This window comes from Arvicola amphibius, chromosome X, assembly GCF_903992535.2.
Source record: "Arvicola amphibius chromosome X, mArvAmp1.2, whole genome shotgun sequence".
Classification (NCBI taxonomy): domain Eukaryota; kingdom Metazoa; phylum Chordata; class Mammalia; order Rodentia; family Cricetidae; genus Arvicola; species Arvicola amphibius.
This window is the reverse complement of record NC_052065.1, coordinates 94217817-94506174: the sequence shown is the minus strand read 5'-3', so window position 1 is coordinate 94506174 and position 288358 is coordinate 94217817. Positions and strand designations below refer to the sequence as shown.

General features: G+C 40.7%; 5 protein-coding genes, 1 long non-coding RNA gene and 2 pseudogenes across 22 annotated transcripts; 2 read left to right on the top strand and 6 right to left on the bottom strand.

Annotated features, from left to right (window-relative positions):
• The window catches only part of LOC119804396, a 9872-nt pseudogene extending 3397 nt beyond the window's left edge, over positions 1-6475 (top strand).
• An 85793-nt stretch (positions 6476-92268) lies between these two features.
• On the bottom strand, positions 92269-96039 carry Bhlhb9 (basic helix-loop-helix family member b9). Its single transcript, XM_038317305.2, has 3 exons — positions 95942-96039; positions 94895-94973; positions 92269-94573 (listed from the first exon to the last, which is right to left on the bottom strand). Exon 3 carries the CDS (start codon positions 94288-94290, stop codon positions 92683-92685), a length of 1608 nt encoding a protein of 535 aa, XP_038173233.1. The 5' UTR covers positions 94291-94573; positions 94895-94973; positions 95942-96039; the 3' UTR covers positions 92269-92682.
• A 1160-nt stretch (positions 96040-97199) lies between these two features.
• On the bottom strand, positions 97200-137787 carry Gprasp2 (G protein-coupled receptor associated sorting protein 2). Of its 7 annotated transcripts, none has more exons than XR_006020712.1 (7): positions 137309-137336; positions 136909-136986; positions 136505-136636; positions 132258-132337; positions 131671-131772; positions 122125-122168; positions 97200-97806 (listed from the first exon to the last, which is right to left on the bottom strand). XR_006020712.1 is itself a non-coding variant. In XM_042054395.1 (3 exons), exon 3 carries the CDS (start codon positions 136333-136335, stop codon positions 133837-133839), a length of 2499 nt encoding a protein of 832 aa, XP_041910329.1. In that variant the 5' UTR covers positions 136336-136636; positions 136909-136986; positions 137777-137787; the 3' UTR covers positions 133488-133836. The 7 variants fall into 7 exon arrangements, 2 of the variants coding, with proteins under 2 accessions (XP_041910329.1, XP_041910328.1); XR_006020709.1 differs by having other exon boundaries at positions 131671-131756; XR_006020710.1 differs by having other exon boundaries at positions 97200-97350; positions 131671-131756.
• Positions 137340-210768, bottom strand: Gprasp1 (G protein-coupled receptor associated sorting protein 1). Of its 10 annotated transcripts, XM_038317300.1 has the most exons (6): positions 210513-210768; positions 209925-209997; positions 209671-209775; positions 209471-209542; positions 208836-208913; positions 203875-208563 (listed from the first exon to the last, which is right to left on the bottom strand). In XM_038317300.1, exon 6 carries the CDS (start codon positions 208267-208269, stop codon positions 204250-204252), a length of 4020 nt encoding a protein of 1339 aa, XP_038173228.1. In that variant the 5' UTR covers positions 208270-208563; positions 208836-208913; positions 209471-209542; positions 209671-209775; positions 209925-209997; positions 210513-210768; the 3' UTR covers positions 203875-204249. The 10 variants fall into 10 exon arrangements, 3 of the variants coding, with proteins under 3 accessions (XP_038173228.1, XP_038173229.1, XP_038173230.1); XR_005283888.1 differs by lacking the exons at positions 203875-208563; positions 208836-208913; positions 209471-209542; ... (1 more) ...; positions 209925-209997; positions 210513-210768 and adding exons at positions 137340-137380; positions 137544-137615; positions 137777-137848; positions 138000-138072; positions 138588-138821; XM_038317301.1 differs by lacking the exon at positions 210513-210768 and having other exon boundaries at positions 209892-209938.
• A 10128-nt stretch (positions 210769-220896) lies between these two features.
• On the bottom strand, positions 220897-222134 carry LOC119804395 (annotated as a pseudogene).
• Positions 222135-242295: 20161 nt separating this feature from the next.
• LOC119805342 lies at positions 242296-270563 on the bottom strand. 2 transcript variants are annotated; one of them, XR_005283899.1, is made up of 5 exons: positions 270283-270563; positions 268772-268846; positions 264628-264794; positions 247060-247178; positions 242296-242680 (listed from the first exon to the last, which is right to left on the bottom strand). It is a non-coding gene; the product is annotated as an uncharacterized LOC119805342 (long non-coding RNA). The 2 variants fall into 2 exon arrangements; XR_005283898.1 differs by lacking the exon at positions 247060-247178.
• Positions 266219-268221, bottom strand: Armcx5 (armadillo repeat containing X-linked 5). Its single transcript, XM_038317304.1, has one exon. The coding sequence runs from the start codon at positions 268182-268184 to the stop codon at positions 266478-266480; it is 1707 nt and encodes a 568-aa protein (XP_038173232.1). The 5' UTR covers positions 268185-268221; the 3' UTR covers positions 266219-266477.
• A 16695-nt stretch (positions 270564-287258) lies between the features above and the next one.
• Positions 287259-287486, top strand: LOC119804134 (cytochrome c oxidase subunit 6C-2-like). Its single transcript, XM_038315641.1, has one exon. The coding sequence runs from the start codon at positions 287259-287261 to the stop codon at positions 287484-287486; it is 228 nt and encodes a 75-aa protein (XP_038171569.1).
• The last annotated feature ends 872 nt before the right edge of the window (positions 287487-288358 follow it).

The following is a 288358-nucleotide window of genomic DNA, read 5'->3' as shown; positions in this document are numbered from 1 at the left end:
GCACAAGCAACAGCCTTTATTAATTACCTTTTCATTGGCAAGTACCCTGAGATTTTAACCGTAGATGGTCTTCATTATTGCTGTCAAGCATTTGGCTGTTGAAATTAAATTAAAGGAAAATAGATCACAATTATAACTAAAAACTTACTAGGATACGGATGTAGCCGAGAGATAAAGCACCCTGGATTTGATCCACAGGGCCGGAAAAAAAATACTGTTATTTACAATAGCACCAAAAAGAAGAAAATGGTTAGCAGTAGCCTGCCCACTGACATCTACATATCACTAAACATTACAAAATAGAAAATAAATGTTTAGTAGAAGACAACATATCTGTGAGTTGCAAGGAAGCATTGTTAGGTTATCATTTCTCCTCCAGCTGTTATATAACTGCCATGAAAATACTAGCAGACATTTTCTTGAAAAATAAATCAACAATCTAATTCCCAAATTTGTATGCAAATGCAAATGCCTATACTATACGATAAATTTAAAAAAGATCAAGTCAGAGGAACAACACTGTCTGATTTCAGGAATCTTTATAAACATAACACACTCCAAAATTAATTCTGGCTTCAAAGTGAAAAAGTAGATCAGAGGCAAAGAATAAGGAAATGAAAAACAAGCAGACAATACATATTCAACTATTAATTTTTGGAAAATTAATGGAGAACAGGCAGGATAGTCTTTTCAGGAAATGATGTTGTAACAGATGGATATTAATATCCCCAAATGCAAACTGAGACTTATATATTATTCCATATACAGAAGTCAACACAATAGAGATAATAGATTTTAACATAACACTCAAAAATGGGACTGAAGAGATTTACTCATTGGGTAATAGCCATCCCAGCATCCACATAAAATAAAGCCGCTTTGCTGAACATAGAGCCGCAATCCCAGTGCTATGGACAAAGGCAGAAGGACCACGTGTGCTCGTTGGCCGTTAGTAGCTTAGTTACAGGCTTAGTGAGAGAACACGCTTCAGAAAGTCTACGGCAAAGGGTTTAGAGAGCAAGGTACCTGATGTCTTCTGACCTCTCTTACAGGCCTCGGTGTGTACAGTCACACACATACACACAAGCACATATACTACATACATAGATACCCCCCTCACACACACATGCACTCATGCAAACCAAAACAAAAATTTAAAACTGAAAATCCATTTTAAGACTGTTTAACCCTCAAAGCTATACAAAATCCAGCAGAAAATACAGGAGCAAATCCTCTTCCTCTTGGACTGGGTAAAAATTTCACAAATAAGACATCAAAACAACAATTTACGTGTAAGCAAAGTAAGAATTTCCCTGACGCTGAGCACTTTGACTCTTCCAAATAATAGACAGCCGAACAAGTGAGAAGGCATATTTGCAGCTAGGATAAGATGTTTGAACATCATATCGATGCCAGAGGATTTGTATTTAGAGTATAGAATGTTGGACCAAACAATAAAAAATGTACTTTTCCCTAAGTAAATTAGAGGAAATATTTAAATACAGACTCTGTAAAAGATACAGTTCTGTGAAATGAAATAAGCACTTGAAATGAAATAGCGCGCCACTGATCACTGAAGAACTGCTCAAAAAGACAAGCTGCAACGATGCTACTACATTCTAGGAGTACAGCCACAATTTAAAAGGCTGAATGTAAATGAGCATTGGCCAGTTTGCTAAGGATGAAATTCTCCACTGTTGATGGGACTACAATTGTACAATGTTTTGGAATCAGTTTGACACTTAGTTGCAATGTCAATCCTACATGTACCCCATGATGATCCAGCTCTTGAACTCGTGAAATATACACCCCAGGGGAAATAAAGTATATGTCAGTGGCAGGAGTACAGATATTGGAACAAGCTCTGGGAATAATGCCATATGAAAGAATCCAGTTAGCAGAGAACGCCTAGAAGCCCCTCCTCACCTGAGCTTCTTGTAAGTAACAAACAGGCATGCAAATAGTTTATCATATACAAATGTGGGAGAACTGAGCACTATATAAGTAAACACACTCACACGCCTTGTGGCCCAGCGGCTTTCAAACGCATGCTTTTTCCTCAGCTCTAGACCATTACCACTCCCAGGACTGCTTTCCCTTTCTTAAAATACTGCCTCGGAGGCTGGAGAACTGGCTCAGCTCAGTGGTTTAACAGCACTTGCTTATCATGTAAAGACCAGGGTTCGATTCCCTGCACTCAGACCAGATCGGTCACAACTGCCTGAAACTCCAGTTCCAGGCTATCAGATGTTATCTTCTGTCTTCCAAGGGCACACACACCACACACACACACACACACACACACACACGCATAAAATAAAAATATACTATTTTTGTTTCAATTTCTAACTATGTGTCTCTGGTCCAATTTCTTTCCATAGGACACAAGAACCTGAACAATGGAATATAAGAACCTGTATACTTCAACAGGTATCCAGTGGGTTTCCTGGGACTCAGATTGGCATCTATAATATTTCCATGAAAATACTTATTCATTAATGTTCATAAAAACATTACTTACAAAATCCTAAAACTGGAGACAAGTTAGATGTGTAGTAACAAGTCAGTAGCACCATTTGTGATCTAGCTATGCACTAGACCACCATTCAGTACCCATGTATTAGAATGCTAGTTTAAGAGAATGACATGGTTCAGTGGGCAAGAGCACTTTCTGCCAAGCCTGAAGCCCTGAGTTCAAACCCGGAGAGTCACAAAATGGAAGTAGAGAGTTGAGTTCCACAACTTGTCCACTGACTTGTGCAGCATGGCACAAGTGGGTACTCGCACTCACACATGCACACATGTGCATACACACGTGCGCACACATACACACAATTAAAAATTTGTCTGAGAACATGGCAGTGGGAAAGGTGGATGACAAGGTGCCATGAAACTGAAAATGTTGAGTCCTGGAAAACCATAATAATAATTAGGCCGATCTGGTTATTTTATGGGACATAGCTGGGTATGCTTTAACAAACTAAAAGCTAATTATTATTTTCAAAAATACTGTGTTCCAGTTAAACCCATCAAAGATAGTCTCGTAGACACCAAAATGTATTGGTGTTGCATTAAGGAAATAAAGCTCGGCACTTCCCCTGGGGTTAATTTGACCAAGTGAGAGTTCAGTTTGAGTTCTCCACTTCTCTCCCCATGTCGTCTCTCTCTAGCTTACTGTCTCTGGCATGTTTGTAATCTGTCTGCTGTGTGTCTAGTTATGCTTGCCTGATGTCTGACTATCCTTACAAAGGGCTTCACTCTACAATTATTGAATAGCAGAGAAAGCACCACACAGGGAAGTATTGATAGACACTTTACAGAAATCTTTAACAGAGTTTTACAAGAACTTAAGTCACTGACTGCAACTCGCCCAGTTAGGAAATAAATGCTGTTAAGCAACATCTATGTGTTACATTTAATATTTATACCAGATATTTATTTCATAAGGTCACTTTTGCCCTGTTTCCTATTTCCAGTAAATGATTACCATAACATGCAGACATGCATTTGCTCACTGGGTCAGAGGCAAGGGATAATATATATCTTAAAATTAAAGTTATACATTAGCTTATGTCTCAAAAGCTTATCACATGGGAATTCAAGTAAGGTTTGTTGTTCCACTGTTCACTTACAGGCGGGCTAAGAAAACAGACAGTGTACACAGTAGGACAGCAGGCTGTGCTAGGTGACCTCAAGGTATATCATTAACTTTGCTATGAGGTCTAGTCCAAGTCTCTTACAATAGGAGGTATTTTTATAAAAGTGTATCATCACAATTGTAAATTTTTGGCATATATCCATTGTATATAATGTTGGGTTTCATAAGGATAATTCCTTCAATTTCATAATACACTTTGTATCCCCCCTCCGCCTCCATAAATACCCTCCCTACTCTCCATACCTCCATTCACTGGAGTCTGTCTCTAGCCTCTTTTCTAATTTCATATAATTTCATATTACATACACACAGAGAGAGAGAGACAAAGACACACACACAGAGACAGAGACAGAGAGAGAGTTTTATGTATCTATATAAAATCTAGGATCCACAAATGAGAGAAAAAGTGACACTTTTCATTCTGAATTTGGCCTATTTGCTTAATATAATGATTTCCAGTCAGATCTATTTTACAGCAAATATGATTCGATTGTTTTTATGATTGAATGCAACTACATCTGCATATGTACCATACTTTACCTATAAATCTGTTGATGTATATCTAGAATCATTCCGTATCTTGGATATTGTGAATGGTGTTGGAATAAGCATGGGTGTATCTCTGTGTATCAAGTATCTCTGTGGCATCAGTGATTTAAGGTTCTTTGGGTATAGAACATGAAGTGGTATAACCATATCACAGAGTAGCTCTATTTTCTTTGTGTAATCTCTATTCCTATTTTCTTGGTGGTTGGACTTATTTATATTCATAGCAGCCTTGGGTAATTGTTGCTGTTCCTCACGTCCTCGCCACTATTATTTTGTAATTTGTTTTCTTGATGATAACCCTTCAGACTGGGATGAGACAGAGTCTTAAGGTAGTTTCAGTAGGCATTTCCTAATGGCTAAGGGTGGTAAGCATTTTCCCCATATTTATTGGTCTTTTGTCATTAACTTTTTAAGAACTGTTTATTAGCCCATTTATTAGTTGGACTGTTTTGATCTTTGTTATTTAGGAAGATTTTGTAGTTCTTTATGCATTCTAGGTACCAATTCTCTGTCATATGTATACTGGTAAAGATCTTCTCCCATTCTGTAGGCTGTCTTTTCGTTTGACTAACTTTCATTTGTTGTTCAGAAACCTTTAATTTCTTGCAATTCCTTGTCGATTCTTGGTCCTAGGGAATGCTTGATTCTTTCTTATTTAAGACAAGCATTTATGTTAGCATGTTATTTCCCTACAACCATATCGTGGGTACTGTTAATTACCAGCCTCTCCTTATCAGCCCCACTATAACGATTACTACTCTCCATTCAGGATGTGGAGGTCATGGCAAATGCCATAACCAGCAGAGAATTCCATAAACAACAAAAGACCAATTTGACATTTTTACATATATAGTCATGACATAGTTAACACAATATAATCATGACTTTTGAGTAAGTTTATATAGTGTGCTGTATATAATGTGTTTTTAGTGACCATTGAAGAATGTAAACAAAAGCTTCAAGTTGCAACGAAGGCTTTCCCATCAATGTTGTGTGTATTTCAGCACCCATCTGGGACACACACGGGAATCGGGGAGGGGGGGGCTGCGATTGTTACTAATCAGTCCTTTCATTGTTTTCAGGCTTGACTCTTAGCTTTATTAGTGTAATCCCTCTTGTGCAGGCCAGGGTAGTAGGACTCAGCCTTGTCAGTGATACGGCTCTTCTCCTAGTCTAGGAAATGGTGATTTCTGAGACCTGAACAGGAGCTGGCTTCCCAAATTCCTGTAGCGGCCTATGCATCTGGATCTCTCAGCCCTTCACAGAACTCTGCATCACAGCTCGCCAACCTGAGATGTCTGAAAGTATTGACCTAAAGGCTCGGCATTTCTATTCAATTACTCCAATAATCAGGGCCTGCAGTGGCTGTTAAGGCCCTTATCTTCTTCAGCTCCCTGTCCTCGCTACCTCTGTCAGCCCCTTTCTGCCTTCTTCGGCTGCTCTTTTGATATGTTCAGCTGCCTTTTTTTTTGGTTGTCAACCTCACAGCTGTGTTTCCATTTCGGCAGCCTGGCTTGCCTGGCGCTCAGCTGTTGCTGAAGCTGACGCTGTCATTCTACCGCTTCTACTGCCACTGCCCTTCTTCAGTCTCTAACATTCTTAACATTCTTCCTTTCTTCTTAAGAGAATAAAGCACAGTTTATTCTGGAGCCATTTTGAGTGACCATGGCCCGGGGAACATAGTCTTGCTCCTCCAAATTCCGTGTTCCAACACGCATTCAAGCAGTTTTACTCATTTGGGCTACCAATGTAGCCCGTGTTAGCAAAGGTACAGGAAAGACTACTTGAGAGGAATATTACATATCGTGTTTCAACATACAGAGAGGCATCCCAAGACAGATGTATCTCCTACCCTGCTCACCAAACCTGAACGTGGCTTTCGAACCTGCTACTGAAGTGATCCAGAGAAAGGTGCTAGAAAAAGGTATTCAAGTCAATCAAAGCACGCCCTAAACATACATGAAGATATGTGCTTGCACTAGTCGTACTACAGCTTGAATACAAATGGGATTTTGTGTTAGTACCAGCCACAGCCTTGTCTCCCCATCACCAGTCACCCTAGTCCCTCTGCTAGGGAACCAGGGATAGAAAAGATTGCAAGGTCACCGAGACCTTATCAAGGCTTATGATAACAAAAGGTTTGGTACTAAGAATTTCAAACAGCCCTGGCTATGTCTGTGCCTTCAGGAACTCAGGAAATTTGATGTGTCATTGTGTAGTTCTCTCAAGTCATCTGTGCAGCATTCAAAATGCCAGTTGCTGGAATAAGGGCACAGTAACCAACTGTTTGACTGATTGTCCTTTGTTCAAGGCAATCAGAACAGCATGGGAGAATCTAATAGCTGTCATTTAGGAAAGCAAATTGCTCCATCTCCAATATCTTAGCTTATATACGGGAAAATGAACATCAGAAGGAGCATATACAATAAGAAAATAACTTATCATTAACACGAATAGTGAATTTAATAGGTTTTAACAATAGTTAACACCTGTCCAGTGCCCTAGGGAAAATCACTCTTTTCATCAGATCGTTCTTAACCATTAAGGAGCTATCACAGTTGCCGTGGTAACAGGTTTCTATAGCAACCATGATGTGGAGGTGCGTACATTAACCACATTAGAGCTTCCTCATATGAGGCACCAAAATGCATCAGTTAAATGTATTAGTGACAAACTCAGAGTCACCAACAAAGAAATCAAAGACTTCCCCTTGGAATAGTTTAATCAAAAGCCAGCCTAATTTGGACTGTCTAATTCTTTTCTTATGTCCTCTATTATTCTGGACCTTATGGGTTTTGACTATCTGTAATGTTTGTTGTATGAGTCTGGATCTGTGCCTGCATAAATTCTGCTTTGTCTTGTGTGCATCTGTATCTGTGTCTAACAAAGGGTTTTGGCTCTGTTTTATTGAGCAGCATGGAAAAAGCATCACGTGGGAAAGAATGAGGGATACTTTACAGAAACCATTAACAGAGTTTTATAAGAAATTAAGTCATTGACTCTAACTGACCACAACTAACCCAGATAAGAAACAAACAAATGCTATTAAGCAATATCTGTATGCTGCTTTTAGTGTTTATGTCAGATTTTTACTTTGTAAGGTGATTTCTGATAAGTTTGTTATTTTCAGGAAATGGTTAGCATAACAAACATACAGATATACATATATGCTCTCTGGGTCAGGGACATGGAAGAGAACATATCTTAAAACACTGCATTACCTTAGCTTGTAAAAGTTGATCACATGGGAGATCCATGACAAGTAAAATTGGCTGCTACATTGTTTTCTTAAAAGCAGACAGATGGACTGAATACACAGAGAGTTATCATTCTTGAGTCTTGATGACTTCAACGTGTATTATTACGAACTTAGGCTGTGGAGTCCAGCAAAAAAATCCAATTTATTAGAATATAATGAAGGGGAAGCCTAGCCCAAAACCTTGTTTTGTAAGGCGTGTCCCCCTTGGTCTAAAGGCGTGTCCCCCTTGGTCTAAAGGCGTGTCCCCCTTGGTCTAAAGGCGTGTCCCTCTTAGGTGTGTCCCTCTTAGGCGTGTCCCCCTTAGGCTAATATTGACTTATAAAATCTTGCGGGCCTGCGGCCTGCCTGCTCTTTGTTTTTCCTGCCCTCCTCGCTGGAACCTTGGATTTGTAAGTTCCCTTTCCTTTCCTTTATTAAAACTGACTTATATATATTAAAGCTTGTCTGGTGAATCATAACTGCCGATCAACCACGCACCTTCATTTGGCGTCCAACTCGGGCATTTGGGAGCCTTCAGCTCCAGTTCCCACACTGCGTGGCAGGGATTCGGCCTTGGGCTCTTGATTGCTTCAGAGCAGTTTCCCAGACTAGCCTGTCCCAGCCCCGCTTGTACGGAGCAAAGGACGTGTGTGTGTGTGTGTGTGTGTGTGTGTGTGTGTGCGCGCGCGCGCGCGGGTGACTCAGTCCGAGCTCGCTAACCCCTCAGGCAGCACCAGTCCCGGCTGAGTTCGGCCTGGGCCCTGACCTGCAGGAGACTAGCGGTTACTGCCGGAGTCCCAACATTCGAGCTCCGCCGGTACTGCAGACTCGGTTTGGCCGAGCGGTTATTGCCCTAGCGACCTACTGGCAGGGAACGGTCATTTCAGGTAAAATTTCTTTTGATTAAAAAAAAAAAATGTCTGACCATATCACCGTTGAAAGCTTCTGCAATCTATTTAATTATACTATGGTAGAAATATTACAGGATACATATGATATTCCCATAACTTGGATGTTTATAGGGCTTGCAATTTTTCTCGTATTTGGTTTCTCCCTTACATGGTTTGAAAATAGAAAAATGATAAAGTCCTTACAGAATGAAACCAGGATTCTTAGGACAGAGGTTGAATGCTTAAGAAAGGGCACAACTGTTTTGAGTGACAACTTTAAGTCGGTCGAGGTATTTACAAAAACAATTCAGACTGACACCAAGAAAGAGTTTGAAGGTCTCAAGGAAGGGAATAGGGCTTTGTCTGATATGACTCGGTCAAATGAGCAAAATTTAGAAAAACTACAGTCTGATATTAAGGAGAGACTCATTGCTGCGGAGGAGAGAACAGCTGATTTGGATCGTAAACTTCAGTCCCTGTCTGAAACATTATCAGAGAGAATTAAAACTGCTGAATGTGAAAATCGGACTTTGTCTAAAGGATATGACAGATTGGCTGACAGATTGTCAATACAAGAAGGCACAATTCATGCCATGAAAATTCTATCCAAGGATGAGATACTAACTCTACTGGACAAACTTCATGTTTTGGAATCTTCCATGAAGGCCTTGGAGCATAATTCTGGACAGGAGATCCAGGCCTTACAGAAGGCAATAGTAAGCAGATTAGAAAAGATTGAGGAAATTATAGACTATGATGAACAGGAGCAAATGGTACAAAGGCGAAATTTAACTCCGTCAATGAGTAAAACTCTCCGGGATAATTTCCATAAAGTTCTACCTGCCTTTCCAATAGTAACGTCAGAAAAGGTGACTGGTTCCAAAAACCCTAAAATCATCAAGGAATATACATGGGAACCCGTCCGTATGAATGATCTCAAAGAAATTAAACAAGCCATTATGAACTTTGGGCTACATTCGTCCTTTGTTAGAGAGATGCTCAAAACTTGGTCTATAAGCAATAAGGCAACGCCCCATGATTGGGTACAATTAGTATCAGCTGTTCTAGAGAGTGGGTCACAATTAAATTGGAAATGCATGTTCAGACAAGAGGCTAAACTTTTAGAACAGCAGGAAAGAGCAAAGGGAATTGAGATCTCCCTAGATCAAATTCTAGGTGAAGGACTTTTCTCCGATCCTCTGGAACAAGCGAATTATGATGAACACACCTTATCCATATGTACTACAGCAGCCTTAAAGGCTTGGGACAGGGTTCAAGACCCAGGACAGAGACTGGAATCATATATCAGAGTTAAACAGGGTCAGAGAGAACCCTTTAGTGATTTTTTACAAAGGCTAACTAAAGCTGTACAGATAGGGATATCTGACCCAGAAGCAAGACGTATAATAATTGAGTCTTTGGCTTATGAGAATGCCAATGTGGAGTGTAAAAGGATCCTGGGGCCTTTAAAGATGAGATCAGCGCCCTTGGACGAATGGGTCTTACATACAATGAATGTTGAATCATTTGACTATGGCACTGAAGCATGGGTAGAAGAAGCAATTTCTAATGCAAAAAGGAGACATCAAGTTACCAAATGTTTTAATTGTGGCAAGATAGGACATATTAAAAGGAATTGCAGACAACGGATTTTCAGAAATAATAATAATAATAATAATAACAATAATAATAACAATAATAATAATAATAATGCCTCTTCTAGAAATAACAGACGTAGGAAGACTCAGCCTTCAGGTATATGTAGGAGATGTGGAAAAGGCAGACACTGGACAAATGAGTGCAGGTCAACAAGAGATAGACAAGGCAACCTGTTGCCACTGGGAAACTCAATGGGGGGCCTCTCGCAGGCCCCCATGGCGAATGTGGTCCAGTCATTTCCGGTTACTGCCGAGAACATGCCTCGTCAAGAAAATTAGAAAGCCCCATGCCTGCTGTTAAAAGCAAAAATAGCCTGAAAGATGAGTTACGTGTATTTTGGCAGACTTTTATAAATGAACAAAGACCAAAGTTAAGAGTGTGTGTAAATGGCGTTTTTATTACTGGCCTACTGGACACAGGTGCGGATGTAAGTATCATTACTCCAGAATCTTGGCATCCGTATTGGCCTCTTCAGGATGTAAATGTTCAGTTCCTGGGAATTGGAACCCTATCTCAAGTAAGGCAGAGCACGAGATGGGTTGAATGCATAGGGCCAGAAGGACAAATAGGAAAATTAAGGCCATATGTAGCCAATATTGCAGTGAATTTATGGGGCCGTGACCTGTTGCAGCAATGGAATACCCAAATTAACATTCCTGCTGCTTCTAGAGCCTATATCACTGAGGGAAATATTAAAAGATATTACAGAAGGCGGAAACCGGCTGTTCGGGCTGTACAAGAATGCAAAGCAATTGATGGCCCTTCAGAGATACGAACAGCACTGCCTCTAAAATGGTTGACTGAGAAACCAATATGGACAAAGCAATGGCCTTTAGCTGAGGAAAAGTTGCAGGCTTTAGAACAGCTGGTACAAGAGCAATTAGATGCTCGACATATAGAAGAATCTACCAGCCCTTGGAATTCTCCTGTATTTGTTGTTAAGAAAAAATCTGGTAAGTGGAGAATGTGACAGATCTCAGGGCTATCAATAAGGTTATTCAACCTATGGGCTCTCTGCAATCTGGAATTCCTCTGCCATCTTTATTACCAAAAGGATGGCCTCTCATAGTAATTGATTTAAAGGATTGTTTCTTCACTATACCTTTACAAGAAAAAGACAGAGAAAAGTTTGCCTTCACAGTGCCTACTTATAATAACTCTCAACCTACAAGGAGATACCAGTGGACCGTCCTCCCACAGGGCATGTTGAACTCTCCCACCCTGTGCCAATATTTTGTAAATCAACCATTGCAAATAATACGCAAGCAATTTCCCAAGTCGATAATTTATCATTACATGGATGATATTCTGTTATCTGATTCAAACATGGCTACTTTAGAAAGACTGTTTGAAGAAGTAAAAATACTTTTACCTAAATGGGGATTGCAGATTGCTCCTGAAAAAATTCAGAGAGGAGATTCTGTTAATTATCTAGGTTATAAAATAGGTTTGCAAAAAATTAAGACACAAAAAGCACAAATTAGGAGAGATCGGTTACGGACTCTCAATGACTTTCAAAGGTTGTTAGGAGACATTTCCAGCTTACGACCAGCTGTTGGCATAACACCTGATATGATAATTCATTTAAATAAAACCTTGGATGGTGAAAAAGACTTAAACAGTCCCAGAGAATTAACAGCTGAAGCAGAAAAGGAGCTGAGAATGATTGAGGAGAAATTACAAGAGACACATGTGGACAGGGTGAATCCAGAGCTCAGTTGTATTCTAGTCATATTGCCTTCCAAAATTTCTCCTACAGGAATTTTAATGCAGAGAGATGATATTATCTTAGAGTGGATCTTTTTACCACATAAACCAAGTAAGAAAATAAAAACTTATGTGGAAAAAGTCTCTGAATTAATTATAAAAGGCAAATTGAGACTTCGTCAACTAGCAGGCATAGACCCAGCAGAAATTATAGTGCCTTTCACTGCTGATGAACTAAAAAAGTTGTGGGAAGATAACGAACCATGGCAAAGAGCTTGCGCTAATTTTTTGGGAGAAATCAATAACAACTATCCGAAAAGCAAGAGGCTTAACTTTATAAAGAGAACTTCTTGGATTCTCCCTCGAATCATCCGTGATGCTCCGATAACTGGAGCACGTACATTTTATACTGATGCTAATAAATCAGGGAAAGCAGGTTACAAATCAGAAGATTTGAGTAAGGTGGAACAAAGCCCTTATGATTCTGTCCAGAAGGCAGAATTATATGCCATTCTTATGGTGGTAAGGGATTTTAAAGAACCGCTTAATATAGTTACTGATTCACAATATGCAGAAAGAGTAATCTTACATATTGAAACTGCTGAATTTATACCTGATGATACAGAACTAACCTCATTGTTTATCCAGGTACAAGACATGATCAGGAACAGGCTTTGCCCTATGTATATAACACACATCAGATCCCATACGGGTCTGCCAGGTCCTCTAGCAAAAGGTAATGCAGAAATTGATCAATTGTTGATTGGTAGTGTGCTGCAGGCCTCTGAATTTCATAAAAAAACATCATGTCAATAGCAAAGGCTTGAAGAAAGAGTTTTCTATTACATGGCAACAAGCTAAGGAAATTGTAAAGAAATGCCCTACTTGCTCTTTTTATAACCAAACACCACTGCCTGCAGGGGCTAATCCAAAGGGCACTCAAAGGAATGAAATCTGGCAGATGGATGTGTTTCACTTTGCAGAATTTGGCAAATTAAAATATGTACACCACACCATTGACACTTATTCAGGTTTTCAATGGGCAACTGCTTTAAGCTCAGAAAAAGCTGATTCAGTAATCACTCATTTATTAGAAGTTATGGCCATCATGGGTATACCTACACAAATAAAGACGGATAATGGTCCAGCTTATGTCTCTAGGAAAATGAAACAGTTTTTTGCTTATTACAATATTAAGCATGTTACAGGTATACCATACAATCCTACAGGTCAAGCAGTCATAGAAAGATCAAATAGAACTATAAAGGATATGTTAAACAAACAGAAAGGGGTGGAAAATACCCCTAGAAATAGGTTACATAGTGCTTTATTAACCTTGAATTTTCTCAACGCTAATGAGAAGGGGACAACGGCTGCAGAAAGACATTGGATAATGGAAAAGTCTGCTGAATTAAATCAACCAGTTTATTTCAAGGATGTGCTGACCTCGCAGTGGAAGCCAGGAGATGTGCTGCGTTGGGGAAGGGGTTTTGCTCTTGTCTCCACAGGAGAGGAAAAATTGTGGATACCGTCAAAATTAATAAAGGTTCGGTTTGAAGAGAAGAAGCCCCTTGGAAAAGAAAAATAATTCATTCACAAGGATGATGATCATACTGATGGTAAGAAAAGCATATAGGTTGGGGGCAGGGTTCTTTTCTTATCTCCACAGGAAACCACTCATCTTCAAAGAACTTAAGGGACCCTGGATATTTAAATACTGATGCATGGACACTAGTTACAACCTAATATGGATCAACACAGAACCCGAATATGTTTAGTAAGTATAAAACATTTTTTTACATATATACTGTGCCTTTATTTATATGTATATAGAGCTGGTTTTGGAGTTGGACTATGGCTCAGTCCTTCTTCAATTCCAAGCCTGTTTATAAGAGATATCTCAGAGTTTCTGTCTCAGGTCAGGAGCCATGAAATGGGACAGAATAATAATAGTAACAACAATAATAATAATAATAATAATGATGATGATGATGATGATGATGATGATGATACTTGATAAACTTTCTTTGCCTTTCCTCATATCTGTCTGTCTTTATTATACCTTCCATCGAATATATATGTCTGTATATGTCTTTGTAGATAATGTTTACCTTTCCTGTAACAAACAACAAATTTTCCTTCAGTAATCTTTGAAGTTTCCAGGATGAAGATGGGGCCCCACAACATCAATTTCACCTGGTTACTATGACGTCATGTTTTTAATAGCGCTAAAATTAGACCTTTTTTTGGTTTTTTTTTTTTTGGTACCAACTACACAAGAGTTTCAAATGGTGTACAATTTTGACAACACTCTGGCCGGACCTCCTCAAAACACTCAGAGGCTAGTTACAATTTCCTCGACAAAATGTTATTCTGGGAATTTTACCATCATTTGCTTTCATGGAACCCCCTGAGAAGAACGTCGCCCCCATGTCAGCTAGAAGCAATCTTAGAGGACGACGCCCCCTCTCCCAACAGAGTTTGCCCTCTGGTTTAGGGACATCATTTAGTAGATGGTATAGGGTTGAGGGGATGGGGGAGGTATTATATGGACTCAGGGGTGTTTATGAAAAAAAAAGGGGGGGGGATTACCTGGTTTGATGGGATAATTAGTATTTGTGAATTATTGTTATTAGAAAATTGCATTGGTGTTGATTCTTGTATATTGAACATTGTATGTGAGTATGCTTCTACCTCTATTGTATGAGAGTATACTTCTACCTCTGTTTAAAACAATTGTTATATTGAGATATTTATCATATTGCAATGTACATTTCTACCTCTGATATTATTTGTATAATGACATTGTTTACGTTTGGGGATATTGTCCTCATTTATTGCACAGTTGTTTTTCAGGTTTTTTAGATACATAGAAATTATATTTAGTATAGATAGTATAATCTTCGACCTCTTTGAAGAGCTGTAGAACATGGCCTTTAATCTAACCTAGAGTTTGGTACTTATGAGACACAATCACTCCTGGCAACACCACTCTACTCCCGAGAGAATGTTGAGCACCAAAGACACTCCACTGGGAGCTTGTCTTCTTCTTGGCAGAAGTGGCCTTTAGGCAAAGAAAAAGCCCATACCTCGACCACTGACAGAGTTTCAGAGTATCCGTAAATGGATAAAAACAGGATTGTCTTATCTTGCCAAGACAGGGTTGGACAGTTCTACAAAAAGGTTTTTGCCTTTGAGAAATGTTATGTCAGTTGTGTTAGGCCTTAGCCAAAGTTGGTTGCCTCAACATTGCAAAACGAAACTTTGGGTGACTGCCCAGGTAGTTAGTTGTCTCTGTCATTTGTTGCACATTTTGGAAGTTTCTTGTTTGTACTTCCTGGTTGCTTAAGTAATATTACTTCCCTTCTCAGATCTTTGATGGGGTTGAAGATTAGATAATTGTAGTTACCCTCTACATTATTTAGACTCCTTGAAATAGAATGCTTAGTAAAACTTTTGTTATATGTTTCTTCTTAATATTGTTTGTAATTTTATATTTATTATTTGTTCCTATTGAATATAGTTGTATTTGGTTTGGTTCTGTCTTATTTAGACAAAAGGGGGAGATGAAGGGGAAGCCTAGCCCAAAACCTTGTTTTGTAAGGCGTGTCCCCCTTGGTCTAAAGGCGTGTCCCCCTTGGTCTAAAGGCGTGTCCCCCTTGGTCTAAAGGCGTGTCCCTCTTAGGTGTGTCCCTCTTAGGCGTGTCCCCCTTAGGCTAATATTGACTTATAAAATCTTGCGGGCCTGCGGCCTGCCTGCTCTTTGTTTTTCCTGCCCTCCTCGCTGGAACCTTGGATTTGTAAGTTCCCTTTCCTTTCCTTTATTAAAACTGACTTATATATATTAAAGCTTGTCTGGTGAATCATAACTGCCGATCAACCACGCACCTTCAATATAAGAGCTATTTTAATGATAATGTATCTCCACCTGGAAGTTTTTTTCTTATGTATAAAATAGGGGTTGCAAACCCAGACCTTCTCCCTTTAAATATTTTGATAGTAAGCTCTTTAAAAGCATTTACTCTTTCTAGCTCCTTGGAAGGAGGGTCTTAAATTAAGCTCACAGCTCTTCTCCTTTCTTTGTGTCTCTTTGGGTCTCTAACTCTTCCTATGTCTTACTGCATGTTACTCAGCTACTCGTGCCCTCTGCCCAAATATGTTCATGTAAACAAAGACTATATGAAAAGAATGATGGGACAGTATATCATCTATATTCCTTGTAAAGCAAAATCTTATTCCAGGCCAAATGGGGAAGAGGAAAACAAATGATAACTAATACTAGTGAGGAAAGGAGACTCTTATTCACTACTGATGGGAGTGTAAACTGGGGAGTCACTATGGAAGTCAGTTTACTAAAAATATAAAAATAGCAGCATTTAGGAGGCAGAGGCAGATGGATCTTCAAGTCTGAGACCAGTCTGGTCTACAGAGTGAGTTGCAGGACAACTAAGGCTCATAGAGACACTCTGTCTCAAAAAAAAAAAAAATCTAAAAAAATGCTGCTGCAGGGTTTCAGCTGTGAATCTTCTCTATTGCAGGTGCTATAGAAACTTGTAGGCTCAGGCCACGTCTGCTGTGAAATCCTTCAGCTGTGGCAGACTGGGGAAGATGGCATTGGTGGAAGTCTCAGAACATCCTTGACAGCATAGGCCAACGGTTAGCACTGATAAGTGGGCCTGTGTGAGTCCAGGGACAATGCCAGGGCTGAAGTCACTGAAGCCAGGGCCACACAGAGGCTGGACAATCTTGCCTCAGGAGCATGGCAGTGCAATCCTAGAGACCCCTCCCAAAGCTTCAGTTTTTGTATCACTCCTTTGGGCAGTAGCTTTACAGTATTCAGGTTCACTGCTTGGGGCTGGTTCATTAGCATATCAACACCAAGTTGGGGTTAGTTCATTAACATATCAAGGCCTGCCCTGGACTAAGCTTTTTGGCCTGGTAGGTGGCTTGCTTCTGAGTCCTAACTCTTATCGAACTGCCTCCTAGCAAGCTCTGGCATCATATTATTTCAAGTCACAAAAAATAGCTTTTGAGTTACACAACATAACTTTTAAGTGGTGTTCCTTACAGTTCACATATTTAAATACTCGGTCACCTATTAGTGTAACTGCTTGAGATGAATTAGGAAGTGTGGTTTGGCTGGAGGAAATGCCACTGGGGGCAGGCTTTGAGGTTGGGTCTCTCTGCCTCCTACTTGGAGATAAAGATGTAAGCTCTCAGCTACTGTTCCAGAGCCATACATGGCTGTTGCCACGCTCTCTGTCATACCTAATAACAATAAAAAGTTATTTTGTAAGTTGCTTGGTTATGGTATCTCTTCACAGTCATAGCAAAGCAACAAAGACACTAGATGTATCAGTCCTGGGCATCTACCCAAAAGATTGTACATCTTATTCCAAAGATAATTGTGCAACGATGTTTATTGCTGAATTATTTACACTAACTAGGAAATAGAATCAGCACATTAATTAAAAGATTTATTGGTGTGTCTATTGTTTATATGAATTGCCTGCTTATAAAATGTTACTATTTCTCTATTAATTACTAAGATTTCAGTACAAATAAAGGTACTACATAGATAAGTTAAATGTTTAGTAAAAGAAACCATCGTACCAAAGCAATTATCTATCTACAAAACAACAAAAAAAAGAATGTAGTTAAATCGTATATATTTTGTTTAAGCACAGCTCATGTGGAATAACAGTAAATGACCAAAGATATCAATCATACTAATAAATCCAAAATGATACTCTTTCAAGCAATATAGTAAAGAAAATATTTCGATTAAAAGTTTTAAAGTAAACCAGTATGCGTCAGAAAATTGCCAACAATAAGAATGAGAGATAAGAGTAAGGATATAACTAAGCGGTCTAACATAGATCATGAACAAAGTCTTTGGTTCTATACCACTAAAAGAGAAATAAGGAAAGAGAGAGAGAAGAATGAAGGACAGTAATCTTGCTAAATAAAAAAGAAGAATACAGGCTAAAATGGACTTAATCAGACTGAAGACCTGGTTGATAGAACAAATAACAATAATATTCATAAAGATATCAGAGATTAATACTCAGGATCATATAATGAAAATATTCATAAAGAAAATTTTACATCTTACAGTAGCTTTGATGGAAGCTGTGGACTCAGGATAGGGACAAGACCTGACACCAGGTTAGTGCTGCCATGATAAATAAAAAGGAAAGGGGAAGCGAATACCTTTTGGTGGGCCCCCGCCAAGGTCTGCCACGAATCAAGCACATGGCATGCAACAGAGTGAGTGCAAGAGGTTTGCTGTGGGAGGGAGAGAGCGAAAGGCCATGTTGGTGTGGGAACGTGAGAGAGGCAGGCAGGCGGGCAGACAGTCAGGCAGAGAACAAGGAAATGGAGCAGGAGATAAGAAAAGCAAGAGAAGCAAGAGAGCAAAGAAAAGGCGAGAGAGGGAAATGTCTGTCCCTGGCAGGCACTTTTTAAGGGGTGCGCATGATGACAGGTGATGATCTAACTGCTTCAACAGCTGAGGCAGGCTGCTGCCGCAGCAGAAACTAGTGAGGCCCGCAGAAGTGGTGGGGAATTTTCCCATCCTCCAGTATCTTCAGTTTAAACTACGGAACAAGGGTGGGCATTGGACTTTACTCTGGGTTAGGCCCACAAGCATTTGATAAGTTACATATCTTACAGTCACTCCAGCAGAAACTGAGGGCTCTGGATGAGACCCAGTCCTGAACTGAAGTAAAGCTATTGAATGCGTGGGGAGGTCACTAGTAGGGTCCGAGAGAAGTCCCCAAGGAAAGACTAACAGCCATGTACACCTAACAAGAACGCTTCATCAATTCCAACAAATTCGGATGGCAAAACGGCAACCCCAAAAGAAAGTCTCAAGCTCCTTTGAAGCAGATTTAGGGGAACTCAGGGAGGAGGGATTAATCCGGGGCTGATTGGGAGAGGAAAGACTAGTCTGGGGACTGATTGGCAGGAGGTCCTAGTGGTTAGGGACTTTCTAGTGGCAGGGTAGGAAAAGCTATTCTTGGTTATCAGGAGGAGACTGTGCTTATTTGCTGAGCAAGCAGAAGGCCAAGGGGGTGCCGGTAGATTGGTTGCCTCTGAGTTGTGGTTTTCCTCAAAACTGTTTGCTCAGCTCCAGCTTCCTCCATTAAAGGGAAACTAAGGCCTGGTCTCTGGAAGGGGCTATTAGCAACCTGTCATGGCTCTGGTCTGACTCTGCGTCCCTCTCAGTTATATCTTGCAATGGCATCAGCCAAAGCTGCAGGCCTAGGGTGAACACCAGATCTGACTAGAGTAAGGCCCACGAGCATGTGAACAATTTTGCAATTTACAGTTTAAGTACAAAAAGAGGCAAAAGGCCAGAGCAGACACAAAACAATACCTGACCTTCAGAGGAAGACTTGTGATAGAGCCTCTGGCCCTAAATACTATTCTTACAGAGGGAAATGATACCTCAACCCTAGTATGATTTCATTATTCACTGAACATTGCAAGAGTTGCTGCTGATAGGAAAAAAAAAATGGGACTTTAATTTAGGAACAAAAGAGTATCAAAGAAAGAAAAACTAAGCCAACAAACTAACTCCAAATATACAAATTATTGTTCAGAAACACAAACATGAAAAACTGAGACAGCATGTCTTCTTTACAAATCGCTAATCCTATAATAACAATCCCTGACGCAAACACTCGGAAAGAACCTCCAGAAAAATAATTCAAAAGTAAAAAAGGATAGTGGCAGGTGGGAAGAGCTCTAGAGAGGGAAATAACAGATATTTGTGATATGAAGGGAGAAATAGAAAAAAAACAGGGGATTGGGGGACTTAATTGGGGAGGAGAGAGGTCAATACAGAAGGAAAGGGAGGCAAAAAATATAAATGTTAATAAATAACACGAAAGACACTTGAAAAAGCCATAAGGAAGGAAGCATATTTTATATTTACCTAAACACACACACACACACACACACTTTAAACGGAGGTATGCCACTTGAGGTAACAATGCTTCTCTGTAGATTAATCTAACAAAAACTCTAGTACCAGACAAGAGAAATTACCTCTCAAGTTGTTGGTCAGGGACCCAAAAATATAGGCTCTTGCTATTGTTGTTGGTTGCCTCCCAGAAGATGAAGATAATTTCTTATTGCCGAGTACAACCTACTCAGAGGATTTGAGCTGGATCTAATCTAAAAGCGAGTCTGGGTCTGAGGACTCACTTTCATAGTACTGGAAGGCATCATGCAAACTAAGGGAGGAAATCAATCAATACCTAGGCAGCTGTGTGCCCTGTTAACCATAACAATGACCTGCATGGTGCAGTAGGGGCATGAATACCTTTGCTGGTAACCAAAAGATGTCTAATTGGCCATAAGGCCTGCTCAACATGAGAGAAATCATGCTTGGTACTGCAAACCTAGCCAACTACCAATGAATAGTAATGTCATTGATCTTAGAGTAGAACCTACCACCGTCCCATTCATAAACTATTGCAATTCCAATCTTTGAATACTTAATTTTATACACATAGTTAAGTATAGCTTTCACCCTTCATCAAGAAGATTCTTTCTGAAACAGACTGAAACCATTGCAGAAAGCCATAACTGGTCAAAATGTAGAGAACAATTGAGTATAAACTGTCCATCCGCAGTTCACAAATTTACATCACAACTAAGGAGGCTAAGGGAACATTGTAGAAAAGGGAGGTGGCAGAAAAATTGTAATATCCAGAGAACCAAAACGTTTGCTGCAAGATTATGTTTTCTTGATACGACAGGGAGGTTATACTCATGAAATACCAATAATAGGGCTACCAAACAAGACGTGAATGATGAATAGCAGTTGAAATGCCAGTATGGATGGGGGAAATCTCACGGAGAGTATTTTAGTTGCTTTTCTATTACTGTGATAAGACACTATGACCAAGGAAACATGTAAAAGCAGGTGTTTATTTGAAGCTTACAGTTGCATAGGCTCAGAGCCCATGACAATCATGGTAGGGAGCATGACATGGTACTGGAGCAGAAGCTGAGAGCTCACGTCCTGAGATGTAATCATGAGACAGAAAAATAGAGACTCAGAATGACACGAGCCTTTTGAAACCTTAAGGCCTAACTCCAGTGACACACCCCCTGCAACAAGGCCACACCTTTTAATCCTTCCCAAACAGTTTACCAACTGGGAAAAAAGTATTAAAATATATGAACCTATGGGGTATTGGAAGGAGAGCCCACTCATTCATCCTGGCCGCCTGGCTAGCTTAACCCCTAAATAACTACACAGAAACCGTATTAATTAAATCATGCTTGACTCATTAGCTCTAACTTCTTTTTTTTGGTTTTTTTGAGACAGGGTTTCCCTGTAGTTTCTAGAGCCTGTCCTGGAACTAGCTCTTATAGACCAGGCTGGCCTCGAACTCAGAGATCCGCCTGCCTCTACCTCCCGAGTGCTGGGATTAAAGGCATGCGCCACCACCGCCTGGCTAGCTCTAAATTCTTATTGGCTAACTCTTAGATATTAGTTTAATCAATTTCTATTAATCTGTATATCACCACGAGGTTGTGGCCTACCGGCAAAGTCTCAGCATGTCTATTTCTGGCAGCGGGTCCATGGTGTCTCTCTGACTCTGCTTTCTTCCTCCCAGCATTCAGTTCTGTTTTCTCCACCTACCTAAGTTCTGCCCTATCAAAAGGCCAAGGCAGTTTCTTTCTTCATTAACCAATACAAGCAACAGGGGACTCCCACATCAATGGGGAGTCATTCTAATTCAAACCATCATAGGGTCCCACCCCTATCTGATGAGTTTCAGGAAATTAATGGTTATACATAGGGGAAGAATTAGTTTCCCCTAGATGAGCTCCCAATTCATTACTCAATATTAAGTGGTCTGCTCTGAAAACGTAGAGAAGCAACAGTAATTGAACTCAGAAATAATATTTATAGGATAAAAGGGGCAACCAAAGAAACTAACCAATCTCTGAGCATGAAATCTAGCACCTTGTCCCTGATCTCAGAGGCAGTGAAAGAAACACACCCTGGATTTGAAATCCCAGTCAGGGAAAGAAACACTTTAGCCCTGAACCCAGAACCAAAGAAAAACACCCTGACTCTGAAACCAGAGCCAAAGAAACACACTTTGGGTCTGGAACCAGAGCCAATGAAAGAATATGCCCTGGCCCTAAAACAAGAGCCAAAAAGCAAAAAGAAGAAAAGAAGAGGAAGAGGAAGAGGAAGAGGAAGAGGAGGAGGAGGAGGAGGAGGAGGAGGAGGAGGAGGAGGAAGAAGAAGAAGAAGAAGAAGAAGAAGAAGAAGAAGAAGAAGAAGAAGAAGAAGAAGAAGAAGAAGAAGAAGACGACGACGACGACGACGACGACGACGACGACGACGACGACGACGACGACGACAACAACAACACAGTTTGGCCCTAAAACATGAGCCAAGTCTGGCCCTGACCAACTAAACTAACCAGTCCCTGAGCAGGAAAACTAACCAATCCCTGAAGAGAAAATCTCCCTGAGAAAACTTTGCCCCTAAGAAGCTCTATACTCTGCCAGTTCAGTTGTTGGCTGTCCTAGCAGAGACAGCCCCTCTCCTGGACTCCCCCTTTCCAATTAAATCTCTCTCTTGTTTTCTTTGCTTATTTTTTTTAAAAAAAAAGAAAACAAACTATCTTTTTTTCATTTTACATACCAATCCCAGTTCTCATTCTCTCCCCTCCTCCCATCCCCTCCACCTTCCCCCCACCCCATCTCTATCTACTCCTCAGAGAGGGTAAGGCACTTTGCTTTGGAAAAGGTCCAAGGCCCTCTCGATTTAAATCTCTTTCTTTAAAGTGTTTTGGGCACAGAAAAGAAGAGCTTGTGCTGTGAGGTTCCCTTAGGGGAGCTGAGCAGAAAAAAGTAACAACTTTTCTCAGGAGCTGGAGGAGATTGCTACATTTCAGCAGGGGTTTCCCCTTTAGCAGAGAGAAGCAGATGGAGAAACATCTTGGGCCAGAGCTGAGCAGAGCAGAAGAAGCAGATAGCTCTGCTAGGACATTCCCAGATGGAAACCCAGCAGAGCTCTGCTGAAAGGGCTCTGTCTATAAGAGGAGCAGAACTGCTATGTCCTGTGGGGAGACCATCCCCCACTGTGCCCCAGCTCCAACTATCACCTGACTTCCAGAGGAGTGAGGCCTGACTTCCCCACCAGTTAAGATACCTTTCCCTCCGGAGCTGTCCTATTGCAGCCACCGCCTCCAGAGCTGTCCCTTTGCAGCTCCAGAGCTGTAACATTTGCTTACAGTGTGTGCCCGTGTGTGCCCGTGTGTGCCCGTGTGTGTGTGTGTGTGTGTGTGTGTGTGTGTGTGTGGTGTAACAATAATCTTTAAGATAAATAATTAATCAAGAGAATAAGGTCATGAATTTGAGAGGGAGAAAGCAGTGAAAGAGGTTGGAGGAAAGAAAGGGAGAGAAGTGATATAATATAAATTATATGTAATTATTATATTATTAAATATAAATAAATTATATTTAAATATAATTCATTTAAATTATATTTTATTTAAAATAAATATTTTACTATAAGAAAGTCTTTCATTGGACTTACGGTTTCGGAGGGTTAGAATCCAGGAGGGCAGAACAAAAGCATGGCAGCAAGAACAACTGAGAATTTCCATCTGATGTGCAAGTAGGAGACAGCTAACGGGAATGGCATCTATTGAAACCTCAAAGCACACCACCAGTGACACATGTTCTCCAAGTAGGAACCAAGTACTCGAACATATTAGCATATGGGGGCCATTCTCCTTCAACCCACCGCATTTTATGCCCTGGTCCCCACTGGTTCATGACCATGTCAGAACACCAAATGTATTTAGTCCAAATTCAAAAGTCCCCATAGTCTTTTCAGTTTTAACATTGTTTAAAAGTCAAAAGTTCAAAGTCTCTTAGACTCAAGGCAATCTCTTACTTGTAACTCCCCGTAAAGCCAGAAAGCATATCTACTTCCAACATATGATAGAACCGAATATATATTACTATTTCCAAAGGGAGGAATTTGAGCATAGTGAGGAATACTGTACCAACAGGAAAGTCCTGGAATATCTAGGGATTCAGAGGACTTAGATTTACATAATAAAGGCAAGAGACAGCAAGCCCACAGCCACCACCAGGCTAAATGAAGGAAACTGTGAAACATTTCCGCTGAAACCAGAAACCAGGCAAGAATGTACATTTTCTCCACTCCTCTTCAATACAGTGCTGAAAGTCTTAGCTAGAGCAAGAAAACCACGGAAGGAGAGCAAGAGGATACAAACAGGAAGGGATGAGTGAAGTCAAAGTATCTTTCTTTACTGGTGGTGTGATTCTATAAATAAAAGGCTTTTAAAAGCTCCACTAGAAATCAACTATAGTTGATAAACACTTTGATCAAATTAGCAGTGTACAGCTACTGGTGATGGCCCAGGCCTTTAATCCCAGCACTCAGGAGGTGAGGCAGGCGGATCTCTGTGAGTCTGAGGCCAGCCTGAGCTACAGAGCGAGTTCCAGGACAGCCAGGGCTACACAGAGAAACCCTGTCTCAAAAGCCAAAAAAAGTAGCAGCAAACAAGCTCCCAGTCATGTATCTACAATAGCCAGAGGGACCACTGAGCTAATCTACATTTATAGGTAGACATCATACTATTTCTAAAGTCTCCTGAACAGAGAGCTTTCTTAAGAGCAGGCTCCTGTCCAGATGATTGACATTTCTATATAGTTTGACACTTACAGTGCAGAGCAATGATATATAATGGCCTTATAAGGTTTCCTAGAATCACATTTATACTGATATCAAGTAATGACTAGTCAGACCAGACAATTCAGAATGTCTTGTGTCTGTTTGTGCCAGAAATATGACCTGGGTTCCATTCCTCTGCCTAATAGAGTCCTGCAGTTACAGTCCTTGCTTTTACAAGCTGTTCACTATGGAGGAGAGGTCCAGCTATAGTACCCTTCAAGTCTGCTAATATCCAACATGTCAGTCAACATTCGCACCAAATCATGCTGTTCTCCATTAAACAGTCGTTCTGTTCAAGTTTGGGATGGCAGCTCATGCCTGTAATCACAGCACTCAGAGTGAGGCAGCAAGATTACTGAGTTCAGGGCCAATTTGTGCTACATAGTGAATATTAAACCAGCCATAGCTACATAGGAAGACATTATCTAAAAAAAAAAAATCGCCCTGGTTACCATAGTTACCTAGATGGCATTAGGTTTCTATGGCAACCATGAAGAGCAGGCTTTTCTACAAAATGAATATGTCTCCAAACAGCCCTCCCTTTTGGAGCACTTACCTATCCCTTTTATCAAAGCATCTCTCTCTTCAGGTCACCTGAGAAAGCAGATTCAATGGAGAGCGTGTATTAATATGCAAACAATTAGAGAAACACTGCTCGGGACAGAAAACAAAAACTGTCCCTAGATGCAGACTCTGTTTGTCTCACCAGATCGCCTCAGCTCTCCATTAAAAAGGCAGAAGTGTCATTATACCAATGATGGGTTTCTATGGCAACCAAAATGCAGAGGATGTTCTACAAACTGAAGTGCCTCCACAAAGCTTTCTTTGTTCTTGCTTTCTCATGAAAACAAAATCCCCCACTCTTCAGACCACCTGAAAAAACCTATTCATCAGAGCGACCAGACTAACACAGGCAGAGGTCAGAACTCTGCTCAGGTAATGGGAATGAAGCACGCCCTTGTAAGGAATTTTTGCTATAAAAGTAAGAACTTATGAGAAAACTAAGTCTGATAGACTTCACCCAAGGGCATTTGGTTTGCTCTAACCCTCTGAAGAAGAACATGTAAGATACACACTATACTATGAAGTTAGCCATCTGTGACAAAAGGATAACATAATCAACCACCAGACTGATCCAGAAACAACAAAATATGTCACTAAAGGAATCTCAAAGTTATTCTAGAGGAGGAAGCCAGGCCTATAAGAATTTAATCATATACTACGCAGAAGAAATTTCCCCTTTCCCTATTGCATACTCACTGAGCAGCCAGGTCAGGGCATAGTGTACATGGGCTGGCAAAATGACTCTTAATATCTTGAAGAAATGACATGCAGCGTCTTAGTCATATATAGGAGAACTCGAATTGGGTTCTAAAATCAAAGAATGAATTTAAAGTCATATAGAATGGATTTTTTTTTCTTGGAAATTCCTCCAAGAAGGAACCGATGAAATGACAGAGCCATACACAAACTATAACTAGCCTTATCAAAGTATCAAGGCTAGAAACACGCTCTATTCTTGTGGCTATCAGAGCACAGAAAAAGGGAAAGTTCATCATATCCACACGCTTTGGATGTCCATTTTTTACTTAACAAAATGCCCCTAACTAATAGCCATTTATTATCTCTTAGGATTCTGGGTTTTCACTAAGCTTTTGGATTCTGTCCTATGAACTGTCGTCAGACTAATACAACCCGAGGCATCATTGTTAACTGTCATCTAAGCCACATACACAGCTAGATGCAAGGAAGCTGCCTGGTAAGGTCTCTGCCACAGCCAAAGAATCTCGCCCCCTTGGGCACTTTATGTGGCCGGAGTAAATATATCAGGAATGGTAGCAATGGGGGGTTCAATCTGTTCTTCCTTTGTTTAACCTCCTGCCTTTCTAGCATGGAGCTAGGCTTGAGGACTCTTTCCCTTGCTCTCGGGGAAATTTAAGGCAAGATGGTAGGTAGATGCTGTCTGAAGATAATGTTTCTCGTGTACTTTGAGAACTGTTAAACTTCAGGAAAGGCTGTGTGGTGCTTGGAAAGAAAATGGCCTCCAAAGGGAATGACATTATTAGAAGTTGTGACTTCGTTGGAGTAGGTGTGGCCTTGTTGAAGGAAGTGTGTCATGGTGGTGGCAGGCTTTGAGTTCTCCTTTGCTCAAACATCCCTCCGTGTGACAGTCAACTTCCTGCAGCCTTCTGGTCAAGATGTAGCCAGCAACATGTCTGTCTGCACGCTGCCATGCTCTGCATCATGATGATAGTGGACTGAACCTCTGAAACTGTAAGCAAGTCCAAGGAAATGTTCTCCTTTCTAAGTGTTGCCATGGTTATGGTGTCTCTTCACAGTAATAAAAAGCCCAGACTAAGACAGGATGAGTTGACTGGTGGCTAAGAGTCAATATGGCTTCTGAGTACACGGAGGAAAAAAAAGAAGAAAGATTTCTGCCTGTCATTTTGTACAGACATGTTTTCTTCCTGCTCCCTCCTGACTTAGTCTGCTGCGTCTCCATGCAGACTATGGCAGGATGTGTCATTCCTCTTAGGAACTGTGAGAAACAGATTCTTCTCAGGGCAGGGTCTTCCTCATCTCCTTTGCAGGCTCTAACTGAACATTATGTAACAACCTCTCAAGGACAGGAAATTGGCTGGCTGTGAGTCAGCACTGCGTAAGCATAGCATGGTGGCTCACAGTTATACGCAAGCAGCCTGGATGTGAAGGCAGGAGGACCAGAAGTTCAAGAGCATCCTCATCTATTTATAGAATGAGCTTGAGGTCAGCCTAGCCTACATGAGATGCTGCCACAAAAAGCAATGGAAAGAAAGAAAGAAAGAAAGAAAGAAAGAAAGAAAGAAAGAAAGAAAGAAAGAAAGAAAGAAAGAAAGAAAGAAAGAACAACTCAAAGATATCGATTCTGTTAGGTTTAATTGTATTTATTTTATTCTATTTTTTGTTTATGTATGCTGTATGTATCATGCATGCGCAGGTACCATGGAGGCCAGGTATTGGATTTACAGGTGGTTTGTGTGTTACAGGTGGTTTGTGAGCACACCATTACAGTTGGTTGCTGGGAACCAAATTCCAATCCTCTGGAAAAGTAGCAAGTGCTTTCAACCTCTCAGTCTACTCTCCAGTTTTACTTTAAAAAAGTAAATGTAGTGGTTTTCCATAAAACAAATCAGAGGTTATGATTTTGGTATTCTTATTAAGAGAACTGAGAATAAATGTTTTTTTTTCTTTAGACAGACAAAAATACATAATAATACTAAAGGCTAAAGTTCACTATGAAGATATTAGTTGTGAATATGTAAATACCCAGTCACAAACTGAAAATGTTTATAGAGTAAACCCTACAGAAGAAGCAAGGAGAAATACGAAAAGGTATATTAACAAATATATGATTCTAACATACTTCCTACATCAAAGAATATTCATGTGGGTAAACATGGGATGTATTGAGAGAAACCTAAAAAATACAGCATCTAATTTATCTTAGAGATGGACATTCATAAATAATTGTGATGCTTTATATCAGACAGTTTGCCTTTCAGATGAATCCAAAACACTTATGGGCTTTGACTATATCCTAATCTGTTAAGTCATGGAGCCAACTTCACAGGCTGTAGTGATAATGAAACTTATTATTGTGTTCAATTAATATAAGCTAGTAAAATATATAACATAGTATTTAGCATAATGGAATAAAAGCTGTGCAGGCCATGGTTGGGGTTTCATTGGCAAATATGAAAAGATCTGGGCTTTAAGACACTCACCATTATTCAGTTTAGAATTTAATAGGAACTTACAGATGGTGATTATGGTGATATTTAAAGAAAATATAAGAATCTGGTGCTAAAGAAATTGTCAGAGAATTTTTAAGCATTATATGCCCATGTCAATAATAATAATGAAAATAAATGAACAACTGTTCACAAGAAAAGTCCTATAAGTAACCATAATATAAACCAAGAGAAGACAAACACAAAGATTAAAGGTAAAAGTAGATATAAATAATCTCTGCAGACAAAACTGCAGTAGAGTGTATGCACAAAAGAAGAGACAAACAATCCAAGGATGAAAAGTTATTCGAGCAGCCATCAACCATCAAATCAGCAAAATATCTAAACCTACATCTTCATAAACCCAAGTCAAACAAACAAACAATGAATCCCCACAACTCTGTGAAAAAAATAATCTCCAAATTTGGGGGAACAAAAGACACAGAAAGGAATCTCCATATTAGGGAAAGAGACACAACACTTCACCAAACTACTACCAGGATTGGGGGGATCCCAAGAATCATGAAAAAAGAATAAGAATTTTTCTTCAACGAAAACTGTGTTAGGTCTTTTCCCACCCTGGATCTGTGCCACCAAACGGCCCGAAGGTGGCACTAAGTTCCCTATGTAATGCAGTGGAATGCATGCACATCTCTGCTTGTTTCCTGGTACCCACTAAAATACGCTGACGCCTCCAGGAGAAAAGGCATTTTTCTGTCAAAAATCAGGGCATTTGGGATGGAAAGGAAGCAAGCGTTAGCCTTGTGAAAACATGTATGAGATACTACATTAGGGTCTTGACCAAGGTTTCCATTTGAACTCCCAGGAAGCTCTCTAGGTTAAGTCAGTATTTCCTTTTCCACCTCAGGAAGATACAGAGAGGATGCCAGTATCACATCTTCATGTGCTTGATTTCACGGCCTATGCCTTTCACTAGGAAGAATAGAGATGGGTGATTTGGGAAAGAGGAACCGGATGTCACTGACCAGTATATAGTCGTTCTAGAGAGCAGCATGATGATATCTATTAAAACTGAAGATTAATATTAACTTCAAAAGACACAATTAACAGGGAGGACAAATAATAGCCACAGAGTATTCTCTTAAAAATGTGTATGCCAACATGCAATGATCACACAGTTTAATAATCACATAAAACCAGATGCACTGGTTAATTAACCAGAACAGAAAACTGAGAAATAGACCCAGGGTTGTGTAATAAACTGTTATTTTTTATTTTGACATAAGACTCAGGATGGCCTCTGATTTGCCGTTCTTTTTGGCGTAGCCTCCTGAGACAAAGTTTAAATGCACACACAACTAGATCTGACTTGTAATAAACTAAATCTTGACAGTGTTGCCAAGCACACATAATGAGGGATGAATTGCCACTTTAGGAAATAGTTCTGAACATTTTGAATTTGCATGTGCAAGAGAATAAATGAGATTTCTATGCCACTAAGGGCAGTGAAGCAGAGACTGATATGTAATTTCTGAAAGAATAAAAGGCCGAGAAGAAAATATAGAGATGAAATAAATGCTGGCATTGAAGACCAGTCTGACTCTCTGCTACCTGACAAACAGAAACCAGCAGTCGAGTCTCTAAACAGGGTTTCATTTTGAGGACTGGCAATCTGGGAAGTCAGAGAAAACTGCCTTCCTAGAGCCTTCCTTCCCCAACATGTTCTAAGACAACCAGAACACTGGCAATAAATCAGTCCACTAAATCATCACAAAGCTTAGTCTTGAGCCTCTGGCCAGGCGGCTGGCCTTATCACAGAAATTCCTCTGTCTTTATTGTCTTTCATGTGTGGCGAGGAGGAGTCTGCTTTCTTTCCCCACCAGCTGTCTGGGTAGTGGGTGAGGATCTGCATATGCCACGACCACCACTGAGTCTAGCATTACTCTTGAGCCAGTTTTCAGATGGCGTCAAAATTTAAAGTTAACAAATCTTTAACAATACATATTGCTGAGTTGCTTGTAACATAAATGTGCAGAGCCCCTTCCTATAGAACCAAGTTCAAGTGTGTTCTTATAAAAATATGAAGTATCCAGCCCTATTTCTTTCTACAAAGTAAAATACAAATATAGACTTAAAAACAACATCAAGGCTGTTTGATAAATCCTCAAGGAATCGTATTATTTTATATCCACACACACATTTATATCTTAATGGAAGTTAAACCATTTGAGTTGACATTGTACCCAGAAGAACCATAGACTAACAATAATCCCAGTTCCAGGAACAAGGAACCTCCTTCCAAATGGTTACTCAGGTTAGTTCAGGTGACTCTTAAAACAATATAGATTATCAGGGGTTGAGGGTGGGTTCCTATTACTGAAGTCACCATACAATTAGGACACATAACTCAGATGACCAGAACTGGATGTGACCTGAGAGCCTCTTTCCTGTGGTCTAGCTTCCATAGTTCCAGAAAACACTATGCAAGCTGCCAAAGGAGGAAAGCAATTAAGCAATTTTACCCAGCTGCAACAGCTATGAATCACAATTACCAGCATGGGGGGCTGGAGAGATGGCTCAGAGGTTAAGAGCATTGCCTGCTCTTCCAAAGGTCCTGAGTTCAATTCCCAGCAACCACATGGTAGCTCACAGCCATCTGTAATGGGGTCTGGTGCCCTCTTCTGGCCTACACACACAGACATACACATAGACAGAATATTGTATACATAATAAATAAATAAATAAATATTTAAAAAAAAGCGTATTATGTAAAAAAAATAAATCTTAATAAATATTTAAAAAAAAAAAAAAAAAAACAATTACCAGCATGGCTTGCTGTGCCTAAAGGTGAAATAAATGGCTCTCACGTGATAGTGACAAGCATTAGCTGCCTAATTGGAAGGAAATTGTGCTGGGTACTTAAAACATAGCCAGATTTGTCAGGCTAGTGAGTCCACGAATCTTAGAAAATAATCTACCTTTGCCATTTTGCTAGACCGGCATAATTCTTTACTACAGCTGAAATCTTATCCTTATATCACAGATCAATGTGGCTACCACGCCTCATCAAAGAACTCTCTCTCTCTCTCTCTCTCTCTCTCTCTCTCTCTCTCTCTCTCTCTCTCTCTCTCTCCAGCAAATGGAGACGATTTCAGAAAACCACAATTAGACACAATGTGGAGATCAACAGATTATCAGAAGCACAGCTCAAAACAAATACATCTACATCACAGCTCCTGCATCCGTGGAACAGGAAACATGGCAGAAGACAATGTCCTTGGTAGTGGCACCAAGCTCTACAAGTTCCCCAGGAAGTGCAATGTTTCTTTTGGTGTGCTCCTAACTTAGATAAAGGTCACTACAGTGGATTCTCTTGAAGTTCCCTATAATTTCCCTCCCATTCCACATATTCTTCAGCAAGTTCTTTGTGTAGCACAACTAACGAACTAGAAAATCTTTCATATTCTGAGCAAGTTTACTCAAATGCATTGGGTGACCCACTCGTGTTACTGTGAGATTAAACCTGAGCTAAAACTCCACTGGTCATCTCCTCTATATGCCTACAGAGGAACGCTTAGAACCACTAGCCAGTGGCCTCTCAAGGGCCTGCGTATTTCAGTTCCTTAAATGAACCCCATGAAAGCCCATGAGTCTTTATTCATGAAATAAAACTTGACAAGTGAGCCAGGATCCCTCCATGTGTGTCAGTAAATTAGCCTAACATGGGAATTAACCAAGGAACCATTATTTTTTTATATTCAGGTTAATTTTTTGTAAACCTGACATAACATGCATGTGTGTGTGTATGTTGTGTGTGTGTGTGTGAGTCTTTTCATATCTATGAAGAATTTGTTCCAAGGCACCCCTGCCCCATGGTAGATTGAATCCCTGAAACTACAGGTAGTACTGAATCAAAATGTTTCCCACTTTAATTCTCTACAGTATTGCCACACAATATATTGGAGTTCATCCACTTTTCTGTGTTTTAGGGCCAGATTTTCCTTTTGCCTTACTACCTTTATGCTGTGGTGCCATTATTAAGTGCTGCAGGTATTTCAATAGTCAATCTAATAAACTGTTTTAATTGGCAGGTAACACACACAATGTTGGTATATTAGACATAGGGGTGGTTCACATTCTGCAGGACAAAGTAAGGTAGCTAAAGAGTCTATCTTCTTACTCAAGAAAGCACATGATTTAAAACTCATGGTTGTCTGTTTCTATATTTTTTTAGTTTAATATTGAGATTACAATTGGCTGCAGGTAACTAAAACTTGAGAAACCAAAACTATGGGTAGAAGAGGACTTTTATATCACCCCCTTAAATTAACAGCCCCCCTTTAATAGTAGTTCCCTATAGGGCTTAGAATTTGAACAGTCACTGGATGAGACCTTCTATTCAAGTTTCAGAAATCACAACAAAGGAAGCCAATAGAGTAGTTGCAGTCCAAACACCACCCTGCTCATGATCCAGAAATTGCTAATGTTTTATTTCTAGTTCAAAGGGACAAGAACAGAGCAAAAAACTCAAAAACAAAACCCTACCTTCCATCTTTAAAGTACTCAAATAGAGTAGGGTACTTTCATTCAGTATGTGTAGCAATTTTCTTTGAATTAGGTCTTCTGCTGACTGGATGTGGAGAATCGTTGTCTTTACTCAGACTACAGATTCAAATGTTAACTTCCCCCACAGCAAATCCACAAAACCGCACATGTCTATAATCTTAGCACACAAGCAGTTGAGGTGGGAGTATCAGACCAACTATGAAATACTTTGTCTGGAAAAAAAAGCAAAACAAAACAAAACCGAACAATTGAAAACAGTATCCCAAACTGATAGAACTGATAGAAACTGTGGGCTACTAGCGATTGTCGGCTGCTTGAAGGAGAGACAGTTTTTTCCTGTGTTTGTAGCCCTTAGTAAGTGAACAACTCTCCAGAGGAATAGCACACACCCAAGAAAACTTGGCCAGCAGACACTGGGTTTGAAGGATATTTTTTGTTAAAGAACACAGTGTTGGGTGGTTAGGGAAGAGATTGCAGATCTGGGAAGAGCTGTGAGGGTAGATGAATATGATCAAAACACATTATATGAAACTCTCAAAGGACTAATAAGACAAGAGCAACAAAAGATTAAAAAGGTATTTCTGGCCTGGAGAATTGGCTCATAAGTGCTTGTAATGTAAGCCTGAAGATCTGACTTTGGGGCCATAGAACCCGGGTAACATACCAGTAACAGTGGCATTTGCCTAGAATCCCAGCAGCACATAGTATGTACTGGGATATCTCACTGACTAGCCAATAGGTGAGCTCCAGGTTCAGTGAGAGACACTGTCTCTATGAATAACGTAGAAAGCAACAGAGGAACAAGCCCACATGGGCCTCTACCTTCCGTAGACACACATTGGCACTCATGTGCATGCATATACACGAGCACACACAATTATTCCTGACCATCTTGCATGTGGGTGTATTTCTGCTTTGAAATTCTTCACTATAATTATTCGTATACTAAGTGGTATAGCTTTCTGCTTAGTTCATTAAGAACTCAACTCCCACTCCTAAAAAATGGAAGATTATAAGCCAACACGCCTCCTATAGCATGATTGCACCTAGAATCCAGAGAGTTGTTTTTAATAAAGCCTTTTCTATACAGTGAATACCTTTTCTATACACTGCCACACCCACAAACCTATCCTTGCCAAATTCCATTGGCATTCATTACTACAGTTGTGACTCTCTTCACTAGGTGGCATCTGGAACTGATTTTCAACAGGTTATTTTCTTATAACTAAAAGGCATGTTTTTTACAAAGGTTTTTTTTTCTTTAAGACAGATCATGAAGAAATAAGTAATTCAACTATGTTTATGCAATCTTCATGTAAGGCAAATGGATGGTAGAAAAAAATCATCCTGAGTGAGGTAATCCAGATCGAGAAAGACAAACATGGTACGTATGCACTCATAAGGGGGATATTAGCTGTAAAGTAAAGAATAACCATGCTATAACCCACAGCCCCAGAGAGCCTAGGGAACAAGGAGGGTTGATGAGGGAACACCCAGATCTCCCTGGGAAGGGGAAAATGAGAAGAGATTTCATGAGTGGACTGAGGGCTAGTGGGAATGGGAACATGGGTTATCAGGTGGGAGGGTGTTGAAAGAGACTACTGGAAAGTAGGGGGCATTTCGGGGTCAGGTGAAAACCTGGCATTAGGGAAACTCCTAGGAATATACAAGGAAGACCCCAGTTAAGACTCCTAGCAAAAGCAGATATGTAGCCTGAACTAGCTATTTTGGTGCCTAGCCCAACTGTCATCAGAGAGGCTTCATTCAGCAGCTGATGGAAACAGTCAAACATTAGGCAGAGCTGGGGAATCCTGCTGAAGACGAAGAAAAAGGATTGTAGAAGCCAGAGGGGTCAAGGACACCACAAGAAACCTCAGCCAAGTGGTGGTGCTGCATGACTTTAATCCCAGCACTTGGGAGGCAGAGGCAGGCCTCTGTGAGTTTGAGACCAGCCTGGTCAACAAGAGCTAGTTCCAGGACAGGCTCCAAAGCTACAGAGAAAGCCTGTCTCAAACAAAACAAAACAAAAACAAACAAATAAAACAAAGAAAGAAAGGAAGGAAGGAAGGTAGAAAAGAAAAAGAAAACTCACAGAATGAACTAACATGGGCTCCTAAGGGTTCACAGAGACTAAACTGACAACCAGGGAGCCTGCATAGGACTGACCTAGATCCTCTGCACATCTGTTACAGTTGTGTAGCTTGGTCCTCTTGTGGGACTCTTAACAGTGGGAGCAGAAGCTGTCTCTGGCTCATTTACAGGTCTTTGGGATCCTACTCCTCATACTGGGTCACCTTGTCCAGCCTTAATACATGAGAAGGTGCTTTGTCTTACTGCAATTTGATATGCCATATTTTATTGATATTCACAGGAAATCTGTCATTTCCTAAGCAGAAAGGAAGAACGAATACATTGGAGGGTGGAAACAGAGGGGAAATGTGGGTAGGGAGTGTGAGGAAAGGAGTGAGAGGTAACCGTCATCAGAATGTAAAATAAATAAATAAATAAATAAATAAATAAATAAATAAATTTTTTGTAAAAAAAGAAAGCTTCATATAGTTGTAAAAAGATTGAAAGGACACATACACATTCTCAATTCACACTAATTCCTAAATATGCATGTCATTGTGGTGTAGGAGGCCCTTCTGTATTCGTGTTACTTTCATTGGTTGAATAAAGAAGCTGCCTTGGACTTTTGATAGGGCAGCCCTTAAGTGGGCAGAGTAGACAGAACAGAATGCTGGGAAGAAGGGAAGTGTGGCAGACGCCATGTTTCTCCTGCCCAAGACGGACATTGGTTAGACTCATGCCGGTAAGCCACGATCTCGTGGTGAACACAGATTAATAAAAATGGGTTAATCAAGGTGTGAGAGTTAGCCAATAAGAGGCTAGAAATAATGGGTCAGGCAGTAATTTAATTAATACAATTTTGTGTAATTATTTCGGGTATAAGCTAGCCGGACGGCAGGATGCAGCCCGCCACTCCTCCTTACTACACAATTTACATATTAATATTTGTTATATGTCTACTGTGTGTCAGGTACTGTCAGTTCAATTCCATATTGGGACCCCATACCTCTACTCTTTTGATCTTTAGATCTACAAAACAAGTAATAATAAAGGAGAAAGAAAGAAAGAAAAAGAAAGAAAGAAAGAAAGAAAGAAAGAAAGAAAGAAAGAAAGAAAGAAAGAAAGAAAGAAAGTGCAGACAAATACAACATGGATTTTAAGCCCATGCATAATAATTGATTGTGTATATTGCGTTCCACGCATATTAAGTGAGGATTTCTACCTGGGTCCTGGTAATAAAAACAGGATCTCTCTTAAGTAGATAGATGCTGCTGCTCTACTTTGTGAACCTGGGGGACTTTGCTCATAGCACCTTCATCCTATTGCACAAGCTATACTGCTCCTTTGGTGATGTCTCATTATTAAGGGAAACACGAGGCAACCCTTGTGTAGGTTTAGTCTTGCTTCTTTTCATTTTCAAGAAGCATAGATTTGTTTTACTTGACTTTTCATGAGTCAAAATGGTAGTTTTAGAAATTTTTAGTCTGTTTTAGCCCTCAAAGGATTAATCAGATTAATCACTAATCATTTAGTGTTCTGGAGTGACATGGAGTTTCTGCTTAATGAATGACTGCAGAGGAACATGAAATAGAAGTGTCAGGGTTCTAAAAGACAGCACAGTCCTGGGGCTCCGCACTGAAACCTAACCATCCCCACTTAGTTAAATGCTTTTTATAGATTTTCCACGTATTGTTCACCTTTCCTTTGCATTCTTCTTAGAGAGTCTGTGAAAAACCACCTGGCAATCTTCACTGAATTCAACATACACCTGTCTTGTGACTTGGAAATGTAAATCTTTGGTACATTCCTGCATTAGTCTGTTTTGTTACTAGAATGACATAAATACTTCAGGTAGGCCAATTTTATAGACAGAAAAAAGTTATTTTGCTCACAGCTCTGATGTTCAAGTTCAAGATTAGAGAAACGGGAAGTGAATCAGTGGTCTGGTCTCCAGTGAGGGTTTAACAGCTCCCACAGATATTGCTTGCTCGGGCCTGGTCAGGCAGAGGTCTCTGGCTCAGGCCTGCTCTGTTGGAGGTCCCTCCCTCATACCTGCTCCTGTGGAGGTCGCTGGCTTGGGCCTGCTCACATGGATATCTCTGGTTTAGGCTTGCTCCCTTGGAGGTCTCTGGCCTGGGCCTGCTTGGTCCTGTGGAGGTCATTGGCTCGGGCCTGCTCCCCCAGAGATCTCTGGCCTGGGCCTGGTCCCACAGAGGTTGCTGTGACAGGACCTGCTTCCTCAGAGGACACTCCCTTTTACCTGCTCCTGCAGAGGTTGCTGGCTCAAGCCTGCTCCTGCAGATGTCCCTGGTTTGGGCCTGATTCCACGGAGGTCTCTGGTCTGAGCCTGGTCCTGCAGAGGTAGCTGTCTCAGGCCTGCTCCCTCAGAGGTCCCTCCCTCATATCTGCTCCTGCGGAGGTCACTGGCTTGGGCCACCTCCCAGAATTTGAAAGTGAATCCCTATTGCTGAAGACATCACACATTTTAGACACAGGACTCAAAGAATCCAAACTGGATTTGACCCAAAAACCTCCTCCTGTACACCTAGCTTTCATAGTGCCAGAAGTTTCTATGCAAGCTGACAAGGGAGAAACGCAAGCAATAGTCTTACCCAGCTGGTAATACCTCCGATCACCAATGACCAGCAGGGCAAGATGTTCCCAAAAGTACAATAGTGACACTTAAATTTTGGTGGCAACCAACAGTTCTCTAATCAGACTCAAGGAATATTCAATCAGAGGGAAATCATGCCTGGTTCTGAAACCTAGCCACCAACTTGGGGCTAGTGAGCTCCTGGATCTTAGAGGGGAACCTACTACAACAACTTTACTAGACCAGCATAATTCCTAACTGTGTTCTAAAATACACCCACAGAGAAGATTCTCATCAATAAAGCTCTTCTTTTGAACAGAAGGAAACTATTACAGAAAGTTACAACTAGTCTAAATGCGGGAAACAACTTTCTTAGTTAGGGTTTCTATTGCTATGAAGAAACACCATGACCATGGCTACTCTTAATATGGAAAGATATTTAACTGTGTCTGGCTTATAGTTCAGGGGTATAGTTCATTGTCATGATGGCAGGAAGCATGGCCACATGCAGGCAGACAGGGTGCTAGAGAGGCAGCTAAGAATTCTAAATTTGGATCTGCAGGTATCAGGAAGACACAGAGATACACTGGATAGACTTGAGCATCTGAGACCTCAAAACTTATGCCCAGTAACATACTTCCTCCAGCAATGCCACACCTACTCCAACAAGGCCATACCTCCTAATAGTCATTCCTTATGGGACTATGGGGGCCATTTCATGCAAACCACCACAACAACTGACCGTGGCATGCCCAGCTCTAATTGATACATCTGTACTATAACCCTGTAACTAAGGCTTAAGGAAAAGGAAGATTGTAAGACCTAGAGAGGACCAGAACATCTGCTGAGAGGTTGTATATTCTATACAGGACAGAGACATTACACACATATCTAAACAATATATCCCCTTAAACAAGACTTACAAAATGACAACACCAATTCATAGCCCAACATGAATAGGGGAAATATCATAGATCTACTATCTCTAGACTAAGAGCTATAGACAACAACTGCTCAGAGAAGAATTAGTCTTCCCCAAGGATGAGCCCCATAGTTAGTCTTCCAATGCCAAGTGGCCAGCCCTAAAAAGACATACATAAAACAATATTGAACAGACTCAACAGGTTGCATTTACATGTTTATGTATCTATGTGGTGACTTGAGCTTTATATAATGAATACAGTGCAGTATAGACCAATAATTTTTAAATGATCAACTTGTATACATATACTAAAAAAGTTATTAAGCATTCAATAGTAAATCCCATAATATATTATACATGGATGAAAATTGGGAATTGGGGATAATATATGAAATAAGCATGTTACAAAAGATTACATTATTCCACATATGTGACCTATATAGGGTGTTCAAATATGTAGAAAGAAAAAGTGTAATGGGGACTATCATAAAGTGAGGGGAGAAGGGTAAAAGGGAAATTGTTTTGTGTGTAGAAAGCTCAATTTTGCAAGATGATAAATTTCTGAAAATGTATTGCTGCATAGGGTGTCTAAACACTGTTATTACACTCTATGTCTACAAAGTGTTCAGCTGACAAATCTTTAGTGTTTTTACCATTGTGAAAGTCAATGAGACTCTGTCTCTATCTCCATCCATCACCAGATGAAGGTTCTATGGTAATATGGAAGATAATCATCAGTGTGGCTATAGGACAAGGCCAGTTCAGGCACCCTTTCCTCTGCTGCCCAATAAACAAGCTGGGGATATCTCCTTAGACACCTGGGAACCCGTCTAGAGTCCAGACTCTTGCCAACCCTAAAATGGCTCCCGTAATTAAGATATATACTTCCCTGCTCCCCCAACCACCCCTCCTCCATCCCAACCAATCCATTCTCTCAAGCTCTCCCCATCCTCTCCTTCTCCCTTCTCTCCTCGCATCTCCCCTTATCCCCACCTCACCCCCACCCCCGTGCTCCCAACCCCTGCCCCGCAATTTTGTCCATTTCCAATATGCAGGACTGAGCTCCCAAGGTCCTGATGAGGAGCAGAAGGAGGGAGAACATGAGCAAGAAAGTCAGGACCATGAGGGGTGCGTTCACCCACTGAGACGGTGGGACAGCTCTAACGGGAGATCACCAAGACCAGCTGGAATGGGACTGATAGAACATGCGATCAAACCAGACTCTTTGAATGTGGCTGACGGTGGAGGCTGACTGAGAAGCCAAGGACAATGGCGATGGGCTTGGATTCTACGGCATGGACGGGCTCTGTGTGAGCCTTGTCAGTTTGGATGCTCACCTTTCTGGACCTGGGGGGAGTTGGGAGGACCTTGGACTTAACATAGTGTAGGGAACCCTGACTGCTCTTTGGCCTGGAGAGGGAGGGAGTGGGGGTATGGGTGGAGGGGAGGGGAGAGAAGTGGGAGGAGGGGAGGAAATGGAAATTTTTAATTAAAAAAATGAAAAAAAGTCAATGAGAAGCAACACTCCAATAAGTAACTGAGTAAGTTTTGAAAATTTGTTATATAAAGAAGGTATACAAATGCCAGACAAACACATGAATAGATGTTATACATAGTCATCAGAAAAATGTGAATGAAAATATAGAGAAATCCCTTCTGTCCTCTCCTGAGAATGGTCACAAGTGAAAAGAGTGACCAAAACAAAGGTGAGCAAGGTTGTAGAAGACAGAACTCCCATGTACTGCCAATGGGCAATGAACATTTATAGTCACTTTGGAAAACATTTGGGTGATTTCTTACAATATCTACATTTTAGCTACATATAACCATGCTTTTACACTCCTAAGTATTTACTACACACGAATAAAGCATGTGTCCGTAGAAAGATATATAGCCAAATGTTCATAGCAGCTTTATTTACAAGAACCATAAATTGAAAATAAGGCAAAATTTCCTCAACAGATGGATGGGTAGAATAAATTGTAGTTGAGCTGACACTCCATATGTTCAGGTTCCACATCTGTGAATTCAACAAACTGTGGATGAAAACTATTTTTATAAACATACCATCTGTGCTGAGCACGTACTGCTTTTCTTGTCACTAGTCACTAAACAACATAATATAACAATTATTATCATAGCATTGACAGCACGACAGATATAATAAGTAATCTGGAGATGATTTAAAGTATACAGAAGAATTTCAACATGTTATATGCAAATAGTATACTATTTTTATGAGGCATATGTGCAACCGCATATTTTACCATCAACAACAGCTCCAGATTCAATCTCCCTCAGATACAGAGAGACAACGGTTTATGAACTTACTGGAAAACAAGCTGCCATAAAAAGAATGAACAACTGATACATGCAACTGTATAGATGTCTAAAATTCCACAGGGTGAATAAAAGAAAACAGGCCAGTTAAAAGTCACACTGAGAATCGTGACTACTAAGAATTTATCCCTAAATGGGACATCTATATCGTATATACTCAAGAATCCAGAGAACACCATGGGAAAAGCAGAAAAAAATGTAAGATCCAGAAGATTTGGAAAAGTGTTATGAAATACTGCCATCCAAATTATGGCACCACCATTGCAATCAGGAATACATAGCAGCAATTGATTGGTAGATACCTGTACAAGGCTGAGCCCTTCAATATTCTGTCATAGGCAGAGGAAGTGTCCACAAGACCCTACCACTTCCTGAGGAGCTCATTACTGTTAATGGTTGCTGAGGGATGGAGTGTCCTTTTCTCACAACCCCTAAATGACCAGTTGGAAGTAAGTTCAAAGGGAAAGGAAAGGGGAAGGCACAGGATAACGGGAAGTGAGTATAATCCCGTAAATTGTATATATGTATGTAACTTCAAATATTACAGATTTATAAACTTTAATAAAATGTGTTTCTCATTGAAAAAGCTCAGCCTCTGTGTTTCCCTTTATATAGAATTCTAGAAAATAAAATCTAATTTCTAATCACAGATCAGTGACTTCCTGGGGTAGAGCTGAGAAGGGGAATGGTGGGAGTCTTTGAATATAGAACTTAAAATGTTATATTCTGGGAAAATAAACTTAATGTTAGTTACAGAAACCGGATTGTTTGTCTGTATTTCCCACTGTTCACTGTGAAGAGAAGCTTCTTTGATAAAGGCTGAAGGTAGGATTTATCTTGGGATATAAACATAGATGTTTAGAAGGCAGTTTGACACCATGGCAATTTAGCCAAAGAACAGTAATAAATTCCTCCCAAGGGCCTATTCCTCCCCTGCTATGGGGTTTTGACCAGATTTACAGCACCAGACTTGAAAGCCCTCCTGTTGAGCTAGCCTCACACCCAAACATTCCAGATGTGCTACTGTTAGACCAGTGTGCTCATTTTGCCTAGCAGGATGGTATTATAGTTCTGAAGGTTCACAGGTAGGTGAGAAGGATGATATGTTTTCTCCCCTACAGCCTGTACAGCACTTTACATCATAATGAAAGCCAGCGAACAGGAAGGATGCTTACAGTTCAGTGCTAGCTGCTTTCTCTCTGTCTTGTAAGCAAAGTATGCAACATTTTCAGCAATAGGGTTCTATTGTCTATTTCTGGTGGCAACCAAGAAAAATTGCAAGAGATGGCCTTTGCAGCCTCCCTGGGCAACAACTCATAAAGAGGTATCCCACACTTGGCAGCAGAATTTTTGTTTAATAACCCATGGCTTTTAGATCTCCCTTTTGTCTTATTTTTAACATTTTTTTTCAGTTAGCTTATAAAGTAGTAGGTTTCCACATGGCTTTTCATATCTTGTTCTTGTTGGTTAATGCCCCCTTCCCTTCAGCCATATCCTTGCTTAAACCTATTCACCCATTTTCTTCCCCTGTTTTCATATAACTTATATTCTGATATCCTTCCTCCACCCATCAAATCATACCTACCACAATGGCTCTTTTCCTCTTTCCTGGCTTCTAAAGGATTTCCAAGTTAAGCGCACAAATCTAAAGCTTTAAAGTTAGGATCCACACATGAGAAAGAACATGCAGTATTGGTCTTTTGGGGCCTATGTTTTCATACTTAGTATAGTTTTTTTTTTTTAAAATTCTGTACAATTACCTACAATTTACTCTTAGCCACTGAATAAAATTCCATCGTGTATATGTACCATATTTTTTATTGCCCATTTATTATTTTATGGACATACAGGCAGATTCCATTTCATAGCTGTATAGATAGAGTGCCAGTGAATGTGTTTGAACAATTATCTTTAGTAGAATGCCAAGCCCTTATATCAAGGAGGGGTATAACTGAGTCATACAGTAGTTCTATGTCTATCTTTTCTGAGCAATCCTCACACTGCTTTTCATACTGGCTGCATCAGTTACCTTTCTATTGCTGTGATAAAAGATCATGATCAAGGCAACTTATAGAAGGAAGCTTTAATTAGGCCATACAATTTCAAAGGGATAGGAGTCCATCATTATCCTGGCATGGGAGCATGGCAGTAGGCATGCAGGGAGATATGGTGCTGGAGCTGGAGCTGGAGCTGAAAGCTCACATTTAGACATTCCAAGAGGAAGCGGCGAGCACACCAGGAATGACATTGAGTCTTTTGAAAGCTCAAGCCCACCCACAGTGGTGACACACCTCTCCAACAAAGGTTCACTTCCAAATCCTTCCATCAGTTCCAACAACTGGAAACTAAGTATTCAAACATAAGAGTCTGTGGGGACCATTCTCATTCGGACCACTCCAGTGACTGCAACTGTTTATACTCCCACAACGATGAATAAGGGTTCCCCTTTCTCCACATCCTTACCACCGTTTTATGTGATTTGATTTCGTGATGATAGCCAGTGTGGCACAGAACCTAAAAGTGGATTTGATCTGCCTTTTCCTGGTGGCCAATGATTTTAGACTGATTTTAGACAAGGCTGCCAAGAACACAATTAAGAATAAATTGCCCCCTCACTAAATGTTGCTGAGAAAAATGGATACATACAAAATAATAAAATTTGACTCTTAAATTGCCCTCTTAATCTCTCAAAACAGATTAAAGACAAGTGCTAGGGGATATACTTTAGTGGTAGATTGCTTGCTTAGCATAAAGAAGAAACAGAAACAGAAAACACAAAGAAGACTTCAACTTAATGGCTGGTCATTTAAAACTTATAATTTAAATAATTAATGCATGATCATTTAAAGCATTGGCAAAACCAAGTAGGACTATACCAGTGAAAAATATGCACACCAAAGACAACAACCAACAAAATAAAAAATGAACTCTTAAAATGAAAGTATACTTGCAAATTCTATATTTGATAATACACAATATATATACCATTGATAGATGGTTACTATTATATATACATATAATTCACATCATACAAAAAATAACAAAAGCCAAAGAATTTGATTTTAAAATAGGTAAGCAAAGAAACTTAAGAGACCTTTTCTCAAAAAAGATATAGAGTTGACCAGCAAACACATGAAAAATTTTTCATCATCACTAGGAACTAAGAAACTGTTAATCAAAATCAAAGTAATATAGCGTTTCACATCTGTTATTATGGCAATATCAAGAATAATATATATTAAATGTTTGCAAGGCTATGGTGAAATTAAAGCCCTTCCACATTGTTGATGGAAGTGCAGATTAGTACTGACAGTATGTAAAACAATATAGAGCTTATTCGCTGCCATGAGGACCAGCCTCTAGCAACTCAGGGGTTAAGGGGATCCATAGAGTTGACTAATCACTCAACTTGACCTTTCTATCTGAGGAAGTAAAACCTACTTCTCTGGGGCCAGCAAAAAAGGGAAATACACACACACACACACACACACACACACACACACACACCTCCAAAATGCCATAATCTCACCTAGGGTCCTGATGAATGGCTAGCCTTCAGAAGGTCAGAGAAACTAGAAAGGAGCTACAGAGCAGGTGAGCTTCTGGATAGACAGACACACGAGGAGTTTTCTGAGGGCCAAAGCTTAGTTTTTCATCTTATTATTCTTACTTTTGCTTGTTCTACCCTATTCCTTTTCTGTCCTGTTTTTCTACCCTGATATTTTTCTTCTAACTAACTGTATTTTTTCCCTTACACCTTACATATTCCAACAAAATCTTTCAAGCAATATAAAATTACAGTGTGGTTACATTCTACTTTCCATGTGAGTGATTATAATGAATACAGATAAAAAACCATGTTTCTCATTTCCCTTATATAATTGAACACCCTACATACTATAGATGAAAACCAAATTATCCAAAGAACCCACACCTATTTATATCCAAGCAACTTATTATAGATTAACAGAATGTAAGCAAGCAAAGTATTTTTCTCTTACTGGCAAGCTGTATTTTATAGTCAAAGAGAAAGGACCAATCATTTTATTATTTATCTCAAAAGGCAATCTTATAAGAAATCTTAGAAGAATCACAAATCTAAAATTTTATATATGAAAACAATCAGTCATTTCTAAATCCTCCAGGTACATAACCATTTGCAACCGTTCTTTATATTGGAAAGTTGAGGGCAGAAATGGGTCCAAGGAATCATCATCATTGGTCATCAACAGATCCTAGCAGGAAAGGCAGGTCATCCTATAATAATCAGGCTGCTTTATTCTTGGTCCTTGACCTTAATGAGTCCCTCATTCAACTATGTGCCTTTCTAAACTTTAGATTGTTTCTCAAGGTTTTTCACCTCAAAGCTATCAGCAAAGACATATTAATCTAACCTTAAATCAGATGTTAAAGCTTTGTTTCAGCTGTGATGCACACTGAAACCTGTGAAGACATCTCCCAACGTGAAGATTAAAAGAAGTTGAGGTAGCTGAACTTCTGGGATTCAATCATTTTTTTTTAATTATTAACCTAAACCACAGTCTGCATGGCTCCTCAAGAGAAACAAACTAGCAGTGTGACATTTCCTTGTTCTATTTTTCTATCCTCCGTGGCTTCTGTTGTATCAGGGGTGGGGGAAAACACTTTAAACAGTACGGATTAAGAGGAAATCATCTTCATAATAATCCACAGATAAAAATGCCCAGTAGAACAGGATATTTCCACGAGACAGTCACACTTCATTAAAGGCAGTGGGGATCTCCCCACACTCATTCACCCTACTACAGATACCAGAGAAAAATGACAACAGCAAAAGACATTCTGGGACTAAAACCGTTGGGGCCTTGCCTATCCAAGATTCACCCATCAGTGTCTTGCATGCTGGTGGGCCAGAGTCCCCTAAAGTCCATTGCCTCCTACTGCTCCTCTGACATGGCCATCAGCAAGAGCTCAACAGTTTCTTCTACCTATTAGAGAGACTCTGGACCTCTTGTCTTTGGGCTTAGAGATCCCAAATATGATAGATACAGAAGACTGCTGCCAGTGAGTGGAAATTTTTAAGAAATTCTGGCTGATAGCATTAAGTTGTTTTTCTGTCTCCCTGCCAGGATTATTTGTTGAGTCCCTACCTGAGACTTCCTAGACAGATGATTTGGATCTTCTTTCTTAAATAGCTTGGCCCTAACTTTTGAAAAAGAAAGCAGATAATATTTCGTGAATAATACATGAAACAGTGGAGAGTGGGGAACTGCCAGTCCTGTTTCCTAAATGTCATGTATGTATTAAACACATATCTCTCGTCATTGGTGTCATACATTTGGTTTATTGGCCATCTGCTTTCCTACTTTTTTCCACCATAGTGTCCACTGATACGTCCATACTACAAGACATGGTCCCATCTGGGAAGACCTCCACCAACACAACAAAATAGCTTCCTTTTTAAGACTTCCCACAATCCTCCCCACCCACTCTCTGATATTCAGTGTCCAGGATGCAGATGCTCATACCAGTTTCCCTGAATCATGCTCTGAGCTCAGAGGCAGGCTGTTGCCTAGCAACGGCGGCTCTGGGCCAAAGAAAGCCCCTGGAAAACAGAGTGACCCCATGTGATGCATGCAAGTGCTGTTAGAAAAGTGGATAAAAATCATACTTCTAAAGCCAGCTCCCAAAGCAGCCCACTTCCTCATCTCACCAAGGCTCGCTGCCCCATGCACTCAACCCTGTGTTCTTAGACCTCTGTGTTCTGGAGAAAGTACTCCATCTGTTGATCCCTACATACACTTTCCAGTCACCTCAGGGTCTCCTTCACAGAAAAGGGGGGATTTGAACAGGACTCCCCACAGATCTGCATATTTGTCCATCAGGTTTTAACCACCAAGCTTGTCCTATGATTCATAGCCCTCACTGACAAAATGGTCTGTTCCTTCCTGGCTTCATCTTGCTATTCAGTAATTATCTCAAATGACATTTCCAAGAAATAATTATATTGTCAACCCTTTGATCCTGCTTGCTTTTTACAGCTATTTTTTTTCTCAAAGTATAAGGAGAAATAAGTCACTTGGAACACGGCTGAAAATAGGATGAGAAAGCACATTAAATACCAGGAATGGAATGGTAGTATCTTGCCTGTATAGACTTAGTTGTATAATAACCTTTGTGCTTTTCCTCAGATCATCCCATAGCTCACTACACCTAGACATGACACTGACTGCAAATGCATAGTGGAGATACGGACTTATTCCTGCTTGCTGTTTCCTGTTCATGTTTTCTTTCTGTAGATAGAATATCATGTTAATGTCGGAGACTGAAGGAGGCAGAATAGGAGTGAAAACTTCATATTTTCCAGGAGCTACTATAAGTCACAGACAATTTTTTTTTATTTGTAGAATTTTTTTATTAAAGTCCTCAAAGGGATACTCTGAGACAGCCTTCTTTGTTTCCTTTCTACAGGTGGGCAAATGCTCAAGTCCAGACTGATAGGAAATTCTAAGTAGGTATCAAATGGATCTCAAGGCCACTCTGAATGTAGTGTTCACTAACCAGTTTGGGGAAAACATTTGTGATTACACACATATACACACCAACACACAAATTCTTATTTACATTATGCATTTTTAAAATTAATTTATTTATTTTGGTTTTTTGAGACAGGAATTCTTTGTAGCTTTGGAACCTATCCTGGAACTAGCTCTCATAGACCATTATACATTTTGTTTATTTTTAAGACTATATTTGAATTCCAACCTTTCTTCTTTCCCCTTCCTTTTTTCAACCAAATATTATTGTATGCATATATGTATTTGTATATGCATAAATATTCCCAAATATAACCTGATGAGCACATACAATGTTACTTGTATATATGTTTTCAGAGCTGTTTGGCGCTGAACAACATATATTTGTTTTGTTTTGTTTTGTTTTTATCGAACTATATATTTTTCTCCACACCCTCCCTTCCTTTCCCCTCTCCTTCTACCATCTCCCATGGTCCCCAGGCTCCTGATTTACATAGATCTTGTCTTTTTCTCCTTCCCATGTAGATTAGATTTATGTATGTCTCTCTTAGGGTCCTCATTGTTGTCTAGGTTCTCTGGGATTGTGATTTGTAGGCTGGTTTTCTTTGCTTTATGTCTAAAAGCCACTTATGAATGAGTACATATGTTATTTGTCTTTCTGAGTCTGGATTACCTCACTCAATATGATGTTTTCTAGCTCCATCCATTTATCTGAAAATTTCAAGATGTCATTTTTTTCTGCTGTGTAGTACTCCATTCTGTGAATGTACCACATTTTCTTTATCAGTTCTTCAGTCGAGAGGCATTTAGGTTGTTTCCAGGTTCTGGCTATGACAAACAAAGCTCCTATGAACATAGTTGAGCACATGTCCTTGTGGCATGATTGAGCATCCTTTGGATATATACCCAAAAGTGGTATTGCTGGGTCTTGAGGTAGGTTGTTTCCTAATTTTCTAAGAAATCACAATATCCAAAGGGGCTGTACCAGCCATTCTTACAGGTATAAGATGGAATCTCAGAGTTGTTTTATTTGTATTTCTCTGATGGCTAAAGATGTTGAGTATTTCCTTAAGTATCTTTTAGCCATTTTAGATTCCTCTGTTTTACAAAAGCTTTTCAGTTTCAGGAAGTCCCATTTATTAATTGTTTCTCTCAATGTCTGTGCTACTGGGGTTATATTTAGGAAGTAGTCTCCTGTGCCATACATTCAAGTGTGCTTCCCACTTTCTCTTCTATGAGGTTCAATGTGATTGCTTTTATGTTGATATCTTTGATCCATTTGGATATGAGTTTTGTGCATGGGGATATATGTGAATCTATTTTCATTCTTCTACATGTTAATATCCAGTTATGCCAGCACCATTTGTAACAGTGTATATTTTTATAGGTGAGCTTTTGCATAAAATGTCATTCTTTGAGTCATACTGATATAAATATAAGCATAATTATACTCATAAATAAGTTAGGCAGAAAGGAAATTTATACTCTATAGTCCAATAGCAAAGAAAGGAAAGCTTAACAGAATATAAAAAGGCACTGGACAACTATAAGATGTAATAAGCAATGCAGGCAAGAAGCAGAAACGGATGCTCATTCTGCACCAAATCCCATAGCAGAGTAACCATGGCAACCATGTTAGTCCAGAAAGGCTAGGATAAAGGAACAATTGCTGTTAGTTTCTTTTATAATATGTGCTAAATACTACATCAAATTAAATTTACTGTAGTAAGCAATCTCAAGTAATTCAAGCATTTCTCTGAAATATGCATTGCTGAAAGTTTCATTAATAAGCATATACTTACTGTACAAACACACACATATACCAAACAACACACAGAGGGGGGGCGGGGAGACTCACCACCCCTGCACATGTTTGCCACAAGCAGATTATGAGAGTTTTAGCTTCTACAACATTCAAAATGTTTGCTATGGTCAGTCTTTTAAAAAATTAGCCATTTTTATGAAGACATAGTGATATCGTGTAATTTCCCCTTCTCTCTTACCTAAGATCCTAAGAATTCACTGAAATCAACTATTCGAAAGTGTGTTAATAAAGAAAAAATACATAATTCAACAATTCAATTGTGGTTACATTTAATTTTTTTCCTTTTTCTTTATCTTTCTCTCATATAATTTATCTTGATGGCAGCCTTCCCTGCCTCTAATCCTCACAGCCCCCACTGCTTTCTCCTCCAGATACACTGCTCCTCCATTTCCCTTCAGAAAAGAGCAGGCCTCCCAGTGATATCAATAGAACACATCATAATAAGATACAATAAGACTAGGCACAAACCCTCATATCAAGACTGGACAAGGCAACCCAGTAGAAGGAAAAGGGTCATAATAGCAGGCAAAAGTCATAGATACCCCCCTACACCACTGTTATGAACTCCACAAAAACCTTAAGCTAAATAAACATAGCATGTATTCAGAGGCCCTAGCCACTTCAGTCTCTGTGAGCCCTTATGAGCCCTGCTTAGTTGATTCTATGGGCCATGTTCTCCCAGTGCCCTGAACCTCTCTGGGTCTTATAATCCTGAGCCCCTTTTCTGTGGGGTTTCAGAGCTTTGTCTAATGTTTAGTTGTGGGTGTCTGTGTCTGTTCCCATTAGTTGCTAGAGGAAGCCTCTCTGGTGATGATTGGGCTAGGATCCAATTTATGAGTATAGCAAAATACCATTAGGAATCATTTCATTGACTATTTATTTATTTATTTGGTTTTCTTCTGCTCTTTTGTTTTGTTTTTGTCAGTTGTGTTTGGCTGTACCTTAGTTCTCTGAGACATCCAGCTTCCAGATCCTGGTCATTCAGGCAGTTTCAGCCATGGGCTCCCTTAGATTAGTCATTGGTTGGCCACTCCCACAAGCTCTTAGCCATCATTACCCCAGCTCATCTTGCAGGCAGAACAGGTTGTGGGTCACAGGTTTTGTGACTGGGTTGGTATCCCAGTCCCACCAGTATGAACCCAACCTGGTTATAGAAGATGGCCGGTTTAGGCTCCATATCCTCCATTGCTAGAAGTCCTTGCTAAAGTTGCCCTCGTAAGTTCTAGGAAATTTCCACTGCATTAAGTTTCCATATCATCTACTAAATGTCCACCTGTTTCAGTCACTTCTCCCCATACTCTCTCCCTTCATCCCTTTCTCCCCTACCTGATCCTCCACTTCACCAGTCCATCTAGAAAATCCATTCTATTACCATTTCCAAGGGAGATCCATGTGCCCTCCCTATACCTCTCCTTTTTATCCAATCTCTCTGGGTCTGTAGTTTGTAGCATGATTAGTCTTTAACTAACAGCTAATATCCACGTATAAGTGAGTTCATATTATATTTATCTTTCTGGATCTGGGTTGCCTCACCCAGGATATTTTCTAGTTCCATTCATTTGCTTGCAAATTTTATGGTGTCATTTTTTTCTAACAATGAGTAATAATCAATTGTGTAAATGTACTATATTTTCTTTATCCATTCTTTGAGAGACATCTAGGTTGTTTCCAGTTTCTGGCTATTATGAATAAAGCTGCTCTGAGCATAGTTGAACTGTGTCTTTGTGGTTGGGTGGGACATCTTTTGGGTATATGCTCAAGAGTGATATAGCCAGATCTTGAGGTAGATCAATTCCCAATTTTCTGAGGAACCACCATATTGATTTCCATAGTGGTTGCATGGGTTAGCACTTCAACTAGCAATGGAGGAGTGTTTTCCTTGCTCCACATCCGCTCCAACAGGAGTTGTCACTTATGTTATTGACCTTAACCATTCTGACAAGCACAAGATGGAATCTCAAAGTAGTTTTGATTTGTGTTTCCCTGATGGCTAAGGATGTCGAACATTTCTTTAAGTGTTTCTCGGCCATTTGAGATTCCTGAATTGAGAATTCTCTGTTTAGATTTGTAGAAGATGGAGAGATCTTCCATACTCATGGATCAGTAAAATGAACGTAGTAAAAATGGCTATCCTACCAAAAGCAATCTACAAATTCCATCCAGTCCACATCAAAATCCCAACACAATTCTTTACAGATCTTTAAGGGAAAATACTCAATTTCATATGGAAAAACAAAAATACAGGATAGTTAAAACAATCCTGAACTATAAAAGTACTGCAGAGCTATAGTAATAAAATCAGCATGGTATTAACATAAAAACAGACAAGTGGATCAATGGAATTGAATTGAAGACCCTGACTTAAATTCACACCCCTATGATTTTTTTTTTAAAGAAGCAGGAAATAGACAATGGGGAAAAGAAAGCATCTTCAGCAAATGGTGCTTGTCTAACTGGATGTTGACATGCAGAATGAAAATAGATCCATATCTATCACCCTGCATGAAACTAATGTCCAAGTGGATCAAAGACCTCAACATAAAACCAGGCACACTGAAGATAAAATGGAAAATAATCTCGAATGCATTAGCACAGGAGACAACTTCCTGAATAGAACAACAGTAGCATGGACACTAAGATCCACATTATAATTAATAAATGGGACCTCCCCATGAAACTGAAAAGCTTCTATAAGGCAAAGGACACAGTCAAAAGGACAAAGCAACAGCCTACAGAATGGGAAAGGATTTTCACTAATCCCACATCTGATGGAGGGCTAATTGTGGGAGCCAAAGACCTGTATTTTGAGATCTGCATTTTGTTTACAGCCACCTAAAGCTCACAAGTTAAGAAAAATATTTACCTCTATCCCCTTTGTAGGGTCTAGGAAATCAACCTGGTATCTTATCTCCTAGCAGAGACCTGAAGGCACCAGGCTCCGGAATCTATTAACATTTTCCTTTGTTAGTCAACAATCACAGACCCTCAGTATTTACTTATCAGCTAGGGATGTCTCTGGACCTGAATTCCAGCTGACCTGAGTTTCCTGACACCCTTCCCTTCCCCCTTTGCCCGTTGGCTATATAAAGCTTCTGAGGAAATAATAAACAGGACGGCTTGATCAGAAATCCTGTCTTGCCCTCATTTCTCACGTCTCTTGCCCTTCATTCCTCTCCTCTAGGCTTATCAAGGACCACAGTTCACATCCTGCTGGCCGGGATAGCTAATATTAAAAAGATATAAAATATCAAGAAACTAAACATAAACAAACCAAACAATACAAATAAAAAGGGGAACATTTAAATTTAAAACTACTCAACTGTTTTACTGATTTTTTTTCCTGGAGATGATCTGTAGATTTGTCTCTAGTATACTTCCCTCTTTTCTGGTATATATGCCAATAACTTCCATAAAACTGAAAAAGTAGACAAATGAGATAGCTCAACAGGTGAAAAATATCATTTTGAGTGAGGTAACTCAGACCCAGAAAGACAGTTATTACATGTACTTACTCATAAGTGGTTTTTAAACATAAAGCAAAGAAAACTAGCCCACAAATCACAATCCCAGAGAACTTAGACAACAATGAGGACACTAAGAGAGACATACACGGATCTAATCTACATGGGAAGTAGAAAAAGACAAGATCTTCTGAGTAAATTGGGAGCATGGGGACTTTGGGAGAGGGCTAAAGGGGAAGGGAGAAGCAAGGAGGGGAGCAGAGAAAAATGTAGAGCTCAATAAAAATCAATAAAAATGCTTGCTGCACAAGTATAATGACTTAAGTATGATTCCTAGATTCCATGGAATCCTCAGAGGAGTCTTCTGACCTCCAAACATGTATTATACAGCACATATATGCTGGCTAGTTTTATCAACTTGATACAACCTAGAGTCATTTCAAAGTAGAGAATCCCAATTGAGAAAATACCTCCATAATATCTGACTGTAGGGAATTTGCTTAATTAGTGATTGATAGGGAAAGCCCAGCCTATTGTGGGTAATGCCATCCCTGGGCTGGTGGTCCTGGGTTCTATAAGAAAACAGGCTGAATAAGCCATTAGAACTAAACCAGTAAGCAGCAGCACACCCCCACCACCACCACCAACGTGGTCTCTGCATCAGCTCCTGCCTCAGGGATCCTGTCCTGTTTGATTTTTTTGTCCTGACTTACTTTAATGATAAATTACAGCATGGGAATGTAAGCCAAATAAATTTGTTCCTCCCCAAGCTGTCTTGGGTCACTGTTTTTTTTTATTATTATTATTATGATTATTATTATTATTAAAGCAATAGTAACTCTAAGACAACTTACATGCTCTCTCTCTTTCTCACTCTCTCTCCCCCTCACACAAACACATACAAATAAGAATACATTAAATCACCTTTTTAAAAACTGACACAAAAAGTCAGCTACCACATACCTTTTCTATCTTAGAGTAAGTTCTCAGCCTGAAAGGATCAGTCAGCAATCATTGTTAAACATTTGTTCGTTAAGAGCTCAGTGAAAATGCAGAAATGTTATTCCAAAACACTGGCATTATAAATCTCCAGAAAGCATGGAGTAATTAGACATAACCCTCCCTCATATGAACAACATCTATACATTAAACAATATAAAACTTTGCTAGTAGAATTTAAAGAAGACCCAAGTAAATAATTGTGCAAAGTATTTTCATGGTTTAAAAGACTCCGCATCATCATGATGTGGTCTCTTCAGACTGATCTATTCATCTCAATCCCAAAATTATTTAGTGTTTTTTTTTTTAACAGAAATTGACATGTTTATTGTAAAATTCATGTGAAAATACAAAGGGCCTAAACTACAAAGCTAACTTTGAAAAAGAGCTACGTTGATGGCAAAGAATATCTGACTTCAAGCCTCTTTATAATCTACAGTAATCTGAACAGTTGCTCCAAGTACAGAACAAACAATTCAAAAGTGGGCTCAAAACAGAAAAATAACAGTTTTTTGACAAAGGATTAAATGAAGTTCAGTGATAAAGGATAATTGTTTTCCATATATTATGCCAGGACTTGATATTTCTGCACACAAATAGAAACTGCAATCCATCTACTATACCATATGCGAGAGTCAACTTAAAATGGATCATAGATGTAAATATCAAACCTAAGTCTATAAATCTTCTAGCATAAAACATAGGAGAAAATGCCTGTGATTTTCAATTAGGTGGCAATTTATAAATGAGATACCAAAATCACTATTCATAATTGAACCTATTAATAAGCTTATAAATAAGTAAATTAATAAAATGGGGTGGTGGAGAGATGGCCCAGTGGATTCAATATTCACCACTGACCTCCATAGACAGTGCATACATGTGGTCTAAAAATATATGCAGGTAAAACACCTGTGCACATAAAACTAAAAAAAATTAAATTAATTAATTGGAATTCTCCAAACTCTAAAATGTCAGATACTGCGAAAACATTGTTGATAAAATGCACAGACTTGACTGGGAGAAAATCTAGGAATGGAAATTTTGGGGTGTAGGAACCCTGACACTTTGCTGACTCATTTTTGTGTCACAAGGTACTGTGGGATAATGCTTTTGTAAACTGTAAAGATTTGTCACTTGTGTTGGTTTAATAAAATACTGATAGGCCAGTAGCCAGGCAGGAAATATAGGTGGGGTAACAGACTAAGAGGATTCTGGGGAGAGGAAAGGCCAGATGCAATTGCCACCTATACTCAGAGGAAGCAAGATGAGAATGCCTTACTGAGAAAAGGTACTAAACCACATGGCTAGATTTAGACAAGAATTATGGGTTAATTTAAGTTGTAAGAGCTAGTTAATAATAAGCCTGAGCTAATAGGCCAAACAGTTTATAATTAATATAAGCCTGTGTGTGTTCCTTTGGGACTGAATGGCTGTGGGACCAGGCAGGACAGAAACTTCTGTCTACAACAAGGGAAAGAATTTTCTATGGTATTTTTCTACCACCATGATATTCTTCCCAAGTAAATGGGGCCAAGTAACTGTGAGATGAACCCTTTGATCCATGAGTCTGAGTAAGTCCTCCCTTCAGCTGTTTATTCCAGTCACAGAGATAACAAAAGTAACCCATACAGGAGGAGTGGGGCTAGATGGAGACAGCAGGACTCGAGGAGTTTGAATGAGGTTTGGAGATTTTTGTGTGACTTTGGGCCATATGTCCCACGACAGCATGGGAACTTTCTGTTTTAATGTACCATGCTCTTTTTCTTTTCTTGAAAGTACACCTGGATTTGAGATTTTGGAACTAGTACCTGCCTTTTCATTTTAGATTAATCAGTTCATGTGAACATGAAGAGAGGAAGTGTTAGAAGAAATATTCTTTTTCTTACTTTTATCTCTCTTTTTTCTTCCTTTCTTCATTCTTTCTTTTTTCTTTCTTTCTCTTTCTTTCTCCCTTCCTTCCTTATTTCCTTCTTTACACTCTCTTCCCACCTTTCTCCCTTTCTTTCTATTTGAGAACAATGGCAGAAATGGCTAGGCCAATAAAACAGAATGGAGGATGTTACGCCCTGGAAAGTAATAATGATGTAATTTAAGTCTATGTGAGTATTTTAGTAGACATGACTAAGTATAATTAAAGTATGGAAAACTATTTACTGGCAGACCATGGTTATAGAGGACATATCAGCCTTTATCCTCCCAAGAAGAAACATAGAGACAATTGTAGTAGGCTTTCTTGGACTGCCAACCCCCAAATCATGACACAGAGACCTATTATTAATTATAAATGATTGGTCTTAGCTTAGGCTAGCTTTTATTTATTTTAATCTATGCGCTTCTGCAGTCTAATTTACCTCATCTAAGTACTGTACTGTCCATCCTACTTTCCTGCTTCCTCCATGTCTGGCTGGCCTGGCTGGCTCACAGTTAGCTGGCTGACTTCCCTTTTTCCTTTGCTTGCCAGCCCCACCTATCCTTCTACTGCCTAGTAGACTGTTAAGTTTTTTATTGGACTAATTAGGTGCCTTAGGCAGACAAGGTAAAACAGTAACACATCTTTACATAATTAAACAAATGCAACACAAACAAATGCAATACACTTTTACACAGGTAAGCTAATATTCCACAACATAAACAAATGCAACACATCTTTACATAATTAAACTAATATTCCACAACAGACAGTTATCTGAAGATCAAAGTAACTCTGAAAGACTCAAAGGCCCATTTGAGAACCTGCATCAACACAATAGAGAAAAACAAAAACAGAAAGAAAAGATGGCTGATAAGATTGTCATGCATGAGATACCAGGAAATGGTTAAGAACAAAGGAAAAGCACAAGCTATCAATATCATCCAGGGGATGAGAGTTAGCATATTCTGTAACTTGGACAGGCCTGCTTGTTGGGGTTTCTGCCCCACCCAGTTCCCCACAGCTGTTTAGCCCCAAAGAAAAATCACATAGAGATCTCTATAAGTTATAAAGCTGATTGGCCCATTAGGTCAGGCTACTTATTAGCTCTTGTAGTTTATATTAACCTATTATTCTGACCTATTTTAGCCATGTGGCTCAGTACCTTTTTCAGTTGGGCAGATCACATCTTGCTGCTTTGATGATCTGGGCAGGAGTGGGAGGAATCAACTTCCTCCTTCCCAGAATTCTCCTGTTCTCATTGCATCATTTCTACTTCCTGTCTGGTTTTCCTGCCTTTATTTCCTGCCTGGCCAATCAGCGTTTATTTAAAACATGATTGACAGATTACAGAAAATTCTCCCGCAGTATTCCCTAGAAGTCTGCTCTGCAGAATACAAGGCATCTTTTGGTAAGCACTAGCCATTCAGGTCAGGGAAACTCAAAGGAAATGTAGCTGCAACTCAGTCCCTCTCAAAAAGCTAACATTATTATGCTGCATCAGAATGACAGCTGCTGTCATTTCCAATATCACATGTCTTCTTGACCTCCCAGACAAGCTTCTTTATGAGGGCCCACACTGTAGCATCCAGCTCTGAGACTACACTGTGTTCTTTCACATGTCATTCATTACAGCCATCACCACAGTGAGCATATCTGCACCTTGAGTTCTGAAACTCAGGTCTGTGTGTGTGCCTTTTCTCGAGATACCCTAGAGCATCATCAAAAGCTAGTCAATACTCTGGACCATGGCTCCAAGACAGTTCTTTTTTAAAACGATTTATTTATTTCTTAGGTATACAGTGTTCTATCTGCATGTATGCCTGCAGGCCATTATAAATGGCTTGTAAGCCATCATGTGGATGCTGGGAATCAAACTCAGGACCTCTGGAAGTAACATCTGAGCCATCTCTCCAGCCCCCTCCAAGACAGTTCTACTTGTCTCAACACCAAAGACATCACAGCTTCTGACACAGCTAGCCATGTTCCTGGAGGCAAGGACTTAATGTATGCTCAGCTCCCATTATGTCAGCTGCCACTGAGAGCCAGCATGCATTCAAGATAGACTGTAAGGCTATAGTGCATGAACTACATGAAATCTAAAACCAGAATTAACTTGCTTCCATGCTGGGCCCCACAGCCCAGATTTCTCTGTCCAATCTTGAGAAAGAGACCCTGCCACAAGCTTGGAGGCATTATAGCTGTGTACATTCCAGTGCTCATATCCTCAACAGCTTTACTGCTTTATAAACATCTTGAAGCTCACATAAAGTTGTCAGCTCAGTTGTCTGGCTGTGTTCCAGACACTAGTGTTATCACTTCTTTATCTCTCAAAGTCATATTAGGCTAGTCTTTAAGTCTCAGGTCTGTATCTACTTCATAGATATCACTTATCAGACATCAGTGCCCTTTCTGCCCTTAGTGTGTTCACAAGCCAGGATTACATCAGCTACCACTTCTACACTAGAATAAAAATACACAAAGCCAGAACCTTAAAGCTTCAATGGCTCCTACCACTACTATGGATGTCTTTAATGTTTGTTGTTGAGTATTTCTATAGTGTTTGTCAATACCAATCTCAGCTCACCAACTACATGGAGCCTTTATGCCTGTGCCTGTATAGTATCCGAACCTCTGTATACCACCTAGCCATCACAACTGCACCCTCCATGAGAAAAGTAAGGTATTTTCCAATCAAAACCAGCTTACAAATATATTGGAAGGTGTAACTGTCCTACGAAATTCACATTGACATACAATAAGAAACATGAAAAGCCAAAGGTGAATATTATCAAACCAATAATTCCCCAGTAGATGACCTCAAATAAATAAACAACTATAAATTACTTGACAAAGAACTTAACAAAGACTGAAGTTATAAAACAAACAAATCCTGGAGCTAAGGAACACAATTAGTGAACTACAAATTTCTGTGTTGAGCATCAGCACTGGAGTTCATCCAGCAGAAGAAAGAATATATGAGCTTGAAACCAAGTTATAAGAAAATACACAGTGGGCAATGAAAGAGTAAAAAGAAATAAGGATAGCCTATTAAAGTTATGATACTACTAATACTTAAGCTAAAGAAGCTAAAACAGGAGAAAGATAAAAAGAATCTACAGTCTAGTAAGGGAAATAATACCCATGAAAACAATTATTCAGGTACAGGAAAGTCAATCAAAAACTTACACAGATGCAACCACTTTGGAAAGCAGTGTGGCAGTTTCTCAGGAAATTCGGGATCAACCTACCCCAGGACCCAGCAATTCCACTCTTGGGAATTTACCCAAGAGATGCCCAATCATACTACAAAAGCATTTGTTCAACTATGTTCATAGCAACATTATTTGTAATAGCCAGAACCTGGAAACAACCTAGATGCCCTTCAGTGGAAGAATGGATGAAGAAACTGGAATATATACATACTAGAATACTACTCAGCGATAAAAAACAATGACATCTTGAATTTTGCCGGCAAATGGATGGAAATAGAAAACACTATTCTAAGTGAGGTAACCCAGACCCAAAAAGATGAACATGGGATGTACTCACTCATAATCGGTTTCTAGCCATAATTAAAGGATATCGAGCCTATAATTTGTGATCCTTGAGAAGATAATAAGAAGATGAACCCAAAGAAAAACATACAGTTATCCTCCTGGATATTGGAAGTAGACAAGTTTGCTGGGCAAAAATTGGGAACTTGGGAGTGGGGTGGGATGGGGGCAAGGGGAGATGGGGAGAGAAAAGCGTGAAGGGGAGAATGGGAAGGGCTTGGGGGAATGGGATGCTTGGGATATAGGAAGGGTGGACATGGGAGCAGGGAAGCATATATCTTAATTAAGGGAGCCATCTTACGGTTGTCAAAAACTTGACTCCAGAGGGGTTCCCAGGTATCCAGGGAGATGCCCCCAGCTAGTTCCTTGGGCAGCTGAGGAGAGGGAGCCGGAAAAGACCAGATCCTATAGCCATACTGATGATTATCTTGCATATCACCATAGAACCTTCACCTGGCGATGGATGGAGATAGAGACAGAGCCCCACATTGGTGCACCGGACTGAGTTCCCAAGGTCCTGATGAGGAGCAGAAGGAGGGAGAACATGAGAAAGAAAGTCAGGACCATGAAGGGTGCGTTCACCCACTGAGACGGTGGGACAGAACTAACGGGTGATCACCAAGTCCACTTGGAATGGGACTGATGGAACATGCGACCAAACCGGACTCTCTGAATGTGGCTGATGGTGGAGGCTGACTGAGAAGCCAAGGACAATGGCGATGGGCTCGGATTCTACGACTAGGACGGGCTCTGTGTGAGCCTTGTCAGTTTGGTTGCTCACCTTCCTGGACCTGGGGGAAGTTGGGAGGACCTTGGACTTAACATAGTGTAGGAAACCCTGACTGCTCTTTGGCCTGGAGAGGGAGGGAGTGGGGGTGTGGGTGGAGGGAAGGGGAGGGAAGAGGGAGGAGGAGGGTAGGAGATGGAAATTTTTAATAAAAAATAAAAAAACTTAGACAGAGTGAGAAACATTAAAAGATCAAGAGAAAAGAAGTATATCATATATGAGGAAGTTAAAATAAAACTATTAGTGGACTTCAGAAAATGATAGGTGTGGAATAAATGATAATATACTCAAATTTTTGAAAGGAGATAACTGAGTCAAATTTTTTTTAACCTAGCAAAGGTCAAATTCAGCCATAAAGAAGAGACAGATTCCTGGACATACAAAAGTTTATGAAGTTAATTAGCATTTGACCTAACTTGTAAGAAATACTGAAGTTCACTCAACTTAAAAAAGACCATTAATCTATACAATGAAAGGCTACAAGTCATTGGCAACATTAATGATACGTACTTAATCGGAACTTTGTAACACTGTTATGGAGGTGTTAGATAAATCATTTACATCCTTAATAATATATAAAAGACAAAACTATAAAAAATAATGATATCTGGAATAATTTGTTAGGAGGCACACAATATTTTTTTTTAGAAGAATTTGGTCTTTATTGCCTATCTGCTTTCAAATTCCACTGATCACAAAGTCTTTTGGAGAATTTTGAGTGCTTATCAATTTCAGCTTCATAATTCATTGTACTTTTTCAGGTTAACTTGAGAAATAAATTAAGTGCAAATGAAAATGTTGCAGGCATTGAATGTTAGTTTGGTCCTCTACATAGAAAATGAATTACAAATAGTTGGTCTATAAAAAAAAAAAAAAAACTGAGTGAATGTATAGTTAAAGAATCCGAACAAAAGTACCTTCGGTATGTGTCACATATCCAATTCACAAGTACATCGCACTCAAATATCAAGCATTTTCTTATTTATCTGATACCAGAGCAGGGAAGAATCTGACCCTCATAGATTCTGTTCTTTTATGCATCTCTTTGAAGTTCTAAGAAAGCAATTCTCTTGTTTTCCTTACAGATCCATTTCTTCATGTTCAAAGATTTTCCTTACTGCGTTTCAAGAGAGAACAAGTGCATTAACTATAAAAGTGATTAAATTCAAAACTCAATTCTCATTTATTTTCTCAAATTATGATCTTTGGATCTCGGGTACTTCTTTTTTGTCATAGACTTTCAGAACTCTATTCTTTTTTTTATTAAAAATTTCCGCCTCTTCCCCGCCTCCCATTTACCCCCCTCCACTCCCCCTCCCTCTCCTATCCAGAGAGCAGTAAGGGTTCCCTGCCCTGTGGGAAGTCCAAGTTCCTCCCCTTTCCATCCAGGTCCAGGAAGGTGAGCATCCAAACAGGCCAGGCCCCCTCCCCACAAAGCCAGTATGCGTAGTAGGATCCAAATCCAGTGTCATTGTCCTTGGCTTCTCAACAGCCCTCATTGTCTGCCATGTTCAGGGAGTCCGGGTTTATCCCATGCTTTTTCAGTCCCAGTCCAGCTGGGCTTGGTAAACTCCGAATAGATCAGCCCCACCATCTCAGTGGATGGGGGGCCCCTCACAGTCCAGACTTCCTTGCTCATGTTTTCCCTCCTTCTGCTCCTCATTTGGGCCTTGGGAGCTCAGTCCGGTGCACCAATGTGTGGCTCTGTCTCTATCTCCATCCATCGCCAGATGAAGGTTCCGTCACAGTTCTGACTTTCTTTCTCATGTTCTCCCTCCTTCTGCTCCTCGTCAGGACCTTGGGAGCTCAGTCCAGTGCTCCAATGTGGGGCTCTGTCTCTATCTCCATCCATCGCCAGGTGAAGGTTCTATGGTGATATGCAAGATATTCATTAGTATGGCTATAGGATCTGGCCTTTTCCGGCTCCCTCTATGCAGCTGCCCACAGAACTAGCTGGGGGCATCTCCCTGGATACCTGGGAACCCCTCTAGAGTCAAGTCTCTTAATAATCCTAAGATGGCTCCCTTAATTAGGATATATGCTTCCCTGCTCCCATGTCCACCCTTCCTATATCCCAAGCATCCCATTCCCCCACGCTCTTCCCATTCTCCCCTTCACGCTTTTCTCTCCCCATCTCCCCTTGCCTCCATCCCACCCCACTCCCAAGTTCCCAATTTTTGCCCAGCAAACTTGTCTACTTCCAATATCCAGGAGAATAATTGTATGTTTTTCTTTGGTATCACCTTCTTATTGTCTTCTCAAGGATCACGAATTATAGGCTCGATATCCTTTATTTATGGCTAGAAACCGATTATGAGTGAGTACATCCCATGTTCATCTTTTTGGGTCTGGGTTACCTCACTTAGAATAGTGTTTTCTATTTCCATCCATTTGCATGCAAAATTCAAGATGTTATTGGTTTTTAACTCTGAGTAGTACTCTAACATGTATATATTCCACAGTTTCTTCATCCATTCTTCCACTGAAGGGCATCTAGGTTGTTTCCAGGTTCTGGCTAGTACAAATAATGCTGCTATGAACGTAGTTGAACAAATACTTTTGTAGTATGATTGGGCATCTCTTGGGTAAATTCCCAAGAGTGGAATTGCTGGTTCCTGGGGTAGGTTGATCCCGAATTTCCTGAGAAACTGCCACACTGCTTTCCAAAGTGTTTGCACAAGTGTGCATTCCCACCAGCAATGGATGAGTGTACCCCTTACCCCACAACCTCTCCAGCAAAGGCTATCTATCATTGGTGTTTTTGATTTTAGCCAATCTGACAGGTGTAAGATGGTATCTCAAAGTTGTTTTGCTTTGCATTTCCCTGATAGCGAAGGAGGTTGAACATGACCTTAAGTGTCTTTTGGCCATTTGGACTTCTTCTGTTGAGAATTCTCTGTTCAGTTCAGAGCCCCATTTTTTAAATGGGCTAATTAGCATTTTGAAGTCTAGTCTCTTGAGTTCCTTATATATTTTTAGAGATCAGACCTTTGTCAGTTGCAGGGTTGGTGAAGATCTTTTCCCAGTCAGTAGGCTGCCTTTATGTCTTAGTGACAGTGTCCTTTGCTTTACAGAAGCGGAGGCACACAATATTAAAAGTAAATTTTTACATCAAAATGTAAATTGTGTGGTGGTTAAAATAAAAACATAGAATTTTTGTTTTAATTTTATTGTTTTAATTTATGTGTATGGGTATCTTGCCTACATGTATGTTATCTATGTACCATGGGCTTGCGTGGTGCCTAGGGTGTCTTGTTCCTTGAGACTGGAGTTATAGGTAGTTGTGAGCCACCATGTGGGTGCTGGGGAGGCACCTGGGCCTTTTGCAAGAAATAAATGTGCTCTTAATCACTGAGCCATTTCTCAAGCTCCAACCAAAGGATATTTATGTCATGATAACCACAAGGCAAAAACTTATATTGGGGACACAAAAGATTAATCAAATAGAGCCAAAGAATAACCTTTTGAAAAAAGTCATGAAGAGAGGACAAAAAGCTTTGATCTGGCCCACTGTTAACGTGTGTCCACAAAGTGACTCAATAATGCTTGACAAGGTAATTCTCCAAGCCTGACCCCTGGGTATAATTCCTCCAGCAGATACAGTGTGTGTGTGTGTGTGTGTGTGTGTGTGTGTGTGTGTGATAAGCACAAATGTGTGTGTACACAGAGGCTAGAGAAAGATGTCAGGTGTGCTGTGCTATCACTGCTCACATAATCACTTGAAATAGTCTGTCACTGAAACAGTCTGGGGCAACCAGAAAGCCTCAGTGATCCTTCTGTCTCCACCGACTCCAAACCAAATATACACTGGTGGGACTATAGTCGCATGTATCCATGTCTAGCTTTTTCAGTGTTGAGAAATAAGGATTTGAACTCAGGTCCTCATGCTTGCACAGCAAGTGTTCTTATCCATTTAATCACATCCCAAGCTCCTCCAGATTCTCTGATATCACCTTCTCCACTCTAGTGGTTTATTATCTGTATTTTCTTAAATAAATCTTGCCTGAAGACCAGAGGCAAAGCTAAAGCCACTAGAGGTCAAGCAATGGTGGCACACACCTTATTCCCAGGATTTTGGAGACAGAGTCAGATGGATCTCTTTGAGTTAAAGGCTACCCTGGGCTACACAAGATCAGTGCAGAAACAAATCCAAATGGTGATGGCGTTCACCTTTAATCCCAGTACTGGGGAGTCATGCCTTTAATCTCAGCACTAGAAGGAATATAAAAGGGGAGGAGAGAGAGGCTTAGTCTACTTAGTTTGTAGTTGCCCGGCCTTTGTAGAGGTAAGACTTCTCTAGTGGCTTGACTGCTTTGATTTTCCAGTTTTGGGGTTGAACCCAAATTTCTGTCTCTGGATTTTTATTTTTCATGCTACACTCCACAGTTAAGAAAAAATGGGATAGGAGGAGGCCCTCAGCCTCCAAAGACAATGGCCAATTCCCGAAGAAAGAGAAAGATTTCACAAAGGGCTACCCTGTTACCATTATACAAAAAAGAATGGTCCCTTCTTACAGGACCTAGACACCATTTTATGTGATCAAATTTCCTTCTTGTAGGACCACAGTGTTGATGGCTAGGCAGAAGCCACATGACACACAAGATAAATATACTTTCTATATGGTTTCTGTTCGTTTAGAATGGGGAAGTAGTGTTAACAATATACAGAACTCCTTAGTGATTCATTTTTCTCTTTAAAGAACACCAGAGGAAAACATGTAACAAGAAGAACACTGGCATTCTGATAACCATAACTAACTCCAATTCCATCTGCAGCCAAGTGGGACCTCGCTTTTCCCTTTTTGCTTTGACTGTTGGAATCTGTCCTTGCCAGGCCCTTCAAATCATTCCATTAGTGACCAGTTCTGTGTATAGATAACTGGATAACTGACTCCCTTGCATCAGTTTAAAAAATTGATCACTTTGGGACTCTGAGATCCCTTTATCCTGACACACTACAACAGCCTACCTACAAGCCATTGATACGTTTCAATGTGGGTGTCAACCATTGACATAAGCCTTAAGGCTACAGGCTACTGTTTTCTATACAAAACCAGTCGTACCTAGCACCATTAAATGGTGGGGCCACACAGTGGTGGCTGTCTGCCATCATAAAAGGCCAGGTTATCAGTGCTTCAGATTTCCAGTCTTCTAGTACTTTCCTGAATCTAAAACTCTTAGATCTTTTCTTTGAAAGGCAGTTTCAGGCCATCAAGATGGCTCAATGTATGAAGGTGCCTGCTGTCCAAACTGTTGATCTCTGACCCACATGATAGAAAGCAAAAGAATCAATTCCTGCAGGTTGCTTTTTGACTTCCACATGTGTGCGGTTCTTTCCTAAAAACAAATACATGTTTGAAACAAAAATAAAATTAAAAAAACACCAAAATATTTGAGATTCTTAAACCAAGTAGGCTTTATGGCTGCAACAAGCCCTAGGTAGTTTCACCACTTCTAGGTCCCATAGCCCCTTTCTTGTTTTCCATTCTGTTCATCCCAATTGCAGAACTTTATGTGCCAGATTAGGTATTGTCTTGGGCATATTAACCATTACTATTGACATTAATGGCTGTCCCCTATCACCGACATTTTTTTTGATATGATGTTACTACCTGATCTCTGATCCCCTGTGAAAGCTGCTCCCTCCCTTCCACCAAATGCACTGTGAACCTTTTATGTACTCATCAGCAACTCTAATAAGCCCTCCTCCCCCAAACTCTGGCCAGGCCACTAAGCAGCTCTGAAGCACTCTAAAAGAAAAGGAATTTTCATCTTTTCTCAGTGACTCTAACTTGCTAATTTGTATGTGTGTGTAGCGGGTGGGATGCTATTCTGGAAGGGACACATTATGAACTCAAAGAAAAATTGTTATTGCTTCTAAGCAGGGCCTGGAAGAGTTAATCATAGCATGCCTTTGCTACAGTTTGTCGGAACACTTGTGTAGAGAATTCCAAATTTTAGTGACTAGGCTCAGACTGTATGGAGTTTGACACTTAATGACCCATGCCATTTTACATAGCTAGCCAGTTCCAAGAGGAAAATAATTCACACTATAAAAAGTGTTCCTCAGCAAAAGAATGAGATGCCCATATAACATATATATATATATATATATATATATATATATATATATATATGAGCAGCACACAAGTGTCCTATATAAGAAGATCAAACCACTTTCTTCCCCACTTTTATTCAGCATGAACCCCTAGCCCATCAGATGATATCACCCCCATTCTGAGTGGGACTTCTCTCCTCTATGGAAACATTCTGAAGGACATATCCAGAAGTGTTACCCCCTAGATGATTATAATACAATCAAGTTGACAATAAAATTATCACACACTATTAGCATGGAATTCCTTCCAGAAATTTTAATTCTTTAGGGTCATTTTTTTTTCTCGAGTTAAGTTTTAAGAGTCTTTGTTACACTGTCGCAGTTCCAGAACTAGTCACAACACTAAAAAAAATCCCATCGCAGTTAAGCAGCTGCCCCAATTTTCCCAAGTTCTTCATCCGCCAGCAATCATTTCTCTACTCTGTCTTTATGAATGTGGCTATTCTGAATAATTCAGATAAATAGAATCATAACATGTGACCCTGTGTGCCTGACTTAACATAAAAACTTAATATTTACTTTTTAGTTTATTAGCATAAACTGGAAGCCATAATATATATGCAGAGCATCTGATGCACACGCATGCAGGCCCTGTGCATGGTGCCTCAGTCTCCATGAGTTCATAGTTCCTCCATCACGTTGACTTAGATGGCCTTGTTTTCTTGATGTCCTCCATCCCCTCTGGATTTTAAACTACTTCCACTTCTTCTTCTGCAGGGTGCCCTGAGTCCTGAGGGAGGGATTTTATGGAGATGTTGCACTTACAGTTGATTGTTCCAAGGTTTCACTCTGCATATTGTCTGGGTATGGATCTCTGTTTTGTTTCCATCTGCTGCAGGAGGAAGCTTCTTTGATGATGGCTAAACAAGGCATTCATTTATGAATATAGCAGAATGTCATTAGGAGTCATTTTATAGCTCCTTTTTTAAAAGAACAATAGTATTTGGTTTTACCTTAGGTTCCTGTGCTATCTAGTCTTAGGTTCTTGGTCACTCAAGCAGCACCCGGATATGGGTTACATCTCGTGGAATATGCCTTAAGTCAAATCAGATATAGCTTGGTTACTCCCACAAGCTTTGTGCCAACATTGCACTGGTATATATTGCAGGCAGGACAGTATTACAGATTGCAGTGTTCATAGCTGGGCTAGTGTTTCTCCCTTGGTAGAATACAGAGTACCAAAGATGCTAATGCATAGAGTTGAAGGCTCTGTTATCATTGACTTAGAAGCTAGTATCCACATATAAGTGAATAAATTCCATATTTGTTTTTCTGAGTCTGAGGTAACCCACTAAGGATAACTTTTTTTCCCAATATCATCCATTTACCTGTAAATTAATGATTTCATTTTTAATGGTTGAAAAATATTCCATTATATAAATGTACTCTATTTTCTTTTCTTTACTCATTCATCTCTTGAAGGACATATAGGTTGTGTCCATTTTTTTACTATTATGAATAGAGTAGCAATGAACACGGCTGAATAAGTGTCTCCATGGCAGGATGAATGAATGTGTAGTTAGATCTTGATGTTGAAAGTTATCAATGAGCAGTCTTTATTGATTCCTGTTATTTTGTTGTTGTGGTAGTGGTGGGTGGGTGTTTCCCCTCTTCTGATTTTCTGGGTTGGGATTATTTATTCCTTGTGTTTTCCTGGGTGTGATTATCCTTTTTAGATTAAAGTTTTCCTTCTGGCACCTTCTTAGTGATAAGATTTGTAGCTGGATAGTGCTTGAATTTGGTTTTATCATGTAATGCCTTATTTTCTTCATCTATTTAGATTGAAGATTTTGTTGAGTATAGTAGTTTGGGTTGGAATCTGTGGTCTCTTACAATCTGCAGCACATCTGTGCAGGCACTTCTTGTTTTTAAAGTCTTCATTGAGAAGTTAAACGTTATTCTAATAGGTCTGCCTTTATATGTTACTAGGTCATTTCCCCTTGTAGAATTTAATATTGTTTATTTGCTCTATATAAGTAGTATTTTGATTATTATGTGCCAAGAGGAATTTCTTTTCTGGTCCAGTGTTTTTGATGTTCTGTATGTTTCTTGTACCTTAATAGGTATCTCCTTCTGTAGGTTATGAAAATTTTCTTCTATGATTTTGTTGAAAATATTTTCTGTGTCTTTGACCTGGGTTTCTTCTTCTTCCTCTATTCCTATTATTGTTAGATTTGGACTTTTCATAGTATCTCAGATTTCCTGGATGTTTTGTGCCAGTATCATTCTTTAGATTTAACATTTTAATAGACCAACATATCTATTTCTTCTATAATCTTTGCAATGCCTCCAATTCTCTTCCATTTCTTGTATTCTGTTGGTGAGGCTTGCCTCTGAGGTTCCTATTTAATTTCCTAAATTTTCACGTCCAGGTTTCCATCAGTTTGGGTTTTCTTTATAGATTCTATTCCCACTTTGAAGTCTTGAACTATTTTAGTCCACTTCCTACCAAGGTTTACATGTGTTTTCATAGGTTTCTTTAAAGGATTTACTCATTTCCTCTTTAAGGATTTCTATTATTTTCTAAAGGCTATTTTAAGGTCCTTGTCTTATGCTTCAGCTATGTTGCACTTCCCAGGGCCTACTATATGGTAGTGTTGCTGGACTCTAGTGGAGACACATTGTCCTGGGTGTTATTGGTTATGTCTTTATGCTGGCATCTAGGCACCTAGGTTTGGGATGATTTTAATTCTAGGTGCTGATCTCTGGTTTTGTGTTTGTTGGGTTGGTATTTTGTTCCTTGGTTTCTGTTGTCCTCTTTGGTTCTTAAAATGTGTGGTAGCTGTGTGTTGTCTATTAGGGAATGTTTCTGATACCCTGCCAGATGTGACCACTAGGATTTATGGGTAGAATGTGTTTCTAGGTATTAGGAACTGACACTTAGGGATGGAGATGGACTGTGGGGGAGGGGACTGAGGGGGTCTACCTGAGAGAGGAAAGCAGGGTGTGCCACCAGGATCTGCTTAGTCCCCTAGAAATTGGGTCAGAGAGTGAGGAGAGGCCACAACAGGTAGTCTGCTACAGAGTTGATGATGAGACTGGGGGATTGAATTTGGAGGAGAGGAGAGAAAAATGAAGATTTGAAGTTCACCTACCTGCTTCAATGAACTACTTGCTTCTCTTGCTTCTCTTGCTTCTCTTGCTTCTCTTGCTTCTCTTGCTTCTCTTGGCTGGTGGGTTCCAGGGTAGGCTTGCTGGAGTTGGGGCCTGAGATAACAGGATGAGTGGAGAGGAGGAAGGCTGGAGGAGATGTGCATGATCTGCTGGACACAGGTAAAGGGAGGAGTGGGAGGCTGCAGCAGGTAATCTGCTTCAGAGTTGGGAGTGAGATTGGGGGATTATATTTGGAGGAGAGGAGGGGAGGCAAAGATCTGCGGTTAGCCTACCTGCTTCATGGCCCAAGTCCAGACACTTTAGTACACTGTTAATAGATCTAAAATAATAGATCTAAAAACAACTACAATCATTTTGATATTCAAATGAGCAACAATTATTAACATCTAGTAATCAATCTATTTGAAAACATAATTACACTTGGCAAATTTTTCACATAGAAATACTCTTAGATGTCTTTAAAAATAAGAGTTATCAGATGTTTATTGAGCATAAATTTCATTGATAATAATGTAAAACAAATGTAGAACACCTGGAAACTTGATAAATAGATCCACACAATGGAATACTGTCATATTTTCTAAAAAGAAATTTTGTATGTAATAAAACAGAAAACTATCAACTGCTGTGGGAGAATGGTCTTATACCCTGTAAAGTTTTGTCAGTTGTACTAGCTTAATAAAGTGCTGATTGACCAGTAGCCAGGAATGAAGTATAGGCAGGGCGACCAGAACAGGAGAATTGTGGAAAGAGGAAAGTCTCAGTCTGCAGTCGTTACCCAGATGAAGAGAAAGCAAGATAAGAATGCCTCTCTGATTGATGGAGGAATTAGCTAATAAGAGGCTGAAACTAATGGGCCAGGCAGTGTTTAAATGAATACAGTTTGTGTGTTGTTATTTTAGGGCATAAGCTAGCCAGGCCGCCAGGAGCAGGGCCGCAGGAACGCGGCCCGCTGCTCATCACTACATCTGATAAAGGTACCAAGTCACGTGGCTAGCAAGAAAAGAATTATGGGCTAATTTAAGATCAGTTAATAAGAAGTCTAAGCTACTAGGCCAAGCAGTTTACAATTAATGTAGATCTCTGTGTATTTCTTTGGAACTGAACGGCTGTGGAACCAGGTGGGACAGAAACCTCTGGCAATAATAAATTATAAACTTAAATGAAAAATTATTTATGAAGATAGATAAATAGATAGATAGATACATAGATAGATAGATAGATAGATAGATAGATAGATAGATAGATAGATAGACAGACAGATAGATAGGGTCATATACACCCTATAGGTTAAGCTAGATGTTGGGCTAAGTCCTTTTCCAGTTAGAATGTATGTGGTGGGTCATGGAGGTGGATGGCAAACTAGATAGTGATTCCTCTTTCAGCTTGACTTCCAGTAAGATCCAATATACACTTGAGTCATGGCAAACTTTATATCCTTATTATATTCATGTCAGTGACATCCCAATTGAAAGTTTTGTATATATCCATAAATTACCACTATTTTTTTAAAGCTTAGCTGCATACCTTTACTATTTAAGCATGACACACCTGCAGGGAATTGGATTTCACACAGAGACAAGCAGGTTTCCCGAGTTGAGGAGGAAAAGATAAGATCTTAATGAGATAAATGTATATGGAGTTTACGAGAAAAAAAGAGAGTGATACCAGAGAGAAATGCTAGGGACATGCAGAAAGATCCCCACAGGGATTCAAACAAAGCATTGATAGCTACTCATTTGTGAGAAACATTATGAAAGTCAAGGAAGAAATGATATTAAGTGCTGTCAACAACCAAAGATCCTTTATTCACCAATAAAAGTTCAAAATTCACAGTTCAAAATTCACATGAATAATGCTCAAGAAATTTGCACTCAGATTACAAACATTTGGGGTAAACAATTATAGGTAGAGAACTAAATGAAACACCTAAAGCCCTTAGAAAAAGCTGTGACGAGACTTCTTTGGAAAATTAAATCATTTGAAAACATTTCATTTTAACCAGCACATAAAAATTATACAAATTAATGAAAGTAAACTAAGGCTTATAAAGACTGGAAAAGAAATACTCACAAACCCAGTCAAATGGAGCCGAGAAGACTTTAGGCTGCCACTCCATCCTGAGTGCAAAGCTTTAGGATATGGTCTGCTATAATTAGTGAAAAGCCTTTACCAGCATAAAACAAATTTGCAAAGACTGAGATTAGCAGCTGTTTTCTCAAGTGGTCGATTTTCAACCACAATATCCACAAAGCATGCAAGTCAGGAAGAAAATACCAATAATAGGGCATTGAGTGAATCAACTCCCTTTCAAAGGCCTGGACTTATTCCCAGAGTGAAAGCAGAGAGTTTCCCTAGCCTTCCCAGAATGTTATGGAGATCCATGAGACACACCTGTGCACAGATCGGTTCTAGGTAGGAAAGTAAGGAGTTTGCTTAAAGCCAAAACAGTTATGTTTCATAGATTCATTTATGAATTGTATGAGCATGAGTGTTTTGCATGTATATATACATAAAACACATTGTGTGTGAATACAGAAAAGTGTATCTGAGCTGGGCAGTGGTGGCGCACGCCTTTAATCCCAGCATTCGGGAGGCAGAGGCAGGTGAATCTCTGTGAGTTCGAGGCCAGCCTGGTCTACAAGAGCTAGTTCCAGGACAGGCACCAAAGCTACAGAGAAACCTTGTCTCAAAAAATCAGAAAAGAGAGAGAGAGAGAGAGAGAGAGAGAGAGAGAGAGAGAGAGAGAGAGAGAGAGAGAGAGAGAAAAGAAAAGAAAAGAAAAGAAAAGAAAAGAAAAGAAAAGAAAAGAAAAAAGGGTATCTGATCTGATCCCTGGAATTGGAATTGAAAGCAGTTGTGAGCGGCTTTCAAAGTGCATGGGATGCTGGGAACCAAACCCAGGTCTTTTGGAAGAGCAGTCAGTTCCCTTAACTGCTAAAGCATCTCCACCTGTCCCCCAAAGTTACTCTTAGTATGAATAGACAGTTTTACCTGTGCTCATTGGCACATACCTGCAGTCCTAACACTGAGAAAGCAAATGGAGGACTATGGGTTCAAAGTTAGCCAGGGCTAAAAACAGAGATTCTAGCTCAAATTTTAAGATGTAAATTGCAGCTGAATACTTACTTGAATTTGTAGATAGAAAGAAAGAAATGATCTCTATTGAATGCAAGACACATCAATATCTAATGCATTATTTATTTAAATCAACTGATGCATAGAAACAAAATGACAGTACATTTTCTTCCAGGAAACTGACGAACATCACAAGTATCCTATGCCTGATACTTGTTTCTCCTGAGTGTCATCCTTCAGATGGTCTCCCAGATTGCAAGAAGGAAATTGTAATCTGACCATTTCATCTCTTAAAGATAACCGAGTTGATTAAATTTTTCCTTTACCTCAGGTTATTTTCAATCATGTCCCATCAAGAAGTTTGAGGATCAATAGACAATTTAATGGGTAGAGGTGTCTAACACCAAATTCGAGGATCTGCGTTCCAGCCTGATCCTTCAAAACCACACAGTAGAAATGGTGTGGGAGAATTGTTTGTATTCTGTCAATCATGTTTTAAATAAACGCTGATTGGCCAGGCAGAAAGTATAGGCGGGAAAACCAGACAGGAAGTAGAAATGATGCAATGCAAACAGGAGAATGCTGGAAAGGAGGAAGCCCATTCCTCCCATTCCTGCCTAGACCACCGAGAAGCCAGATGTAATCTACCCAGCTGAGAAAGGTACTAAACCATGTGGCTAATATAGTTAAGGATAATGGGGTAATATACATTTATAAGAGCTAATACAAAGTCTGAGTTAAGGGGCCAATCAATTTTATAACTTATGGATATCTCTGTGTGATTTTCTTTGGGGCTTGGTGGCTGTGGGGTTCTGGGCAGGACAGAAACCACAACAAGCTGGCCCTCATGTTACAACACACACAACTTTAATAATTAAAAATTTAAAGTTCTTTGCAATTATAAGGAAAAGTTAATAAGGATATGGTGGCAAAGATCCTTTTATTTAGGTATCTAGCCTAGATGCCCACCAATAGGTGAACAGATAAATAAAATGTGGTTCACATATGATGGCATTTGATTTAGTTTTAAACAAAAATGAAATCAAGGCATTTGCAGGAAAATGGATATAACTGGAGACTTTTATGCTAAACAAAATATTATAGACTCATAAAAGCAAATACTATGTATTCTCTCATATGGAGACTCTAGATTTTAGTGTGTGTGTGTGTGTGTGTGTTTGTTTATAAGCCACAAAACTAAAAAGCAGACTGAAAATCTTAAAAGAAGTTGGGGGAAGAAAATATATGTTGATATGGCACATAGAGTATGAAAATAAAACAAAGGGAAGGACTATTTTGGTGGGAGAAGCAGACTAAAAAGAGGCAGGCAAGAAAGATGGGAAGGGTACTGGGTGAAACAATGAAGAGAACAAAGCATTATGATATTTATGCATGAAACCCACTGCTTTGTGTACTAAAGTTAAAAATAAATATAAATAAACTTTTGTTTTTAAAAATTTTTTCTATTTGGGTTGTTATGTCCAATTTCAACAGAACTACCAGAGGGATTTTTTTGGCTTGTAAAGGGATCATCCAATTTCTATCAAACTGTTTGAACTCAACAAATGACTATTCCCATCTCTGTGCTGAAATTAACTAGTAAATAAAAAGACACTGAAACATAGAAATAAAACAATGTGTTTCTGAGTCACAAAAATTAAGATGTAAAAGTTTGGCTACCAATTGCAGCTGTTTGATCTTGGTCAAATGCCTTTATTTTAGAAATAGTTTTCTTTAGGTAATACAGATAAAAATTCTTTTCTTATATGTTGAGAGCACAATCATTGGTGAAGTGGAACAATGCTGTATAAAAATCCTAGTGTTATCACTGTCTAATAATATTATATAAACCTATGGAATTTATTCAGTCCTCTCTCAATCTATCAAGTATACAATAAGATTTACAGCAGGCATTTAAAATAACTTATTCTTATTTTTTAATGACCTGTATGGGCATGTGTCCATATGGGGGTTATACACTTGAGTGCAGGTACCCACAGGAGGCCAGAAGATGGTATTGGATGCCCTAGAGCTGGAGTTACAGGTGGTTGTGAGCCACATGACCTGGGTGTTGGGAAATGAATTCCTCTTCTCTGTAAAAGCAGTGTAAGCACACACTATTAATTGTTGAGCCATCTCTTAGTCCCATACTGTTACCACTCTAGTTGGTAGCATGAACCTGGGAGGGTGGAACCTAAAATACAAGGGAAATTAGAGTCTCATGCAATAGCCAGTTTTATTCAGGGCATCAAACAATTTATATTCTGAGGGTATTCTGAGGGTTAAACAAGGTCATGAGCAAAGGTCATATGTGTTTAGGCTGTATGCAGTCATGAGAACAAGCGGTGCTTAGAGACATAGTCCAAATACTAATAGTAGGTGATGTAGGACCTAGGGCAGCTTGGTACAGACCTGCCAAGACAGGCTCTATAGACACCAACAGGAAAGTAGGCCTGAATATCAGTAGTTTACCCTACTATTACTAACCAATACCTGGTTCCAAGAAAGACCACAAACTGAGACCACCCAGGAACCACCCAGGAACATACCAGCCAAAGGAAATTTCAAATGTTTCAACTTTTGTAGATAGGATCACTGATGTCCCTTAGCACAGCACACACTCCTAGACAAATATCAGCCAATCAGGGGTCCTGAACCTTAGAAATCCCTCACCCCAACCTTCTGCTATTATAAAAACCCACCCCAACTGTACTCGAGGGTCTCTGATTGTGCCAATATGTTGGACACACACAGTCCAAGTTCAAACTTGAGTAAGAATAAAGGTTCTTTGTTTTTACATACAGGACTAGGTCTTCTTGTTAGTTTTTGGGGGACTCCATGGATCTGGGCATAACAGATGATGAGTAATTTGAGGTAAACCCACTTCCATTTATGACATCTGGAAGGGGCATTAAAACACTTTCCAGGACAACCCATGGTATGGTGGAACAGAAGTTACAAGACTCTTGTCTTCTTTACTTGTTTTCTCACAAGCTCTTAGAAATCTTACACAGCTTTATTCATAGACCAAAAAACTGAAACCATATATTGGACAGTTTTTAGAGTCAAAAGAAAAAAAATATCATAAATTATATGTGATCTTCAATATCATCTTTGTTTTTCAAAATGTTTTAAATGATATAATTATAGAAATAGATAGAAAAATCACCCACAATTATCTGTCTGTCTACCTTTCTTTCTTCAAGTTACAGAGAGCAAAATTCTACTTGCAATGGTCTGTCCTGTCTCTTTAAGATACAAGCCCGGTCCACACACCCCCTGCCCTAACCTGACCACTAAGGCAAGTGGATCTTCCTTCTGCTTCTAGCCTGATCTCCTTCCTTTCTGTCTATCTTTGGAAGAGGTGGCTGCTGCCATGCTCCTCTCCTCTCCCCACTCTGTTTCTTTTTTTCTCTCTCTCCTTGCTCTTCCTCCTTCTCCCCTTTTCCTTCCCCCCTTCCGTTCCATAACCCATTAAATAAATACCCATTTTCTCTGCATGGCATGCCTATCTATGTCTGTCTCTCACCTGCCACATGGCTTCCTGCCTGGGACCAGGATGTCTTCGTGGCCCGCCATGGTCTCATGGCCAACTGCTGCCACTCAGGGAATAGCACTGTTTTATTTAAACCATAACATTTGGTGCTTGTGTGTAGAAGGAGCTGCGGGCTGCGTTCCTGCCTGGCTCCTGGCTCCTGCATGGCTAGCTTAGCCCCCAGAATGGTGGGGCTGTGTCCCACCACCAAGCTAGCTTTACACATGAAATAATTAAACTGTATTCTTTTAAACACTGCCTGGCCTCTTATTGGCTAATTCTCTCATCTTGATTAACCCATTTCTAATAATCTGTGTACCACCATAAAGTGGTGGCTTACCAGAAAGATTTTAGCCTGGGTCTGTCTCAGAGAGGAGAGTCATGACAACTGCCTCATTTCCTTCTACCCAGCATTCTGTTCTGTTTACTCCACCTACCTAATTTTCTGTCCTATCAAAGGACCAAGGCAGTTTCTTTATTAACCAATGAAAGTAACACATAGACAGATGACCCTCCTCCATCACTTGTGACTCAGCCAGGCTCTCTCCATGTTCCCTCCCACCCGCGGGTGGATCAGCTGAGGACATGTCGAACCCTGGGATTGGGAATCAGGTTTCTTTACAAAAGCTCTGCATTCTATCTGCCTGAACACCAACCTCTACACACACCAGCAGCTTCAGTGGTGAGTTTTTCCCTTCTAGCCCCCAACTACAGCCTTCATGGCTGTGATTGAGTCTTCACTGACATTCATCTTTGGTTGCTTCCCATAGCTAAAATCATGACTGGACTAACCAGGTTAGTCCTCCTGTGCTAGCATTGCACATGTTGTGCCGTGCATTCGATTTGAGGCCCAGGGTCCCTTGGATTTTTCTTTCTCCTTTCTCTTTTCCTTTCCTTTCCTTTCTTTTTTCTTTTCTTTTCTTTTCTTTTCTTTTCCTATAGGCTTTGTGGTGTTGCTGTTTCATTAACACGCTACCCTGCCTGTAGAGAGGAGGATGTCCTTCTATAGGCCCTGTGGTGTTTTCATAGGTTTTCACATTTTCAGTTATGGTATAAACCCTCAAACTATCAGCCACCTGCTTGTAAATGCTCTGCCAGTGTCCCTCCATTTCTGCTTTTCCTTAAACTATCCCTGCCACCACTATCATTGGTCCCATGGAAACCCACAAAATTAGTCAGATCTGCAAGACAGTTGTTTTCAATTCCAGCCTTTGCTCCCCACCACGGCTTGTGGTGTAGCAGCTCAGCAACAGGGAGGATCATACCTCTAGGTCTCTCTTGTAATGTTTAAAAATCCCATGGCTCAAAAACATTGGCTTTTCCATACAACACGTGACCACTGCCATTTTGACTCAGGTCAGGTGACCTTACCACCATCTTAACTGAGGTCAGGTGACCTCACTGCCATCTTAACTAATGGCCAGGTCAGGTGACCAAGTCCTACCATCTTTACTGATGTATACCCTGCATGGTATACTAGTTTACTTATGTTTTTGTCTCTAAATTCCTCTTGCTTATTCTGTTACATGTGTGTTTTATGCAGTGGCATGCCTTTGGTAGGGCCCACCAAGATAATCCACTTCACCCAATTTTTGTTCACTGTGTGTGTATGTGTGTGTATACATGTAACTTAAATGCACCTATGTTTACTGTTGTAATGATGAGCTGCGGGCAGGCCTGCTTTTCATCCTGCCTGGCTCCCGCATAGCTAGCTTAACCCCAGAAATAACAACACACAAACTGTATTCATTTAAACACTGCCTGGCCCATTAGTTCCAGCCTCTTATTGTCTAACTCTCACATCTTGATTAACCCATTTCTAATAATCTTTGTAGCACCACGAAGTGGTGTCTTACTGGGAAAGATTCAGCATGTCTGACCTGGTGGCTGTCTTCATGGTGACTGACCCAGAGAGGAGAGGCAGGGCAATTGCCCGAGGCATCTGCCTCACTCCCAGCATCCTGTTCTGTCTACTCCACCTATCTAAATCCTGCCCTATCAAAAAGCCAAGGCAGTTTCTTTATTAACCAATGAGAGTCCTCCATCATACTGTTAAATGTTACAATTGTCTGTTCATTATATCTCATTCCAGACTACAAAAACAATGTCTCTGTTTTAAACTCACATGTGCCTTTAAGTCTCTTACAAAAATACTATATATGTAATCCAACTCTGATTTAAAATATATTAAGCTGTTTTCTACTATTGCCAGTTCTACCATTAACCTTCTATTGCAAGCAGTTTTTTTCTTCTTTCTGTCTTTTTATGAGTGTAAACCTTACCTGTTAAGTTGAGAGCCAGTACAGTGAAGCTCATACCTAGCTCTCCAGGCAGAATCTATACTGTAGTCACACCTGATAAACAGCCCCCAACTGCTCAGAGATTTGGGGAATATGGTGTTTAAATATTTAATTATTAAAAAGCTTTTCATAACAAAAAGAGAGAGGTTGTCTCCTAGCAGCAGCACTCTACTTTCTTCAAAGAAGACAGAAGACAAATGGACACAAAACAACATGCATCCTCAATTTGCTTCAACTGCCAAGCACTGACCACTGGGAAAAACTGCCTTTTATCTAAACTGAAGATCTCCAGATAGTGGAATCACTGGAATAGACAGCCTAGCTGCTCAGGTCAAGGTAGACTTGTCTTCCTACAGATTTCTTAGCCCACAGGATCTTCTGGAACCTGGCAGGCCCTGTGCTAAACAGCAAAAGTAAAATATGACCCTCAGCGACCATGGAGGACCCTGAGGAGTAGTTCTAGGTGCCAACCAAGTAGGTTCTCTGTCATTTTTTAATCAATAACTCAAGTAAAAATTTGTCCTTAAAGATCTCTGATGCAGTTTGATGGTATAGGAGGTCCTGCTTTCTATGTGTTGCTTGTATTGGTTAAAGAATAAAGAAACTGCCTTGGCCTGATAGGCCAGAACTTAGGTAGGCAGAGAAGACAGAACTGAGTTTTGGGAGGAAGAAAGCAGAGTCAGAGAGATGCCATGGATCCTCTGTCTGAGACTGATGATGGTTAGAATCTTTGCCGGTAAGCCACTGCCATGTGGCAATATACAAATCAATAGAAATGTGTTAAATTAATATGAGTTAGCCAATAAGAAGCTAGAGCTAATGGGCCAAGCAGTGATTTAATTAATATGGTTTCTGTTATTATTTCATTATTATTTCTGTTATTTCGGGGCTAAGCTAGCTGGGCAGCTGGCAGCCTGCTCCCTCCAACAGTTTGACTGAACAGTTTTGTCAGTTTAAAAAGATAATCTCCCCAAACAAATTTCAGTAAAATACAAATGCAAGTTATTAAAATGTATACCTACAAGTTATAAAGGTGTGAGGACAAGTGCATGCTATCAAATATCTCTCTTACGCTGCCTTTAATAGTCTTAAAATACTTTTCGTTGTACAAAAACATGTTACAGTCATTCTGACATAAATATATTAAAGCTTATGTTTTCACACACCCCAAAAACTCTTGTGAGTTCCAGGGAGCTGAATTAAAGGATCCACCTTAAACAGGTCAGATACACCCCTCTTAATTCCCTGGTCCTAAAATTTTTTTCCTCAACTTAACTTTGTCCTCTGTTCTGCCAATATCTTAAACAGGTGTAAGAGACACCAGACATTTCCATACCACAAACACCAGACAGGAGCAAAGAGACCAGCTATGCCTGGATGTGACCATCACCCAGCTTTCTCAGGTTCCCTCCCCCTAAGATGATGCCCACAAATAAGCAGGAAGCAATCTTGAGAATCCACCACCCCAATTCCTTTAACCTGTTGTGCCTAACCTCTCACCTTTTTATTATAAAAAAGAGATGGGAATGTAATGGTCTGTCTTGTCCCTTTAAGAGACAAGCCCCACCTACTCCCTTCTCTGTTAGCTGAGGCAAGCAGATCTTCCTTCTGCTTCCAGCCTGAGCTCCTTCCTTTCCTTCTCTTTTTGGAAAAGGTGGCTGCTGCTGTGGCTCCTCTCCTCTTCCCACTCTCTGTTTCTCTCTCTCTCTCTCTCTCCCTCTGTCTCCCTCTCTCTTCCTCTCTCTCTCCCTCCCTCCCTCCATCCCTCCCCCCTCTCTCTCCCTCCCTCTTTCTCTCTGCTCTTCCCTCTTCTCCCCTTCCCTCTTTTCCTCCCCCCATAACCCACTAAATAAATACCCACTTCTTCTGCATGGTGTGCCTATCCATCTCTGTTTCTCATCCACTTCATGGGCTCCCTGCCTGGGACCAGCTACCATTGTGGCCTGCCATGGTCTCATGGCCTGCTGCTGCCCCTCAGGGAACAACGTTGTTTTATTTAAACCATCATGCAACTAAAGAAGAAAGTAAAGGGCTAGATATGTATTGCTACAAACCACAACATTATACAGTAAATGCTCTGCCATCTTTTCGCTAACGACTTATCAGAACCAAGGGATCTGGTAAAGGCTAAACCAAAAGGCAAGGCTTTTGGCATTATTGCTTTGTGAATAAAGTGGCTGTCCTTTGCTGTAGACTTTTCGCTGTATCTGAACTCCCTTTCTGTTACATATTTGGGAATTAGCTTCCTAGTTCAGAACAGTTTCCCACTGCCAGGCATTGTTCTCTCCCCTAGGTATGTGAAGAGATCTGCCTTCCTGCAGTTATCTTTATCAGCAGGCATTTGTCAGATTTTAGGACCCAAGCAAAGAGCATTCCATCTAAGATATTCATTGATCTACAAGGATATAGAATTACTATCTGCCCAAGCTGCTGCTCTGATTTTACCCCACAACACCCTCGATCAGAATGGCTGATAACAGCCTAGGCCAGAACTGATAATTTAAAGGCCTGATCTCTTCTCTGCTTAGAGCAGTAAGTCTAACTCCAGACCTATGTCCATAAAAATTACAGTGTATGTGCTATCTGATCAAGAACCATCAGCTTCCCCTAGGTTGCCTAGTTACCTCACAGCCTCTATGCACCCTGGGAGAAAAGAAGTGGCGTGCTGATTTAAACATTCTATGCCCTATTCCTAATTTTACTGAAAATAAACTCTTTACTTCTTTACTGACTCCTAAAAATGCAGTATAGTGCACTAACCTTCCCCTCTAGAATTCCCTGATGATTTAACTCCATTCTTAACTAACTTTCCCCATTAAGAAGTTCACTGGACATTTGATAGCCACCCCCATGGATCTGTGTGTGTATGTGAAAACTCTTTTAGCTGTTTGTGGCATCTTTAATTCAACCCTGAAAGGGAGTCTTAAAGGTTAGAACTTTTGAGGCTCCCTTAAATGTACCCTGGTAGCAGAATGTTTGCCTAAATATTTATGACCTTAGGTTTAATGTCAAGAACAAATAGAATTATTGATGACAGTTTAACTGTATGACATATCGTGACAGTTATCAGCATTGTAAAAGTAAATCTGCTGGCCTGGCCGGTCACCAGGGTACCTTGTCCCTTTAAGAGACAAGCTCTGCCCACTCTCAAGCTCCCCCTTCCTGCTAGGGAAGCAGTTCTCTCACCTCCTCTCTAGCTCTCACTCTCCCTCTGTCCATCCCTCTTCTGAAGAGGCAGCTTCTGCCTCTCTCTCTTCCCTTTCTTCCTCTTTCTTCTCTTTGGTTTCCGGTTTTCCCATTTTCTCTCCCTTCTCCCCTTCCATAACCCTTACTCTTATGCCATTCCCAATACCCACTAAATAAATGATATACCCAAGCTCTCTCTGCATGGCATATCTGTCTGTCTCCCACCTGCCAGAAGACCCACACAACCTCAGGTCACCTGCAGCCCCTCGTGGGACTGGCCTCGGGTCACCCACATCATGAATGATAACAATCAGAAACTTCCATCAGAAACGTAGTAACTTCCATCACAAACTGTCAGAAGCAGCATGATGAAAAGGCAGTTGGATTTGTTTTGTCCTAAAGAAAGCTACAAAGGCAGAATAATTAAAACCAATAGACAATGAGACAGAATATAAAGCTTAAAGGGACAAAAATATTTGTTTTTATTTGGAAAAAAATGGTTCTTAATGGCTTTGACCATATCACTTATTCTCTTTGAGGCTCAGTTCTTTACCTTTTGAACAAAATACTTTTAAAGGCTTATAATAATGAAGGTCACATTTTCCTGTTATTGAGTAAAGGCAGATCTTTTTCTTAATTATATTATTATTGGTGTGTGTTTGTGTGATATGATGAGATGTGTGTATAAGTGGGGACACATGTGCCAGGTATGTGAGTACAGGCCACAGGGAAACTTTTAGGAGTCAGTTATGTCCTTTCCCAGTAGGTTCCAGAGATTCAGCTTTGGTCACCAGGCTTTCAAGAGAACTGTTTTCATGCGTTCAGTCATCTAGTCAACTTAAAAAAGTACTTTTAAAATTATATATATTAATTTTTTTCTTTGACAATTTCATACATGCATACGTATATGTATGTATATATATATATACATATAATATGTATATAATATATAATATATTATATGTATATAATATATAATATAATATATAATATATAATATATAATATATAATATATAATATATAATATATAATATATAATATATAATATGTATGTATATATATATATATATAAAATTCTAGTTACTCTTCCCTCACATCCTATCTCTCTCCTACCCTCATCAATTCCCCTCTCTTCCGCATAAGTCTCATTCACATTTGTGGCATTCTTTTTTGTCACTGACTGGGTTTAACCAGAACTGTCTGTGTGAATCTCCGTTTGGAACTGTCCACTAAAGCTTAATGGAAATATCTGTGAGTATCCAACTGAAGACAATACTGCCATTCTTTCAGAATCAAGCCAGTAGCCAATAGTTCAACAGGGTGAAATGCCAGCCCCATGAGCCTCTCCCTGACAATGCATGATTGATTACTGACAGTCCCATTTTTATGGTCGCATCATGCCCAAAAGATACCATTTCATAGCCCCCTTTCCTGTCTTCTGGATCTTACATTTTTGTTCCCTCTTCCGTACTGTTCTCTGAGTATCAGAGGAGGTAATGCGAGCATCTCATTTCAGGCTGAGCATTCACCTATTACTTACTCTCATCACTTTGAGCAGTCGTGAGACTATTCCCTGCCATTCTACAAAGAGTAGCATCTCTGATTAAGGCTGACAATAGCATTTGTCTCTGGGTATAAATATAGCTACTTAGAAGGTAATTTGAGGCATGACAATTTAGCTTTACAACAATAGTGAGGTCCCTCACCCAAACCTGAGCCCTCCTCAACTATGGAATTCTGTTGTGTTTATAGTACTAGGAATGAATTCTCTCCCGTGGAGCAGGTCTCAAATTCAATCAGAGACCAGTTGGTTAATGTCTTTGTGGCTGTGTCACTATTGTGTTCGTGGGCACATTCTTTCCTGCAGGTTGGCATTGAAGTTTCTGTGGCTCACAGCGGATTAAGTCCATTGGTGCTTTTGCTCCTAGTGGCCTGAACAGAGCCTTCTGTCACTATGAAAGCTAACCAGCAGGGAGGACATTTCCAGGCAGTTCCAGCTGGATTTCTCTGTCTTGCCACGGAGGTGTACGATGTCTTTAGCTATAGGGTCTTATCAGCTTGTTCTGGTTGGCAACCAAGAGAAAACATAGAAAGCCGAAATTGTTTTGGGAGCCTGTGGGGCCTTCCTCAGCAGCAGCTCAGAAGCAAGTATCCCACACCCAGTACTGGGAGTTTTGTTTGATAAACTTGGAGTTTAGGAACCATGCAGCCATGTAGGATATCACTTTTTTGTTTTCTAATATAAATATTTAAATTTTGTTTTTATTTTTTTATCGAGTCTTTGGGAATTACACACCATGCACCCAGGCCACACTCATTTCCCAGGCCTTTCATATCCACCCCCGGCCCTTGGAACCTCTCCCACCAAAAAGATGAATTGAAAATTTTTATTTTAATGTTCATTTTGTGTTATCTATATACTCACTGGAACATGGTCAAATTCTCAGTGGCCTGCTCCTTAAATAGAGCTGAATTCTTCCCCTCCGAAGCCACCTCCAGAAGCCATCCATTGAGAGAGCTAAATTCAGCAACATCATCACACTTTTTAAGAATTCTTCTCAATGGCTTCCTGTCTGGGCCATTATTTTTCCTTTGGGGGAGGGTTGGGGAGGTTAGGCATTGTCACAGAAGCCTGCCATGTCCGTCTTTCTCAACTATGTACCTGCAATCATCAGTATCACTGCAAAAGTGGCTTCCTTGCTCTTTATAGTCAGCGGGAGCAAGTTTTCTGGTGACAGTCCAGAGCATGAACATGGTTCCCTGACTATAGTACAACCACTGACCCAGCTAAGATCCTCGGGGACAGCCCAGACCACGGACACCAACATAGCCCCAGGTGGCAGTGCAGGCCATCCACATCAATACGACCCATGGGGACAGCACAACCTATGGATATCAACATGGCTTCAGGTGGCAATGTGGGCCATGAACATCGACACAGACCCTGGGTGCAGCAGGACCTCAGCCCCAGAAATGGCCCTTGAGCAGCAGCACGTATCTGGATATCACCTCACCGTGGGCTCAGATGGCAGTGTAGGCCATTCAGAGCAGCCTTGTCCTCACTGCTATCGCGTCTCTGGTTCTGCCGCTCTCTCCAAGGCTTGCACCACTCCACTTCTCTGTCTCTCCCTTCCCATGACCACATGCTCGCCTGTGCTGCCAGGCGATGGGCAGGCAGGTCCTGGGTGTCTTCCACCCACTGGCACCACCTCTCTGTTTGCTATTTTTTGTTTATTAAATTTGTTCTTTGACAATCTCATATACATGTACAATACATTCTTATCTCTTAATCCTAATGACGAAAGTCTGGGGATTGTATTACCTTTTACTAATATAAAAATCCCTGCACAATGATTACAAGACAGAATGAGAAATCCGGGCTGCGTCACCAGCTGCTTTGCTGTTCTTGCTGGGGAACCAGCTCTCCATTGCTGCTTGGCAACCTTGATCCCAAGACAATAGGGCAGCTCCAACCTTGGCTTGCTGCCAGCTCATTCATCATCCAGGAGAGTGCATGATCCCTTGCCCTGGTTCTTCTTGGGTCACATATCCCCAGAGAAGATCATGCTGTTGGGCCAAGCTGCCCAATACAATTGGCTGTCAGACTGAATTCCCATAAAACGCCAACTCTCTCTTATCTCCCTCTCAGCTCTGGCAACATCCCCCTTCCTATATCCTTTTTCCACATTCATGTCCTTTGGTTTTGTTTTGTGACCCCCTGAGCCCATGGTCATACAACTGGCCCTAGTTCAACTCATTGGTTAACAAGATACACTTTTCTCTTTTATTCAATTAATGAATTTTATTCTTTGACAATTTTTAGTTTTTCCCTCCCTACCACCACTTGTATTTTCCCATCCATGTGAGCCCTTTTCTTCTTTATAAATATCTTTCCCACATTCATAACTTTTCTTTGATGCCCCCACAGATTTTACTGAAACCATCTGCGTGATCATGGATTTGGAATCATCCAGTAGAGTCTAGTAGCCTCATCTGTGGGTACACAACTGTATATTGTTCCTCTTCCTCTCCCAGATCTGTGGGGCCCCATGCGCGCCCACCTCATCCATGTAGGTGGGCCTGACTTGTGAGGGTCTAGTGCCAACAGACACAGCTGCTGAGAGATCATGATTGCCATGTCGGTGTCAGATGGAGAAGGAGGCATTTCTTGGGCCTCTTCCCGTCATTCATGTTCAGCATCTTGTGTAGCAATGGGTTTTGGGAACAGTGGTGATTGTTCACTGAAAAGGGGTTTCTTTGATCTGGGATGTGAGTGGCCTCTGCCCATGGAAATGAATATACATATTTAGAAAGAAGACTGATGCTTTTAATTTTAGCTGAGCTAAAATTAAGTAGTCCCGCAGAGCCTGAGACCTCCCTGGTGACAAATTTTAGACTATATGAATAGTACCAGGCATGGATTTCCTCTTGTGAAGCAGGCCTCACATCTAATCAGGGAGCAGGTGATTACCCCCTAATAATCATGACTCCATTGTACCAGTGAGCCACCTCTTACCTGGAAGGTCGGCATTGTAACTCAGAGAGTTCATCAGTGGCTAAGACCACTGATTCTTTTACTTTTTCAAAGACTGCATAGCCCTAGTACTATGACAACTAGAGAGGAAGCTCTATCCCAGTTCCAGCTTTGTTTTTCTGTGTCTTGCATTCAAGATGTGGTGTCTTCAGCAATAGAAACTTACCACCTTGTTCTGGTGGGTAGCCAAGAGCAACTAACCTTTATCATCTTGGAAGATGAAAGCTGCCCGTTCTTTCTCATATATGGATCCTAGCTTCAAATCTTTAGAATCGTGTGTTTAACGTGGAGTATCTGTAAAGGCCAGATACTTTCTTGTTATAAGGGGACTACTGCATGCAGTGATCCACAGCTAAGCACTGGGCTGAGCTGTTAGAGCTTAGTTGAAGAGAGGGAGAAGGGACCATATGAGCAAGGGGGCTAGGGACAAGATCATGATGGGGAAAACCACAGAGATTACCCTACCTAGTGGGAGCTCTGGGACTCTGAACTGACATCTGGGGATCCTACATGGAACCTAACTAAGGCCTCTGAATGCGGATGACAGTTATGTGGCTTGATCTGTTGGGAGGGCCCCTGGTAGTGGGGCAAGGACTTATCCTGGTTGCATGAACTGGCTTTTTGGAGCCAATTCCCTATGGTGGGATACGTTTCTCAGCCTTGATACAGCAGAGAGGGCCGTGGTACTACCTCAACTTGGTATGCCAGATTTTGTTGATTCCCCAAGGGAGGCCTTACGCCCTCTGAGGAGTAGATGGGGGGTAGGATGGTAAGAGGTAAGGGGTCGGGAGAAGGGGAAAGAGTTGGAACTGGGGTTTATATGTAAAATGAAAAAAATTAAGAAAAAGAAAGGGACTACTGAGCCTAGAGAGACCTTAAGGGAGAGGAATATCAGAACATAAGTGACATACATGGTAGTGAGAGGGAATACCGAGGGTGGAAATGCTTAAGCCAGGATGTGGGCAAAGGAATAGGAGAGGCATTTGGGAGGGTTAACCTAATTAAAGTTTATGAAAAACACATATGGAAATGTACTACTCTGTAAACTAATTTCAAGTGAAGACTGAACACAGCTTCAGAGATCAAAGAACTGATCTGGCACTCACATCCAGTCCTTCTTGGCATTCTTTTGATTAATATCTGTTTACAAAACATTAACATCAGAGAAGGTTGCTCTGTCTGTGATATATCAAGATTAAAAACAAGGCTACTCTGTAATCATTTATGAACAGGCAAAACATTGTTCCAATCACAAATATGACAAAGTTTTCCATTCTAACTAATAGCAGTAATGCTTGCTTATCAACTTTAGTCTTTCCTGCTTCTAAAACAAAATTTATTTAGATACTAAGTTGGAGAATTACTCACGTTTCCTCACACCATTTGGTCTACCACAAAACCTCACTTCCTTAAAACCTTCTCTAAGTCACTTCATATATTCCCAAACCTAAAAACGGGTCACTTTAAAAAGCATCATATTTAAGTCTCCATGATGCCTGCTATTCCTGCACGCTTGTTCAGACACAGGCATGCTCCTGGGGTTCTGCAGCCCCAAAGAACTGCCCTCGTGAGCTTTAGCAAAACAGTTCTACTTTATAAAGAATTCGTCTTACACGAATACTTTAAAATGGAAAGATGTGAACAAGGATGCTGTGTGCTCAATTTTCACAGAAAAATCCCATAAATGTTTATCACCAAGTGACTGATTAAATAGCATGTGATACGAACTATATGAAAAAGTATCTGTAGCTGCTAAAAAGCATTTTGTATAAAAACTGCAAAATACTGATAAAAGAAATTAAACCTAAGGAATCAGATAGCAATATTCTGTTCACGGGCCAGCACATTTACTGTTCTTAGATGTCAATTCCTGTCAAATTTACTACTGATTCCAAACTATACCAACTGAATCACACACATCAATTGAAACTTCCGCATAAATTGCCGAGATGAGTCTAAAATCCATATGGGAAGGCAAGAGTAAGACTGAAACAACTTTGGAAAAGAGCACTAGAAGAATTCCCTTGCTTGATCTCATGATATTGTCAAGCTACAGTAACTGCAGGCTGGGGAAATGAATCAGTGGTTACAGTACTCACTGCTCAAGTATGAGGATCAGGTTTCGGAGCCTCAGAACCCACTTACATGCCAGCAAGGCATAGCACCCACCTGTAATTTCAGTCTTGGAAGGTGGAGGTTAGGATCCCCAGAGCAAGCTTGCTACCAAGACTAGCCCTACCAGCAAATTCTGCCATATTGAAGAGACCATGACTCAGTGAATAATGTGGAAGAGCAATTGAGGATGAATCTCAACACCTACTTTGAGCCCGCTCATGCATGCACACCACTGTACATGCACACTGCCCCCAATGCCCGCACATAAACAAACTTACATATACAATCTTACATGCATATCACATGCACATAATACAACAATGGAAAAAATAAAATAAAGAACAAAAAGCTACAGTAATTATAAGACATTGTAACACTGAGATTATGATATACAAGTGGATCAATGGAAGATGGTAGAAATAAACCCATATATATATATATATATGGTTCATAAATAGACACACACACATATATATATATATAATATATATATGGACAACTGCTCTTTCGGTTACACATTAAATTTATACAGTAACCATATGTGGGTATTAGTATTCAAAAGTTATCCCTTTTTATTTTTTAGAACTTACAAAAAGGAGATTCTTAAATGAAATATGAGACAACTGATTTTTGACAAATACATAAAGGCAGCCACATGGAGAAAGAACAACCTTGTCAACACATAATAATGGAACTTCTGGATGCTGTCCCAACCAAAAAAAAATTTTACTTGCACATGTAACTTGCACTGTACTATAAACATTCAAATTACATCAGTTGTTAAACCTAAAACTATAGGTTTTAGTTGGGTGGTGGGTGGTGAAGGAGCACACCTTTAATCCCAGCAATCAGCAGACAGAGACAGGCGGATTTCTGTGAGTTCAAGGCCAGCCTGGTCTACAAGAACTAGTTCCAGGACAGGCTCCAAAGCTACAGAGAAACCCTGTCTGGAAAAATCTAAACATATAAATAAAATAAAACTTTTTTGATTTAGTTAGACAAAAATTTATTATATATACAGCAAATCCCAAGTCGTAAAATCATTACTAATAAAATATTTATTATTAAAGTATTATTAATAAACCTAAAAAAAATCCATGCAGGTAGGAGGGAGACTTGTTGAGAAACAGTGCTCCAGTGGGTGAGGGAGGCGCATGAAAGAAGAGAGTGGGGTCAGAAAATGACTACAACTTAGTACAAAAATGCAAGAAAGTGTCAAATAACAAAGAAATACTGCTTATCAAAACTTCTGTAAGAGAATAGACTTAGCACAGCCTATGTAAAAATATTTCCAATACATTTCTCTAGCAACATACTGGTATTCATTATATTTTACAAAAACAAACCTAGAACCTCTTGCAAAACTGGGTGTACTGGCCCATGCTTGTAAGGCCACTTGGGAGCTGAAGCAGGAGGATTGCTGCAAGTTTGAAGTTAGTCTAGACTCTGGTACCTTTTAACACTAACAAGTGATGGGGTAGCTGACCAATCCCTTGTCTGAGGGGCTCCTGGGCAAAAATACCTTTAAAAAAAGATCTGTGTTTGGGTAAGCTCCTCCCTCTTGGTTCCCTGCTCTTCGCTGGAACCCTGGCTCTGTAAGTTTGCCCCACTTCCTTCCTTTATTAAAGCTGATTATTTCGGACAAGGCTAGTTTGGTTATTTCCCATTGCTGGCACAAGTTTTTAAACTATGGTTTTAAAAAGACACAAGATTTACAAATACTTAACTGAAGAAACACGGATGGCAAATATACATGAGAAATACCCAGCATCTTTAATTATTAGGCAAATGCAACTTACAACTACTATGAGGTATGGGAAAATTAAATGACTGGCCATAAGAAGTATCGGCAAGGGTGGAGAGGACTAACCTTTACATACTGTTTTTGCAGTATAAACTGATACCACTCTGGGGAAAGGAAAAGTTAAAACACACTGTATAACCCAATGCCCATTACCATGTCTTAAATCCAGATCTAATATAAGTATATATCCAAAGAAACACTTGCACATCAATCTGATAGCAGCTTTATTTTCTGTAACTCAACTCTGAACCCAATGCCAATTGACAGCTGGATGAATAAACCAACTATGGTAGAAACAGTGGACTATTACTTGATGTTAAAATCTGATGAACTACTAAGACACGCAACATGGATGAAACTGAAATAATTAAATTACATTGAGTGACAATAAGCCAATATCCCTCCCATGAGTAAATGTTCCGTGATTTCTTTTTATAGAGAATTAAGACTGTGTTGCTAGAAAGCAAGTCAGTAGTTCCCTCAGGATACGAATAAAGCATTACAATGAGGCATCTTGGTGGTGGTTATGGTTCAATATATGTCAAAATGTATCAAATGGTACACTTTATGATGGTATTTGAAGTCTGAACCAAGATTTCCTACAAGTACAGGGAACAATTGGCTAATGTGAAAGTTTATTTGCTTTTGAGCAAAGATTTGGATGGCTTGAGAAACAGGGTGAGTTATACATGGCTTGCATTTCTATGTCTGACAGAACTTTTATAGTATCATGTAGGAAAGTGATTCAAGGCTGGGTCATGAAAATTATGCACTTTAAATATTGTTTAATGTATGTGAATTAAATTTCAATAAAGTTATCAGAAAAGCATGTCATAGATTTATATACTAATTTGTGAAACTGATCAGTGGAAAAGGCAAGTTGAATACTATACTCCAGTTTTTGAAATGAATAAATTTGTACACTATGTAAAAATATAAATGAAGAACACACTTTATATTGAAAAGAAAGAAAAAATGATTTAATTATTGTGTAGGATATTAACATGAAAAAATGTTCATAATATGGTTGTATGGCAAGAAGTTACAAATAGTACTTAAAGTATGATTTATTTCTTGCCTGAAAATTTCCAAGCAAGTAACTTGATGATCCCACACATAAGACTTTTCCTCTATTGTCTCAGACTAGGGTTTGCAATTCTTACTGTGAGGGCTAGAGAAACCAAGCCCGAGTCACAAAGTGCTGAGAAGCTTTCTGGCAAATAGACTTCTAGAAAATACTACCTCAAAGATGAAACAGCAACCTCTCTCTTTGCTTCCTCTCCTATATTACTAAAGTTGCAGTTCTGGGTATAAATCTCTCTAAATTCCTCAATTTTAGGAAGCTGAAATACAGAAAATGGGCATGCCTATCAGAAATTTCTAACCCTTTGTGTAAAAGATAAAGAAATCACAACTCATTTAAAATTATGGCCATGACTTTGCAAGGAAAATAAAAGTAATTTGCTTTCTTAATGCATGCCATGAAACAGTGTATGTAAGTGGTTGTGAACCTGTGGATTATGACCCCTCTGGGAACTGAATAGCCCTTTCACAGGGGTTGCATATCAGATATTTACAGTACGATTTATAACAGTAGCAAAATAAGTTGTGAAGTGGCAACCAAATAATTTTATGGTTGGGGGTCACCACAACATGAGAAACTGTTTTAAAGCATCACAGCATTAGGAGAATGCGAAGTACTGGTGTATAGAATGATTCTGGCTCTTTGAAAAAAAGTACACACAGAAAGACAGGATCAAGCTTCACTTTCTTTACAACCCCTACATCTACCTCTTATTTACACAACCAAGTTTTGGCTATCAATTTCCCACATACTGCCTGGTACATATATCCATCTCAGGTTTTCCTCCTGACATCTAGCCAAGTATGGTCAAATGCCTAGTGGACATGCACTTGGAAAAAGCTAAAACCTGTTAACCTGGTAGGAAACATTATTCATCACAAAAATCAAACTACTCCCAAACCCAAGCTTGTCTCTGTGCTGTGAGGCGCTCACTTAAGAAGTGGAATGAGTGTTAAGGTAGTGTATATAGTGAGATGGGTGAGAAAATCACCTGTGCCACCTGCTAGCTGGGAGGAGCTCGGAAAAAGGATTGATTGGTTACAATTCTGACCAGGGAGTGTTTAGGATGAGATTAACAAATGTGTGAGTTAACTGACAGTATCGCCAAAAAGGGAATAAACTTATAAACTATTGGGGGCTGGAGAGATGGCTCAGAGGTTAAGAGCACTGCCTGCTCTTCCAAAGGTCCTGAGTTCAATTCCCAGCAACCACATGGTGGCTCACAACCATCTGTAACGGGGTCTGGTGCCCTCTTCTAGCCAGAAGGCATACATACAGACAGAATATTGTATACATAATAAATAAATATTTAAAAAAACTTGTAAACTATTATGTCAATCTAAGCATCTGCCAAGAGTAGGCAACTTCCTTTTCATGCCTGCCTCCTTTTGCTTTGAGATGACTGACATAGATGAAATAGTCTAAGAATCTGAATTTTAAATATACTCTAGATTTTGTATAATGCTGAGCCATACTGTGTTCTGTAATGAGTGTCTGCCATAGTTGGAATAAGGGGGAATAGAAATCCCTCTTATATTTAATAGCCTATATTAACCTGTTTCTTTTTCGTATCAGAAGGACACATTTGGAAATAGGTGTGTGTATACACATACACACACACACACATGTATATATATGTATATATCATGTATACAAGCACACAATGTAGGTACCATCAAGTATCTTTATTTTCAGACGCCTTATTTCTATAACTAGATTACAAGACCAGTAGTTTCTTTTCTGCTATCTGGAGCCACAAATAGATCTAAGCAGACATCAATCATCAAGACACTGTACTTCTGACAGCTGGATCACAATTGCCTTAAGTAAAATGTTAAAAATTTGCTAATCTAGGTAAGATAGAAATCAACAAACCTGCTTATCTTACTATTTAACATTCATTTGATACGCCAAAAATGTTTTAGATTTCGGCTAGAACCTGCCGCAGGTAATAATTTGAAAAAAGATGTTAAGACAAAATGTGTAAGCAATTATCACCAAAATAGTTTGCAAAACTCTTTGGGAATGTTTAGCCAATAAGAATTTGGACACTGTTCAGTGTTCTCTTTGGTTTCTGGGTCATTTTACATTCTTTCAATAATGCATTTAACTTCACGGAATATGGCAGTAAGAGTATTGTAACTCATGTGATCGACTACTACAATTGAGCCCTTTCTAATATGCTCCTTTATGTTAATAAAGATGGCCACAGCACTAACAAGATTTGCTTTCGCCTCTTTTTGGTTAAAGATGAGTTTTAATGCTGCTAATGCCTTCATATTGATCATATCTCTGGCTGCCTTTGGATTTTCAGACATATTCAAGAATACTTTCAAAACAAGATTTCTAGTCTTACGATTTCCCTGGGACAGCAAATGGAAAAGCTCTGAAAAGTAACTCACGACAATGTAGTGATGGACAGATTCGGTAGTCAGCTGCCCTATTATCTTTAATCCAGACTGCTGACCGGGTGAGTTCAAGGGGAAAGACATAGTTTCTTTACACATATGCTTAACATGATATTCGACTTTGTGTTGTCTTTCATTCCCAGAAGAATTCAGAGTAATAACAGTGTTTTTTCTACTGTCAGGGGAAGAAAAACTGAGCAAGCTTTCAATAAGTGTCACCACACCCACTTCATTAATGAATTCCCGGGCAAATGGATGAACTTTATGTATGCCCATTGCTATCTGTGCTATTTTATGAATGAGGGGATCAGTAGTTGACTTGAGTATGTTAACAAGCTTTTCAAATTCTGGAGAATCTAAATAGCACTCCATTTTGCAAGCGCAAGCAAAGGGCTTGATGCCATTAGTTTCTCTGATCTTGATTTGCTGTCTAATTTCATCTAAGGTCTGGATGCAAGGATCAGAACCAAATGGATATTCAGGTATAGGCTGTAGACTTGATCGAGTATTCTTAGTGCAGGCTGTTGTTGAAGTTTCTTCTTCATTTGAGGCCAGAACAATATATGATGAGGGCCTTGCCTCAGAAGAGTCCTTAGATCTAAAACCTAACACTGCCGGAATTACAGCAGGAGCTTTAGGCCAAATGGTAACCTCAGACCAGTCCTTCGGCCTATTCTTTTCATTAATTTCATCCACTGGTTGAGGTTTAACTATTCTGAACACAGGTTTAGGATCAGGATCAAAACCAGTGTCATCTCCTTCCCAAAACCAGCTCCCAATAACATTCTCCTCCTCCTCCTCCTCTGGCCCTGACTTAGACTTGTGGCTGGTCCTAGGTGCAGGCTCTGACTCATCTGGACGGCCCTGAGGAACAGTATTAGTTTTATTTTCACACTTAGCAACCGAATTATTACTAAGCTCTTCTCCCTTCCAGAACAAGGAACTGAGACCAGAATCTTCCCCAGCCCAGAACCAGTTATCACTACTAGCCTTCTCTTTCCGTGTAGATCTAGCAGCCTTGTTCTCAGCCTTATGGCTGAAATCGGACCAGCCTTTTCCTAGGCCCTTAGCCCCTTCTCTCATCTCAGTCTTGCTCTTAGACCCAGCCTTCATCTCCGCCACTGCATCTGCTTTGGCTCCTCCCTTAGCTTTTCCTTTGTCCCGGTTTTTGCCTGAAGCTCTGCCTGCATTACTAGCCTCCCTCTCTGCTATAGCTTTGGCTTGTGCACTTGCTTTTTTTTCTAATTTAGCCTGCGCTCTAGCCTTATTCTTTGAGCCAGTCATGATTGAAGCACAGCTATAGACACCTGTCCAGTTTTTACCTTAAGTTCTCTGCTTGGTCCAGGCTACTATCTTTATCCTTTTTAACTTGGTCAGAGAGGAACTTAGCAGAGTCAAAGACAACTGTCAGTTCAGTAGTTACAAAATTCCCTTTTTTGACATACAGCCTCTATCAATAACAGGGACAGAGTAAAGACACTCGGGTTAGGGGGAAGATGATGATTTCCAAAGGCAGACCCGTTGAAAGCAATCTTCCGCCAATCCAAGGCTACCACTGGAGAGACACCTATGGTGGGAAAAAGAAATAGACTTTTGAGTGTCCTCCAACTTTGGTTCTTTATACAGATCGCTGCACAGAGGACATGAATGGAGATTTGAACTGTGTGGCAGGAGATGTGGATTAGTAGAAAACTCTGCTATCTCATTGTATTTCTTGCATAGTTGCATCCAGCCCAAGTACTACCATTCTTCTGTCTCCATCAAACACAGCAGTGAGAGTATGTAAGACTGGTCAGAGAGGAAAGGCTAAAGAGCACAGACCCCTGTGGTCCCATACTGGTGCATACTATCAGGAATTTCTACGTCTTCAGAAAGGCCTCACACCAACCTGCCCTGATATGATGTGATGTTCCCTTCTTCCTCACTTCCACAGTTGCAAAGCTGTCCAACTGACTTCACAGGCAGATCTATGGAGAAAAATACATGTGTGATTAGAATTCTGAGTATCCGACAGACTGACCTAAACTGTATCTCCAGGTACTGTAACACTCCCCCATACCCTGTTCTCTCTTATGGATTCTCTCCCCATTTTCTGACCCAGTATCTACTAAATACCTATTGATCCAAGCTTGGCTCACTGTCCTCCCACTTAGTAATGAATGAGGGCAGCAGCATTTGGAAAGTTAGAACACAATGGGTCCAAGGTAAGATCTTGCCAATAGCCACCTTTACCACCGACTGACAAGTGTGCTTCATGCTCACATTCATACTCACCTCAAAACCTAAGGAAGCTTTGTTCTCTCTCTTAACTTCTAAGTGAACAGCTACCCACAAGTCTCCATAGCAGTGATTCTCAACCTTCCTAATGCTGCGACCCTTTAATACAGTTCATGTTGTGGTGACCCCAACCATAATATTATTTCATTGCTTCTTCATAGCCATAATTTTGCTACTGTTATGAATCCTAATGTAAGTCTCTGATCTGCAGGATATTTGATATGTGACCCCTGTGGAAAGGGTCATTCAACCCCCAAAGGGTTTTCAGAAAAGAGACTTATAGATAAAAAGGCAACATCAGAAACAACCAAATATTGCTAATGAGATTGAAAAGACAGAACACCCCTGACAAGGTTTATAGTACATGCTTTTGTATGCCCAAGGTTGCCAATGTCTCCTCCATGTCAGCCCTGGCCCAATTATTCCCCAGGTGTGCTCAAGACCTGCGACCTTCCTGAATATACATCTCCTAACCCTGACATCAGGGATTTTCGCATTCAGGGACCGAATTTCTTTCCTGAAGGAAAATACAAGGTATAGAAAGAGAGAGTAGAATATATGCAGTCGTATTTGGGAAGAAGGCAGGGAGGCTAATGAGTCCAATAATTTCAGGACCATATTTGAAATACCAGCCTCCCCACATATGACTAGATCTTACCTCATGTGCTACCAATGCCAGACTCATCACAAAGCAGGATCCTCGGGAGATGTTATCCTTTCCACCAAAGAGTCCTCTAGCCGGAAAAGAGTCAACCTATAGAAACCAAAAGATAGCGATAAAAATATACAAAAAAGTATAATGACCATGGTATGAAATGATTTGGGGCAGAATTCCAGAACCCAAGTTCAAACACCCACTTTTAGAAAGTCAGAAACCCAGTGAATGAACTCTATCAACTCTCATGTGTGACCAGAGGCCCACCTTCAGAAACAGCACATTTTCTCGGATACTGCTTCTATACAAAAAATATGAGGGACTAGGAAAAGTAGCTGAAGATGATATACGGGGCCCCATAAACAGATAGTTAAATCCTATTGTGATTTCAAATATTTTAAATTAAACACCCATATTCACAAAAACTTTTCCTTTAACTCCCATTCAAACATATCAAAAATGGTCAAAGTAAAACAGAATGTTGAGAAAATGGATCCTGAATATAAGATAGGATAATATCATAACATTTATATAGCCAGAAGTTCTGCAATGTGACCAATTCCTTATTATGAACACTTGCTTACAATAAATTAAGCCCAAGATTCTACATATAGAAGGGAATGAAACAATCACTCCTGTACTGAAGGCAGATGAACATTTCATTCTTATGTTCTGCTGCCTTCATTATCGCCACTCTAATTATATTTCCCCTTCCCCAGAATGCACCACTCCTACTACTCAGACAGGAGACTTTGTCACCAAGCAGGAGCCTGTGGGAAGTGACAGCACCCACGATGCAGGACACAAGGGCCTCTTTCTGGGATAAGGCCCAAGTAGCAAGGCAATTCAACACCCAGAGCTAAGCTATCCCCAGAGTTGGACACCTGCCCCCAACCCAAGGGCAGTGACCTCCAAGGGGCACCACACTCCCCACCTCTCGAGCCCGCCGCCATTTCTCCCACAGGCGCCTCCCCCACAACCCTCCCAGGGCCCAGACACCAAAAAGGGTGGGGAAAAGCCTGCTGCCTGGTCATCTGCTCCACAGGCCAGCAGACCATCACAGCCAGCCGCTCCAGCCGCCTCCTTGATCCTCAGCCCGAGCGGGGTTCCCGCTTCCTCCTCCCGCCTAGGATCTCCGGGAACCGCGCACCACTCCGGGGAGCCCCCGCGACCCGCTCGCCCCCACTGCACTGTCAGGGCCGGGCGATGGTCCGCAGAGCGCGGCCGCCCCGAGCCCTCGACACACCCCCACTTGCCTGGCCAGGCGCACGGCCCAGGTCTGCGGGCTCCCCCGCGTCCCCCGTCTGCTCTTGGCTGTGCTCCGTCCTCCGCAGCTCCTCTCTCTGAGCTCTGGGCGCTTTGCCGCTTTGAGCGCGAGTGGAATGGCAGAGACGCGTCCCGCCTCCAAGCCTCTGCAGCAAACGGGCAGGGGCTGTTGCGCAGGATGCGGCAGGCACAGCTCGCCTCGAGGGTGTCGGGAAGGGGGCGGAGGGATACGGCGCACCGGCTCGACGCCCCCTCTCGGGCCCACCGTAGTTCCGACTCCGAGAGGGCGGGGCCGCACGCAGCCCCGCACCCCTGGGGAGGGGGTGGGTCACACAGTGAGCTCCTGCAGCCCCCTGCTCACCCTAACCAGAGACCACCACCACTTTTCTGGTGCCACTCCAGGGTGGGGGATGCCCGAGAGCTAGGGTCTATGAGGGCTTTGGAGTTGGGGGCTATAGGAAGGGATGTCTGTAGTTGGGGAGCAAGAGGGAGCTGCGGAGGGATACTGAGTGCTCCTGCACTCCAACAGGGAGCTGGACAGTTCCTGTCCCTCCCAGCACTCCACTTCTGCTGTGCTTCAGTTCCCCCTCCTTTTCAGAAGCCTGTGGAAAGGGAGGAGGACTTATAGTACAGCAGCTGGAGAGGGGTCAGGTAGCCTAGCAACAGACTGAAGAGAGGGCTCTTGGTGCCTCTTCCTTGTTTTTCTCTCAATGCTTTATGGAGTTCCTGGGGGGTGGGGAACGGAGATGTGAGCACCTTTTACAGGCCTCGCCACTGCCCCAAGCTAAAGCATACTTCTGTCCCTGGGAAACCAACCAGGTGTCTGAGCCAAAAGTCATTTTACTTGTTTTTTCTTACTTGGAATAAACAAAACTTATTTGGTCAACATATGACTAAAAATCTGGGGATTGGTGGGAGTGATTAGGTGATAGGTTAATCCAAACTAAGGATGTATAAAGAAGACTTTTAAGGAAAACTACCATTACGCAAGCAAATTTTAAAATATAACTTAAAAACAAAAGAGTTTTACCAGATGTGCCCTGTATGGGTAGACACTGCTTCTGTTCTCAGAAGAATGAGTTATTAAATGAAATTCCCAGTGCCAAGCACTATGTGTTATTGATCAAAGAGACGCCAGAGCAGCATTTCTCAACCTGTGGGTCAAAGGACTCTTTCACAGGCATTATATATCTGATATCCTGAATATTAGATATTTACATTATAATTCATAACAATAGCAAAATTACAGTTATGAAGTAGCAATAAAATAATTTTATGGTTGGGAGTCACCACAGCATGAGGAACTGTATTAAAGGGCCACAGCATTAGGAAGGTTGAGAAACACTGCCCCAGAGGCACCTAAAACAACATAAGCAATTGCTGTGTTCTTCGTTGCACACCGTAACTAGCTATTAAAACTCCATTCCTAAACCAGACAGTGGTGGCACACGCCTCTAATCCCAGCACTCAAGGCAGAGGCAGGGGGATCTCTGAGTTTGAGGCCAGTCTGGTCTACAGAGTGAGTTCCAGGACAGCCAGGACTGTTATAGAGAGAAACCCTGTCTCGAAAAAAAATGTTTTATTTTTGTATTTCAAAAGAATCCAACATGTGATGTTTTTCTTTAAGGCGGTGATTGTGAAAGTTGAGCTTTCTTTATATTCCATTAGCAATGACTATAATAGGAATTAGACATGACTAGTCCCTGATACATTTGTCACACTGACCTAATCAGATAAATTGATCTTAAACTGACCAGGAAACTCTCTCTCTGTTAGATGGATTTCAGAGTGTTAGAAGATGCTATGCAGGCTGCTGAGGGAAAAAAAGACATTAATGGTCATATCCAGTGCTGAACCCTACATGCTACAATACTGCAGGCAATACTACCAGGCAAGGTACAATAGTGGCAGGACAGTTAGTTATAGGGCTAACTGATTGATTTCTGATTGCATTCATGGTTTACTCCACAGGAGGGATTTCTTGCTCGGTACTGTGAACCTAATGAAAATCCATGTCAAGGAGGTCACAGATTCTAGGACAGAACTTGCTATTGTTATGTTAATAAATGGTTATGGAGTCAAACTGCCCTCTACATATTTATGTTTATACCCATAGATTCATGCTGTTCTAAATCTTGGTTCAGAGAAACTTCATTTGGAAATGAGCAGTGGTTAGTGCAGAGATTCATAACTGGTTAAGTGCTGAGCATAAGTGTAAGTGTATCTATATCAATCCTACCCTCAACAGAAGGCTAAGGATGCATTGTAGAAGAGGGGCCAAAAACAATGTATGAGATGGGGGAGGGAAGGAACACTGAAATGCTGTCAGTCTTCTGGATGTGACATGGACTCAAGGACACAGCACCTCTGGTTGCTGCACAATAGTTGTACATGACCAAGACTGTTAAAATTCAGTAGAAAACCAAGACTGCCCACACCATCCCCACACACTCAGGCCTAATCCTTGATGCACAGGTCACACACCCACTCTGCCTGATGAGCTTTCCAGAACCCCTTGCTCCAGTGCCATTCCCACACTCTCAGGCTTAGCTCCAACTTTGCAGCTTCTGCACTAGTATTTCCTGTTGAGTTCTCCAAGAATGAACCCCTTCCTGAGCTATCTGCTTTCCTGAGCCTAGCTGCAGCCCTACATATGGAGTTCCTGCACCTGCCTTGCCTGGTGACCTCCTCAGTACCTCGGCTGCCAGTGTCGCCCCATCCTCTCAGGCCTAGCTAGCTACAGGTATGCAGCTCCTGGACCAGCCCAGTCTCGGGTAAGCTAGAACCTGATACCACACACACACACACACACACAACCAATGAAACAAGTCCATATACCCAGGCACATCACAAAAACATGAACCATATGAAAGGCCAAGACTATACTGCTCCTCTCCTTCCCCTCTGTAAGCTACTGGTCTTAGAGAATAACCTCCAAGAAACACCAGAACACATAATTTAAAAGAACAATTATAAATGTCATCAAGAATTTAAGGAATTTAAAGAAGACATGAACAAAAGCCCCAATGAATATATAGAGTACAGGAATAAATGCTTAAATGATCTTGTCCTAAGTGCATGAGAGATCTGACCCCATCCCTCATCTGCCATATGGTGGAGAGGGCAAGGAAGAGATGCCCTCCCATCTGTGGTGGGTGGGAGAGCTGGCCCTGCCTCTCACTGGCTGCAGCCCTTGGGAGATTGGGCCCTACACCTCACCTGGACAACACAGTAGAGCTGACCCTTTTGGTAGGGGTGCAGGTGAGTTGTTCCTGAGTGTGTGAGAGCAGGAGAGCTGACTCTGCTCCCCCCTCATCTGCCATGTGGTGGCATGGGTATGGGAAAGATGTTTCCCACTCCTCACCCCTTGCCACCTGTGGCAGGCTGGAGAGCTAGCCTTTGGGACACAAGAGCCAGAGAATTGGCTCTATGCCTTACCAACTGTGGAGGCCCTGCACCTGCCTTGGTGAAACAGTAGAGCTGGCCTTGACGGGGTGGGTGGGTAAGCCCCAGGCCATGAAAGCAGGAGAACTGGCCCTGCTCCCTAATGTCTGCTACTCTGGCTGAGCTAACAGGGGGAGTGCTGAAGAGATCACCCTGGTGGTGTCAATGAGGGAAAGCTGGCAGGCTGATCAGCTACCACCCAGGCCCGGAACCAGGCCTAAGAGTTGGCCCACCCCAGCATCCACCTCATCTATAAACTGCTGGAGCATAGGAAGGGGTCTGGACCTGCAGTTCCAAAGCTTCAGGATCTCTATGACACAGAACAACAGCAGGATATCAAAGAGGAGTCTCAGTGAGGGCCCAATATGAAGGGTGTAGCAGAAGCCAGACACCTTGAAGCAGACCAATGACTCACTGCAAAAACACTTAGAGGTAAAGATGTATGGACTAAAGGGTATACTGTGTGACTCACCGTGTCATACTACAGCTTCCCTGCTGAGAATTTTTTCCTTTTCTTTTTGTATGTGAGTTAGTTTGCTTAGTTAGTTAGTTCTTTTAAATTTTATTTTATTTGGGTGGGGAGGTTGCAAGGGCAGAGGGCAGATACAAAGGAATGGGGAGATGAATGAGATCAAGATGTATTATGTGAAATTCACAAAGAATTCATAAAATAGTCAAAAAAAGAAACCACACAAGGAATGAGAAAATTGAAATGGTAATTTAAATGCTTTTCAACAAACAAAAAAACAGACAAATAAACAAACAAAACAAAATATAGGTCAAATGGACTCACAGCAGAATTCTACAAGGCTTTGGAAGAAAATCTAAAACCAATACTTCTTATGATGGAGGAGGGTCATCTGTCTATGTGTTACTTTCATTGGTTAATAAAGAAACTGCCTTGGCCCTTTAATAGGACAGAAAATTAGGTAGGTGGAGTAGACAGAACAGAACTGTGGGAGAAAGAAAGCAGAGTCAGGCAGACACCTCAGGCAGTCACCATAGCTCTCCTCTCCAAGATGGACGCAAGTTAATATCTTTCCTGGTAAGCTACCACCTCGTGGTGCTACACAGATTACTAAATATGGGTTAAAGCAAGATATGAGAATTATCCAATAAGAGGCTGAAACTAATGGGCCAAGCAGTGTTTAAATGAATACAGTTTCCATGTAATTATTCTGTGGCTAAGCTAGCTGTGCAGGAGCTAGGCAGGAACGCAGCCTGCCGCTCCTATTACATTCTTAAATTATTTAAAAAAAATTAGGAAAAGAAGGTATTTTTCAAAGTTCCATTTATAAAACCAGTATTAGTCTAATATATAATCCAGGTAAAAACACAACAACAATACTTAAATATCTTTGATGAACATGGATACAAAAATCCTCAATAAAATACTTTCAAGCTAAATAGAGGAATATATCAAAAATATCATCCACCCAATCCAGGGATATCTGTGGAAAAAGGCCTGAGCCAGGGACCTTTGCTGGAGCAGGCCTGAGTCAATGACCTCAGCCAGAGCAGGCCCAAGGCAGGGACCTCCACAGGAGCAGGTACAAAGGAGCAACCATTGAGGTAGCAAGCCCAAGTCAGAGACCTCCAAGGGAGTAGGCCTGAGCTAGAGAACTCTTGGGGACTGGGACCAAACAAGGTACCTCTGTGGGAACAGGCCTGATCCAGTGACCTCCTCCGGAGCAGGCCTGAGACAACAACCTTAGCCAAAGCAGGTCCAAGGCAGTGAACCCCACAGGAGCATGCCTAAGCCAGTGACCTCTGCCAGAGTAGACCCAAGGCAATGACCTCCACAGGAGCAGGCCTAAGCCAGTGACCTCTGCCAGAGTAGACCCAAGGCAATGACCTCCACAGGAGCAGGTACAAGGCAGCCACTGCTAAAGGAACAGGCCCAAGCCAGAGACTTCTGCAGGACTGGGAGTGAATCAGAGATCTCCACTGGAGCAGGCCCAGACCACCAACCTCTACTAGAGCAGGCCTAAGGCAGAAACCTCTGTGGGAGCAGGTCTGAAGGACCCCAGGAATTGCAGAGTGACCCCCCAGAAGCACTGAGCAACCTTTGGGAACATCAAGTGACCTCTGGGGTAACTGGAACTGTGGCCCTGACTGCACCACGAGTAGTAAACATCTGAGCTTTGGATCCACTGGCACCTGGAAGATTAATCACCAGAGACACAGCCCCAACTATCAGAGGAAAAGATGGGTAGACAAGGTAAGAACATACTTAAGAACACACTCAACACCATAGAGAGCAACATGACACCAACAAATACTACTGGCCCTACAACAGCAAGACTTGAACAACCAAATACAGATGAAGCAGAAGAAAATGACCTAAAAAATAACTTTAAGAAAATGTATGAGGCCTTAAAGAGGAAAGGAAAAATTCCCTCAAAGAAATTGAGGAAAAGACAAACAAAAAATTAAGAAATCAACAAATCCCTTAAAGAAAACCAAGAAAAGCAATCAAAAAGGAGAAAGAAACAATTCAAGACTTGAAAACTGAAATAGAGACAATAAAGAAAACACAAACTGAGGGAATTATAGAAACAGATATTATGAGAAAACAACCAGGAACCACAAATGCAAACATAAACAGCAGAATACAAGAGATGGAAGAGAGAGTCTCAAGTGTTGAAGATACAATAGAAGAAATAGACTCATTGGTCAAAGAAAATATTAAATGTAACAAAAGCTTAACACAAAATATCCAGGAAATATGGGACACCATGAAAAGACAAAACCTAATAATAGGGATAGAAGAAGGAGGTCAACTCAAAAGCACAGAAAATATATTCCACAATATCATAGAAGAAAACTTTCCCAACCTAAAGATATACATATGAAGATACAAGAAGCTTATAGAACACCAAATAGACTGCATCAAAAAGTCCCCTCGCCACATAATAATCAAAACACAAAAATACGAAATAAAGAAAGAATATTAAGAGCTGCAAAGGGAAAAATGCCAAGTAACATATAAAAGTAGGCCTATCAGTATTACACCTGACTTCTCAATGGAAACAATGAAAGGCAAAAGGTCCTGGTCAAGCATAATGCAGACATTAAGAGACCACGGATGCCAGCCCAGACTACTATACCCAGCAAAACTTTCAATCACCATAGACAGACAAAACAAGATATTCCAAGACAGAACCAGATTTAACCAATACCTAACAGGAACCAGTGATTACTGGTCATTAATATCCCTCAGTATAAATGGACTCGACTCACCTATAAAAAGACACAGACTAACAGATTGGCTACGAAAACAGAATCCATCTTTCTGCTGCATACAAGAAACACAGTTCAACCTCAAAGATAGACATCACCTCAGAATAAAGGGTTGGGGAAATTTTTTCCAATCAAATGGACCTAAGAAACAAGTTGATGTAGCTATTCTAATATCTAACAAAATATACTTCAAACTGAAATCAATCAAAAGAGACAAAAAGGACATTTCATATTAGTCACAGGAAAAATACATCAAAAAGAAATCTCAATTCTGAACATCTATGCCCTAAATACAAAGGCAACCTCATATGTAAAAGAAATATTTTTAAAGCTTAAATCACACATTATAAACCCCACACACTAATACTGGGAGACTTCAACATCCCACTCTCACCACTAGACAGGTTTATCAGGCAGAAAATTAACAGAGAAATAAGGGAAATAACAGATGTTATGGTTCAAATGGACTTAACAGACATCTATAGAACACTCTATCCAAACATAAAGGAATCTACCTTCTTCTCAGCACTTCACGGAACCTTAAAAAATTTGACCACACACTCGGTAACAAAACAAACCTCAACAAATACAAAAAAAATGGAATAACACAATCTACCTTATCAGATCACCATGGTATAAAACTAGAAGTCAACAGCAATACTAATTCCAGAAAACCCACAAACACATGGAAATTAAACAATGCTCACTTGAATCATCAATGGGTCAAAGAAGAAATAAAGGAGGAAACAAAAGACTTCCTAAAATTTAATGAAAATGACAACACAACATAACCAAATTTATGGGACACAATGAATGCAGTGATAAGGCGAAAGTTCATAGTACTAAACACCTACATAAAGAAGCTGGAAAAATCCCACACTAGTGAATTAACAGAACATTTGAAAACTTTAGAACAAAAAGAAGCAAACTCACCCAAGAGAACTAGACAGCAGGAAACAATCAAATTGAGAACTGAAATCAACAAATAGTAACAAAGAAAACAATACAAGGACAAAGAGTTGGTTCCTTGAGAAAATCAACAATATAGACAAACTTTTATCCAAACTAACCAAAAAGGCAGAGAGAGAATATCCAAATTAACAAAATCAGAAATGAAAAGGGGGACATAACAACAGACACGAAAAAAATCCAGTGAATCATTAGGTTATATTTCAAGAACCTGTACTCCACAAAATTGGAAAACTTAAAGGAAATGGACAATTTTCTGGACAAATATCACTTACCAAAATTAAATCAAGACCAGATAAGCAAATTAAATAGACCTATAACTGCTAAAGAAATAGAAACAGGGCCTGCAAGGGGACCTGACAGTCTGCCAGAGGATCCATCATTCTTTGGGGTGAGTGAGGAGTGAGTGCCCGAACCAGGGCAGCTGCACTGAGAGGGACCACCGACATTCCCCAACTCCCCCGGCCAACTGCACACTTCCTGCTCTTCCTGCAGGGGTTTTTCTCCCCGGATACTGCCTCTCTCTTCCTGTCCCTTCCCAGCTTGCACCCAGAATCCCCCACCCCCACCCCCGCCTCATCCTCCCGTCTTTGGGGCCACAAAATCCCACAGCTCAGCCTGTTTGGGCACCCGGGACCTGGAATTGAGTGCACCCAGGCCGGTGGGAGGTCCCCTCCTTCATTAGCCTGCCTGAGGCAAGGTAGGCCCTTTGTCAGAGAGCTGCTTGGCCTGCAAGGAGACCTGACAGTCTGCCAGAGGATCCATCATTCATTGGGGTGAGTGAATTTAATTCATTGGGGGTGAATTGAACTTCTAAAAGAAGACCCAAAGGGGATTATTCAGAGGAACAAATGGGCAGGCGCCAATGCAAGAATTCCTCCAACAATTTGAAAAACAACATGAAAGCACCAGAACCCAGCGAAATTATGACAGGAGGACTTGAACACACTAATCAAGAAGAAGTAGAAAAAATTGACTTTATGAAAGTAATAGAGTCCCTTAAACAGGAGGTGAAAAACTCCCTTAAGGAAATGGACGAGAAGAATAACAAAAAGTTTGAAGAATTGAGTAAATCCATAAATGATATCCTAGGAAACCAAGAAAAAACAATGAAACAGATAATGGAAACAGTGCAAGACTTGAAAACTGAAATGGAGGCAAGGAAGAAAACACAACCCGAGGGCCAGCTGGATTTGGAAAATCTATGCAAACGAACAGAGACTACAGAAACAAGCATAACCAACAGAATACAAGAGATAGAAGAAAGAATCTCAAATTCTGAAGATACCATAGAGAAAATAAATGCACTGATCAAAGAAAACAGCAAATCCAACAAATTCTCATCACAAAACATTCAGGAAATCTGGGACACAATAAAAAGACCAAACCTAAGAATAATAGGCGTAGAAGAAGGAGAAGAAATACAGCTCAATGGTTCAGAAAATATATTTAATAAAATTATAGAAGAAAACTTCCCAAACCTAAAAAAAGATATTCCTATTAAGGTTCAAGAAGCTTACAGAACACCAAATAGACTGGATCAAAAAAAACCATCCCCTTGCCATATTATAATCAAAACACAAAACATACAGAATAAAGAAAGAATATTAAGAGCTGCAAAGGAAAAAGGTCAAGTAACATATAAAGGTAAACCTATCAGACTAACACCTGACTTCTCTATGGAAACCATGAAAGCCAGAAGGTCCTGGATAGATGTTTTGCAGAAACTAAGAGACCATGGATGCAAGCCCAGATTACTATACCCAGCCAAGCTTTCATTCACTATAAATGGAGAAAACAAAATATTCCAGGATAAAAACAAATTTAAACAATACATAGCCACAAATCCAGCCTTACAGAAAGTAATAGAAGGAAATTCACAAACAAAGCAGTCCAGCATTGCCCAAAATAACTCAGACATCTAGCGACCCTTCACCAGCACATCGCAAAGAAAGGAAACACACAATCTCTACTACCAAATAAAAAATGACAACCGGAGTTAACATCCACTGGTCATTAATATCACTTAATATCAATGGACTCAATTCACCTATAAAAAGGCACAGGCTAAGAGATTGGATACGAAAACAGGATCCAACATTCTGCTGTTTACAAGAAACACACCTCAACCACAAAGACAGACATCTACTCAGAGTAAAGGGTTGGGAAAAGGTTTATCAAGCAAATGGACCTAAGAAACAAGCCGGTGTGGCCATACTAATTTCTAACAAAGTTGACTTCAAATTAAAATCAATCAGAAGAGATGGAAAGGGACACTTTATACTCATTACAGGAAAAATCTATCAGAATGAAGTCTCAATCCTGAATATCTATGCCCCTAATACAAAAGCACCCACTTATATAAAAGAAACATTACTAGAACTCAAGACAGCCATCAAACCAAATACACTGATAGTGGGAGACTTCAACACTCCTCTTTCACCAATGGACAGGTCAATTCGACAGAAACCTAACAGAGAATTAAGAGACTTAATAGAGGTAATGAACCAAATGGACTTAACAGACATCTATAGAACATTCCACCCAAACAGGAAAGAATATACCTTCTTCTCTGCGGCTCATGGAACCTTTTCGAAAATTGACCACATACTTGGTAACAAAGCAAACTTCCACAGTTACAAAAACATATTAGTAACCACCTGCATCTTATCGGATCACCATGGATTAAAATTAGAATTCAACAACAATGCTACCCCCAGAAAGCCTACAAACTCATGGAAACTGAACAGTCAACTACTAAACCACAGCTGGGTCAAGGAAGAAATAAAGAAAGAAATTAAAGTCTTTCTTGAATTTAATGAAAATAAAGACACAACATACTCAAACTTATGGGACACTATGAAAGCAGTGCTAAGAGGAAAATTCATAGCACTAAGTGCCCACTTAAAAAAAACGGAGAAAGCACACATTGGAGACTTAACAGCACACCTGAAAGCTTTAGAAAAGAAAGAAGCAGACTCACCTAGGAGGAGTAGAAGACTGGAAATTATCAAACTGAGGGCAGAAATCAACAAAATAGAAACACAGAAAACAGTCCAAAGAATCAATGAAACAAAAAGCTGGTTCTTGGAGAAAATCAACAAGATTGACAAACCCCTAGCCAAACTAATCAAACGGCAGAGAGAGAACACACAAATTAATAAGATCAGAAATGAAAAAGGGGACATAACCACAGACACAGAGGAAATTCAGAGAATCATTAGATCTTACTACAAAAGCCTGTATGCCACAAAATTGGAAAATGTAAAAGAAATGGACACTTTTTTAGGTAAGTACCATATACCAAAGTTAAACCAGGACCAGGTAAATGCTCTAAATAGTCCTGTTAGTCGCGAAGAATTGGAAACTGTTATCAGAAACCTCCCTACCAAAAGAGCCCAGGACCTGATGGGTTCAATGCAGAATTCTACCAGAACTTCCAAGAAGACCTAATACCTATACTCCTTAAGGTATTTCATAATATAGAAACAGAACAGTCATTGCCAAATTCCTTTTATGAAGCTACAATTACCCTGATACCTAAACCACACAAAGACTTAACCAAGAAAGAGAATTAAAGGCCAATCTCACTCATGAACATCGATGCAAAAATTCTCAATAAAATACTGGCAAACAGAATCCAAGAACACATTAGAAAAATTATCCACTATGATCAAGTAGGCTTCATCCCAGAGATGCAGGGCTGGTTCAACATACGAAAATCTATCAATGTAATCCATCATATAAATAAACTGAAGGATAAAATCCATATGATCATCTCATTAGATGCAGAAAAAGCATTTGACAAAATTCAGCACCCCTTTATGATAAAGGTCTTGGAGAGATTAGGGATACAGGAGTCATTCCTAAATATAATAAAGGCTATTTACAGCAAGCCGACAGCTAACATCAAATTAAATGGTGAGAAACTCAAGGCCATCCCACTAAATTCAGGAATGCATCAAGGCTGTCCACTCTCTCCTTATCTCTTCAATATAGTGCTTGAAGTTCTAGCAATAGCAATAAGACAAAACAAGGGGATCAAGGGGATTCGAATTGGAAAGGAAGAAGTTAAACTTTCGTTATTGGCAGATGATATGATAGTGTACATAAGCGACCCGAAAAACTCCACCAAAGAACTCCTACAGCTGATAAACTCCTTTAGTATCAATGCAGGTTACAATATCAACTCCAAAAAATCAGTCGCCTTCCTATATACAAAGGATAAGGAAGCAGAGAAAGAAATCAGAGAAGCTTTACCTTTCACGATAGCCACAAATAGCATAAAATATCTTGGGGTAACTCTAACCAAGGAAGTGAAAGACCTATTTGACAAGAACTTTAAGTCTTTGAAGAAAGAAATTGAAGAGGATACCAGAAAATGGAAGGATCTCCCTTGCTCTTGGATTGGGAGGATCAACATAGTAAAAATGGCAATACTACCAAAGGCAATCTATAGATTTAATGCAATCCCCTTAAAGATCCCATCAAAATTCTTCACAGATCTTGAGAGGACAATAATCAACTTTATATGGAAGAACAAGAAACCCAGGATAGCCAAAACAATCTTATACAATAAAGGAACTTCTGGAGGCATTACCATCCCTGACTTCAAACTCTATTACAGAGCTACAGTATTGAAAACAGCTTGGTATTGGCATAAAAATAGAGAAGTCGACCAATGGAATCGAATAGAAGACCCAGATCTTAACCCACAAACCTATGAACACCTGATTTTTGATAAAGGAGCTAAAAGCACACAATGGAAGAAAGAAAGCATCTTCAACAAATGGTGCTGGCATAACTGGATGTCAACCTGTAGAAGAATGAAAGTAGATCCGTGTCTATCACCATGCACAAAACTCAAGTCCAAATGGATTAAAGACCTCAATATCAATCTGAACACACTGAACCTGTTAGAGGAGAAAGTGGGAAGTACTCTACAACATTTGGGCACAGGAAACCGCTTCCTACGTATAGCCCCAGCAGCACAGACATTAAGGGCAACATTGAATAAATGGGACCTCCTGAAGCTGAGCAGCTTCTGTAAAGCAAAGGACACTGTCACTAAGACAAAAGGCAGCCTACTGACTGGGAAAAGATCTTCACCAACCCCGCAACAGACAAAGGTCTGATCTCCAAAATATATAAGGAACTCAAGAGACTAGACTTTAAAATGCTAATGAACCCAATTAAAAAATGGGGCACTGAACTGAACAGAGAATTCTCAACAGAACAAGTTCGAATGGCCAAAAGACACTTAAGGGCATGCTCAACCTCCTTAGCAATCAGGGAAATGCAAATCAAAACAACGTTGAGATACCATCTTACACCTGTCAGAATGGCTAAAATCAAAAACACCAATGATAGCCTTTGCTGGAGAGGATGTGGAGTAAGGGGTACACTCATCCATTGCTGGTGGGAATGCAAACTTGTGCACCCGCTTTGGAAAGCAGTGTGGAGGTTTCTCAGGAAATTTGGGATCCACCTACCCCAGGACCCAGCAATCCCACTCTTGGGAATTTACCCAAGAGATGCCCAATCATATTACAAAAGCATCTGTTCAACTATGTTTATAGCAGCATTATTTGTAATAGCCAGAACCAGGAAACAACCTAGATGCCCTTCAGTGGAAGAATGGATGAAGAAAGTGTGGAATATATACATATTAGAGTACTACTCAGCGGTAAAAAACAATGACATCTTGAATTTTGCATGCAAATGGAGGGAAATAGAAAACACCATCCTGAGTGAGGTAACCCAGGCCCAAAAAGATGAACATGGGATGTTCTCACTCATAATTGAGTTCTAGCCATAAATAAAGGACATCGAGCCTATAATTCGTAAAAAATCCTAGAGAAGCTATATAAGAAGGTGAACCCAAGGAAAAACATATAGTTATCCTCCTGGATACTGGAAGTAGACAAGATTGCCGGACAAAAAATGGGAACATGGGGGTGGGGTGGGATGGGGGGAGGGGGGATGGGGCGAGAAAAGTGTGAAGTGGAGGATGGGAAGAGCTTGGGGGAATAGGATGGTTGGGATATAGGAAGGGTGGATATGGGAACAAGGAATTATATATCTTACTTAAGGGAGCCATTCTAGGGTTGGCAGAGACTTGACTCTAGAGGGGTTCCCAGGTGTCCAGGAAGACGCCCCCAGCTAGGTCCTTGGGCAGCTGAGGAGAGGGTGCCAGAAATGTCCAGATCCTATTGCCATACTCATGAATATCTTGCATATCACCATAGAAACTTCACGTGGCATTGGATGGAGAAAATGACAGAGCCCCACATAGGAGCACCGGACTGAGCTCTCAAGGTCCCGTTGAGGAGCAAAAGGAGGGAGATCATGAGCAAGGAAGTCAGGACCGTGAGGAGTGCGTTTACCCATTGAGACGGTGGGACAGATCTAACGGGAGACCACCAAGTCCAGTTGGAATGGGACTGATGGAACAGGGGACCAAACCGGACTCTCTGAATGTGGCTGACGGTGGAGGAGGACTGAGAAACCAAGGACAACGGCAATGAACGTGAACTCTACAGCATGGACGGGCTCACTGTGAGCCTTGTCAGTTTGGTTGCTCACCTTCCTGGACTTAGGGGGAGCTGGGAGGACCTTGGACTTAACATAGTGAAGGGAACCCTGATGGCTCTTTGTCTTGGAGAGGGGTGGAGTGGGGGTATGGGTGGAAGGGAGGGGAAGGAAGGGGGAGGAGGAGGGAAGGAGATGGAAATCTTTAATAAAAAAATGAGGAAAAAAAATTAAAAAATAAATTTTAAAAAAGTGGGAAAAAAAAGAAATAGAAACAGTCATCAGAAAACAAAAACAAAAAAACCCCAGGACCAGATGGTTTTATCTCAGAATTCTACAAGATTTTCAAAGAAGAACTAATAGCAATAATTCTCAAATTGTTCCACATAATAGAAACAGAAGGTACAGTGCCAAACTCTTTTTATGAGGGTACAATTATCCTGATACCCAAACCACAGAAAGACATTCCTAAGAAAGAGAATTACAGACCAATCTCCCTCATGAACACTGATACAAAAATACTAAATAAAATACTGGCAAACTGATTCCAAGAACACATCAGAAAAATCATCCACCATGATCAAGTTGGGTGCATGCAGAGATGCAGGGATGGTTCAACATATGAAAATCTGTCAACGTAATCCACCATATAAACAAATTGAAAAAAAAACTACATGATCAATCTCATTAAATGCTGAAAAAGCTTTCCACAAAATACAACATCCCTTCATGATAAAGGTCTTGAAGAAAGCAGGGATACAAGGAACAAACCTAAACATAATAAAGGCAATATACAACAAGCCAACAGCCAACATCAAACTAAATGGAGAGAAACTCCCAGCGATCCCACTGAAATCAAGAACAAGACAAAGTTGTCCACTCTTTTCATATCTATTCAATATAGTTCTTGAGGTTCTAGCTAGAGCAATAAGACAACAAAACGAGATCAAGGGGATAAAAATAAGAAAAGAGCCGGGCGGTGGTGGCGCACGCCTTTAATCCCAGCACTCGGGAGGCAGAGGCAGGCGGATCTCTGTGAGTTCGAGGCCAGCCTGGTCTACAAGAGCTAGTTCCAGGACAGGCTCCTGCAAAGCTACAGAGAAACCCTGTCTCGAAAAAACAAAAAAACAAAAAAAAAATAAGAAAAGAGTCAAACTCTCACTATTTGCTGATGATAAGATAGTTTACATATGGGACCCCAAAAATTCTGTCAAGGAACTTCTATATCTCATAAACACCTTCAGTAATGTAGCAGGATACAAGATTAACTCAAAAATATTAGTAGCCCTCCTTTACACAGATGATAAATGGGCTGATAAAGAAATCAGAGAAACATTGCCCTTCACAATAGCCACAAATAGTATAAAATATCTCACAGTAACTCTAACCAAACAAGTGGACAAGAACTTTAAATCTTTGAAGTAATAATTTGAAGAAGACACCAGAAAATGGAAAGATGTCTGATGGAGGTGGGTCATCTGTCTATGTGTTACTTTCACTGGTTAATAAAGAAACTGCCTTGACCCTTTAATAGGACAGAAAATTAGGTAGGCAGAGTAGACAGAACAGAATTGTGGGAAAAAGAAAGCAGAGTCAGGCAGACGCCTCAGGCAGTCGCCATAGCTCTCCACTCTGAGATGGACACAGGCTAAGATCCTTTCTGGTAAGCCCACCTTGTGGTGCTACACAGATTACTAAATATGGGTTAAAGCAAGATGTGAAAATTAGCCAATAATGGGCCAGGCAGTGTTTAAATGAATACAGTTTCCGTGTAATTATTTCAGGTGTAAAGCTAGCCAGGCGGCCGGGAGCTGGGCAGGAATGCAGCCCCGCCATACCATCTACAGAGTGGCACCCAACATGGGGCTAAATCCACTTAAAAACCTGAGAGGGCTTTTTTAAAAAGGAGAGAGTTTAACACAGCTTTTTGCTCTTTGCTAGGACGTGCCACAGAGAGATTTCCTGTTTCAGCAACAGTGGCAGAAAAAAAGCTGAGTCATTTTAAAACGTGGCTTCCTGGGCCCTGCCACGGTGCATACTCTGGCTATGGAGCATTTCTGGGCCCATTCGGGGTCGGGAACAAAGTAGCTGAGACCATGCCTGTGGCTCAGCTCTTCCTGCCTGGGTAGGCCTCAAGATCAGGTCTAAAAAGTGGCAATTTTGAAATACCAGTTTCTGGGCTGTGCCACCATCGCGATCTCTGTCTGGCCTCTGTGGGAGACAGAGTCTTTGAATGGAACATTTGGAGTAAAATGCTACTATTTGTTTGATGGCAACTAGACTTACTGTAGGCCTAAAAGGGGGTCATTGTGTGCTATGGCTCAGAGGCACAAGCAGCTCCGCCATGTTAGCTGTGCTGTGTGCATGGCTCAGAGGCACAAGCAGAGAGGCTCCGCCAGTCTGAACTATGCTGGTCTCAGGCAAGAACTATCCTAATTACCATAATAACAGCACAGTTAAGGTTTAAACTGGGCAGGACACAGGCAGTACCGTATTACCTCTACAAGGTGCAACTTAAGTTTTTAAGAAGTGCTTAGCATTTTAATAAATGCTCCTGGGTAGTAAAGAATTACAGATTCACAATAGGACAGATTCAGACATAAAAGACCTTTAAATAGGTCACAGTATTGGATGAATGTACGTAGGCCTGAGAGAGAAAAAAAATACAGAGAATAAAGTTGATGCCTTAAAAAGGATAAAATCTTTAAAGAGACAGAGTAAACAAAAATAAACCATGTAAAAATGGAAAATTCTCAGAGAGCCTGGATTATATGTATTATTGTGTTTTCTTTGAATTTTTTGTCTATGAAGGAGCTAAGTACAAAAAACCATTTCATTAAATGGACTGCCAAGCCGAACCTGCCTATATGTTCTAAAGGTATCTTGACTTCACAATTTGGATCTAAGGATATCATGCCTTGGAAAAGAGTTTCTTCTTTTGTTTTCACAGAGGATGAGACCCTGTGGATTGCTTCTATCCCAGTATGGTATGATTGACCATGCCCTCCTGAAAGGTTGCATCAGTGAACACCTTCAGAAAATCACTTCACTCAACTGACAACTGAGATGAACCTGGCACACAGGTTATACCATGAAAGACCTAAATAACAGCACCCCCATTCAGCATGAAGCAGTTTGGAGAGAAAAAACTGCACCCATATTCCCAAATATTGTCTATAAATGTTCTTTTATGTTTAAAAGGGGATATGATATAGATATAAACAATTTACATTGGTATGGATTTTAAGGTTAATTTTGTTATATGTATTATATTTCTGATCTTGATTAAGGTATTGTGATTATGTAGTTTATTTAAAATGCAATGTATAATTAGGAAATATAGGTTGTTACTGGATAATCATCGATAATAGTAAAGCTTGTAGTTATGTTAGTTAGATTTTCTAGATATATAGAGATATATTTCAGTTAGATAGGCATTCTTCATATCTTTCAAAGACTACAGAATATGGCATTTAAATGTTTTAATAACTTAGGGCTTTTCATGACAATGAGACTCCTGGCAGCACCAATCTACTTCAAGAGGAAGATGGGCATCAAAGAGGCTCCTTATGGAGTTTGATAGCCATTTGGGCAAGAAACTGCTCTTGCCTGGACTGTTGCATAAACTGGACACAGAGAACCCACAGAGAGAGAGGACTGCTGAACTTGCCTGCAGGTGAGATGGTCTTTCAGTGTTCCTGATTCATGAAAGAGTCTGTGAGACATTCTACAGGACACAGCAGAAAATGACTGAACTGTCTTTGAAATTTCTTGCTTCATGGAAATGTCTGCTGGATACTATGGGCCTAAAGGCCAAAGATGGATGCCCCAACGGTACAGAGGAACTTTGGGTGTCTGTCCAGGCAGCGAGATGTCTCTGTCATTTCTAGAGTTTTAAAAGTTACTTATTTCTTGTTTACTTAGGTAATAATTATATCCTTCTAGAGTCTTTGATGGAGTTGAAGAATGGATAGTTATAGTTTTCCTTAGTTATGATAAAATAGATATAAATATTGTAACTGTAATTCTTGCTTGATAACTGTTTTGTTATATGTAATTTTACTATGTTAAAGTTAAAGCCTTTCTTTTTTGTTTAAACAGAAAAAGGGAGAATGATGGAGATGGGTCATCTGTCTATGTGTTACTTTCATTGGTTAATAAAGAAACTGCCTTGGCCCTTTAATAGGACAGAAAATTAGGTAGGCGGAGTAGACAGAACAGAATTGTGGGAAAAAGAAAGCAGAGTCAGGCAGACACTTCAGGCAGTCTTCATAGCTCTCCTCTCTAAGATGGACACAGGCTAAGATCCTTCCCGGTAAGCCCACCTTGTGGTGCTACACAGATTACTAAATATGGGTTAAAGCAAGATGTGAAAATTAGTCAATAAGAGGCTAAAACTAATGGGCCAGGCAATGTTTAAACGAATACAGTTTCCATGTAATTATTTCGGGTGTAAAGCTAGCCAGGTAGCCGGGAGCTGTGCGGGAATACAGCCCACCATACCATCTACAGATCTCCCATGCTCTTCGGTAGGTAGAATTAACATAGTAAAAATGGCAATCTTACCAAAAGCAATCTACATATTCAATGCAATGGCCACTAAAATCCCAGCAAAATTCTTCACAGACCTCAAAAGAACAGTACTCAACTTCATATGGAAAAGCAAAAAACCCAAGATAGCCAAAACAATACTGTACAATAAAGGAAGTTCTGGGGGCATCACAATCCCTGACTTAAAACTCTACTACAGAGCTAGAGTACTGAAAACAGCCTGGTACTGGCATAAGAACAGACAGGAGGACCATGGAATTGAATTGAAGACCTGGATATTAATCCACACACCTTCAAACATCTGATTTTTGACAAAGAAGGAAAAAATATCAAATGGAAAAAAGAAAGCATATTTAACAAATGAGGCTGGCATAACTGGATAGCAACATGTAGAAGAATGAAAATAGACCCATATCTATCCCCATGCACAAAACTCAAGTCCAAATGGATCAAAGACCTCAACATAAAGCCAGCCACACTGAACCTTATAGAAGAGAAAGCGGGAAGTACACTTGAATACATTGGCATAGGAGATCACTTCCTAAATATAACACCAGTAGCACAGACACTGAGAGATACAATTAATGAGTGGGTGTAGGGGAATGTGGTACTGTAGTGTTGCAGGGATATCCTGACTTATTGGGAAGCCAGGATAAACTTAGAGCCATAATAGGACAGCTCTGGGGGGGAGGGAGTAGAGCTACAATAGGACAGCACTAGATGCTGCAGCTGCAATAGGACACTCAACTCTGGAGGAAAGGAGTCCTGACTATCACTATGGGGAAGCCAGGATACCTAGAGCTGCAGTAGGACAGCTCTGGAGACTTGAACTGCAATAGGACAGCTCTGAAGGCTCGAGCTGCCAGGGGACAGCTCAGCCCTGGAGGGCAGCTGTCCTGACTAGGGCAGCCAGGCTGCCTGAAGGTGGGGTGCGGTGGGGGGATGGTCTCCCTGCAGGATATAGGGATCCTGCTCTTCTCCTGGAGAGCTGCCCCAGCTGAGCTCTGCTCTGTTCCCTTATGGGAGCGTCCTAGCAGAGCTATCTGCTTCTTTCTCCCGCCCAAGATGTTTTTTCTGCTAACACACTGCTAGGGGAAGCCCCTGTAGAAATGTAGGAATCTCTTCCTCAGGCTCTGGTGAAAAGTTAGTTTTCCTCTGCTGGCCTTGCTCAGCCCCCTTAAGGAGTGTCCTAGCCAGGTTCTTCTGTTCTTCTCTGCCTCCTTGCTGAGGCCCCCTAGGGAGTGTCTCAGCAAGATTTTTCAGCTCTGTCCCCTAAGGGATGTCTCATCCAGGTTCTTCTGCTCTGTGCCATGACTCTTTTGAGAAAGAGATTTATTTGGGAAGGAGGAGTCCAGGAGAGTGACTGCCTCTGCCAGGGAAGGAATTAATGACAGCTCTTAACTGAAGGGGTGGAGAGGCTTATATAGGGCTTCTTAAGGGCCAAGTTTTCCCAGGGAAAAGGGGGATTGGTTAGTTTTTCCTGCTCAGGTATTGGTAAATTTAGCTGGTCAGGGGCAGAGATAACTCTGACTTCATGGCTTAACTGTGTTTCTTTCACTGGTTCTTTTTAGCTTTTTCACTCTAATCTTAGGACCAGGGCATATTTCCTTCACTGGCTCTGATTCTAGGAACAAAGTGTGTTTCTTTGACATGAGTTTTAGAGCCAGGGCACATGTTTTTAATCCTGTGTTCAGGGATAAAGATGTTTCTCTCCGTGGCCCAGGTCTCAAATACAGGGTATGTTTCTTTCTCTGACTCTTGAGTTCAGAGTCAGAGTGCTCAGTGATTGGTTGGTTTCCTGCTCCAGTTGTCCTTTTTTACACTACAATGGGACCTCCTGAAACTGAAAAGCTTCTGTAAAGCAAAGGACAGGGTCAATAAGACACAACGGCAGCCTACAGAATAAAAAAAAGATCTTCACCAACCCCACATAGGATAAAGGACAGATCTCCAGAATATACAAAGAACTCAAGAAACAGGACATCAAAAGAACAAATAATACAATAATAAAGACCTAAACAGAGAACTCTCAACAGAGGAATCTAAAATGGCTAAGACACTTAAGGAAATGCTCAACATCCTTAGCCATCAGAGAAATGCAAATCAAAACAACTCTAATTCCATCTTATACCTGTAAGAATAGCCAAGATCAAAAAAACTGATGACAACTTATGCTAGAGAGGATGTGGGGTAAAGGAAATACTTCTCCATTGGTGGTGGGATTGCAAAGTAGTACAGCCTCTTTGGATATCAGTATGGCAATTTCTCAGAAAATTAGGAAACAACCTTCCTCAAGACCCAGTAATACCACTTTTGGGTATATATCCAAAGGATGCTCAATTGTGCCACAAGGACATGTGCTCAACTATGTTCATAGCAGCATTATTTGTCATAGCCAGAACCTGGAAACAACCTAAATGCCCCCAACCAAAGAATGGATAAGGAAAATGTGGTACATTTACACAATGGAGATACTACACAGCAGAAAAAAAATGACATCTTGAAATTTGCAGGCAAATGGATGGAGCTAGAAAACATCATATTGAGTGAGGTAACCCAGACCAAGAAAGGCAAATATCATTATTTACTCACTCATAGGTGGCTTTTAGACATAAAGCAAACTAGCTTACAATTCACAATCCCAGAGAACCTAGAGAACAATGAGGACCCTAAGAGAAACATACATAGATCTAATTGACATGGGAAGTAGAAAGAGACAAGATCTCTTGAGTAAATTGGGAGCATGGGGACCATGGGAGAGGGTAGGAGGGGAGGGGAGAGGAAAGGGAGGAGTAGAAAAAATATATAGTTCAATAAAAACAATTTAACAAAAGAGCTCATGGTCTCTTGAAAGAAATCACCACATCTTAAAAACAGCAGTACTGCATAGAGCTAGACCAATCGATACCCACATTCTATAGGAACAGGAGGGAAGATTGATTACACCTGCTTAAAAGTAAGAAAACACTAAAGTCTTTAATCAACCAACAAACACTCCTTTATTTGGGATAATTGCTAAGCCAGTATAATTTCTAACTGCATTCTAAATCCTTATCCTTATGCCCACACACAAGTGTAGCTTTTTACCCTCCTTACAGAAACATTTTTAACTGCCAATGGAACTACTAAATCCGCAATTAAATCTCATTTGTGCTGAGAACAAAAGATCATCGGGTGGTTAAGCCTCAGTTGCTAATCTACAATATAAACTCTACACAGGAGGCTCAGGCAACATCTCAGAAGAGGAAGTAGAAAACTATTAAGAGCCAGAGGAACAAGACAGAAAAAAGAGAGATCTCGTTTTGTAATACAATTTGCTAGCTTGTGTCTTTTGATGGAGAGAATTGTACTATTAATATTGTTATTATTGAAAGGTGTATATTGATTCCTGTCATTTTGTTAATTTTGTAGTTTTGAGTGTTTCATAGTCTTTTTTAAAAAATAATTTTAGTATGGGTATATGTGTATTTCTATGTGATCTTGTGCACACTGAGTACAGTATCCTCAAATGTTGAAAGGCGCATAGGATCCCAAGTCAGGAGATAGAAGTAGTTGTGAGCCACATGATATGGGTGCTGGAATCCCACTCCTTTGCAAGAGCAGTACATGCTCTTCACTGCTGAGCCATCTCAGTTCTGACATCTTTTGTCTAACCATTATCTTAATCTGTTTACCAGCTTCTCGGTAGCCTTTTAGGTGTGTTTATTTTCCTCTTAATTTTGAAATATTCTTTTGAGTATCCTCTATAGGGCTGGCATGGTGGTTATAAAATCCTTTAGACTGCATTTTCACAGAACATTTTATTTCTCCCTCAATTACAGTTTATAGTTTTGCCAGACATATAATATTAGATTGGCAATTCTGATTTTTCAGAAATTAAAATATATTCTTTCAAGACCTTCTTACTTTTATAAGGTTCCCACAGAAAAGTCAGCATTTATTCCTATGGCCTATCTTTCTTTATATGTGACTTGGGTCTTCTCTTTTGCAGCTTTCAATACACTTGCTGTGTTCTATTTTAGCTATGGCTTAGGGATTTTCATATGGCATGGGGATTTTCTTTCTGGTCCTATCTAGTTGGTGTCCAAAAAGACTTTTGTATCTGGATGTGCATCTTTCTCTAGATTTGGGGGATTATCTTCTATGATTTTATTGAGAATATTTATTTGACACGAAATGCCTTCTTTTATGCTTATAATTAATAAATTTTGTCTTTCCATGGTGTCCTAAAGATCTTGAGTGTTCTATTTATGTACCATGGACTTTGACTGAGTCTAATTCCAATCCCACTATTGTGTCTTCACCCCCACATTTCTATCCTTCTTATGGCCCATTCTATTCGTTAGGTTTTCCATTAAAACTTAAATTTCATTTTTATTCAATAATTTCATACAAGGATACAGTGTATTTCTATCATATCCATCAGCAGCACCTGTTTCTCAGCCCCACCTCCCCCAGATCCTCACATTTGACCTACTATATTTTTCCTTTCCAATATCAATGCAGTTGAATTTTTTCACAGCATTTCTATCTCTTTGTTGAATTTTGTATCTACATCTTAATTGATTTCCTCTTCTCATCTAACTAACTGTTTATGTTCTCTTGAAATATATTTAGTTTCCTCTTTGAGTTGTTTGAAAATATTTATTATGGCCTTTTTAAACTGTGTGTCTGGAATTTTGTTTATTTTCACTGGAGCCGTTACTATAGGATTAGTTATTGGAGGAGACCAGTTGTCTTGAGTTTTACACTGGACCCTGCCCACCTGGGATTAGAGCATTGGTTAGCATCAGAACATCTTGTTATTGTTGCTTTATTCAGGTCACTTTTTATTTTTAGTGAAAGTGTCTGAAGTGTTCACGAAAGACTAGTCTGTAGTAGTGTTGAGGTCGTGTTTTCCTCTTTTAGACTGCTACTCAGGGAACCAGGTTGTATCCTTAGACTCCACTGTGGCTTGAGTACTGTTTGCAACTAAATTCACTGGCCAGTAGTAAATGCAGAATGAGCAATGAGAATAAGTTGATTACAAAACAGTTTCTATTAAGTCTTAATTTGGAAAATAAAGGGACACTAATAGTATGTGGTAGTATGTTAGTTATTGCAGATATGAGTGGAGAAAATTCAGGGAAAGAAGAAAGAAATCATAGTTGGGTTAGTGACTAACATTAGATTGCTGCTTGACAGGATATATAGGAAGGGAACACACTTAGGAACTAAGAAACAAATTAAAAACACATAGGAGGAATATTGTTTATTTATAGGAGTTTTGTTTAAAGGTATACTGGAAAGAAAGAAACAAAGATTTAAACTCACATAATGTAAAGCCATCTTCTCTCTTCGTAGGCTGAGTCCTAGAGACTGTAAACTAGGATAGCTTGTATCTCTAAACATAATAAGATATGGAAGGAGGAGGAATAGATGGCAAAGGATCAGCCATAGGTTGCTACACTGACCCTTGGGTATCAGATAAATAAGGAATCACTGGGTAGAAACTACTGGAGTCAGATTGTTGAATGTCCTTGTGACCTCATAAGATGACATGGGATGGAGGCACATCATACCTCAAATTGGGCCTACCAAACATCAAATGGCAATGGGGAGCTGGGACGTAAATATGGGCACAGCCCTATTATCAAATGGTGGTACCACAGCTGGCTGAAGTACTGGGTGTATTCTATAACCTCAAATGGCAAACTGGAGCCTAGGCCAAAGTACAGGCTTGCTCCCTACATAAAACAGCCTGCAATAGAGTCAGGCTATCCAAAGTGCTGGATAAAGCCATTTTATATATGTGATGTGAAAGTGGAAATGAGCCTGAGAAAAGAAAAACTAGCAAGATGGTAGAACAGGGAGAGGGAATAATGCAAGAATGACCATTCTAACAAAAGGCATTTGAAACTCAATGCAATCCCAGTAATAATCCCCATCTCATTTTTCATAGAAATAGTAAAAAAAAATGTTAAAATTTATATTGAACTATGGTGGTATATTATTTGTATTTTAATAAATAAATCTTACCTGAAGATCATAGGCAAAGCTAAAACCATTAGAGGTCAGGTAATGGTGACACACACCTTTAGTCCCAGCATTTGGGAGAGGTAGATGAATCTTTGTGAGTTCCAGGCTACCCTGGGATACACAAGATCAATGCAGAAACAAATCCAGGCGGTGGTAGCTCATACCTTTAATTCCAGTACTGGGGAGTCACACATCTTCAATCCCAGCACTAGAGGGAATATAAAATGGGAGGAGAGGGGGGCTTAGTCAGTAGAGTTTATGGTTGCCTAGCCTTGGTAGAGGTAAGACTTTTCTAGTGGCTTGGCTGCTTTGCTTTTCTGGTTTTCAAGTTTAACCCCAATTTCTGTCGCTCAGTTTTTATTGTTCATGCTACATTGAACCCCAAAGACCCTGGATAGCCAAAACAATACTGAACAAAAAGAATAGTATTGGAGAGACTGCCATTCCAGACTTCAAGATCTACTAAAGAGCGGTAGTAATAAATACAATATGATATGGGCAAAAAGGGACTTGTAAAGTAATGAAAGAAAAGAGAAGACTCAAACATGAGCACAATACCTGATATCTGACAAAGAGGCAATAAAATATAAACTAAAGAAAATATATCATCTTCAAGAAATGGTGCAGGGAAAACTGGATGTCCACAGGCAGGAAAAATGAAATTAGACTCATATCTATCACCCTGCACAAAAATTACCTCCAAGTGAATGAAAGACCACAATCTGAAACCTGAAATGCTACAAGTGCTAAAAGAAAATGCAGGCAGTATCCCACAAAACTTAACTTAGGAAAGGACTTTCTGAATAGGACTCCATTTGCCAAGGGTTTAAGGCCAACAATTGAGAAGTGGAAAACTCGTAAGGCTAAAACGTTTCTGAACAGAAATGATCAATAGAGTAGAGAAGAAACACACAATGTGAGACAATCTTGTCCAGCTATACACCTGACTAATAATTAATAATCAGAGTATACAAAGAACTCAAAAAAGTCAAGGAAATAAATGACTTGATTAAAAATGGACGAGGAATCTAAACAGAGAGGTTTCAATATAAGAAATAAAATAATGGCTAAGAAATACTTCAAAATTGTGCATCATGCTTAGAAATTAGAGAAACAACTCTGGTGTTTAATTTTACCTAGTCAGAATTGATGGAGGATTCTCATTGGCTAATAAACAAACTGCCTTGGCTTTTTTGATAGGGCAGGATTTAGATAGGTGGAGTAGACAGAACAGGAAGAAGGAAGTGAGGTAGATGGCTCAGTCAGATGCCACGCCTCTCCTAAGTGAGACAGACTGCCATGCCTTTCCTCAGTGGGACAGATGCGATGAAGCCAGCCGCCAGGTCAGACATGCTGAATCTTTCCCGGTAAGACACCACTCGTGGTGTTACAAAGATTATTAGATATGGGTTAGTCAAGATGTGAGTAAGAGGCTGAAACTAATGGGCCAGGCAGTGTTTAAAAGAATACAGTTTCCGTGTAATTATTTTGGGGCATAAGCTAGCCAGGAGGCCGAAAGCCGGGGAACACAGCCTGCAGCTCCTCACTACACAGAATGATTAAGATAAGGAAAACAAATGGCAACAAACGTTGGCATGCTTGTGACAAAAGGGGAGCCCTCATTGTTGGTGGGAATGCATATTGGTGCAGCCAGTCTGGAAACCAATATAGAGAATTCTCAAAAAACTAAAAATAAATCTACCACGACCCAGCTATATCATTCCTTGGCATATGTCCAAAGGAGTCAAAATCCCACTCCACAGATAATTGTTCAGCCATGCTCATTGCCACCCTAATTGCAATAACTAGGAAATGGAAACAACCTAAATATACTCCAGTAGATTAATGGATAATGAAGATGTGCATACAATGAAACACTATGCAGCTATAAAGAAAAATGAAATTTGTGGGTAAATGGATAGACCTAAAATGGATAGATATAAAAGTTTGTATTGAGTGGTGTAACTCGGATCCAGAAATGCAAATGTTACATTTTCTCTCTCATCTGCAATTTTTAGCTCCAAATCTCCATGAATGAGTTAACATGGAGTAACTGCAGATGCTAAGTAAGTGTAGCTACCACCCCTCATCAAAGGAGCTTCTCTTGTCAGCAAATGGACACCATCACTGAAAGCCACAACTGGACACATGCAGAGATCAAGAATCCTGGGGAGCACCATCCCTATATATACATATATATGTGTATGTGTACAATACACACACACACACACACACACACACACACACCACAGTTCCTTCATCTATGATTCAGGAAACATCATGGAAGAGGTAAAGATTTTTAAAACCAGAGTACCAGGAAGTCTCTCAAAGAAATGGATGCATGAACAAGATCTGTAAAATGGCAATATCAATAGACATGCTAAGGCAGATGGGGGAACATCTCCCAGGATGACATGGTGGGGCAAGGAACTACAGGCATGATGATGACTCCTGAGAGAGAAAGAACTGACCTGTCCCATGGATGAGTCAACTAATGGGCTGTCCAATAAAAAGTGGTCAGCCCTGCAATCATATAAACACAATAAATAAAAACATACCCAAGGAGAAGTATTTATATATTTGTACATGTGCAAGCATGCACACACACACAGCAATAATAATCAGTGAAGAAGAGGCTTTCAATTTGAGAGTGTGGGTATTTGGAAGGAGTTGGAGAGAGGGAACTTGTGAAGGACTGAAGGGACAAAGTGATAAAATTTTATTTTAATTAAAATATGTGAAAATAAATTTATAATAAAACAACAAAAGAACTTGTTAGCTGAAGCCAAATAGCATAAAAAGAACAAAGCTAGTACCCAAGCTAAAACAGACTATAAACCTACAGTTACCAATTGTATGATATTGGCATCAAAACAGACACCTGGAAAGGATTAAAAAGCCTAGCATGAAATTTGTGCATTTATGGCCAAGTGAATTTTTACAAAAGTGCTAAAAGAATACACAACAGGGAAAGAACACAGGGGCTGGCAAGACAGCTCAGCAGGCAAAGGCACTTATTGCCAAACCTGCCAACTGTAGCCAGCATTCTTGTCAGATTTTCTGTGGACGGCCAGCTAGCAAATAATGGCATGGAGACTTATTATTAATTATGAAAGCTTGGTCTTACTTTAGGCTTGCCCCACTAGCTCTTATAACTTAAATTACCCAGCTTTTATTAATCTCCATTCTGCCATGTGGCTTAATTACCTCTACTCTGTACTGGATGTCTGACCTCTTCACTGTCTCCCTGGTGTCTCACTAGAGAATCCGCCTTTCTTCTTCCCATAGTTCCTCTCTGCACAGAAGACCTGTTTATACCTTTTCTGCCTACCTGTTGGCCACTCAGCTTTTTATTAACCCAATCAGAAGCTGCCTTAGGAAGAGACACATTTTTATAGTGTACACAAATATTCTGCAACAGACAATCCCCAGGATCCACATGATGGAAAGAAAAACTGACTCCTGAAAGTTGTCCTCTGACCTCCACGTGAACCTCCCTCAAAAATACACAGAGACAAGCCCTCCCCCAACACAATAAAAAAACTTAATTAAAATTTCTTTTAAAAAAGAAATGATAATCTTTTCAATTTGGGTGCTGGGAAAACTGAGTATCAACCTGCAGAAAAAAATGAAACTAGAATCTTATTTCTTGCCATATACAAAACAAAATCAACTTAAAATATATTAAAGACTATTTCAGTCACTAACCAAGAAAATGACCCACAAGCTTGCCTACAGGCAATCTAATAAAGGTATTTTCTCAATTGAGGTTCCTCTCCCCAAATATGTCAAGGTTTGTGTCAAGTTGACAAAAATCAACTAGCACATCATGATTCCAGTCAGAATGGCTATTATCAAAATAACAAAAGATAGTGAGGGTTAGTATGTGAAAAGAGTGTCTTAAGAAAATGCCATGTGACCCAACAATCCTACTACTGCTATTCATCTAAGTCTATAAGTTAATTATTTATTTAGCAGTATTATTTGCATGAGTTAATACAAAAATCAAAGTAACTGTCCATCAATGGATAAACAGATAAGGAAAATAGCATATATACAGAATGAAATACTTTTCAATGTTTAAAAAATAAAACTCCATCACAATACCTTAAAAGAACCTGGTATCCACTATGTTAAGAGAAATAAATAAGGCACAGAAATACTACATGATCTCATTCATATGCAGAATCTTTTCTTTGATCACTGGCAATAGATTCTTCTTTCCTACAATACATCCCAACCACAGTTTCCCCTTCCTCCACTCTTCCCAGCTCCTTACTACCTCTGCTCTCAGCAAGATCCACTTCGGAAAAGAGCAAGCCTCCAAGAGATAATAGTCAAACAGGACAAAACAAGATACAATTAAGACATAGTAAAAGCTGGATAATGCAACCCAATAGGAGGAAAAGAGTCCCAAGAGCAAGCAGAAGACTCAGAGACACATCTGATCCAACTTTTAGAAGTCCCACAAGAAAACCAAGCCACACAACCATAGTATATGCACAGAGGACCTGGTGTAGACCCATGTAGGCCCCATGCTTGCTGTTTCAGTCTCTGTGAGCTCTTATGAGTCCTGCTTAGTTAATTTAGTGGGATATATATGTAAATCTTTATTCATAGAACTGTAGAGGGCAGGTATAGAGTAATAGATTAGGAACAGATATATCTCTTTAGGAGAGAGAAAAAGAATAGATAGATATGAATGGAAGTGGGGGCAGGAATGGGAGGGTCAAGTCGGGACAGGGAGGATAGAGGGGGATTGTGGGATGGAATGAAGAGAGAGAGAGAGAGAGAGAGAGAGAGAGAGAGAGAGAATTAAGGGACATTTGAGGGGTAGTATGGAAACCTAATATAGCAAACTTTCTAGAAATATACACATACTCATAAATATCATACTCATATTTAGATCATATATATATATATGATCTAAATGAAATTGCCAATAACGGGGAGGACAGAGTCCCAATTGGCCATCTTTTGTCACCAAGTGAAGCTTCCAGTACTGAGATTAGGTTACATCTAATTGAGTTGTCCAATAATCCCCATGGATATCCATAAACAACTCAGGCTGTTGCCAAGACTATAGGTTGCTCTCCACAAACTGAGAGAAAGGCCCTATTGCTGAAGACAACACCTACACAACTTATTGAACCTGAAGATGTCAAGTTGGTCTTTGGTTAAGTATGCTACTCTATATACTATCAAAACAGAAACACAAACATCAAGCCAGTCACAAACCCTTTAATCTACAATGTTACCCTGTTTGTAAGACATGCTAGGGCAATGGTGTCACAAGCCTGTGGGAGTAACCAACCAATAAGTGATTTGATCTAAGGCCTACTCCACAAGATATAACCCTTATCTAACACTACTTGGATGATCAAGTACCAGAGACTAGATAGCACAAGGACATAGAATAAAACCAAATAATACGAGTCTAAAGCAAGAAAAAATATATAGTGATAAAATGACTTGTAATGATATTCTGCTATACTCATAAACCAGTGCCTTGCTCAGCCATTATCAGAAAAATGTCCTCCTGCAGCAGCTGGGAACAAATGCAGAGACCCACAGCCCGACATTATGCAGAGAGTGAGAGACCTTGAAACACTAGGCCCTAAGTGTCTCCATCAGATCCCTCCCCTTAAATTAGAATAAAAATCTCATCATTCATACTCTTCTCTCACCCCTTTGGAGAAATATTATAGGCTATTTTATGTAACATCAGGTCCAGTTCAAATATTACCTGCCCTCATATGTTATTATCAAAGGAGATTTGTCATCTTTGCAGTTATCAAGGAAATAAGTGTGTTTTCTCACAGCACAGGTGAAGTGCTATTACAGTCCTTGATCCTGCATCAATTTCAAAAGAACAACCTTCGGTCAGATCTCATCTATAAAATATCAACTGATTTTCTATCAAGGTTTTCAAGGTTCACTGGCATTTCTTAAAGCTCAACCTTTCTGTTTCCAAATTGTAACACTGCCTTTCAAGTTAAAGAGAGAACTAGACGTAAGAAAGTTTAAAAGTATTCATAACTGGAAAAAAATCTGAGAGCTTATCCTGCCTGCTCCACTTGTGCTTATCCCTATTAGCACATGCACATATGTGCATCAACACATCTGTTATGTAGCTGTAATAAAAAAATGGCAGTCATGAAGGGGTTAAATATTTGCTTGGCAGTAGCTATGGAACCTAGACATAACCTGCCAGGTTAAAAGTTTAAGTTCCACCAACACTAATACAATCCTGACAAGATTTCCAGGCTGAATGGGTGCTGATAAAATATAACATTGGTAATTTTAGAAACTACCTAAATTACAAGTGAATGACACAAAGTCCTGTACCGTATTGTTACGTATACGACACAGGCAGGCACCTCCTCCACTCTAACAATCTAAGATGTGTAGGATCAGATGTTGGCTTTACAGATAGTAATTTGGAGGTGCCTTCTAAAACTGTAGATAGTGGCACAATTGTTCTTACGTCAAGTTTTCAAAATCAATCACCTAGAGCTGGAGTCAGACTCCAGATATTGAGGAACACTGTCACCAAGATGATCACCATCAGTCAGTGAGATCGACGCTGGTCTTGATTATCAGTCATTCATACTTCCTACTGACAAATTATAAATGTAATGGTTCCAACATGGGGTTTCATAATTCACTGGAATAATTCACATGAGATAAGGTGTGGAAGAATCTTAACCACAGCTTTTCTGCCCATTCCATATGGAGACAGGGTGTATCTCCCTTTCCTAGTATGGTTATAGCCTTGAAAATAAGAATTTTTAATTTACTTTTCGTGTGCATATGTGGGAGTTATGGTAAGCATGTATACATGTATCATGTGCAAGCATGTTTGGCAAGAGGCCAACACAGAGAATCTTCTACTGCTCTCCACCTTATTTCTGGAGACATAATATCTCACTAAACGTGTGACTTAGCAATTGGCTAAACTGACTGGAGAGAAAGCTCTGGGGTTCCTTCTGTGTTGGCCTCCTGTTTTCAGCCTCTCAGCCCTGGGTTTACAAGTGTGTGCCACCATCTATACCTTGCTTTCTACACGGAAGCTACAATATCAGCTCAAATTCTCATACTTTTATAGAAAGTAAACAATTTCCCTAACACTCTGATGTTAAATATTTTGGGAGGGATTCATTTATATTAGCATTATTAAGTGCCACTGTTATTGAACTGAGTATTTAGTCCCACTTTCCTCCTTGAACCTTGAGCTAGCCTCAAATTCCAAACTTCTACTAATAGGATATTTCCTTCTGTGATTGTTCACATCCTACAGCACAAAGACACCTTGTTACTCTTACACGTCAGGAAATTTCAAGGCTTTTAAAGCTCTGTGTCGAGAACCAGGGATGGAGATCAGCTAGTCTTTACTATGCCACGCCATGCTTGCAGTCTTCTCTAAAAGGAACACAGGAGAAAACAGCTCTTGAGAGAAAAACCTCAACACTGAACCAATACTAATATTACAAGAATTCTGTTGAAAGTATGGCAGAGAATAACATGAAATGCTTCAGGAGATGGGAATATTAACTATGCTGATTTCATCATGACACACTATATACATGTATTGCATTATCACAGTGTACCCTATAAATATAAACAACTATTATCTGCCAAAAATAAGAGAGGACGCAGGAATTTTCATTCTCAGCTCCTAGCACAGAACTCATTAAGTCTTAGAGTTTCCTCAGTAACAAATACAATATGGACATGTCTTAACATTTGGCCTCAGTTCCTTGCTCCATAATACATGAGATTCTCAGAGGAGAAGAGTCTTGGAATCTCTCAAGTATTCAAACTTGCATGTTGATGAGATGATGGTGACTAAGCTTTCCAGGTAGCATTAAGATAGGGCTGGTCCCCAGCAAACAAAAACAAAGAAACCATACAGGACATGCTTAGAGAGCCACATCTCCTAACTTTCAGGGACACAATGGGAATTGGAGACTAATTTAATCACCAGTCGTCAGTTATTTAATTAATAGTCTATATAACTGAACTTCTTTAATGATTTTAATTAACAGAAACTGGAAAATTTTCTGATTGGTGAATGCATTTACTCACTTATTCCTTGAGAATAGCACCTCCTGTATCTTGTACCCTTCTAGACAATGTCCTGAGTAGCACCTCATCTACCCTGTCATTTATAGACTTTAGAAAATTTTATTATAAACTAGTAACATTAAAGGGTTTCCATGGTTTCTTTTGAGTATTTGTAACAAATTCTTGAACATGAAATGGTTGTAGAAAGCAGGGATTAGTAGCCGAGTCAAAGAGAAGGGTTAGTAACCTGAAGATTCCCCCAAAGTGATTGTCATCTTACACTGGAGACAATCTTGTGATACTCAGTCCTTAAACGGTGGAACCTTTATTAGCTTTGCTTAGCTTGGTATTGGAAATAAATGGTAGGCCATGTACATGGTGTTTTCAGAGAACTGAAGAAAACTATTTTTTATAAAGCATGCACACATTTCATGTGAACTGAGGAACTGTTTTCATTTATTTGGTACTCAGCGGGTACGGAGGACTACTCAGAAAAGACAGGTGGTTTGTGAGTCAAGATTTCTCTGTAGCTTTGGAGCCTGTCCTGGAACTAGCTCTTGCAGACCAGGCTGGTCTCAAACTCACAGAGATCAGCCTGCCTCTGCCTCCCAAGTGCTGGTATTAAAGGCGTGCGCCACCACCGCCCAGCTATGACATGATTCCTATAGGACCCCCCAAAACAAGTATCTCATTGCAAGACAGCAAAAAAAAAGTCTCACAAAAGTCAGCAGTATGTACTTCCAAATAGGAAGGAGCTGCTGCCTGGGACTGAGAGCAGGACCTAACCTTTTAGAGGTTAAGATTAGCGAATCCCAAAGAGAAATTCTATGGAAAAAAAAAGCACCCAGATTTTCTCCCTTTCACTCTATGTCTCCTATCTTCATGCCTAGATATTGCTGGTGGCAATTTCTCTAGCCTATCCCTGGCCTGCTGGAACCCTTGAGGAAAAGGCAATTATCGTGTTCGTTCTTTTCCTCTCCACGATTTTTTCAGCTGCCCTGGGACATCTCCAGTGGCTGGATACTGCCATTAAGGAAATCAGACAGAAAGTACAGGATAAGAGCAGAGGTCACATCATTGGAAGCAGAGTAGCAGTATAATAAACACAGTTACTGTACTGTTTCCCCTCCCGGGGTTCCTAAAGCCAATTCTACCTGTAAGGTCACCAACCCCACAACACACACACACACACACACACACACACACACACACACACACACACACACACTTGGGAGGAGGGAGGGAGGGAGCCCGGAGAGGGAAATGGGGGGGGGGATACAGATACAGCAGCTTCTTGAGCTCCTGACCTGACAAACACACCTTTGATTGACTGAGGGATTATTCCATCCAATCAATACTTTCATTCTGGACACATTAAAAAAAAGGTTATCAAGCTAACACCTTGGACACCAGCTCAACCACCTTAACCTCCTGCCCCTTGTTCGACCTATTCCAATTGCCAGGTATATGCCTTTCCTTTCCTTCTCCATGAAAACAAATATACCTGTGTGTCCAGGCAAAAGACTCATCATACAACTTCCCATCAGACCAGCCAGACTACTGAGCATCTGTAGCATGGGGAACAGAATAATATCCTGTCTCTGGAGCTCAGCTCATTACCAGAAGAATCTGAACCTCCTTACCTTGAAGACAATTGGAGGGCTAGCTGGATTAGTGGTCAAAGCTTCCAGTCTGAAGCCAGGGGTCTTGCTCTCTAAGAGTGCTTGGTCTAAAAAAAAGGATCCCTGAGGAGTTGGATCATGAGACGATTCTTTAGCAGTAATTTATATAATGTCCAATAATATGGATATCATTAAATGTTCCAAAGTATTGCATGTAAGATGGTAATCACCTTTTCTATAATTCTATAATATTAGCCTATCCTTTGATTCCCTGTGCATATGAAGTTTGATATGTACTATTTATATCTATACCCTTTGACTCTTTTTGATCTTAGCACCTGTTCACCGTCTTGGTAAAATTTGTGCACCATGCTCCCATTTTATTAACACAAGTTGCAATTTTATCTCTGAAAATTTATGGCATTTTCTGGACAAAGAAAATAAATATTTTTTTCTGTCTAACAATAACAAAATATTTTCTATTTCCCACAATTTGGAATCTGTCTCCAAACCGAATTTCCTCTTGACTTGTGAAATACTCCTGGATGAAGGCCTGCTGCGGTCTGTGGCTTTTGTGTCATGGCGAAATCCCCAGAACATAAACTTACCATTGTAATCAATGTAAAGTGTACAAGTCAGTGACATAAGCGACCACCACCACTGTCTAGCTGCAGAACTTTGCTGCCACCTAAAAAGGAAATGTCATGATTGTTTGAGTGTCATAATTACACGAGAAATTTCATTTATTGTAGCATCAACAGCCCAATACAAACTTAGTAATCTTGGTTCTGAAGTCTCGTTCATTTACAGCTTTTCTAAATCACTTTATCACTAAACTTTTTCATAACGCTTTAGGTTAATGATTTATACAAACATACCCTTTTCCCAGCATGCCCATCTACAACTAGATTCACTGGATGGGAACATATTAACTTTCGTATGTTTTGCTAAATTTTGTGTTTCTTAAATGCCTGTCTCTAAGAATTTAGCTTTGCATATTTTAATCCAGATAAGGGCTATATGAAGCTGTTATAGTCACAATGAACTCAGCCATTTTATTTATACATACATTTTAAACAGTTTTTCAAATATGATGCCAAATTCTTCTCTAGATTGCTATATATATAGAATTACTAATGTTGTTTCATGTCAATAAATCAATCCATAGTTATTTCAATAGTACCTTCCTTGAACTATCATCATACAAGAAATATTACTTCTGAGCCCATTTAATTAGAAACAGTGGTTCTCAACCTTCCTAATGCTGTGACCCTTTAATATACTTCCTCATGTTTTGGTGACCTCCAACCATAGTTATTTCTGTTGCTACTTCACAATAATAATTTTGCTATTTTTATGAATTGTAAGTATTTTTTGGCTACAGAGGTTTGTCGAAGGAGTCGCAACCCACAGATTGAGAATCACTGAATTTGTCTTTTTCATTCACCCTTTAGGTACTGTTGAAGCAAAATCTAAACTATGAATTGTTAATTTCAGTTTGGTTTATGCAGTTCCTCAACACTTACCTTGCCTAATTTCCCACCTGTATGTACTTTGTACTCCTCTCAATTATTTCACTCATGTTATTGGAACATATTTCCCTAACACAAACTTTGCTTCACATCACTATGGCTCATTTCCAAGATGCTTACTGTTCAGGGACTATCTAGGTCCCAGTTCTTGGAAGCATTTCTTGAGTACCAAAGTTCACAGTAATCTCCCTTCCTAAAACAGGATTTTCTAGTAAGCATGTGCTTGTTCTAATACTAATCATATCTATATTTTGAATGTGTATAATAGATCTGCACCTGGCTTTTAAAGTGAAGAAGGGTCATTTATGCCAATTTCAACATTGAACTTTATTGAAAACACAGACTCAAGCAGAGAACCACATGTTTAAACAACAAAGAGCAGGATAGCTTACTCATATGACTTGGTTCACTGGGAGCTCAACTCTAAAATATATCACAATCTGAACAGTAAGACAAATATCAACAAATATGTTTTCGGTTCTGATATATTTTGGCATTCACAAATGATCCAGCTCACAACAAAGGTTTGACTAGTTAACAATAGCATTAAAGATCTAAGTTACAGCACAGAACCAGACTGTGAACACCAAAGCACTATTTGGGGCTCTTTGGGAACATAAGGCTGATCAGTGGCAGGTGGGTAAACACACTGAATTTACTGTCCCTCCTCAGGGTCATCGTCATAGTCTACTTGGATTTGCAGCCGTTTAGCTAGCTCTTCAAACTCGTGGAATGCAGAAACAAGTGGTTCAAGACAGAAATCTTCATCAATTAAAGACATTGCTCCACTTTTTACAATATTACTGATAGTCTGAAACATTTTAATAATAATCTGAATGTTATCATTCGTTTCCTCTACGTTAAAGAGACCCACAAATATGGACAAAGCATTGGCACTGAATAGTTTTTTTGCCACCATTGGATTGCCAGACAAGTTCAACAGCATTTTTAGAACATGAAACTTGGTTCTTTCATTGCCTGTGCTTAATAAGGTGAGAAACCCAGACATGTAATTGGCAATCAGTGTGTGATAATCAGTAGTTATAGTGAGGTGTCTAAGCATCCTCATTCCAGTGAGCTGCTCAACGGAATTCAAATCATGTGCAAGGGTTTCCTCACACACTTGGCATATAAAGGTCTCAATCATGTTTAGATTTGGATAAGGTGGAGCCATGTGGATCATATCTTCCAAAAAATTAGTCCTAACTCGGGAGGAAGGATAATTCATCAGGGTTTCAATCAGTGAGACAACACCAGAATCTCGAATGAAATCACGGGTAAACTGAGAAGCAGTTCTCATACCCATTGCAATTTTAGAGATTTCATGGATAAAAGGATCAGTAATTTTATCCATTAGCAAAAGAAGCTCCTCGAACTCTGCAGAGCCAATTTTAAGCTCGCACTGTATGCAGCTGCAAGACCAATTCTCAGGGTCTGCACTTTCCTTGGCCTTAAGGTGCTCTCGAATCTCCTGGACTGATCGGTAAGAGGGATCATACTGAAATGGGAACTCAGGTTCAGGCAGATCAGGCGGAAGGCCAGATTCCTGCTCTTCCCCTTCTGCACCAGGTTCCTCATCCTTGGCTTTTGCCTCAGTATCGTCAGAATCCCCTTCAAATATTCTAAAGGGGAATTCAAAAGGGAAGCCAAGCCCATGGTAAAGAACAGGTTTGAATTCAAAAGTAACCTCATCCCAGGTTTTGGGCCTGGATGATTCATCAATGTCTTCAGTTGCATCTCTGAACCTGCTCTTATCCCTGTACACAGGGGAAGGATTTAGGTCAAAGCAGGCCTCATCTCTATCCCAGAACCAGGCCCCAAATATGGCATCTTCTTCAGACTCAGGCCTGACCTCATCTCTGGCCGCAGCCCCCAAAGTGGGCTTTTCTTCATTCCAAAACAAAGCTCCACCAATGGCTCCCTCTTCAGCCCCTGGTTCAGATTCACAGACTGCTGAAGCTCCAGCCTCCAAACTAGTCTCTTGTTCTCCCCAGAACCAGGATCCAATAATGACTTCCTCCTCAAAGCTGGATTCCTGTTTGACCCTGTCACTGGTTTTAACATCATTTTGGTTACTGTTTTTCAAGATGTTATTAGGCTCTGCCTTGTCTCTGCGCCTGAACCTACTAGCTTCTTCCCCAGGCAAAAACCAGGACTCTTTGTAGAACTCATCTTCAGATTCCGATTCAAAATAGTTCTCTCTCTTTGCCCTGACCTTAGGTCGCACATTTGCCTCTTCACTGGGCCTAAACAAGTCATTGGTATTTTCTCCAGCCCAAAGGCAGAATGGGTTGCCTGCCTCATCCTCAGACCCAGACCAAGAATCTTGTTTGGATCTGGGCCCGGACCTGGCATCAGTCTGATGTTTAGCCCTGTGCCTGGACCTAGTATTTGCCTCCTCCCTGGGCCCTGATCTGATACTGGTCTCCTCTCCAGTCCAGATAGAAGACATTGTAGAGTTTTCATCTGCTGACCAAAACCCAGACTCATTAGAGGTCTCCTCCCTCACTCTAGGCCTGGGATAACACCAAGAACCCGTATTAGTCTCCTCTCCAGGTCTAAACCAGGGCTGGAGTCCAGCCTGACCCTGGGCCCCAGGAAACGTTTCCTCATTCATATTGACCAGTTCTCTATCCATAGATAGACTCTTGGATTTAGGAACTGATGTAGACGCAGCACTGACCAGGGGCCACGTGACAGCATTAGGTAAGGGTGCTCTCTCAGCCTGTGGCATTGCCTCAGCCCCAAACTCACTCTGGGCCCATGCCTGGGCATCATCCTTAGGCCGTGCTCTGGGGATTGGCTTGGCTTCAGTCTTAGGGCGAGCACCACCTACTGCCCTGCCATCGGTTTTGGGCCTGGCACCAGGCATTACCTGGGCCTCAGATCTAGGCCTTGCTCTAGTCATTGCCTGGCCATTATTTTTAGGTCTTGTTCCAGACACTGACTGGGTATCAGATTTAGGCCTTGCCCGAGATGAAGATTTACTTCCAGTTTTGCGCCTTGCCCCACTTGTGGCTGGAGCCTGGGGCCTGACTTTGGGTCTGACCACCATAGGGGCTTCACTTTCTCGATCGGCCCCACCCATAACCTCTTCCTGAGGCTTCTTATCAGATTTGGCCTTAGAACCAGTCTCAACTTCTGCCCCAGTCATGGTACAAATTACAGAGAAGGCTCAATTAAGGATGCCTACCAAAGCCTCAGTCTCAACAAGAGATTTGTCACAATACTGTATCTTCTTCACACTCTGATCTTTTGATGATCCAAGAGATATAGTGAGTAGCAGTGGTAAACCACCAATCTGGCACCAATAAGATTCCTACCCAAGAACAATCTCAGTCAATAACACAGATACAGTGCAGAAGAGGCGAAACCAAGCCGGAGGAAGATGGACAGGTCCTAGGTGCACTGGTCAGCAGCAAGCACAGAATCACCAAGCAGCCACTGTAGGTGATCTAGGAAGAGAAAAAAGAGCAAGTCAGTCCTATACAGTTCTCTTGCCTCCTGTAAAAACTTACACAGAGACACTGGTGAATGATGGTGAGTGGAACAGCTCAGCTAGGAGAAAACCTCTATGTTCCTCTTGCCTGCTGGAACACAGGTGCAGGGTTGAGGAGACAGTGCACAAGCTAGAAATGAAGACAGAGGGGAGCCCCACATGTCTCAGTGGTCAGTCTTGTCGATCTCTACTACCCCCATCTAAACGTGAACCCTCTCCCATACCCACCTTCACCGATGTGGTGCAATTCCCTCCTCTGTTCTATGTCCAGGTGGTGTTAAGATCAACAGCTGACAGCAGGGAGTCCTACAAATGCATAAAAGAAAATGGAGGCTCGGTGCCTGCTACGTGGGCACACATCTCCGAGCCCAATCCAACAACAAAACCATGCCTGCTTTCTGCCTAAAGTTCCTGTTCCCTGGTCCCAGCTCGCATGTCTCGTCCTGTGGATCATAGTCTAATTCACATCTACCTCAACATTCCTAGTAGCTCTGAAAGGAAATAAAGGATGCTGTGGCAGTGAGCAAATTTAGAGTCCACTAAAGACATCATGCATCCTCTTAGGTTACAGCAGTCTGCATCTGCCTCCTCAGTTCCTGGGTCCTAACTGCTCCCCACTCTCACCAACCTCCAGAGATCCGAGACAGTCTCCTCGACGACTGTTTTCTTTCTTACAGAGCTGACAAGACTTAAAGCAGGCCTGCAGACAAAGAGATAAAAATGTAAGACAATCAGGAGATGACGGCAGCAGCTGTGGGCAGATTTAGGGTCCACTAAAGACATCATGCACCCTCTTGGGTAACAGCAGTCTGCATCTGCCTCCTCAGTACCTGGATCCTCTACTGGCCCCCACTCTCACCAACCTCCAGAGATCCGAGACAGTCTCCTTGATGACTGTTTTCTTTCTTACAGAACTGATCAGACTTAAAGCAGGCCTGTGAACAAAGAGGAAAATGTAAGACTATCAGGAGATGATGGCTGCAGCTGTGGGCAGATTTAGGGGACAGTAAAGACATCATGCACCCTCTTGGGTAACAGCAGTCTGCATCTGCCTCCTCAGTACCTGGCTCCTCTACTGCCCACGATTCTCACCAACCTCCAGAGATCTTGAGATGCTCTCTTCAATGCTTTTCTCTTTCTTGCAGAGCTGACCAGACTTAAAGCAGGCCTATGGACAAAGAGATAAAAATGTAAGACTATCAGGAAACGACGGCTGCAGCTGTGGGCAGATTTAGGGGACAGTAAAGACATCATGCACCGTCTTGGGTTATAGCAGTCTGCAGTACCTGGCTCCTCTACTGCCCACAATTCTCACCAACCTCCAGAGATCTCGAGACAGTCTTTTTGATGCCTTTTTTCTTTCTCGCAGAACTGATCAGACTTAAAGCAGGCCTGTGAACAAAGAGATGAAAACGCTAGGCAATTGGGAAATGATGGCAGCAGTTGATCTTCTTGAGAAGAACACCACAAAGGATAAGACTGTGTGTCTTTCAGCATTTAGGGTCCTACTGCTGGAACATTCTAGTTTTATTTTGCCTGGCTGCAGGATTCCTGAGATAACACCTACTTCCTGATGTCATACTTATTAGTCCTGCCATTCTCAAGATTCACCACTAGGTGGCCACATTTCCTCTTCTTGCGCAGCAAAAAATGGGGGAAGGGCGCAGCACATTCTAGAAAGCAGGTTCTGAAGTGGTCCTTGGATTTATGACTCCGTCATCATCCCCAAACCATCTTTTCAGACCCCAAATTTGGGAGGGAGGGGAAGGGCATTGGGGAAAGTACCTGAAAGGCTGTGAGAAATGAGATTAGGAGACACTAATGGATACCCCACCTGTCTGATCTGTCACCCCCACCATTTTCGCATCGCCACTCACAGTCTGGTGCCCACTCCCATTGCCACACACCTCCAGAAATCCAGGTCATTTTCCTGTTCCTCCTTCCTTAAGCCTCTGGTCTACAGATGCTCACTGTGGCCTGTCAGAACACGCCAGACCTACCGCGCAGACAGGAGACTTTGCCATCAAGCAGGAGCCTGTGGAAGGGACAGCACCCAGGGCGCAGGGTACAAGGGTCCCTCTCCGGAAACAGATCAGCGCCCTGGTAGCCTAGGCAACTCACCACCCCCACCAGCTGAGCTGGCCCCAGAGATGGACACCCGCCCCGCACCCTAGGGCTCCCAGCGATTCCCCCTCCCCTCCCCCCCCATACACACACAACTCCCGCACCGCCATTTTTCCCGCCGTTGCCTACCGCACAACATTTTCAGGGCCTATTCTGACACCTGAAGGGAGACTGCCAGGCTTTCTACCCCGCCAGCCCCCAGACCATCACAGCCAGCCGCTCCAGCCGCCCCCTTGATCCTCAGCCCGAGCGGGGTTCCCGCTTCCTCCTCCCGCCTAGGATCTCCGGGAACCGCGCACCACTCCGGGGAGCCCCCGCGACCCGCTCGCCCCCACTGCACTGTCAGGGCCGGGCGATGGTCCGCAGAGCGCGGCCGCCCCGAGCCCTCGACACACCCCCACTTGCCTGGCCAGGCGCACGGCCCAGGTCTGCGGGCTCCCCCGCGTCTCCCGTCTGCTCTCGGCTGTGCTCCGTCCTTCGCAGCTCCTCTCTCTGGGATCTCGGCGCTTTGCGCGCGAGTGGAATGGCAGAGACGCGTCCCGCCTCCAAGCCTCTGCAGCAAACGGGCAGGGGCTGTTGCGCAGAATGCGGCAGGCACAGCTCGCCTCGAGGGTGTCGGGAAGGGGGCGGAGGGATATGGCGCACAGGCTCGACGCCCCCTCACGGGCCCACTGTAGTTCCGACTCCGAGAGGGCGGGGCCGCACGCAGCCCCGCACCCCTGGGGAGGGGGTGGGTCACACAGTGAGCTCCTGCAGCCCCCTGCTCACCCTAACCAGAGACCACCACCACTTTTCTGGTGCCACTCCAGGGTGGGGGATGCCCGAGAGCTAGGGTCTATGAGGGCTTTGGGGAGGGGGGGACTACATGGAGGAGGGTGTCTGGAGTTGGGGAGCAGGAGGGAGCAGCGGAGGGATACTGAGTGGGCCCCTAGGTACATCTGCACTTCAAAACGAGGCTGGACATTGCCTGCCCCTCCCTGCTTCCCCCTCTACCCACTCATATGACGCCAGTGGAAGTGGGAGGGGGGCTCAGTACTGCAGCCTAAGAGGGGACAGGTGACCTAGCAACAGACAGCCAGTAGGTTGTTGGTTCTCCCATGTTTTTTCTCACTGGTTCATGCAACCATGAAGAGGAGGAGGGCTCTTCTGTCTCTAAGGGATCTGAAGTGGGGGCTTCTGTTACATAACCCCCAACTACCCCTATTCCAAAGGGGAGACAGAGGCAAAGAGGGAAAGATGGAGGGAGAGAGGGAAAGAGGGAGAGGAAGGGAGAGAGAGAGAGAGAGAGAGAGAGAGAGAGAGAGAGAGAGAGAGAGAGAGAGAGAGAGAGAGAGAGAGAGAGAGAGATTTTCTCATTCTAAGTAGAAATACCCTGGGGTTATTTATTGACTATTGCCCTTTCCCTGTCAATATTTGCAGGGTGTCTTAGAGTCCTGCCTCTCAGCTCTTCCACAGCCAAATGTTGGGACACAGTTTGGGCCTGGTCAGTTTCCTTGCCAATGGTGCTCTGAAATCTTCTCTTGCCAAACATGTTCAAGCTCTCATATTTGCCAGTGTGTAAACGCAGGAGGAATTAACTAGCTTCGATGTTAGCCATGTCTAACTGCCTAGGTTCACGGTAAATCTCAGGGAAAGGACCCTCCAGGCATCTTTTCTCTTAAGACCCGCACTTGACTGATTTTGAATCTTTCATTTTGCTCTATCCACAGAATTCCCTCTCCTTTTCATCCTCTCTTTTCTGTGCTTGTTTGTAGGAAAAACAACAGTTGCATTAAGCACACACTGAAGCCCTTGGGCTTGCCCACTTAGAAATTCATTTAAGCACCTACCCAGTGTTTAGCAAAATAACAACCCATACCCAGTCCATTCCTGTGAATATGTGTTATTTGGCCAAGGAAAACTGAAGTTGCAGGTGTACCTATGGTTCTTAATCGTGGAATTTAACACACAGTTATGCTGGATTATTCTATCCAATATAACTGCAAGAGTACTTAGGTGTGGCATAAGCTTCTGTGTTCGAAGAAAGCAGCATGGGGGAAGAAAAGCTGGAAAGTCCATTGTCGGCTTTGAAGATGGGAGTATGGTAGCCATAGGATGTAATCTGTCAGCAGAAGCTGGGCAGAAAACCATAGAAGATTCTCCCATAGTGATGGTAACAGGAGAGGAACCCTCAGAACATCTTTGCATTACTCTCACCTTTTAAATATAATTTATAACCTCCATAACTGTAAAATAATAAATGTGCCTTATCTTAAGCTACTACATTCATAACACAGGTGCATCTGTCTAGTCCCTGTTCCACCTCTCTGTGTTCAAGACATCCTGGTTGGGAAATTTTTTCTAAAATATGTTTCTGTGCATAGCAAACGTTTTCTTGCCAACATTCCCCCACTGTTTGTACATATGTACATAGTACATATACTCTGTACCTAGTATTCAGTATTTTAAGCCTTTTTAACGAATAATTTCTCATTTTATGTGCATAGCTGTTTGGTGTGTAAGTGTGTCCGCAGCACATGCTTGCTTTGTACCTGCGGAGGTCAGGAACATGGGGTCCCTTGTAACTCGAGTTACAGATGTTTGTGTGTCAATATCTGGATAGTGAGAATAAAACTCAGGTCTTCTTTAAGGATAATAAGTGCTCTTAACAGCTGAGAAATCTTGAACCCCTTGTATTCAGTATTTTAAGCAACCCAAAGCAGATGAAGTTATATTGGGGCAAGCACAAGCATTATATGGAAATTCCTTGGTGTTTTGTGCAAGTGACTTGAGTTCCCACAGATCTGAGGGGGTTCTGGGACCCCTCTGCCATGGATACTGAGGGAGTCCTGTAATTTGTTACGGCAATATTAAGAAACTCCTTTCCCATCCTGACTCACTACGCTCACTACCGTTTGCTATGTTTCCGTCTCTAGGAAAATCTGGTTTGCAATCATTTCTCAACACTGCTGCTACCCTTACCTCTTCTCTCTCTTTTTACTAAGGAAGAAATATTTTTGTGATGGTCCTTGAAGCTCAACTTAGAGACTGCTATCTTTTTTTTCTTTTTGCAAACAATTACTAATATGAAAGGAGAAACCTGCTTTCATCATGAAGTTTTCTGTATTTCCATATCAGTTTTTTTTTGTGAACAGATATTTGACTCACATTGTTTATATGTTAAGAAAAAAGTAACCCCCAAAGAACCCAGACTGTTGCCAAGGCTAGTTGTTGCTCTCCACAAACTGATGGGAAGGCCCTGTTGCTGAAGACAATATCTCCACTGCTCATTGACTGTTGGAGAAGTTGAGCTGGTGCCTACATAGAGCCTTCACCCATACAGACTAGTGTTTGTGCTACTGAAGGTACTCTGCATGCTGCTAAAAGAGAAAGGTATACAAGCTCTTCATTCTGCAAAGCTGCCCTGTTTCTAAGATGCACTAAGGGAGATAGTGGCGCAAACCTTGCGGGAGTAACCAGTCAGTATCTGATTGGATTTAAGTCCTACTCCAGGAGATGGAATTCATACCTGAAACTGCTTGGTTGTCAAGAGTCTGAGACTAGATAGGCCAGGGCCCTAGTGTAAAACCAAATACTATTACTGTTCTGCTAAGGGAAGGTTTGAGTAAAATGACTGCTAATGACATTCTGCTGTATTCATAGATTAGTGTCTTGCTCAACCAATATCAGAGAAGCTTTTTCCTGAAGCAGACAGTAACAAATACAGTGGCCCACAGCTGGACAGTGCAGAGTGAGATACTTTAGAACACTCAAGTCTTTTTTTTCTATATTTTTATTTTTTAAAAAATTACTTTTCATTTTAAATTCCGACCCCAGTTCCCCCTCCCTCCTCTTCTTCCACCCCCACCTCCTCCTTCCCATCCCCATCTGTTTCTCAGAGAGGGTAAGGCCTTCCTTGGGAAGTTAACAAGGTCTGGGACACCAACTTGAGGCAGGACCAAGCCTCCCACCCCCCAATATCAGAGCTGAGCAAGGTATCCCTCCATAGAGAATGGGCTCCAAAAAGCCAGTTCATGCACCTGGGATAAGTCTTGGAGAGACTGCCAGGGCTCCCTCAACAGATCAGGCCACACAACTGTCACCCACATTAAAAGGGTCTGGTTCGGTCCTATTCAGGTTCCCCAGCTGTCAGTCCATAGTCCATGAGCTCCCACTAGCTTGGGTCGGCTGTCTGCTGGATCTGTGGTTTTCCCCATCATGCTCTTGACCACCCTGCTTTGTTCATGTGATCCATCCTCCCTCTCTTCAAGTGAACTCCAGGATCTCTCAGCCCAGGGAACACTCAAGTCTTAAATGGGACAACACCATCAAATCCCTCCTCTCAAGGCTCAGGGAACCCTGCAGAAGAGGAGTTCTGTGTATATATACACATACATATATAATAAGAGAGGCTTTTTTTCCTGAAGCAGATGATAATAAATGCTGTGAGCCACAGTGACAGTGCAAAGTGAGAGACTGTGTGTGTGTGTGTGTGTGTGTGTTTAAAATAGTTACTGGTTTTATGTTTTATGGGTTTTCTGTGTGTGTCTCTGCATCTATATATGTTTGCTGCGCTTTTTCTTTGCTTCTTCTTTTCTGTTTGGTTTGTCCTATTCGGGTTTGTCCGCTTGTATCTACATTTTTAGATGCCCGTTTGTATCCTAATGAGTGAGAACAAGAAAAGGTGTGAATTGGGATGGTTTGGGGAATTGGGAGGATCTTGGAGGAATTAGGGGAGGGAAACATAATCAGAATATATCCTATCTTTTAAATCTATTTTCAATTAAAGAGGAAGGATGGAAGGAAGGAGGGAGGGACGGAGGGAAGAAGGGATGAAAGGTAGGAGTTCCTGAGACTGATTTTATATTTGGAGATATATGGATACTGTCTATTAGAGAACGACCACTTTAATTCTGCTGTTTAAATGTCCTTATCTGGGGCTGGAGAGATGACCCAGTGGTTAAAAACACATTACATTTCCAGAAGACCCATTGATCAGTTCCCAGCACCAACCTCTGTGAGCCACCTGTCGCTCCAGCTCCAGGGAATCTGACTCCCTCTTCAGGCCTCCAGGGACATGTACACATAAACAAAATGAATCTTTAAAATGGTAAGTAAATGGTCTTCCCTTGTGTACTTTTCTTTTTCTCCACAGTATAATCTCATTGGTGAATAACACTTGAGAAATGAGCATCAAAGTCCTGAGAGAATTTGTATTTACTGAACTGTTCTCCTTAATGCCACAGGTGACCTAAAGCCACTGGTACCTTTCATTTCAATCCCCAATTCTGTAAGTTCAAAGGTGTTTGAAAATGATGGCAGCACCAATTCCTCTTCTAATTCGGGGGCGTGGGGGGAGCACCAGCATGTTGTTGTGATATTTACCTACGGAGGAATGCTTCTACCAAAAGCTGACAAGTTTTGCTGCCAGACTAAAAAAAACCTGTGGGAAAATGTGTTGTGAGCTTATTTAGTGACATGGGCTATGTGTGATGAGCAATTCTTGACCCAAGAACAGCTTTATTCTATGCTCTTTCTGTGCATGCCAGTGTTTTGCCTCTCCTCCTTTTCCCTTCTGGTTATCCTAGTCCTGCAGCTGCTTGCCCTTCCTCCCCTTTCAACCGGTTTCCTTTACTTTAAAACTTAGCCTTGTTCTCTCTTCAGCAAAACAAAGGCACGAATAACACTAAAGATGCTTGAAAAATTCATGGAGAAGCATATAGGTTCATGCTTACCTAAAGTCACACATAACATATATAAGTGTATATGCATACACAAACACACATACTATAGTAGTATGATGTTATACCCTTCTGACTCTTTTGGTGGACCCACCATCCAGCTCCCAAATGAATCATACATGGAGTCTTATCCTTATAAACTTCTGGTTTTTCAAGAGAAGGTTTCTCTGTAGCTTTGGAGCCTGTGCTGGAACTAGCTCTTGTAGACCAGGCTGGTCTTGAACTCACAGAGATCCATCTGTCTCTGCCTCCTGGATGCTGAGGTTAAAGACATGTGCCACCACCACCCAGCTTCTTTGGCCTCTGTTTTTCCCATTCTCTTACTTTTTAAAATCTCACTCTTACTCTGTGGATTGCTGTGGAGCTGGGTGGCTGGCCCTGATATCCTCCTTCTTGGACTGCTACTCTGAGTCCCTTTTCCCAGTTTTCTCCTATATATTCTCTCTGCCTGTCAGCCCTGCCGATCATTGCTCCTGCCTGGCTATTGGCCATTCAGCTCCGAATTACATCATCAGGTGTTTGATACAGGTAAAGGATCACAGCTTCACAGAGTTAAACAAATGCAACATGAACAAAAGTCACACACCTCAAAATAATATTCCCAACACATACTCACATGATTCATAGTTTATCTAACAAGAAACCCAACACCAACAATGAGAAACCTCCTTTAAAGTTGTTAGGGGGAATCCACAATATATGCCCCAAACACTCCAGGCTATTGCCATTGCATTTGGTTGCCTTCCTGAATTTGAAAGTAACTGTAGCGCATACCTGCTCTATGTGCCATGCACTATGGTACATTTCGCAAGTCAGAAAAGGGGCTGAAGATTGAAACACACACACACACACACACACACACACACACACACACACACAGAGAGAGAGAGAGAGAGAGACACAGGGGGCGCAAAGAATGCTCACTTTACTGTGTTCCAAGGCAGTTTATATAGGGTCTCTTTGACTAATGGCCATGCCCTAACTCTCAGCTGCAAACCCACCAGAAATCACTCCCCTGCCATCAGGAACTCCTGAGGGTCTCGTGCTCAGAGCAGCTGCAAAACAAGTTATTTACTCAGAACAGCTGCAAGCATAGAAAAACAAGTTGTTTACTTCAGTAGGCAGGACATCACAGGAAATTCAGGGTCTGGGGATCCACAATCTCCAATAGGTAACACTCAATCACTGAAGAAACCAAACACTTTGGATACAGAACTTGGAGGAATCAAGCTGGAAATGGCCTGGAAGCCTTCTTACTGAGGCTTAGCTCTCACAGAACAAGGAGATATGTAATCTGCCAAAGGAAAGACAAATTCAAGTCTTACCCAGCTATGACACCTAAAAGTACCAATGACCAGCAAAGGAAGATATCCCCAAAGGTGAAATAGTAACACTTGTACCTTGTGGGTAACGAACAGCTGTCTAATTGGATTTAAGGCCTGCTCAACAGAAGGGAATTCCTGTCTGATACTATAACTCTAATCAACTACCCTTGGCTGGTGATGCCATGAACCCTACTGGAGAGCAGACAACCACCACATTTTAAAACCAGTAAAATTTCTAAATGCATTCTAATAACACAGAGATAAGTATAACTCTTATCTCACTTATCTTCAAAGAAACCTTTTTGCAGCAGCGTCAAAACAGAGAGGCACCATCACAGAAGCATCAGTTGGTCAAAATGCAAAGAAAAAGAAGCTGTGGGGTGCTCAGCCCACACTGGTACATCTACAACCTAACCACTACATCTAAGGATGTACATTCAGGGAACATGACTGGAAAAGGTCTGGAAAGACTGTAAGAGTCAGAAGATCAAGAAGTCTGTCATGAGATTATATCTTCTAAGCAGGACAAGAAAGTTTCACCTATGTACTCTCAACAAAATATGGTAGCCTGATCAATGGCAATGCCAGCTGACATGCCAATGTGGATGGGTGAAATCTCACAAAGTCCCACGCTAAGTGAAGAGCTACAGGCAATTAATGCCTGCTGAGATAAAGAATCATTCCTCCCCAGGGATGAGCTCCCGAATTGATTATCTAATAGTAAGTGGTCAGCCCCCAAAACATATATATGTGAGCAACACTAAATTAACTAAGTGGATTGTATTTATATATGTATCTGTAACAATAATAATGAAAGAAAAATGGAGCAAATAAAAATAAAAGGACATGAAAAAGGAGAGATGATGGCTAGCAGTTAAGAGCATTGACTGTTCTTCCAGAGGACCCAGGTTCAATTCCCAGCACCCACGAGGCAACAAACAACCATCTTTAGCTCCAGTTCCAGGGTACTGAGTGCCCTTTTCTGGCCTCCACAGGCACCAGGCATGTATGTGGTACACAGATATACATACAAATAAAACGTCCATAAACATACAATAATAGAATAAAATAAAGAAGGGACATGAAGTTGGGAGAGAGAGATGTTGAGACGCCCTAAGGGGTGTTTAAGAGGAAGTGGGAGTAGATATGGTCATAATGCATTATGTACATTTATAATATTTTCAAAAAATTAAGATAAAAATTTAAATAAAAATCTTCAGCTTAAAAGAATTGAGTACATGTGTTTGAGAGAGAAAGTGGTGGGGAAGTATGAAAAGAATTAAAGGGGAGGGAGTGTGGGATAGCCTTGATCAAAACACACTGTATATTGTATTGAATTTTTAAACGATATGTAAAAACATATTGAATTTAATTTTTTAAAGGTTTATTTGTTATTTTATGTTTTCCCTGTATGTTTATATGTGCAGTGGGTATGTACCTGATCTGAGAGGACACAAGAAGAGGATTTTGCATCCCTTGATACTGGAGTTATGGGTGGTTGTGAGCCATCATATGGTTTCTGAGAAAAGAACCTCAGTCCTCTGTGAAAGCAGAAAGTGTTCTTAAATGCTGATCCATCTCTCCAGTCCAATATTTCAAATTTGTAAATTAATAAGTTACTTTTTATTCCCTTTCATGTTTTACTAACTTAATTATATTCTTTAGATTATTGTGTAATCTTTTTTGTCCCCGTGTTTACCTATTTTCTCCTCCTCTGACATAATTTAGCAATGATTTTGTTATTTTTCTTAAGCCAAATTTTCATTTCTCACTCCTCTTTGTATTTTTACATTATATTTAACATGTACTGTGTATGTGTGCTCACGCACGTGTCAACAGAGAGTGCCATGTTGAGCCTGTGGATGCCATTTGAGAACTAAATGGTTGAGAACCAGCACTCTGTAACAAAAGCACTGGAATCTTGCATTAGTGAAAGTGAGGAAGTTTTATTTTCTGACTTTGCAAAGTTAGACATTGTTTATATTGCTGTGAAGAGACACTATGACCATGGCAATTACTATAAAGAAAAACACTCAATTGAGGCTGTTAAAAAATGTTTAATTGGCTGGCTTTGGTGATGCACATCTTTAATTGCAAAACTTGGGAGGTAGAGGCAGGCATATTTCTGTGAGTCTGTGAGTTTGAGGCTAGCCTGGTCTACAGAATGAGTTTCAGGATATCTAGGGCTGTCACACAGGAAAGTCCTGTCTCAAAAAAATAAATTAAGGTTATATTTGCTGCAATATATGTGATTCAACTCTGGTTTACAATATGCGCTATATAGTGATAAAAACTTAAGGTTATAAAGGTTTATTCAGATTAACAATAGCATAGCAAGGAAAAGAAACCTGAAGCATTTTTCTTTTGGATATATATATATATATATATATATATATATATATATATATATATATGTAGTAGGAGTGGGGGGCTGCATTCCCGCATGGCTCCCGCACTGCTAGCTTTACCCAAAATAATTACACGGAAACTGTATTCTTTTAAATACTGCTTGGCCCATTAGTTTCAGCCTCTTATTGGCTAATTCTCTCATCTTGCTTTAACCCATATTTAGTATCTGTGTAGAACCACGAGGTGGTGGCTTACCAGGAAAGATCCTAACCTGCGTCTGTCTCAGGTCGGAGAATCACGGCGACTGCCTCACTGCCTTCTTCCCAGCATTCTGTTCTGTTTACTCCACCTGCCTAATTTTCTGTCCTATCAAAGGGCCAAGGCAGTTTCTTTATTAACCTATGAAAGTAACACATAGACAGATGACCCTCCTCCATTATATTGGTACACTAAGACTTCAAAAGCTCAGAGTTTTAACATTAATCATTGGAATTCTCATAAACTACTGATATGGTAAACACTATTATTATCATAGCCACAAGCTCAAGATTTTAAATTTCTTTGGTTATTTTCTATAGACTTAAAAGTGCTTGTATAGACTTGAAGTGCTTCCTAATGTGCTAAAAACATTTGTCTAATCTATATAATCCAGTCTTCTGGATAGAGAAAAGAATGTTAATGATTTTAATCAAAATCATTTTGGGGGTTCCCAAGCTTTTACTATAACTCAAGGCATGAGTCTTCTGCCTTTCTTTACAATGTGGATTTCAGTACAGATTACAAAACAGTAATAATGCTAACATATCCAAAACATTTGCCTCTTTTTATAAATTAAAAAAAAATCTTGTAAAGTTCAGGGAATCAACTTGGATCCACCTCTCTCACAGGTCAAATAGACTCCAGATAAGTACTGTCAATCAACAGCATGTTCTCCACCTGCCTATTCCTGATGGCGGAATCACCTCCCCTTTCCCTGGTCGTGGGACTCTCCTCTCCCAAGTACTAGGACCATAGCGCTCTCTCTCTCTCTCTCTCTCTGTCTCTCTCTCTCTCTCTCTCTCTCTCTCTCTCTCTCTCTCTCTCTCTCTGTGTGTGTGTGTGTGAAGTTTCAAATCCAGAATAAATGGCTGAGCTGCCTACTTAACATATGGACTTGGCCACCCATTCCTTCCAGCATCCCTCACCTCCCTACCTGTTACAGGATATGGCTGGCATACCGCACCCCCTACCATAAACTCTCCAGTACGGGGGCTGGACTGACATTTCCACAGAGGAGCTTCCCTATATAATCCACACATTTTGGTTGCCCACCCCATTTAGTGTCCTTGGCCCACTGGCAGTTGCACCTGGCTCTCCTCTTCCCTTCCTTCTTCCCCTCCCTCTCTCCCCATATGGTCATGTCCACTCTGACTCTCCCAGACGTTCTGCCTCTACCTACACTCTCCCTTTTATCTATAATAAACTTTCTCCTCCACAATATCTAGGAGGAGTCCTTTCCTTTCTTTTTATTTCTGTTTTTTTTTTCCAATCCGGAGGCTGCCTTGCAGTTCATAGGTTTATTCTATTGTCATCATGGCAGGAAGCATTGTGGTGTGCAGGCAGACATGGTGCTGGAGAAGTAGACGAGAGTTCTACATCTGGATCCACAGGCAGCAGGAAGAGTGAGCCACTGGGTCTAGCTTGAGCTTCTCAGACCTCAAAACCCACGCCTAATGTCATAGTTCCTCCAACAAGGCCACACTAACTTCAACAAGGCCACACCTCCTAACAGTACCACTCCCTATGGGCCGACAGGGGCCATTTTCATTCAAACCACCATAGTCCAGAATATTCTAACTGAAGCAGAGAGCTAGTTATATTTAATCCTGAACCCATGACCCGTTCTTCATTCCCTCATTGATAGAGTGCTGTGGTGTGAATGAGAACAGACCCAAAAGGCTCATACCTTTGAATGTTTGGTCCTCATTTGGTGGAACTGTCTTGAGAAGGATTAGGAAGCAAGGCCTTGTTGAAGAAGGTGTATCACTGGGGTTGAGCTTTGAGGGGCCAAAAGATCATGCTAAGCCCAGTCTCCCTCTCTCTGGCTTTTACTTTTGAATATGATGTAAACTCTCAATAATTGCCACAACTTCTTCCTCCTTTCCTGCCGTAATACTCCCCTCCATGATGAAACTGTAAGAAAGCCCCCAATTAAATGCTTTGTTTTATAAGTTACCTTAGTCATAGCGTCTCTTCACAGCAAGAGAACTAAGACACTGACTAATCAGAAATCAGAAAGGTAAAATCTTACATGTCATCTAGGTCTTACTTTTCCCTCTATCTTTTCATTATTTGTCATGTTCTCAACCAGAACCATGCATGGTTTCATCTGTATATTTTACATGTTGTTAATTTTATTTATTTATTTATTCTTATTTATATGTATATGCATATGAACACATCACATTTGTGGGTCTCACAGAGGCCAGAGGATGGTTCCCTGGAGTTGAAGTTTTAAGAAGTTCTGAATTCCATGATGTGGATGCTGGAAGCTGAACTGGGGTCCTCTCTGGTAGAGCAATACTTATAACCCCACATCTTGTTTATTTTAAAGTTTATTGGGTGAAGGACCTCACATTCAGGCATTATGTATTACCATCAGTAGTTTCTAATATAAACCCATTGTTTTGGGTGGGGATATAAATTAGTAGGCTGGATAGCTAGATTAGCAGATTGTAGCAAGGGTCTACTGTTTTCTGTTTATCTGTGTTTAGACCTAAGCTGGCTCAAGACATTTTTAAAAATGAATCTTTAAATTTTTATTTTTCATAGTCAGAGAGACAACCTGAGGGAGTTGGTTCTCTCCTTCCACCACGTGGGTCCTGGAAATGGGTTTGAACTCAAATCATCAGTCTTGGCAGCAGGTGTCTTTACTCACTCAGCCATCTCTCTGTCAATTTCATATTTTTATCTAATTTTATTTTTGAATTTTGTAATTATTCAAAACATCTGAGTTTTTCTTTCCCTTTATCATTCCTAACCTGTTTGCTCCCTTCTCTTCCCTTCCATCTCCTTTTGTGTTCCTCTTCTTACTTCTTTTGACTGATTTAACCTTGCATCACTTAAATTTTTCTCTCCTTCTTATCCCCTTCCTTTATGTATTCTATTCACTATGTCTATATTTACACTGAATAATAAATATTTCGTTTCAGAGCACCCTCACATTTGGTGTTTGTGGTCATTGGTTATGAATTAGTGAGTTTTATTCAAATTTAATATATTTTATATCTTGTGAAGGTTCGGTTGTTGCTATGGTATCAGTTTGTTTTCTCTTCACTTAATGGTACTGAGAATTAAGCTCTCAAGAGTGTGCTGATCAACATGGGTATCGTTAGAGACTTTGGGGCAATATGATGGGTTAGAAGGCATGTCTATGTGACTCCATGAAGAAAAACAAAATGCACAATAATCTTCATTCCTTAGAAAGACAATATCCATAAACAGATTTACCAAGCCAGGTGAGACCTTCATGTTGTATCAGGCAGGAGAGGCTCCAAACCTCTATCTAGGTACATCAAGTGGCTATGGCAAGGTCAGTGGAAAGTGCCAGGGAAGCACTTCACCCACACTCAAACACTGCAGGAAAAGCTAGCTGGATGATCAAGGATTGGATAAGGAACTGCCAGTGAGGCCTGGCAACGGAAGACATTGACCACTGGTAAGCCTCAATGCATGGTACTCCAGCAGAGATCAGTTGGAACTGCTAGAGAATGGCTCATCACCCTCCACCACTCCACACTCAACACATGCACCAACAACCTGAAACATCCTGAGGGAAGAACAGCAGCAGAGTGAGGAACTGAGCTGGCCCAAGAGCCCCATAAATCTCCCTGTGACCAATCATGGCTGTGAAAGTAGGGATGAAGTGTGACCTTGTAAGGATGAGGCTAGATCTTCACTAAAGCTGCAACAGGCCCCTAGGAACCCTCCAAAAAGGCTTCTTCCCTTCTCTCCTCAATATGCCAATGTCATGTATGATCATAAGAGAAGAGATTGCTGCAGAGCCCAAAGATAGGTAGAACTAAGGTTTCTATAAACCTCCATGGGCATAGATCCCAGAATGGTTCCTAGCAGTGAAGGCCATTGTTCAAGTGTGACATTAAGAACCTGAAGAAGTCTCCTTAGCCAATGGGAAGTGGCAGCAAGGGATCTTTCATACCCTACTCTCTTATACATAGTGCTAGAGAGGATCAAGGAGAGAACCGAATGCTATAGTTCTCAAATTAGTGCAGTTGTACAAGAACTTCAGTCCCAAAAGTAATCCTTCTAAACCCCTCTAGAAATATATACCCCACCATGCTGTTATAAATATGAACTGCAATTGCAAACTGCACATCCTAGATCATCATACTTTACTACATGAAACATAACAGGAGTGAAAGATTCAAAACCTATTCCACCCAGGAAAAAATACTGATGGATGTAGTATTTGTAATGTAGTATGTTACACTTTATCTTTTCATTATATAAAGTTTTGCTATTTTTAATCTTTACACTTGCATAAGTATCTCATAATGCTCTTGCTTTAGTCTATGTATTGCTGAGTTATGTTTTATGATTGTATGTTTTTCCATGCATTTTGCTGTTGTATACTCTCTGTAAGTCTTTCTATACACAACTCACATGCATTCTCTCTCATTCATACTTCTTTTCCTTTTCTCACTTCCTAATATCATCCTTGCTCCTTCTTAACTATAATCTTCCATAAGTTTAATAACTGAAATTTTGTAGACCCTAAGAGTATCCCCATTTTATGCTACTTTTCCTACTCAATTGTTTTTCTCACTTTATCTGATACCAATGTTTAACCTTGCCCACACTAACCTTAGTAACTAACATCCTAATATACACTATATAATCCATCTTTGTTTATCCTCTGATTATTGTTGAAGTTAAGGTAATGTCAGTTTTTAACTGACCAATATGACATGTGCATAGTGGGCTCATTTAGTAGTTATGGTTGGTTCTACAGGTACTTTTCTACTCTAGGAGTAATGTAAGAGTCAGGCATGAGCACATTAAGTGAGTGTTAGACTTCAATGTTCAACTTTATCACAACCTAACCCTAATTGAATATTGTTATCACTTCAACTGAAAGACTACAGCTGCTAAAAACTCAATGAACAAAATAATAATATACATCCACTGCAGTATATAAAATAGTTAGAAATCAAAAAAGTACAACACCTTCCTTGAAAAAATATTAAGTTTACAGTAAATGACTGCCACCGAGGGTGAACTGGACTATATGTATGTATGTATGTATGTATGTAGAGAGAGACTAATTTAAAAACATGAAAATTTAAAAAATTATACACAAAAATTAACCAGAACCAAAAAATCTCCATAAATTATTTTTGTTATAATAGCCATTCAGGAGGGAAGCTGTAGAGCTCCACAGTGGATTTTAAACTTACACTATTGAATATATTTTAATGTACTTATTCCCCACCAAACCCAAAAAATTCATGACAGTTCAAATTAGAAAAACAGTTTTATCTCCTCTTTCATAACTTGTGTCCATAGTCTGCATTTAGTTTTTCTTCATTTTTTTAATATTTTGTCTTTCTTGATCTCTTTTCTACATGTTAAACTATACCCACATGTTCATTTATTTACATATATGTGTGTATATGTGCATACACACACACTGTTGATTAGAATCTGCATATGAGAAAGAACATGTGGAGTTTTTCTACTTAAAACTGTATGACTTTGCTTAATAATATATATTCTAAGCCTATCCCTTATCTTAAAAATTCTGTGATTACCTTCATCTTTAGAACTGAGAATTTTAAAAATAATGACTTAAAAATTTTTAATGAAGTCCAAAAGATACAAATAAATTCACAAATGAATTAAAGTCAATTCAACTAAGCAGTCAAATGAAATAAGAAAGTCAATACAGCACTCCAGCTAGGAAAGTGGGTAGCCTAACTATAGACCTTCATCTCTCCTTTTGATCTTAAAAATCACCCTGCAGTCTCATCCCCAGCTTTGAAACAGAACACCTTTTGCAGCCTTCTTTTCCTCTCTGCCCACATCTCCTGTGAATCCCACAGATCTCTCCCACCCAACACTCCCCATTGTTTTATCCCAGTCTCCAACTTTAGCAGGCACTCCCTGCTAACCCACAGGCCACTCATAGCAGGAAAGCAGGTAGGCTAACCATAGCCCTTCCCCTCTCTTCTATTCTTCCAGTGCCAATCCCTCAGTCTCATCCACAGTCCTATAGTAGAAGTTCTGGGGTAAACTCTCTTCACTGTCCTACCCCCATTCCAAGGAAAGTAACTAAGCAGATTCTGGTTGAACACACAGCTTGCCTCCCTTCTGTGAACCCAAACTCTAAATGCACCTGCACGTTAAGTTTGTAATAGAAACACTAATACATGCTGGGCAGTGGTGGCGCACACCTTTAATCCCAGCACTGGGGAGGCAGAAACAGGGGGATCTCCGTGAGTTCAAGGCCAGCCTTGTCTACAAGAGCTAGTTCCAGGACAGGCTCCAAAGCTACAGAAAACACTAATACAGCTGAAATCACATGTTGACCCTTACAAAGTGATAGTAGGAGACTTTGGTACCCCATTATCATCAATATATAGGTCATCCAGACAAAAACTAAACAGAGAAATTCAGGAGCTTACTTAAGTTATAAACCAATTGTACCCAATAGATATTTACAAAACATTTCACCCAAACACAAAAGAATATTCCTTCTACTCTGCACCTCATGGAACTTGTTCAAAAATTAATCCAATACTTGGACACAAAGCAAATCTCAACAGATAAAAGAAAATCAAAATAACCCCCTGAATCCTATAAGATCACTATGAATTAAAGCTGGATATCAACAACAAAGAGATAACAGAAAGCCTGCAAACTCATAGAAACCAAACAACTCTCTACTGAATGAAAAATAGATCAAGACAGAAATAAAGAAATTAAAGAATTTCTAGAATTCAATGAAGATAAATTCAAAACATACCCAAACTTATGGGACACAATGTTTAGCATGAATAATAAAAACCCAGAGACAGATATTGGGGTTCAAGCTGAAGATTAGAAAAGCAAAAGAGCCAAGCCACTAGAAAAGTCTTACCTCTACCAAGGCTGGGCGACTGCAGACTGAGCCTCTATCTCCTCTGGTTTTATATTCCCTTTTATTGCTGAGATTAAAGGCGTGTGACTCCATAGTATTAGGATTAAAGGTGTGAGCCACCACAACCTGAATCTGTTTCTGCATTGGTTTGTGTAGCCCAGGGTGGCCTTGAACTCACAGAGATCCATCTGCCTCTGTTTCCAAAATCCTGAGATTAAAGGTGTGTAACACCACTGCCTGGCCTCTAGTGGCTTAGTTTTACCCTCTGATCTTCAGGCAAGCTTTATTTATTAAAATACAAAATACCACTATACAATGAAAACCGTGCTAAAAGGAAAGTCCATAGTACTAAGTGCCTACATAAAAATTATCAGAGTGATCTCATACTAGCAGATGTGCAGCATATCTGAGAGTGCTCAAACAAAAAAAGTAGTCACACCTAAGAGGGGTAGACCAAAAGAAATAATCAAACTCAGGTTTGAAATCAATAAAAGAGAAACAAAGAAAACAATACAAAGAATCAATGAAACAAAGAGCTGGTTCTTTGATAAAATCAACAAGATAGACAAACCCTCATCCAAAGTAACTAAAAGACAGAGAGAGAATATCCAAATGGATAAAATCAGGAATGAAAAGGGGACATAACAACAGACACCAAGGGAATACAAATAATCATTAGGTCATAATTTATATACCTGTACTCCACCAAATTGGAAAATCTAAAAGAAATGGATAATTTTCTCTATATATACACTTGTCAATATTAAATCAAGATCATGCAAGCAATTTAAACAGACCTATAACCTCTAGTGAAATAGAAGCAATCATTTAAGTCTCCTAGCCAAAAACAAAAAAGCAAAAAAAGAAAAGCCGAGGGCCAGATGGCCTTAGTGCAGAATTCTACCCAACTTTCAAAGAATCATTAATGCCAATATTCCTCAAATTATTCGACCAAATAGAATCAGAGGGGATGTCACCCAGTTAGTTTTACAAGGGCACATTTACCCTGATATCCAAACCACATAAAGATCCAACAAAGAAAGAGAAATACAGACCAATTTTCCATACGAACATAGATAAGATCCAATAAAATACTTGCAAACTGAAACCAAGAACACATCAAAAAGATCATCTATCATGATCAAGTAGGCTTTATCTCAGAGATGCAGGGATGGTTCAACATATGTAAATCGATAAATGCAATCCACCACATAAACAAACTGAAAGACAAAAAACACATGATCATCTCATTAGATGTAGAAAAGGCCTTTGACAAAATCCAACACCCTTTCGTGATAAAAGTCCTAGAGAGATTAGGGATACAAAGGATATCCCTAAACATAATAAAGTCAGTTTACAGAAAGCCCATAGTCAACATTAACTTAAATGGAGAGTAACTCAAAGCTATTCCACTAAAATCAGGATTAATACAAAGTTGTCTACAACATCCTTATCTATTAAATATAGTACTTGAAGCCTTAGCTAGAGCAATAAGACAATTGAAGGAGATCAAAGGTATAAAAATTGGAAAAGAAGTCAAAGCATTATTATTTGTAGATAATATGATAATATATGTAAGTGACCTCAAAAACAATACCAGGAAACTCTTACAGATGCTAAACACATTTAGCAAAGTAACTGTTTATATAAAATTAATACACAGAAATCAGTAGCCCTCCTATATACAAATGATAAATGGCCTGAGAAAGAAATAGGGAAATAATACCTTTCACAATAGCCTCAAGTGAAATAAAATATCTTAGAGTATATCTAACCAGGCCAGTGAAAAACTTGTATGATAAAAACTTTAGGACGCTAAAGAAATAAATTGAAGGAGTTATCAGAAAATGGAAAGATCTCTCATGCTCATGGATCTATATGAATAACAGTAAAAACAGTTATTCTACCAAAACCTATCTACAGATTCAATGTAATTGTCATCAAAATTTCAATACAGTTCTTCACAGATCTTGAAAGGACAATTCTCAACTTCATATGGAGACACAAAAACTCAGGATAGCTAAAATAATCCTGAATAATAATAATAACTTGGTGTAGGAGGTCCTTCTTTCTATGTCTTGCTTATATTCGTTAATGAATAAAGAAACTGCCTTGGGCAGAACGTAGGTAGGTGGAGAGGATTGGATTGAATGCTGGGAGGAAGAAGGGCAGAGTCAGAGAGATAAGCCATGGATCTGCCAGAGACAGATGCTGGTAATTTTACTCAGTAAGCCACTGTCACGAGGTGATACACAGATTAATAGAAATGGGTTAAATTAAGATGTTAGAATTAGCAAATAAGAAACTAGAGCTAATGGGCCAAGCAGTGATTTAATTAATACATTTTCCATGTGGTTATTTCAGGACTAAGCTAGCTGGGAGGCCAGGATAAACGAGTGCTCCCTCCCCCCCGAAACAATTGACGTTCCAACATTGTTGACTATATCCATGTAAAACCTTAATAAGTTTTATAAGGAATTCTAGACACAAAAATAGAGTTTAACACAGCTTTTTGCTGTTTGCTAGTGGCGTGCCACAGCTCCTTAAAGAGAGGTTTTCCTGACTCAGCTATAGCAAAATAAAAAAAGCTGTGAAGTTTTAAAAAGCTGACTTTCTGGGCTATGCTGCTAGTAGGACCACTGGCTTTTGCAGGAGACAGAGCATTTGGGTGGGATTTGTGAGTAAAGTGCTACATCTTGCTTGATGGCAACATGGACTTACTGTGTACCTGGAAGTGGGGTGGTGTGCACAAGCAGCTCAGAGGCACAAGCATCTCTGCCATGCTGAACTGTGCAGAGCAAGCAGGAATTACCGTATTTATCATAGTAATAGCACATCTTAAGTTTTAGACTGGGCAGGCAAACAGGAAGTACCATATTACTTCTAACAATGGTGCAGCTGAAGTTTTGAAGAAGCACTTAGCATTGTAAGAAGTGTTCCTGGACAGTAAAGAATTACAGATTCACAATAGGACAGATTCAGACATAAACAACCTCTAATGGGTCACAGTGTTGGATAAATGTACATAGGCTTGGGAGAGAGAAGAAAAAGAGTATAGAGAGTTGGAAAAGAAGTAAACCATTAAAAATGTCTTTAAAGAGAAAGAGTACGGATAGTCATAGATTAAAAGGAGTAAAGAAAGATAAGCTATGTAAAAAAAGGAAATTCACAGAGAGTCATGGATTATGTATATTGTGTTTTTTGATTTTTTTTTTTTACTGTGAAAGAGCTAAGTACAGGGAGACATTTCATTTAGCTAAACCAGGATATGTGTTCTAAAGGTATCTTGATTCCAAAATTTGAGTCTAAGGATATGTTGCTTTGGAAAAGAGGTTTTTCTTTTGTTTCCACAGAAGATGAGAACCTGTGGAATACTTCCAGACAAATATGGTTTGATAGACCACATTCCCTGGAAAGGTTGCCATGAACAACCACAAAAAATTACTTTGCCCAACTGCTGACTGAGATGAACCTAGCACACAGGATATACCATGAAAGACCTGATATACAGTGCCCACAAACATCAGGAAGAAGTATGGACAAAACTACGTCCATATTCCTAAATATTGTTTATACATGTTCTTTTATATTTAAAGGGGATATGATATAGATATGAATAATTTGCATTGGTACAGATCTTGGTTTATTGATACAAATTTAAGATTAATCTTGTTGTATGTATATTTCTGCTCTTGATTAAGGTATTGTGTTTGTGTAGTTCATTTAAAAAATGTAATGTATAATTTAAAAATATAGGTTAATAGATAATCATCTATAATAGTCAAGTTTGTAGTCATGTTAGTTAGATTTTCTAAGTATATAGAGGTATATTTCAGTTAGATAGGTATTCTTCAGATCTTTCAGAGATCTTCAGAATATGGCATTTAAAATGTTTAAGAACTTAAGACTTTTCATGACAGTGAGACACATCTGCTCCTGGCAGCACCAAGCTACTTCAAGAGGAATATGGGCATCGAAGAGGCTCCTTATGGAGTTGGTTAGCCATTTGGGCAAGAAACTGCTCTTGCCTGGACTGCTGAACTGGACATGCAGGACCCACTGAGCAATGACTGCTGAATTTGCCTAAAGTTGAGACAATCCTTCAGGGTTCCTGCTTCATGAAAGAGTCTGCCAGATATTCTGCAGGACACAGAAGAAAGTGACTGAAAACTGCCCATGTAGGCAGAACTGTCTTTGAAATTTCCTGATTTATGGAAAAGTCTGCTGGATACTATGGGCCTGTAGGCTGAAGATGGATGCCCTAACGGTACAGAAGAACTTTGGGTGACTGTCCAGGCAGTAAGATGTCTCTGGCAATTCTAGAGTTTTTTGCTTATAATGTAATTCCTGTTTACTTAGGTAATATTATATCCTTCTGGGGTCTTTGATGGAGTTAAAGAATAGATAGATAGTTATAGTTTTCCTTAGTTATGATAAAAGATAAAGTAGAAGTATTGTAACTGTAATTCTTGTTTGATACCTGTTATATGTAATTTTACTATGTTAAAGTTAAAACCTTTTTATTTAAACAGAAAAGGGGAGGTGATGTGGGAGTACCCTCTGTGTGTTGCTTGTATTGGTTAATGAATAAAGAAACTGCCTTGGCCTGATAGGGCAGAACTTAGGTAGGTGGGGAAGATGGAACTGAACACTGGGAAGAAGAAAGCAGAGTCAGAGAGCAAGCCATGGATCCTCAGCCTGAGACAGATGCCTGTTAGAACTTTACCCGGGAAGCCACTGCCACATGGTGATATACAGATTAATAGAAATGGGTTAAATTAATGTAAAAATTAGCCAATAAGAAACTAGAGCTAATGAGCCAAACAGTGATTTAATTAATACAGTTTCTGTGTGGTTATTTATGAAGGGGAGGAATATGATAAAATATATTTAAATTTAAATTAATTTTAAATAATAAAAAACATAAAAAGAAAAGAAAGTAAATATAATATAAGGAAAAGATAATGATAGGCATTGTGGAATATGCCTGTAATCCCAGAATTTGGGAGCTAGAAGGAGAAGATCCAGAATTTAAGACAGAGCCTAAATTACACAGTCAGTGAAGAGATGCTGGCCTACTTGAACATGTGGCTCTGGCAGGCCTTGCCCTTCTCTTCCATTCCCCCTGCCTTGCTAAAGTTATATTGCATTTCCTAAGCTGGCCACCAAAGTCTATTCCCTTATTTAGCCATTTCCTCCTCCTGAAGCTTACTACCAATGTCCAGCAACCAGAAGCCCCCTTTGGCTCACCTAATTAACATGCCCAATTAAAATTAAACATCTCATCCTAACACAGGGTTTCCACCTTTACCTTTATAAACTGCCATTTGCCTATATGCCATGTCTGTCTCCCCTCTATCCAGAGGCAGTTATTTGTTCATCCAGGACACATACCCTGGCATCCTTTCCTTTGTCCTGTCCATCTTCTCCTTTGTCCCCTATCTCCTTCACCACTGCATCCTGCCCATTTAACTTTTTCTCCTCTTAAAATTACACATGCAGACCAATGACTCAAGGCAATGAACACTTACAAGTGAAGATGAATGGATTGTGTGACACAACAGGCCACACCACAGCTTCCATGACAAGATTCTCCTACTTTTGTTTTGTTGTTTGTTTTTGTTTTATTTGTTTGGTTGGTTGGTTTTTCTTTTAAATTTTGTTTTGATTGGGGAGTGGTTGGAAGGACAGAGGGCAGATGTGAGGGGACAAGGAGATAAGTGGGATCAGAATGCATGATGTGAAATCTACAAAGAATCAATAAAATTAAAAAAAAATCCTTAAACTTGCAAGGTCATTTGCTGCTTTTTTCTACCAGAGTCAGAAAACAGTCACTTTAACTTTTCCTTCCCACTTAATAAAAGACCTCCCGGTGAAAACAGGTGTTTGGGTTTGTTTTGTGCCTAACGTAGGTTACAGGAGGGAACCCATGCTATGTGGGTCCCCTTCAGTGAGTATGAGGTTAGCCTGAATTATATGATATCCTGTCATGAGAGAAGAAAAAAATAATTTTAAAAATCAATTTGAAATTTCAGAAAAGTGAAACTTAGTCAAAATTCTAAAGCTTCACTAATAAAATGGATCAAGTCAAAGACAAAATATCAGATAGATAAAATTAATAAATCAGGGCATTTAGGTACCAACAAATATGAAATAAAAAATATGAAGATACCATAAGCTCTATGGAACACCAATAAAAGAACAAATTTATGAATCATGGGAATTGAATAAATATAAGAACTTCAGGCTAAAGTAATAAACAATGTGTCTGTTCAAAAACTATAGCACAAAAATTTGTACATCTAGATAAAGAAATAACCACGCTGTATCAGAACTGCCTTTAGAATATAAAACGAGCAAGATCAGAAAAAACCTGCCTATGTCGTGCAACACTTAAAACATTAAACAGAGAGAACAAAGAGAAATATTCAAAGCTACATGAAAGTTGCATAAAGGCATATATAAACACAAACCCATGAGAACTAGAGTAGATTTTGTAACAGGAATTCTAAAGTCAAGGAGATTACCAGAACAATGTATTCCAAGCATTTAAAGATAATAACTGCCACCCATATTACTTTATCTAGCAAAATTATCTGTTGCGGTTTAATGCGAAACACTTCTCACAGATGCATGAGTTTGAATGATTGTTCCCTAGTTGGTAGTGCTCTTTGGGAAGGCTGTGGCACTGGAGGAACTGGGTCACCGGGAGTCCCACTTCTCTCTCTGCTTCCTGAGTGTAGATGCAATGTAACCTACTAGCTCCTCTTATTATCATCATTTCTCTTCTGCTTGCTGTTATGTCTTCCTCACCATTTTTGAACTGTTTGCTATCAGAACTGTAAACAAAAATGATGTGGGATTTCCCTCTGTATGCTGTGATTACCATTAATGCATAAAGAAACTCTTTTGGGCCTGTTGATAGGGCAGAACTTAGGTAGGTGAGGAAAACTAAACTGAATGCTTGGAGGAAGAAGGCAGAGTCAGAGAGACACCATGGATCCACGGGAGACTGATGCAGGATAAAACTTTAGCCAGTAAGCCACAGCCACGTGGCGATATACGGATTAGTGGAAATTGGTTAAATTAAGATGTAAGAGTTAGCCAATAAGAAGCTAGAGCTAATGGGCCAAGCAGTGATTTAAATAATACAGTTTCTGTGTTATTATTTCGGGTGTAAGCAGCAGGGTGGCTAGGAAGAACAAGCAGCCCCTCCTCCAAAACAAAACTGTTTATCCTTTAAGTTGCTTTTGTCAGGATATTTTATACAGCAAGTAGAAAGTAAAAAAGACATGATCTGTTATAATTTAATAGGGAAGAAAAATGTTCCAAAACAAATTGAAGCAATTCATGACCACAAAACCAGCACTCCAGATATTACTTGAAGGAGTCATTAAGACTGAAGATAAATATAAATATAATAATGAATCATGATAGATAAGTAGTTAAGTAAATGAGATTTAGGAAGACACCAAGTGCCACCAAATCAACAAAACAACAGAAATTCATGTATATTATTCAAACTTAGACTATTCATGGATTACATTACTCAAAACACAACTGACAGATATACTTAAAAACAGGATCCATCAATTTGTTGTCTTTGATTTTACTATCAAAGTTAAATGCAATGTTAGGGCAAATGGACGCATAAAATGCATTCCAAGTGAATAGCACTAGAAATAAACAGGACAATGATAACATTGTGTGACAAAACAGACTTCAAGGAAAAATTAGTCTGAAGAGACTTATAAAAAAAGGACACTTCCTATTGAATAAGGGAACAGTCCATAGAAAGGATTACAGTCCTCAGCATATATTCACTGAACACTAGTTTGAAAAAATTTAATGAAAAGAAAGACACCACTGAAAGTAAAGGAAAAATAACTTTTAAGGCACCACTAGTGGGTAATTAAAACACCTCACTCTTAACAGTACACAGTAATACTGACCAAAATAAACAGATAAACTCCCAAGTTAAATGACATCATATAACAAATTGACCTAAAAGACATATGCAGAACATCCATCCAAATACTGTAGAATATATTCTTCTCAGGATCCCATGGAACTTTCCCTAACATAGAACATATAATAGGTTACAAACTAAGTCTTAGAAACTATAGAAATGTTGAAATAATGTCTTACACCATATTTAACCACAATGGAACATAACTAGAACCCAACCACAGCTGAAACTAAAGAAAAAACACACACTCATAGAGATGAAGTCCCAAAAAAGTCAAGAATAAAAAAAATTAAATTCCAAGAATTAAATGAAAATACAACACACCTAAACCCAGGGATACAATAAAAACAGTAATAAAAGGCAAGTTTCTGGCTATGAGTGCCTGCCTACATTAGAAAACCCAGAGATAGCTCTATAAATAATTGGATGTTGTACCTTAGATTCTTGGAAAAAACTAGCATAAGCCAAACTGAAAATTATTAGACTGAAAGATATCATCAAGATGGGAGCAGAAATGAATGAAATGAAAAATTTCAAAAATAAGTCACTTTTGCCTAAGATTAAGAATCAGCTGCTTCTTCCACGAATGGATGAGCATGGACTGAACACATATATATCTTTACTTTTCATATCCATATTAGCTCTGAATATTAGGTCTGAGTAGATAACTGGGAATGTTGGATATGATAAGGGAACCATAAAGGGAGTGGAGAAAAATGAATTGAAGTGGTTCCACTTAAAATACGGTTGAACAAAAAAAAAATCAAATTTTAAAAAGTCACTTCTGCCCACTGCACCCAATAGGTCAGAAACACTGCACTCCAAGATGGGATTGCTTCTAAGTGTTGAAACTGGAGTGACATCAGACTGTACTTTCCTTGTCTTTCACATAAACTCAGACAGCAAACTCATTGGAAACAAGCAACTGCTGCCCATCAGAAGTCAGTTCATTCCGGAGGCATCACAATCCCTAACTTCAAACTCTGCTACAGAGCTAGAGTACTGAAAACAGCCTGGTATTGAAATAAAAACAGACAGAAGGACCATGGAATTGAATTGAAGACCTGGATATCAATCTACACATCTTCCAACACCTGTGTTTTGGCAAAAAAAAAAAAATCAAATGGGAAAAAGAAAGCATATTTAACAAATGGTGTTGGCATAACTTAATATCAACATATAGAAGAATGAAAATAGATCCATATCTATCACTATGCACAAAACTCAAGTCCAAATGGATCAAAGACCTCAACATAAAGCCACACTGAATCTCACAGAATAGAAAGTGGGAAGTACACTTGAACGCATTGGCACAGGAGACTACTTCTTAAATATAACCCCAGTAGCACAGACACTGAGAGAAACAATTAATAAATGGAACCTCCTGAAACTGAAAAGCTTCTGAAAAGCAAAGGACATAGTCAATAAGACAAAACGACCATCTACAGAATGGGAAAAAAATCTTCACCAACCCCACATAAAACAGAGGTCTGATCTCTAAAATATACAAAGAACTCAAGAAATTGATAATCAAAAGAACAAATAATCCAATTAAAAATGGAGTACAGACCTAAACACAGAACTCTCAATAGAGGAATCTAAAATGGCTAAAAGACATTTAAGGAAATGCTCAATATCTTTAGCTATCAGAGAAATGCAAATCAAAACAATTCTGAGATTCTATCTTATAAGAATGGCCAAGATCAAAAACACCGATGACAACTTATGCTGGAAAGGTTGTGGGGAAAAGGGAACACTTCTGCATTGCTGGTGGGAGTGCAAGTAGATACAGCCCCTTGGGATGTCAGTGTGATGATTTCTCAGATTAGGAAACAACCTTCCTCGAGACCCAGTAATACCATTCTTGGGTACATATACAAAGGATGTTCAATTGTGCCACAAGGACATGTGCGCAACTGTGTTCATAGCAGCATTGTTTGTCATAACCAGGACCTGGAAACAACCTAAATGCCTCTTGACCAAAGAATAGATAAGGAAAATGTGGTACATTTACACAATGGAGTACTACACAGCAGAAAAAAATAACATCTTGAAATTTGCAGGCAAATGGATGGAGCTAGAAAACATCATATTGAGTAAGGTAACCCAGTCCCAGAAAGACAATTATCACATGTACTAACTCATAAGTGGTTTTTAAACATAAATCAAGGAAAACCAGTCTATAATTCACAATCCCAGAGAACCTAGACAACAATGAGGACCCTAAGAGAGACATACATGGATTTAATCTACATGGGAAGTAGTAAAAGACAAGATCTCCTGAGTAAATTGGGAGCATGGGGACATTGGGAGAGGGTTGAAAGAGAGGGAAGAGGGAGAGGAGAGGAGAGAAAAATATAGAGCTCAATAAAATCAATTTAAAAAAGAAAAAAGAAGTCATTTCAAATGATTTACCACTTGAAAGACAAAATGTATAGGTATTCTGGATGAGGCCATCTATTACTTCAAGACAAATATGAAATATTTTAACAATATTTTAAATCTATTACTTAAATATAAACTTTATATAGAGAGAATATATAGATTAATGTAAAGTCTTCAGGTGCTCTAACACATACACACCTCCAGTATGAGGATAAGTGGTTAGGGATTTTGCACTCTTAGGCATATTTTTCAGACTTTATTGACTTAGTAAAGCTATCTTGAAGAAGAAACTGAACTTAATTTTAAGAAAACAAAAAAAGAAAGAAAAAAATAAAAGAGGAAAATCTCTTTTAATGTTTTCCCCTATTTTTCTTTCCCTAGCAATCCAACAAGAAATAGTCAAAACAATCCAATACAATAAAGATACTTCCGGAAGCATTACCATCCCTGACTTCAAACTCTATTACAGAGTTACAGTAATGAAAACAGCTTGGTATTGGCATAAAAACAGAGACGTTGACCAATGGAATAAAATCGAAGACCCGGATATTAACCCACAAACCTATGAATACCTGATTTTCGACAAAGGAGCTAAAATTATACAATGGAAGAAAGAAAGCATCTTCAATAAATGGTGCTGGCATAACTGGATGTTAACCTGTAGAAGAATGAAAATAGATCCATATCTATCACCATGCACAAAACTCAAGTCCAAATGGATTAATGACCTCAATATATACCCGACCACACTGAACCTGTTAGAGGAGAAAGTGGGAAGTAGACTGCAACACATGGGCACAGGAGACCACTTTCTACCTAGAATCCCAGTAGCACAGACATGAAGGGCAACACTGAATAAATGGGACCTCCCGAAACTGAGAAGCTTCTGTAAAGCAAAGGACACTGTCACTAAGACAAAAAGGCATCCTACTGAATGGGAGAAGATCTTCACCAACCCAGCATCAGAACTGAACAGAGAATTCTCAACAGAAGAAATTCAAATGGCTGAAAGACACTTAAGGTCATGTTCAACTTCCTTAGCGATCAGGGAAAGCAAATTCAAATAACTTTGAGATACCATCTTACACCTGTCAGAATGGCTAAAATCAAAACCACCAATGATAGCCTATGCTGGAGAGGATGTGGAATAAGGGGAACACTCATCCACTGCTGGTGGGAATGCAAACTTGTGCAACCACCTAGGAAATCAGTGTGGCATGTTCTCAGAAAATTGGGAATCAATCTACCTCAGGATCCAGCAATACCACTCTTGGGAATATACCCAAGAGATGCCCAATCACACTACAAAAGCATTTGTTCAACTATGTTCATAGCAGCATTATTTGTAATAGTCAGAACTAAAAAAACAACCTAGATGCCCCTCAATGGAAGAATGGCTAAAAAAAAGTGTGGAATATATACACATTAGAGTACCACTCAACGGTAAAAAAACAATGACATATTGAATTTTGCATGCAAATGGATGGAAATAGAAAACACTATCCTGAGTGAGATAACCCAGACCCAAAAAGATGAATATGGTATGTACTCACTCATTAGTGGACTCTAGCCGCAAACAAAGGACATTAAGTGTACAGTTTACAAGCCGAGAGAAGCCAAATAAAAATGTGAACCCAAAGAAAAACATATATAGATCCTCCTGGAAATTGGAAGCAAACAAGATCACCAGGCAAAAGTTGGGAGCATGGTGGAGGGGATAGGGGTAGGAGTGAGTTTGGGGGAAGGGGTGAGGGGGGAGAGAAGGGAGAAAGGAAAGATTGGGGAGAGCTTGGGGGAGTGGGAGGGTGGAGATGGAGGAAGGACAAATATAGGAGCAGGGAAGAAGATATCGTCATTAAGGGAGCCATTTTAGGGTTGGCAAGAGACTTGGCTCCAGTGGGGATCCCAGGTGTCCACGGGGATGTCCCCATCTAGGTCCTTGGCAGCAGAGGAGAGGGTGCCTGAACTGGCCTTGCCTCACTATCACACTGATGATTATCTCAAATATCACCATAAAATCTTTGTCCGGCCATGGATGGAGATTGAGATCCTCATCAGAGCAATGGACTGAGCTACCAAGGTACAGTTTAAGAGCTGAAGAAGGTAGAAGATGAGCAAGGAAGTCAGGACCGCGAGGGGTTGGTCCACCCACTGAGGCAGTGTGCCTGATCTAATGGGAGCTCACCAAATCCAAATCCAGCTGGACTGGGACTGGTTGAGCATGTGATCAAACCAGATGATTTGAATGTGGCTGCCAATGGGGGTGGACTGAGAAGCCATCAATAATGGCACTGGGACCTGTTTCTACTGCATGTACTGGCTTTTTGGGGCCCTAGTCTATTTCAATGCACAGCTTCCTAGGCCTGGATGAAGAGAGGAGGGCCTTGGACTTCCTACAGGCAGGGTACCCTGCCCTCTCTTAAGGAGGGAGGGGGAGGGAGTAAGGTGAGTAGGGGAGTGGGAAGGGAATGGGAGGAGAGGAAGTGTAAATTTTTGAACGGAAAAATAAAAAAAGGAAAATAGGAAAAAAGGAAAGGAATTTGATTTTAAAAAGGATGAAATAAGGACCACTTTTGAAAAATAAACGTCAACATTTCCAAACAATCTTGGTTTTAGGAGTGTTTTGTTGTTGTTTATGTTTTTTTTGTAAATGTATGTGTTTCTAGAGATGCATGACAATTGCTAATGGCCTCTTGTCTATACCTGATAGTTAAGTGCTAATCAGTACCCAGTTAAGCAGTAATCAGGAACAGGCATTCCCTTTGTTTTTAAACTTCCTCATTGATGAACAAATTACAGATGGTTGTTGTCAGATATTTGGTCAAAAGTGAGACCCCAGCCCTCTAACACCCCTATATACAAGGAGTCTGGGATGATTGGAAGCATCACCCTAGTCCCTAACATCCATCCTAAGCCCCTTCCCCCTGGGAGTTGCCTTGGTTGAGACTCCACCTCCGGGAAGCCTGCCAAGTGCTGACCCTCTCCAGGAAGGGTCAGGACCACTCTCACAGGCTAGTTAACATATGCTCACAGGTTTTGCATAGTCTCTCCCTGTCTCCCCACCCCCTTCCCGTCTCCTGCAGCATGTTCCTGAGAACCCAGGAGCGTTGCATTCATTAAACGTGGGCATCTTTGATTTGCTGTAATCTGGTCTAATTCAGACTAGATTAGATGAATAATCAAACTAGGATATATACATATATATATGTGTGTGTGTATGTATGTATGTATATATACACATATATACGTGTATATATATACACACACACACATATATATGTGGAAGTGAGTCGGTGCAGAGAAAGAGAGAGAGAGAGAGAGAGAGAGAGAGAGAGAGAGAGAGAGAGAGAGAGAGAGATTTTAGAGAGATTTTATTCAGTTGTAATGTAAGTATGTAATTTGCAGGACGGTGGATGAAACTGAAAAATATACTGAGTAAAATAACCCAGGCCTAGAAAGATAAAAACTATATGCCCGCTCTCATAGGTAGACCATAGCTTTGAATTTCTTTATTTAAATTTGAGTGTCTCTAAAGGCCAGGACACTGCAGAAGGCCATTATGGGCGGGGAGAGAAGAGACCTTAAATGAAGTGTGTGGGAGAACACTGAGGATCCATCAATTAAAGTGGGGCTTAGAAGGGTTTAGGAAAGAGAGGGTAAGGGATGGCTAGACAATGCTAAAGTTGCATTAAAAAGCCATGTCTTTCCGGGCAGTGGTGGTGCACAACTTTAATCCCAGCACTGGCGAGGCAGAGGCAGGCAGATCTCTGTGAGTTCAAGGCCAGCCTGGTCTACAAAGTGAGTTCCAGGACAGCCAGGGCTGTTACAAAGAAACCATGTCTTGAAAAACCAAAACCAACCAAACAAAAAAAACCAAGCCATGCAAACTGCTCTTGTTCCCATCCCCAACCACTCTCAGTCATGATCAGGTTTGGGGAGAGCAGAGGTGGAAAAGTACTGAGAGACTACTAGAAAAGGGGGAGGGGGCATTTCACAGCCTAGTAATAACAATAACCTGGCACAAGAGAATCTCCCAGGACTCTACAAGAAAGACCCCAGCTTAAACTCCTAGCAAAGCAGATATGTAGCCTGAACTGGCCATCTCCTGTGACTAGACTGGTGCCTGGACCAGTTGTCATCAGTGAGGCTGCATCCAGGAACTAAAGGAAACAGATACAGACCCACAGCCAAATATTAGGCAGATTCGAGGAATGCTACTGAAGAGGAGGAGAAATTGTAAGAGCCAGAGGGGTCAAGGACATCTTAAAAAAACTCACAGAATCAACAAACCTGGGCTCATGGGGCTTACAGGGACTGAACTGAAAACGAGGGAGCCTGCATGCGGCTGACCTAGACACTCTGCGTATATGTGACAGTTGTATAGTTTGGTCCTCTTGTGGGAGTGGTTTCTGGTGGGTTTGGCTGGGGGTGGCTATCAGTTAAGGATCCCTATATAAGCTTCCCCTGACATGATAAAGGGGGCATTCTTGTTTCAAGGATGACCCGTGTCTCTGTCTGTGTGTCTTTGTGTGTTTCAATTTCCAGGCCCTCCCCAAGGCTCACGAATGGTCCTGTAGTGCAGGTGCCACAATACAGGAGTAGCACTGTGCTGTCATGTATTACTGGCATGCACTATAAGTGGAGGTCCCACCAAGATAGGAAACTAGGGAACAGTGAGAGGTCGCCCTTTTCCATGAAGCAGGAAATTTCAAAGACAGTTCAGTCACTTTCTTCTGTATCCTACAGAATGTCTTGCAGACTCTTTCATGTAGCAGGTACCCTGAAGGATTGCCACACCAACCCCAGTAGATTCTGTGTGACAAGTTCCACAGACTCAGACATTAGACTCCAAAGGGAGGAGGTCTACTGGGAGTGGTTGTGGAACTCTCTAGCTGGAGAGAAACTATTGAGCCATAATTCTCATGGCAGTTTGTCTGGTTCTATTTCCTTTTAATATTTACAAGATGTTCCTGATAGCCTGGGCAGAGAATAAGCCACTTGAATTGGGGATACTGGCCATGACCTCTTCTCTAAGAGATTTAATGCTTTGCTTCATAATCATTTACATAATTATAAAATAATACTCTGATAGAATATCCTCCCAACAATATATGAATTTGTATGGCTATGAATGAGTAGATGAGGTTGGCTTTGACATTGAGGTATAGAAAGCATTGTTTAAGTAGTTTTAAATTGAACTTTGAGGATCTTTAATAAGACAAAAGTTAGATGATAGATAAGAATTACACATGAAAATTTATGAACTTGATCTGGCCCTAAGATTCATCCCTTAATTATAAGTAATTTTTTGTACTGGTTTAGTGTCATAATTGGTTCTACGAACCCATTGTTTAGTAAGTAAGATGTTATCTGTTTAAGTCATAGTTGATTCTTTGAACCCACTGTTCAGGAAATGTAATACCTGATTGATTTTATGCTTTCCCGTGCCAAATGATTTAATTGTTCTTTGTAACTGCTTCATTGAACACATCTTTTAAGAATTGTGATACCTGTTCTTCTTGTATAAAACCCTTTTTTGAGAACTGCACAATACACTCAGATTCAAACTGCCTCTGTGTTTGTTTCTGTTTGTCACCACCGAATCCTTAGCCACTAAGTCTTCAAGAAACCATGTCCCACAAGACCTCCATACCCGGCTGGGGTGGTCAGTTGCAAAGGACCATCTCACCTTTAGGCAAGTTCAGCAGTCATTTCTCTATAGGTCATGCATGTCCAGTGAAGCAGTTCAGGCAAGAGTAGTTTCTTGACCAAATGGCTAAGGAGCCTCTTGCATGCCCATCTTTATCTCGAAGTAGTTGGTGCTGCCAGGAGCAGATGTGTCTCACTGTCATGAAAAGTCCTAAATTTTTAAAACATTTAAATGCCATATTCTGAAGGTCTCTGAAAGATTTGAAGAATGCCTAACTAACTGAAATATATCTCTATACATATAGAAAATCTAACTAACATGACTACAACCTTGACTAGTATAGAGGATTATCTATTAACCTATATTTCTTAATTATACATTACATTTTTAAATGAACTACACAAACACAATACCTGAATCAAGATTGGAAATACATATACATATAACAAAATTGACCTTAAATTTATATCAATAAACCAAGATCCATACCAATCCAAATTATTCATATCTATATCATATCCCCCTTTAAATGTAAACAACCATATTTGGTAATATGGGCGTAGTATTGTCCACACTGCTTCCTGCTGATTGGGGGCACTGTTAATCAGGTCTTTTATGATGTATCCTGTGTGCTAGGTTCATCTCAGTCAGCAGTTGGGCAAAAAAAAGTTTTTGAGGGTATTTGTTCATGGTGACCTTTCAGGAGGCCTAGGTCCATGAAACCATATTGTTGTAGAAGCAACCCACAGGTTCTCATCTTCTGTGAAAACAAAAGAAGTAGGACTTCCATCACTGCTCAATTTTTTTTTGGAACAAGAGAAAAATTACAGAGTGGGAAACTTGTACAACCTCAAGGGATTCTACATGCCAACCAGCGTGGCTACATTACTCACTACAGTATTTGAGGGTCACCATAGTCATTATTTAGCTGAATGCTTCCATCACTGTCCTGGAGTTGTGGAGATAGAAGATTGTCCTCGTGATGTTCATGATGAAGGTTTTCCTTACTACAACTTTCTAGGGAAGAACTCATATCTCCCCCCTTTTCTTGGAGAGGGATTTTCTCATCATTTTCTTCTGGAATATGAGAAAAAAAACATGCAAGTGTAAGCACACATTGATTAGCTACACTCATCACAGTTTCAAAAAATAATTAAAAACACAGAAACAAGAAACCAAACTCAAAGTCAGTAGAATGAAACTTTAAAGAATAGAGCACAAATAAAAACAAAAATTTAAAAAGTAATGTAGAAGATCAATTTAAATTCACTTTGTGGGGTTCCTGGTGGTGTAAGCAGGGCTTGTCCCTAACACTTGGGCTGGCTTTCAAGAACCTATTTCCTATACTGCTTTGCCTCACCCAACCTTAATACAAGGGGAGGAGCTTAATCATACTTCAACTTGATATGCCATGCTTTGTTGACATCCATGGGAGGCCTGCCTTTTCAGAGAAGAAAGAGTGGGTTGGGGGAGGTTACACAGGAGGTGAGGGAAGGAACAGGAAGAGATGAGGTTGGTGAAACTGTGGTTGGTATGTTATTAAATGAAAAAAATTAATTAATAATAAACAAATAAAATAAAGGAAGGCATACATGATAAAAAGAGGATCAATTTTAAAAGAGTTGGGTTTTGAAAAGGATAAAGCTGACATTTAGCTAGACTAACAAAGACCAAGACCTAAGAACTGACAAATAACTAGCTAAAGAAAAAACTGAAAAAGGATACAATAGAAATTAAATACAAATGAGCCTAAGCGAATACTATGAATGATAATATACCCCGAAAAGGAAAACCTAAAAGAAATGGATAAATTTGTAATCATATGCAGCCTACAAAATGAGTCAAGAAGAAATAGAAAGTACAACTAGCAGTATTCAAAAACAGTTATGTAAAAAAATGTTCTGAACTTGACGGTTTACAACTGAATTCTAGAAATCAGTTAAAGAAGAGCAGTTTTCTGGAATCATTTCAAAAACTGTAATAAAAAGAACTTTGCCAAACTTCCTTTACAAAGCCAGAAAAGTTCTTATGACAAAACTAAAGAGTTAAAAGTAATTTATTTTAGTTTATATAGATAAGTGTTATGCCTGCATGTATGTATGTGGATCACATGCATGTCTGGTGCCCTTGGTGGCCAGATGCTTTGGAATTGGAATTACAGATGGTTGTGAGCCACCATGTGGCTACCCAGAACTGAACCCAGGTCCTCTGCAACAGCAGTAGGTGCTCTAAGCCACTATAGACATTTTCTTTTCCTTTGAAGGGTTTTTATTCCTATATTGTTGATGGAGCAGCGGAGGGCCGCTTCCTGCCACCCAGCTAGCTTTACCCAAAATAATTACACGGAAACTGTATTCATTTAAACACTGCCTGGCCCATTAGTTTCAGCCTCTTATTGGATAATTCTCACATCTTGCTTTAACCCATATTTAGTAATCTGCATAGCACCACGAGTTGGTTGCTTACCAGGAGAGATCTTAACCTGTGTCCGTCTTGGAGAGGAGAGGCATGGCGACTGCCTGAGATGTCTGCCTGACTCTGCTTTCTTTCTCCCACAATTCTGTTCTGTCTACTCCGCCTACCTAATTTTCTGTCCTAGGCAGTTGTCCTAATTTTCTGGCCAAGGCAGTTTCTTTATTAACCAATGAAAGTAACACATAGACACTCCTCCATCAGTATATGATGTTAAGTACGACTTAAAAACACTTGTTGGTTGCAAACACAATTTTTCATAATTTGACAGTCATTAATTTTTCTGAAATATTGTCAACAAGAGTAGAATTAATGAACTGCATATTAGTCATGCAGACTACAAATACATGGCCACCTAGAGATGTGCAATTAAATCAGATTTCTTTTTTATTATTTATTCTTCTCTCATACATTACATCTGATTGAAGTTTCCCTTCCATTTACTCCTCCCAGTCATCCCTCCGTGTCCCCTCTCCCTCAGATCCACTCCTCTGTTTCCCTTCAATAAAAGAGCAGGCATCCCAGAGATGTCAACAAACTTTTTTGGGGGAGGGAGGGGGTTCTCTGTGTAGCTTTGGAGCCTGTCCTGAAATTTGCTCTGTGGACCAGGCTGGCCCCGAACTCACAGAGATCTGCCTACCTCTGCCTCCAAGTTCTGGGATTAAAGGTGTGTGCTGCCACCACCACTCAACTTAAAAAAAAATTTGAACCAGTATTTCACTATGTCACTTTGGCGGTACTGAAACTCATCATGTAGAAGCTGGCCTCTAATTTCCCCAAATCAAATAACCTATTTCCTAAGTCCTGGAATTAATATGGACCACTATGCCTAGCTGGGTTTTGTTTGTTTGTTTTCGTTTTTAAGAGAGTATCATGAAGTTCAGACTAGTCTTAAAATTACAATTTTCTGGCCTCATTCTGTGTGTTCTCATGCCACAGCTCCATAATGTTAGCACAAAATTGCCTCATTTTATTTATACTGCTTTGGTCCGCTGAAACTAATTTCTGTTGTTGATGAGAACTGTTTATTAAGTTCTCTGAACAGTGATACTTTGAGATTCACCTGCCTCTGTCCCCTGCAACACTGTGGTTATCGACATGTACCAGATCTGATTCTTAACTGGGTGCTGGGTATTAAAATTAAGGACATCATTCTAAGGGGGTGGTTTGGCTCTCATCTCATCTCTTTGTCCCTTAAGCTGGGTGCTGGACAGTGACAAGTTATTTGTAAATGGCACAATTCAGACAATTGACCCTGCCCTGCCCTGCAGTTATAAATGTGTGAATCCCAATTTCCCCAGCTTTGAGATTGGTGATGTTCACCTGGTAAAGGAGGGTCTTAGGACACCCTTGACTGAAAGGGTTTGAGAGGTGGAAGCTGGGGGTGAGGTGGGGTAGAGGGCTCTCTAGTCTAGGCCTTAAGATACCCTTGACTGAAAGGGTTTGAGAGGTGGAAGCTTCAGAGCTGGGGGGTGGGGCGGTGTGTAGGGCTCTCTAGTCTACCCTGGTCACTAGATTGTGTCCTAGCCCTGCTAATATAGAATCAGTCCCTGGCTGAAGAGCTCTGCCTTCTTATCTCTGGAAATAGGACTGAGCTGTATTTGGCATTCCTCATTATACTAAAGCTTTTGAGTCTTGATATACCGACTTTGGTCATTCAATAGAAACTAGTACAGTGTTGTGTGCCTCTCTTTTAGTGTGTGATGCTCACCACCATTCTCAAATCCCCTAAAAGTAGCTGACTGGAAGGTGAAGATGCTCATAGTCTTATTTTACCTTTGCTGGGATTTTAAAAGTCAGGCTTTTATTTTTCCCCTGGGTTTCTAGAGTATCTAAGCTTCTGGAGCATCTTCATCTGTTGTCATTTGCTGCCAACAGAAATGGACTGAAGCTTTGAAATCAGAGTACCCTAAGAAAACATGACTTTCTAAGATTGGTTGTTTCCTTGTTGAAAACCACCATGCAAAAATATTTGTTGATATTTTGAACTTTTATTAATTTTTAATTGTTATTCCTAATCTGATCATAGTTCTAGAAGGTAACGTTTTGTTGTTGTTGTTCTTTCAGTCAAAATGGTTGACCAACTGGACATGTCTGAAATTGAAAAATTTGACAGATCAAAACTGAAAACAATAATTACCACAGAAAAAAATATGCTTCCATCAAAGGAAAGTTAGTCATGGAGGTTTCTAGTTGAGAGGAACAGTGGTGAAAGTTAGCATAGTCAGTTAATAAACCTATGTAGTAGTGAGAGAATTATGAAAATTAATGAAGCAGTTAAAATATCAAGTAGTTGTCTTTTTATTTAGATAATGTACATGGTTTTCCTGCTAGGCTGCAGTAATAATGGTATCTAGATTCATTTCTTCTTACAAAATTACTAAAATTACATTAAAGCTAATTTTAGAATATTGGATGTGGCACTATATAAATCTCGATTTTGCCCCGGTTTTATTTAAATGTGAATGTTAGACATTTTCCAGGATGCAACAGTTTGAATCAATGCTTTCACACAAAAAACTGTGCGACGTGTAGTTTAGGTCTTCTAGAAATAGCTATAAAATAAGGTGGAAGACTAAGTTTACAGTTTGTGTGTGTTCCAGCTTCCCAGATTCAAAGGATCAGTTTGCTCTTCAGAATAACAACCTCCTGGAGAAACTCAAAGTGAACTTTTAAAAGCTGAGTAGCATTTTCGTCTTGTCAGCTCTAATTGAGAACTCAAGAATTCAAAATATCATCTGAAAAGATGAAACTTCCTACTCGTCTAAGGATAGAACCGAAGGAAATTCTTACGTATTTCTCATTCATGGAACACTCTGTGGACAATAACAATAGTTCAACAATATTTAAATCCATTACTTAAATATAAACTTTATATAATATAGAGAATATATAGATTATTGTAAAGTCTTCAGGTGCTCTAACACATACACACCTCCAGTATGAGGATAAGTGGTTAGGGCTTTTGCATTCAAAGGCATGTTTATCAGCCTTCAGTGACTTAGTAAAGCTATGTTTTAGAAGAAACTGAACTTAATTTTAAGAAAACCAAAAAAAAAAAGAAAGAAAGAAAAAAATAAAAGAGGACAATCCCTTTTAATGATTTTTTTTTCTATTTTTCTTTCCCTTGGCCATCCAACAAGAGAAAAAGTTTGCTAAAGAAACATAAAATGAGGAATACTTTTGAAGAATAAACTTCAACATTGGCAAACAATCTTGGTTTTAGACTTTTTTGTAATCGTATGTGTTTCAAGAGATGCATGACAATTGCTGATGGGCTCTCGCCTATACCTGATAGTTAAGTGCTAATCAGTACCCAGTTAAACAGTAATCAGGAACAGGCATTCCCTTTGTTTTTAAACTTCCTCATTGATGAACAAATTACAAATGGCTGTTGTCAGATATTTGGTCAAAAGTGAGACCCCAGCCCTCTAACACCCCTATATACATGGAGTCTGGGATGATTGGAAGCATCACCCTAGTCCCTGGCATCCATCCTAAGCCCCTTTACCCTGGGAGTTGCCTTGGTTCAGACTCCACCTCTGGGAAGCCTGCCAAGTGCTGACCCTCTCCAGGAAGGGTCAGGACCACTCTCACAGGCTAGTTAACATATGCTCACAGGTTTTGCATGATCTCTCCCTGTCTCCCCACCCCCTTCCCGTCTCCTGCAGCATGTTCCCAACAACCCAGGAGCGTTGCATTAATTAAACGTGGGCATCTTTGATTTGCTGTAATCTGGTCTAATTCTAGTTATTTTGAGTGGGTGGAGAAGCTCGTCTTATGATTTTTCCTAACAGATGGAGGTTTCCTACCAAAAGGGTCTGTTTTTCTGGCAGCACAGGACCCAGGGCCACGTGCTGGAAAACACCCTTCCTGAGCACCCTCTCTGCCAGACTGGATCAACTTCATCTTTGGAAGTTACCCTTTTCATTATGCTGGTAGGGTACCCAGGGTGACCCATTCACTTTGGGTTTTTGGCTGAACTTGCATATCCATGTTCACTGTGTCCATAGTCACAAAAGTTAAATGGAATCAGATTCGATTAGATGTTTGTCAATAGTTATATGAATAATCAAACTGGGATATATACATATATATATGTACGTATACATATAAACACACATATATACATGTATACACACACATATGTGGAGGTGAGTCGGTGCAGAGAAAGAGAGAGAGAGAGAGAGAGAGAGAGAAAGAGAGAGAGAGAGAGAGAGATTTTAGAGAGATTTTATTCAGTTGTAATGTAAGTATGTAATTTGCAGGACGGTGGATGAAACTGAAAAATATACTGAGTAAAATAACCCAGGCCTAGAAAGATAAAAACTATATGCCCGCTCTCATAGGTAGACCATAGCTTTGAATTTCTTTATTTAAATTTGAGTGTCTCTAAAGGCCAGGACACTGCAGAAGGCCATTATGGGCGGGGAGAGAAGAGACCTTAAATGAAGTGTGTGGGAGAACACTGAGGATCCATCAATTAAAGTGGGGCTTAGAAGGGTTTAGGAAAGAGAGGGTAAGGGATGGCTAGACAATGCTAAAGTTGCATTAAAAAGCCATGTCTTTCCGGGCAGTGGTGGTGCACAACTTTAATCCCAGCACTGGCGAGGCAGAGGCAGGCAGATCTCTGTGAGTTCAAGGCCAGCCTGGTCTACAAAGTGAGTTCCAGGACAGCCAGGGCTGTTACAAAGAAACCATGTCTTGAAAAACCAAAACCAACCAAACAAAAAAAACCAAGCCATGCAAACTGCTCTTGTTCCCATCCCCAACCACTCTCAGTCATGATCAGGTTTGGGGAGAGCAGAGGTGGAAAAGTACTGAGAGACTACTAGAAAAGGGGGAGGGGGCATTTCACAGCCTAGTAATAACAATAACCTGGCACAAGAGAATCTCCCAGGACTCTACAAGAAAGACCCCAGCTTAAACTCCTAGCAAAGCAGATATGTAGCCTGAACTGGCCATCTCCTGTGACTAGACTGGTGCCTGGACCAGTTGTCATCAGTGAGGCTGCATCCAGGAACTAAAGGAAACAGATACAGACCCACAGCCAAATATTAGGCAGATTCGAGGAATGCTACTGAAGAGGAGGAGAAATTGTAAGAGCCAGAGGGGTCAAGGACATCTTAAAAAAACTCACAGAATCAACAAACCTGGGCTCATGGGGCTTACAGGGACTGAACTGAAAACGAGGGAGCCTGCATGCGGCTGACCTAGACACTCTGCGTATATGTGACAGTTGTATAGTTTGGTCCTCTTGTGGGAGTGGTTTCTGGTGGGTTTGGCTGGGGGTGGCTATCAGTTAAGGATCCCTATATAAGCTTCCCCTGACATGATAAAGGGGGCATTCTTGTTTCAAGGATGACCCGTGTCTCTGTCTGTGTGTCTTTGTGTGTTTCAATTTCCAGGCCCTCCCCAAGGCTCACGAATGGTCCTGTAGTGCAGGTGCCACAATACAGGAGTAGCACTGTGCTGTCATGTATTACTGGCATGCACTATAAGTGGAGGTCCCACCAAGATAGGAAACTAGGGAACAGTGAGAGGTCGCCCTTTTCCATGAAGCAGGAAATTTCAAAGACAGTTCAGTCACTTTCTTCTGTATCCTACAGAATGTCTTGCAGACTCTTTCATGTAGCAGGTACCCTGAAGGATTGCCACACCAACCCCAGTAGATTCTGTGTGACAAGTTCCACAGACTCAGACATTAGACTCCAAAGGGAGGAGGTCTACTGGGAGTGGTTGTGGAACTCTCTAGCTGGAGAGAAACTATTGAGCCATAATTCTCATGGCAGTTTGTCTGGTTCTATTTCCTTTTAATATTTACAAGATGTTCCTGATAGCCTGGGCAGAGAATAAGCCACTTGAATTGGGGATACTCGCCATGACCTCTTCTCTAAGAGATTTAATGCTTTGCTTCATAATCATTTACATAATTATAAAATAATACTCTGATAGAATATCCTCCCAACAATATATGAATTTGTATGGCTATGAATGAGTAGATGAGGTTGGCTTTGACATTGAGGTATAGAAAGCATTGTTTAAGTAGTTTTAAATTGAACTTTGAGGATCTTTAATAAGACAAAAGTTAGATGATAGATAAGAATTACACATGAAAATTTATGAACTTGATCTGGCCCTAAGATTCATCCCTTAATTATAAGTAATTTTTTGTACTGGTTTAGTGTCATAATTGGTTCTACGAACCCATTGTTTAGTAAGTAAGATGTTATCTGTTTAAGTCATAGTTGATTCTTTGAACCCACTGTTCAGGAAATGTAATACCTGATTGATTTTATGCTTTCCCGTGCCAAATGATTTAATTGTTCTTTGTAACTGCTTCATTGAACACATCTTTTAAGAATTGTGATACCTGTTCTTCTTGTATAAAACCCTTTTTTGAGAACTGCACAATACACTCAGATTCAAACTGCCTCTGTGTTTGTTTCTGTTTGTCACCACCGAATCCTTAGCCACTAAGTCTTCAAGAAACCATGTCCCACAAGACCTCCATACCCGGCTGGGGTGGTCAGTTGCAAAGGACCATCTCACCTTTAGGCAAGTTCAGCAGTCATTTCTCTATAGGTCATGCATGTCCAGTGAAGCAGTTCAGGCAAGAGTAGTTTCTTGACCAAATGGCTAAGGAGCCTCTTGCATGCCCATCTTTATCTCGAAGTAGTTGGTGCTGCCAGGAGCAGATGTGTCTCACTGTCATGAAAAGTCCTAAATTTTTAAAACATTTAAATGCCATATTCTGAAGGTCTCTGAAAGATTTGAAGAATGCCTAACTAACTGAAATATATCTCTATACATATAGAAAATCTAACTAACATGACTACAACCTTGACTAGTATAGAGGATTATCTATTAACCTATATTTCTTAATTATACATTACATTTTTAAATGAACTACACAAACACAATACCTGAATCAAGATTGGAAATACATATACATATAACAAAATTGACCTTAAATTTATATCAATAAACCAAGATCCATACCAATCCAAATTATTCATATCTATATCATATCCCCCTTTAAATGTAAACAACCATATTTGGTAATATGGGCGTAGTATTGTCCACACTGCTTCCTGCTGATTGGGGGCACTGTTAATCAGGTCTTTTATGATGTATCCTGTGTGCTAGGTTCATCTCAGTCAGCAGTTGGGCAAAAAAAAGTTTTTGAGGGTATTTGTTCATGGTGACCTTTCAGGAGGCCTAGGTCCATGAAACCATATTGTTGTAGAAGCAACCCACAGGTTCTCATCTTCTGTGAAAACAAAAGAAGTAGGACTTCCATCACTGCTCAATTTTTTTTTGGAACAAGAGAAAAATTACAGAGTGGGAAACTTGTACAACCTCAAGGGATTCTACATGCCAACCAGCGTGGCTACATTACTCACTACAGTATTTGAGGGTCACCATAGTCATTATTTAGCTGAATGCTTCCATCACTGTCCTGGAGTTGTGGAGATAGAAGATTGTCCTCGTGATGTTCATGATGAAGGTTTTCCTTACTACAACTTTCTAGGGAAGAACTCATATCTCCCCCCTTTTCTTGGAGAGGGATTTTCTCATCATTTTCTTCTGGAATATGAGAAAAAAAACATGCAAGTGTAAGCACACATTGATTAGCTACACTCATCACAGTTTCAAAAAATAATTAAAAACACAGAAACAAGAAACCAAACTCAAAGTCAGTAGAATGAAACTTTAAAGAATAGAGCACAAATAAAAACAAAAATTTAAAAAGTAATGTAGAAGATCAATTTAAATTCACTTTGTGGGGTTCCTGGTGGTGTAAGCAGGGCTTGTCCCTAACACTTGGGCTGGCTTTCAAGAACCTATTTCCTATACTGCTTTGCCTCACCCAACCTTAATACAAGGGGAGGAGCTTAATCATACTTCAACTTGATATGCCATGCTTTGTTGACATCCATGGGAGGCCTGCCTTTTCAGAGAAGAAAGAGTGGGTTGGGGGAGGTTACACAGGAGGTGAGGGAAGGAACAGGAAGAGATGAGGTTGGTGAAACTGTGGTTGGTATGTTATTAAATGAAAAAAATTAATTAATAATAAACAAATAAAATAAAGGAAGGCATACATGATAAAAAGAGGATCAATTTTAAAAGAGTTGGGTTTTGAAAAGGATAAAGCTGACATTTAGCTAGACTAACAAAGACCAAGACCTAAGAACTGACAAATAACTAGCTAAAGAAAAAACTGAAAAAGGATACAATAGAAATTAAATACAAATGAGCCTAAGCGAATACTATGAATGATAATATACCCCGAAAAGGAAAACCTAAAAGAAATGGATAAATTTGTAATCATATGCAGCCTACAAAATGAGTCAAGAAGAAATAGAAAGTACAACTAGCAGTATTCAAAAACAGTTATGTAAAAAAATGTTCTGAACTTGACGGTTTACAACTGAATTCTAGAAATCAGTTAAAGAAGAGCAGTTTTCTGGAATCATTTCAAAAACTGTAATAAAAAGAACTTTGCCAAACTTCCTTTACAAAGCCAGAAAAGTTCTTATGACAAAACTAAAGAGTTAAAAGTAATTTATTTTAGTTTATATAGATAAGTGTTATGCCTGCATGTATGTATGTGGATCACATGCATGTCTGGTGCCCTTGGTGGCCAGATGCTTTGGAATTGGAATTACAGATGGTTGTGAGCCACCATGTGGCTACCCAGAACTGAACCCAGGTCCTCTGCAACAGCAGTAGGTGCTCTAAGCCACTATAGACATTTTCTTTTCCTTTGAAGGGTTTTTATTCCTATATTGTTGATGGAGCAGCGGAGGGCCGCTTCCTGCCACCCAGCTAGCTTTACCCAAAATAATTACACGGAAACTGTATTCATTTAAACACTGCCTGGCCCATTAGTTTCAGCCTCTTATTGGATAATTCTCACATCTTGCTTTAACCCATATTTAGTAATCTGCATAGCACCACGAGTTGGTTGCTTACCAGGAGAGATCTTAACCTGTGTCCGTCTTGGAGAGGAGAGGCATGGCGACTGCCTGAGATGTCTGCCTGACTCTGCTTTCTTTCTCCCACAATTCTGTTCTGTCTACTCCGCCTACCTAATTTTCTGTCCTAGGCAGTTGTCCTAATTTTCTGGCCAAGGCAGTTTCTTTATTAACCAATGAAAGTAACACATAGACACTCCTCCATCAGTATATGATGTTAAGTACGACTTAAAAACACTTGTTGGTTGCAAACACAATTTTTCATAATTTGACAGTCATTAATTTTTCTGAAATATTGTCAACAAGAGTAGAATTAATGAACTGCATATTAGTCATGCAGACTACAAATACATGGCCACCTAGAGATGTGCAATTAAATCAGATTTCTTTTTTATTATTTATTCTTCTCTCATACATTACATCTGATTGAAGTTTCCCTTCCATTTACTCCTCCCAGTCATCCCTCCGTGTCCCCTCTCCCTCAGATCCACTCCTCTGTTTCCCTTCAATAAAAGAGCAGGCATCCCAGAGATGTCAACAAACTTTTTTGGGGGAGGGAGGGGGTTCTCTGTGTAGCTTTGGAGCCTGTCCTGAAATTTGCTCTGTGGACCAGGCTGGCCCCGAACTCACAGAGATCTGCCTACCTCTGCCTCCAAGTTCTGGGATTAAAGGTGTGTGCTGCCACCACCACTCAACTTAAAAAAAAATTTGAACCAGTATTTCACTATGTCACTTTGGCGGTACTGAAACTCATCATGTAGAAGCTGGCCTCTAATTTCCCCAAATCAAATAACCTATTTCCTAAGTCCTGGAATTAATATGGACCACTATGCCTAGCTGGGTTTTGTTTGTTTGTTTTCGTTTTTAAGAGAGTATCATGAAGTTCAGACTAGTCTTAAAATTACAATTTTCTGGCCTCATTCTGTGTGTTCTCATGCCACAGCTCCATAATGTTAGCACAAAATTGCCTCATTTTATTTATACTGCTTTGGTCCGCTGAAACTAATTTCTGTTGTTGATGAGAACTGTTTATTAAGTTCTCTGAACAGTGATACTTTGAGATTCACCTGCCTCTGTCCCCTGCAACACTGTGGTTATCGACATGTACCAGATCTGATTCTTAACTGGGTGCTGGGTATTAAAATTAAGGACATCATTCTAAGGGGGTGGTTTGGCTCTCATCTCATCTCTTTGTCCCTTAAGCTGGGTGCTGGACAGTGACAAGTTATTTGTAAATGGCACAATTCAGACAATTGACCCTGCCCTGCCCTGCAGTTATAAATGTGTGAATCCCAATTTCCCCAGCTTTGAGATTGGTGATGTTCACCTGGTAAAGGAGGGTCTTAGGACACCCTTGACTGAAAGGGTTTGAGAGGTGGAAGCTGGGGGTGAGGTGGGGTAGAGGGCTCTCTAGTCTAGGCCTTAAGATACCCTTGACTGAAAGGGTTTGAGAGGTGGAAGCTTCAGAGCTGGGGGGTGGGGCGGTGTGTAGGGCTCTCTAGTCTACCCTGGTCACTAGATTGTGTCCTAGCCCTGCTAATATAGAATCAGTCCCTGGCTGAAGAGCTCTGCCTTCTTATCTCTGGAAATAGGACTGAGCTGTATTTGGCATTCCTCATTATACTAAAGCTTTTGAGTCTTGATATACCGACTTTGGTCATTCAATAGAAACTAGTACAGTGTTGTGTGCCTCTCTTTTAGTGTGTGATGCTCACCACCATTCTCAAATCCCCTAAAAGTAGCTGACTGGAAGGTGAAGATGCTCATAGTCTTATTTTACCTTTGCTGGGATTTTAAAAGTCAGGCTTTTATTTTTCCCCTGGGTTTCTAGAGTATCTAAGCTTCTGGAGCATCTTCATCTGTTGTCATTTGCTGCCAACAGAAATGGACTGAAGCTTTGAAATCAGAGTACCCTAAGAAAACATGACTTTCTAAGATTGGTTGTTTCCTTGTTGAAAACCACCATGCAAAAATATTTGTTGATATTTTGAACTTTTATTAATTTTTAATTGTTATTCCTAATCTGATCATAGTTCTAGAAGGTAACGTTTTGTTGTTGTTGTTCTTTCAGTCAAAATGGTTGACCAACTGGACATGTCTGAAATTGAAAAATTTGACAGATCAAAACTGAAAACAATAATTACCACAGAAAAAAATATGCTTCCATCAAAGGAAAGTTAGTCATGGAGGTTTCTAGTTGAGAGGAACAGTGGTGAAAGTTAGCATAGTCAGTTAATAAACCTATGTAGTAGTGAGAGAATTATGAAAATTAATGAAGCAGTTAAAATATCAAGTAGTTGTCTTTTTATTTAGATAATGTACATGGTTTTCCTGCTAGGCTGCAGTAATAATGGTATCTAGATTCATTTCTTCTTACAAAATTACTAAAATTACATTAAAGCTAATTTTAGAATATTGGATGTGGCACTATATAAATCTCGATTTTGCCCCGGTTTTATTTAAATGTGAATGTTAGACATTTTCCAGGATGCAACAGTTTGAATCAATGCTTTCACACAAAAAACTGTGCGACGTGTAGTTTAGGTCTTCTAGAAATAGCTATAAAATAAGGTGGAAGACTAAGTTTACAGTTTGTGTGTGTTCCAGCTTCCCAGATTCAAAGGATCAGTTTGCTCTTCAGAATAACAACCTCCTGGAGAAACTCAAAGTGAACTTTTAAAAGCTGAGTAGCATTTTCGTCTTGTCAGCTCTAATTGAGAACTCAAGAATTCAAAATATCATCTGAAAAGATGAAACTTCCTACTCGTCTAAGGATAGAACCGAAGGAAATTCTTACGTATTTCTCATTCATGGAACACTCTGTGGACAATAACAATAGTTCAACAATATTTAAATCCATTACTTAAATATAAACTTTATATAATATAGAGAATATATAGATTATTGTAAAGTCTTCAGGTGCTCTAACACATACACACCTCCAGTATGAGGATAAGTGGTTAGGGCTTTTGCATTCAAAGGCATGTTTATCAGCCTTCAGTGACTTAGTAAAGCTATGTTTTAGAAGAAACTGAACTTAATTTTAAGAAAACCAAAAAAAAAAAGAAAGAAAGAAAAAAATAAAAGAGGACAATCCCTTTTAATGATTTTTTTTTCTATTTTTCTTTCCCTTGGCCATCCAACAAGAGAAAAAGTTTGCTAAAGAAACATAAAATGAGGAATACTTTTGAAGAATAAACTTCAACATTGGCAAACAATCTTGGTTTTAGACTTTTTTGTAATCGTATGTGTTTCAAGAGATGCATGACAATTGCTGATGGGCTCTCGCCTATACCTGATAGTTAAGTGCTAATCAGTACCCAGTTAAACAGTAATCAGGAACAGGCATTCCCTTTGTTTTTAAACTTCCTCATTGATGAACAAATTACAAATGGCTGTTGTCAGATATTTGGTCAAAAGTGAGACCCCAGCCCTCTAACACCCCTATATACATGGAGTCTGGGATGATTGGAAGCATCACCCTAGTCCCTGGCATCCATCCTAAGCCCCTTTACCCTGGGAGTTGCCTTGGTTCAGACTCCACCTCTGGGAAGCCTGCCAAGTGCTGACCCTCTCCAGGAAGGGTCAGGACCACTCTCACAGGCTAGTTAACATATGCTCACAGGTTTTGCATGATCTCTCCCTGTCTCCCCACCCCCTTCCCGTCTCCTGCAGCATGTTCCCAACAACCCAGGAGCGTTGCATTAATTAAACGTGGGCATCTTTGATTTGCTGTAATCTGGTCTAATTCTAGTTATTTTGAGTGGGTGGAGAAGCTCGTCTTATGATTTTTCCTAACAGATGGAGGTTTCCTACCAAAAGGGTCTGTTTTTCTGGCAGCACAGGACCCAGGGCCACGTGCTGGAAAACACCCTTCCTGAGCACCCTCTCTGCCAGACTGGATCAACTTCATCTTTGGAAGTTACCCTTTTCATTATGCTGGTAGGGTACCCAGGGTGACCCATTCACTTTGGGTTTTTGGCTGAACTTGCATATCCATGTTCACTGTGTCCATAGTCACAAAAGTTAAATGGAATCAGATTAGATTAGATGTTTGTCAATAGTTATATGAATAATCAAACTGGGATATATACATATATATATGTACGTATACATATAAACACACATATATACATGTATACACACACATATGTGGAGGTGAGTCGGTGCAGAGAAAGAGAGAGAGAGAGAGAGAGAGAGAGAGAGAGAGAAAGAGAGAGAGAGAGAGAGAGAGATTTTAGAGAGATTTTATTCAGTTGTAATGTAAGTATGTAATTTGCAGGACGGTGGATGAAACTGAAAAATATACTGAGTAAAATAACCCAGGCCTAGAAAGATAAAAACTATATGCCCGCTCTCATAGGTAGACCATAGCTTTGAATTTCTTTATTTAAATTTGAGTGTCTCTAAAGGCCAGGACACTGCAGAAGGCCATTATGGGCGGGGAGAGAAGAGACCTTAAATGAAGTGTGTGGGAGAACACTGAGGATCCATCAATTAAAGTGGGGCTTAGAAGGGTTTAGGAAAGAGAGGGTAAGGGATGGCTAGACAATGCTAAAGTTGCATTAAAAAGCCATGTCTTTCCGGGCAGTGGTGGTGCACAACTTTAATCCCAGCACTGGCGAGGCAGAGGCAGGCAGATCTCTGTGAGTTCAAGGCCAGCCTGGTCTACAAAGTGAGTTCCAGGACAGCCAGGGCTGTTACAAAGAAACCATGTCTTGAAAAACCAAAACCAACCAAACAAAAAAAACCAAGCCATGCAAACTGCTCTTGTTCCCATCCCCAACCACTCTCAGTCATGATCAGGTTTGGGGAGAGCAGAGGTGGAAAAGTACTGAGAGACTACTAGAAAAGGGGGAGGGGGCATTTCACAGCCTAGTAATAACAATAACCTGGCACAAGAGAATCTCCCAGGACTCTACAAGAAAGACCCCAGCTTAAACTCCTAGCAAAGCAGATATGTAGCCTGAACTGGCCATCTCCTGTGACTAGACTGGTGCCTGGACCAGTTGTCATCAGTGAGGCTGCATCCAGGAACTAAAGGAAACAGATACAGACCCACAGCCAAATATTAGGCAGATTCGAGGAATGCTACTGAAGAGGAGGAGAAATTGTAAGAGCCAGAGGGGTCAAGGACACCTTAAAAAAACTCACAGAATCAACAAACCTGGGCTCATGGGGCTTACAGGGACTGAACTGAAAACGAGGGAGCCTGCATGCGGCTGACCTAGACACTCTGCGTATATGTGACAGTTGTATAGTTTGGTCCTCTTGTGGGACTTCCAACAGCAGAAGCAGGGACTGTCTCTGACTCTTTTATAGGTTTTTGGAACCCTACTCTTCATACTGGGTCGCCTTGCCTCCCAGCCTTAATACAAGGGGAGGTGCTTAGTCTTCCTGTAACAAGATATGCCATGCTTTGTTGATGCACATGGGAGACCTGCCCTTTCCTAAACAGAAAGGAAGGAGGAGGGGATTGGGGGGGGGTGGAAACACAGAGTGGACTGGGGGAACTTGGAGGAGAGGAGGGAGGGGAAACTGTGTCCACAATGTAAAATAAGTAAATAAATAAAATTGTTTTTTTTAAAAAGCCACATAGAAAACTATTATTTTATAAGCTCATTAAAAATCAACGTTTTGAAAGTATTTGAACAGAGATGAACAGAGATACTCTGCATATACACAAATAAGGCTACTTCTAGAAGTCATGGGCTATTAAACAAAAGCTCCAGGAGCTGGAAAAATGGATAAGAAATTTCTTGTAGAAGACCTCAGTTCACTTCCCAGCAGCTGCGTTAGGAAGCTCGCAAATGCCTACAACTCCAGCTCCAGAGGAATCTGACGCCTCTGTCCTCAACAGGTATCTGAACTCATTTGTGTACACACACACACACACACACACACACACACACACACACTCACACATACACACATACTCACACACCTTAGTGCCAGATATCAGGTACGTTGCTATGTGCTTCGGATCTAAGAAGCCCTATTGGTTTCCCGAAAAATACACCCAATTGCTATTGTTTTCAGTTATGCACCAGAATTAGAAATTAAGGCCTTACTGCTAAGACATTCAATACTTTGATGTTTTGGTCCCAGAACCTAAAGGAATCAAGCTGGCAGTGAGCTGAAAGCTTCCTACCTGCTAGCCACCTTTCCTAATGCCAAAGGGAGTGATTTATTCTATCAGAGAAAAAAAAGTCATCGATGGTTTTATGCAGTTGTGATCCCTGTAATCTACATTATTGGCATGTGAGGAAATATTCACCTGATGTTGCAATAGCTGAATGACAGTTACTTGGGGGCATGAACTACCTTGATTGTAGTTGATGCCTGTTTCACAGGAAGGAATCCATGCCTGGTATTATAATACTGGTCAATACTCCATGGTTAGGAAATTCATGAGTCCAAGGTCAAAATTTCTGCTGCTGTCTTGCTGAATAAACATTATCAAGATGATTTGTAAATATTTACGAACTGTAGTTGGTTTGGTTTGGCTTGGTTTGGCCTGGAACTTGATATGTAGACTAGGCCTGGCAACAAACTCACAGACCTGTGCCCGCCTCTGCCTCCAGACTGCTGGAATTAAAGGTGTAAACCAACCACATCTGCCCTAAATATTTCCATTTATATCCATACAATAGTGCTCCTCTCATCCTTCTGTTCAGCCGGGCAGTGGTGGTGCACACCATCAAGTACTCAGGAGGCAGAAACAGGCAGATCTTTGAGAGTTCAAGGCTAGCCTGGTCTACAGAGCAAGTTCCAGGACAGCCAGAGCTACACAGAGAGAGACCCTGTTTCTAACAAACAGACAAATAGATAGATAAATAAATAAATGAAGGACAGAAGAAAGCTTCTGTTTGCAGTGGATGACAACGAAGAGATGTGTAGATGTGTAACTGGTCAAAGAACTAAAAATAACTGTGTAGGATAAATGCTGTGAAACACTGTCTGTCTTCTGGAAGTGATACGGCTGTTCCACCTGTGAAACCACGGTAGCTGTATTTTCAAACTGAAGAAAAATGGCACAAGATGAGACCAATAAACATTTCATGATGAGCAGTTAGAGGGATATGAAGTACCATAGGCATCTGAGAAATCCATGGTTATGACTAGTTTCTGGAAGACAAGGAGCCATTATATTTGATATTATAGCCATTGCTAACCTGTCCATAGTATGGTTCATAGCCTCCCAACTATGCTCTGGCAAGCCCCATTAATTATATTTACTAGGTCTCAAACAAACAAACTCCCAAATAACAATAATAAAATAATTGAAAGTAGGATTGAAAACTTGCCGGAAAGAAAATGTATAGCACAAGTGAAGGGTGACGAGAGAAGACAATAGGGGTAAAAATTCAAATATGTTATATATTTGTATGGATTTGTCAAAGAAAAAAAACTTCATTGAACTTATATGAAAACAGACATCAAGACCATTGAAATAGAATAGATAATACAGGCATAAACCCTCACAGACACAGAAAAACCTATTTTTTGACTGTTAAAAAAACTGTTAAACAACCTTATCCATCAGAGAAATGCAACTCAAAAGAACTCTGAGGTTCTGTCTTATACCTATAAGAATGGCCAAGATCAAAAACACTGACGACAGCTTATGCTGGAGAGGATTTTGTGTAAAGGGAACACTCCTGCATTGCTGGTGGGAGTGCAAGCTGGTACAGCCTCTTTGGATATCAGTATGGCAATAGCTCAGCAAATTAGGAAACAACCTTCCACAATACCCAACAATTCCACTTCGGGGTATATACCCAAAGGATGCTCAATTGTACCACAAGGACATGTTCATAGCAGCATTGTTTGTCATAACCAGGACCTGGAAACAACCTAAATGCCCCTCGACCAAAGAATGGATAAGGAAAATGTGGTACATTTACACAATGAAGTACTACACCGCAGAAAAAAAATAACGACATCTTGAAATTTGCAGGCAAATGGATGGAGCTAGAAAGCATCATTTTGAGTGAGGTAACCCAGACCCAGAAAGACAATTATCACATGGACTAACTCATAAGTGGTTTTTAAACATAAAACAAGGAAAACCAGCCTACAATTCACAATCCCAGAGAACCTAGACAACAATGAGGACCCTAAGAGAGACATACATGGATCTAATCTACATGGGAAGTAATAAAAGACAAGATCTCCTGAGTAAATTCGGAGCAGGGGGACAATGGGAAAGGGTTTAAGGGGAGGGGAGAAGCAGGGAGGGGAGCAGAGAAAAATGTAGAGCTTAATAAAATCAATTTAAAAAAAGAAAAATGTCATTTCAAATGATGTACCACTTGAAAGACAAAAAGTATAGGTATTCTGAATGAGGCCATCCATTACTTCAAGACAAATATGAAACTGAAAATGAAGCCTATAGGAATCATATTTATATTACTCTTTGCATTTATAAATGTTAAGAGCAGCTCCAGAAGTGAAATTCCAAAATTGAAGCTGGAAAAGACATGTACATGCCGAGAACTACCAATTTTCCCATTCTGAGAGAGCCTGGTTTTGTACTTAAAGCAATTTATACCAAACCTACAAACAAAAAAATGAAGTGATGCAAGCCCTACACACAGCAACTTGGCCAAAAGACTGTACTGAGAATTTGTAAAAAAAGGTTTTTAACACTTAAAAACTCAGCAAATGTTAGACTTGTTTAGTGAAGAGATAGTCTGGACCTTTGTCTTTATTTTATAAAGTTTTTTTTTTTTTCGGAATGAAGATGGACACTTAAAAAAGTCCCACACTAGCTCAGAACTGAGAATAATAGAAGGTTATTTATTTAGGGGTAGACTCACAGATCACAATCCTCTGCTGGAATAGGGAACAGTAACCGAATCCTGCAGCAGGAAAAGAGGACAGACGTGTGCTTTACGTTGGCATAAATAGTATAAGAGACCATGCCCAAGTGGGCTGGTATCTTAAAGGCTATTGGCTGAAGGAGCGAAATGTGCTCCTACAACAATGGAAGAGAGAAAAAATGCTGAAAAGCTCTTGATCAAGAATTCTGGAAAGGGTGAGGGTTATGACTAATGCAACTCATAAGAATGATCAAAATCTTTAACTTAAATGGGTGCAAACTTGTGCTTATATTACTTATAAATAAATTGATTGTCATAGATAGAATTCCGGTTTACAGTTGAATACTCATTGAAGGACAATAATTCAATAATTCAATAATCAAAGATGGGGTTAAAGAAATGTAGGCTAAAGAGGAAAAAAAAAACATGAAAACCCTGAACTTCTGTTTGGTTTCATCTATTCTCTCAGAAAAATCCTACAATTCTTTTAAAAGTCTGTCTCTTTAAGAAAAAAATGAATGGTGAAGTCAAGAGATCATTAAACAAACCATTTAACCATTTAAGAGCACAAAGTAATTTTACAATGTTACAGATTATTTGGAAAAAGGAAAAAAGTTAATAATGTGAACTTTAAAAGTACCCCTTCTCTCTCTCTCTCTCTCTCTCTCTCTCTCTCTCTCTCTCTCTCTCTGTGTGTGTGTGTGTGTGTGTGTGTGTGTGTGTGAGAGAGAGAGAGAGAGAGTGTGTGTATGCACATGACATGATGTGTGAAGAACAGAGTATGACTTAAGTAAGTTTGTTATCTCTTTCTACCATGAGGGTTCCAGGAATCCTCAGCTTAGGGCAAGTGCCTTTATCCTTTATCCTTGGAACCATCTCTCCAGTGCTGGTGTGAAATGTGTAAGCAAAAGGAAGAACTGAGATTCTAGAAACAGGAAAAGTGAACTGTTACGGAAGTGTGTCACCTTACTAAAGTGAATTATTTGTGCTCACTTTTAGAAAATAGTGTGCATGCTTCTGGGGGTCCATATGGATTCCACCAATAGTAAGCTGTGATTCATAGATTTCACATTTAGATAAGACAGGTGTCTCGGATGTACAGCTCAATGATGATATAATTTAGAATGCCTTTTAAGAAACACGATGAGATAGAACTGAGCTGAGAACATTAACAATTTTGGCCAAGAAAATTAATTAAGATATTGTTTCCATGGTTATATCTTTTGATTGGCCAATGGAGTGAAATCAACCTGAAGAAGGGTACCCCTGGTACATAGTACAGCAAGGTTAAATGCACGAGAGTCATGGTCCATGGTATTTGATGTACATAGCCTCTAATGTGTTGTATTTATGAAGATTTGCTTGCAACAGTTTTCACTTAATTTTATACTTTCTTGCTAATTTACAACAATATAATGATATTTGAAATTTGTAATAGGTGAATATACAAATATAATATGTATTGTTTCATAATAGGCTAATAAGAATCAAAAGATATTCAGTCCCTTTATTATCATAATAATATTTTAATACTACTTGGAATTGCCTTATTTCTTTCTTTGTAACATTAGAAAAATGCTTCAAATTCAGAATATAATCTTTGGATGTCTCTAATGCAGCAAGAGGGCATGAAGTCTACATAAAGAACATTAGTATACAGTATTTCATAGAGTTTTTCATGAGAATGTTTTAATACAAACTACCATTATAACTTAAAAGTAAAATATTCTTGGAAATGTAAGTTAATTTTTGAAGAACTAATTCTAATATGAATAGAAATACAAATTTTCTAGTGCACTTAACTAAGAACATAAATACAAAACAACAGAAAGCCATATAACAATACAAAAGCCTGCAGGTGGATATCCTTTCTTATGTAAGTAGCTCTTCAGCCAATTCTTCATGTCTTGAACTTGAAAAGCGAAATCCTGACCTCAATCATCCTTTTGTGCAACCCCCCTACTTTTATGATATTCTTAAATCAATCTTGTCTGTTCACTGGACTCAGAAATAGTGAAGTCAAGCTTTTTTATAATTGTTGGAAGTCATTGGTAAGGAAAGAAAGAAAAATAACCAACTGAGACACGGAAATACTAGTTCCAAATATTTGATTTGATTTTCTTGTTCTATTCTGCCTATAGCATGAGGTTATTATTGTAGCATGAGGTTGCTGCTGTAGCATGAGGTTACTGTTGGTACCATGTGCTTGTGTCTTTGATTCTAGTTGTGCAGCAATTTTCATATATACCCTTCTGTAATTAAGCAATTCTCATATATACACTTCTGTAATGACAAGAGGACGTATATAAGGGGCAACTGATCTATGCCAGGGCTCTTATAAAATCCTCACCATATGCCCCAGTAAGTCAAATCATAGATATACATTTCTGTGAAGATCAAGAACATAAGACACCTAAGACCTTTAGCTCCAACAAGTAATTTTTTATATACAAAATCAGAGTTGCATTAGTTTATTTTATTTCTATTACACATCCAATGTCCACCTTTGTTGATCTTTACAGAGCAAAATGATGCACTGGCTATTTGCAATCAATATATTGAACTGAGTACAGCAAATGACTTCAATATCTGTGTTGAATTGTCTTCTACAAATTGTATGCTTGATACATTCTTGAAATTATAATGGGCATATCATTATATTGTAAAATTTCTGCTTACTCCATCTCTGGTAATATTAACTACATAATTACTTAAAGCTATAAACAAAATACTTAAAAACATCCTTTTCTGACCAGATTTTCTAAGAAATTAAACTAATTTTTATTCCCTCTGGCAATGGTGTGGATAACATTTCCCAAATCATTTTGATATGTGTGGCATAACTTTAAAACAAAACAAAAATATGGAAATGAAATATGGAAAGTAATGCTTTGCTATATATCTTAGATGCGTGTATTTTTATCAGCAACTCTTGTTTCTGTCTCTTGTTTGATAACTAAGGTATACATCAACAGAAATAAAATATTACTAAATAATTATTCTTATGAACTTTGTGTTTAGTGATATAACAGCCAGTGAAAATTAGCAAATAGGAACAGTAATGTGTTTATACCATAATGATAAATTTTGATTATCCTGAATTTTTTAAAACAAAAAGTTTATCTTGCAACATTTTTTGTTATTTTTGTATCTTTAGTATCACTCATATTGAATTAAGAATATCACTTTAGGTAAATTGTGACTTTTCCCTTTTCTATTGAAAATAGATTCTTCTCTCATCCAATATATCCTGATTACAGCTTCCCCTCCCTCTATTCCTCCCAGTTTCTACCTACCTCCTCTCCCATCTGGTTCTCATTAGAAAAAAAAAACAGACTTCTAAGAGATAACAACAAATACATCAAAATAAAATATAATAAGATAAAACAAAAACCATCATATCAATGTTGGACATGGCAAACCAGAACTCAAGAGAAGGCCCAAGAAACATAGATTCACTTGTTTGCACTCACGAATCCCATAGAGACACTAAACTGGAAGCCATAACCAATCCACAAAGGACCCAATGTAGACCCATGCAGGCCCTGTGCCTGCTGCTTTAGTCTCTGTGACAATTTCATACAGTACATTTTGATTGCATTCTTTGCTCTCCTCTAACTTCGCCCAGATCCTCCTCTACCTCCCTACCCACCTAACTTTGTGTTTTCTCTCTCTTACATACAATACACACACCAAACAGACAAACGAGCAAAAACATGGACTTGGATTTGTATTGGTCAACTACTGCAGAGCATGGCACCTGCCCTGGAGAGTGGTTCATATATGCAGAGATACTCAACTGAAGAAAATGGATTTTCTCTCCCCCAGAAGCTATCAGTTGAGAAAAGCTTCTTGACTGGGGTGGAATTTTGTGTTCACTGGCCCTCCTCCATGCTGGACTTGGCCTGAGGCCACCTTGTGCAGGTCTTGGCCATGGTGTCACAGCCTCTGTGATTTCCAGTTGTGTCTGGAAAATGTTTTCTTTGAAGCCATGCACCACCTCTGTTGTTACAATCTTTCTGTGTTCTCTTCCACATTTAACTCTGAGCCTGGCTGGGAGGAGTGTGATGCCATTAGGGCTGAGTACTCCAAAGTCTCTTACTCCCTGTATATTATCCAGTTGTGGGTTTCTGGATAATATTCATTATCATATACTGCAAGAAGAAGCTTCTCTGATGAGGGCTAAGCAATGTACTGATGATCTGTGGGTATAGGAATATGTCATTAGGAGTTGTTTTATTGCTATATTCATTTAGTAAATAATAGTGGTAACTTTTCCGCTAGGGTCCATGACCTACCTAGGCTCAGGTTCTTGGCTGCTTCAGTGATGGCAGATACGGATTCCATCTCATGAAGTAGGGCTTAAATCTAATCAAGAGTGGTTGGTTACTCCCTCAAAATTCATACCACTGTTGTACCAGTGGGCATACCTTGCAGACAGACCATTTTTGTAGACTGCAGAGTTCATAGTTGGGTGAGACTGATAATGACTTTTCTCCTCTAATAGCACCTTCTGTAACTATAAACAGTAGCCAGTAGAGATAAAGCTTCCAGCTGAGTACCAGATAGATTTCTCCATGCCTATGGCATAAGTATGTGTGTGGTGCCATCAAAATAAGGTCTTACCACCAAGTTGTAGAGGGTAACCAATTGCATTGGCAATTGCCTATAATGTTTGGTGGGGGTCTATGGGGCCTCTTTGGCCAATAAATCAAAAATATATAACCCATTTCTGGTAATGGAACTTATACTTGGTAGCATATGATAGATATATAATAGGGATATTCATATATTCTATTTTCCCTTTTTCTCCCTCCTGGTCATTCGCTTGCAACCAAACGTCATTATCCTAAATCAAACACACCTACCTAAAGCTTAAATGCTAACACCCACACATAAAAGAAAACATACACTGTTTGTCTTTAGGGTCTGAGTTACCTTGACTTCACTCAGGATGATTATTTCTAGCTTCATCCATTGACTTGAAAATTTCACAACTTCATTTTTCTTAACAGTTGAATAATATTTCATTCTGTAAATGGACCACTTTTTCATTATCCATTCATCAGTTGATGGACATCTAGGTTGTTGCCACTTTCTGTGAAATAGAGCAGCAATGAATATGGATGAGCAAATATCTAGGTAGTAAAATGCTGAATCCTTTGAGCATACATACACAAGAGTAACATAACTGGATCTTGTGGTAAATCTATTTTCAGCTTTTTGAGAAACTTCCACACTGTTTTCTGTAGTGACTGTACTCCCACCAGCAAAGAATGAGTATTTCCCTTACCCCACATCCTTGTCAACAGGGGTTGTCTTTTGTTTTATTGATCTTTGCTATTCTAATGGGTCTAAGGTGAAACCTCAAAGTGGTTTTAATATGCATTTCCCTGATGGCTAAAGATAGTGAGTACTTTCTAAAGTGTTTATAAGGGCCAGATGCTTGAGCCTATATGCAACACTTTCAATTCAAACTGCCACATTCCAGTACCTGGTCCCCATAGGCTCATGGCCATATTATAGTGCAAAAAGCATTTAGTCAAATTTCTATTAAAGTCCCTATAGTCTCAACACTGTTTACATATCCAGAGTCCTACTGAGATTAAATGTAACCTAACTCTACCTCTAAAACCATTTACACATGTGTTGACACAGGATATACATTTTAATTCTAAGGGGGAGAAATGAGACATAAAGAGGAAATACTGGACCAAAGTAAGACAGAAACCCAACACGGAAAACACCAGATCCCCATAGCCCCATACCTGGTGTCAAAGGTCTTGCAGCCTGCAGCATACATCTCTCTTTTGGGCTGCTTCCATTCCTTATATGAGGCTCTCCTTAGCGGATGCCTCATAGCTCTGTCATCCCCCGTGTCTTAGAATCCCGATTTCAACTGAGGTCTTTTCACTTTTTCAGTTTCATATAGCAGCATCTCACTGTCTCCTGACCCCTTAAAGCAGGCCTTCTTCTCCCGGTGACTCTAGCTAGCATTTCCACATGTTTCCTGGCATCAGGACAGTTTTTACATCCTGGGCAGAAGTCAGCCAGATTCTTTGCCAAAATTTCACATAAATGGTTTAAGTCCGGTTGCTAACGGAGACCCCGTTCCCCTATGAAGCCTCTTGAACCAGGCCTCATGCAGCCTGCAGACTGATTGGCAGCATTTAGGGATATCAGTGACATTATTTGAGCTCCAGTAACCTTGGCTAAGCCTACTGCTGTAGTTATGCTGCCTGTACCATGCACAGTCTACCTCTCTCCGCTGTGCATGCAGCTTTCTTCAGTTGACTATTCCACTATTCTGAGGTCTCCACCATCCCAAGTTCACCACTTCCACATTCAAGTTTTTCTTAACAGCCCTTTACACTTTGTTTACAGTGTTCAACTGCTTTTCTAGTCTGATGTTCCGAAGTCTCCTAAAAAACAACACAATTAAATTATTTACATCAATACCCTACTTTATGGTACCAACAACTTCTAGATCAGTTAGTTTTTGTGACTGTTACAAAATACCGGGACCAAAAGCAACTTACGGAAAAAAAGAGCTTATTGGATTAGTGGTACCAGAAGGAGAGTTCATAATGTTGGGGAAGGCATGGCAGCAGCTAGCCAGAGCATAAAGCTAAGACATCACACCTTCAACTACAAGCAATAAATATAGTGCACTGATTGGTGTGAGACTATAAATTCTCAAAGCCTGTCCCCAGTGCTGTCCTTCGTTCAGCAAAGCCCCAAGTTCCAAACAGTCCACGACCTCCCCAAACAGGGTCACCAACTGGGAATCAAGTGTTCAAATAAATATCTTAGCCTGTAGAGGATATGTTTCACTTAAACCACTAACCATATGTCCAGCCCCTCTATTTCTTTTTCAGTTTTGATTGTATTTCTACTAATTTGTCAATTCTTCAAAGCCTATCAACTCTTTTGTAGCATAACTCTTCATGGTAGGGTTGAAAAAACCCTTTCTCTATGTTGTTGGTTGCAATGTTTTGTGAGAGCAAAAGTTATGTTTAAGTTTTAATTACTATGCCTGAGCAAACCATAAAATAAAATATATCTGTATAAGCTTCTGGCCCAAGGACAGATACTTTCTGAAATGTTGGAGGTTGTTTATGTAAGATAACAAGCCACATGTTTTTGCTCCCCTAAGCAAATTTGTTTGACCCTACTGCACAGAAAGTGCTTGATCGTGTGTGTGTGTGAAAGATACATAGGCAGGAAGTACATCAGGATATATGCTTGCCCCTGATTGGATGTAGGCAGGAGGTATGGAGGTATGAAGTACATCAGACACATGCTTTCCCCTGATTGGACCTGTGGGTTTGCCTTTATAAGCCTTGGCACAATGTGTCTCATTGCCATTTTCTGGGAACCCTGGAATGGACCTGGCCAGGGTCCATAATCCTGGACAGTACTTAATTAAAGCTCACTTAGGCTAAAAAATTATGGTAGTGGTTCTTAATTCTTACATGATGGAATTAACATTTTCTTAATTTCTTCTTTTAGTTGCTTGAATCTTTGTTCTGTTTGACAGTTTTGTTGATGTTTTCTAAAAGTCTTCTTTCCTTTGTCTTCTATTAGTTTTTTTCTATAATCCAGTTAATCTGTGATATAATTTATTATTTTTTCTATGGGGTTTAATTTTTTCTAGTTTCTTTAAAGTTAAGTTGTTGATTAGTGATTTTTCTTTTTTGGCATAAGTATTTATAGGTTACAGATGGTTTTGCTCCAACCCTTAACTTTTGGTATATTTTGATTGTTTTAATTCTTGTAAGGCATTCTTTAACAATGAGATTTTTGGTTTTTGTTGTTGTTTTGAGAGTGTGTTAATTTTACTATGATTTCAATCTTCTTGACTTTGTAGACTTTATTCCTAGTATATGCTGAAAACGTATATTGTGCTACTGTTGAGGTTCATGTAACATGCGTGCCTGTCGTGTTTAGTGTTTTATACCATGCTCCAATTCCTTTACTTTTCTGATTTTTATACCTTTATTCATGAGTGGAAAGTTTGCTGCCGAAGTGTACCACGTAAGAGCTGTTAAGAATAGAACATATTTAATGTTTGTTAATTGCACTTTAATCCTATTATCATAGATAATGTCCTTCTTTATTTCATTGCTCATGATTTAATGCTCGTCTGATGTTAGTCCAAACATTATGTTCTATATCATCACCATCCTTTCACTTTTACTCTTTTTTTTGATTGAATTTTCTTGTATAAGAACCATTATTAGACTCCAGTTTTAAAATCTGTCTAGCCAATCTATGGGCTTTGATGAATAGTTTAGTCTACTTTATTAAGAATAGAAAAAGATATCGTTTCCTTTTTCTTACTGTTCTCTGCATTTTCTTCACAGGCTTTAGTGTTCCTTCTTGTTTCCTTTCAGATGTGTCCTTGCTAATTAATATTGAAATGAACAGTGTATCATTTCAATGAAAACTTAACTTCATTTTCATATAAAAGTGCTACTCCCTCACAGCTCTCTTCCCTTTGTTTTTTATATTACCTGTTGCACAGTCTCTAAACAGATATATTCTCTGATTGTTACTTAAATTACAGTTCCAAAGTCACAATAACACAGATAACTTTATCTGTCTATGAACTTTACTGGAGACTTTTTATCAAGTTTGCAATAAAAAAAATTTCATTGTTATGTATCTTGGTGTTGCTGCCTATGGTCCTTTCATTTCTCGTGAGAAGATTCACTGGAAATAAACTGTTGTACATTTGTCTGGAAAATCCATTCTCTCCTTCATCTTCCAAAGACTGGTGTTTGTTTGAGACAGGGTGTCTCTATGTAGCTCTGACTGTCCTGGAACTCACTCTGTAGATGACGTTGACCTTGAATGCACAGAGATCTGCCTGCCTCTGCCTTCCAAGCAGTGCTGGGATTAAAGACATGAGCCACAGACAACTGGCCCCAAAGACTGTTTTGATAGGCAAACTTCTTAATTGCCAAATTTTTCCTTCAGCCACTTGAATATGTCTTCTATTTTCTGGGCAACGTAGTTCCTGTTGAGAAGTCCACTCATAATCTTATGGAAGCGCTATGGTATATGTATGACCAGTCATTTGTCTTTTGTGGTTTCCCAGTCTTTGTCTTTGAGTTTAGACAAAAGTTTCCTGTTGCTTTCATTTGATTTATATAGTTGGAGTTTTGGATTATTGAATTTACATGCTAATTTCTTTCCTAGGATTTAGAAACTTTTCATTCATTACTTTACTAAGCAAGTGATTAGTCTCCCTTCTTTCTCTGTTAGACATTGATAGTGCATATATCTATTTCTTTTCTTTTTGCCTCTCTGACCTCATGATTTCAAATGACCTGTCTTCAAGTTTGTAGATTTATCTCTTCTGCCTGCTTAAGCTTCCTGGTGAATTCCTCTTGAGAACTTTCAGTTCATGAATAGTATTTACTGGCTCCATAATTTCATCTCAGTTCTTTACTAAAGTTTTTCTTTGCTGATATTCACATTTTTCATCCATTCATCACTTTCCTGATTAAATTCACATTGTGTTCATGTTTATTTTATTTGCCAGATAATCACAGATATTTGATGGTTGCTTTTGTTGTTTTTTAAATCTTATTTTTTATATTTTTCTATTTCATATACCAATCTCATTTTCCCTTCTCTCTTCTCTTTGTGATCCACCATTCCCTCACCCCATCCCCATCTGTTACTTAGACCAGGTAAGGCCTCCCTTGGGAAGTCAACTAAGTCTGTCCCATCACCTCCTTGAGGCAGGATCAAGGCCCTCCCTACTTCCATGCCTAGGCTGAGCAAGGTATCTCTCCATAGAGAATGGTCTCCACAAAGTCAGTTCATACATTAGAGTTAGATCCTGGTCCCACTGCCAGTGGCCCCCACGAAATGCCCAAGCCACACCATTGTCACCTGTATTCAAGGAGCCTAGTTTGGTCCTATGCAGGTTCCCCATTTGTCAGTCTGGAGTCAGTGATCTCCCATTAGTATCTTATTTGTATAAATAAAGCTTGCCTGAAGATCAGAGGGTAGAGTTAACCAATAGCTAACCATAGAGGTCTGGAGGTCTGTACTGACAGACAGGAAGTAATATGGCTGGGCAGAGAGAGGAGGTGATAAGGCAAGAGCAAACAGGAACTCAGTCTCTTTTTGGCTGGGAAGTGGAGAGGTAAGATGGCCCGTGGTTTGGTTCCTTCGTCTCTCTGACTTCTCAGCATTTTCCCCATATCTGACTCTGAACTTTTATTATTAAAACCTATTAGAACTTGTGCTACACATTGGTGCCCAATGTGGGGGCTTATTGCTGCTGCATAGAACAGTAAAAGCCAGACTGGATTTCAAGGCAGCTACCTAGTTTGGCAGCAGCCCAAGAAGGGGGTTCAGGGAAAGTCCAACAGGAGAGAAGAAAGGAAAACGTAGCCCTTACGGTGGTGACTCCAGTCAGGCTAGCTCCAGCCTGTGCCGGTGGCTGTAAAACCACAGACAAATGGTTTTTCCATGAATATGTATCCCAAACGTTTCACGTCTTTTCCCTTTGATTTGGGCTATGTTTCCATTTTGTTGTATATCTTGCAGTCTCTTACTTGGATTTGAACATTCATTTTAAATTTAAAAAAAGCAATCAACTCTCTGTCTTTGTGTCCTAACGATGTGCAAATGAAGAGGCTTTTACCAATCAACCTGAATAGATGTTCCAGGACCATCTCTGTTCTTTGGCTCCCTCTAGTGTCTACCTGGAGTACTGTATCTCTAGGATGCAGTGGTAGTTTTCAGCAGCTCCAGAATTTTGTCTCCTGCCTGTCTACTCATAAAGTGAGGGAGCTTCAAGTCAGGTGAAGGAGAAAATAGTCCCTTAGGCAGCTTCCATTAAGCATACTATCTACTCCTTTGTTCCCACCTTGTTCTGAAAGCGGAGCCTTTTATTACGTTTCTTCTTAGTGGAACTATGGTATGCTGTGGAGTGTGTGTACGGCATGAAAAACACCATACATTGCCCCAAACCCTTTATTGGCATTCTTTTCTTGCCTTTATAAGCACCTGGGTGCTCTGTTCTCACCTCTTCTTTTGCGTTTAACAGAAATTAATGCAGTCTTTATGACGGAGAAAGGTCTCCCTTACAGAGACTGCTCCTTCCAAGATTGGTTAAACTTTGTTCAGTTAGATAGAATAATTCTGACTCTCGTTATATAGTAACTTCACCTCCGTATTCACCTGTAGTTGGTAATCCTCCTTCCTATTCAACTGTAATAAACACATCAAGTTTCTGGGGTGCTGGAGCTACTCCATCAGAGCAAGCACGATACACTTGATTCCAGCTTTTTCTGTACTCACGTTTGTCCTTTCTTCACATCCTCGCCACTCCCGTCAAGTCCCCGGAGACTTGCAGACACAGCAAGCACATCAGCTTTGGTTTGAACAGCAGCGGTTCCTGCAGAGATTCATAACTGATTATAGTGCTGAGAATGTCACTGTCGAATGCCTGTCCCTAAATGGGACATCTATAACACCCCATCCAAAGCTTAGGAAATACCATATAAAAGGAGTCAAGAAGAATGTAAGAGCTGGAGGAGGGGGTGTTGCGATGCTGTCTTCTGGGCAAGATAGGACTATTGCACTCTGGACCTCTCAGAAGCTGTGGTCGCTTGCACAAGACTCGGCCTTCGACATTTTATTCTAGAGGGGTATTCCTGTTAAGGCCTTGCCCTTCCCTGAGGATTTAGTAAATTAATGGTTGCTTGGGGGGGGAGAACAAACAAGCCCCCAGTCCTGTCTGAGGTGATATAGGCAGTTAATAGTTACTGGGGCCACGAGAAGCATTCTTACCCATGTTGTAACCACGGCCAAGTTGCCCAAGCTCCCGTAAGTAACCTTAGTTAAACTCACTGGCTCATCAGAAAATAAAAACTAGTCTGGCTAAGCTATCTTTTGAAATGAGAGATTAAATTCTGAACACAGTATTTTGAACAGCAAAGGCCTACTTGATCTTCAAAATTTACCTCATTTTCAATATAGGTTTTCAATTCATACTCCTCCCACCTAATCCAGGAAACTGGATATATGTACAGGAACTTCTTCCTACTCCGTGCTTTTCTCCTCATCATAAGCTGTATTGGGGTATAACTTAAAGTGCAGTCCATTCCAACCTTTGAGATGTAATGCTGAGAAAAAGCTTCTGTAACAAACACGCTACTCAGACATTATCTGTGTGCATGTGCATGTTCATCTGTGCATCTGTACCTTACAGTGAAGGCGAAATTTCTGCTAACTTTAACATAGAACTTTATTGAAGCACAAGACTCAAATAGATATACACAAGAACAACAATTAGAAGGGCATCTTATTTACAATGGCTCAGTCCACTTTAAACTCACATATTGAACATCACAATCAAGAAACAAGTATCATCAACAAGTGTGTTTTCGGTTGTATATTCATTTGGCATCAGGAAAGTGATACAGTTACACAGAGTTTGGGTAAATTGATCACCACCATTAAAGAGGTACACTGAGACACAGAATCAGCTGTGAAGCAAAAGCATTATTTTGGGAGCATTTGACTCAGGAACACAAGGAACACTCAGGAACATAAGCAAATGGTTAAGCATATTAATTTCTCTTGCTCTGCTTCAGGGTGATTTTTAATTGTCAGGTTTGCGCTTCAGAGTTTTAGCATAAATTTCAATCTCTTGGAATGCGGAAATAAGTGGGTCAAGATTCACCACCAAGTCATCATCATCATCATCATCGAATAGTTCTTCTTTTTGTATATTTTTGCTAATATTGTCAAATATCGCAAGAACCAGTTGAACGTTCTCACTTGAGTCCTCCCTACTAAAGAGGGCCATAAATTCTGACATTGACTCAGTAGACAGTAAGCGTTTTGTCATGAGAATGCTTTGAGACAAATTCAGGAGCAGTTTCAGAACATGAAGCCTTGTTTTGGTATCGCCTGAATTCAGTAAGTAGAAAAACCCAGCCAAATAATTGGCAACCACTTTGTGATAGTCAGAAGTAGCAGTGAGGTGTGTAATCATTGTCAGCCCAGACAACTGGTCAGAGGAATTTAACTCATAATCAAAGGTATCCTCACAAACATGACACACGTATGTCTGAATCATGTTTAGATCTGGATATGGTGGAGCCATGCTAACCATATTTTCCAAAAACCTTGTCCTGACACGGGTAGCTGGACGGTTAAGTAAGGCTTCAATCAGTGAGATAACACCCGAGTTTCTAATGAAATCACGAGTAAACTGAGAAGCGCTTCTCATGCCCATTGCAATCCTAGAGATTTCATGGATAAAAGGGTCTCGGTTTCTGTCCATTAATATAAGAAGTTCCTCAAACTCCTCAGAACCAATTCTAAGGTCACACTGTATGCAGCTACAAGACCAGCTCTCAGGCTGCACACTTTCCTTGGCCTTAAGGTGCGCTCGAATCTCCTGGACTGATCGGTAAGAGGGATCATACTGAAATGGGAACTCAGGTACAGGCTGATCTGGAGAGTCCTGCTCTCCTTCTGTCTTAGGTTTCCCCCCAAACATTTCAGCAAACAGAGATGCTGCTTCTTTGGGGAATCTGAAGGGGCTTATGGATGGGAAGCCAGCCTTTCCCCATGGACCAGGCTTAAACTGAACAGTGACCTCGTCCCAGCTCTGGGGTCTGCGGGAAGGATCAGGTTCCTGCTCAGCTGAAGACTTAGGCTCGCAAATGACCTTGAACACAGGGGGAGGATTTGATTCAAAAGTAGTTTCATCCCCTTCCCAGAACCAGGATCCCACTATGGTTTCAGCTTCTGTATTAAATCCACAGTTATCTCCACTGTCAACCTTGTTAATCACCTCATCTTTTGGCCCTTGCTCATTTTCTGGATTGGACCCACTGATCGCAGTTTCAGATTCTCCAGTGCCCTTGTCACTAGACCAGAAACGGGACCCAACAATCATATTGCCCTCACCCTCTGGCTTGGACACACGGTTTACACCTGCTCCTGTATTGCCATTTTTTGCAGCCCACATCAAAGATTCAAAAATTGCCTCCTCTTCAGTTTCTGACCCAGTTTCGACTGTCTGCGTCCCAGCCCTTATTTTGGCTTCTTCAGCCCAGAACCATGACCCAATAATTTCCTCCTCCTTAATTCCAGGAGTGGACTCAAAAGCACCCCTCCTCCTTGCATCTAGACTGGCCTCTTCCTTGCCCCAGAACCAGGATCCAATTGTATCTTCCTCTTCGGATGCTACCTTGCTCTCTTCATTAATCTCAGGAGCTGGCTGAAATTTGTCGTCATCCCCAGCCCAAAACCAAGACCCAATGATGTCTTCCTCTTCAGCTTCTGGCCTGGCTTCCTCTCTGGTAGCAGCCTCTACAATGGTTTCTTCATTTTCCTTCCAGAACCATGAATTGAATGTGTTGTCCTCTAAAGTTGGTAGCTTGATCTCTTCTCCAGTCTCATCATCTATATTTCCCTCTTCTGCAGCCCATAACCAGGACCCTGCAATGGCCTCCGTCCTTGGATAATTATTGGACCAGAGCCATGAATCAACACTGTTCTCTTGCTCTCTCAGAGTAGACTTCAAGCTTTCTCTATTGGTAGGGCACAAATTGGGCTCTTTTGCCCAGAAGCAAGACCTTTTCTTACTGTCCTCAGCTTCCGCCACAGGCTTGTATCTGCTATCAGCTGTGTACTTCATGTTGGCTTGTTCTCTGGCCCCAAACCAAGCTGAAATAATGGGCTCTTCCTCATCCTCCAGGCTAGACTTACTATTAACTTCATCCTCCACACTATTGTCTACTTTAGCCCAGAACCAGGGCCCAATGATGGGCTCCTCCTCAGCTCCTGCCATGATGTCAGAACAAGGCTCAGTCCCTAAATCCACATGTGCCTGCTTTTCAGACCAAAACCAAGGCACAAAGATTGTCCCTTTTGTAGATGCTGGCCTGGCCTGTTCTTCAACCTCAGCCTCTGTATTGACTTTTCCAGCCAAGAACCAGGAATCGGTACCTTCTTTTTCCTCAGGCTTTGGCATCTTCTCACAACTGACTCCAACAGATCTCAAGCTGTTCTCACCAACGCCCCAGAACCAAGATCCAAAAATGGACTCATCGTCAGCCTGTAAGTTGACATCTTCATCATCAGCCCAGAACCAGGACCCAACAATGTTATCCTCCTCATTAGCTACTGGCATAGGCTTAGAGGTACCCTTAGGTCCATTTTCCATACTGCTCTTCTTCTCAGAACCTAGAGAGAAACTATTAACTTGTTCTTCCTTATCATTTGGTCTGGATTTAAGACAGGTCTCAGAGTCCACACTGGCTTCTTCTTCACTCCAGAACCAATCTCCAACAAAGGGCTCCTCCTCTACATATAGGCTGGCCTTAGTGCTCGCCCTCTCTACCATCCTGGACTCCTGGGTATCCCAGAACCAAGCCCCAATGAGGACTTCCTCCTCCGGTCTGGCTTCTTGTTTGGGATTTGCTTTGGCCTTGGTTTTCACTTCTTCCTTTGGCACTGCTCTGGTTCTGGGCTCTTTCTTTGTCTTAGACTTTGAAAAGGCACTAGCCTTCTCTTCAGGCATGAACCAGGACTCTTTTTTATTTGTATCTAGAGATCCAGGCAGGACATCACTGCAAGCTTCTCGCTTGGCCTGGTGCCTGGCCCTCATATTGACCCCTTTCCTGGCTCTGGGTTTGGATCTAGATTGGGCCTCTCCTCCAGACCAGAACAAAGATTTTGCATGATTTTCACATTCAGATCCAGAGGTGGATTCAACACGGATTTCTTTCTTAGGCCTAAACCAGGACCTATTGTTGGGCTCTTCTTGGGGCCTAGACCAGACTTTGGGCTTTTCTTTGGCCCAGAACCAGGGAGTCTTAGCAGACTCATCCTCAGAATCAGAGCTAGAAATATTATAGAGCTCTTGCTTGTTTTTCTGTCTAGGCATGGTATTTGCCTCTTGTTTGGCCATGTGCCTGAACCTGTTATTATTGGCCTTCATGTTTTTCCTAGGACGAAATCTTGCACTAGTTTCATCTCTGTTCCAGAAGGAGGAACTTCCTGAAGGTTTATCTGCCCATCTGAATTCAGAATTCTCATAAGCCTCTCCTTTGGGGACAGGCCTGGAACGGTACCAGGATCCCATACTGGTTCTCTCTTCTGAGCCATAGGAAGGCTGAAATCCTGCTTGAGGATGAGCCTTTTTGTGAAAACTCTCAGTGTCCATATTACCAGGTTCTCTATCTACAGACAGGCACTTAGCTTGAGCAACAGCCCCAGAATCAGTACTGACCAGTGGAGAGTCTGCACTACTGATCTGACATTGCTTGCCCATCCTTGACATGGGCTCTGCCCGAAACTTATTTGGGGCCCATACTGGGGCATCATTCTTCGACCGTGAAATAGGGATTGCCTTGGGTTTGCATTTAGCGTATGCCCCGCCTGGTGAACTGACTTCACTCCTAGGTCTTGCTCCAGGAGTACTCTTAGGCTTCACTTTGGGCCGTGCTCCAGGCATTACCTGTGTTCTAACCTTAGGTCTGACCACCAACGGGACTTCATTCTGTACCTCTGCATCACGCCTATTGTTGGCATTGGCATTCTCATCCCCAGGCTTACTTTCAGCCTTTGCCTGGGCACCAGCCTCAATCTCTGCCCTAGTCATGGTATATGTTCGATAAAGCCCTGATATATACCGATCAACAACAGTAAACCTTCACTAGAGATCTGTTACAGGATTGATCTTCACAACACTCTTTGGTAAATTAGGCTACGAGATAGAAAAGAACCAGACTGGAATGACAATCCAGCACTCAAGGAGGCTCCTACCCAAGCAGTCTCAGTCAATAACACAGATACAGTGCAGAAGAGGCGAAACCAAGCCAGAGGAAGATGGACAGGTCCTAGGTGCACTGGTCAGCAGCAAGCACAGAATCACCAAGCAGCCACTGTAGGTGATCTAGGAAGAGAAAAAAGAACAAGTCAGTCCTATACAGTTCTCTTGCCTCCTGTAAAAACTTACACAGAGACACTGGTGAATGATGGTAAGTGGAACAGCTCAGCTAGGAGAAAACTTCTATGTTCCTCTTGCCTGCTGGAACACAGGTGCAGGGTTGAGGAGACAGTGCACAAGCTAGAAATGAAGACAGAGGGGAGCCCCACATGTCTCAGTGGTCAGTCTTGTCGATCTCTACTACCCCCATCTAAATGTGAACCCTCTCCCATACTCACCTTCACCGATGTGGTGCAATTCCCTCCTCTGTTCTATGTCCAGGTGGTGTTAAGATCAACAGCTGACAGCAGGGAGTCCTACAAATGCATAAAAGAAAATGGAGGCTCGGTGCCTGCTACGTGGGCACACATCTCCGAGCCCAATCCAACAACAAAACCATGCCTGCTTTCTGCCTAAAGTTCCTGTTCCCTGGTCCCAGCTCGCATGTCTCGTCCTGTGGATCATAGTCTAATTCACATCTACCTCAACATTCCTAGTAGCTCTGAAAGGAAATAAAGGATGCTGTGGCAGTGAGCAAATTTAGAGTCCAGTAAAGACATCATGCATCCTCTTAGGTTACAGCAGTCTGCATCTGCCTCCTCAGTTCCTGGGTCCTAACTGCTCCCCATTCTCACCAACCTCCAGAGATCCGAGACAGTCTCCTCGATGACTGTTTTCTTTCTTACAGAGCTGACAAGACTTAAAGCAGGCCTGCAGACAAAGAGATAAAAATGTAAGACAATCAGGAGATGACGGCAGCAGCTGTGGGCAGATTTAGGGTCCACTAAAGACATCATGCACCCTCTTGGGTAACAGCAGTCTGCATCTGCCTCCTCAGTTCCTGGCTCCTCTACTGGCCCCCACTCTCACCAACCTCCAGAGATCCGAGACAGTCTCCTTGATGACTGTTTTCTTTCTTACAGAACTGATCAGACTTAAAGCAGGCCTGTGAACAAAGAGGAAAATGTAAGACTATCAGGAGATGACGGCTGCAGCTGTGGGCAGATTTAGGGGACAGTAAAGACATCATGCACCCTCTTGGGTAACAGCAGTCTGCATCTGCCTCCTCAGTACCTGGATCCTCTACTGCCCACGATTCTCACCAACCTCCAGAGATCTTGAGATGCTCTCTTCAATGCTTTTCTCTTTCTTACAGAACTGATCAGACTTAAAGCAGGCCTACGGACAAAGAGGAAAACGTAAGACAATCAGGAAACGACGGCTGCAGCTGTGGGCAGATTTAGGGGACAGTAAAGACATCATGCACCGTCTTGGGTTATAGCAGTCTGCAGTACCTGGCTCCTCTACTGCCCACAATTCTCACCAACCTCCAGAGATCTTGAGACAGTCTTTTTGATGCCTTTTTTCTCTCTCGCAGAACTGATCAGACTTAAAGCAGGCCTGTGAACAAAGAGATGAAAACGCTAGGCAATTGGGAAATGATGGCAGCAGTTGATCTTCTTGAGAAGAACACCACAAAGGATAAGACTGTGTGTCTTTCAGCATTTAGGGTCCTACTGCTGGAACATTCTAGTTTTATTTTGCCTGGCTGCAGGATTCCTGAGATAACACCCACTTCCTGATGTCATACTTATTAGTCCTGCCATTCTCAAGATTCACCACTAGGTGGCCACATTTCCTTTTCTTGCGCAGCAAAAAATGGGGGAAGGGCGCAGCACATTCTAGAAAGCAGGTTCTGAAGTGGTCCTTGGATTTATGACTCCGTCATCATCCCCAAACCATCTTTTCAGACCCCAAATTTGGGAGGGAGGGGAAGGGCATTGGGGAAAGTACCTGAAAGGCTGTGAGAAATGAGATTAGGAGACACTAATGGATACCCCACCTGTCTGATCTGTCACCCCCACCATTTTCGCATCTCCACTCACAGTCTGGTGCCCACTCCCATTGCCACACACCTCCAGAAATCCACGCCATTTTCTTGTTCCTCTTTCCTCAAGCCTCTGGTCTACAGATGCTCACTGTGGCCTGTCAGAACACGCCAGACCTACCGCGCAAACAGGAGACTTTGCCATCAAGCAGGAGCCTGTGGAAGGGACAGCACCCAGGGCGCAGGGTACAAGGGTCCCTCTCCGGAAACAGATCAGCGCCCTGGTAGCCTAGGCAACTCACCACCCCCACCAGCTGAGCTGGCCCCAGAGATGGACACCTGCCCAGCACCCACACACGACGACTCCCGCCCCCCCCTCCCCGCAACTCCCGCAGCAGCCTCCCCTGAACCCTTGGGCTCCGGAGCGACCCCCTACCGCAATATCGCACCGTTATTTCTCCCGCACCTGCCTATTCCGTAACCTTTGCAGGATCCAGACACCGTGGAGGGCGGGACAAGAGCGCTACCTCGCCAGCCTCCAGACCATCACAGCCAGCCGCTCCAGCCGCCCCCTTGATCCTCAGCCTGAGCGGGGTTCCCGCTTCCTCCTCCCGCCTAGGATCTCCGGGAGCCGCGCACCACTCCGGGGAGCCCCCGCGACCCGCTCGCCCCCACTGCACTGTCAGGGCCGGGCGATGGTCCGCAGAGCGCGGCCGCCCCGAGCCCTCGACACACCCCCACTTGCCTGGCCAGGCGCACGGCCCAGGTCTGCGGGCTCCCCCGCGTCTCCCGTCTGCTCTCGGCTGTGCTCCGTCCTTCGCAGCTCCTCTCTCTGGGATCTCGGCGCTTTGCGCGCGAGTGGAATGGCAGAGACGCGTCCCGCCTCCAAGCCTCTGCAGCAAACGGGCAGGGGCTGTTGCGCAGAATGCGGCAGGCACAGCTCGCCTCGAGGGTGTCGGGAAGGGGGCGGAGGGATATGGCGCACAGGCTCGACGCCCCCTCACTGGCCCACTGTAGTTCCGACTCCGAGAGGGCGGGGCCGCACGCAGCCCCGCACCCCTGGGGAGGGGGTGGGTCACACAGTGAGCTCCTGCAGCCCCCTGCTCACCCTAACCAGAGACCACCACCACTTTTCTGGTGCCACTCTAGGGTGGGGTATGCCTGAGAGCTAGGGTCTATGAGGGCTTTGGGGAGGGGGGGACTATATGGAAGAGGGTGTCTGGAGTTGGGGAGCAGAAGGGAGCAGCGGAGGGATACTGAGTGGGCCCCTAGGTACATCTGCACTTCAAAACGAGGCTGGACATTGCCTGCCCCTCCCTGCTTCCCCCTCTACCCACTCATATGACGCCAGTGGAAGTGAGGGGGGGGCTCAGTACTGCAGCCTGAGAGGGGACAGGTGACCTAGCAACAGACAGCCAGTAGGTTGTTGGTTCTCCCATGTTTTTTCTCACTGGTTCATGCAACCATGAAGAGGAGGAGGGCTCTTCTGTCTCTAAGGGATCTGAAGTGGGGGCTTCTGTTACATAACCCCCAACTACCCCTATTCCAAAGGGAAGACCACACTAAGCCTGGCCTTCTAAATCGACCACCGGTTTGCACCAACAGATAATTCTTTCTGTCACAGTGTGTGTGTTGTTTGTGTGTGGGGGTGTGGTGGTGGTGTGTGTGTGGTGGTGGTGTGTGTGCCTGTGGGGGGGGGGTTGGTGGCGCATGCGCCTGTTAAAGCGTGCTTTTCATTCTACCTTTGTAGGGGATACGCAGTTGCATTAAGCACACACTGAAGCTGTTGGACTTGTCCATTTAGAAATTCATTTAGCCAGTGTTTCACAGAGCAACAACCCGAAGTCCATACCCAGGATACGTAAAGATGTTATTTGGCCAAGGAGAATTGAGGTTCAGGTAGAACTAAGGTTGTTAATAGTGGAATTTAGCAAAAAAAAAAAAATGCTAGATCATTCTAGCTAATGTAACTGCAAGGGTACTTAGGTATGACAGGCAAAGGCCTAAGAGTTTGTGTCTCAGGAAAGCAGCATTGGTAAAGCAAGACAAAACCATTGTTGCCTTTGAACAGGGAAAGAAGCCAGAACCCATGGAATGCAGGTTGTCTGCAGAAGCTATAAAAGATATTCTTCCATAGACATCCCTGAAAGAAAGGAGCTGTTTGATTTAGTATAGTAAGGCCCTTTCTGCATCCAAGGCTATATAATATTGTCTGTCTCATTTTAGGCCACTAAATTTATAGTAATTGTGATAGCAGGAACAAAATATATATGCCATCCTTATTCATAATGTCCAACACCCCCCTCCCCTTAACTGTCTTTACGGCATATCAATGCCCTGGAAGAATTCACATTGTGTCTTTTTACGGTCATTAATACAAATCCTGTTTCACAAATATAACTAAAATAACCCCAGTACAAAATTGGCTCACATAGGTGGAGGCTTATTGTCCTTTCTTGTTGCTGTGGTGCTCCTGAGGATTGAACTCAAGTTCTTGAGCATGCTAGACAAGCAATCTACCAGTGAGTTATATCCATAGCACTGCTTAAACACTGTACTGGGAAATGGGTCTCAGCAAGTTGCCCAGGCTGACCTTAGGTTTACCATGCTGCCCAAGCTGTCCTCAGACTTATAATTCTGTTTCAGATGTCAGAGGGGATTATATGTGTGAGCAACCATGCCCACATGCCCAGTATCTTTTTACCCATTACTTACTGATAGGATTGGTTCTAGCAATAGTTGAAATATCTGTTGGATAATCTCCTGTCAATTCATTTACAAACTAAAGCCAATGAACAGTTAACAATTATTGATCAAAAGGGCCCTATGGAAAGCCTTTTATGTATTGATCTATTGATTAAACATCATCTTGAACTAAGATGCTGACCTATATTATGGCCGCTAGACATGATTTACGTCCTTCAAAAATGCATTCAAGCCCAACGTTCAACAATGACTATTGTTCTACCATCCAGTATCTTTATTTTCTGTGCAACCTGGACTTGTCTCTGAAATACAAAATTCAGAACAATTCACAAGCATTAACCCTGGGACAAAGAGGCAGCTGTGCTCCCTTCCAGCACCTCACTCACTTTTCTCTTCCTCATCTCCCTTTGCCTCTCGTGTTTGCTCATGAACTTGCACAGTGGCATACTTACTGCCATTATGGCTCATAGTATCTCCTCTTGTACCTCTTAAGGAACTGCTTCTAAAGACTGAGGTCAACTTGCCGCTCTACTGACCTCCATATCCCTCAGTTAAGCCTTCTTTAACAAACTCTCTTTTAGATCAGGTTGAGCCAAGTTCTGTGTGTTCTTAAAATGGATTTTTCTTTACCTGGACTCCAGAAGCTTCATGCTACAGTTAGAATTATGGATATTCCCCAAAAGTCTGCGTATCCCTTTTCATTTATCTTGATAGGTGGGCGCTGAGAAGTTTTGTTCTGCTGTGTGTGCGCCATGATCTTGCTGCAGTCACTGGATCATGGACTAAAACCCCCAAAATTGTGAGCCCAAACCCCTTTTCTCTTTATAAGTTGATTACCATAGGTACTTTCTTATACTGATGAACAGCTAATCTATTGTACGCAGGAAATTGAATCTCTCCAGTCAAGACAAAGTAAATAAAATTGGGTGAAATACCCCCAAAATATGTACTTCTGATGAGGGAAAGAGATGCTCTGGGCAGTAGCTTGGACTGTATCTACTACCTGAGATGGTACATTTACAGAATTGGGAGAGGCCACATCTAAGAATATTTTCAGGTTATATTAAATCACGTTATATACATACCTATAATCCCAGAACTTGGGGTAGAGGGCAGAGACAGTAGAATCACCACAAGTTCAATGTTCAAGACCAGTCTGACCAGCCAAGGTTACATAGTATGATTTTTCTATCTCAAAATAACATAAAGACAGAGAAGAAGAATAAGAAGAAAAATGGTGTGAATTGCGAAAACAGAGCTAGGAACAATGTCCTAAGGCTATGAATAAACTAAGGTTTATCTTCGGGAAGTACAGCTGCTCTAACGGCAACACTGTAATTAGGATTTTTCTTTGTCCTGTGTCCAGCACAAGTCCTCTACTATACATTTGTCATAACAAAGGCATGTTTCTAAGTGATCTCAGAAGCAATCATTTCCAAATAAACTCTAAAGCACATTACTGTGTTCCTGACATATGGACAAAGTGTGTCCTACACAAAGGAAAACATCCTATTATCCAACATGGCTTAAAGTTTTGGCTATTACTTAGTTTTGACATCATCTAGATTCTGTATGGGGTGTTGTTTGGGGGAAATGCAAGGGAACAGATGGAGACACTTAAGCGCCTGGCAATATAAAGCTAAGAATGGCAGCAGCAGCTGCAAGAACCATGGCAAAAATCACTGAAATTCTGAACATGGGAAATACTCCTTGAAACGTTTACAATTATAGGAGCTGAGGAGGGGAGTTAACCATCTTTGTGTGGACAAGAAATTGTAAATGCACACATTTAAAGAAAGTAATATAAATGAATGGAACGCCAAACTTTACGCCTTAAAATATAAAGTGTGACAAGTTCATATTCCTGTTTTGGTTTTGTGGGTTTTTTTTCGGGGGGTGGGTGTTTCTTATTACCTAACTATGACCTTCTGCTTCTACATGAGAAGACCTCATCATGACCTCCATTAGTACAGAAAAATGGGGAAAGGCAGGAAAATAGAAGTAATTCTCTTTCTTAAATCCTTGGTTAGGAAATGTTCACACCATTTCCACCCACATTCCCAGGACTACCCTTTCCAACTTCATGTCACATATATCATATTACCCTTTTCAGTTCTCCCTAAGCCTTTCATTTTTCTCATGTTCACCCTTCTAGTTTCTTGTCCTCCACACATACTCTCTCCAAACGTATACATGTACAAAGAAAGAAATTGAAATCTGGAATCCACATAGTAGCAAAAATATTCAGAATTTGTCTTGAAATAATCCAGTTTTAAAAGACAACATGTAAGCCAGCAAAGGATCAGGAAGTAGGCCACCTGCTCGCCCTTAGGCTTCAGGACTTAGGTTCAGTACTTGAAAGCCACGTGGTGGAGGGAGATCACCAATTATGACAAGCTGGGCTCCAATCTTCACTGAAAAAGAATGGCCCCTACGGGCACATATATTTGAATGCTTAGGGTGTGGTACTGTTTGAAAGGATTAGGAAGTGTGTCACTGGGTGAGCTTTGAGGTTTCAGAAAGCCAAGCTAGGCCCAGAGGCTCTTCTCTCTTCCTGCTGCTGGTGGATCTGGATCTAGAACTCTCTCCTACTTTCCAGCATCTTGTCTGCCCATGTGCCACCATGCTCTCTGCCATGATGATAATGGAGTAAACCTCATAAACTGTAAGTTAACCGCAATCAAAGGTTTTCCTTTATAAAAGTTGCCATGCTCATGGTGTCTCTTCAAAGCAAGAACACCAAGACATTCACATTCCTGTCATAGAAGGGTTCTCTCTCTCTCTCTCTCTCTCTCTCTCTCTCTCTCTCTCTCTCTCTCTCTCTCTCTCTCTCTCTCTCTCTCATATGCACACATGTGCGCGCGCGCACACACACAAAGAAGACAGAAAAAAGTTAGTGCTTAGGATTGGAGGTGTACCTCAGTCAGTAGAGTGCTTGCTAGCATGCGAGACATCCTCAGTTCAAGTCCCAACACTTCAAGAGACTAGTTTTCCAGGCATAGTAATACATGTCTGTAATAGCAGCAGGAGCAGAAGGATCACTCCAAATTCTAGGCCAGCTTGGCCTACAAAGCAATTTCCATGCTAGCCATGTCGAGGTAGTTAGGACTTGTCTCAAAATAATGTACAAATTAAGTGGTTTCCGGGGTTGAGTTAGAGAAAGATGACAGAAGTATTTTAGATAGAGCAGTGAAATATTCTGCATGATATTATGATGGCAGACACATGTCACTATATTATATATCTGAGTCCCGACATAAATTCATGAGTAAGTCCCGAGATAAAGAATAGAGTTTGGGTGATGGTGCTGTGTCAACATAGACTCATCAGTTGTAACAAATGTACCACCTGCACAACTGTTGTTGGCAGTTGTGGAAGAATATGCACAGAGATACAAAGTATATGGATATTTCCATTCTTTCCACTAACTTCCACTATGAATATAAAACTTGTCTTAAAAATAATTTTGAAATAGCCTCCTCTCTATCAAAATAGTCCCATCAGCATTGAAACATGCTATACTGCCTCCCATTTTGAAAATAAAACTCCCCTATGCCCATATCATTCCATAGCTACTGTCCCATTCCTCCTCTTTTACTACAAATAAGCTAGCATAGGTGTACTGAACGTCCTGATGCGATCTTCTTTCTTTTGAAACCACTCCACTCCTTAATCTCCAACATCCAACGGCATTTCACAGCTCCACTACAGTTTCTTTCATCTCGGCCGCCAATGGTCTTTATGTTGAGAAAGTGAAAAGGTTTCTAGACCTATCATCATAGAGGTCAAGTAATTTATCATCTGAATCATCACTCTAATGAGAGTAAAAAGTGTACTGTCAATCAAGTCTTGAGAAACCAACATAAACTAGGATTGTCCTGAGAAACTAAAGTTATTTGGCCTCTTTACTAATCACTTCTGTTGAGTGTCACTGACATGGCATCTTTCAAACATCTTCACTTAATTTCCAAGAGAGCTAAGGTTTCTCATACATTTCTATCTTATTGGCTACTGCTGACCACACCACTTCTTAGCTTTCTTTGGCTTTGCTAGTTCATTCACATCTTGTGTATTGCAACGCTGAAATGTCCCAAAGTTCGTTCTTTGAATGTCTTCCCTTAGTGCCCAACATCGTTTATATTCCTTAGTCATCACATCCATTCTTATAGCTTTTAAACATTCTGTCTTTACTTTGGTGCTTCCTAAATTTCTATGTCTAGTTTGGATCTCTCTCAAAACTCTGAGAAGCATATGTCCAATTGTTCACTTTCAATCTACATGTAGATAGCTAAAAGGCATCTCAAACTCAGTAAGTTCTGAACTGAGCTCCTGGTCTTCTCCCCAACATTGGTTCCTGCCAATCTTCACCCATATCACTAAGAGTTTTTTATTCAGAGCCACTCAGCATCTGAATTACTGATTTCCCTTTCTACTTTATGTTCAATAAACTTACGAAAGCCATTTGCTTTACCTCCAAAACATATCTGAAAAGTGCCCACTACCACCATTATCCACAACCAACTCCTCATCCAAAATCACTATCATCAATGTGTGGGGCACTGTTGTTTTATAATTTACAAGTAAGTCTCTGAATTCCCATTCGTTTCCCTAAAGTACATTATTTTTTAAATAATTTTAAAAAATGTATGTCAGATTACAGTGATCCATTTTTCAAAACCTTCTAATGGTTTTCAACAAGCCTCAGAACAAAATCCAAACTCCTTTTCACAGTTAGTCTCTATCTCACATGGGTTGGCTCTCGTCTCACATACTAAAATAAGCTCTGTTCACTGTTTCTTTGCTGTCTTCATTTTTTTTCTATAGTGCTGGGGACTGAATCCAAAGTTTTGTAGATGGTAAGTAGTCAGCTCTACCATTCGCCAGCCACACCACTAAATACAATTCTCTATTTTAGCCATACCAATTACGTTACTGTTTTTAAAAGCAACCCAAGAAGTTCATTTGTTCCTTCTCAGGCTTAGATACTCTACCACACAGAGTCCTGTCTCACTCCTTCATTTCATCTCATGCATTTTATTTAAATAGAACTTCTCTGACTATCTCATCTAAAATAATATTCCTACATTCGGACACTCACTAGCCTCATACACTATGATTTGTTCCTATCAGTTATTACCATCTATTCAGTCTTCTCTCATATATTACATCCTGGCTGCAGCTTCCTCTCCGCCCACTCCTCTCAGTTCTCCCTTCAGATCTACTGCTCCTTTATTTCCCTTCAGACAAGAGCAGGCTCCCCAGGGATACATCGAGGATGTCTCTGCATGGAGGCCCAGAGAGGCCATTGCATGAAGCTGTGAAGGTGAAGCCTGGATTTCACTGGCGGCCACAAGATGTTGGGGATGAGATGCCAGAGCCATGGGTACTTGTCAAGGAGAGCTGCTAACAGGGTGTGGAACCAGGTCTAGAGAGAGAAGCGTGTTGCACTAACAAAGCTGATGGAGTTGAAGATCTGAAGAGTGTTTTGACATCGGACATGGAGACACAGTGTGGAGTTTGTCCTGCTGAGTTTTGGTCTTACATTGGTCCAGTATTTCCTCACCATTGCCCCTTTCTTCCCTTTTGGAATGGTAATATATATTGTGTGCCATTGTATGTTGAAAGCATGTGATCTTACAGGAAGTTACAGTTAAGAGATTGCCATGAGTATCAGAGAGTTTGAACTTTGGACTTTTAAACAGTATTGAGACTGTTACAGACTATGGGGTCTTTTGAAGTTGGACTGAATGGATATTTGCATTATGATATGGCTACAAGCCTATGGGGTCCAGGCATGGAATGTCATAGTTTGAATAGGAATAGGCTTATATGATTGAATGCTTGGTCATTAGGGAGTGCAGCTACATAAGAGGGATTAGGAATTGGAGGGAGTGTGGAGTGGGCGTGGCCTTGTTATTGGAAGTGTGCCATTGGTGAGGGTGGGCTTTGAAGTTTGATTGCCAGGTCCAGTGGCAATCACTCATCCTGAAGTCTGTGGATCCGGATGGAGAAGTCTCAGCTTCTCCTCCAGCACGTCAGCATATGCTGCCATGCTCCCTGCCATGACAAAATGGACTAAACCTGTGAAGCTGCAAGCAAGCCCTAATCAGATACTTTCTTTCATAAGAACTGCCATGGTCATGCTGTCTCTTCACAGCAATAGGACACTGCCTAGACATAGTAGGTACTTGTTGCAATAAAAGATCACCAGAACAGCATTTTCCCACATCAGAATCTAGAGCAATATGCCTTTCTCAAATTGTCATTTAGTGTTTTTCTTTCCCATCTTCAATACACAGATATAGTCTTTTGAATATCAAATAGCTGTTTCCAGAAGCCATAAGATATGTATAGTCATAAATATTACACAAGCTACAGTTGAGGGACCTAGACAAACAAAAGATGTTGGTTTTAGAAGTATTACAACACACCATTCATGCTCTTCTGAAACCCCGAAGAGGAAGAAAGCCTCTTCTGTTAGGTGACAACTAAACTTTCCCATCATGGATGATGAATCCAATGTGTGCATCTCAGGATTAAAATTCTGGTTAATTGAGCTAATCACTGAAGGAAAACAACACCAACCTGCCTTAGCCTACATGCCTCAGATTGGCGAAAGACTCCCCAAGGGGCAGTCTGGGTCCTCACGATCCAGCCTGCCTGAAGCATCCACAGGCCTGCCCAGGGGCCATTATGATGAGCAAGCATGTGGTAGAGAAACAGGAGAGAAAGAGAGGCAGAATGGTTCATATGCTGTGGTAAGAGGCAGGTCTGAAGAAGCCAGGATTGTGAGAATCAGCATCGACTGATGCTGATGGCATACTTGCTACTTGGGACCAGAGTGATGCCTGGGTCTGGGCTGCTGCCTATTGCCATATCTGGGTCTCTGACAGCCAAGGTCTATGTTGACATCTATGACCCATGTTGCCACACCAAGGCCACGGGGATGCCCCAGGGTCTGGGCCACTACCTGGATCATTTTGGGGTCATGATACTACTGGGGCCATGTTGATCTGAGTGGTCTGTGTTGCCACTGTGAGGGGGGGCACAGGATGACATGGGTTGATATCCATGCCTCTGGCTCCTGATCCCACTGAAGGCCATGCAAATACTTGGGGTCTGGGCCGTTATCTGGGGCCATGCTGGTATTCAAGGGCCACTCTGCCTCAAGGGACATGCTGATCTGAGTGACCTACACTGCCACCTGAGGCCAAGGTGTCATCTGGACCCAGGCTGCTGCCGTGGGCCATGTCTGAGCCCATGGTCCAGCGGCAGCCAGGGTCTGGGTTGATTTCTATAGCTACTGTTGCCACGTGTGGCTGTGTGATGCCTGGGGTCTGGACTGCCACCTGAGATCATGCTGGTATCTGAGGGCCTTGCTGCCACTGGGGCCTTACTGATATGGGTGGCCTGCATTGCCACTGGGACCATGGTGACATCCAGGCCAAAGGACATATATGGGTCCATGTTCTTGCTGAAGGTGGGGTCTGTGATGATGTCCATGGCCCATGTTACCACAGGGTTTAATAGGAACCATTGCTGTTGAAATCTGAGAGGCCTTCTGAGCTGGTTCAGTCTCTCACAGGCCCTACCCCTCCCTAGACCCTGCAGCAGGAGAGCTGCCTGCCCCTGACCCCAGAGCTAGCCCCTGGCACTACACTTGGGAGAGTCAGAGGGCCCCACCCTTCACCAAAGGCATGGATCTTGAAGAGGTGGCTCTGCCCCTCACTTGACGGAGACACTCTCAGTGGCTGTGACTGACCAGCTCAGCTACCACCCAGACCCACATCCTGTGCCTTGGGTTGCCCCCCCCCAGCATCTACCCCATCTGTGACCTGCTGGAGTACACAAAGGAACTGGTCCTGCAGGGCAATAACCACAGGATCTCCATGACTCAGGGCAAGAGCAGGATATCCAAGGAGTTTTGGTGAGGGTCCTGTGATGATGATTTCCCAGGGAGCTGGAACCAGACCAATGACTCCTTGCAATTCACATTTTGTGGGTGGGGCTGACTGAACAAAAGGGTGTACTGCATGACACGTTGCAGCTCCCAATGCCACTAGGATGAAGGAAGAAAAGTTGGAAAGACAGAGGAGCAAGGTGAAGTTTTTGTTGTTGTTTTGTTTTTAATTTGGGGGGGTCCTGCTGCAGGGGTGGGGGATGCATATCCATATGCATCTGGGAGATGAGTGGGATTGGGATGCATGATGTGAAATTCTCAAAGGATCAATAAAGAAGTATGTTTAAAAATTCTACAGATGGAAGGCTTTGTATGCTTACCATAACACTTTATCTGAGAAAGCTATTGAATGGGTTTTCTCGAAAATACTCATTGCCATGGCAAAAACAATTATTTGCAAACTTCAAGGCCTCTAAATAGCAGTTAAGAGTCTATACAAAGAGATGGCACTACCTGACTAAACGTTCAAGAGATGGAATTCCCAGAGTTTATTACACAAAAGAGTAATAACACAAGCTCCTCTTCCTTGTGTGTCAGCTTCATTTCTTTGTTCTGGGCCTCACCTTCCCACAGCCCAGGTATCTAAGGAATCTATTCAATAAGTTCCTCAAAGACACATTGAAGAGTCACAAGTTTTTAGCCTCGCCTCTATAAATAACATGGAATGCTTTTATGCAGATTTCAGGCCTTCATTTCTATCCAAGATTTTTTTTATTAATCTTATTCCCAACCTGCATGTTAACAATATCATTTCGTGTATCCAACTACCCACTTTAATGAAGGTTTCTTTTCTTGTGATGTCAACACTAATATAACACCTGTGCATCACTGTAATAGCTAGGAGTCAATGTTCTAAACCTCTAGTGGCCAGGAGTTTCCCATGTTGTAAATTTAGCCTTATTTCTATCTACTGAAATGGTCTTTTACTTTAAGGTCAACACCTATTGTTGCTACAGGTTCTGGATCAGAATTATCATCTGTGAGGTTCAGTACCAGGCTGGATTTGCCCACCCAACTCTTGCCAATGGTGAGGGTCTTCAGAGTGATCAGTGTTCAATGTGCACTCACTCCAGTCTGACTCCAGCTAGGCTCCTGTGCTCAGCCCTTCATGAGGATGGTCCATGCCTGTGCTGAAGCTTTCTTTTTTAGATTTAAATTGGTTCAGAGCAATCTACCTACTTTTCTCTATTTTAAGTATTTGTATGTATTTCAATTAAAATGGAAGGAACAAAAAGAGAGCATCATACTTTCACTAATTATACATCCAGTTTATTTTCAGTTCACACTTGATGAAAATGTTGGGATTTAGTTTGGGGCTCCTTTTTTGTTTTTGTTTTTTACTTTGTAGACAGTATCTCCCCGTGGAATTAGTCTGGTTCAAAGTGATGGTCCTCATGCCTCAGTTTCACAAGTGCTGGGAATGCACTATATATGAACAGGTCTGGCTTGTTTATTTCATAGACAAAAATCCTAATGTATTATCATATACAACATTTTACTTTGAGGTATGTATACATTGTGGAATGGTTAAATTCAGTTAATCTTCAAAATCTTGTCTTTTTCTGATTAGAACCAGACATAGATCTCATTCTTTTAGCAGTCTTCCAAGTACACAATTGATGTAGGAGTGTTTCTATCTATCTGCTGTTTCATTGGTTAATTAATAAAGAAACTGCTTAGCCTGATAGGTTAGAACACAGGTGGGTGGAGTAGACAGAATAGGATGCTGGGAGTGAGGCAGATGCCTCAGGCAATAGCCATGCCTCTCCTCTCTGGGACATTCGCCATGCCTCTCCTCTCCGAGACGGACGCAGGTTAAGATCTTTCCTGGTATGCCACCCCTCATGGTGCTACACAGATTATTAGAAATAGGGTAAGCAAGATGTGAGAAGTTATCCAGTAAGAGGCTAGAGCTAATGGGCCAGGCAGTGTTTAAATGAATACAGTTTTTGTGTAATTATTTCGGGTGTAAAGCTAGCCATGTAGGATCCAGGCAGGATGAAAAACAGGCCTGCTCGTCTCATCACTACAGAATGGCGCCCAATGTGGATAACTTAATCCACAGAAAGCCTGAGTAAGCTTGAGAAAGAATAAAGCATGTTTTCTTGGTAGCAGCAATTTCTTGGGTTTGGCTCTGCTTGCTAGAGGTAAGCAAGTGCTCTCATTTAAGAGAGGCTTCCTGACTCAGCTTCAGCTGCAAAACCCTGCAGCTCTTTTAAGAGGTCCTGCCACGAAACACTTAAATGGTGTTGATGAAAAGCTGAACGCATGCATTTCGGTTTTTAGCCACAGTAGAAAAAAAGTTGTGCTGTTTTAAAATGCTGGCTTTCTGGGCCGTCCTGCCAGGGCAAACTCTGACTCTTTCAGGCAGGCAGTCAGAATGAGTGTGGTCTGAGTAAAATGCTGCAGCTTGCTTGCTGGCAGGGACCTTGAAATGCCATAGAGTTATGGCAATAAAAATGGCTACAGCTGGTACCTCTGCCCTGAGGCTGGAAAGCTAAGGAATAGGCTGGATCCTGCTGCCAAAGTGACGGCTTTAATCCTACCGATATTGTTTTGTAAATTAAAGACTCATGTGGTCACAAAAAGAGAGATATACAGTAAAAGAAAGATTCAAAGTCGAAGAAAACCTCTAAATGGTTTACAATGTGTTAAAAATATATGCAGGCTAAAGGTTAAAGTTCTTAGGGTAAAAAAAAAAAGAAGAGAGAAAGTAGTTGGGTGTGGTAGTACACACCTTTAATCCCAACACTTGGGAGGCTGAAGTAGATTGACCTCTGTGACTTCAAGGTGTGGTAGCACACGCCTTTAATCCCAATGCCTGGGAGGCAGAGACAGCCAGATCTCTGAGAGTTCAAGGACAGCCTGGTCTACAGAGTTATTCCAGGACAAAGATATACAGAGAACCTGTCTCAAAAAGTAAAAGTAAAAATAAACGAAATAGAGGTTAAAATAAAGCCACACAAAGATGGAAAATACACAGAGAATCTTGATGCTATATGCTATTATGCTCTCTTTGAATTGTTTGAATGCTGAGGAAGGAGCAACAGCTGCTAAAAGATATTTATAAATGCTGCTGAACTAATCCAAGATATATATTTTGAAAATACCTTGACTTCAGAATTTGGATCTAAGGATATGATGCTTTGGAAAAGAGATTCTTCTTTTGTTTTTACAGAAAATGAGACCCTATGGATTGCTTCTATCCCAATATGGTATGATAGACCACGCCCTCCTGAAAGGTTGCTATGAATACCCTCAAAAAATTACTTTGCTCAACTGTTGACTGAGATGACCCTGGCACACAAGTTATACCATGAAAGACCTAAATAACAGTGCCCCCATTCAGTAGGAAGCAGTTTGGAGAGAAATAACTACGTCCATATTCCCAGATATTGTTTATAAATGTTCTTTTACATTTAAAGGGGGATATGATATAGATATGAATAATTTGCATTGATATGGATTTTGCTTTAGTGATTTAAATTTAAGGTCAATTTTATTATATGTATATGTATTTCTGATCTTGATTAAGGTATTGTGATTGTGTAGTTCATTTAAAAATGTAATGTATAATTAAGAAATATGGGTTAATAGATAATCATTGATAATAATCAAGCTTGTAGTTATGTTAGTTAGATTTTCTAGATATATATATATTTCAGTTAGATAGGCATTCCTAATATCTTTCAAAGACTACAGAATATGGCATTTAAATGTTTTAATAACTTAGGGCTTTTCATGACAATGAGACACATCTGCTCCTGGCAGCACCAGCTACTTCAAGAGGAAGATGGGCATTGAAGAGGCTCCTTATGGAGTTTGATAGCCATTTGGGCAAGAAACTGCTCTTGCCAGGACTGTTGCATAAACTGGACACAAGGAACCTACAGAGAGAGGTCTATTAAACTTGCCTAAAGGTGAGATGATATTTTGGGGTTCCTGATTCATGAAAGAGTCTGCGAGACATTCTGCAGGACACAGCAGATACTGACTGAACCGCCTTTGAAATTTCCTGCTTCATGGAAATGTCTCCTGGAAACTATGGGCCTGTAGTCTGAAGATGGATGCCCCAATGGTACAGAGAAACTTTGGGTGACTGTCCAGGCAGTGAGATGTCTCTGTGATTTCTAGAGTTTCGTAAGTTGCTTACTTCTCATTTACTTAGGTAATATTATATCCTTCTGGAGTCTTTGATGGAGTTGAAGAATAGATAGATAGTTATAGTTGTTTTCCTTTGTTATGATAAAAGATAAAATAGATATAAATATTGTAACTTAATTCTTACTTGATAACTGTTTTGTTATATGTAATTTTACTATGTTAAAGTTAAAGCCTTCCTTTTTTGTTTAAACAGAAAAAGGGGAAATGATGTAGGAGTATTTCTATCTATCTGCTGTTTCATTGGTTAATTAATAAAGAAACTGCTTGGCCTGATAGGTTAGAACACAGGTGGGTGGAGTAGACAGAACAGGATTCTGGGAGTGAGGCAGATGCCTTGGGCAACTGCCCTGCCTCTCCTCTCTGGGACAGTTGCCATGAAGCCAGCCACCAGGTCAGACATGCTGAATCTTTCCCGGTAAGACACCACCTCGTGGTGCTACACACATTACTAAATATGGGTTAAAGCAAGATATGTGAGAATTAGCTAATAAGAGGCTGAAACTAATGGGCCAGGCAGTGTTTAAAAGAATACAATTTGTGTGTTGTTATTTCGGGGCATAAGCCAGGTGGCTGGGAGCTGGGCAGCAGGAACACAGCCCGCCACTCCTCACTACACACAATATATTATTATTAGCTATAGTTACCATGAGGATCAACTGATCCCTTGAACTTATTTTTCCTATCTAACCAAATATTTATAACTTTTGACCAAGTACTTGTAGCCATCCTTCAACTCCTTCTGTGAATTTAGCTCTATTACATTCTACATAAAAGTGGGAGCATACATTATCCATCTTCCTTTGCCTGCTTGTTTCCTCTGGGCTCATGCATAACATCCTCCAGCCTCAGCCACATTGTCTCAAATGGAAGGATTCTTTCCTCACAAAATGGTGAACAGAATTTCTCTGTTCATGAGTTGTTAGACTACATTTGTTTCTAAATCTGAACTTCACTGCGCACAGTGCTGCAGTAAGTATTGAAGTGCAGATATCTTTGTAGCATACTGGTTTCATTTCCTTTAGATACTGTTGTCTAGCAATTCCTCTGGGATTAAACTGCCCAACATGAAGGAAAGCTCCTTAAGACACGGGATTTTTAAAGAAGGTGAAACAACTGGATGTTCTAAGGCAGGTATGGGAATCATCCTGTCCTTCAGCAAAGCTCCCAGAGCACAGGAAGAACAGAATTTAGACGACCTGGGAAGTCCCTGATACTGAGCAGAGTCACTAGCTCTCAGCCCCATTCCCAAGCATATACAAGCGGGAAGGACTACTAAGAGACACTCTCAGACCAGAAAAGTCACTTAAAAGACATAGAGAAGTCGAGCTGCCTGGAAGAGGCAGACCAGCCATGCTGCTTGGAAGACTCAAAGAACAGTCAGATTGCTTTGAAGAGGGTCAGAGTACCTGAGCTCCCTAGAAAGGACTCTCTCCAATTTGTGCTGCCGGCAGCTGTGTACTGTGCTCCGGATTTCTTAATTTTGTATGCTGCTATGTTGGATGGGGTTTGGTGATACAGCTGTTTTCCATAACCCCTCACTTACATTCTTGAAAGTAACCCCAATAAAATTAATTAGCTCACCAAGATGGACTTTGTATCCTTACTTTGATCTATTGTCCGTTCCCATTTGTTCACATCTCCCCAGAAATCTGTCACACAACAGATACACCTACATGTGAGTTATTGGATCATATTTATCTTTTAAGTGATCTGTTTCATTTTCTGTGTTATATTCATTTACTTCCTCAACAACCATGTAAAAAGGTTCCCTTTTTTATATCCTCATCAAGTCTAGTTATCTCTTCTTCCTCCTCCTTCCCCAACCCTTCTGCCCTTCTGTCTCTGTCTGCTTTCTCTCTCTCTCCCTCCCTCCCTCTCTCTCTCTCTCTCTCTCTCTCTCTCTCTCTCTCTCTCTCTCTCTCTCTCTCTCCCTCCCTCCCTCCCTCCCTCCCTCCTCTCTCTCTCTCTGTTGTGTGTGTGTGTGTGTGGACAGGCATGCACTGGGCATGTATGTGGAAGTGTGTGTGCAGAAAGGCATGCACTGGGCATGTATGTGGAAGTGTGTGTGTGTGTGTGTGTGTGTGTGTACAGGCATGCACTGGGCATGTATGTGGAAGTCTAAGGACAACCGCCAGCATGAGTTCTTCCCTTCTATCTTTTTTTTATTAATTTTTATTGAGCTCTACCTTTTTCTCTGCTCCCTTCTATCTTCTTTAAGACAGAAGCTCTTCTTTTTTACTACTGTATACACCAGGCTAGCTAGTTAGCCAGCTTCCTGGCTCTGTTTTCCATCTTGCTGTAGTAGTTCTGGGACTACAGATACGTGCTCCCATGTCTGCAATTACAAGGATTCCGGGTCTCTGGACTGGGGTCCTCATGCTAGCACAGCCAGCACTTTCCCCAGCCCCTCACAATGGAGAAAACGGCGAATATGCATAGTTTAGGGGATTCTTATGGTAGTAAATAATTTATAAATGAACAAGTATGCATAGGAATAAAAATAGGAATTATGTGGATTTTGGTTTGGAAACTACAATTATTAAGCAAGTACAGTAAATTATATAAAATATTAAAAATAGAACTCACCATTTGCAACTTGTAATCTTGTATTCAGCCAAATGGTATTTCTTGGGTAAAAGTGAAATAGTTTTTTCAGACAAAAATTGAAAGAATTTGATGCTGGTAAGCCTTTCTTTTAAAAAAAGGTGTTAAAACAAATTCTTCAGAAAAAATGAAAATTGCGTAAGCTAGAAATGTAGATCTATATTATTAGAACATGAAGGTGTTGAGGAATAGGTAAATTAAACTTTAATATATTTTATTTTTAACAGTTGATTGGTAAATAACATTTGTCCAAACTAACAATCAAAAACTAATGCATTCCATAATTATTGCTCATGAATGTTTGATACGAATGAAGGCAGTGTATCAATGGATAGGAGGGACAACTTAATCCTTTGTCATAAAGCATGTGAAATACCTATGAAGCAGCACAGTATCACTTGAAATGCAATGTAAAATACTTGATGGCATATATAACAAGTTCTAGAATAACCAAAATCCAAGGAAAGTATAAATTAATGAGCTAAAATAGTAAATGGAATAATTTTGTAAATGCTAAATTAAAAATAGACAAGGCAAAAAGAAAAAAAAACATGAAGGTAGAACATGAAACTTCTAAAATGTAGTAACAAAGGAGGTAAGTACTAATCCAAACATCTCAATACTTATTGTAAATATTCTAAAGTTTTAATCATGTGTACTTGTGTGCATGTCTGTGTGCAGTATGTGCACGAGTGCAAGTCCCTAGGAGGCTAGAAGGTTTTGGATCCCCTAGAGCTGGAGTGAGTGCAGCAAACCAAACTCCCAGTCCTCTGAGCAGCACCCGATCTTCACTACTAAGCCATTTCTCCAGACTCCAAAATTCACTGTAAATGTGAATTTTCTGAACACTCTAATTAAAAGATAGATACATTCAGCATGCATAAAAACAAATGAAGATGGAACTATCTTTTTTATAGGAATCTACTTTAGGGACTGGTGAGTAAAGAGGGCTTGTTCTGCAATCATGAGGACCAGAGTTGCAATCCCAGAAACCACATAATAAGCCTGATATCCTGATATCCCCATAAACACAAGGAATCCTAGCTCTGAGGGCTGTAAGGACATGAGGATTGTTGGGGCTTGTCGGCACAAGTCTAAGGGTGAGATTTCTACCTCAAAGGAAAAATCAGAGCATGATAAGAGTGCTCTCTTCTGATTGCTGTATTCACATGTGCATGCACACACATGTATACAAATAGCACCTACACAGAAACACATACATAAATAAAATAAAAATATCTCCAAATTTTTACTTCATACTGAAAGGCAATAATCTTTTCAATGTATGTTTGTGTTCTGTTTACAAGTATTTTATTGGGCATTTAAAAATTTATGTTCTTCAGATATATAGGCCTGTCTGGAGCTTTCTTTTTTGCTGTGTCTTTACTTGCTTTTGGTACTAGTGATAGTGGCTTCACAGAAGCTGGGGAGTACTCCTCTGCTTCTATCATTTTGAATGGATTAGGTAGGACTGGCTGTAGAGCTTTTTTGAATATCTGGTAGATAGAATTCTGATAAGCATCCATCTGGCTCTGGAGTTCTTTTTGCTGGAAGGCTTTTTATTATTGTTTCAATTTCCTTCTTTGTTATGGGTCTGTTTAGGTTGTTGATTTCTTCTTGGTTTAATTTTGGTAGCTTTCTGAATCTAAAAATTCATCCATTTTTTGGGTGGGGGTTTCACAACTCAATGGAGTACAGGTTTTTAAAGCATTCCCTTATCTGAGTTTATCTGTTGCCTGCTGTAATGCTTCCCTGTTCATTTTTTATTCTGTTGATTCAGTCCCTCTCTTTTGGCCAAGCGTTTATCAGTCTTATTTATCTTCTCAAAGAACCAGCCCTCTTAGATTCATTGATTCTTTGTATTGTTTTCTTTTTTACATTTTATTAATGCATCATTTTCCCGTTTCCCTTTACTCCCTCCAAACCCTGCAATATGTCTTCTCTTGCCCTCTTTAAAATTCATGGCCTTTTTCTTTCATACACCTTTAATCCCATCACTCAGGAGGCAGAGACAGGAGGATATCTCTGTGAGTTGGAGGCCGGCTGGGGCTACAGAGAGAGTTCCAGGACAGGCTCCAAAGCCACAGAGAAACCCTGTCTCGAGAAACAAAACAAAAAACAAAAAACAAAAAAAACCTGTTGTTACATAAAACCATATGCGTATCACATCCCATTTCAAGACTCCTTCATCAGTACTTTGCATGCTTTATGACAAAGTAGATATATTTATAAATACATAAATACAGCCTGCTTAGTCTACATAATGATAACCAATTAGTGTCCTCTTCCTTGTGCAAAACTATTTCTCCCACTCTCAGCATCCCATTCCTTTGCTGTCTATAGTTCTTTGTGTAGGGTTGAGGCCTCTTGGGCTTTCCCCTGGTCATGTTAGCATGTGTATTGGTGTCCTTGTTCAGCTCATGTTTAGGCAGTCAAGCTGGTGAGATTTTTTGGCTGTAACTTCTAACATTACTAGGAGATACAATCTCACAGGAAACTCCCTGAGTCAGTCAGGACTACATAGTGATACCCTGTCTCAAAGAATAAAAATAGTATAGTTATACAGAATAGCACTTACAGTCAAATTGACCTAATCTATAGAATATTTCTTCTATAAATACCAAGATATAAATTATGCTCAATCTACTAAGAAACACTATCAAAATGCACTATATTATGAGCCATAAACTATAAGTTAGCACACTTAAGAGAACAAAAAAGATTCACTTCAGAATACAATGTAATAAAATAAGCAATCAATAAAATGAATATAGCTTCTAAATAAATTAATCAAAGACAAATTAGGAAAAAAATTTTTAAATGTACTTTGAAAAGAATGATGATAAAAATGAAACACCAAAATCCTTGAAATACAAATAAGGCAGTACTTAACAGTAAAATTATAGATCTGTGTGCATATATTAGGAAAGGAATGACTTATCACTAACCTAATACTCCATCTTAGAAAACTAGAAAAGAGCATAGTAAGAACAAACCAAGAGAACTACAAATTAATAAAACACTGAGAAAAATAAGACATTAAAGCAGGAAGGGGATTTGATAGAAGGGAGAAAGTTTCAGTTTAAAACTTTTGATGAGCTACTAAATATCTGAAGGATAAACTTAATATTTATATTAAATATTAATAATAGTCCTCCACAAAATTGTAAAAAAAGTAGTAGGTGGAGAATACTGCCTAACTTATTTCATAAAGCTAAAATTATTATAGCCAGGAAAAAAAATCCAGACAAGTTACCACAAGAAAAAAAACAACTATCTCCTACGAATGCTAATGCAAAACTCATCAATAAAACACTAGCAGATAAAATTCATCAGTGGTGTGGGAAGTCCTTCTGTTTATGTGTTACTTTTATTGATTCATGAATAAAGAAACTGTCTTGGGCCTGCATAGGGCAGAATAGAGGTAGGTGAGGAAAACTAAACTGAATGCTGGAAGAAAGGAGGTGAAGTCAGGTGACACCATGCAGCCCAACCAGAGACAGACGCTGGACGGAACCTTGCCAGTAAGCCATAATCATGTGGCAATCCACAGATTAATAGAAATGGATTAAATTAAGATGTAAAAGCTAGCCAATAAGAAGGTAGAACTAGCAGGCCAAGCAGTGATTTAATTAATACAGTTTCTGTGTGGTTATTTTGGGGCTGAGTAGCTGGGAACAAACAAGCGGCCTCCTACAAGATATAGCCTATTTAAAAAATGACGTTCCATGACCAAATGAGTTTTATCCTACAAGTATAAGGTGACTAAAAGCACAAAAATCAATGTACCATGTCCTATTTAAAATGAATAAATACAAACACTTATCGTTTTATGTAAAAATAACAATCTATGAAAATAAAATATATAGCCAGGCAGGTGGTGCACACCTTTAATCCCAGCACTTGGGAGGAAGAAACAGGCAGATCTCTGACTCACTCTGAGGCCAGCCTGGTCTACAGAGAGAGTTCCTCAACAGCCAGGGCTACACAGAGAACCCTTTTCTCTCTCCAAATACTCCCAAATACCACTCCCTGCTCTCCTTCAAATTCATAGCCTCTTTTTTACTAATTGTTACTGCATGCATATATATGTATACACATATATATTCCTAAGTATAACCTTCTCAGTCTTTATACTGTGGCTAGTATGTATATTTCAGGCCTGACAATTTGACACCCAATAGGCATAGCGCACTACAGTCTTAAAATGAAACATGATAATGTATTCATAATTAGACCCATATGTACCTTTTAATATGCACCTCTGGTCTTTTTTTTCTATAAATATAAAAAGTGCTCTGATACAGTAATTTTTTTGTTTTGTTTTTAAATCCAGCATTTATAGTATCCTTGCTTTGTTATTCCTGCATTCTTTCCCTGGATATTTTAAAAACCAATTCATAAACGTTTGTAAATGGATCTCCAGGACATATATACTAAACTCATGACAAGTACAGCATACTCAGGGAAGACTATTCTGTAAGTACTGAAACTAAGCTGGTGCTAATTCCAACTTAGTGTTATATAGTTAAGATATTAACATTAATCTCCAGGCTAACTACCTAAAAGAAAACTAAAAATCTGGGGAAAACCCAAGCAAAGTAAAGCTGTGTGTGGTGGCATGTGCTTATAATTTCAGCACCTGGGAGGTAGACGTAGAAAGATGAGGAGTGCAGAGATAGTATCGTGAGTTCAGAGTCAGATGAGACTGTATGAGACCCTGTCTCAAAAGCCAAAAAATAAAAAAGAATGAGAGACACAAGGAGAGAGAAAACTGAAAGCAGCATGCTAGATAACAGTTTTGCATATTTGCTGTACTGTTTTATATTCCTACTAGTAATGTCTAACTGTTCTGATTTCTCCACATCCTTACCAATCTTTTCCCCATTGTTTTTAAAAATAGAAATATGAATTGCTATGAAGTGGTTTGTTGTATGGCTAGTAGATGAAGTCTTAAGTCAGTGCATATTGTTGACATGTCATGGACCCCAGTGCCTCAGACGCACAGGAATGGCAAGGCCTTCCTGGAGTCAGGTTCAGGAGAATAGCAAGTGCTAACAAGCATTGATGTTTACAGTGTGTGCAGAAAGTATTAACCAAGCTTCCTCCTCCCAGGTGACTGCAACCTGAGACTGCTCCCCTACAGAGGGCCCTATGGAGATTAGTTAACACACCTTGTTCAGCTGTCATCAATCAATCAATGCATCTCTTCAGTCAGCTACACATACACACACTGAGTTTGCCAGCTGCTGGTGTGTCTCCATCAGAATGCATGGCTCACCCTATCCCAGTTTTTCTGTGTGTGTGTCTGTCTTCACTCCCAGTTGCTCAGTCAGGTCAATCCCAAAGCCATGAACGTTGTAGCTCTACGGTTTAGATTTCATTTGCCTAAAGAATAATAATATTAAGCATCTTTTCATGTATTTTTTGGTTGTAAGTATATCTTCTTTAGAGAAATATCTATCAAAATCATTTACCCAGTTTTCAATTGTGTTCGTCATCCATTTATCAACTGATAAGAGTTACTTAAGAAATCTTAGCTGAGAATACTGGTTATGCCTATAATACCAGCACTTGGGAGGTCAAGATAGGAAAATTACTACAAGTTTGAGGTCAGTGATATTTATATAGCAAGATCAGCTAGGCTGCACAGTGAAACCCTATCTAAAAACAACAACAACAAAAAAAATCCCCAAACAAAAACCCAGTAGGAACAGCCAGATGGCTCTGCTTGTGTAAAGGCACCTGTCAACAGGACTAACGGCCTGAGTTCATTCCTGGGACCCACATGATGAAAGGAGAGAATAATTCCCACATATTACTCTCTAACCTCTAAATATACACTGTGTCAAAAGCATTCCCATCTGAACACAAACATGTACATAAAATAAATAGGTAAAAAGTAATGAAAAAGTAAAAATAAAAATAAAAGTAAAAATTCTGGCTACTAACCAATATCCTATATATATGATGTATTGGTATATTTTCTCTTTTTATGTCAAGCAATACTTTTTATTCTCGAAAGTACTAAAGAAAAATGATAATTATACTAATTAATGATTATACTAATCACCAAGCCAAGTTACAAAGACTGAAATTGCTTGGTGTATCCATGCTACTGGTTTATTGAACCCCTGGAAATCTGGGATATTCTTCTACATTCATCTTTTTAGATCAAGATGCTAGAATATAGTGATCCACCACACTTAATATGTTGCTTCAGTTACAATGAACTCTATCTGAACATACTATACTTATAACTGCCAAATGGGGCAGATATTTTGAAATATTATGATAAAGGGCATGACTCCACCTTTTGATATTTACCTATTGACAGCTGTTAAAATTGACTTCCTTTTTAAAAATAATATTTATATTTATTCTTTGAACATGTCTTAAATGCATATAATGTATTTTGATCTCAATCACTTTTGTGCCTCTGTCTTACTTACGTACAAGCTGATAACTGTTCCTTTCCCATATGGGCATACTGAGAAGAAAATCAGGGTGCTCTCTCCATAGGCATCTAAGAAAAGTTCAATCCGAATGCAAAAATAAACAAAAACCAAAATTCAAACAAACAGATAAACAAAAAAACTAATCCTGGCCCAATCCCCTCACTTCCAAAAATTCCCAAGAAAGCCACTCTGTTTTACTCTTTCAAGCCATTGTTAAGCTGCCTTGCATCTGAAGAAAAATTTCAGCGAAGGTCTATTCTATCTGATGGGATGACCACAATAATTCCTAAAAGAACTATATTTTGTTTACATAATGGAGCTAGTTTGTGTAGAATAAAACTGTAATTCTAAATCTATGTCAGTGGATACGCAGGGAAGAAGAAAGGGAAAGTTGTAAAGGTTTTTGAAAAACAGTTTATCCTTAACATTTTTAATATTTTAAGATATATATGTGTGGGTGTGGGTGTATAAAACATTTAGTTTTATGCAGATATGTGAAAATTATTTTTGACATATCAGAGAATTACCAAGTGAAAAAGGCACAATCTTGGAGCCTTTCTGTCTTGCTTCTTTATCTCCTTGGGATTTACACACTAATGGATGATACATATACTCGTTTTGATTTTGATGATAGACTAGTTTTAATTCAGATGAAATAACTTTTTAGGAAAACAGAGAATGAAGAGCCCTTAACTAGGAACATGTTTTTGTTTTTTAATTTGGTCCTAGGCTCATTAGTTTTTAGGAGGTTTTCATCTAAGATGCTTTGGAGAACAGGAAGTTTCTTCAACTGTGTCATCTCAGTGAAATAAAATCTTGTTAAACAACAAAGACTACTGGTACTGAATTCATGATTTACCATACTGTCTGAAGATTGCAGAATTTCCTGTGGCACTGGATAAAGTTTTAACAAGATTTTCAAGTAGAACAGAAACTTGATTAAAACTGCAGGAAGACTAAAAGATAAGAAATAACAAAGACAACTTGACTGCTGTGAAATTACAGAGTTAGGGAATAACTTGAAAAGTCTATCAGGGTGAAGTTGGAAAAAACATAGGGATATTTTACAAAGAGCAAAGGAAGAAAGTATAGAAACTGGGGTTATAATAGAGGAGAGGTAGGACCAGTAAAATGGCTCGGCAGGTTAGGCTGACAACACCAAATTTAAACCTCATGTGTATTTGCCTGTGTTCGCACGCACACACAAACACACACACACACAAAATAAATAAAATGTTTACTCTATTAAAAATGGAGTAAAGTGATGGCAATCAGGAAAGTAAAGTTCCTAAGAAACAAAATTCGATAGAATTTAAAGGAGAAATAAATATTTTCAAAATAATAATAGAAAAGTGCAAATGCCACACCCAATAGTGAATAAAATACCTAGAAGGGAAATCAGTGAAGAAATACAGTACCAAATATTAATATATATACATATAATTCTATATCCTTACATAAAAATATATGCCTATATATAGAAATAGGTATACATACATATATATATATATATGGCACATTATCAAATAACACAATATATATAGCACTTACTAAATAACAGCAAAAAACCTCAACCCTAATATTCTTCTGAAATAAGTCTCAATGAACTTAATTTCAAGACTGAAATCTAACTAAATGTCTACCATTACAAGGATGAAGCTAGGATGACACCCTCCCAATCCTGGCCTCCTTGAGCACCTGCACTCATGTGCACACATCCACACCCACATCCACACACTCTAACATCCACACACATATACATAATTAAAAATCCAATGAATTTACTAAAGTAGGCCTTTAAGTCAGGCATTTTAGCACACACAGGCTTGTGATCCTAGCAGTCAGGGGGCTTGGAGAGGAGTTGGAGGCTAGCCTAGGTACATGGTAAAGCCCTGTCAGAAAATACATCAAGTAGGACCTTTAAGAGGTCATGGGAGCTGTTCCTTGCTAAATGGATTAATATCATCATATTAGACTTGGATACTTACCTTGAGACTAAGTCTGTTATAGCTTGAAAGCCCTCACATTCTCTTTCTGACTAGCTTGGGGCCACTTGTTATTGTGCAACAACAAAGTCCTGACCAAATACATTTTTTCTCCATTTGGATTTTCTAACCTTCAGAATCATGAAGCATATAAACTTCCACTATTTAAAATTTACTCAGTCTGTGCCATTCTGTTCTAACAGCAGAAAAGAAACTAAGGCTGACTTTGAACTACAACAAGAGTAATAAACCTCCATATGATCATCTCCATCGAGGCAAACAAAGATGCATTTGCTATGTGATACCCTTTCATAATAAAACATACTCGTGCATCTGGGCACAGACAGAAATATCCTTAACATAGCAGAGCATTCATTAAAAATGCACATCTAACACCATGTTAAGCAGTTTAAAAAAAAATAAGAGCCAGGCAGTGGTGGCTCACACCTTTCATCCCAGCACTCAGGAGGCAGAGGCAGTTTGATCTCTGTGAGTTCAAGGCCACTCTGGACTACAAAGCAAGTTCCAGGACAGCCACAACTGTTTCACAGACAAACCCTGTCTCAAAAAAAAAATCAATCAATCAATCAATCAATCAATGAATCAATCAATAAAAATAAAAAACAAACCCACCTAAAACCCATTCACAGTAAAATAAGAAACAAGACAATTATGATCTTTCCACAATTATTTTTTGTACTGGACATCCTAGTCAGACAAACTAAATATGAAAAAGAAACAAAATGTAGCCAATAAAGGAAGGGGGGGGGGGACTAGAGAGATGGCTCAGCATAAAGTTGGATGCCCAGAACTCACATCAATTAGCTCACAACTACCTTTAACTCCAGCTCCTCTTCTGACCTCTGAAAGTACTCAAATGCATGAACACAAAGACAAGAACAGACATGCTCGTGCACACATGCGAATGCACACACAGAAAGAAAGAAGGAAGGAAGGAAGGAAGGAAGGGAGGGAGGGAGGGAGGGAGGGAGGAAGGAAAAAGAAAGAGAGAGAGAGAGAGAGAGAGAGAGAGAGAGAGAGAGAGAGAGAAAGAAAGAAAGAAAGAAAGAAAGAAAGAAAGAAAGAAAGAAAGAAAGAAAGAAAGAAAGAAAGAAAGGGCAAAGGCAAAGGGGGCTGGGATGTAGTTCAGTTAGTATAGTGCTTGCTCAGAATTCTGGAAGGCTTGGGTTTAATCCATAGCACCATGTAGTGGCACATACCTATAGTTCCAGCCCTCACAAGGTGGATGCAGGAGGATCAGAAGTTCAAGGCTAGTCAGGCTACATCATGAGTTCTTGTTTCTAAAATAAGGGGCTAAGAAGAAAGAAAGGATAATAGGTACTTCCATTTATAGATGATATTACATGGTGATACATAATACAAATTCTTAAAGAATCTACAAGAAAACTATGAAAGTCAGTAAACAAATGCAACAAAATTACAGGATTCAAGCTCAACTCATAAGCCAGTTATATTTCTGTATACTCGCAATAAATAATATGAAATGGAATTTTTAACTGCAAAAAACATGACTGGAGGTGCATGCCTATAGTTCTACCATTTGGAACACTGAGGAAAACTACAAGTTAAGAACAGCCTGGGCTACGTAGAGCTCCAGGCCAGGCTAGGCTACTTAGTGAGACCCTGACTCTTAAAAGTAACTCTATTTATAATAGTATAAAAAGAACAAAATATCCAGGAATAAATTTCAGCAAAGAGATGAATTATTTATAAGCTAAATTTCTAAAATATTACAACAGAAATTAAAGACCTATATAAGTGTTCTGTATGCATACACTGGAAATTTAGTATTATATAGATAATAATATCTCCAAAGCAATCTGTAGTTCCCATGTAATTCATGTCAAAACCCTAATGACTCCCTTCTTTGTTTATCATCATCATAGTGACTGTATGAAGTATGCGTGTATGATATGTGTATGGGAGTGCAGGAATGCATGTGCCATGGTACATGCATGGAGGCCAGAGGACAACTTTTCAGGAGTTGATTGATTCTCTCCTTCCACTATGGGTTCCAAGGATCAAACTCAGGTCTTCAAGGTTTCAAGGTTAAATGCTTTTACCTGTTGAACAATCTCACAAGCTCCCAGTGACTTCCTTATGTAACCAAGAAGCTGATTCTACCCTGTACCAAACCCTGAATATTACAATACCAATTTGACAGGAAAGCTGTGCCCATAATGTAATGTGGCACGAAGGCTATGGGAATAACCAATTGCTTGTCTTCAGCAGGTCAGGGCCGAGGCCGAACTCAGCCGGGACTGGCGCCGCCTGAGGGGTTAGTGCACCTGGGCTGAGTCACCGGTGCGCGTTTGTGCTCTGTACAAGCAGGGCTGGGACAGGCTAGTCTGGGAAACTGCGCTGAGAACGAGTGCAGGAGCATGCAGGCGGCTGCAGGACAAACTTGCATGCCGGGCGACCCACTGAAGCAATCAAAAGCCCAACGCCAAATCCCTGCCGCCCAGCATGGGAACTGGAGCTAAAGGCTCCCAAATGCCCCACGTTGGACGCCAAAATGAAGAGGCGTGGTTGATCGGCAGTTATGATTAACCAGATTAGCTTTAATATATATAATATTCAGCTTTAATAAAGGAAAGAAAGGGGAACTTACAAATCCAAGGTTCCAGCAAGGAGCGCAGGAAAACAAAGAGCAGGTGGGCCGCAGGCCCGCAAGATTTTATAAGTAAATATTAGCCTAAGGGGGACATGCCTTACAAACAAGGTGATTGGCTGGGCTTCCCCTTCACTGATTGGATTTGAAGCCTGTTCCATAGGAAGTGGTTTCATGCCTGTTTCACTGTGATCCTGGTTTAAAGCCCATGGCTGGATGGGGGAAGTCACAGGGTGGAACCTGCAATTGTTGTTTTGCTAAATGATAATGTCAAATCACCTTCTAAGTATTCCAGTTGATAACCAAAGATTAATGCTACTGTTAACCATTTGCCAGAGAAGCTTCTGTCCACAGTAGGCAGTAGGACATGCAGAAGGAGTCATAACCAATCAAAATGCTGAGAATATCTGACTACTGAGTCCTCAGCTCTAAAGGTGACAGCTACATCAACCTCCTCCTGAGGCTCAGGGAACATCTTGGAAGAGGGGAGCAAGAAGAGTGTAAGTAAGGTTCAGCTGACAGGGAGAAGCAGTGTGAAATGCTGTCTTCCACACAGAACATGGCTGCTGCCCTCATCAACTGACTGTAGTTTTGGTTACCTGGACAAGATCAAGCCAACAATACCAGTCAACATTCCAGCAAGCAGTGCTAACTGGACTCAGTAGAATACATTAAAAAGAGAAAAGGATGTGAAGGTGGGAAAGGAATGTGTTGAGGAGCTTGTGGTGGTGGGAAGGCAAGTTCTGAGCGGATAAGATCAAGATACATTGTATACCTGTATGTCCACTGAGGCCCTTGCTTTGGAGGTCAGGAACCCATGGAGGAAGAATTGTAGGAGACAGAGGGGTCAAGGACACTGATGGAGGCAGGTCTTCTATCAATCTGCTGATTTCACTGGTTAATTAATAAAGAAAACTGCTTGGCCTAATAGGTTAGAACATAGGTGGGTGGAGTAGACAGAACAGAAAGAAGGAAGTGAGGTAGATGGCTCAGACAATTGTCCCGCCTCTCCTCTCTGGAAAAGACTGCCGCGAGGCGCAATGAAGCTAGCCACCCAGTCAGACATGCTGAATCTTTCCAGGTAAGACACCACTCGTGGTGTTACACAGATTATTCGATATGGGTTAGTCAAGATGTGAGTAAGAGGCTGAAAATAATGGGCCAGGTAGTATCTAAAAGAATACAATTTGTGTGTTGTTATTTCGGGGCATAAGGTAGCCAGTGGCTGGGAGCAGGGCAGCAGGAACGTGGCCTGCACCTCATCACTACAGGACACCAGAGTTGGGGCCACAGAATCAACTAAGCAGGGCTCATAGGAGCTCAAAGTAATGGAAGCAGCAACCACTGAGCCTGTATGGGACTGGACTAAGTCCTCTGCAAATAGGTTATGGTTGTTAGCTTGGTGTGTTTGTGGGACTCCTAACAGTGGGAGTGTCTCTTTTTTGCCTGCCCTTAGGGACACTTGTCTTCCTACTGGGTTGCCTCAACCAGTTCTGCTATGAGGGTTTGTGTCTAGTCTTACTGTAACTTTTTATGCCATCTTTGGTTGCTATCCCTGGGAGGCCTGCCCTTTTCTGAAGGGACATGGAGGAGAAATGGATCTGGGGGAGAGCAGAGGTGGGGGAGAACTGGGAGGAGGGCGGGGGGAACTGTGGTTGGAACATACTGTGTGAGAGAACAATAAAAAAGTTTTAATTGCAAAAAAATATCAACAGACAATTCTCACTAGAGGAAATTCAAATGACTGAGTAACACTTAAATGTTCAGCATCCTTAGCCATCAGGGAAATGCAAATCAAAGCTGCTCTGAGATCAATAGCACAAGTGACAGCTCTCGCTGCTAAGCGGAGGAGTAATGGGAACAGTTTTCCATTGCTGGTGAGAGTGCAACCCCTTACAGATATTTATTGAAATCAGTGTAGCAGTTCCTCAGGAAGTTGGAAATTGATCTACTGCAAGACCCAGCTATACCATTCTTGGGCATATACCCAAAGGACACTTCATCCTACCACAGAGACACCTATTCAACCATATTAATTGCTGCTCTATTCATAATAGCCAGAAACTGGAAACAACCTAGATGTTCCTCAACAGAATAATGGATGAAAGGAACATGGCACATTTACACAATGGAGTATTATTCAGCAGTTAAAAATAATGACATCACAAAATTTGGAGGTAAATGGATGGGACGAGAAGAAACTCATTCTGAGTAAGGTAACCCAGACCTAGAAAGATAAGTATGGTATATATTCACTTATAAATGGATATTAGCTGTAAAGTAAAGGATATCAAGCTACAATCCAGACCCAGGGAGGTTATATAAAGAGGGGTGTGGGGAATGGGGCTTGCATGGATCTCCCTGGGAAGGGAAAACAATAGATTTTTTTGGGTGGACTGGGGGTGGGGGGATGGGAGTGGGGGGTGCTCAGGTGGGAGAGAAGAGATGGAGGGTGAGAATGCTGGGAGAGACAGCTGGGTTTTGGGAGATGGGCATTTGGAAGGCAAGGTAGAAACCTAGTGCAGGGGAAACTTCCTGGAATCTGAGGCTGATCCTAGTACTGGGGGATACAGAGTCTGAACTGGCCTTCTCTTGTAGCCTGGCAAGGCCTCCAGTGACAGGACTGTTTGCATTCTGTTGAGTTAGTGGCCAGAGGAGTCCTGTGGAGATCCCCGAACCACCCAGGCTAGAGCGAGGGCAGATGGTTGTTCTCCAAAATCTGACAGTGGGGCCCACTGCCGAGGACAGCATCCACACAGCTCACTGAACATAAGAGAGCCCTGCAGGTGCCTGCATGGGGCCTTCACCCCTATGTTCCAGTCTCCTTGGAGCTTAGGGAATATCATGGAAGATGGTGAAGAAAGATTGTAGGAGTCAGAGGGAATGAAGGACACCAGGAGAATGTGACCCACTGAATCAACGAAGCAGGGTGCATATGGGCTCACAGAGACTGATATGGCAAGAACAGGGCCTGCAAGGGTCTGCACCGGGTCCTCTGCATATATATTAAGGCTGTTAGCTTGGTGGTTTTTTTTGGAACTTCTAACAGTGGGAGCAGGTGTGTCTCTTAGTCTTTTACCTGCTCCTGGCATTCTTTTTCTCCTATTGGGTTGCCTTATCCAGCCTTGAGAGGAGGGCTATTGCCTTGTCTTAATATTCCTGTTTTGTCATATTTGGTTGTTGTCTCTTGGAGGCCTGCTTTTTTCTGAAGGGAAATGGAGGGGGAGTGGATCTGGGAGAAAAGGGATATGGAGAGGAGCTTGGAGGAGTGGGGAGAGAGTAACTGCAATCAGGAATGTACTGCATGAGGGAAGAATCTATTTTTAATAAACAATTATATTCTTAAAAAAGAAATTGACAAATAAATGCTATTTTTCTTTAATTTTATCTTTTTGAGAATTTCATATATTACATTTTAATCATATTCACCCCTCCTAACTCCTCCCAGATCTACGCCCTCCCAATTCCATACCCACCAAATTTCATGTCCCCATTTTGTACAAACATGTGAAGTCCAGTTTCTGATGCCTATATATTCTTGGGTGTGTAGCCATCCAACAGAGGGTGGTCATGTACCAGGTACCACACCACTATAGGAAACTCTTCCTTTCCCAGAAGTTATCAATTACCAACAACTCTTCAGCTAGTGATGGGACTTCAGGCCCACTTCCCCTTTCCATGCTTGGATTTTGTCTGGCTTGATCTTGCACATATGAACTCACAGCAATTGTGCAGCTTGTATAAGACCTGTGCAAGATAAATGTTTTTAAAAAGCAGACCATTAAACTTTACACAAAACTTACTCAAAATAATAAAAACATTCTTGAAGCAACAGAGCAAAAGTAGACCATATTCCTTTACTTACTATAAAAAGTGCATGTTTGTAGACAGGTGATCAATAGTTCAAAGGGGACCTAAGCTACATAGCAAGTTTGATAATGACCTGAGCTACATGAAACTCTGTCTTAAAAAACAATACAGCAAAAACCAAACAAAAAACATTACTATAAATTTATGGTAATTAAACACTTAATAGTGACATTAAGGATAGAGACAAATGGGGAAAATTTCACAATCCAGAAACAAACATCTATGTCCATGGTCAGTTAGTTTGGTCAGGGTTTCAAATCCATTCAAGGAAGAAAGAATAGTCTGTTTTACATACTATTGAAGGGTAAGTAGATTTCCAAATACAAAAAAAAATGAAGTCATATATCGCCTTCAATACAGCCTATAAAACTTAACTCAATATGAATCAATAAGTGAAATATATATTATCAAACTATAAAATTTTAAAATAAAATGTAGATGTAAAATCTTGTGACTTAGATTTGGCAATAAATTCTTAGATATGATACCTAATCATCTAGTGATTGATTGAAAATATAAGTCAATTTGACTCATTAACACTGAAACCTTCAGGGGGCTGAGAAATGGCCCAGTGGGTAAAGGTGATGGCCTGACTTTGATCCCTAGGACATACACAGTAGGAGAGAACTGACCATGGTGTCCTTTGCCCTCCATCTGTGATTGTAGTGTGGTGTGCAGGGCTTATATCTAGGGGAGAGAAAGAACTCCTACAATGTAACAACAAAGACAAAAAATCCACTTCTAAAAATGAACAGAGAATCTAAATCAGGGGATAGTAGTTCATGTCTATGATTTTGGCAGCTAGGAAGTGATGGCAGGAGAATCAGAAATTCAAAGTCACCCCAGCTTCATACTGAATTCAAAGCCACCCCTGAGTATAAGGGATCCCTATCTAAAAAAAAAAAAGAGTTCTTACAAAAAGCTTTATATGAATATAGTCAATATACATGCAAAGGCATTCAACATCATTAATAGTTAGAGAAATTCAAATCAGACCACAGTAAGATTCTACAAAAAATAATGGATGGACACAGAGCAAGGTAGCTGCTAAGACCCTCAAGTGACCTAATATAATTTCTGCCCTCCAGCCAAACAAATGGGACTGCTATTCACAAATAAACCTCTCACAAAAGCAAAGGAAGTCAATTGAGAGACCATAGTGCAATTTTAGTATAATAATAAGAGAAGTAATGAAGACTATAGAATAAATATAGAGTGTGAGGGAGGAAGGGAAGGAGGGAGGGATGGAGAAAGAGGGATAACATGAGGGGGAAAGGGAGAAAGGGAGAGGAGAGGGAGAGAGGGGGAGAGAGGGAGAAAGAAGGAGAGAGAGGGAGAGAGGGAGGGAGAGAGGGAGAAAGAAGGAGAGAGAGGGAAAGAGGAAGGGAGAGAGGGAGAGGGAGAGAGAGAGCGCTCATAATTTGTGATGAGAGGGAATTACATCCAGACCTTAAACTTGAATCCCAAAACCAGACTCATCAGCATGATTTCAAGAGGACAGAGACCCACAGCCTTGTGATCAAGCCAGTACTTGACTCCTGTAGACTGAGTTTCTGGACTCTTTAGCCAGGTGTATAAAAGACAGCCTGGCTCCCAGTATTTGTCTGCCAACACTGGACAGCTGAATAAGAAGCAATACTCTGTTCTCTATAGAATGTTAGAAAACTGAGGACACATCTTTGCACTGGAGTCTAATACTGAGCCCACAACAGAGAGACCATGCAGAAGGTAGATCCCAAAGGCCACCCCCCCCAGGTATGTATTCACATATGGAGCCTCTAGGAATACTTGGCCATCAGATAGAGTTCTTTATGCTCAGGTAGAACAGACCTGGACTTCATCCTACACTGAAGACAACCACAGCATGGGCCTGGAGTACATACCTGAGCTGTGAAACTGGGGTGTATCGCAGCTTAGCATCAGCCTAAGCAACCAAGAAAAGATTTCCACCACCCTTCCTCTAACCTTGGGTGACAGCAATGGGGACTTTCTCCCAGGAAAGGACACATCCTTACAATCAGCATTCATAAGCCAGAGGCCCTATATCCAACCTGGTGTTAGATAGAAACTTGTATGTGGTGATATTTTGTTTGTGTTTTAACAAATAAAGCTTGCGTAAAGATCAGAGAATAGAACTAAACCGTAGGGGCCAGGCAGTGGTGGCACATACCTTCAATTCCATGACTCGGGAGACAGAGTCGGATGGATCTCTGTTAGTTCAAGGCTACTCTGGGCTACACGAAAATGTCCAGTCTAAAAGAGAAACAGAGCCAAGTAGTGCTGGCTCAAACAAAGGTGATCCCAGCATTTGGGATCCCATGCCTTTAATCCCAGCACTAGGGAGGTGGAGACAGTAGTTATATGGCTGAGTGGAGAGTGGAATATAAGGCAGAAGGAGATAGGAGTTCAGGATTCAGTCTGAGGTTTAGTGAAGACAGCTACAGTCCCAGGATGCAGTCTGAAACATACTGAGGAGGCAGTCTGAGGACAGGATTACCCCCTTTGGTCTGAGCATTGGTAGAGGTAGTGGCTGGCTGCTCTGTTTCTCTGGTCCTTCAGCTTTCACCCCCGGATAGCTGACCCTGAGTTTTTATTATTAAGAACAAGGGCCAGGCAGCGGTAGTGCACACCTCTAATCCCAGCACTTGGGAGGCAGAGGCAGGCGGATCTCTGTGAGTTCGAGGCCAGCCTGGTCTACAAGAGCTAGTTCCAGGAAAGGCTCCAAAGCTACAGAAAAACCCTGTCTCGAAAAAACAAAACAAACAAAACAAAACAAAACGAACAATTAGAATATGTGCTATACTTGTGACCCACCAATTGTATTTCTACTCTGACAAACATAACCTCTGGCTGATTATAGTATTCAAGGACCAGTTTGCCTCAGCAGCAAGCAAACCCATACAACAGTATGGATATGAGTCCTATTCCTATGCTGTGTAGGTCTGATTGCCCTGTGAACTATGGGTAAAACCAAGCAATAAGACACTGGTGGCCATGGGACTGCCAATTGCATTCCTTCCATAGCCCCAGACAGCACAACAGGGAGAAAGTAATTTTCCCATGAGGAGACTAAAAGGGAGCTGGGTGCCAAGTCACTGTAGTTTGATAGGGATGCTCCGTGCAGGGTAATTATGCTCTAATCATGGCAGAATCCCACTGTGTTTGAACACAGGGCAATGATGGTGAACAAGCCAACTGGGTCTACCCTGGCTCCTGATAGAGCTTTGTGGGGAAAGAGTGCTAATTTAAGGCACTCACCAGTTCATTCAAAACAACCCCACAACTGCAGATTTAGGACAAATTTGAGCTTGGAACACCCTTTAGTGTGAAAACACACTGGGGCTCAGCAGTATAACATGCTGAATCAGTGGAAGTAACTACAAGCTCAGAGAAAATAAAACAGTCTGCTTAGGATAGCTACAAAAGACATAAATAAAGCCAGATTATGAAAATGAAAATAAACACCCAGTCTTTTAATGTGCAAATACCATCATATGCTAACAAGGATGTGTTTGGCTGAACTGATTGTGACTGCAGAGGATTTTCTTCTGTCTTTTGTATACTTTTCCTATAACACATGCTAACTTATAGTTTGTGTGGTGTGGTGTGTATATGTGTGCATGTGCACAAGCACATGCAGGTTTTTTAAAACTTGGAAAAAAAGAACTTTCAGAAAACTGTGACCTCACTTAATGGTTAAGCACACGATGCCAAACCCAACTACAGAGCAAACAAACAATATGTACAAAGTCTCAGATGGAGAATTCAAAAGAGCTGTTTTAAGGAAACTCAATGACAGGAAGAAAAACAACACAGAGACATGTCAATATTCCAGAAAAACTTAAGAGATGGAAGCAATTGAGAATTGGCAAAGAGAAATTCTTGAGCTACAAAACACAGTTAAAGAAATTAAAAAACAGAAATAAGGCATCAATAGCAGCACATCTTAAACAGAAGGAAGAATTAGTGGAGCTTGAAGACATACTATTTAAATAAAAAGCAGTTGGAATAAAAAGCCAGAGAAGATAAATTAAGAGATATAGTGATGTTTCATTTGCATTTTAATAAATAAAACTTGCCTGAAGATCAGAGAGTAAAACGGCCATACTAGTCAGCCATACAGTCCAGGCAGTGGTGGCACACACCTTTCATCCCAGCAGCCACACTAGTTAGCCATAGGGGCCAGGCAGTGGTGGTGTATGTCTTTAATCCCAGCATTAGAGAGGAATATAAAGCGGGATGAGACAGGAACTCACTGTCTTTCAGTCCGAAGATTTCATAGACGTAAGAGCTCTCTAGTGGCTTGGTTGCTTTGCTTTTGTGATCTTCAGGTTGACCCTAATATGTGTCTCTGCATTTTTATTATACGTTCGTGCTACAAAGAGAAATAAAAACGATGCTGGAATGATGGAATGATAAGGTATTTTTAAAAGTCATTTATTTGGAATAATGAGATTCCAGGAGGTCTTCAGATGATAAATGGGTATAGACTTATTCAAAGAAACAAGAACAGAAACTTCCCAAACCTATATAGAAGGATATAACACCCAATTACAGAAAGGTCAAAGGCTACTATTCAAATTTAACTCTATTAATCACTCAAACACATCTTAAAATCAAGCCTCTACAAGTGAAACAAAGATTCTTAGCTGAAGACAAAATAAACATAGGTGTGCCAATTTGTTCAGCACTACACTTTAGGAAACCACACCTGTAAGCAGATGATGATGACAGATTTTTAATTTTTTTTTATGGATGAGTACTCTGCCTGCATGCATACCTACATGGCAGAAGGCATCAAATCTCATCTTAAATAATTGTAAGCCACCATGTGTTTGCTAGGAATTGAACTCAGGACCTCTGGAAGATCAGCCAGTGCTCTTAAACCGTTAACTGAGCCATCTCATTACCTTCCACCAACAGATTTTTATAGCACTAAAAAACTGTCAACAACTGTCAACCAGGAATTTTAGTCTGGCTAAGCTACCCTTTGAAATGAGAGATTAAAGGTATGTCCAGACAAACAAAAGTTGAGAAAATATATTTCCATCAGACCCACTATACATGAACTACTACAGAATTTCTTCAAACTGGACAGAAAAAAACTATAATGACCATAAAAAATGGGCATGCATAAAACACTATGATTCCTTATGATTGGAATTGAGGCTTACTCTATAGGAGGGAATCTATGACTGTTAAGCTAAGTTCAATTAACAACTCCTACCTGAGGCAGTCATATGTCTTATTTAACTAAATTGATATAAGAATCAAATTGCCTTCTAAATATGTAATATTTATACCTATAGTAAAAATACTCTCAAAAGCTTCTCTTTGCAGAATAAGTGACAGTTGAGGGCTCAGCACTACATAAAACATTTGCACTATACCTTCTAAAGCTTTGGGAACAATTTGGAAGATGCACCAATTAGTAGTTAAGAAACTGAAGATAAGATAAAGGACTATGAAATGTCATCCTCTAGGATCAACACAACCATTGCAGTCATGAATGTAAAATAAGTGTTCAAAAACAAACAAAACACACACACACGGCTTAGGGTAGACTACTGGCCTAATGACAGTAATACCCTGAGTTCACTCCCAAGTGTAGTGATATTTCATTTGTATTTTAATAAGTAAAGATCAAAGAGTAAAACAGTCAAACTGGTCAGCCTTACAGACAAGGCAGTGGTGACACACACCTTTAATCCCAGTAGATACACTAGTTACCATAGAAACCAGCCAGTAGAGGTGCATGCCTTTAATCTCTATAATCCTAGAGAGGATTATAAAATGGGAAGAGACAACTCTCAGTCTCAGTCTCATTATGAGATTCCTAGAAGCAGGATCATCATTTTGGACTAAGATAGAGGCTGTTTTGCTTTTCTGACTTTCAGACTGAACTCCAATTTCTGTCTCTGGGTTTTTATTAATTGTGCTACACCTGAGATTAGAAATTATTGACAAGAAAAAAATTTAGAAATGATATAGATATATGGAAATTTCAAAACACAACCTGAACAACAGGAGGTCAAAGAAGATTTCAAGAAAGAAATTAAAATACTTCTTAAAGCTGGGTGGTGGTGGACTATGCCTTTAATCCCAGCACTTGGGAGGCAGAGGCAGGTAGATCTCTGTGAGTTCGAGGCCAGCCTGGTCTACAGAGCTAGTAGTAGGACAGCCAGGGCTACATGGAGAAACCCTATCTCAAACAAGAACAACAAAAAATACTTCTTGAAACAAATAAAACTGAAGACAAGGATGTCTATGAGATATAGAAAAAGCAGTATTAAGAGGGAGGGCTTGTTGTGAACCACAAACATCATACAGTAAATGTACAGCTGAGAGATCACTATAAAACCTCACAGGAGTAGTGAAGAACCTGATTTGCAAAGCTCTGGCAACACCTGACCTTTAGATAATGACTATCAATTCTGTAGAAATCTTAGGAAGCCATGACTCTTCTTCCTTCCACACTGGGATTCAGCCTGAAGTATTCCAGCAGTGTACAAATCATTCGTTGAGATAGCTTTTTCTTGTACGGGCAACTGGATGGCCTTCTCTCACACTGTGGGGCCCTAGTGTTAAGCATTCATTCAGCCAAACCTTTGTTCTCATAGTCAAATCTAAATAAAGCTAGTTCCTCACAATTATCCTTATTGACAGGACTTTCACAAAGAAAGGAGCCCTGAGCAGGAGGCATTGAGCAGGAGCAATAATATGTCTTCTCTTACTGATAAACAGGTCTAGGAGACCCTGAATTCTCAGACAGCCAACTCAAGAGAGTATAACCTACTGGCCTAACAAGCTATTAATATTCTGTACTTACTTTTACCTTTCATTTGACACAAGGTCTTAGTGTAGGAAATTAACTGTTTGTACCTTTACCTTTAAAATATACAGGAAAAAAAAGCTTGGATAACTAAGCCAACCCTAGAGAAAGAAATTCGATCTCATCTGGGTGTCAGTGGATACAGTAGCCTGATGCTTAGCCCGGGAGAAGGGGGTGACAAGCTCCATCTTAATACTCCTGGTACCTGCCGGGGAGCTTCACAGTTATGCCCCTTCTGAGACATAAGGCACCTACCTTGTCAGTCTTTTATCCATCCTGTTAGCCCTAAGAAATGCATGCTTGGGCTGGGCCAGGGTAGTGCACGCCTTTAATCCCAGCACTCAGGAGGCAGAGGCAGGTGAATCCCTGTGAGTTTAGGCCAGCCTGGTCTACAAGAGCTAGTTCCAGGACAGCTAGGACTGTTACACAGGGAAACCCTTTCTCCAAATAGATAGATAGATAGATAGATAGATAGATAGATAGATAGATAGATAGATAGATAGATAGACAGACAAGTAAATAAGTAAACAAGTAAATAAATAAAATGAAGAAAGAAAGAACGAAAGAAAAAGAAAAGAAAGAAAAGAAAAGAAAAGAAAAGAAAAGAAAAAAAAAGAAAAGAAAAGAAAGGAAAAGAAAAATGCATGCTTGGTACCATTGTTATCTATAGAATTGCTACTATGTATGTAAAGAGGAACACTGAGGAGGAACATTGAAAGGAAAACATCAAGAGAGCATAGAAAGAATAAATGGGACATGATAAAAAGTCTCATGTGAGCTAATTTATTTTGTTTACCCTCAGACCTTAGTAGTCAGGTTTTCGACTGCTATAGCAATCCTTCTGAATCCTGAGAGGTTGAGTGGGGCTTATCACCAACAGAAACCTCAATAAAAGCGGCAGTAACCAAAGCCAATAAAATATAGAAAAATCTATAAAAAATCAGAAAGAATGCAAGTAAACAACTAACCATTCACTTTAATTATATGAAAAATAATAAATCAAACCCCAAATTAGCACAAGGAAGCACAATTTTAGTATCAGAGCATAAATAAATAAAATAAGGATTAAAGTGGAAAAGAGTTGGCTCTTAAAAAACAAAACAAGGGGCTAGTATGGTGGCTTAGCAGTTGGAAGCACTGGCAACTTTTCCAGACATCCTGAGTTCAATTCCCAGAAACTATAAGGTGGCTCATAACCATCTATAATGAGATCTGGTGCCCTCTTCTGGCAAGCAGGCATACATGCAGAAGAAACACTGTATACAAAAAAGAAAAGAAAAAGAAAACAAAATGAACCAAACCTTAGATAGACTAAGGAAGAGAGCATTCAAATACAATCAGAAGCAAAAGCAATACAACTCACACCACAAAAGTACAATGGATCATTAAAATTAGGAACAAATACATGCTAACAAATTTGATAATCTAGAGTAAACGAACCAATTTGTAGACATGTACATCCTTGCAAGATGGAATCATGAAAACCAGAAAAGAACATATTAGTAGAGATTAAATTACTAACAAACAGCCTACCATCAAAGAAAAGCCCAGGATCAGATGGTTGCACTGCTGTATTCTATGAAATAATTCACCAGTTCATCTTATTATTTCAAAAAGTGGGAAAGAAAGGGATCATTGCAAAGACATTACAACAGGTCCCCAAACCTTAGTAGGCCCCCAGATCTTAACACAACTGACTCCATAATGGAGGTACCACTCAGGCCATAAAACTCAGCACATAGACAGTACCTCCTGCCAAACTGAAAACAAAGGCCTACTCCATCAAAGTCTATAGTTCTGGGAAAGTCTCTCAATGCACTAACCTTGCTTTTTAGCGTCTGTAGTCCTGCTTCTGGATAACTGCTCTTGTTAACTGGAGTATATCATCCCAGGTAATGCCTTTTCTGCCTGAGAAAGGTGTAACACTGGGATCCTAAGGTCAGTGTAGTTGCTGGCTGGGTAATAAGAATTTCTATTGGCTTTAAACCCAGTCTTCTTTGATGGAAACCCTCCAACATTTTTGGAGGTTCACTTGAGATCCTCAGAAACCAGACCTGAAGGCATCAGGGATTTCAGAGCCCCTCAGAGAGAGGAAGAATGTGATGATCAAGGGGCTCCCAGGGTATGCATAACCTGAGGTATTCAGGGCCCCATGACACCCCTAGAGCAATCACTACCTAAAAATTCAGAGGTGTCTGACATCTCCACCCCAAAAAGGAAACAAATTAGAAAGTCATCTAGTCTGTTTGTAGGGGAGGGGAGAGAGAAAGAGAGGGGGGAGAGGAGGAGGAGGAGGAGGAGGAGAGAGAGAGAGAGAGAGAGAGAGAGAGAGAGAGAGAGAGAGAGAGAGAGAATATATCTGTTTTTATGTGTTTCTGTCAGTTTTGTTTCCCTGTATTGACCAGTGGATTCCTCTGGTATGAGATACCCCCTCCTTGCTTAAGACCTTTACCCTCTTATTTGGGATCTAAATCCTTTTGGCTATGCCAGATCATCCAAGGAACAGCCCCCCACCGTGACTCAAGAATTCACTTGCCTCATTGTTTGAGTCCTGCTCATGGTCCTGGGTCATCCCTGGTTGGTCCCAGGACCTATGTGGAGTCCAGGAGGAGCTGAGCCTCTCCTCCAGAGTCCTCTGTCATCTAAGCAGAATGCATACAAGGAGGGGGAAGTAGTTCCTGAGATGTGCATTATCTCCACTCCCCTGCCTCAGCAGTCCCAGGGAAAAGGGAAAAAGGAAGTTGCACTCCTTCCTCTTTCATGCTTTATGCCCCCCTTTAACCAATGCTCTGTATAATTATAAAACACAAAACCGACCATTCTCTGAAAAAAGTAGAAAACCTGCCCCTCAGCTGAACAGGGGTAATCGCTACTGGACAATGCAGTCTGGACAGAATGGCTTTTCCCTTCTGTCCAGCACTGACCAAAGAGAGAGACTTTATATAATTTCATTATGTTCTTATTAGAAGGATTAAAGTCAGTCAGCTGCTAAAAAGATTTCCTTTGTCACCCAGTCAGCTACAGATAATAGAAAAAAGTTAAAAAAAAAATTAGAGGTATGAATAGGTCTCAGTTGTTGGAGGTAACCCAAAGGGTGTTAAACTAAAGAGAACTGATAAGGATGAGATCTTCTGCATAAACTGGAAGGCACCATCACCTTTTCTGGTGATGAGACACAGTTACTTTCAGATACCCAGCAAAATTTTGGTGACTTACCTGCTTTTGGAATGGTATCTCCTAGCTGAAAGTTCTGTCTCCAATCAAAAGATACAGTTTAACTATCTCTCAGAGCTGGGCAGTGGTGATGTACACCTTTAATCCCAGCACTCAGGAGGCAGTCTACAGAGTGAGTTCCAGGACAGGCTCCAAAGTTACACAGAGAAACCCTGTCCCAAAAAAACAAACAAAAACAAAAAAACAAAAACAAAAACAAAACTCTCTCTCAGAATACAACAAAGATTTCTGGAAGTATGGGCAGAAACCAACCTTCCAAGACTGGTAAATACCAAGTTCCTGTAATTGCTCAACTAACCAGTTCAGCTACCTCCATCCAGATTAAACAATAACTAGTGATTCTGGAAACAAAAAAGGAAATTGCAGTCCATATTGCCTGGTTTGGAGAGATAGGCATCTTGATGTTCTGATAGTCGCACTGGAATACACCTCTCCTGCCTGAGACTTCTGATTTTCATGAGTGTGAGTCCTCGAGAGAAACAGGTATACAATGCCTTGGACCTGAAAGATGGATTCTTCAGCTTCCCATTGTTGGAGATCAGTTAACTCTTATATACTTTTAAATGAACAGACCCAGATGGAGGTTACAGTGGGCAGTGTACCTGAACTTCATTGCCCCTTGTCCCAAGGACTTAAAGACACTAAATGTTCACTTCCTTCCCTTCCATTAGGGGTTTCTAGGGACCTGATGCATGATTAATAAAAACTCATAGGCAGATATTGGGATTCAATCTGAAGACCAGAAAAGCAAAGCAACCAGTCACTGGCTCTTACCTCTATCTCAGTCCAAAATGGCAATCCTGCCTCCAAGAATCTCAGAATAAGACTGAGATTGAGACCTGTTTTCTCCTGTTTTATAATTCTCTCTAGGGATGGGATTAAAGGTGTGCACCAGTGGGATTAAAGGCATGCACTGCCCTGTTTCTAAGGCAACTAGTGTGGCTACTGGATTAAAGGTGTATGTTACCACTACCTGGTCTGTAAGGCTGACCAGTGTGGCTGTTTTACTTTCTGATCTTCAGGCAAGCTTTATTCATTAAAATAAAAATGAAATGCCACTACAAGGACCATACTCTTAAGATATGTAAATGACTTCCTCCTACCTTCTAAAAGTAAAATAAATTATCAAAGGGCCACTGAGGGACTGTTGCAAGAGTTATAGACCTTGGGCTACAGAATACTACTTAAGATAGCTCAACTTTGTATATCAGAGGCTACCTATCTAGACATTCAGCTGAGGAGAGGCAAAAAGAGTCTGTCTCAAGACTAGGATCGCTGTCTTCCTTCAGATCCCAACTAGAAAGACTAAGAGACAAGTTTGAGAAGTCCTAGATACAGCTGGGTTTTGCTGCATCTGGATAATGGAGTTTGTAGAAATAGTAAGCCTTCTACACACCAGCATAAAGGGAGAGCCCCTAATCTGGACTGAGACTAAACACAAGAAATTTCAGGATTTAAAAGCAGCTCTGACTTCAGCTCCATCCCTAGCACTTCCTGTTATCTCAAAAACCTTTCTATCTGTTTGCCTGTAAAAGAGAGAGAGAGAGAGAGAGAGAGAGAGAGAGAGAGAGAGAGAGAGAGAGAGAGAGAGAGAGAGAGAGAGAGAGATTATAAAAAGCTTTTTGGGAGTTTGGGAGGAGGTGTTCAAGACAGGGCTTCTCTACGTAGCCCTGGCTGTCCTGGAACTCACTCTGTAGACCAGGCTAGCCTTGAATTCAGAGGTCCACCTGCCTCTGCCTCCCAAGTGCTGGTAGTAAAGGTGTGTACCACCACTTCCCAGCACCAAAAAGGTTTTTTTTTTTTAACTCAAACTTTGGGGTCATGGAAATACCCTGTGACATACCTGTTCAAACGATTGAACCCTGCAGCCACAGGATAGCCCACCTATCTAAGAGGTGTGGTGCTGCTGTGGGAAGGTTTACATCTGGTGGCCTCTTAGACTTTTTACCCAGATGCGGAAGCACATCCAGCCCCTTCTCTCGTCCCAGTTGGCTCCTTTGGATTGTTTTGGATCTCATCTCTATCCGCTATTCAAGCAGAGAACACTGGTTTGTAAAATTTCCCCCTAAATAAATAACTGTCTATCTCTCAGTTCTGAGCCAGTGTAAGATTTCTTTTAAGTGTCCACATGGAATTATACTCCACACATCTCGGGCGGATTGCCAAGCCAATTCACTGCCGGAATCCCCTCAAAAATCACTGCCACAATGGAGCGCCGCCATAGCGGTGTTTGCAGCACTTAAGCAGCAGCCAAAGCACAGGCAGCTGCACTGTTTACCAGCCGCTTCTTTGTTGCTGGACAGCGGGCTGGTTTGCGGCTTCTGGGCTTCTGTTCTCTGCGCCTGGACTCTGGGTTTACTTGCTCCATGTATGGAATTGATTTGATTACATCTAATCTCTTGAGAGACTCATTTTTCCCCAGTTTTTTAACAAGTACCAAGGTGGATTTTAACACAGGACCTGTCGTGTGTGTCACCATTGCATTGATTCTAGTCACGACTAAGAAACAGCATCATCTGCTGGTTAACAGGTAAAATGGCAGATTTCGTTTCTGATGGGACTTCTGCTGCATTTTCGCTACCACAATGGAAAGCATTACACAAGGCCTATGTGACAATGCAGGTACCTCAATTTACTGGTTTTCTTCTCCATATCATATCATTAAAGAAGAATATGGCACTAGTTGACAGGATTAATATAATCGAAAATCAGAGATTATCTGAACAAGTGGATACCACGATAGGCAAAATTGACTCCATATCTAAGGCTACTAGGAAGTTACCTGAAAGGGTTCATACTGTTGAATTTGATGTTCAGAAGCTATCACAAAGTTTTGATAAGGTAACAGACAGAATGTACCTCCAGGATGGCAATCTACACACTAGCCAAGAAAAGATCAAGGAGGAGATGTTATCTTTGTAGGGAAACCTTGGAATCACAGGTACAGAATGGGGACCAGAAAATTGGTACCTTAGGGAAATCACTAGAAATATAAACAGGTCAGGAGATTCAGGCTTTACGAGAGACAATGATAAAGATTTGAAATGATCAAGGAAATTATTGGAGCTAGTGAACAGGATAGGAAGTCACAAGGACAGGATACAACCTCACCACCAGCTGTCAGAACTGGTTTACCCAGGGTTTTAGCATCATACCCTGTAATTTACTCTGACAAAGCATTAACTTCTAAAGGCTCAAAGGGAGTCAAAGAATGTAGATGGATGCCAATAGGAATGAATGATCTAAAAGAAATCAAGCAAGCCGTTGTTACTTATGGCTTGCACTCTGCATTTGTTAAGGAAATGATAAGGACTCGGGCTTCTAATGTCAGAGCTACCCCCCATGATTTCTCTCAGTTACTGTCAGTGGTATTGGATGATGGACCTTCTTTGATGTTTGGAATTTATTTCAGAGAAGAATGCAAACATATGGAACTTCAAGGAAGAGCAAAAGGTGTGGAGGTTTCCCAGGATCAAATTCTTGGCGTAGGAGCATATGTTGATCCACAGGTCCAAGCTCTTTATGACGAAGAAGTATTGTCCCTATGCCACAAAGCAAGACACAAACAGAAGGAACTCCTACACCATGGTGCTACTGCTAGTCTAATGAAAGCAAGCAAGTCTAGATTAGTATTTTATACACACAGTACCCCAAGACAAGGTTGAAGCCCTCCTCTGAGGAACACCAATGTTGGCTGTCTAATGCCTATTTGACCCAGAATCAGAATCTACTCCTGGCTCACATTCCAGTCCACTCTGAAGAACTCGCCACCATCAATTCAATTCTGCTACCCTCTTGCCTGGTGATGATGACCTGCAGGTGCTCACCCATGACTCATGAGATGAAAGATGAAGTCAGGTACCTGGGAGCTGCAGTAATTACTTTAACTGAAACAATCTGGGCCCCGGCCAGGTTCCTCAGCTCAGAGAACAGAACTGATTGATCTGACCCAGGCTCTCAGATGGGGAAAAGGGAAGTTCACCAACATATATAAATGGAGAGTTGCCATGCTTCTACTACTGAGCATGTCCACGGTGTAACTGACAGAGAAAGAGGGCTTCTCACCACCGAGAGAAAGGACATGAAAAACAGAACAAAAATGGCCCTTCTAAAGTCTATTTGGCTTCCCCTACAAATTGCTACCCTCCCTTGTCCACTCTGAGGACATAAAAAAATGACTACCCTGAGGCAAGAGGTAACTTGACCACTGTCCTGGCTTCCTCACAAATGGCCCTAAGCCTATTGATAATCTGAGGACATACCCTGACCTGGTGTTACTGGAGATTCCATGGTATATCCTGTGGGGGCCCACATGTGACTCAGTTTCCATCTGGACTCAATTCTGACTTAAAAGTCATTTGAGTTCAAGCGTGCCTGCTCTGCCTGCATCCTTGAGGGCTGTGAGAAAGTTCTGATTAAGACCACGAGAAAGAGCATTTTGCCCATGAGAAAAGAACACATTATCTATTAAGAAGTAGAAAACTAGCCGGGCGGTGGTGGCGCACGCCTTTAATCCCAGCACTCGGGAGGCAGAGGCAGGCGGATCTCTGTGAGTTCGAGGCCAGCCTGGTCTACAAGAGCTCGTTCCAGGACAGGCTCTAGAAACTACAGGGAAACCCTGTCTCGAAAAACCAAAAAAAAAAAAAAAAAAAAAAGAAAGAAGTAGAAAACTGAAACTGCTTGCTGCTAGCAGAATTCACAGGAGTGATATGAACCTGCTTAAGTTTTTTCCCCAAGGACAGTGCAGGGAGGTAGTTAGCACTGCTCTTTGTTTGTTCTGCCTTCTGCCCTTAATCTGTAAAAAAGCAAGTTCTGAAATAAACTCTGGGCTCATTGGCTGCTTTGACATGACCAAACAGACCTCCTGATTCTATCCTGTGTTTTGTGTCTCAGTTTCTTTTATCGGACATTTCATCACACCCAATACTGGAAACCTAGCTGACTTTGTTAGAGCAGGCTCCTACAATAACCAATAGGAAATAGAGAATGTAAACAAAGAAAAATGGACAGCTCAAACCTACAGGTTTGTGGAGGACACCAGAGGGAAAGATCATTAACCCAGAAACAACTGGCAGGACTCTGGGAACTGACCTTCACCAGGATACTCATCTGGGATCCATAAAACTTTCTGTGTTGCTCAGACCAAGGTATGTTATACCTAGACTGCACAGCATGGTTCAAGTTTTTTGTCCAAGTAAATCCAAAACACAGAGTGTGTACCCAGGAAGAGTCTGAATGAGAGACCAGCACCCCAGAAAACTCTGGGAAAACTGACTTCACCAAGATCTGGCCTTCCAGGGGAGGATACAAGTATTTGTTTGTTTTTATAGATAACTTTTCCAAGTGGCTGGAAGCATTCACTACCTGGACTGAAACTAAAACGCTCCCCCAGGAACTGGTCCGCCATTGGGCCTCCCCCTAGAAATGGGATCTGACAATATTTCAGTTTTCATAGCTAAAACCTTTCAACTAATAGCTAAAACTTAAGCATGAATTAGAAACTTCATTGTGTATACAGATCACAGAGTTCTGGGCAAGTAAAAACTCTAACAAAACTCCCATTAGAGTCCAACAATAGATGGACAGGACTCCTTACTTTGCTGTGGACCTGCTGCACCCTGCATAGGGAGGGATTTACCCCGGGATTAAGTCTGGAAGACCTATCCCACTGCTACCCAGACTCAGAGACCAGTAGTTCTCCATACAGGCTATAAATCAAACTATCTGAGAAATCTAGCAAACCTCTGAGTATACCAGCAACTTCCCCTTCTTTGAATCTAGTAATAACATCTGAGTCAAGCAAACAGCCAAATGGGCACTGGACCCAACCTGGAAAGGACCCTGCAAAGTGATTATCTTCATTCCTATGACTGTGGAGATAGCTGACATTACATCATGGATCCACACACCCAGGGATGCCTCCGCTAAATTGATTGTCTCTCAGACTATGAAACCCTTAAAGTTAAGTAGGTTAACTTAACTTAACTTGGGTCCCAGGTCCCAGGTCCTTCTACTTCCTGTCCCTCTCCTCCTCCTGAGTCTTATGCTAGGTATGAATACAAGGTTATGGTTCAATGATGTGGGATTCCTTCAGTGTATTTGTTGCTTTTATTGGTTAATGAATAAAGCTACTATAGCAGGGCAGAATATAGCCAGGCTGGAAGAGACATATATAGAGAGAGGAGGTGGAGTCAGACACCATGTAGCTGCTGAAGAAGATGGTCACTGGAACTACCCAGTAAGCCACAGCCTCATGGTGATACATGGAATAATAGAAATGGGCTATTTTAAGATGTAAGTTAGCTGATAAGAAACCTAAGCTATTGGCCAATGAAGTTAATAAAGTTTCTGTGTGATTATTTGGGTCTGAGTGGTCGGGAAACAAAAGAGCTGTCTCTGCTTACAGTGCAATGCCCACCACCCTCAAACCTGGATCTGGGAACTAAGGAAGACAGATACACGAAAGGCATTAGCTAGTGTGACTGCAGAGCAGCAACCCATATTCATCTTGACCTTTGCAAACTGTTAGAGAAAAGAAATATGTGGGAGTTTATCTTTTGATAAGAATAAAGAACTTAAAATTCTATGTATGCCCTGCTGCTGGGTCCCCTAGTTGCCAGGAACAGGGGAGTTTCCACTGCAAAAATTGAGGTTGTAAACGAGGCCTCCTGAAAACACACAGATGAGTACAAAAAAGCTCCTCCCAAGAAATGCTCAATAGGAAAATATAATCCAGTGGCCATAAAATTACAAATCTGGAAAATTTGTAAGAAAAATTCTGGCCTTTGGTAAACCTGGGGAATCAGAATTTATGCCACAAAAAGGGACCCTGGGGATAGATTCAAACTGTCCCTGCCCTGTCCCCAGACCTTGGGTCCTAAACACATCCTGAGTCAGAGTCCCACCTCCTGATATCCAGGAAGTGATCCTCACCCTCTTCTCCATTCCTAACAAGGTTCACTGCATAGTTAATCATTCCAAACAGAAATCAACCAGGATTGCTGGTTATGCTTAGACGCCCCCCTCCCAGGTCCCCATACTATATAGGGAACTAACCAGACTGTCATCCCATTGTCTGACAAAACTCATAGTGACTTGGGGACAGCCCAAATGAACATTAGGGGACTCACAAGAGGCTGGAACTTGTCTCCTAAACAAAACCTTTAACCTAAGCACTTTCCTTTAATCTGATACCTGCTATTCTGTCTTGCGGGGTTAACTCATCTGAACAACAGCAATTATTACTGGGCCCCTGAGAATATCTGGTGGGCATGGATCAATGGTTTGACAAAATGTACCTGTTCTGATGTTTTCCAAACTGAGAAATTCCTTTTATTCATCTTAGTAGATGTTGATCTAGATATGTTGATCAGGACCTAGAGGTATTAAAAGTTTCCATTTCTGAATTAAAACAACAGTTAGATTACCTTGCAGAAATGGTTCTACAAAATTGGAGAGGTTTAGACCTCTCATGAGATAAAGGAAACTATGTATGGCTTTGGGAGAAACCTGTTGTTTCTATGCTAATTGATCAGGAGTAATAAAAATATTGCCATAATTGGAGAAAACCTCAAAAAAAACCTCATAAAAGAGAGAAAAAAACAAAGACATAAATCAAATAATTAGTACCAGTTTCTGTCCTCTTGAGCCCCCTAGCTAACTACTAATAGCACTGGATTAATCTTTAGTTCTCATTCTGATTGGATTAACAACAGGATCCTTCATCTTAAACTACTTGGCCAATTATGTATCAATTCAATAAAAATTAATGGCCCCTAGGACCAACTACACATCTTAAAGCAAGATGAGGCTACAATTTGACTCATTCAATAACACTAGTGGGGAAACTAACAGAGCCCCAGACCTTACTAGGCCCCTCAGACTATAGCACAATTGACAGACGTCATGATGGAAGTACCATTCAGGTCATAAAACAGCACGTGGACAGCACCACCTGCCTGATGGAGGAAGGTCATCTGTCTATGTGTTACTTTCATTGGTTAATAAAGAAACTGCCTTGGCCTTTGATAAGCCAGCCCTTAGGTGGGTGGAGTAGACAGAACTGAATTCCGGGAGGAAGAAGGCAGTGAGGCAGTCGCCATGCCTCTCCTCTCTGAGTCAGACGCAGGTTAAGATCTTTCCTGGTAAGCCACCACCTCGTGGTGCTACACAGATTACTAAATATGGGTTAAAGCAAGATGTGAGAATTATCCAATAAGAGGCTGAAACTAATGGGCCAGGCAGTGTTTAAAAGAATACAGTTTCCAAGCCAGGCGGTGGTGGCGCACGCCTTTAATCCCAGCACTCGGGAGGCAGAGGCAGGAAGATCTCTGTGAGTTTGAGACCAGCCTGGTCTACAAGAGCTAGTTCCAGGACAGGCTCCAAAGCTACAGAGAAACCCTGTCTCGAAAAACAAAAACAAAAAAAAAACAACAACAAAAAAAAAGAATACAGTTTCCATGTAATTATTTCGGGTAAAGCTAGCCGGGTGGTGGGAAGCGGCCTGTCGCCTCATCACTACACCTGCCAAAACAAAGACCTAATCCATAAAAGTCCATAGTTCTAGGAAAGTCTCTAAATGTACTAACCTTGCATTTTGGCTTCTGTAGTTCTACTTCTAGCTAACTGAAGTATGTCAACCCAGAAGATGGCTTTTATGCTTAAAAATTTACCCTGGGAAAGGCTCAGAGCTACACTGGGATCCTGAACACCCACTGTAGTTATCAGCTGGCTAACAAAGGCTTTCTACAAGTTTAAACCCATGTCTATGAGATCAGCGTTATTCAGACAGTAACATACAGACAAAACTATAGGCCAATGTATGATTGATCAATACATATGAGAAGAGCAGCAAATTAAACTTACTATGACCAAGTGAGATTCATTCAACAAATGCAGGATGGTTCGATGCAGTCAGTAAACACATCAATGAAATGAAGGACTGTAAACCACACATGTGCAAAATATGTTTGATAAAATTCAACACCCTTTCATAATAGAACTGAAAAATTGGGAATAGAAGGAATATATTACAACATAATAAAGCCTTTACAATAAGATGATAGTTAATAAAGTAAAAGGAAACAAACTGAAAAGACTTCTAAGATCTAGAACAAGAGAGGGATGTTCTCTTTCACCACTTTTATTCAGTACAGTGCTAGAAATCCTAGCAAAAACAATAAGGACAGACAAACAAGCATTCATTCGGACTGAAAAAGAAGTCAAACTGTTGCTGTTTTGAGGTTACATGTATATCCACCAAAAACAAAACAAAATTAGAATGAGCAAGTATATTCTGCAAAGTTGAAGAATATAAAATTAGCATGCAGAAATTGCCTGAAATAAAAACCAAGAAAGCAATTCCACTATCTATAAAAGTAAAATTTTAAAAATAAATTTAAACAAATATACAAAAGATCTCTATAGTAAGATGTATAAAACACTGATGAAAGAAATTAAGAGGGATATAAAAATATGAGAAGCCACCCTGTGTTCATGGATTGGAAAAATCAACACTGTTAAAATGTACTAGCAAAAGTGATTTACAAATCTGATCTAATTCCTATAAAAATACTATAAATGCTCTGTACAGAACTAGAAAAATGCAATAATAAAATCACACGGGCTGGGAGGTGGTGGCACACACCTTTAATACCAGCAGAGGCAAGCTGATCTCTTTGAGTTCAAGGCCAGCAGGGTCTACAAAGCAAGTTCCAGGACTGTTTCACAGAGAAACAGTCTCAAAAAACAAAAACAAACAAGCAAAAAATAAAAAAATCAAATGGAACCACAAAAGTCTCCAAGAAACCAAATATATGTCAAATAGATAGAACAAAGTAGGAGGAACTATATTTCCTGTCTTCAAATCAAACCGCAAAGCTAGATTAATTAAAAAAATTAGCATGATATGATATAAAAAAGGACTCACAAACCAACTACAAATAACAGAATCTAGAAACAGCCTACACATCTACAATCAACTCTTTTCTAACAAGGTTGCTAAGAACATACAATAGAGAAAACCGTCTTTGTAGTAAACAATGCTGGGAAAAATTGATGGCCACAGGTAGAAGAATCTCTTGAAAGTTACAAAAATCAACTATCTCTCACTAATTACACAAGACCAACTTCGAATATATTAAAGGACTATATGTATCACCTAAAATGATGAAACTACTAGAAGAAAAGTAGAAAAAAAATGCTTTAAGACATTGGAACTAACAGGAAATTTTAGAAATAACCATAAAAGCAAAAGAAGCAAAAGCAAAAATTAAAATGGGGTAACATTTCACTAAATTTTCTGCACAATATAGGAAAGCAGAATGCAGAGACAGTCTACTAAATCGTGAAAATACTGGTAGTTCGTACATCTGGCAAGGATCTGATACGAAGACTTTATGAGGAACTGCAAAACACTCAGAAAATCCTCCAAAAAACACATTTAAAAATGAACAATATGCCTGAATAGGCATTTGCCAAAAGAAAACAAACATAAAAGTGGACAACAGGTGCTTGAAAAAATGCTTCACATCACTAACCTTTAGCAATAAGAGATGCCACCTGACACCAGTAAGGACTGCTATTATCAAAAAGATTAAAAATAAGATATGCCAGTGAGACTGTGAAGAAAAAGATATTTTACTCTGCTCATGAGAATGGAAGTTGATATACATACTATAGAAAACAGTATGGAGGATCCTAAAAATACACAAACGGAACTACCATATGATCTAGGAATTCCACTATTAGGTATACTTCCAAAGAAAATTAAATTAGCACGCTAAAGAGCCATCTGCACTCACACACTCAATGCAGTACTGAAATTCACAATAGTCAAGAAATAGAAGAAAAACCCAAAGTATTCAAAACCTGATGAATGGATAAAGTTATGGTTCATGTACAGGATAAAATAGTATTCAGTCACGAAAGTCATTCTGGCATTCCTGACAACAGGGCTGGAGCTAGGGATCAGTATGTTAAATAAAATAAAGCAGGCACAGAAAGACAAATGCCTTATCATTTACACATATGTGCAATCTGAAAAGGTTGACCTCGAAGTTGAGAGAAATTGTTGTTACAAAAGGCTAGGGAGAGTATGGGGTAAAGCTAATTAACAGATAATAAATTTCATTAGGAACCAGAAGTTCTGCTATGTTCCTATATGGTAGGGTAAGTACAGAGAACAACACACTATATTAAAAAACCTGGAAGACTTTTAAAGTTTTTAGCAGCAAAAAAAGATAAATGCTTGAAATGAATATGTTTAACTAAATTTGAAAAACACAGAAGTTATACATCTACTACACATTACAGCAGGTTAGGCCATTAAAATATCAATTCATGTTTTTATGTATCTCTTTAAAAGAATACTTAAATGGTAGAGGAAAATAACAGCATTTTAAAAGATGTAGATACATTCAAATGATCATATACTGATGACAGGAATACAAAATGGTATTTCCATTGCGGAAATCAGTTTGGCAGTTCCTTAAAAGCTAAACAGAATTATCATCACGTTCCCAAGCAATTCCACTTCTAAGTGCATTTGCAAAGGAACCTGGGGACTCCCACAGGTACCTGTACTGAGATGTTCACTGCAGCACTGGTCATAATAGCCCAACTGTGGGAACAGCTAAAGTGCACACCAATAGATGACATGTCAGAAACTTAGATGGTTTTCGACTCTCAAAATTACCACTCAGGCAGGAAGACTGATTTCTTTCTTTGGCACCAATATATACACATATCCCAAACTCACCCTTCTCCTTAGCTGATACTGGAAAATTCCAGGCCATCAACTGATTAAGTGTGTGCTCCACAGGGCATTTGAGAAACAGAATGTTTTCAAAGGATTTGGTCCGATTGCACTGTGAAGAGCTCCAATGAGAGAAGTACTCACAGCTGGTATTAAAGGCTAGGGGAGATCTGTGGATTAAAAACAGTTACACAGAACTTCAAAAATCTTCTAAATCAAAGTGGCACATTGCAAGAAAAAAAAACCCACTGCTTTCCCCCCTAATTCACAAAGATGGAAATTATCCTTCATTTTTATTCCTAGGAATATGAAAAATAGGTTCATATCGGACCTTCCTAAAAATTAAACCAGGACTAGCTGTTAAAATTTAGGATATATTCCAGCATATTGATTTTTTTTATTTAGACCTTACCTAGATACGTGAAGTTTGGAAAAGGAGGGTCAAAAGAAAGATCATAGGCACATTCGTGTGTGTGTGTGTGTATGTATGTGTGTGTGTGTTACACATACATACACATACAGACATCCTCCAGAGATTATAATCTCTACTATTTCCGATGTTGGGCAGCAAATTGTGACTAATCAAAGCAAAAGACCTGCAAAAGGCCTGGGGAGTAGGAAAGGCAAAGGTAGTATCAAATCCCAATCTATACCTGTTGTTCTATACCACAACCCTCTGCTCTCAACCTAGCTTTTATTATATAAACGGGAGGCTGGGATAGAATAAGCAGCATGGCTTCAAAAAGTAAACTGAAAATGAGCAGGATAGTGAGGATGGGGAGATGAATTTCTTACTAACTATGCACTACTAAAGGACTTTGATATCCGGTGGTTGTGTCACACACACAGCCATGCCCTGACCTTAAGAATCAGCAGGAATAAGGAAAAATGACCAAATCCAAAGTATTGGGCAGAAAACAAAAGCAAGGATGAGAACCAACAACCGACCAAGTGGAAGAGTTGATGTTAATATTCAGTTTCTGTAGGTGATCCCAAGCCTCCTCTGAGGCCCAGACTGTAGGGATAGAAAAACCTCGTTGTAAGTAGCAAATCTGGTATTCCTGGATAGGGAGGGTGCTAATAAGGATACGATGTGAATGTGTGCACTTCCCACAACTGTCCATTATTTAACTCAACAGGCTAAAAAGTAGAAACTCTCTTGGGGAATAAAAACTTCAAGGCATCCTGGTGAGACAACAGATGTCAAAGGCTACTCATAGTGACATGAAGGCATCTGTATTCTCCTCCTCCAAAGTCTGCCATCACCCACTTCCCCAGAGTTGTCAGGATAGAGAATCCTCACTTGAAACTCTACACCCTCCAGAGAGTCAGAAGCACAATCCTGTCTTCTTGGTCACAGAATGATTTATTTTATTCCCTGAGCATGTTGAAACGAAAAGATCTTCCAATCTGTGAACCCATTTGTTTGTGCCACCCACATCAGTAAATGGACAGACAGCGATCATGGCTATCTTTACATTGTTCATCTCTGACTACAATTCAACTGAAGAACAGGGACAATGTTTTCATCATGTTTAGCATGCAACTTTATTAAAAACACGCAAATGGAATACAAAAATACACTCATATCAGTGTAACACACAGAAATATAGCTTATTTAGGGTGAATAGGTTCAGAACTGGGTTATATTACAGATACCAAAAATACCAATTTATAGCATAGATAAGCACAATAAAAACCAACAAGTGTTTACTCTCTCAAGATGACTAGCATCCATAAAATTGCCTCCCTCAACACAGAGAGTATAAATATCAAATTTATACTTATAATATGCATTAGATTTATATTGGGAAGACAAAAATGCTCAAGGTTTTGTGAGAATATACAGCTACTCAGAGTTTGAGTATTAATCGGATAGCTTTATCTCTCACATCAGGGTCACTGTGCTCTGCTAAGTCATTGAGTTTCTGGTCAAACTCTTTTGCCTCACGGAATATGGAAATAAGTTCAGATTTAGTGAACATTTCCTTGGTAAACAGCTTTGCCCTTTTTTTGAACTGGAAATTTATATTCTCAAATATATCAATGATATGTAGAATATTAGCCTTTGACTCATTCTTATGAAAGAGAGCAACCAGTGACGACAGTACTTCAGCACTGATCAGTTCTCTTGTATTGGCTTGATTCTTTGACAAATATAAAATAACCCTTAAAATCTGATATTTGATTTTGACACTTCCTTTGTTTAACAATGTGATAAAATAGCGAACATAATTGACAATCACGTGGTGGTAGTCAAATTTTATACTCAGGCTTGCTAACAGTTTTAGTTCCTCAACTTGTACAGAGCAGTTCAAAGGACAACAGAGTATGTCCCTACAAACTTTATTTACATGTGCTTCATTTTCTTTTGCTTCCTCAGAAGCATCAGTGCTGGCACTCACATTTAAATTTCTAGGGTACTTTTTAGCATTTGGATTATTGACAAAATTTTCAATCATAACAGTAATACCAACATCATGAACGATATCTTGAGTAAATGGGTAAGCAGGACTGATACCCATTATCATTGTAGCTATCTCATGAATAAAAGGATCCCTAGTTAACCTAAGTAGGGCAACAAGCTTATCAAACTCTACAGGCTCTAAACTAAAGGTACGCGATTTACAGCGACAGGTATTTGGGTTGGGTCCATACTTTTCTCTTTCCCGGATTTGTTCTTTTACTTCAGCTAAAGTCTGGAAGTAAGGTCCTCCTAAAACTGGAATCTTGGTCAATGGTCGAACACCCAGAGGAGTTTCAATTAAGGTCGCAACCAGAGTCCAGTTCCCTTCTGGAGGTAAAGATCGCTCGCCTTCCTCAACTGGAACTAGGACAATAAACCTGCCCCTTGCCCATGCTGCTGCTTTTTTTTTTAAAGTAAAGTCGAATGTATCTGGGGGTTCAGGTTCTTCCTCAACCTTAGGTGGGGGCTGATAAGCTTGAAGAGGGTATTCATCTTTAGGCCAGAACCAGGACCCTACACTAGGCTCTTCTCCAGTCCAAAACCAGGAGCATACATATTCTTCATCATCATCAGTGGTGTTGATGACAATACTAGCTTTGCTACCAGCCCCAGATCTGACACAGGTCTCCTTCTTTATTATCTCAGCTCTGTGCTTCATATTGCCCTTATCACTAGCCTTGGCTGAGCACTTGCCAGACGCCTCAATAGTAGCATCAACCTTGACTTCAGACTTGGTTACCGTAATGACCACAGACATAGGTGAGGCATCTGACTTGGAGTGAGGCACTAACCCAGGCTCTTTCAGGAGCTCTGTCTTAGTCTGAGCCTTAACTAGAATGCTAGTCTTATCTTTCTTTTTTTTCACTTTCCATGCCACAGTCTCGGGCTCAGTGTGAGTCACTGTTTGTGTCCTGGCCATTGCTTTACCCCTAGCCTCAGCCTGGTTCCCCAATTCTTCTTTTGGTTCTGTCTCAACCACTTTCTTGGTCTGACTCTTGGCTTTTCCTTTAGCATTGGCAAGGCTTTTGCTTCCAGGTTTCGCAGAAGCTCCAGACTCTTCTCTACCTTTCGCTTTAGCTGTAGAGCCAATCATGGTTCAAGATAAAAGCAAAGCCCTTATATGCCCTTATCTCAGCCTTGCCTGAAAGTCAGCCCCAAGTTGGTGTTTTCAGATAGAGTCCGGTAGTCAGTCAGCCCCCTTTCCAACTAGAGCTTCTGCCAATGATATAGACAGCATGCTGAGGAAGCTCACTCAAGATAAAGGATAGCTGTGCTTGGGCGCAGGCCTGTGGAGGGTGGTGGTCTTCAGCCACTCCAAGGCCACCAGATCTGGCACTGAAGTTGGACCTAGGGGTGGAGGAAGGAAATGGGGCTTTAAGTCTCTTCCAATTTTTTTCTCCTCATGGTGATTAGCACAGAGTGATAGTTAAGTATGGAAATTCAGTGTTCTATGGGGAAGAAATAGACAACTAGCAAACTCCTTCTTTCATTTCGCCCATTGTCTACACCTCCTCGTGCTGCCAACTAGATGTCTTTCCAGACAAAAATAAGGTCAGGGAGAATAGGAAAGCGGGATGGGCATGAGAGGCTACGGAATCCCTAGGCTGTTTCCTGACCTGGGACGGAGCCAACTAAATCTTGCCTATTCCATCCTCAAGGAATCCCCACATTCATACTAACCTGCACTGATGTGAAGTAATTTTCTCTCTGCTTTGCTTCCACTGGTGACGGGCCGGGCAGTGGATCCGGTGGACCCTATATACAGACAAAGCAGACAGAGAACCTAAGCTCTTCAGACGGTTTGTCTAGTTTTTCCCTTCCTGGTCCTCATCTCTACCCATTACTCATCTTCAAATCTGTTCCTCCTCCTCCTCCCTTAAGGCCCACCATTTTCCTCTTCAGTGATTATTCTGGTAATTCCCTGGTTGAAAATTAGATAACAACAAGGTGTTAAAGCAAAACAAGGCAGAGGGCATGAAAGGACAGATCTGCATCCTGGATCTAGCTCTAAGGTACACGAAGACTCCTAAGTAAATGCACAGACCAAATAGGGGTCACTGATAAACTGACAAAACCGAAGGACATAAGTTTCTAGTGTCAGTGGCCCCTCCGTTTCTATTGTCACACCAACCTGAGAAACTCTTCATTATTTCTTAGGTTCCAGTCGGGTTATTTTACAAATATTCAAACAGTCAACAGTTATATAAGCCTATGAATATGTCCTACCAATGGAAATTGGCAAATAGGAGAACATCGCTAATGAATTTATTTTAGAAGACAGCATCGAAGGTATAAACCCTTTTTGGATGTAGATACTTGCTCTGCAAAGAGCTCTCTGATTCCCTTTCTTCCCCCCCCCCCCCCACGGAATCTCCACAATCGTCTGCTATGCTCTTAAAGCTTGAAAATTTCCATGAAGACACTAAGTCATCCCTGCACAGTCACAATGTTGTCAGTAGGGAGGGTAACGCCTGACAGTAACAGGAAGCTGGGAAGTAACGAAAAGGCTTGTTTTCAATTTTCTCACAGGTTCTTACGCTTCTTTCTCCTCCCCACACACCTATCATATTCTGCAATATAGGTGGGGGAATGGAGAGCATATCTGGAAGGCTGGCACAGAGATCTAGAAATTCTTCTAGAGCCCTACCTATTCTTAGGTTTTTTTTTCCTACTATAAAGAAACCAGGTCAGTTTTGTTTATCTTCTCCCCTCCCCTCTGGATGTGATGCCCTGACATATGGAGAGCTGCAAACTTGGCAGCACACCTATCCACAGAAATGAATGTTTGCTAGCCCCAAATCAAATGAAAACAGTGAGCAAGATATAGTTAAAGGTCAGATAAACAACCAGAACATGAAACAGTCTTCCATTCCAAGACTTAAATGCCCCCACATTTGAAACCTCCTGTATACTCCCTCCCTGATTCTCAAGGCGCCTCAACCGCCCTCACCTGCTATGGCAGCTCTGCTTCCTCTGACAAGTACCCCATCTCCCCAGTGGATGATGCCATTACTGCCATCTCCTTCCCGAACAAGTGAGGCGAGTTGATGGAAATGTAAATAGCTTTTTACCATCCCCTCCCCCCGCCGGCTTCTAGCTCCCCCCGCCCCCCCCACACACCCAGGTCACAAAATCCCGCAGCAATCTCAGAACCCGCATTCACAGCCCCAAGCAATGTCCTCCTTACTTACCTGTTCTGCTTGACTCGGAGGCTGCTTTGCGTGTCTCCAGAGGTGTCTCGCCTTAAGAAAAGGAGGCAGGCAAACGCAAGCGGCAGTCAGGTGCGGGGAGCAGAGACAATGGCGGCCACTGTATTTAGGGGCTGGCCGAGCACTTGGGACAAAGAAGCTTACTTTACTGATTAAGGGCCATGACTAGCAAACTACTATCACCTTTCGGCACTGTCTCTCCACTGCCGCAGGCTCCTCAGGAACCCTCTCGAAGCGACTAAACACCGTCTGCCTACATCCGCCGGGACGCACTAGGCGTGGCTGCGTCACGTTACGGAAGCCCGCAGAGGGCGGGGCTAGGGTTGCTGAAGGAGATCCGGCTTAGGGAAGTGGAAGGATACTTCTGCTCTTGTTAGATGGCCCCGTTTATCCCACGCTGCGGCACCACGGGTCTGGTGCCGAGTAGGAAAAACAGCGCAAAACATCAGGAAGGAGACTGTTATCAAATGTCTGTATTAGCTTCCCGCTTGGGAGTGCCTCTCATCAAGCTCACCATGCCTTGCCGTTGTTACGTATTGCATACTATTCATACGATTTTCTTGCTGTGACGTCAGGGAAAAAAAAGCTCTGGTTTAGCAGCGCGGAAGGATAGCAAAGAAAAGGATAGCGAAGAAAAGGATAGCGAAGAATTCTAGTGTTTATACATTCGTCACTAAACTCCACAGCCCACCAAAGTGGGCTGATTAGGTAGGGGAGGAACCCAAGGTAGAAAAGCAGGGGTTGGGGGGGGGGGATGCGGAATTCTCAATGCTGAGTTAGAAGTAGAAATGCTAAATTATCCCAACAAATTATAAACCGTTCCCTTTACAAGGAAAATGCACTTGTAAATGCTTGCTTACATAAAATGTATAGGCGTAGTGGCAGAGCCTAATGAAAATCGCTCAACTGCCAGATCGTTAGCAGTCTCCCATTTTATTTTTCCTGTTGCTATCTCTTGAATGCTTTGCTTTTATTGCCTGGGATACATCTTGCTTTGAAATCGTCTTAGATAGCATGAGATAAAGATATAGGAAAAACAGTGGTGGAGAAAAACAACGGTCCCTCACCACCTAAAGATGCAGTGACCTAGATTTGATCTGGGCACAAGGAAAACTACTACATTCTTAATGAAGAGAAATAATACCAAAATATCTTCATATCTATGAACTGACACCGGTCTCTGCTCTATGGATTCCTTGATCCATCATATTTCTTGCCCCCCAAATCTGTGATTATATAAACTCTTTAATTTTGAATGTTGGGCCTCATGTTTGTATTATATATTTGAAAATAAATTTAATGAAAATAAGCCTTAAAATTAGAAAGCATTTTAGACATGCATACCTTATGTTCTTAGAAATGTTCCAGTGCATCAGTCCGACACAACTCAACTTTAAACTGAGTTGTCGACCATAGTCTATATATGGTAAGAGGAATTTTTCCTACTTTAGGGATGTTTATAATTTTGAAATTGCATTAGTAAAAGTAGATTGTTTTCCCTCAACATTTGAAAGAGAGATTTCTGAAATTCCTTTAGCCACTCACTGCACAACCTACATTACCAGAAAACCTGATAATGTTATTAGACTGGAGGTTAACATTCGGAAGGAATGACTGGGCCATAAGGAACCATAATGGGTGATGATGGTCAGTCTCACCAGACCATCTTCAGGGCCCAGAAAACAGAGATGCAAATCTATTTGGTGGGAGGTTCAATAAAACTTGATTGCAAAAATAGGTGGTAATAGTCCCTCTAGATGGGCCAAATCAGGGCCCTAAAAACAGTCCAAAAAGAAAAAAAAGAGAAAGAAAGAAAGAAAGAAAGAAAGAAAGAAAGAAAGAAAGAAAGAAAGGAGAGGGAGAGGGAGAGGGAGGAGAGGGAGAGGGAGAGGGAGAGAGGAGAGGAGAGGGAGAGGGAGAGAGGAGAGGAGAGGAGAGGAGAGGAGAGGGGAGGGGAGAGGAGAGGAGAGGAGAGGAGAGGAGAGGAGAGGAGAGGAGAGGAGAGGAGAGGAGAGGAGAGGAGAGGAGAGGAGAGGAGAGGAGAGGAGAGGAGAGGAGAGAAGAGAAGAGAAGAGAAGAGAAGAGAAGAGAAGAGAAGAGAAGAGAAGAGAAGAGAAGAGAAGAGAAGAGAAGAGAAGAGAGAAGAGAAGAGAAGAGGTGGTACTTGTCAATTCTGAACAAGTCTACTCAAACCAACTTCAGAGACTTCTTGGCCATGGAAACATACACAAAGTGCTGTTACTCTTTCCCCCGCAGTGACCCTTTAGCTTTAAGATTGTCCGTAACCGTAAACACTTAAATATACGCTTGCATCTTCAACATTTGTTGCCAGTTGCTTTTTTTGTTTTTTTTTTTTTTTTGGTTTTTTTGTTTTTTTTTTTTTTTTTTTGAGACAGGGTTTCACTTTGTAGTTTTGGAGCCTCTCCTGGAACTCACTCTATAGACCAGGCTGGGCTTGAACTCACAGAGATATGCCTCCCAAGTGGTGGGATTAAAGGCATATAACCACAACACATACAATTAAAGAAAAGACAGCCCCCTTAACAAACAATGGAGGAAAAACTGAATTTCCATATGTAAAATATGTAAAAGAATAAAACTAGATCTAACCCCCCCCCCACACACACACACAAATTGAAAATGCCTGAAAGGTCTTCACAGAAGACCTCAAACTTTGACAATGCTAGAGGCATACATACATAAGGGAAGCCCTTAGTGATAGAAGCCTAGGCAGGGTGTCCTTTAAACAGACTCTATTATCCCAAAAATTATCAAAAATTAACAAATAGGGTTCTATGAAATTAAGTATGCCCTTTTCAGCAGAAGCTATAAGCAGAATGTGGAGATAGCTTTCAGAAAAACAAGAAGATTCTGCCAGCTATATTTCAGACAGAGGTTAATATTCAGAGTACATAATTAACTGCAGAAATTAAATATAAAAGATCCTTATTCCTCTCATTAGTAGGGCTAGCACATTGAACAGATATTTCTTAAAGGAAGGAACACAAAAGACCCATAAATACTTGAAAATGTATTCAACCTTAACTATCAGGGAAATAGAAATTAAAGATACTTGGAGATTCCTAGCATAAACATCATCAGAGAGGCTTCATCCAACAACTGATAGAAACAAATGCAGATACCCACAGTCAAACTCAGGGAATCCTGTGGAAGAAGGGGAGAAAGGATTGTAGGGGCATGAAGGGGTCAAGAACACTACGAAAAATCCCATGGAATCAACAGACCTGGGCTCATAGGGGGCCCACAGTGTCTGAACCAACAACCAGCATGGGACTTACCTAAACCCTCTGCATATCTTCTTGTGGAAGTCCTAACAGTAGGAACAGGGGTTGTCTATGACTCTTCATCAGCTCTTTGTACTGTTTTCCTCCCACTCAGTCCCTTTGCCCAGCTTTAATATGAAGGTTTGTGCATAGTCTTATAGTAACTTGTTATGTCATGTTTGATTGCTATCGCTGGGAGGCCAGCCCTTTTCTGAAGGGAAATGGGGGAGGAGTGGATTAAGAAGGGGAGAGGGGGGAGGAGAGGAGAGGAAGAGGAGGGAGAAGAAAGTGCAGTTTGGATGTAATATGTGAGAGAAGAATAAATTGAAAAAATTTAAAAATAAGAAAAAAAGAAGAGAAGGGAGTACTCCTAGCTGTTGTATAAAATGTGTCCTTTGTGCATAAAGAACTTTGTCATTCAGAACATCCTAGGGACTACAGACATCATGACCATTTCCAAAGTGATGTCTCCAATGCTTATGTGCTTCCACAATCTATGTAAAGTTACCATGTGAGTTATGTCATCCCTTGCAAAAATATTCAGGAATTGATCTTGTGAGGCCCCATGACCTCCCCTACAGACTATGCAAAAATCTGATGTCTTGGGCAGGGGAAAACCCAAACAGAATGAAAACTATAAAAAAAATCAAGCTAAAGAAAAAATTTCACTCTTCATCTTTTTGTATGTATTCATATATAATCATTTATGTGATAAATGAATAAATCTAGTTTCCCAGAAGACATGCATTTTCATAAGAAATATCTGATATGTATAACTAACTTTAAACCTCTTTAGTTTTTATATGTATGAGTTTTTGCCTGGATCTATACTGGATATATATGTATGTGTACCATGCGCATGCCTGGTACACACAGAAAGCAGAAGGCAATGAATCTCCTGGAACAGAAGTTACGGGTAGCTGGGTGCTGCGAACTGAATTGGGGTCCTCTACAAGAGCAGCCAATGTGCTTAACTGCTGACCTAGCACTCTACCCCTCTATAACTGATTGACAACAAGATGGAGTTTTTCATTTGTTGTATTTTTGTGTTGCTGTGTTCTTTTTATTTTTTGAGTCAAGATCCCAACATGTAGCAAAGGCTGGCATGAAAAAGTCAATTCCCAATTCAGTGCCTTGAGTGCCACCAGACCTGGCTAATTATAGGGCATTTCCTGTTTGATTTTTAATCTATCTCTCATAGTTTTAGGCTGGTCTCAAACTTGCTGTGCAGCCAAGGTTAGTCTTGATCTCCTAATCCTCCTTGTCTCTATTTCCTACTGCTGAGATTACAGGCATATACCACAGCAACAATACATGTGGCATGTCACTGAACCAAAATGAGCCCAATGAGTTTCCATGACACATCTTTCAAAGGACTGAACCAGTAATTAATGTAACCATTCAGACAATAGTTGTTCCTTAGGAAATGCAAGTTCAAGTCTGTTAACACCAAGATAATATTTATACATAACTTAACTTTACCCTCCTTTGTGGTACTGGATAATGACCAGGGCCTTACATAAGCTAGAATCTCAATATGCAGCCAAGGCTAGCCTGGAAGTTATGATTCTTCTGTATCCACATTGCAAGTACTAGGATTATAGCCATGACTGATTTGTCTGTTTTGAGATGTCAGTATCTGCTGCAGAGGCTGGCTTTGAACTTCTCATCCTGCCTCTTCCTTCTGCCAATAGCTGTAACTACAGATGAGCCACAGCTGACAGTCTCACATCTCCATGATCCTCCCTCCTCTGCTTTCTTTATGGTATAACAGTTATCGCCATTTAAGATGCAATACATTTGACTTGTTGGTCTATTGTCTTCTGCTATGAAAAAATTCTGTTCCGTGCTAGTCTCTGGTTTAGAATAAAGAGTGTGGCACACTCTATCATGATAACTTACTATTCTAAAACTGAATAAAATAAGAACTGGGAAGGAAGGAAGGAAGGAAGGAAGGAAGGAAGGAAGGAAGGAAGGAAGGAAAGAAGGAAGGAAGGCAGGCCACAGGTCCTGAAAGTAACATAGAGAGGAAAGGAGCCCTATACACTGCTGGTGATAATGTAAACTAATAAAGCCATTTTGGGACACAGTTGCTCCTCAAACTAAAAACTGAACCACCATATGACCCAGCCCTATATTTCATGGGTATAAACGCCAAAGAACTCTTCATTACTAGCCCCAGTAGCATGCAGGACCATATTCATTGCTGCACTGTTCACAACAGCTAGAAAACTGAGTCAGCCTAGATTTCCATTAGCAGATTAATGGGTAAAGAAGGTGTAGAATGTAGACACAGTAGAATCTTATTCTACTCTAAAGATATGGGAGCCCACATGTGACTCAGTTTTCATCCAGAGTCAATTCTGACTCATTTGAGTTCAAGCTTGCCTGCTCTGCCTGCATCCTTGAGGGCTGTGAGAAAGTTCTGATTAAGGCCATGGGAAAGAGCATTTTGCCCATGAGAAAAGAACACATTATCTATTAAGAAGTAGCAAAACGTAATTGCTTGATGCTAGCAGAATTTCACAGGAGCGATATGAACCTGCTTACGCTTTCTCTCAAGGACAGTGCAGGGAGGTAGTTAGCTGACTGCACTGCTCTTTGTTCTGCCTTCTGCCCTTAATCTGTAAAAAAGCAAGTTCTGAAATAATCTCTGGGCTCATTGGCTGCTTTGACATGACATAACAGACATCCTGGTTCTCCCCTGTGTTTTCTGTCTCAGTTTCTTTCATCTGACATTTCATCACACCCAGTCAAGAAACCTAGCTGACTTTGTTAGAGCAGGCTCTGACATAAAAACTAAAATCAAATAAAAATCATGTTTTTTTTTTTAGGAAAATGGGTGGAATAGAAATTTTTGGTGATTTTGTTCTTTGAGAGTTTTATCTGTTTATTTAGTGACTATAGGCATTTCACCCCTTTCGCCTCCCCCTTCCTCTCCCATTGAAACCCCTCTTTCCAACAAATCATCCTTTCATGTCTTCTTTTTGTGTATAACCCAATGAATTTAGTCAGTAAATGAATGGTCCACATCTCTTTCAACAACCATTTATTGTCAACAGTCTCTAAGGGCCAGTTGGAAGCTCATGGTCCCCTACGCATCCCCTGATGATATGCTGATGGGGGCTGACCTTGAACGGATCTTGTGCCTATAACTACAGCCGCAACAAGATCCTTAATGTAATGGCTATGCCGTGTCAAAAAGACATCTTTCTGCTGTACATCTCCCCATCTTCTGACTCTTCTGACCTTACTTATTCTTAGCCACTTGGTTGGTTATGGGTTTCTGCATTAATTTCCTCCATGACCATAAGAAGTTTCTTTGATGAAGGCTGGGCACACAACTAAAAATGAATATCTAGAAGGCATTTGACAACATGAGTGTTCAGCAAAAACCATAATAGTGGTGAACTTAAGTTTATTATATTAAGCAGCATAATTTAGATTCAGAGAGCCAAATGCCATATTTTCTCTTATAGGTGGATCCCTGCTCTTAATTTTATATGTGTGTATGCACAGCTGTGAGCATATGTCTGCAATGAATGGGGACCAATAGAGAATAAAAACAGATCTTAGGAGAAGGGGGAAGGAAAGGTGACAGATAAGGGAACAGAATGCACATGACATGAAAACAGAGGGGGCTCCTTTGGAGAAGAGGAGGGACTAGTACAAGGGGTTCCGGGGATGGAGAGAGAAAGGATAAACAGCATCTGCATGAGAATTCCATTTGAAAGCTTATTTCTTCATTTTAAATTAACCACATATTTTTAAACTCCTTTTAAAAGTGAAAAAATTGTACAAGTGACAATTGGTAGGAAATCATGTCAAGCACGACAAATTGCAGGCATAACGTGTCAGCTGGTGGTTCAATGCCTGTGTCTTCATGTATATGCCTAGAATTTAAAAACTTTGTGCCACGATTAGTTGAATTTCAAAAAGGACACCAGTTTGTTGTCTAAAGTACATGCATTTTAGAAATGGAGGAAAGCCGTGTTTTGGTAAACAAATTTTACACATTTCCCATTTACTACCTTCCTGGAATCCTGAACTACTGGCTAGTTGACACTCTGTGAAAGGTCCACAGAGCTGACCAAAAAGCAGAGTGTGCATCTCTGCTGTGAAAAAAGGTGTCTGAAGGCCCGCCTTCAAGAACTTGGGCATGGAGCAACCTAAGCCTCTCTGTGAGCAATGCTTCTCCAGGCAGCCTGACTCTGCTGATCCCCAGCAGGGGCTGACTAGTGTGACACTCCTTGCAAGGCAACTTCCAGAAGAGTAAAGGACAGGAGTACAGATGAAAGCATACATGGGGAGCTGCAAAATGATCCCCTCATCACCTGCTCATGTGCAAGTCATAAAACATGTCAAGGCACGAATTCAAATAATCAGAAAGAAGTAAACTGAGTGCCCTCTCACCACTTTTCCCTTCTCTGCAGACTCACTGGCCTAGTGGCAGCCCCGTTGAGGCCCTGATTGTCACGTGCATGCTTCTTGCAAGCCTCCAGATAGAGCATCTTGACAGATTTCCTGATCTCCAAAGACACTACTGAAAGTTATCATGTGTCCTTTGCCATGAGAATCATTCACAAGTTTCCATGGAAGCAAGCCTGGTCGATGAATGTGGTGAAAGTGGGGAGCATAGGGTCATTAAGTCCTGGCTCATCTATGGCAGGGAAAGTGCAATACAGAACACAGCGGGCAACAATGCTTTTTATTATACAAACTAAATTGCCACTTTGGAAGTGGGTATTTCTAGACCTACATGTTAATTTGGCTTCCTGGTTATGGAGCCTCTAATTCAGATCATGGTCAAGGACTTAGAAAGAAACAGAAACAATAATATGAATGAAGAGGAAGATGACCTCCAAGGGCTCCTTCTAGAACTCTTGCAAGAAGAGTTCCTTTGAGAATTCATCCTCGATCTGGAGGGAAAAAGTTGGGATATTAGAAGAGCCTGGTACTCTGAGGTGCATCCCCAGGCACTGACACTCCATCTTGCCTAAGGCTCAGGGATGTTTATCTTTCACCTCCTTGATTTTCAGGCCTCAGCTGAAATGTATCAAGGACCTCATCCTCTCCAATGCACCCCAACTCATTCTCAAGGTACCTGGGGTGTAAGAAGGACAGGTAACCTCCCTACTGCCACTAGACAGAGGCAGTGACCACAAAGTGCCACTACTTAACCTATGCTACTCATTTATTCGGACATGTGTGCCAGACTTAGCACTATTGTAATGGTGAAGAAAAACCTGATAGAACTCACAATGTTTGTCATCATTTATGCCCAGAAGTCAAAGCAGAAACTGGGACATACTAATAGGGAACCTTTTAAAAAGCTCAAGAAAATAACAAGTGGAAGCCGGGCGGTGGTGGCGCACGCCTTTAATCCCAGCACTCGGGAGGCAGAGGCAGGCGGATCTCTGTGAGTTCGAGACCAGCCTGGTCTACAAGAGCTAGTTCCAGGACAGGCTCTAAAGCCACAGAGAAACCCTGTCTTGAAAAACCAAAAAAAAAAAAAAAGAACAAATGGAAATTAAACATTTCAAAATTTCCTATTGTTTTTAAATTGAGATATTAGTCATATCCTATAATTTACCTCTTTATGGTATACAATTCAGTGATTTTCTATATATTCAAAATATTATACAACTGTCACAGTTATCAAATTCCAGAACATTTCCCTACTTAAAAAGAAAATGAAGAACAAACATAACTCCTTAACTTTTCGCAGTCACTCCTATATTTTGATTTCTAGATACTATAGTAACCACTAATCTGCTTCAGTGGGTCTGTCTGCTTATTCGAGACAGTCTCATGTAGCCCAGGCTGTTCTTGAACTCACTATGTAGACTACAATGATCGTGTTAATCTCCTGTCCCTCCTGTCTCTGCCTACCAAGCACAGCAATTATATACGTACATTTCAAATGTGAGATCTATCTGACCAATTCATTCATTTTGTTTTTGAGACAGAGTTTCACTGTGTAGTCCTGTCTGGCTTGGAACTCCCTATAGTTCACAGCTGACTTTCAACTCAGATCCACTTGTTTTTGCCTCCCAAGTGTTAGGATTAAAAGCATGCAGCACTACACCTAGCCTATGTTTTCTTGATTGATGTTTGATGTGAAGGTCTGGGCTCACTGTAGATGGGGCCACCCTGAGCTGGTGATCCTGGGTGCTCTAAGAAAGCAGGTTGAGCAAGCCATGGAGTGTAATCCAGCGGGAAGCCAGGAGACAGATCCTGTAGATGGAATGGCGGGGCTGTGTCCCGCCACCCGGCTAGCTTTACACAAAATAATTACACGGAAACTGTATTCTTTTAAACACTGCCTGACCCATTAGTTCTAGTGTCTTACTGGCTAACTCTCACACGTGTGCTAGCATTCTTTGACTTATTAAAATATTTACATTTACTAGCATTGGTAAACGGTAACTAATTGAATAAAATATATGTCTACATTTAGCTTATATGCCCAGTTTAAAATAACAGGTAATGGTACCCTGACTCTCCAGTGCCTTTACAGATCTGAGGGTATGGTATTTAACAAAAGATTTTCTAACACAAACATGCCGGCTTCTGCAGCATCCTACAGCTCCCCCAAGAAGATGTGTGGTTACAGAAGGACCTTCTGCCTCCAGGCTTGCCCTTGGCCTTGGAAAAGCCACTGACACTGCAAAAAGCAGCCTTTCACCTCCTCAGTTTCCTGGATGCTTCACCCAGGAAATCAATCTCATCCTGCCAAGCCAGGTAGACTAAATCTTAACCCCCAAAGGAAAATCTTTGGGCCTCTTATACTCAGCAGCTAACGGCAAGATATTCTCCAAGAACTAGGAGAGACTGTGGAATTGCCTGTGTAGCTAAAAAAGCTGTCTCATTTTTGCTCATTTTCCCTCCCAGATCTGTCTAATGGCATTTCATAATTTAGGTACTGTTAACTTATTATTTCATCCATGACATTTAGTGAAGTTTCCTGCTAAAATACAGACAGGTATGCCTCTTTAACGGGCTTCATAGTTCAGGATTAACAGGTTTAACGGGTATCTTAAAAATGCAGAGTTCCCAACTTGCTTTAATAAAGTTTCCTGCTAAAATACAGACAGGTGTGCCTATTTAACAGGCTTCATAGTCCAGGACTAACAGGTTTCAGGTGTATCTTAAAAAAAATCCCCAGAGTTAATGTTCATACCTTTTAACCTAAAGCAATAACTTTTTACTATGACAGATACCTACAGGTTCCTGAAAAAGTTCTACTGATATATATATAGTCTCCAGAGCCTACTTTAACACCAACCACTTTCAAGCATAATTTTACAGGTTACTCCTGATGTCTGGGTCACAACAAAGCACTTTTCAAACAATACCAACAACTACACCAGCTCCTGGGACTTCACCATTGGTACTAACTCTCATGGATCAAGAAGACCTACCAACTAAAATCTGGTTTTATCTGCTATTGTGTTCCAATTATACACCTGAGCCTCACCTATACAACCAGGACACATCTCTGTCCCATTTTTTTCTGGCAGTTAATGCATAGGACCAAAAATAACAATATTTTTTTCTCCTAGCCACCTGTCTTTTCATCTCCCTCCCGGTCTCCTTGGATATAGGGGTGTTAGAGGGCTGGGATCTCACTTTTGACCAAACATCCCAGAGTCCTTGGATATAGGGGCATCAACTCAAGTCTGGCTACTTCTTACAGGCATGGAGCCATGTGGTAGAGGAAAGAGCTGGGAGCTGGTGTGCTCACACTCAGCAAGAGGTGTGGCTGAAGTGGCATCTAGTTTGCTGTCATCCTGGATTCCTCAGGCAGGTGCCTTTTGAGGGAGATGAGAAGGCAGTTAGCTAGGAGAAAAAAATATTATTATTGGCCCTATGGAATGGGACACAATAGCAAATAAAACCAGATTTTAGTTGGTAGGTGCCCTTGATCCAGGAGAGTTGGTACCAATGGTGAAGTCCCAGGAGCTGGTATAGGTGTTGGCATTGTCTGGAGTGTGTTTTATAAGTTGATCTTGGCCCAGGCAGCAGGAGTGACCTGTAAAATATGCTTGAGACTAGCTGGGCTTAAAATAGGCTCTGGAAACTGTTAAGATTTTTTTATTAGACCTCATTTTTGATACAGTAGTAGAACTTTAAGACAACTAGAACAGATTTACATCTTGGTATCATAGCAAAAGGCTGTTGCATTTAGGATACACCTGAAACCTGTTAAAGAGGCACACCTGTCTTTATTTTAGCAGGAAACTTTATTAAATGTACCTTAAGTCATCAAATGCCATTAGACAGATCTGGGAGGGATAAATGAGCAAAAATGAGACACCCTTTTAAGTATGTAGGCAATCCCAAATCCTCCCCTTAGTCCTTGGAAAATACCAGTCCTAGAAGGAGTGTTTGCCATTAGCTGCTGAGTACAAGAGGCCCAAAGAATTTTCCTCTGTGTGTGTGTGGGGGGGGGAGATTTAATCTACCTGACTTGGCAGGATGAGCAGATTGATTCCCCAGGTGAAGCATCCAAGAAGCTGAAGAGGTGAAAGGCTGCTTTTTTTTTTTTGCAGTGTGGGTTGTTTTGCCAAACCCAAAGGCAGGGCCTGGAAGCACAAGGTCTTCTGTCTTCTTGGAGGAGCTAAAGGGTACCGCAGAATCTGGCATGTCTGTGTTAGAAGCTCTTTTGTTAAAATGCCATAATCTCAGATCTGTAAAGGCACTTAAGAATTGGGTACCATTATCTGTTATTTTAAACTGGGCATATAAGCTACATTTAGGTGTATATTTTATCTAATTAGTTACAGCTTACCAATGCTAGTAAATGTAAGAAGATTAAAAGGAATATTTTAATAAGTCAATGAATACTAGCACACGTGGGTACTCTTTTCCTAAGATGGTGGAAAGGTCAAAATAGAGGTTATGCACGTGTTTGTATTATTCCAGAGCTGTTTTAGTCTGGTGTTATCTTAAAACGAACACATGAGCACACGAAAACATAAACCCACATCATGAAAACACATTTACACATTCATGCAGACATACTGTGACCACATCATTCTAACAGACAGACAAACAAAACACTTTTTGGAAACCTGTATCTGCTGACAATCTTAAAAATTCTGGAGTAGTTTAGCAGAGTGAGACAAACAGCAAACAGCAAACAGCTAGAGGGGGAAGGGAAAGGGCACCCAGAGTGATACAGACAACAAATAGCTGGGGTGGGGGGGAGCATGGGAGCAGGATGGAAGTGGGTGGCAGAAACAGTGGGCTTTTGGAGCCTTGTTTGTAAAAGGCAGCTGAAGGGAGTTTTAGGAATCGGCTTTGAATCATAAGGCCCATTAGAAGTCCATGCCTTTTGGAACTCAAGTCTGTCACAGTGCATTCACTGGGACAAACCTTGAGTCAAAAACAGGGCTGTGAAAACTGAATGGCAGGCGTCCCTGGCCACACAATCTTCACCTCAGCAAAATCCTGGCTTTTGCCACGTGGGCAATGCTTCTGGCATGGCCCCTGACTTCAGCAGAAAGCCCTAACAGTGAATAGGTCACCCCGGGGACCCTATCGGCCATTACTTTAAAAGGGGGAACTCACCTGAAGCCGATCTTGCCTGGTGGAGAGTATGCAAAGTGCTTTTTTTCCAGCATGTGGCATGGGGCCCATGGGAGAAGCAGACCCTTTGGGTGGGAAACCTCCATCTGTTAGGAAAACTCTTAAGAGGAACCTCTCCACTGAGGCAAAAGAACTCCAATCAGACCAGATTAGACCAAATTAAAATGCCCACGTTTAATAAATGCAGTGTTCTCAGGTGTCTGGGAGCATGGCAGGGAAAAGATAGAGAGGGAGAGACCATACAAAACCCACGACCATGTGTTAAATAGCCTGTGAGAGTGGTCATCACTTGGCAGGCTTCCCAGAGGTGGAGTACGAACCAAGGCAACTCCCAGGGGGAAGGAGCTTAGGATGGATGCCAGGGACTAGGGTGACGCTTCTAATCATCCCAGACTCCATGGATATAGGGGTGTTAGAGGGCTGGTGTCTCACTTTCGACCAAAAAGTGGACTAATGCTTTTGTGTACTATGAAGATTTGTCACCTGTATTGTTTTAATAAAATACTGATTGGTCACTAGCCAGACAGGAAGTATAGGTGGGGCAACCAGACTAGGAGAACTATGGGAAGAGGAAAGGCAGAGATGCAGTCACCAGCCAGATGCAGAGGAAGCAGGATGAGAATGCCTTATGGAGAAAAGGTACCAGGCTACATAGCTAACCATAGACAAGAATTATAGGTTAATTTCAGTTTTAAGAGCTAGTTAATAATAAGCCTGATCTAATACACCAAAGAGTTTATAATTAATATAAGCCTCTGTGTGTTTCTTTGGGACTAAACAGATACAGGACCAAGCGGGATAGAAACTTCCATCTAGGAAATTTTTAAATATAAAAAAAATAAACCATGAAAAAAAAAAGAAAGAAACTTCCATCTACAGAGGGCAGATGCTGACAGTAATCTCACCACTAATAACCATAGTCCTTGTTCCCTTTTTAGTGAAAGACAGTTTTAACCTATAATGAGTGACTGCATTGCTTTGCCACCATTCTAAAGTTGTAACTTTTGTAGCTTCTTGCTTTATTTTCATTTCTAGTATAACAATAAAAATAAATATGGTTATTATCTTGATACTTCAATGGTATATTTTTTCTTAGTTTTTTTACATTTATTTTGTGTGGGTATGAAAGACACAGTGCCCATATGGAGAATAAAGGTCAAACTGAAGGAGTTGATACTCCCTCTACCACAAGGATCAGGATCCAGGGATGTAGAAAGAGCGGTGGGCTGTGTTCCTGCCACCCAGTTCCCAGCTGCCTGGCTAGCTTATGCCCCAAAATAACAACACACAAATTGTATTCATTTAAACACTGCCTGGCCCATTAGTTTCAACCTCTTATTGGCTATATATGCTTTAACCCATATTTAGTAATCTGTGTAGCACCACGAGGTGGTGTCTTACTGGGAAGGATTCAGCATGTCTGACCTGGTGGCTGGCTTCATGGCGACTGTCCCAGAGAGGAGAGGCATGGCGATTGTCTAACTTCCCTTCTTCCCAGCATTCTGTTCTGTCTACTCCACCTATCTAAATCCTGCCCTATCAAAAAGCCAAGGCAGTTTCTTTATTAACCAATGAGAGTCCTCCATCACAGGGACCAAACCCAGGCTATCAAATTGAGATCTTTAACATTGACAGCAAACATCTTTACCTGTTGAGCTATATTGTTAAACCCATTTTATTTTTTAAGCATTAAGGGTTTTAAATTTATGTTTTGGATTTTTGAGACAAGGTCTCAGTGTGCAACTCAGACTAGCTTCAAATGTACTCTGTATCTCAGATTGATCTCAAATTTGTAGCAGTCTTCCCACCTTAGCCTCTTGATGTGGGGATTAAAGGTGTGTGTCTCCATACTTGTGGAGCCCGAGAAATGTGGGCCCATTTCCATTTTGTCTGACAGTCAGCGAATTTGGAGAATACTCAAATGATGGACAAGCATAGTTGCATGTGCCAACTCAGGATGTGATGGCTTGGTTCTTTTGATATTAAGATAGTCCCATTCGATCCTGACAGGTGGTTGGGATATGCAAATGTACTTCTGTTGTAGCTATGAGGTCACCAGGGGAAGAGTGGGCTTCAGGATATGTGATCTAGAGCACCTTTTGCCACCTAGACAACAGAATACTAATGATTTGATGTCTCAAAGTGATAAAATGATTGAGTGTATGAGTTATCCTTTGTATCATGTTAATAAAGTCTTTTGTTACCTACCTCTCCCCGTTTATGTTTGGTATAAAAGCTGTGGAAAATAAACACAGGTGATTTCAGTAATCACTGGAATGCCCTCTTGACACTTTTTATGGTTTCTGTCCTGTTATTTTGTATGTGTCTTCATATTCTTGTATTTCTAAAATTCTCATGCCCCTACCCTAGTAAGAGGTACTTTTGTTAAGGCTGGTCCTCAACACCTACTGGTTTTGTTGAACTTTGTGCAATAATGCAGCATATGCATATGTGTAAGGGTAGTAGTGTTGTATATCTGTATACCATGGAGGACAGAGGACCATGTTGGCTGTCTTCCATTCCTCTCTTCATTCATTTGAAGCAGAGTCATGGCTTGAACCTGAGCTTATGTTCTTCTGGTTAAAGTATTATCCAGCAAGTACCAGAAATCCATTTGTTTTGATCTCCCATAATACAGGTTACAGGCATCTGTGCAATTGTTATAGGTAGCTCACCAGAGATGAACACTCAGATACAGCATATAGCCAATTGAAATTCTATATTCCATCCAGCTGGGACCATGCCCAAGTGTTCAGGGACCTGGATATAGTTCCAAGTGTTAGGAATATTTCCTAACTCGAGCTGCCTGCCGATGCAAAAATTCCCAATCAAGCCAAATCAAAACAAGCCAAATTAAGAAATATCCAGGTTTAATGGGAGATCTGCGCTCTCGGGTGTCCCCAAGGGGGAACTGGGAAGCCCTGGGGATGCAACTCCCAGGAGGAAGAAAGGGAGACCACATGTTCCTCTTTTGGGAGATCACTTAAGTACCCTGGGGAGTGGTCCTGACCCAACCCCCAGGGAGGTGTCAGGACCTGGCCTGTACATTCCCAACTTTACATTCCAGACTCTTTGGATATAGGGGTGACAGAAAATTGGAATGGTAATTATGAAAAACACTTAGGCTCTCTTTGGGAACAAAGGGCATAGACTCAAATCTGGCTACTTCCTGTGGGCATGGGGCGGCGTGGGAAAAGAGAGAACCAGGTGTCCATGTTTAGTGAGAGGTGTGGCTGGAAAGGCATCCCATGATCTGCCATCCCAGAGAAGGCAGGCATCTGTTCCTTGGGGGAGGTGAGAAGGCAGAAGGCAGATGTCTAGGAAGAAAATATTGTTATTACCAAAGATGAGTGTGCCTGGATGAGGAGCAGGTAGGCCCTTCATTGTGGCATCCTGGAAAACCGGAGGGTGGAAGGTCCTGTCTGTTGGACAGAACAAATGTCTTGAGTAGGTGCCTGCTTGAGCCTGGAGAGATGGTACCATCATGGGTATCCCAAGAGCTTGGCAGCCAAGGGTGTGGTGAGGATTACCATGTGAGGTCCTGTCCATCGAGGCTTGAGAGACCTAGGAGTTAACTGTTTGAGGAGTACTCTGCCCCCTGGGGAGAGTGGGGCAGGTTTAGGGACATTAGGGTTCACTGGTGTGGTGGCAGGAAGACAACTGTCAGCGTGTGAACGGAGAAGGGACCTTAAAAGGGAGAGGTAGGGTAGGTACCCTGCCAGTGGAGGAGTTTGAACTGGGAGGTGATAGTTAAGAACAAAGGGCTTGCCATAAAGCTACTCAAAGGGCTCAGGCCCATAGGGGAACATGGGGTGGCCCTGAGGCAAGGGCCAAGATAATCTGAGTTCAGTGAAGAGCTTGGTTAGTTGTTGTTTGATGAGTCCCATTGTCCAGGAGATGTTGAGAGCTTCTGACACGAGCTCCATGACCCTGAGCCACTGTATCTGCTGTTTCCCTGGAGACTGGAAATGCTTCTATCCATCCTGTAGAAGCATCCACAAGTGTTAAGAGATAACAGGGCTTTGCTCTCCATTTCACTGTGAACTGGGAAGGATGTTGGCGTGGAGGACATTCACGACCATGAATTCTGGTGCATTGCTGAAACCTCAGATGCATGGTCTTCTGGCCAAGCGCCTGTGGGTTCACATCATTGGCGCTTTCATCGTGGCCCTGGAAGTGGCTGCTGCCTATAAGTTTGACGTGGCTGAACCCAGAAAGAAGGTGCATGCAGATTTCTACAGGAAGTATGACTCCATGAAGGACTTCAAAGAGATGAGGAAGGCTGGTATCTTCCAGAGTGCGAAGTGATGTCAGAATGTGCAGAATTATTTGGATTGCACTCAAAAGAAGTTCATCGCTGACCTGTGTTCCTGAACTGTGAAACATGAATATGTGGGCTAAGGAATAGATTATCTCAATAAATAATTAACAGTTATATGACAGACAGAAAAAAAGAGAGATAACAAGGTTTTTTATGAGTAGGCATATGGGTAAAATTAACCTGTCAATCTTTGTCCGGTTGGTGTCCACGAAGCTGGTGTATGTGGAGAGCCCCTTGTGGGTTGGCCTGGGCACACGTCTGGCAGGAGGAGTGAACCTGTAAAGTAGAATCTTGGAGATGGTGGGGTTAAAGGAGGGCTCCAAGAAGTGGAACAAAGCTTTGGGGAAGTGGCTAAGGATATCTCCACCCAGTAAATGTGCTGGGCAAAGCCCGTATCGCTAAGAAAGAATGAGAAAAAAAATGTCCTGCAAGATGGTAGGGCAGTGGCAAAGTTTTAAGTGGGGAGGAATGGGTCCTGCCTACTCCCATAGCTGAAATTGGTGAGGGAAACTTAAGGCCTGAGTGAGAATAAAAGTAATGGACTTACATGCCACTTGTAGCATGACCCTAGGCTAGGAGAGGGTTATGGGCAGCATCAATCCTCTGCAAGGCTGAGACGTTTGAAGGCTGGCAATGGTTTCACTTGCCGATGGTGATGAGGCTGGACCTCCGTGGCTTGGCATAGAGGACAAGCCCGCACGGGGGCATTGTGATTTCCAGTGTCCAGGTTGCTAGCAGATAGGGCATAACCTATGAAGAGGTGTAGTGCAATATTGTGCCATGTGACCATTTAGGCCACACTTGATAGAGCCCTGTGTTTGGCTTCCCTTGTCCCCCTTCCTGTGACCTTAAGGCAGCT

Coding starts and splice junctions, on each gene's coding strand:
- Bhlhb9 (XM_038317305.2), bottom strand. CDS start 94,290: ATGACTGGCTCAAAGAATAAGGCTAGAGCGCAGGCTAAATTAGAAAAA.
- Gprasp1 (XM_038317300.1), bottom strand. CDS start 208,269: ATGACTAGGGCAGAGATTGAGGCTGGTGCCCAGGCAAAGGCTGAAAGT.
- Armcx5 (XM_038317304.1), bottom strand. CDS start 268,184: ATGATTGGCTCTACAGCTAAAGCGAAAGGTAGAGAAGAGTCTGGAGCT.
- LOC119804134 (XM_038315641.1), top strand. CDS start 287,259: ATGAATTCTGGTGCATTGCTGAAACCTCAGATGCATGGTCTTCTGGCC.
- Gprasp2 (XM_042054395.1), bottom strand. CDS start 136,335: ATGACTGGGGCAGAAGTTGAGACTGGTTCTAAGGCCAAATCTGATAAG.